The 268101-nt window shown below is 43.1% G+C and overlaps 2 protein-coding genes, 7 long non-coding RNA genes and 1 pseudogene across 16 annotated transcripts; 2 read left to right on the plus strand and 8 right to left on the minus strand.

The window, feature by feature from the left end:
• Positions 1 to 3150: 3150 nt before the first annotated feature.
• Positions 3151 to 5664, minus strand: LOC123569054 (uncharacterized). The gene is made up of 3 exons (XR_006692568.3): positions 5536 to 5664; positions 5272 to 5433; positions 3151 to 3417 (listed from the first exon to the last, which is right to left on the minus strand). It is a non-coding gene; the product is annotated as an uncharacterized lncRNA (long non-coding RNA).
• Positions 5665 to 58663: 52999 nt separating this feature from the next.
• On the minus strand, positions 58664 to 71094 carry LOC123569159 (uncharacterized). 2 transcript variants are annotated; one of them, XR_010581493.2, is made up of 5 exons: positions 70948 to 71094; positions 69077 to 69202; positions 67888 to 68022; positions 67451 to 67623; positions 58664 to 59498 (listed from the first exon to the last, which is right to left on the minus strand). It is a non-coding gene; the product is annotated as an uncharacterized lncRNA (long non-coding RNA). The 2 variants fall into 2 exon arrangements; XR_012424510.1 differs by lacking the exon at positions 67888 to 68022.
• Positions 71095 to 111952: 40858 nt separating this feature from the next.
• Positions 111953 to 199350, minus strand: LOC107127623 (uncharacterized). Of its 5 annotated transcripts, none has more exons than XR_012424515.1 (6): positions 199238 to 199350; positions 195412 to 195519; positions 151391 to 151465; positions 129725 to 131906; positions 114776 to 114815; positions 111953 to 112213 (listed from the first exon to the last, which is right to left on the minus strand). It is a non-coding gene; the product is annotated as an uncharacterized lncRNA (long non-coding RNA). The 5 variants fall into 5 exon arrangements; XR_012424514.1 differs by lacking the exons at positions 111953 to 112213; positions 114776 to 114815 and adding exons at positions 123398 to 123657; positions 126765 to 126921; XR_012424513.1 differs by lacking the exons at positions 111953 to 112213; positions 114776 to 114815; positions 195412 to 195519; positions 199238 to 199350 and adding exons at positions 123355 to 123657; positions 126765 to 126921; positions 165896 to 165970.
• On the minus strand, positions 121507 to 123229 carry LOC141408630 (keratin, type II cytoskeletal 8 pseudogene; annotated as a pseudogene).
• Positions 199351 to 202880: 3530 nt separating the features above from the next.
• SEC61B (SEC61 translocon subunit beta) lies at positions 202881 to 211082 on the minus strand. The gene is made up of 4 exons (XM_005581202.3): positions 210980 to 211082; positions 210710 to 210807; positions 205348 to 205449; positions 202881 to 203157 (listed from the first exon to the last, which is right to left on the minus strand). The coding sequence occupies exons 1-4, from the start codon at positions 210980 to 210982 to the stop codon at positions 203070 to 203072; spliced, it is 291 nt and encodes a 96-aa protein (XP_005581259.1). The 5' UTR covers positions 210983 to 211082; the 3' UTR covers positions 202881 to 203069.
• LOC141408631 (uncharacterized) lies at positions 205891 to 207145 on the minus strand. The gene is made up of 2 exons (XR_012424518.1): positions 207011 to 207145; positions 205891 to 206785 (listed from the first exon to the last, which is right to left on the minus strand). It is a non-coding gene; the product is annotated as an uncharacterized lncRNA (long non-coding RNA).
• Positions 211083 to 211402: 320 nt separating the features above from the next.
• On the plus strand, positions 211403 to 215962 carry ALG2 (ALG2 alpha-1,3/1,6-mannosyltransferase). 2 transcript variants are annotated; one of them, XM_074016981.1, is made up of 2 exons: positions 211403 to 211796; positions 212196 to 215962. In XM_074016981.1, the coding sequence occupies exons 1-2, from the start codon at positions 211449 to 211451 to the stop codon at positions 212217 to 212219; spliced, it is 372 nt and encodes a 123-aa protein (XP_073873082.1). In that variant the 5' UTR covers positions 211403 to 211448; the 3' UTR covers positions 212220 to 215962. The 2 variants fall into 2 exon arrangements, with proteins under 2 accessions (XP_073873082.1, XP_005581258.2); XM_005581201.5 differs by having other exon boundaries at positions 214489 to 215962.
• A 1459-nt stretch (positions 215963 to 217421) lies between these two features.
• On the plus strand, positions 217422 to 230294 carry LOC135967403 (uncharacterized). 2 transcript variants are annotated; one of them, XR_012424517.1, is made up of 2 exons: positions 217422 to 217498; positions 230116 to 230294. It is a non-coding gene; the product is annotated as an uncharacterized lncRNA (long non-coding RNA). The 2 variants fall into 2 exon arrangements; XR_010581495.2 differs by lacking the exon at positions 230116 to 230294 and adding an exon at positions 226698 to 226805 and having other exon boundaries at positions 217425 to 217498.
• A 6259-nt stretch (positions 230295 to 236553) lies between these two features.
• LOC135967555 (uncharacterized) lies at positions 236554 to 241795 on the minus strand. The gene is made up of 3 exons (XR_010581728.2): positions 241664 to 241795; positions 239795 to 239878; positions 236554 to 236684 (listed from the first exon to the last, which is right to left on the minus strand). It is a non-coding gene; the product is annotated as an uncharacterized lncRNA (long non-coding RNA).
• A 6942-nt stretch (positions 241796 to 248737) lies between these two features.
• Positions 248738 to 250008, minus strand: LOC135967402 (uncharacterized). Its single transcript, XR_012424516.1, has 2 exons — positions 249836 to 250008; positions 248738 to 249686 (listed from the first exon to the last, which is right to left on the minus strand). It is a non-coding gene; the product is annotated as an uncharacterized lncRNA (long non-coding RNA).
• Between the last annotated feature and the right edge of the window lie 18093 nt (positions 250009 to 268101).

Here is a 268101-nt window from a genome sequence, read left to right on the forward strand (position 1 = left end):
AAATACTTGAGAGATGTTACTTATTACGTTTATTTATAGCTAAGGGAAACAGAAAATGAATAAGTTGGTCATTGAAAGATATTATGATCTGATATTTATAAATAAGGGAGTCAGGGTTTATTAAGAACTCTAACTTGGTGTTCTAATAAGAAGTCTAGCTGCTACACACAATACTGGATAGCATGGCAAATGTCCAACCCTGCACAGAAAACAAAAAGTTGGAATTCCTGAGATGCTCAGGCAGGATGTGTTGTTATCAGTGCATCATCATAGATGTCATGAATTGGATCTGACTTTCAATTGCTGTTATTCTTGAATTAATTAAAGCACTTAGCAAAATTATATACAGGCCTTATCCTTATAGATACCCTCTGGGGGTAATGCTGATTTGTTATGATTTGAATATTATGTTGTTCCTCTCTCATTTCAATCACAATATTCTTTATCTGCTGGGAAGTGGAAAGGGGTAGAGTGGGTGATTTTGTGTGATTTTTACTGTATTCAATGAGCCATGGTAAAACTTTTGAAAATGAGTGACTTAACGGCCCTGTGGGGCCAGGCTTGACCATTGTGCAATTGAATATATGAACCTAGCTGAAGCAAAAAATGTGCCAATCAGCAGCCATGCGAGCAGCAGCAATGGGAGCCAGTGGGATTAGGAGAATCATAGGGACTCACACTATTATTGGCCATCTATTGCTCTCCAGGGACAAGAGAGCCTTGGCCAACAGCCCTAATGGGAAGGGTATATTGAATATGAAGATGCACACAAGGGATTGTGTCCAACAGACTTCGAACATCCCTGTTTTCTTGGCAAATTCATCCTTATTGTTGAAAAATGTATCCTCTCATGTGGAGAAATAGTAACACTTTTACACTGTTGGTCAGACTGTAAACTAGTTCAACCATTATGGAAAACAGTATGGCGATTCCTCAAGGATCTAGAACTAGAAGTACCATGTGACCCAGCCATCCCATTACTGGGTATATACCCAAAGGATTATAAATCATGCTGCTATAAAGACACATGCACACGTATGTTTATTGCGGCACTATTCACAATAGCAAAGACTTGGAATCAACCCAAATGTCCATCAGTGACAGACTGGATTAAGACAATGTGGCACATATACACCATGGAATACTATGCAGCCATAAAAAAGGATGAGTTTGTGTCCTTTGTAGGGACATGGATGCAACTGGAAACCATCATTCTCAGCAAACTATCGCAAGAACAGAAAACCAAACACCACATGTTCTCACTCATAGGTGGGAACTGAACAATGAGATCACTTGGACTCGGGAAGGGGAACATCATACACCGGGGCCTATCGTGGGGAGGGGGGAGGGGGGAGGGATTGCATTGGGAGTTATACCTGATGTAAATGACGAGTTGATAGGTGCTGACGAGTTGATGGGTGCAGCATGCCAACATGGCACAAGTATACATATGTAACAAACCTGCACGTTATGCACATGTACCCTAGAGCTTAAAGTATAATAATTTAAAAAAAAGAAAAAAAAAAGAAAAATGTATCTTCTCAACACTTGATCACTAAATATTAGATCCTTCTGGCTAAATCCCTGCTGTGGTCTGAATGTTTGTATTCTCTCAAAATTTATATACTAAAACTCAGTCCTCAGTGTGATGGTATTAAGGGGTGGAGCCTTTGGGAGATGATTAAGTCGTATGAGTGGAGAGCTCATGAATGGCATTTGTGCCCTTACAAGAGGCTAAAGAGACCAGAGTTCTCCACTTCTGCCTTATGAGGACACAGTGAAAACACAGCCAACTATGAACCACAAAGAAGGTCCTCACCAGACTGAATCTGCCAGTGCCCAGTGACTCGATCTTGGACTTCCCAACCTCCAGAACTGTGAGAAATAAATTTCTGTGTTTTAGAAACCAGCCAGTCTATGGTATTTTGTCATAGCAGCCTCAGTGGACTGACATTCCTCCTTGGCCTGATTCCACATTCATCACGTGATATTCTAATTATGATATGACTTTTCATATAACTCTATATGACGCTGGTCACAGAGGTGTCAAGTATTTTGATCAATCTGTCCAGATAATGAACATGTTGGCTTTCTAAGTTAATATCCTTGTCCAAAGTCAACATTGCCATTCTCCTTGATATAACCCTACCCTTCTAATTGGTCTCCCAGTTTCCACTCTTGCTCCCTCCATTTCAGTACTGTATTGGCCTCTAAAAAGATTATTTCCCTATGGACATTTATTAAAACACTATCTCATTTGACCATCACAGCAAATGCAAAAGTTCTTATTATCTCCATAAACATATGAAGGAGTTGAGAATTATAAATAGTAAATGACTAAAACAATTAATAAGCTGTAGAATTGGGACTCACACGCAAGTGGAGTAGGTTGTTATTGTTACTGGCTTGGGCCTTTTCATGATCACCTACTACATAGGTTTGTTTGTCCTAAACAAATAGTAACAACATACTCATGTACTTAATCTTTATTCTATTCTTGCTACAGATGAGAAAATTGAGGCCCAGAGTTGTCAGGTGAATTCTTCAAATTTACCCTGCAAGTAACAGGGTTTAAATTTATACACTAGGTTTTTTACCAGTACATTTTTGGAAGAGATTATTATTCATATATACATTTTTATATATATATACACATATATATATATATTTTTTTTTTTGAGACAGAGTCTTGCTCTGTCACCCAGGCTGGAGTACAATGGTGTGATCTTGGCTCACTGCAACCTCCACCTCCCAGGGTCAAGCAATTGTCCTGCCTCAGCCTCCTGAGTACCTGGGACTACAGGCACGTGCCACTACACCTGGCTCATTTTTTTTTTTTTTTTTTAGTAGAGACAGGGTATCACCATGCTGGCCAGGCTGGTCTCAAACTCCTGACCTTGTGATCGGCCTCCCAAAGTGTTGGGACTCCAGGCGTGAGCCACCACCCCCAGCCCACATATTTTTATTTTTAAGGCCTACTATAAACATTCCATTTCAATTTGTAAACATGTTTACAATTTTTAAAAATTTAATTTTATGTTTAACTTTTCGAAATCCCAATTTTGTTTCTATTAAAATTTGTGTGTGTGTGTGCATATATGTGGGTGTGGATATTTTCTATTGTTGACATAACAAATTACCACAAACTTAGAGGCTTAAAAATGCAAATTTAGTATTTTAGAATTCCTTAGGTCAGAAGTCCAACACCAGTCTCATGAGGTTGAAATTAAGGTGTTGTCAAGGCTACATTTCTTTCTGGAGACTGTAGTGGGAAATCCATTTATTTGACTTTTTCAGATCTAGCCATCAATTGCTTCCCTTGGCTTGTGGCCCCTTCTATCTTCAAAGCCAGCAGCAGGAAACAGAGTCCATCTCACACGACCATCTCTTTGGCTTTCTGCAGGCAGGAACGGTTCTCTGTTTTTAAGGATGCATGTAATTAGATTAGGCCCACATGAATAATCCAGTATAATCCCCCATCTCAAGGTCCTTCACCTTAATCATACCTGTCAAGGTCTCTTTTGCCATGTAAGGTACCATATTTCTAAGTTAGGAAGTGGATATCTTCGAGGGCCATTATTCTGCCTACATACATAGGCAGAATTATGTATATTTTATATATATATAAAATAATAGATTATATAGTACATAATCTAGATAATATGATAATCTAGATAATCTGATTATATAGTACATAATCTAGTAACATAACTTAATGTTATCTTATGCTAACATAACTTAATGTTACTAGATTATGTACTATATAATCTACATGTTTTGTGTGTGTATATATAAAATTCATGTTATCTATTTATAATATATGTTATAAAAACACTATGTAATTTATGCATTTTGAAATTTTTGTTTATGTGTATATATACTATGTGCATGTGTGTATATATGATATGTGAAATACCTAGAAGTCTTTTTCACAGTTGTTTTTTATAACTCTTATTTCTCCACCCTTTGCTCCACACTCAGTGACTTAGGTAGAATTGGCTATTTTCAGCTTTTCACTTTTTCACTTGGGTCTACTTTTATTGAAGTGATTATAGCAGTCAGAGAGGCTAAGTTATAAGCGTTTTAAGCAACACCCGTCTGCCATGCCTTAAAACTACAAAAGCCATAATTTTACCCATACTCCATGTCAGTCATAGGGTGACTGCAGGGCTCTGCTCTGTGCTGTCCTTACACAGGGACCCCAGGGCAGGGAAAATCCAGCTCCATGATCCAAAAACACCAGGATAGAAGGAATGTGGTGGATTGTGTGCTCATTCTTGAAGCCCCACTTCCAGGCCCATTTCATTGACCAAAGCACAGCACTTGGCCTCACCTAAGTACAACAGCACATTGAATATTTATGGAGAGTCCTAGTGACTCCCTTTAAAATGCACAAACACCCTTTAAAAAGTCCACATCCTTTAACATAGAACTACAAGATTTATTATTTAAAAAAAAAGTCTCTACCCCAGAGAGCTCCTTCTCTACCTCAAGTAAAAAGCACTTTAAATTGTATAGTGATTTCTTCTGAATTTACACTCCAATTTTGAAATAAAAGGTATGGTTCTTTTCTTCCATTTTAGATACCATCTATTGGATTCCTGTTAAGGAAGATTTGACTTGCTTCTCTTCCTCACTACCTCTCCATTCACACCTTTCTTCTCTCATCTTCTTAATGTAATCACATTAAAATATTTGGTTAGATCACTATTTAGTGTTTACAATGTCATGATCTTGTAAACAACACTTACAGCTGAGCTATAGGGTATACTATGGCTTCATTTCCTTTCTCATACATTTTTTCTTATAGTTGGTAAATGCCTCTTTTTAGAAATTTGCATAGTTCTCTGTGTATTTACCTTTAATTTTTCCCCAAGTTTTCTGATCAAGCTGTAAAACTCCTCTTAAAACATTCAGACACACTGAATCCTTCATTAGCTCCATTCTATTCTTCAAAACATCCCTGCTCAGCCCTCAGTCCCCCTGCTCCAAATAGGATGGGTCATCCTCTAGGCCTATTTACATCTAGAATTCCTATGCCTTGAAAACTGTGGGTTACCAATCAAGAAGAGAAGAAAAGACTAGATAACTTCTGAAGTCCCTGGTCACTGCTCTGGAATTTGAGGACAAAGATGAAATGTTATGAGAAACCCACATAGGCTCCAAGAATTGGCTCTGGACCAGTGTCCTATGGCCAACACTGCCCATCACTGCAGCCTGATCACTGGATTCTGGGCCCTCCCCTATCCAGCTTAGGTTTACATTGCTTACCTTGACTTTTGTCTCTGCTGCTTTTTACATCTTGATCATCCTCTGATCTCCATTGTCCAGGAGCCAATAATAAGAGACAAGGGGAAAGGGCCAGCCTGTGTTGTGGGGGTTCCTAAACTCCTGAACCCCAGCCCTAGAAGCATCCTCATGGTTTTGTTCCTCCTGTGTCCCATCAGAAAGGAAATTATTAGACTATTCAATAAGTGGAAAATCCAAGTCATAGAGAAAAGCAGTGTGAAAGATAATATCTTGTTATGCTCTTACCTAGGAACTGATTGAATTCCTGAAAGCTCTTGAGGTGCCCCTGCTGGCAGTTGTGGCTGAGGGTTCAAAGCAGAGAAACAGAGCATGTGGGGAAATTTTTTTACTGCATGATTTTCTTCTCACACCTGGTGATAGAAAGAAAATTGCAAGGGGAGTGGAATGGGAATATACATATTGCAATGATGATGGTAATGCTTTTATACCTGGTGTGGAGATGAGATTTGGTTTGGTTGTAGAAGGATAAGGCAGAGAGGACAATCAAAATGATTTTGAGAAACTGATGAAATCCAGACTGGTGCAGTTCTGTGTGTGTGAAGAGTGTGTTAAATAAACCTAAGTGATGCCTGCTTCACTTTATGCCTGCTTAGTCTAACACCAAGAAAATGATCTTATTCTTTTTCTCCTCTCTTTTTGTGTTATGTGGTAACGTAACTGGAGATTGGACTAGAAAAGACGTTCCTGGGGCTTTCTCTGAAAATAATGACCCCACCCAGTGACAGGACAAGGATTGATGCTAGGAATTAACCACTTGTAAATGGAAATTAATACTCTAATTAGCAAGATAGGAAAATCAATCTTATTGTAAATAGTGCTACTTATAGATTGTGATATTCCTCCAGGGATTACCAGGTTATTTAAAAGGAATAAATCAAGAACTACATTCAGACCCATGAAGAAAGAGCAGCAGAAATATTCATAGCAGGCATATGCTAAAAACTGGCAATATTTTCACCAAGATTGTAAAACAATGGATAAAGTCAATTTTTAAAAAGATACACATTTGTGATTTTTGACACTTCTTAGATGGAAAGAGTTTTCAGATTGGCTTTTGAATATTAACATTGTCACCTAGACAGCTTTCTAGCAAACAGACTCAAGACATTGGATAAAAAGATTAGTCTCACAAAAAAATGAGCAAATAAATACTGCGTTTCAAATAAAAGCAAGGGTCTCCAAGGATAATATAAACATTCGATAAACCTGCAGCTCTGGTGAAAACCGATTTAATAGCCTGGCATTTCTATAGCTGTTTAAAATGTGGAACCTGCTTTCATATCCATTAACTCATTTGTTTCTCAAAAGAGAACAGATGAGGAAATGGAGTCCAGAAAGATTAAAACTCACACAGCCTCCCAGGTATTAAGGGGCTGTGAGTATTTAATGTTAACCTCTCTTAAACTGGAGTTAAAATTCAGCCATACTTCTCTAGACAGCCCCATGAATGAACATAGAGATTACATTCCAGCCACAGTAGGGTTGTGACTTCTTTTTGAGTTCAAGAATGAATCCATGTAAGCTAATTAGAAAAATGCCTCCCATTCCCTTCGTGTATATGAATGTAAGGATAACAGAATTTCATCCTGTTATTCCCATTATAACACTCATGTGTGACAGATTGATTAGGGTTCTGGTAGTGACAGTGCACATCACAGTTTGCCTTGAATCAAGACTCTTCATGTAAACATCTTCCCTCTGGACCATAGAAGCCAAAGACCAGCAACAAGGTCTTTTTATTATTATTATTATACTTTATGTTCTAGGGTACATGTGCATAATGTGCAGGTTTGTTACATATGTATACATGTGCCCTGTTGGTGTGCTGCACCCATTAACTCATCATTTACATTATGTATGTCTCCTAATGCTATCCTTCTCCCCTTCCCCCACCCCACAACAGGCCCCAGTGTGTGATGTACCCTTCCTGTGTCCAAGTGTTCTCATTATTCAATTCCCCATCAAAAAGTGGGCAAAGGACATTAACAAACACTTCTCAAAAGAAGACATTTATGCAGCCAACAGACACATGAAAAAATGCTCATCATCACTGGCCATCAGAGAAATGCAAATCAAAACCGCAGTGAGATACCATCTCACACCAGTTAGAATGGTGATCATTAAAAAGTCAGGAAACAACAGGTGCTGGAGAGGATGTGGAGAAATATGAACACTTTTATACTGTTGGTGGGAGTGTAAACTAGTTCAACCATTGTGGAAGACAGTGTGGTGATTCCTCAAGGATCTAGAACTGGAAATCCCGTTTGACCCAGCCATCCCATTACTGGGTATATACCCAAAGGACTATAAATCATGCTGCTATAAGGACACATGCACTCATATGTTTATTGCAGCACTATTTACAATAACAAGGTCTTTAATATTTTGTCTCCATCCTGTGCCCTTCCCAGTGCCTAGCACAAAGGAGTTGCTTCATTAACATGTGTGGTGATTGAAATAAGCCACAGAACAGACACTTTGCAGTGTGCCAATTGAGTTACATTGTGGACCTGCAGACTGGAAGTAGTCACAGCCCCTTAGAGGGTTAGCAATGTCACATTGTTCCCTTTTCAATCACATAAGTCGGTTCTTGTTTTTTGCATAGTTTCATCCCATTTTGGGGGATGAAGTCAATTATGAGTGAACCCCTACTTTCACACAGAGTGAAAATGTGTGTGAAAACCAAGTCATAAACTCATACTATAAAAGGAGTTGTTTCCAGGTTTCTGTTTTCCAACACTTTAAATCCCCTATCAGAAATACCAGGTCCTCTGGCTGGGCTAGAGGAATTCTGCAAATCCCAATAAGTGATTATCCATGGATGTTATGGTCCCTACCCCAGCTCTGGACCACACCCCAGCTCACACCCCTACCCAGGCTCTCATGGAGGGCCTGAGAGGTGGCTGGAAAATCAGAGATTGGGGCACAGTGAGAGGTGGCTGGGAAATCGGAGATTGGTGAGCTACAGGAGCATCCACGGAAAAAACCTGTGCCAAGGGAAAAAACAATATGTAATAATTTCTATTTTGTATAAAATTGGGGGAAAAGGTTAAAATAAATGTATATGCAAGCATAGACAAAATACAGGAAAGAAATAGACAAAAATGTAAAGAATTTATTTTTCTAGGTGGTATTTTATATTTTTTTCTATATTTGTATTGCTTTCATGTCCTATTTTTTTATAGATCTATAAGTTCTTTTTAATTTTATGTTTATCTACCTGTAAGACATTAAAAATATTACCGATGAGGCTAAAATCTGACCCCCATCCTCAAATCCAGCTAGTCTCCTGACTACCCAGAGATAACCATGTGTCATGTTGGCATCATCTCTCTATATGTTTTGGACATACAGTGGTTCCCTCTAACCCCCCTTATCCTTGGGGGATATGTTCCAAGACCCCCAGTGGATCCCTGAAACAGCAGATAGCACCAAACCCTAAATACACTGTGCTTTTTCCTACATAATAATGGGTGGGTAGTGTATGCAGGATGGATACGCCGGACAAAGGGATGATTTGCGCCCTGGGTGGGATGGAACTGGAGGGCACACAATTTAAAACTTGTGAATGGTTATTTCTGGAATTTTTAATTTAAGATTTGCTACTTGCTATACTTGTCTATTGTTCATTTAGACCTAGTGTTTGGTGAGAGTCAGGGATGGCAAGGAAACAGATCCCAATATTAATATGTATGTGAGAAATCATGAAAAAAAGTTTTAATTTTACTAAATTAAGGTAAAAAGTAAGAAAAATTAAGTTTTGCTATTTTAGACATGATAAGGATACAAAAATATTTTTATACTGTAACAGGACTGACTTCTTAGCCTTAGGACAATTTCCTAAGTATTATATAACCTAGAAAATGTTTTCATGCCATAGGATAATTTATTTAGGTAAGAGACCCAACAAATCCAACCAATTCAACATTAAAGTATTTGAATAAAAGCATATACAAGAGACAAATATGGAAAGCATTATGATTTAAATAACCTGCAAATATTTGGGATCCCAATGTGATTTTTCAAAAAACTCATTCTGACCCAAAGATGACAGAATTTGAAAAATTTGTAAGTCCTTAAAACAAATTTTTTTAAAGTCTAAATTTCTGGAAAAGCAATTAATTTTATAAAAAGTTCACCCTTAACAAAGAATTATATCTCCATCTCTGGTTTTGAAGAAAAGCACAGATAAACAAGAAATATGAGGCGTATCATTTTGTTCAATATGATTAATTGTATAAAATACTGGTAAGCTATGATCCATAATGCTTTTCTGGTAACATGAAAGCAGGTTAAAAAAAAATGCTGATTATCTTTTCTCTTCTAAAGTAAAGCCTTCAATTAGTGTATGCAAAAGTCTTCAAGGGGATTCAGAAGGCTCAGGGTGAAATGTTAACGAGAGAAGCTGACCATTCTGGATGCTAATATAAGGCAATGAGGTCTCGGGGGTGTCACTGTGAAGCACACCATCCTGAATCCTATATACAGGGGTGGGGAAACAGGGTGGGTTCAAACCCTCCGGATTTAATTTCTGGAACTTGAGATTTCACATCTTCTGTTAGTGACAACTTACCCGTGCTGGGTTGATTCTGCTACGTTTCACTTGCAGGAGAAATCAAGGGGAGATGTCAAGTGACTTATACAAAATAAAGGAGAAATGCAGTAACCTAAAAAACAGGTTTTTATATGAAAATAATACCTAAGATAGACAAAGAAATAGCACTTTACAGCCATTCCCTCATTTCCTTCTGTATCTGGAATCTAATGCTCTGAAACAACTTGCTCCAGAACTTAGTAGTTTAAAACAACAACAAACATTGATTTCCCCAGTGTCTATGGATCAGGAACTCCAGAGATGTCTAGCTGGGTGGCTTTGGTTCAAGGTCTCTCATGGGGTCACTGTCAAGATATCGGCTGGAGCTGTTGTCATCTGAAGGCTTGTCTTGGGCTGGAAGATCTGCTTTCAAAGTGGCTCACCCACACGGATGACAAATCAGTGCCGGTTGGTGGCAAGAAGCCTCAGTTCCATGATACATGGACTTTTCTTCGGGACTTTTTGAGTGTCACAACATGGCACTGGCTTCCCGCAAAGCAAGTGATTCAAGAAGGAACAAGGTGAAATGCAATATATTTTATAAGTGACAGTGCCCTGTTCTGAAAAATGAATGAGTTGGACTAGATTAGGGAGGGCAAACAGGTTTGCATATATCCAGTCTGTCATGAAAAGGCTGCGTGGAGGTATCCTCAGAAGAATTCTAAGGTTAAATCTCAGATAGAAGCTTACCTTAATGAGTTAGTGATGTTGCTGACATCTAGGAGCAGAGAGTGGTGACATCCGTGGCATTTATTTGCCATCCTTGGACTAGATAATCAATTAACTTCACTGAAAGATGGAGGCTGACATTCTATAACCCACCCAAGCCTTCTCATCAACGGGAGAATGTTCTGAAACTAAATTTGGATTATCCAGTTTTCTATACCCAGCTCAGTCATAATCAGTGTTGCCTTTACAATTTTTGTAAATAGCCAGCTGGTTACTTAATTAAATTCACCCAGTTGTTTTCAAAACAAGCAGGAGTATGACCAAATTCAGTCTTTTCTTCAAACTAGTTTTGCATAGCTCTGTGAGGTACTACATGACGATATATGTTATTTTAAACTCTCCTTATTTTTAATGATATAAACAATGAAAGCCTAAGTAAGAGAAAGGAGCTAACACATTTATTCCCATTCTGCCATCTGTTTAAAGCTGCTGATGTAATTCCAGTTTGAAATTGCATTAGCGTTTGCCTCCTGGACTTCTTCCTTATTTCCTTTTGTATTTCAGGCCTTCTGTACTTAAGAGAAAGCACTGCCTCTAGGATGTTGGTCAATTAATACGAAGCTACAGTATAGCTCTGGCCATTTTCAAACTGGTCTCCGATTTGGATTTCCTTCAAGATGAGCTAGAATGACTGTAACTGGAGTGTTATTTGCTTAAATGTATTTGGTATTTAAGGTTTGATTAGTGATGTTTTCAGCAATATCATCAACAATCAGCAGATTTGTTTACACTGCGGAGGATGGCAGAGATTAAGGGTTGTGGTCGTGCATACTCAATCATTGCATACTGGCTTTTTTGACTTTTATCTCTGGATTATGCCTCGGAATTCAATTTTAATCTTTTTTTAAAAAAAATCCAGCTGCTTTACAGTGATTCAGATAATATTGTGATAGAGAGTTTTGTTAAATTGTGTGATATTTTGTGTGTGTTGGGGGCTGTCTTTTATGAGGCTAGATTTCATTTAAAACTAAATTTTGGTTGGATGGCCAGGGTATGGTTTCTTTTCTTGGATATAAACTGGGGACACAGGTCAAGCCCTCCTTCTCTTCATTTCCAAATATCCCCAGTGGGGACCTGGTGGCAGGGGGGTGTGAACAAGGTGTTTGAAGACACAAGTGGGGCTGCAGCAGAAAAACCAGAAATGTGGGAAGCTTCCTCCAGTTTTCTGAGCCTCAGTTTCCCCACCTGAGATTATACTAACCAATTCTGAAGTCTTTCTCTTCTAAACAAATTCTATTGATACCTGAAACAAACATCTTTACCTTTCCTTGCTCTCACTGTAGTTAGTGGCACTGCTTTGGGGGAGTGACATTGAATTTCATCTCAGAAAATCTCATCAGCATAACAGAAGGTTGGACTTGGAAGGGACCTTAAGGATTCTCCTCCTAAAACTCTTTTTATTTATTTTTGAGACGAAGTCCTTCTCTGTTGCCCAGGCTGGAATGCAGTGGAGCAATTATGGCTCTCTGCAGCCTTGAACTCCTGGGCTCCAGCAATCCTCCTGCCTCAGCCTCCTGAGTAGCTGGGACTACAGGTGTACACCACCATGCCCAGTTAATTTTTAAAAATTTATTTTGTAGAGACTGGGTCTTGCTATGTTGCCCAGGCTGGTCTCAAACTCCTGAGCTCAACTGATCCTCCTGCCTCAGCTTCCCAAAGTTCTGTGATTACAGGCATGAACCATGTGCCTGGCCTCCCAAAAATATCTTTTAGGCTCTCAGTTACACTCACCCTCAGAACGTAAGGGCATGGCCAGTGGAGAGAAATGTGTCTTACCAGGTACCAAGAACACAGCTCGACTTCAGCAAGCTGACCTGGAATATCTCTTGCTACTCAGAACTATGGCTCTGAACTGTGGCTCAGAACCACCTGTGGATTTTTTCCTTAATATCAAAGTTTGGGTCTTATATCCAACTTGCTAAATCAGAATTTTGGGCAGTGGGGACCAATTACTTGTATATTACAAAGCTCCATGGCTGATTTCGAGTCTAGTGAATCAAAATCTCTTGGTCAAGGTGAAGAACCTCAGAGTCCCTTCCAGAGAGGATGGAGCTCCCTAGCCTTTCTGGAGGGGAATTCCCACAGGTAGGGGTAGCACCTTCACCCTGAGAAATCTTCAGGGAAGTTGGTGTTGGGACCTGAAGGCTGAAAAGGATTTTGACAGGTGAAAAAAAGCATATGGTGTTGCATTCTAGGAAATAGCATGCTCCGAGGACAGAGGAACAGGAGTGTGCCTGGGAACCTTTGAGGAGACAAGGGTGGGTGGGGTAGTGTGTGTGTGTGTGTGTGTGTGTGTGTGTGTGTGTATCTGCAGGGGTTTGTTGGGACTCAAGAGGACACATGGTCAGGGAAGTGTTTGGGGCCAGGAGTTTAAGAGTTTGAGAAATTATATTGAATGAGTTATAACCTAGTAACTGAATGAGTTACTACCCAGTTCCTGAATTAGTCATTTTGCTTCCTTTCTTAATGGGTTTCAGACGTGTTTCCCTAAGCATTGCCATTATTTTTTCTTATTATGATTTGTTTGTTTGTTTGTTTGTTTATTCATTTTACAATTCTACTATGTTCAGTTAGTGAAAGGTTGTAAGATGGATAGGAACAGCAAGACTCAATGATTATTTAACAAGTAATAAACTGACAGTACAGTCAAACAAGCTTGTCATTGGAAGTCTTACTCTGCTATGTGAAGTTAACACAGCAGAGCTCATTTATTTAATTAGAAGCTGTTTTTACTGGAAGACTTCCAGGAGGACAGTGGGTGTATTCTATGGCATTTGGGGGCTCCTTCGATTTCAGAGGTCTCACAGATAGAAATTAAATTGAAGAGGACAATTAAAATAAAACCCTGTGAACTGTTACTTCCTTCAGGAGTGTCTGTTGACTGCATCCTCCCCCTTCAGCTGTTTGGGGATGGAGACCTTTATCCTCAGAACTAGGCAGATATAAATTACATTAAAATGTACCAAGCTCTTTTGGTGTTTTTCCCAGATTTAGAAGACACACATCTTGCCATTTCTTGATTAATTACTACATGAAAGTTGCAGAGAAGCAAGCTTGGCTTCACATAACGAAGGATTCGCATGTGACCTGGAAATGCTGTCAGGCTGGGTAAGGAGGAGCTGGGTTCTAGTCTCAGGTGCAGCAATAATTCTTTGTGTGACCCTGGGCAGGTTGTTTCTCTTCCCTGGGCTTCAACGCTTCATTTGTAGAATGAGAAGGGAAACTTTATGGTTGTTTTTAGCTGCTCCATTCTGAAATTCTGGGTCACAAGAAGGCTGCCAAAGGGGAGAACCCAGCCAAGGCAGAACATCAAGGAAAGATCTTTAGAATGACAGAGGCTGAGTGGAGCCTTAAAGGAAGAACAAGCATCGATGACAGGAGTGAATCCTATAAATGTCTCTAAACAAATAATCACTATTATAGATGTATGCAAAGACTTACCTAGAAGAAAGAGAGAAAGCTAGAAGGTTCTTTGAATATTATTATTTTGAGAATCTTAAATGAGTTAATGAGTATGAAGTGCTTAGCATAGATCTTTTTTCTAGGAACAGCTAAGTAGGTTATTTAGATCAATCCTCCTGCCAGAAGCAACAGAAAATATACATTTTTTTAAAAATCTTCTTAAAAGCATTGAAGAGATGACAAAAGAAATGTTAGAAATACCAAATCAAAAATAAAGGGAAAATGAAAACTTAGCAAATAAGCAAACACAGAAAGTTTATTGCTCTGAGCACACATGTGCCGATTTCTCAAAATCAGAAATATTTTTTCTGGCAGCCTTGAGAAGTGAGGGGAACAGAAATAAAATCAAAGCCTAGGCCCACAGCAGAGAGGCAACTCCCAGAAAACCCTTCCCACAACAAGCTAGAATCCCAGAGACTTCACTCCCAGGGTGAGAGAGAACCAGAAATGGCACAGCCCTCATAGAATTGCAGCCTGGTTCCAGTCTTCTGGGTTTTTTTTCTAGTCCCTTACTACTCAAAGTGTGACCCACAGATCCCCAACATCAGCATCACCAGAGAGCTCATCTGCAACATAAATTCTTGGGCACCACTCCAGACCAATTGTATCAGAATCTGTACTTTAACAAGATCCCACGTAGAAGCAAGCCCAAATCCATTTGTGAGGAACTCACTTTCATTACGGGTCTCAAATTACTGCTGGAAGTAATCTCTCTAATGCAATTTCTGGTCAATACAAGAGATAACAAAACACAGAAGAAAAGCAGGCAAGAAAGTCAGCAAAAACAACAGACAACAGAAACAGATGTACAGGGTCTTTGGAGATTGGAATTATCAGGTGCAGTCTCTCAATTAATAAATTATATTCACAATAGCTATGTGTGAAAGGAAACATAAAAAGTAAAAACTCGAAGTTCTCTTCAGTGAATAGGAATCTATTTAAAAAATTATAATGGATTTGAAAAAGAAATTCTAGACACGAAGTGTTTAGTACATTGGAGTAGTGAGTTCCCTGTCATTGAAGGCACATGAACAAGGCTAGACAACTGAGTATCAGACTAGTTGAAGAGGGGAGTCTAGCCCTGGCTAACAGTTAGCCTGGTCATCTTCAAGTCTCCTTATGGTACAAATGCTGTAAGATATTTTATCTAAGAACAAGACATCCTCCAATTGACCAGGGCCCTCAGATCACATCTAGCTTGACTTCTCCAGGTGTGGGCTTGAGAATCCTGCTCAAGCCTGTTGCATTGCTCACTGCCCCAGGGTAGCTAACAGTTACCATGGCTATGTTGCAGAGAGATAGGGATCATCCATAGAAGCTCCAGATGAAACACAGGGAGCCAATCTGGGGGACATATCACATACCATGGATCCAGAAGAAGTTTTATAACATGTAGTTCAAATTGATCATTTGCAGACATCTGCATGAGTTTGCACAAACTCTCTTCACTTTTATTCTCAGAACTTTATAATATTCAAAAATAAAATAAAAAACCATCAACTTTTGACCCTCTGTCTTTCTTGGTTCTATTTATGTTCTCACCTTGTTCTACTCTATCAAACTCTCCAAATGGGGGGGCCTATGGCCATATTTTCTGTCCATGCTCACTCTTCAGAATCCCCAGCCCAAATTTCTTTGCATGCAGTCAGTTTATTCAAGTTACACTTTTTCTTAAGTTCATCCTTTCCAACATATCTGATCATCTTCTCCTTCCTGGGGCTCTCTTTGGAAATCACAGTTACCATTCAAGGGGCATTCTTAAACCACTTTCTGTTACATCATTTACTCCTTACATGAATCATGAGTAATCACTTTTGTTATGGCTATTATATGGTAATATTCATTGCTTATAGGAAAAATAGAAAATACCTGTAAACAAAAGCAAATTGACATCTCTTCTAATTTTACCAACAAGAAAAAAACGTGTTGCTAATGTTTGTTAACATTTGGTATGTTTTCTCCAGGTATTTTTTTCTGTGAAATTTTGTAAAACATGAGATTTTATATGCTGAGCATACATTTTAGTCTGCCTTTATTTATTAACAGTAGATTATGAACCCTTTTCCATGTTAATAAATATACAGCTACAACATAATTCTTAATGTTTGCACAGTATGTTTCTATATGGATATATGACAATTTGCTTACAAATCTTCTATTGTCAAACATTTGAATTAATTCCAATCTTCACTATTAAAATAGCATCTTACAGCTGTATCTTTGTGTACATCCTTAATTATTTCTCCAAAATAAATTCCTAAATGTGGAAATGAATTCGTACTTCTGCTTTTGACAAATTTCCTCTCCAAAAAGTTTGTACTAATTTAGACTCCCAACAGCCATGTGTGAACAGGAATATTTCCCTGCACTCTAACCGAGATTTGGGTACTAATGTTTTTATTGTACTGGCTAATTTCATAAGTAGCATTTTATTATTGTTTTAATTAGCTTTTCTACAGTTATAAGTCAAATAGAATATGTTCTTCTATGTTTATTTACCAATTGATTTTTTTCTTTTGTGAATTAAATTGTTAGTATTCTTCATATAGTAACACTGGTACATAGAAATCAATGTTAACCAATATTATTATCATCATCATGATTATCATCATAGCTAGCAGCCCTTGTACATTGTAAATAGAATCCCAAATTTTTCATTTCCTTTTAATTTAATCTAATTATATTGTATTAATCTAGGCCATACAGAGGTTAACAGTTTTGATATGAATAAATTCATAAACTTTGATTTTCATGGTTTCTGCCTTTGATGACATGCTTGGGAAGACCTTTCCCATACTAACATTATATAAATGTCGTTTAAATGTTCCCCTTACAGTATTTAAATGGTTTCATATTTTATATTTAAATTATTAATACATCTGGAATTTAGTTTCATATAAGGGTGGGATAGAGACTAGTGGGCCTTCACAAAAAGCCAAATGGTTTTTCTACTTAACATTTTAAGTATTTTTCAAACAGAACAGAACAGGAACATTTTTGAATCAAGACCTGTGAATGGCTACATCTCTGAGTGGAAAGGAATTAATTACCGCATGTCAGAAATCAGCATGGGGCCAGAGCTGTTAAACATACTAATGGCTTGGATAGAATGAGAGCTGCAAAGCAGGCTGCTAGCTTTTCCTTGTCCAATGGTGATTTAAGAGGGTTACTTACAGCCCAAGATGACAGTGAGGAAAGCCAGACGGCCTTCAGTGTCAGGGAAGGGAGCAGCCGTAGTGTCAGCAGACAAAATTGGATCTGGTTGTGATCTGTCTGCAAGGCTCTTCTAGGCCCTCGTTGTGCAGACTAGAAAGGGATAAGAATGGCCAGGACCTTCCCTTCCTGACCAGGCCCGGAAGGACCACACCCAGAGCCTTCTCTAGGTAACAGCTCAGCAGCCAACTGTGCTGGGGGTTCCTCTCCAACAAGGCCATCTTCCTTGGTTTTGCTCTATGGACTTCTGGCACACTTCTACTCTCCTACATCCCCTTCTCTACTGTTTTCTTCAGAGCACACATTTGATATTAAAATCATTCTTCCCCAGACTTTGTTTCCATGCTGTATGGCTGTCCTATCATTGCATGTCTTTTCCACCTTTAAACTGTTTTTCATAAGGCTGTATTTTCTGCACATAGCTTTTGGTTATTCTACCAGTGAGAAACATAATGCTATTACTTGACAATTATAACTTGCTTTTAATAACTTGCTTCACATGTCTTTTAATACAAACCTCTGAGTAATCCTGACAGGTAGTTGGGGAAGATCGTGTGGACAAAGCCAAGATCTGAGAAGTCGTTTGTCTCAGGGGCACGGTGACTCAGGAGCAGATCTGGAACTTGACACCAGAGATCTGGCCCAGCTTTAGAGCTCATCCTACCAGCCTCTGTGATCCCTTTCCTACTTAACTTGGTGGTTCTTGGAAGTCCTGTGGTTCAACACAACTCTAAGAATTTTTTTCTGTCAAAATTCCACGCTAGGTTGTAAGGGTACCAAGATAACAGAGTCATACTCAGTGTCTGAGCAGGTTCACACCAGGAGTGACTTTTGGGTATTTTGTGCATACAAAATCAGAGGTGGACAGAAGAAACTGCTAACCATTGTCAGGCTATTGGTTGGGGAAGGCATCACAGAATACCACATTTTGGCATGTGGGTTAGGGCCTGTCACACTAGATGACTTTGGCATCTTTAAAGGCCATCTGTTGTACCATCCTGCCCATTCCCCATCCACACTACAATTTTCCTTCCCCTACTCTCAGTTCATGCAATATCACCTCCTGGCCGTAGGTATAGATTCAGGTCTGGTACCCATGTTATTTCAATGGCATGAGACTCTGGACTTTTGTTAATTCCATTGGGGGAAAAAAAAAAAAGATGCTGACTTTCTGCAGGGGTATCTGAAGCTGGTGACCATCTTGTCTTTGAAAACAGAGAACTTACCTGAGAACGGAGCCCACACAGGAGCAGGTAGAACTGAGAGAGGCAAGGGATAAGATTGAGGCTGTGGGACATTGTCTGGGCTCTGAATGCAGCCACCCCTGAAAGCAAATACTTTGAATTTTACAGTCTTGTGAGCCAATAGATTCCTTTTCTTATGCAGGTACATCAATTTGAGTCAGGTTTCTGTCACTTGCAACTCAAAGATCTTTGACTAATATAGAGTCCCATTCCAAATCCAAGGCCCTGTGAGTCTTTGGCAGACTGGAGGACAGACATGGTGTCCAGCTGCCTCAGCACCTAGCTCCTCTGCCTGTGGTCCAGCTGCCCAGCATTCATGAAATTATTGGGCCAAAATTGTGCTGCTTTCAAAGATGTAGATTTTTATTCCTTGGTGGTATGAGGTTTTAGACCAGCAGGACTTTAACTCTCCTTGGTTGGGGCAACTACTGAAGCATTTCTGCAGAGTGGTCCAGCTGCTGATATCCTAGGTGGCAGCCACAGATGGTGGTCGCATTTGGCCATTCTTGCATTGTTATAAAAGAATTCCAGAGACTGGGTAATTTATAACGAAAAGTGGTTTATTGGGGCTCATAGTTCTGCAGGCTGTACAGGAAGCATGGCACCAGCATCTGCTTCTGGTGAGAGCTTCCGGAAATTTCCAATCATGGCAGAAGGTGAAGGAGGATAAGGCATATCAGATGGTGAGCGTGGGAGCAAGAGAGAGAGGGAAAGGTGCCACAGTCTTTTAAACAACTAGATCTTGCATGAACTCAGAGTGAGAACTCACTCATTATTGTGAGGACAGCACCAAGACATTCATGAAGGATCCACTGTCTTCACGCAAATACCTCACCAGGCCCCACCTCCAACAATGGGGATTACATTTCAACATGAGATTTGCAGGGAACAAACATCCAACTATATCAATGGCTATCCCATGAGGGTTCTATTGTTTGTCTTGGTAGAACAGCACCCCCTTTCTGTAAAATGATCCATTCCCTCACTCTAGCCTTGTAGTTTGAGTGGGGCTGCCATAATCTTAGTCACATGTGACCAAAGTGATTGGCCTGGAATAGGTACCTGGTCAAGAATGAGATGAAGAAGAAGTCTCAGATCTTCTCCAACAGTGGAGATCTCTGGAGCTTTGGTGAGCAGGTCCCTTGTAATATGGAAGAAATAGCATGAGGAATGAATGAAGTGGCTACAAAGAGAGAACATGGGATGAGAGCTGTGGATATGGGGCAGGCAAGATCAAGTGGTTTTCTACTACTGGAGTAGAAAACTCCTTGAAATTTGTCCTTGAGATTCCACTCTATCCCCTACACACCTCTTGGTGAAATTAGTCTCCTAATAAATCCCTCTGCAAATAACCAAGCTAATGTAGCTGAATTAAATACCCGGCATTTGCCATCCAAAGGGTGTCACACAACTCCTGAATTCTCCAAGGCCATCTTGGCTCCATTTACCTAACAAGCCACCCACCCATTAAATCAGTGGCTCACAGCCCTGCCTCACATTAGAATTACGTAGGGTCCTTTTAAAATACTGTGGTATCCAGACCCAGCTCCAAGGACTTTTACTTAACTGATCTAGGGGAGGGCCCAAGCATAGTGCGTGTTTTCTTTAGTTTCTTTTTGGTTTTTTTTTGTTTTTATTTTTTGGAGACAGAATCTCACTCTGTCGCTCAGGCTTGAGGGCCGTGGTGCGATCTCGGCTCACTGCAACTTCCGCCTCCCAGGTTTAAGCAATTCTCTGCCTCAGCCTCCACAGTAGTTGAAATTACAGGCGCCCACCACCATGCCCCGCTAATTTTTGTATTTTTGGCAGACACATGGTCTCACCATTTTGGCCAGGCTGGTCTTGAACTCCTGACCTCGTGATCCAACCGTGTCCACCTCCCAAAGTGCTGGGATTACAGGCGTGAACCACCATGCCTGGCCTCAGAGGGCATGTTTTTGAGCTACTTTGTTAATACAAGACTTGTAAACCACTGCAGAGATGATCCACTCCCCTGACTTGCCTCTAAAATGGGACACGGGGCACCAAGGTGTGAGGAAATGATCTTGCTGTCTGAAGGGCTCCGTCCAAGCCCATCTTGGTTGTTAATTATGTGACTATAGACAAGTCTACTGATCAAGTCTCTGGGTCCCCACCTGTAAAATGGAAATAATAACTATTATGCTGTCTTCCTCACAGAGGTCTTTTCGGACAAATGGGAAGAACCTAGAACTTTGAGAATCTGGAACCTCATGCTCCTCACACAGGGGAAGAGGATACCAAGGCTTCTCCACATCATTTCTTTGGAGTCAGAACTGAAATGTTCACAAGGAGAAAAGGGCAACTCTACCTCAGTAGAGGAACACAGCAGAAAATGGGTTTCTGACTGGCTGTTCTCTAGAAATGCTTATTTTGTCATCCTCGTTCCCTGCTCCACTCGCGTGCCCTCCCCACCCTGATCGAAGTTCCTGTAGGAATACCTCAAAGATCCCTCGCCAACAGCCAGCTACCCATCAAGGCTACTTCATGATCAAATCAGCCTTTCTAGGCCTTTTCCTAAAGGATTTTAATCTCTGTCCTTGTTCTCCCCGGGATTTTTTTCCACCACTCTTTGGCTTAATAAATGCCTTTCCAGAAGGCTTCAGCGCGGCTGGAAGTATACTTGAACAGCAATTCTAAGTCCTTATTAGCTCTATAGTGATCAGGTGAAGGAATAATTGATCTCAATCAGGAACACCTGGTTTTATAATTGCACAAATGATTATAATTCAATAATAAAAGTCAATTTAACTAACTTAATTCAGATTGCTTTAACCTCTCGCAGACAGTTAAAAAATGAACAAGCAAACAGGAAAGGGAAAAGAAAAGAAAAAAGAAAAACAAAGCTCTATCTAAACTACCTGACCAAATACGGCCAGAATGTAATTGATTCATTTTTCCCCTACCGTAGGTAACATGAATTCTCGCTTCTGGGGCTATGTTCATTAAAGTCTTTCTGTGTCAAATGTCCTTCTCTTCTCTCTGTACTTCCAAACTGTATTCATTTTTTCAGATCAGGCTCAAATACAACCTCCTTTACCTTCCCTAGAAAGGTTCTGGGATGGTAGGAGTTGGAAAGACATTCACTTCCCCTATAGGGCTTGAGTGAGATCGGGCCTAAGAAGAAGAAAGTAATAGCCATTGAGCAGCTATTATGAGTCAATCAGACATTATTTCTGGCATTTCAATCAGTCTTCACAGAGAAAATGGGAAACTGAGGCTAGACAAGCTTAAGGATCTGCTCAAAGTTTCATAGCCAGATAATAGCAGAGATAGGACTTGAACCCAGGTCTTCCTGAATTCAGAGCCTATGCTCTTTGCTCCCCACCATGACAGACAATCAGGACCCCCCAGGCCTTTCCAGGCTCTTGGACTTTGTCACGACTTCAGCCGCCCTTTTGAGTTTCAGCTGCTGCCCCTTGAGTCTGAACCACGAATAATTTGGCCAAGAGTTTGCCAGTCAGATAAGGCTTTCTCTGTTGGCTTCCACCTCATGGCTATTTGCAGGGGGGTTGTTAGGAGCCTCAAGAGGTGTGCAGAGGGTAGAGGAGGATCTCAAGGATCTACCCCAGAGGTAGCTCTCCACTGTCTCTCCAACCAAACATTCATTCATGGAGATCAAAGGAGGACATGAAATGCTGGTCTGTATATCTCTTCAACTTCGTGAGTCCTAGAGATTGAACTTCAAGGAGTATGGTCTTGAGATCATAAATGCCTGAGGCTGAGCCTGAGAGATGGAGTAATGCCCCCAAACCAGTTGCTGCCTCTGTCTGCTTTCTGGGCGGGAAGGGAGAGAGGAAGACAGTGAGGGACCTCATTATTCCACCCTTCCATTTACTAAACATTCATGGAGTGCCTGGAAGCCCCTGTGCTGGGGATTCTCAGCTGGCTGCTGCTGCTGCTGCTGCTGCTGCTGCTGCTACTACTACTACTACGGTTTATTATGAACGATAATAATACCACCTGCCATTCATTGAGTATCAGATACTCTGATAGGGAGATATATGCATTAACCTATTTTCCTTTACAGCCTTCTAAAGTAGGTACTAGCAGTAACCCATTTTACAGATGGACAAATTGAGATTAAGAAGATTTAAGTAATTTACCCAGAGTTGCAGAATTTGATAGTGGTAGACAGAGTTAAGGTTTCAACCCATGAATATGGCTTTAAAGTCTGTGCTCTTAACTTTTCCTCTGCAGAACATCTCTAGTTTGTCTCAAGGTATGCTCCCTGCTCTCAAGTGCTCATAGCCTAGTGGGGGATATGAGTGTGCACAAGAATCAAAAGAATTCTGTATGAAAGGGCCAGTGGAGGCGTATGTGATCAATGATGGCAGAAATAGGGAGAAACATAATTCACATAATTCTACTGAGACTGGAGTTGGGAGTTCATCCAACTGGGAAGACTTCCTGTAAGAGGTGATGTTTGAGCTCACCCTTGAACATTCCAGGAAAGATGACAAACACACATAGTCACAGGCCCAGACTGGGAGAAAGTCTGCGATGTTCAGAAGCTCCCAGAAGTCTGGTACACTTGACGTGTAGAGCACTGGTGTATGTGCTAGGTGAAGTTGAGACGGGCTGGAGAGATGGGCAGTATGTTGTCTTGGACAGTATTCTGCAAAACCAAGAATCCTGGGGAGTAATGAGTAAGGGATTAAAATAATGGACAATGTTTTATCTATGGCTGGAAACGAGACTGGGCAGACCAGAGGCGAGGGGCTCGTCCAGGGACAAGAAAGGCCAGAGGGGAAAGGGTGCAGGCAGAGGGTCTCATTCCTTATCCCTGGGCAGCTGGTCTGTCTCCATGTAGATGTCCCCTCCCTGTCCTTTAAAGGCTGAGTTCTCAGACAGACCCTGTGCAGACACTCTGATACACTTTGACATGAGCTTATTGGCCAGTTTCTGAATACGATTTCTTTTTCTAGAACACATTGGCCCTCATGGATAGTGTTTCTCTTCAGAAGCTGTCACTATAAGCTGTGAAATCTCCTCCACTCCCTAGCTCTTCACTATCCTCCTTATTAAGAAGTAATTTGGTTCCTCAAAAAACTAAAAATAGAACTACCATATGATATAGCAATCCCACTGCTGGGTATATATCTGAAAGAAAAGAAATCAGTATGTTGAAGTGATATCTGCATGCCCATGTTTATTGCAGCACTATTCACAATAGCCAAGATATGGAATCAACCTAAGTGTCCATCAATGAATGAATGAATAAAAAAATGTGGTTTAAATATACAATGAGATACTATTCAGCCATAAAAAAGTATGAAATCCTGTCATTTGCAGCAATGTGGATGGAGCTGGAGAACATTATGTTAAGTGAAAGCAGCCAGGGACAGAAAGACAAATATCTTATGTTCTCACTCATGTGTGGGAGCTAATAAAGTGGATTTCAAGGAGGTAGAGAGTAGAATGGTGGTTACCAGAGGCTGGGAAGGGTAGGGGAAGAAGCGGATGAGAAGAGGTTTGTTGATGGCTACAAAAATACAGTTAGAGGGAGTAATTTCTAATTTCGACAGTACAATAGGGAGACCATAGTTAACAATGATTTATTGCATATTTCTAAATAGCTACGAGAATTGGAATATTCCCAACCCAAGAAAAGATAAATGTTTGAGGTGATAGATATCCTGATTACCCTGATTTCATCATTAAACATTGTGTACATGTATCGAAATATCACCTCTACCCCATAAATTTGTACAACTACTATGTCAATAAAAAATAAAACATATACAGAAAAAGAAATAACACATTAATTAATAACAATTAATATATTAATTATAAAGCAGTAATTTATGTCAATATATAATTATTAATTAAAGTAATTTATATTAATTCATTGAAAATACAGGCAAGGTGTCAGGCGCTGTGGCTCACACCTGTAGTCCTAGCACTTTGGCAGGCCAAGGCGGGCAGATCACAAGGTCAGGAGATCGAGACCATCCTGGCCAACATGGTGAAACCCTGTCTCTACTAAAAAACACAAAAATTAGTTGGGTGTGGTGATGCATGCCTGTAATTCCAGCTACTCAGGGAGGCAGGAGAATCGCTTGAACCAGGGAGTCGGAGGTTGCAGTGAGCCGAGATCGCGCCACAGCACTCCAGCCTGGCGACACAGTGAGACTCCATCTAAGAGAGAGAGAGAGAGAGAGAGAGAGAGAGAGAGAGAGAGAGAGAGAGAGAGAATAAAAAAATAAAATGCCAGTAAGGAATAATTTTTTTTAATTTCCTGGAAATTCCATCTTCCAGAAACAACCATAGCCATCATTTTGATGTTTGTTCACTCAAAAGTTGTCCAATGGTCATGTGAAGAGTGTGTATGGGTGTACTTTTCTTTCACAAAAACGCAATAGTATTGCAATTCAGTTTGCAGCCTGCCTTTTTCACATGGCAATATATGATGAGCACCTTCCCATGGGGTCACATATAGAATGAATGGTTCTAAACTTTGGCAAACCTTGAAATCTGCAGCATGGCAGCGCATAGGTGATAAAGCATAGGAGATGGCAAGGATCATGAGAAGCAAGCCATAGCATTTGAGTCCTGGTTTTTCCTCCCATAGCTGGGTGACCCCTCTGAACCTTACCATTTTTATCTATCAGCTAGGGATGATACCACACTCCTACCCAGCAGACCTCGCAGGTCTGGGGTGAGTGTCTATGCAGTGACAGGCATAAAGTTGTAGACTCTTAATGTATTATTCAAACAGAAGAGATCTATAAAGACTCTGTGCCCCGAATTCCCCTCCTTTTGCTACTGAGAGCTCTAAGATGACATCCCCAAAATCTGAAGATTCCAGGCTTATCCCTGGGGTACCTGCCAGCCAGTCTTCCTGGTTGGTAGTAATGAAGTTCTAACATTGGAATGGGGAGGAATTAAATCAGCCTGTCTGACTTGTCTGGCTTGTTTTACCACCATATTTTCCAGTCTTTTGGCTACTATGAGGCCCATGTTCCAAGCAGGCTGGGCATCTTTCACAGCTCCCTCCTCACAGTGGATCTCATCACCCCAAGTCTCTGCCAGCTAACCCTACCAACTTGCTCTTACCTCTGTTGTCTCTTAGAGTTGGATGCTGTCTCCTCTTGCAACAGATCCCTAGAACTTCCTCAATCCTCTGCCCCACCTTCCTGGACTAAGACGACACCACACTTTGCCAGGAGAGGAGGTGGTGTGGCTTTCCAGGGCTTCTGATGGTGACTTTCCAGAAGTGCCACCCCAATGTCCCAGGGCACTCTCTGGTTCTACCCTGCCTCCTGGGGCAGCTGTGTCTTTTTAGCCCAAAGTGGCAGATGGACCCTTCATCCCCAGCAGTGAGGCCCTGAGTGGTGGCGCCCTCGCTTCCCAGGATCCCATCACAGCTGAAGGAGCTGTGAATTGAATTCCAGACTGTTCCTTCTCTCCTCCAATCCATTCATTCGCAGTTCCCTCTTCCTGAATCATTCTTCCCCCACCCGCCACCCACACCCACTTCCCCATTCCCCAGCCTTCCCCTTCCTCATCCTTCAGAACTGAGCTCAGACCGTGGGGCCCTTCTCCTCCTGCAGGGCTACTTTAGGTGCTTATAGCCTCAAAGCATCTAGTACTTCTAATTACCACAGCACATTCTGATTTTCTATTAACTTATGTCTAAATTATGAGTTCCTTGAGAAGGGGACTGCGTCTTATTGTCTATTATTGCCCAGAGCTGAACACATAATGGTGCTTAGTAAATATTTGTGGAATTAATGACTAAACAAACTTAGTATTCCTTAGTCTCACAAGGGTCACTTCAACCCCCTTTTGTTCTTCTGGATAATTTTTTTGGTGGCCTAGAAATCCGTCCATCCTTTCTCCTGCAGCTGAGCTATGAGCAAAAGAAATCGAGGTGGGCAGACCTAACACTAACCTGCTCCTACCCCTTTGCCCCTGTGGCCTTCCCCAGAGGGAAAGTCTGACTTGTGAGTGTGACTCACAAGGCCTTGGGCACCTTCTCTCTCTGTTGCCTTCCTGACCTATCCTCTCAAAAGCTGCCTGGCCCCGGATTAGTTTCCAAATGAAAATTAATTTTGTTAATGTCCTAAGAAGTTGCTAATATCCCTACCTGTAAATAGAGATTTCTGCCCAGATTCTGCTTGGATATCATCAAAGCTGAGATAGAAGTCACTGAGCTTACCTCATTCATGCATGCATTCTTTGATGCAGTACACATTTTCTGAGTTTCTATAATGCTCCAGGTACTGAGCTAGGTGCCAAGGATCCACATTCCACTGTAGATAGGCTCTCTGCTTTAACAGATCTCACTGTTAAAACAACTTCACCTAAAGCCATTTCTTCCATTGGTGGATTTCTGTAATGGGCAGTTGGCCTAATATTCAGCCCATTTGTAAGTTTTTGAACCTGTTTAGATGTCCTGTTCTCTTTGTGCTATCTTTTGGAGGTGGGGGGATGAAATATTTATTTTTGTAATGATTTGTCTTACAACTCTTCTTATATCAATTAAGATATACAATCTTTTAAAAATAAAGTATGCAAATATGTGGTAGATGCTCCTGACAGCAATGACTTAAGCATATCCTGAGAATGGCCTTATGGTCCACGAAGAATATGTGTTCAAAGCTCCAAGCTAAGGAATCTGGGAGTGGCCAACCTGTAGATTAATTTCTTATCTATGAGGAATATCTGAACCGCCGGCCCATCCCATGGAACACAGACCATACAGGGGACTGAAGCCCTTTGTTCTGGGTTAAATGAAGTTGTCAGGTGGAGGTTGTTAGCGGGAGGATGCTCAGAGAAAAATGCTGTGTAAATGACATGCTTTTTACAAGCAGTAATGGTTCTCTTGTCCACCCTGCCACCATTGGCAGGGGACCACCCTGTATGTAAGTCCCTTTAATAAACACTGTGTCTCATTGGCTGGCTCCCTGTCTCTTCTTCAGCCTCTCGAACATGGTGTCATCCCTACTGAAGTCAATAGGGGTTCAGCACAACAGCAAATCATACTGATGTTCGAAGATTGGAGTTTGTGGAACCAATGGGCTTTCAATGCCTTTTCAATCCAGTTGCTGGATTCTACTGGCACGAGGAATTCATTTTTGGTTGAAGGGAGGGGTGGTTTTGGAGGGAGTATGCAAAGATGAGAAATGGTGGGATAGGACATGGTTTCTGTCCTCTGCAGACCTGAGAGATGGATCCTGGAGGGAAGGTGCAGAATAAAAGTTAACGGACCACGTTCATAAAAAACTGGAAGGCTCTCGTCTCGCACAGAGCCCACCCTGGAGCTGGGATGAGCCACCTCCCTTTCTGTACCAGACGCCGAGTGTGGTTTTAGCCACACTTTAGGGGGACACGTGTCCTTCAAAGGAACTACGTGGAAGGAGAATGTGAGGGGAAGCCTGGGGGAAAGGCTGAAAGTGATGCGTTACAGATCACAGGTGAGACAACCCTGCGGACAAGTTGAAACAGCTGGGGGAAGGGCTGCCAAGGTCCTCCGGTTATCCAGGTTGAGGCTGAAGATCGGCAAGACTTGGACATTACTGTCACTGGAACTTTACTTGTGTTCCCAAGATGCTAAGGCCTGAGCACGTTTGAGTTACAAGACACCCCCAAGCATATAAGACAATCCTATGCACATCAAAATGAATCTTATTGGAAATATAAAATTAAGTTTTAAGCTTCCATTTTTAAATTAAGGAAAAGATCATCTTTACAATGTCAAGAAGAAAAAAAAGTGAGGCAACGGATGGATTAATAGGCAAATTGATTGTTAAGCGAACTGGTTTTAGGCAACAGATATTTAGGTGAAGTGATGGAGCTGCTGTTTGCCCTTGATTGCAGTCCTGAGACCACAGCTCCCCCTCTTGAACAGGGCTGACTTGTTGCTCCCATGTGATCTCTGCATTGCCAAGGAGAGGAGGCCCAGCCACTTCTGGCAACACTCTGGGCTGGGGAAGGGCAGCCTCCCCCATGACGGCAGAGAGCAAACAAAGGTAGTCAGGCTAAGGCTGGGGCACAAAGGGCTCTGTTCCCAATGTGGCCCCTGGACACTGGCCAACCCTCCTTGTCCACTGGGACTCAGGGCAGAGGCACAGTATCGCAGGCTGGGAGAGAATCTCTCTGCTCCTAGGAACCTTGGCCTCGGGATCATCAAAACCTCAAGCTGTAAATACCCTTAGGAATTATCTAGTCCAACTCCCTCATTTCCCAGAGCAGTTGCTGGGGCCCAGAGAGTGGAAGGAATTTGTTCACTGTCACCGGGAATGCTAGTGACGCAGGCTTCCCCGGCTGGGTTCAGTGTGGTACACTGAACCCTGACAAGGGACCCTGGGTTTCCATTGGGTTTATCACGAAAATCAAAATAATTGCATCACTCAGTATTTTCCAGTTACTGGAAAAGTCTAACTTTGTTAAATTCACGAAGCATAAACATTTGCTAATCAAAGTACTTACCCAAATGATACTCAATTAAAGCAATATTAAGGGAAACAAAATGTGTACATGCTACTGACCACCTACGCAGGATTTATATCACATTTCCTTAAATGAGCGTTAAATCAATGGCAGTTCTCACTGGCTGGGACTTGAACAGCAGGGAATTAGCTGGAGCCTTTAGGAGGATTTGACAGACAGAGGGAAAGGCGCACCACTGTCAGGAGCCAGGAACTCCAGCTCCTCCCTTAGCTCTGCCACTCCAGGGCCCAATGACCTGAGGCAAGTCCCCAGCCTCTCTGAGCTTCAATATCTTCAGCCTTGAAATGATGCTTGAAATGATGCTCCCTGCCCAGCCTGCCCACCAGGGTTGTTGCAAGGACAACATGAGGTGGTCCCTTGAAAACTGTGATGTCTGATGCAAATCAATGTTTTCCAGATGCTCTCAAGCTGGGCCAGTGGCCAAATGCAGAAAGGAGAGAGGCTGGGCAGGGTAGGTCAGAGAAAGCGCAGGGAGGGGAAGGAGATTGGAGACCAGGTTCCTGTAGGGAAAGTTGTAATCACTGGAAGTGTTGATCCTGGAGAAGGTGAGATCTTTCCGAAGGGAACAGCAAATGGAGCCAGTTGGATCTGGGATATCTGGGTCTTCCTGGCCATGTGGCCTTGGGCAACTCATGTGAGTTCTCTGAGCATATAAAATGAAGATGAAAATATACACTTTGCGGGCTATCATAAATACTAATAGTAATAATAACAGGCAGATACTGAGTGCTTGTATCTTAGATACTATTCTAGGTGCTAAGTCTGTACTAACTCATCTAAACCTCACAACAGCCCTCTGAGTCAGATGCCATCACTATCCGCATTTTACTGATGAGGAAATGTAGGTAAAAAGAGGTTCAATAATTTGCTCAAGGTCACACAGCTACAACGTGTTAGAACTAGACTTGGCATTTAGGACTCTGACCCCAGAACCTATATACTTAACCTCTCTGCAGGCCATATTTATGCCCTATGGCTGTTGTAACAAATTACCACAAACTTTGTGGCTTAAAACAACACAGATTTACAAGCTTACAATTCTGGAGATTGGAAGTCCTAAATCTAAGGTGCTGGCAGGACTGCATTCCTTTTGGAGCCTCCAGGGACAATCTGTTTCCTTGTCTTTTCCAGCTTCCAGAGGCCACCTGCATTTGTTGGTTGATAGCCTCTTCCTCGCATCACCCTGATCCTCCCCTTCTGTGGCCACTTTTTCTTCTCTCCAAATCTGAGTCTTCTGCCTCTCTCCTCTAGGGACCCTGGAGATGACTTTGGGCCCATCCAGATCATCCAAGATAATCTCCCCTTCTCAGTTTCTTAATCACATCGGCAAGGTCTTTTTTGCCACATAAAGTAATATTTCCACTGGGTTCAGGAATCAGGATGTGAGCATCTTTGTGGGGGGAGTCACTATTCCACCTACCACACAGGGTCTCTTGAACAAGTGAGATTAGATGAGAAAATGTTGGTGAAGCACTGAACCCAGAGCTGGAGCACAGTAGGTGTGGATGCCGGTGATAGTGAAGGGATGAGTAGCTGACAAAGACCAGCCAGCTGATTTCACAGCTGTGAGAAATTAGCCTCCAGTGATACCCAAGGAGATTTGCCACACGCTGAGTCAGATAAGCTCTCTGACTTTGTTTTGCCCCAGAAGCAAACCTCCAGAAGAGGACTTCAGTGCAAGTTGTTTATTTAGAAAGCAAGTCCACAAAACGGAAGTGCGAACGCAAGACAGGCAAGGCAAGGAAACCAATGGAGAATGCCATGAAGCTAGTTACCACTGTAGGCAGGTGGAGCTTAATCCCACTGGGGAATTGTGGAAAACAGTGTGGAACCTGCACCTCAGAGTTATCCTACTTGAGGGGTGACAGGGCTGGGGTATGGATGCACCAATTCCCTTCAGTCTGTTGCAAGTTGTTCCAGGGAGGGGGAGAGTGGAGTTAATTCACCTGCATGCCCATCTGCACACACACGTATAAAGCAGGCTCTGCTATTTGCAATAGCAAAGACTTGGAACCAATCCAATTGCCCATCAATGATAGACTGGATAAAGAAAACGTGGCACATATACACCATGGAATACTATGCAGCCATAAAAAAGAGTGGGTTCATGTCCTTTGCAGGGACATGGACGAAGCTGGAAATCATCATCCTCAGCAAACTAACACAGGAACAGAAAACCAAACACTGCATGTTCTCACTCATAAGTGGGAACTGAACAATGAAAACACATGGACATGGGGAGGGGAATAGCACACACTGGAGCCTGTCAGGGAGTGGGAGGAAAGGGAAGGGAGAGCATTAGGACAAATACCTAATGCATGCGGGCCTCAAAACCTAGATGATGGGTTGATGGGTGCAGCAAACCACCATGGCACGTGTATACCTATGTAACAAACCTGCACGTTCAGCACATGTATCCCAGAACTTAAAGTAAAATAAAATAAATAAATAAATAAATGATAGAAAAAATATAAAAAAGTAAAGAAGGCTCTGATGGCCAGAGAATGCCTACCTGCAAATATCCATAGGTGCCAGTAACTGGAAGTCCAGCTGTGTGCACTGAAATGGCAAAGATGCGAGTGCTGCAGCCAGGTACTGGTAGTGTCTGCTACCCCACCTTGAGCCTATAGTCTTCATTTCCTGTGGACACTATCCACAGGCCAAGCTAATGCAGAAAGATGAGAAAATCAAGAAGTCAGCATCTGCCCAAAGTGAAGGTAAGAGGATTGCTTGGAATCCACAGCTGGCAGCTGAAGCTGATGAAAGACATCACCTTAATGTTGCTCTCCAGCGCTTGCAGCCCTTAGAACAGGCTGCCCTTAGGATAGGGCGGCCTGGTAGTGACAGTGGTTGTCCTGCTGAATCTCCGAACCACTGAATTCCCGATGCTGTCTCGTATTGCCACTTTCCTGGGAGGCTGTCGTCCACCTCTGATTTAGGCTACCCCATAGTCTTATGGTTAAGCTTTTGAGTAGTTTTTGTCATTTTGTATTATTTTCCTTCGTTCTTGTTGTTGAGGAAGGTTCTTGGCTGTCTTTGGCGTAGTTTGTATCATATCTTCCAATGAAATAAACACATCTCTCCGTGAACTGCCAGCCATGTGTTGTCACCCATTTTCCCTTCCTCACTCCAGTGCAATCTGGCTTTTCCCCTGCCTCTCTGGGGAAATGGTTCTCCCTAAGGTCACCAACAGATTCCAAATTCCCAAACCTAATGGAATGTCTTAGTCAAGCTCCAGTCTGCTTTTGATGCTGTCAAATGCTGCAGTGCTGGTTGGTGTTTCCCCCCCTTCTCCCTCCTTGAGACTCTGTATTTCCTGGGTTTCCATGCATGACACTTCACTGGTTTGCCAGCTGCTAGACTATTTCTGTCCTCTTCACTGAGTTCTCTTCCTTTGGTTGTCACTTAATGTCAGTTCCCGTAGGGTTTCAGCGTTGTCTCTCCTCTCTTCTCCCACTTCACACTCTCCTGGGGTGATCTCAGCCAAATGCACAGATTCAGTGGCTATTCACCTACAATGCCCAGATCCCCAGCTGTCCCCCAAGCCACCCTCCTGACCCCTAGATCCAAATGGTCCTCCCCTCCTTGCAGGTCAGTTCCACATAAATGTCACATTTAACAGGCCCAAATCTGACCTCATCTTCGTGGGAAAACCAGCTCTTCCTCCAGCATGGCCCATCTGGGTGAACAGTACCCTCCCATCCCCATCGTTGTCAAGCCATATTGAGGCCTCATCCTAAGTCCTACCTCTCCTTCACCTGCCACATCAAATCCCTTATCAGTCATATCTTTGTTATTTCCCCTTAACCAGCTCCCACCTGTCCTCTGCTGCCCAGCTCTCTCATCTGTGGTTCGGGCCTCCACTGTCCAGGGCAAGAGCTCCCCAGTGTGTTCTTCCGTAGCTGGGATCAGCCAGGATCATCTAATCACAATCCTGTCATTTTACAGAGCCAGAAATTTGCCTGCTGAGGGGAAGGTGCAAGCCGGGTACCCAGGCCTCCTGGCCCATGGTGGAATGAGGTTGAAGCCAGACAGGCCTGCGCACAAAGCCTCCCTCCACTCTGTGCCAACTTGTGTTAGTTTCCAGTTGTTGCTATAACAAATTACCACCACCTGGCCTAACATAACACACATGTATTAGCTTACAGCTCTGGAGCTCAAAAGTCCAAAGTGGGTCTTACAGGATTAAAATCAAGCTGCAAGTGGGGCTGGTTCCCTGGCAGGGCTTGAGGGGTAAACGTGCTTTCTTGCCTTTTCCAGCTCCTAGAGGCTGCCTGCATTCCTTGGCTAGTGGCCCCTCCTGCTCCAGTATCACCCCAACCTCTGCTTCCACTGTTGTGTCTCTTTCTCTGACTCTCACCCTCCTGCCTTTCTCTTGAAAGGATTCTTGGATTACACCGGACCCACCCAAACAATCCAAGAAAACCTCCTCGTCTGAGGGTCCTTAACTCAATCACACCTGCAAAGTCCCTTTTTAAGTACGTTTTGGGGATTAGAATGTGGACATTTTGGGGAGATCATTATTCAGCCTACTCTCCTAGCTGTGCCCCCTAAGAAAGTTGCTTAACCTCTCTGAGGTTCTGGTCTCTCATCTATAGAATGGGCGTAATTTTTCCCACCCACGGAGATAGAGTGAGGAACAAAGAAAAGAATACATCTCATGTCCCAGCCTCTTCCTCCCAGTCCTCACTGGTGCTGGCTAGGATTGGAGCAGGATCCAGCTATCCTCCCTGTGACTTTCCAGTTTCAGGAATCTTCTCTAGAACTTGAACTGTCATTTGTCGTAAGAAAGAGATGCCATGCTAGTCTGAATCTACTAGGACAACTCTGCCTCTGAGGCCTGGATTCAAGGCAACTTGGCTGCTGACTTGGGGCAGAGGTAGAAGAATAAGAATGGTCTGTCTTATTTTTTTAAGTTGTAGGAACGTATTTAATGAAATAATGAAAAATGATATTTTGACTCAAGAAAATTTAAACTTTGATTATGCATAGCAAATAAATCCTTTTATTTATCCATTTTGTAAGAACAATTTTTTTCAGGTAAAAAATATTTTAATTTTTAACTATAACAGAACATTAAAAATTATCAATAAACTTGAAACCTGGATGAAATGGATAATTTTCTTTTCTTTCTTTCTTTTTTTTTTTTTTTTTTTTTTTTTTTTTTGAGAGATGGAGTCTTGCTCTGTTGCCTAGGTTGGAGGGCAGTGGTACAATCTTGGCTCAGGGCAGTGGTACAATCTTGGCTCAAGGCAACGTCCACCTCCCAGGTTCAAGCAATTCTCCTGCCTCACCTTCCCAAATAGCTGGAGCTACAGGCATGCACCACCACGCCCAGATAATTTTGTTTTTTTGGTTTTTTTGGTTTTTTTTTTTTTAGTAGAGATGGGGTTTCACTATACGTTGGCCAGGCTGGTCTCCAACTCCTGACCTCAGGTAATCCACCCGCCTTGGCCTCCCAAAGTGCTGGGATTATAGGCCTTAGCCACCATGCCTGGCCGATGAAATGGATAATTTTATTTAAAGAAATACAAGCCACCAAGGAGAAGTAGGAAGCTTAACTAGACTAATTTTCACAGAACAAATTGAAAAAAATTTGCCAGTGTTCTACTGTTGCTGGTATATCAAAATCACATCAAACAAGGTTTTATCAACTTTCATTTAACCTAGCACTGCAATAATTTTAACTTAGCACTGCATTAATTTTTTGATTTTGTAAATTGCACTGCACTAATTTTAACCTAGCACTTCATTAATTTTTTTATTTTTTAATTGAAAAATAAAAATGGGATACATGTATTATGTATATCATTGTAGTGTCCCTCAATGGCTTTCTAACTATCCAGAGAAACCCAGTGGGAGATGGTCTCTCTTTTCCTCCTGCCATGATTATGTCTGGATGACAAGTCTGGCACTGCTGTAGCTGTCTTGTCACGAGCCTGAGTATAAAGCCAGCCTGAGGATAGCAGAGAGGTGGAAAGAGTGCAGGCTCTTACTGATCCCCATGAGCTATGAAGTCAACTAAACTTGATGGCTGCTTTACCCTAGAATTCTGATTTTTAGAGAATAAATTATTGGAGAATAAATCTTTATTGGTTAAGCCTGCTTCCCAACATTTGCCACCCAAAGCATTAAACTGATGTGGTAGCTGTGTGACCTTGGATAAGCCTCCTAACCTCTCTGAGCTTTATCATAATCCACCTTTCACACTCACTATGAGGATTAAGTGGAAAAGCACACACAAAAGCATATTTCAAACAAACTATACAGTGCTGGACAATTTAGGCTATTATTATCATTTTAAGCTTTGGTAAATGTCCATTGCTCAAATTGAGTCTATTTAACAAAATTCTTTATATCATGGATTTATTCAAATTTACTTTTTTCTAATCTGTTTTTTAATTGACAAAATTTGGGTATATTTGTCATGTGCAACATGTTTTGCCCCTTGATGGTTTACATCGTGGATTTGTTCACATCTCTGCTCTACTTTGACCCAGCAACTTCAGCTGCATTATTGCAGAGCCATGCTAGCATGAGGACAGTGCACAGGTCTTTCCCCTCCCTCTGCCTTGCCCAACTTCAAATGGGTCTCCTACAAGGAAAGGGAAGCGGCCAAAGTTTGTGTCATGAGAAAAAAAAAATTCCCCAGGAAGAAGAAACAGGGCAGTCTTCCAGATCTCCCTTGGAAAATAAGAGCCCAGGAACACCTGAGAAGAAGTCTAAACGGCCCAAACCCCACGGGCTGCCCCACGGCTCCCAGGTGCCGAGGCTTGCTCCGCAGTTTCATGTCATCCGTGTCTCTCAGTCAACACATTCCTCTGGGGGAAAATTGTAGTTCTGAGGATTTCCAAATAGCGCCTGGGCCATCTGTTCTTTCTGAGTATCTCCTCTCCTTCAGCATAAGGAAACTCTAATTGGGGGAACCTTTGCCCTTCTCCTTTTCACTTTTTCTATGAACATGTGAAGATGAAGACAGACCGCAGCATCTCTGTTCATCTGTAGTCAGATCTCTCGACACGATGCACAGATCAGGCAGGAAGGGCTCAGGGACTTGAAGAGGCACGGGCAGTGATACCAGAGGGAGCATACCCTGCTTTGGGATTGGCTCTGGCAGGGTGACTTCAGACTGCTCCTTGAAAGATGGAAGAATTGGGATATAGGGAGACTGAGGGGAGGAAGATCTTGCAGGTAAAGGGACCAGTATGAGGGTGAGGAGGTGAGGCCACACAGGTGGGCTGTAGTTCAGCATTGATTAACAAATGCTGCTCTGTGGACCAAAATCAACCTGCGATAGCTTTTTTCCGATCCACAAAGTGAGAAAAATAAGGACAAAGAGTATGTTTTAAACAAAGATAATTCATTCAACTTGAAGTTTTCTTTTTTATTGTTTTGAACATTAAAATGCCTTTCCTTTTATAAAACGATTGTTCTCATCAAACATAACTGCGGGAGCCATGGGTATTTTCCTAACTGTTCCTCTTCTCTCACCTTCCAGGCATGTGGGAGGATTACTCTTCCTGGCCCCGTTTGAGTGAGGTCTAGCCAAGTGATTTGTTTTCACCAATGAAAGAAAAGTAAAAAGAACATGTCACTTCCAGGCAGAATGTCTGAAAGTTGGTGGACAGTCTGCCTTGATCCATTTTCCTGCCTCAGAGGTCATGGAAACATGTGTCAAGACTCAGTCTCTGTCAGCCTGGATTCCCCAGTGACCACAACCCTGCCAACCTCCCTGGGCATGTAGTGGGAGTGAAAAATAAGCTTCCATTGTATGAAGCTAAGAGATCTGGAGGGTTATTTGCTCCTGTAGCACACTCTGACTAATAGAGTAGCTAGTAGCTAGGAGGTTTTTTTATATCTTTATTTAGCAAAATGAAACGGTGCCAATCTTAGGTTGATATGATTTTTTTCTTTTGATATTTAATTGCCCCGGGAAGTACAATGCCTTGGACATTCTGACACTGATAACTGGAGTGTGGGGAGGTGTCCGGTTTAACACAGGTAACAGTTCTCAGGACAGGGGCCACAATACGGGACCCCTCAGCCCCAATTCAGCCAGAGTCACACCTGTTTTATCTGTATAATGAATAAATAAACAAGCACACTGGGCTTCTGCACGAGATGTCAGCATCAGGAAAGGGTTTTATAGCTGAAAAAGAAAAAGTTAAAAGTTGTGCGGCAAAGACTATGCGAGGCCCTGGGGATGTTGTGAAGAGCGAGACTGACACAGGCTGCATATTGGCTATGACTTTCAGCTTTGCGGGGCATGGAGAGGCCGGACGGGCATACCAAAGACAAGCCAACTAACTAATTAAATAACTGAAAGTAGAAATACTCTACATAGGTAAGATGTGGGGACTGAGAGATTAACAGGAGGGGGCGGGCTGGTAAGATCTCTTCTCAGAAGATAGTATTTTAGTTGCAACCTGGAGGATAGCAGGGCTAGCAGGCAGAAAGGTGTGTGACCTGTTCAACAGGCTGAAGGCCTGTGTAGCAGGAGGCAGGGCCGAGAAGGAGAGAAGCAGGAGGCAGGGCCGAGAAAGAGAGAAGCAGGAAATAAGTTGGAGGGTCCACAGGAGCCTAATAAGCAGGCCCTCGCAAGCCACAAGGAGGTAAGCGAAAGAGAGCAGCAGTGGATGACGCTGCCTTGTCCGTGTCTACTTAATAAACACTCGGACTTGAAGCCTTCGAAGCAGAAATCCTGATGTCCACTCGCTGGCTCTCCCACTCTGCCTCTCCTCCTACCTTTCCCATCTCATAAATGGCAGTTTCACTTTTCAACTGACTCAGGCCCCCAACCTTGAGATCTCTTTCACCTCCATGCCTAATCCATTAGGGAATCCTACTGGCTCTGCCTTCCAGATGTACCCTGAATTGGACCACCTTTCATCACCTCAGGGCTATTATCCTTGTCCAAGTTGCTAGTATCTCTTATCTGGACTTTTGCAGTAGCCTCTTCACTGGCCATGCTGCTTTCACTCTTTATCCTGAATCCTTTGCCTTACACAACAGTCAAAGAGATCCCTCAAAACACATAGTCAGACCATTGTCTACTCCAAACCTGTGATGGCTTTACACCCCACTCACAATAAAACCAAGGTCAGTTGGTACCTGTACCTTCGAGTCCTCCATGGTCTGGCCCTTGGGCAGGTTTCTATATCATCTTTTTTCTCCTCCCCTTGCTCACTCAGCTGCAATCCCATGTACCTTCTTGATGTTTTTGTTTGTTTATTTTTGTTTTGTTTTGTTTTGTTTTTGAAACAGGGTCTCTCACTCTGGCACCTAGGCTGGAATGCAGTGGTGCAATCATGGCTCACTGCAACCTTAACCTCCTGGGCTCAAGCAATCCTCCAACCTCAGCCTCCTGAGTAGCTGGACTACAGGTGAGTGCCACCATGCCCAGCTAATTTTTTGTATTTTTGTAGAGACAGGGTTTTGCCACATTGCCCAGGCTTGTCTAGAACTCCTAGGCTCAAGCAATCCATCCACCTTGGCCTCCCAAAGTGCTGGGATTACAGGCCTGAGCCACTGTGCCCAGCCCTTCTTGATGTTTTTAAACATGCCAGGTGACATGGTTTTGTGGTGTGGTCTTTGCATTTGCTGTTTTCTCTCCCTGAACCCACTTTCCTCAGTTATCTGTTTCTTGTGATTTGCTCTCTCCTTTCATTTGGCTCTTTTATTCATGGTCATGTTATTGGCGTGCAAATCTCTAGACACACCTTTCATCATTTTTATCTCCACACCTGTTTATTTTTCTTCATGACATGAATCGTCACCTGACATATTTTATGCTTATTTTTTCTAGGCCATAGGTTGGCAAACTTGTCTTATAAAGGGCCAGATGGTAAATATTTTAGGCTTTGCAGGCCATACGGTTGCCGTCACAACTACTAACTCTACCATTGTGGTGTAAAAACAGCTATAGACAGTAAGTAAAATAAATGAGCATGGCTGTGTTCCAATAAAACTTTATTTACAAAAGTAGGCAGCAAGATGGATTTGACCTATAGGCCATAATCTGACAACCCCTAGTTTAATCATTTGTTGTCCACTTCCTAAAATGCCAGCTCCAGGAGAGTAAGGATTTTGTCTTTTTTGTTCACTACTCTCTGGGGCACCTACTAATGTGCCTGGCACGTGGTAGGCAATCCATAAATATTTATTGAATTAATTAATTGATTAATGAATAAGCTCTTGGGAGACCTCGATTATAAGGGCTTGGCTAAGGAGTTTGGATTTTCTTCTTTAAAGAAGTTTGAAAAGAGTCTTCGCCAGTTTTAACAATGTTCATGACTGCTGATTGACAGCTCTTATCTGCAGTCTGCAATTCTCAGAATGAAGACATTTTGAGACAAATAACAGCCGCTTGCTCGTCTCACTGTTTACTCCTCTTGTAAGAGCACTGTATGATGCACATCGCACATTGAGTTGGATGTGTGATGATGCATCAGACTGCTGCCAACAAAAACACATCGAAATAAAATAATCATCTCTGCAGAGGCCCGGGAATGACACTCCAGACATTCCGTGGAAATCAAGGAGCCTGCTGCAGCTCTGCGGGAGACAGGATCGAGGACCCATTGTAATGCTGGGTGTGGGGAAGCACACAGGTCAGGGCGGGATTAAATGAGTGGCAAGACTCAAAAAGTTGTAAGGAGACAGGTTAGCTTGGGCTGGCTGGAGGGAGTAGGTGGAGACAGATAAAAGCATGAGTCATTTTCTGGGACTTGGTGAGCCAAGGTGTGGGATTGGCCAAGAGTGGGATGTGCTCCTGAATTCTGAAGAACCCAGTTAGAGGAAGTATTTTCCTTAAGGAGCAGTAGGTTGGATATGCAAGTCTGGACTGTGGACAGCCTCGAAAGCCAGTTTGGGGCCAGGCGTGGGTGGTGGCTCACACCTGTAATTTCAGCTCTTTGGGAAGATGAGCCAGGAAGATCACTTGAACCCAGGAGTTCGAGAGTAGCCTAGGCAATGTGGCAAGACCTCATCTCTACAAAAAAATTTAAAAGTTAGTCAGATGTGGTGGTGTGCACCTTGTAGTCCCAACTACTCAGGAGGCTGAGGCAGGAGGATCACTTGAGCCCAGGAACTGGAGGCTGTAGAGAGCTATGATTGCACCACTGCACCCCAGCCTGGGTGACATAGAGAGACTCTGTTTCCACAATAAGTAAATAATAAATAAATAAACAAAAGAAAAACTTTTAAAAAATTTTACAAAAAAGAAAGCCAGTTTGGAAAACCGGTACCATCTGGGCAATGGGAAAGCACTGAAGGTTTTTAAGGAATCGGTTGTTATGGTGATGGAAGTTTATCTGCAACAAGATTGAGAAATGAAACTAATGACCAAAGGGATGTGAGTGAATGAGGGAGAGGTGAATCTTAGGTGGAGTCAGCGCTGAGTCCTGAGGGCACTGCAGAGCCAATGAAAGGTTTTAAGTAGAGAGTGGCATGACCATATTTCTCTTTCCAGATGAGACGGGTGGGTGCTCAGAGGGAGTAAAAGAATCTTAAGCCTAACAAGACCACTTGGACTGCGGTTTGTAATGATGTCCCTTTTGCACATGTAGCCACATTGTGTGGCATTTGGGTCACCGAGGGTCACCAAGTTGATACGCCATTTATTTGCTAAATCTGGCAACCGCACTCAGGCGCAACCCTCTCCGTGAAATCTTCCCTGATTTTCCCACCTGGAAGGGACCTGCCCCCTCGGGGCCCTCACATCTCTTCGAATGTCTCCCTCTAATTACAATGATTACTTTTTATCTTAGCACCGGACTGCCTGGAATTGAATCACAGCTCTGCCACTTGCTAGTTCTGTGGCCTTGGACAAGTCCCTTAGCCTTCTTGGGCCTCTGTTCCTCATTAGTAAAATGGAGGATAATAATAATACCTTTCCCCTAAGGTCATTGTAAGGATTTAATATATTAAAATATGTGATATGTTTAAAACACTGCCTGTAATATAGTGAGCTCTATATAAGCAATGGCTATTATCATCATTGTCAATTTTACTGTTACTACTATGTTTATGTTATTTGTGCCCTTATCTTATCTCCTGTAATAGATTTGAGGCTTTGCAGGCAAGAACTATACCTGATTCATTTTGTGTATTCCCCAGTGAGTAGTAAAATGCATTCACATAGTACGTGCTCAATAACTATTTGTGAAGTTAATGAATAAATGATCAAATTAATGAATAAATGTAATCTTTGGAATGGGATTTACCTATGGTGCTGTAAATATGATATTATTTGTATTCAAGGATACTCTGATTTTTAGAAATAAAAACAAATTATGTGGGTAATGGCAGGATCCTAAGAACTTGAGTCAGAAACATGGGACAAGGCCGGGCATGATGGCCCACGCCTGGAATTCCAGCACTTTGGGAGACCGAGGTGGATGGATCACTTGAGCCCAGAGTTTGAGACCAGCCTAGGCAACATGGTGAAACTCTGTCTCTACAAAAAATACAAAAATTAGCCAGGGGTGGTGGCATGTGCCTGTGGTACCAGCTACTCGGGAGACTGGGGTGGGAGGATCTCTTGAGCCCAGGAGGTGGAGGCTGTAGTAAGCCACGATTGCACCCCTGCACCCAAGCAAGACTCTATCTTATAAAAGGAAAGGAAGGAAGGAAGGAAGGAAGGAAGGAAGGAAGGAAGGAAGGAAGGAAGGAAGGAAGGAAGGAAGGAAGGAAGGAAGGGTAAATCTTATAGAGTGTATTTTCTTTTTCTTTTTTTTTTTTTTTTTTTTTTTTTTTTGTAGATGGATTCTCGCTCTGTTGCCCAGGCTGGAGTGTAGGGGCACAATCTCGGCTCATTGCAACCTCTGCCTCCCGGGTTCAAGCAATTCTCTGCCTCAGACTTCCTAGTAGCTGGGATTACAGGTGCTCGCCACCATGCTCATATAATTTTTTTGTATTTTTAGTAGAGATGGGGTTTCACCATCTTGGCCAGGCTGGTCTTGAACTCCTGACCTCATGATCCACCTGCCTTGGCCTCCAAAAGTGCTGGGATTACAGGTGTGAGCCACCGTGCCCAGCCAGCATGTATTTTCAAAACCCAACTCTGTGCCTTCATTTTTCCATTGGCAAAATAAGGAGGTTTGATTAAATTATTTTAAAGGTCCTATATGGTCCTAAAGTTCTATTATTGGGAATCACTAGATTCTCAAAAGTCTTGTTTTTTGGTGACTACATCATTTGGAATTTCCTAGAAAAATGAGTGGAAGAATTTTTTTAATTGAAAAAATACTTCCAAAGGACTCCTAGTACTAGGATGTAGAGAAAGATCTTATCAAACGTAGTGAGAGCTTGAGTTAGAGGTGGATTCTTTGTTTCCTCATTTTAATTAGTACTAACATATCAAGGACAAAAATACTTCTATCTACATCAGCCACATGTGCCCCAAAGACAGGAAGCTTGCAAAGAGGGACCAGACCTGTTCAGAAGTCCCTGGGAAAAAGGACAATGAGAAGCACCAGCAAAATGAATCCAAATTCACTTGGGAGTCACTGACGCTGCTGAATAAGAGGTTTGGCAGACTGAGCTGTGCCACTGCAAATCTTTTTGGGGCTCAATGTAAAGGGTGGAGACTCTGACTTTTTTTTTTTTTTTTTTTTTTTTTTGAGACGGAGTCTCACAGTGTCACCCAAGCTGGAGTGCAGCAGCACCATCTCAGTTCACTGCAGCCTCCGCCTCCCAGGTTCAAACAATTCTCCTGCCTCAGCCTCCCAAGTAGCTGGGACTACAGGCATGTGCCACCACGCCTGGCTAATGTTTTGTATTTTAAGTAGAGACAGAGTTTCACCGCCTTAGCCAGGATGGTCTTGATCTCCTGACCTCGTGATCTGCCCCCCTTGGCCTCCCAAAGTGCTGGGATTACAGGCATGAGCCACCACCCCTTGCCGACTTTGGTTTTTAAAGATGCCCTGAGACGATGGCAGAGGGAGATCTAGACCAGATGGCCTTGTCTTCTAGGTCTCACTCAGCATCCTCTCCAACTGCCCGTGTGACTATCATTTGTGTCATTGGATGTTAAATTCTCCAAAGATTGGGCTTATTTGTCTGAAGACCCACTAGCGTCTAGTAAGTGCAAAACAATTATTTGTTGAATGAGTGAATAAATGTTGGTTAAGCCTTAATGTCTGGCTTTGGGGAATGGTGAGGTGAGAGAGGAGGTGTTGTGGATCCTTTAATTTCCAGGTTGTGTGGTGGAAACCGATGAACATTTATTTCTGGATTAAAAGAAATTTTATGTGTAGTTACCAGATAAAGGCAAAGCAACCAGCACATGTTCTTCCTTCTTCTCTCTCGACTCCTTTTCAATCACCCTGGGCTGAGAGTAGAGTCCTGAGGGCAAGGAGCCTATAGCTCTAACATTGGCACAGTCTGTGGGTTTGCCCATCTCTGAAGGAAGTGCCTGGGATATCGGGTGGCTGGTAGCTGGGGATAACAAAAGCCACGAGGCAGACACGGCTGATTTCTGTTGGGGTTCTGCCTCTCCTACACAAACCCCGCAGCGTGTGATCTCCCCCAAAAGAGCCCTGTGCTGGGTTGCTGGGTTCTGGGCAGGGAGAGGGAAGCTAGATTCCTCCTCAACAGATGTCACCATAATTAGATAACTCATTATATCAAGGAATAAGGAAGGGAGATCGACATGGATACAAATGCGAACATATTGATAGCTTTTCTGCATGTGAGTTTGTGCAATCTGGGAAACTGATTTCCTGGACAAGGCTCAAGGGATGATTCAGCGGTTGGAGCCTGGGGAGATTTTCCACAATGAAATTCTAGTCCCAGGAAAGTATCCTAAGAGCTTTCCACCCTGTAAGATCATTCTTAGGGGCGGCCACGGCTGGAAGCCAGTGTGGGTGTGTGCCTACGTGTGGGAGAAGATCAGCAGGGAGCCAGAGCCTGGGGGTGGAGGAGGGCAGGGGACACAGGCATGCTATGGGTGAGGCAGGCTGCATGGGCAATGGCTGAAGTTGATGCAGTGTACCCCATCCACGAGGGCTGCAGCAGCCTGCAGTGACAGCCCTGGGAACTGGCTAACAGCAGGAACCGGGCTCCTGCCATCTGAGTTTGAAGCCTCCCTGGGGAGGTCACCAGGGTCCCCAGGCTGGGATTAAGTGTCCTTCACAAGTGTTCCCATATGACCCTGCTCATTCTGTTGGAGCACCCATTGTTCTATCATGGATGTGCCTCTTTTCCCTGTGGCAAAATTGTGCCATGGACTACATGATCTTTTCCAGTTCAAACATTCTAAAGATGGAAACGCCTAAAAAATAGGAAAAAAAAAAAAAAAAAAAAAGAAGAAGAAGAAAGAAAAGAAACTGAATTAACATCGAACACATGGCCCCTCCTTGGCTGAGCATTTCACATCTATCATTTCCAACAACCTCCTGCGGTGGACCTTGCAGTTTTCAGGGGGCAGTGATGACTTAAACCACTTATGCCTTCTGAGGATCCCAGAGCAACCTGGTCTCTTTCCCTGTGGTCTGGTTGGCAATGCGTACTTAGCACTTTTCTCCTTCAGGAGACTTAGGGAAGTGGAGGGTGCGAACAGGGAGAGCTGCTCCTGCAAGAGTTCGTCATGCGTGCTTCTCTCATGCCATCATCCTCCATCCCCGCACCCCAGGCATTTCATCTGGGGCTCTCAGACATCATCCATTCCTTTCTCCCTACCTCTACCCCAGCATCTAACACCTAGTGAATGACCTCTCCTATTTTACAGAGAAAATAGAATCAACAAGAGGGAACTCCCTCATCTTACTACCGTGGAAGAAGTGCCCCACCTCCTCCTTAAGAATTTCCCTAGCGGCTGGAACCCACCCCACACTTGGAGAGTCGTGGTCTATCCTTAATTGCATTTCTTGAATCTCTCCTCTCCTCTGCCCCCAGCCTAACCTAGTCCCTCTAGACTTTCCTCCAGGCAGTTACGATATACTCCACCCTCTCCCCAGTGGTCTTTCTGCCACTACTGTCTTCCTCATTCTGGGCCTTAGATTTCCCACCCACATCTCACACATCTCCTGAACCTACAGAAAGACCTTTCAGCTGCTTGAACCTGGCACTCATAGATCTTGGTGTGAGTCCTGGGGAAAATCCTTTTTTGGTGCCCAAAGTCCATAAGAAGATAACACTATCCCAAAGTGCTTGAAGCAGATAGGCTTTAAATATAAAGGCAGAAGTCCTTAGTTGTTCATGTTTAGAAGCCAGCGCTATGTGTGAGACATTAAAGATAGGACAGGCTTTTAGCTATACATTTTTGAAGAACTGGTGATCACTATAGCCCAGAGAGTCCAGGGCTCAATGATAGATGACTGTCAATAAAAGGTAGGTCTATGCTCAGTTAATCACATAAAAGAAAAGAGCCAGTGACCACCGCTCCTGAACAGCCTGAGGCCATGACACCTGGTCCTGCTACTGTTACTCCTGCTGACATAAGGCCACCTGGACTGGGAGAGGATGCAGAGGGCCCCTTTTCCTCAGGGACTAGGTACAGTCAGACTGTCTCCACTTTCCACTGGAGTCATTGGCCCCAAACCTGCTTGAAGGCTGGGAAACACTGACACCCCTAGCCTAGGAATCCACTTTCTTCCTATTTGGTCTTGGGTAAATGAGAGGCAGTGTTAAAACTTTCTGGACTGTGTTTTGCTCAGGCCTTGTGAATCTGTGTAAAAGTCCTTTTAGAGGACCTGTTTGTATTTGTAGCTCCAACTCTGGAACCAGAAAGTCAGTCTTTAACAGACAAATGCCGGCTCTCCATTCCCTTTCCAGCCTTGTCGCCTGCTCATTCTGTATAGCGACTCTCTTTCCCTAGACATGCGCCATGCTTCTTTCTTCTGTTTCCCTTTATGGCCAGCTCTGACCATCCAGCAAGGACCCTTTCAAACTTCACCTCTCCAGGCAGCCTTCTGGACTCTGCCTAACCTAGTATCTCTCACAGTCCTGTGCTATCCAGTCAGCACGCTCTACTTTCTATTAGAGATATTGTTGTGCTTGTCTTGTCTCCCCGTCTATTCTGGAATTTTTCCAAGAAACAAATCAGCCTAAGTCATGGAGCACATCCTCTTGGCCCCAGCATGATGCTGACTGCACGTAACTTGCTATGGAAGGAGTATATTGTTTCCTGACACTTACTAGATACCTTATGTTCATTATCTTTCCAAAGTTAATCTTTTCAAAGCCTTGACAGGCACATCATCCCATTTTGCAGATGCTAAAACTGAGGCTCTGAGAGGTAACATGACTTGCTCAAGGTCACTTGGGTAGCAAGTGGCTGAGGTGGGATTTGAACCAGACTTTTGTTTGCAGGCTCCTACAGTGTGCATGCAGGGATAGGAGGGGTAGAAGAGCTAACTTGCTCAGTTGTGTAAACACTGCTTTACAGCAGTCTTTCCCCACCAGAACATACATCTGAGATGCCTTTGAGAACTTTTAAGGAGCTCTTGGAAGAATGGAGTCAATGTGGCCAACACACTAAAGGGGAAAGCCAGAAAGCAGATCAGAAACCAAGAGTCTGGTTTTCTTTTGCTGGACCTCCTCCCCTTCAAGGAGTCTGGTTTACAAGTTTGGGAAGAGAGAAGGGGAAAGAAGAGAACTTCCAGATGAGAGAAATGGTGTAGCTATGAAAGTGTGGGCGACTGTGGGAAGACACATAGGTTTTGTCCATATAAAAGAGACCTCTGTAGAAATGTATGTAGTTTGTCATTGCTTTCTGATGTCAGACGGCTGTTTCTTGTCCATATGACCTAATGAGGTGGGACTGGAGGCCATCCAGTGTATGTCCCCACACATCCCCTCCTGTGATCAAAGCAGTGTTGTCATCTCTATTTCACAAGAAGTGGATCTGTGTGCTTCAAACCAGAATTTGTCTACTTGGGCTGCTGTAACACAATACCAAAAACTGATTGAAACACCGAAATTTATTTTTTCACAGTTCCAGAGACCAGAAGTCCCAGATCAGGGTCCAGCAGAGTTGGTTTCTGGTGAGGGCTCTCTTCCTGGCTTGTGGATAGCCACCTTCTCACTGTGACCTCGCATGATGGGGAGAGAAAGATCTTGTGAGCTCTCTGGTGCCTCTTCCTAAAAGGACACTAATCATATGGTGTTAGAGGCCCAACTTATGACCTCATTTAACTTTAATTACCTCCTTAAGGCCCTATTTCCAAATATTGTCACACTGAGGGTTAAGGCATCAATTTATGGATTTGGGCAGAGCAGTGGGTGGAAGGAAACACAATTCAATCCATAGCAAAACTCAGATCTCCTAATCCTGAGCCAGTGTCCTTTCTCAGGGCCTACTTACATCTGTGTGTTCTCCTGTGGCCTGGCCTCATGATGTGAATCCCAGGTCTTGTGCAAAGAGGAGAGAATCACCTCTGTGCTTTTGAACTCTCCACTCCCTATTCGTGGCAGTTTCCCACTGGATCTCAGGGTCCTGAGACTCATGCTTATTGGTTGTGGGGCTCTGGTGATCTCTTTTTTGACAGCGATAGAAAGAGAAAGAACTATGGGATCCAGCTCACTATACATTCAAGATCCATCAAAGGTGGGCTGTGGCTATAGAAATAAGAATGCTGTCTTAAAGTGCAATGTTCAGATGTCCAAGTTTACTGAGCTATTTAAACCATGTCTAGAGTACTGTGTTCTGGGCCTCACTTATATCCAGGTTGCCAAAGGGGTGGAAATAACACTGTCTAGCTGATGGTTAAAGGAACTATGGATATGGGGCAGAGTTGACTATTTCATCTCTAAAGAGCTGTCTTGAGGCAAAGGAAGATGATGGATGCTTGCATAGGCCTGGGTTGGGGAGGCAGGATGGGTGGAAGAACCTCTAGCAAAGCAGCTTCCAATTAGTCAGAGGACCCTTCCTGAGGTGTGGAACTTCCCAAAGATGGATGAATGGTGGTGATCTCTTAGGTGTGTCCAAGCAGAGGCGGGATGAGCTTGGGGATTGGAGGAGGAGGTCAGATTGGCAAAGAGTAAGCTATTATGTATGAAATGTAGCCCGTGGGGTTTTCATTGCAAAAATACAATCTGCCTTCTTATTTTGGGCTTTCAATTTATTACTAAGAGAGACAGAACAGCCAGGAACTTTTTGGAATATACAAGAGTCCAAGGGTAGCCAGTTGTAAATGACCCAGAAACCAAAGCAGCCTACATTTAGCAAATTTGCCTGCATTGTACATCATTCCTATTTTGAGGATTCTTACATCCTGAAACAGAGACTGTCATTTCTGGCTCTAACTTCAGAAATAATAACATCCCCTTAGGGCTTGTAATCCATACTAGAGAAATCATTAGCTCAGATACCTAGCACCATCTGAAAGAGTCCCTCTATCTCACTTGAATCAAACCAAACCAGCAAATATTTACCGAACACCTTGCCTGTGCAAGGCCAACCAAGATGGGTAAGATCTGGTTCCTGCCATCTAGGCGCCAACAAGAGAGTGAAGGGGAGAGGACAGGTTGTAAAAAGCTTAATTACAATGTCACTTCTTCTAGCACTTTTCCAAATTATTGCAATTATTTGTTTAAAATGGCCAGCTGCGCCACCAAACTGTGAATTCCCAAGGACAGTATAGCTTATTGGGTGAGACACAGCATTTATACTAATAAAACCTGAGTTCACCTTTCCACCCAGCCATGTGTCAGTTGCAACTTAGGACAAGTTGCTTTACTGCTCTATACTTCAATTTCCTCATCTGAAAATGTAAATAATATTGGTACTGATTATTATGTGAATTAAAGCAAATAATACATGTAAAGCACTTAGCACTGTGGCCTGGTATGTATGTGACACAATAAATATTTGCCACTACTAGTAATAGTAATACAGAGGGATTGCTCTATGTAGGAGTTAATTTCTGAAGTAACTTCACAGGTAAAAACCATACATAATCAATATGATACTTCAAAATCCCATCTTATGTGCTCTCAAAAGGATATACATCTCTTCTCTCCCTCTCTTTCCCAGTCTCTCTCTCTCTCTCTCTCTCTCACTGTCACATGAATGGAATTGGTCCACTTAAGTTAGTAACAGCTAACATTTAATGTGTGCTTATTACATGAGAGGTACTGGTAGAAAGCTTTACGTGCATTAACCCATTTCATTTAATGCCATATCAATTCCATAGGTAAGTGCTAGGATTTTCTCCATCTTACATATGAGAAAACTGAGGCACAGAAAGGTTAAACAACTTGCCCAAAGAACACAGGGACTTTAATCCAGGTGGTCAGCCAGCCAGGCTCCAGAAGATGCATTTGCAACCCCTGGGTCCAACTGTCTCTTCTAAAGTAAGTAATATGTGACTGTTCTCTAATACTAATTTTGGTATGGCCAGGCATTTGTATAAATCCTGGAATACAGTGGATGTTTGCTGAATGTTTGTGGAGTAAATGAATTCCTCAGGTTACTTATTGTAAGAACTACTGCCTTTGTACAGAGAACCCATCTGTTCATAAACTCACAGGCAGTGGAGGGGAAATGGGGCTGGGTTTCGGCCAGCAAGGAGCATTCCCACCTCAGGAGCCTCTGCTGTTTTCTGTTGATGCTTGGCCGACTCCTGGTCCATGTCTCCATCCTCATCCTTCCGGAGCCAGCTCATTCCCAACTCAAACCATCCTGCAACAAGAAGTCTTCATCCCATGCAGCTGCCGTCTTGTGTCATTTTGCAGATGCTATGTCACTATCTTCTTCTAGGGTGAGGGTGTAAAGGGAGCAGGGAGGCCAGGAGCAGTGGCTCACGCCTGTAATCCCAGCACTTTGGGAGGCCGAGCCAGGTCGATTACCAGAGGTCAGGAGTTCAAGACCATCCTGGCCAACATGGTGAAACCCAGCCTCAACTAAAAATACAAAAATTAGCTGGGAATGATGGCAGGTGCCTGTAATCCCAGCTACTCAGGAGACTGAGGTGAGAGAATCACTTGAACCCAGAAGGCAGAGATTGCAGTGAGCCAAGATCACGCCATTGTACTCCAGCCTGGGCAACAAAGTGAGACTCCATCTCAAAAAAAAACAAAAAAAACGGAGCAGGAAAGGAGCTTATGACTTTTAGCAATCTTTAGAGGGACTCTAGTAAAGCGATGTTTCTCCGAGTAGAGTGATGGGGGGAAGTGCATACATGTATTCTCAGAGTTGCATGAGTTCTCTCCAAGAATTTTTAAGTGATGTGTTTTTATTTCAATGATTATGTGATTAAATTAATAGTCATATATTCTAGGGGTTAAGGCTGCTAACTCTTGCATCAGAGATCCTGGATGCAAATCCTGGTATTGCCAAGCAACAAATTGAGCCCTTGCAACTAGGCTCCTAAATGATGAGAAGTTGAATGCGGCAAACAAGTTTTCCTCTTGACTCTCTTCTCCTTCCTCCCTACCTAGGCAACTCAGAATCTGGTTCTAGTTTGTATTTACAGTTAGGTTCTGGCCTTTGGTGCAAGACTTTCTGGTGGGGGTGACTCTTGAGCTGAGAAGGCATCCACCAGGCTGGTATGTTACATAAGCATTACATTCACTTGTACAGTGCCTTCTGGCAGAAGATGTCTTCTCCCTATGCATTTGGTCCTGACAAAAACCATGTGAGGTAAGTAGCGATACAGTTGACTCTTGAACAATGAGGGGCTTTGTGGAGCTGACACCCCATGCAGTCGAAAATCCCCACTTTGAACCCCCAAAACTCAATTGCTAATAGCCCACTGTTGACTGGAAGCCTTACCCATAATATAAATACTCAATTAACACATATTTTGTATGTTGTATGTATTATATGCTGATTCTTACAATAAAGTAACATGGAATAAAAAGATTTCACTAAGGAAATCATAAGAGAAAAGCTATTTACTATTCAGTAAATGGAAGTGGATCATTATGAAAGTCTTCATCCTCACCATCTTTACATTGCATAGGCTGAGGAGGAGGAGAAAGAGAAAGGGTTGATCTTGCTGTCTCAGAGGTAACAGAGGTGGAAGAAAATCTGTGTAAGTTTCCTGCACAGTTCATACTGTGATTACTCATTCCCAACTCAGGTTACTCATTGTAAGAACTACTGCCTTTGCACAGAGAACCCATCTGTTCATAAACTGTAATCCCAGCACTTCGGGAGGCCAAGTCAGGCTGATTACCAGAGGTCAGGAGTTCAAGACCAGCCTGGCCAACATGGTGAAACCCAGCCTCAACTAAAAATACAAAAATTAGCCAGGCATGATGGCGGGTGCCTCTAATCCCAGCTACTCTTGTGTTGTTCAAGAGTCAACTGAATATATATTTATATTTATATACAGTCTACATTAATCATAATTTCTATATTTGCAAATCTGCCTACTCATTAAGATTAATTTTTAACCCCAAAATCAATACTTGCAGCACTTTTGCTGTGAGCAGAATGGCAAAAAATTGCAGCTGCCCAGTGTGCACATTCCCAGCTGAGGTCAAACAAGGCGACACTCTGCCTCCTTGTTTCAGCTCTCACACTATAAACAAGTGTCCTTTTGTGGTCTACTTGGTACCACATTTTTCACATTTTTGTGCTTTTTTGTTTAGTATTTCACTGTTTCAAATGGTCGCCCAGCATAGCACTGAAGTAAGCCCAGGGAGGCTATGATGCTCCTTACAGAGAAAATAGCTGTGGTAGAAACGCTTCGTTCAGGCATGAGTTACAGTGCTGTTGGCCATGAGTTCAGTGTCAATGAATCAGCAGTAGTATTAAATAAGCTGTCTTTAAACAGGTAAGTTCAATGTCAATGAATCAGCAATAATATTAAATAAGATGTCTTTAAACAGAAACACACACATGATTATGTTTTATGATTGACAGAACTGTAACCAGAGGCTCACTGGAACCTAACCCTGTTATTTCCCCTTGGAGTAGTGGTTCAGTATCTGCCAGTGCAGTGTTCCCAGAGGCTTTTTAGAATACAACGACTGCAAATAATAACAATACAGGGCAGACTGGATATACATAAAATATATGAAATTTTAAAAATCGAGGCTCAGAGAGGAAGGAGAATCTGCCTAAATGGCCCGGATTTTATATCTGATGCAGAAGCCAGAGTTGGCCCCTGAACTCAGGTCTGTCTGAGTCCCTGCTCCCTCTGCTACCACCACTGCCACCCCCCACCCCACCCCCACGGCTCAGGGGTTCATGGCCTGATGACTTGTACAGACAATGGCCATTTGTGGAGTTTGGGTAAGGAGGACTAACTCCAGATGTCTTTCACCTCTCCTTTGCTAATGCTGCTCTTTGTTTCATCTCCCACCCTTTTTGTTCATTTGTTTTTGGATTATCCATAACCACTTTGCCATTGCACTGAAGGTCCTTCAGAACAAGTAAGCTTGCAGGTACCTCTCACTGCAAAGCACAAACCTTCCCAAAGAGGTGTCTAGGGAAAGAACTGGGCAGTCAGCTTGGAAATAAATGCAGTCAGTTTGTTGTTGTTGTTGTTGTTTGAGACCGAGTCTCGCTCTGTCGCCCAGGCTGGAGCACAGTGGCGCCATCTCGGCTCACTGCAAACTCCGCCTTCTGGGTTCAAGTAATTCTCCTGCCTCAGCCTCCCAAGTAGCTAGACTACAGGCGCCTGCCATTATGCCTGGCTAATTTTTGCATTTTTTAGTAGAGACAGAGTTTCACCATGTTGGCCAGGCTGGTCTCAAACTCCTGACCTCAAGTGATCCGCCTGCCTCGGCCTCCCAAAGTGCTGGGATTATCGGCGTGAGCCACCGTGCCCAGCCTGCAGTCAACTTTTACATTCAAGTTCACACATGAGCCAGTGAAAATTCCCCTACTTATTCTTTTTTTTTTTTTTTTTTTTTTTTTTTTTGAGACGGAGTCTCGCTCTGTTGCCCGGGCTGGAGTGCAGTGGCCAGATCTCAGCTCACTGCAAGTTCCGCCTCCCGGGTTTACGCCATTCTCCTGCCTCAGCCTCCCGAGTAGCTGAGATTACAGGCGCCTGCCACCTCGCCCGGCTAGCTTTTTTTTTGTATTTTTTAGTAGAGACGGGGTTTCACCGTGTTAGCCAGGATGGTCTCGATCTCCTGACCTCGTGATCCGCCCGTCTCGGCCTCCCAAAGTGCTGGGATTACAGGCTTGAGCCACCGCGCCCAGCCTCCCCTACTTATTCTTACTGAAATTTAAACTCTAGAACAGGGCAGGTGGGAGGAGAGGAGCTGAAGGAACATCTGCACCTTCCCTGACTCTACCTTGGCAGCCTTCAGTAATCCTGGAGAGTCTTACCCCTTCCCACAGAGGAGCAGGGACTCTAAGCATTTTCAAACAATCAGAGCCATTTTGTGGGAACTTAGATCCAATATATCCCTGTTCAAGGGTCCCACAAGGCTTAGAATGATACACTGTCCTAAGGATTTTGACAGGCGTGGCAGAGGAGAGGCAGGAGGGAGGAGAAGAAGAGAGGATTAACAAGTGTCTGTGAGGTGGCATTTACGTTTAGAACTTCCTTTCCTTTCAAAGGAATCTCCAGGATAGCCAAATAGTCCAGCTTAAATGTGCCAGCCAGAAAAAGTGCCCAAACCACGCAGTGAGATCACAGCTTTGAAGACCCCTCCTTGGCATAGACCCTACGGCTTTCACAAATAATGCTGAGCTCTGGGCAGCACCAGAACCTCAGGCTCTGACACCCTCAAAGCTGCAGGTCTCTAGGGCTGCTTGGGCCAAAGGTGGGTTCTGGGCAGCCCCCTTCCTTCTGGTCCATTTCTAAACCACACTCTTCCATGGGCATATCTGATTTGTAAAGCCCAGGGCACGTGACTGGGTGACTGAAAACAACAGAAATTTATTGTTTTACATTTCTGGAGACAAGAAGTCCAAAATCAAGGTGTTAGCAGTACTGCCCTCCCTCTGGACACTGTAGGGCAGAATCCATTCTTCGCCTCTTCCAGTTCCTTGGAGCTATAGACATTCTTTGATTTGTGGCCACATTGCTCCAATCTCTGCTTCTCTGGTCATAGTGCTTCTTTCTCCTCTCTCTGTGTTAAATCTCATTCTGCCTTACATTTATAAGGACATTGGCATTGGATTTAGAGCCCACCAGGTAATTCGGGATGATCTTCTTCATATCAAGATCCTTCACATCTGCAAAGATCCTTTTTCCAAATAAGGTAATAGTCACAGGTTCTGGGGATTAGGACATGGAACATTTTTCTTTCCTTCTTTCTTTCTTTTTTTTTTTTTTTTTTTTTTGGAGGAGAGGAACCATTCAACTCACTGTACCTGGCTATAGATTCAAACCACCAATGAGGCTTTTTATACAAATACAGATATGGAAGCCTACTCAGACCAATGGAATTGAAATCTTTAGGGCTGTGGCATCTAGACTGCATTTTGTTGTTGTTGTTGTCAACTTTCCAAGTATTGTGCTGCTTAGCCTGGCTTGAGGACCAGTGATTGTACAGTCCACCTCTTTATACAGGTGAGACCAGAGGCTTGGACAGGGGCCAAGACCTCCTCAAGTCACACTGCATAGGCTTGGATCCCCAGCAGGTGTTCCTCAGCCACTTCCAGCTGTGTGCAGCCCCCATCCCCCCCAGGACCCTTCAGGCTTCCAGAGCACCCGGGTGGCCAGCATCTTCCCCAGCTTGCTCTTAGCTAGGATCCTTATGAACTTTCTCAAGATTCAGGACAATGCCTGGCCTCAGATTTGATGGGTCCTCAAACAGGGGCCAGATCAACCTGCTGACTTGCTGCGTGACCTCAAGGAAGTCACTGAACTTCTCTTGTTCTAGTTTGCTCATCTTTAACATGGAGGATTCAGCTCATTGTGCTCTAAGGCAACTTTCATAGCGGAAATGCTATGATTTGGTAATTCTAAGCATCTGAGAATGTTTTCTTTGGCCCTCAGCCATCCCAGGATGTTTGATAAAATCTGATCATTTGGATAAGTCCCAGGAAAGGAGCAGATCAGAGCCTGCGTTGGGTGCTGGGAGCCCACCTGATGGGAGAGTGTGTGTACATGTGGTGGGGAATAGGGAGCATGGTAAAGTGTGGAGACTGAGAACTAGAAAGAATTAAAGATTATTCAACTTGTTCCAAATATAGAAACTGAGCCCCAGAGAAGGAGATGATTCGTTCAAGTTCATACAGCTAGTTAAAGGCAGAACTGGGATTAGAATTAATCCATTCCTGGGTTCTTTCCCCTACAATGAGGATGACAAATACATATCCTTTTCCGCCCTCTGATCAATTAGCAGTGGCTGCCTTGAGCACTGACTTCTGGAAGGTTCCCAGGTCCTTCAAAATTTGCAAGAAGAATGCTGATTGATTAGCAATGTCTGATATGGCCACAGGAAAGGAGAGTACCCAGATTTTGTCAGCCAGGACTTACCAGGACTTGTGACAGAACATAATTGCCAGTGGGGAACTTGAGGCTCCTTCTTCACAGAGAAACAACAGGTGAGAAAAAAGCAGTAAACTACATAACTCCTTCTACAGAAAACTCTTTTAAGTGTCTGGCCAAAAATTCAGAGGTGGTAGTCAATGCATGCTTAGGGGACCAGTTCAGTCAAAGTTTGCTAAGTAGCACTGGGAACAAATAGTATTGCAAACTATGAAAAGGGAAGCAGAACAAGCAAGGTAGAAACACATTGTACAATGTGCACCAGAAGTTTTTGTTGTATTTTTTAATGTTGCTCCAACTGTAATATCACTGCTTAGATGGAGACAGTGAAATTAATTGATTTACTTTCAGGAGCATAGTTGCAAAGTTGTATGTAAAACTATACGAACATATGGACTTGCTAATTTCTCCATGCCTAGATTTAATTCTAGTCAATAATAATAACAACAATAGCTATGTCATTTAATCCTCACAACAACCTTATGAGGTAAATGTTATTATCACTGATTTACAGATGAGGAAACTGAGGTGTAGATGGACTGAGGGTCCTGTCCAAGCTCACACAATTAATAGGTGGCAGAACTGGGATATGAATCTAACTTGTGATTTCAACATGTTCCTCTAATTAAAAGCTGGACCCAATCTGAGGCATATATGAGAACTCACGGAAGTTACTAGAAGTGGGGTATAGATCTCTTCAGAACTGGCCTTGAAATTTCAGCTCTTCTTAATACAAAAGCAACATCATGGTCTTTCCCTTGTTTTCATTTACTAGGCTCCAAATCACCAAACTTCTTTGCCTCTCTGGGAAAACTAAATGACCCACCACTTCAGAAGAATCTCATGGGGTCTGTGCATGGCTTTTCACATCCTCCCTGAAACATCAACACGCCCGGTCCGGGTTAAAGGATATCAGCACTGCCACACACTCTTCTTTTTCCCAAATTAATCAAGAAGTAGGAATTTCTGACAAATGCCATCTGCTGATTTTTCAGAGAGACAAGTTTTGGTGGTGTGACCAGCAGGTGCCTCAGCTTTTTCTAGCATGCAGTACCAAAATAGTCACCATGGCAACCCTGGGAGGGCAGACTTCCAAAGAGATGCATTGTGAGCACAGAAACTCTAGAGCACTTTCAAGCTAGAAGGAAGGAGGCTCAGCGGTGGGTTTCTAACAGTGGCAAGTAGCGCTTCTTCCCACAGCCCTGGGCTGGACCCCAGGCCCCTGCATACTGGGCACAGCCAGGACTCCCCGACCCTAGGGTGTGTGCTTCCAAGAAGAGGGGGGAAAAGGAATTTGTGGGGAGTGGCAGGCAGGTGGAGCAGACAACTCCCAGATTTCTGGCAGGAGGTAAAGTAGCATGGAGGGTGATAAAAGGTGCAGACCTGGGTTGGGAGGCAGGAGAATTAGGTTGAAATACCTGCCCTGTCGCTTGCTAACCAATGACCTTGGGCAATTGACCTTGCCTGTCTGACTCTCAGCTTCTCATTTTTGAAATGGGAGTGGTAAGCTTGCACTGCCTCTTCACAGGGAAAATTGTGGATATGATAGGAAGCTTGTGAAAACTGTTGGGAAAGTGCTCAGTGGACAGTGCCAAGCAGAAGAGAACAGGGATTTGGGGATCAGGAAGCTTGGGTTCTGGACCAGGCTCTGCTGCTTTCTAATCTTATGAGCTTGGGAAAGTCATAGAGCTTGTCAGACCTACACCCTCACCTTGGAAGAAGGTTCAGAAGCCCTGCCTCACAGAGAGGATGTGCAGGTTATCTGGGCTCTTTCTGTGACTTGGGATTCTGTACTCCCCTTTGGTGCAGACACCAAGACAGGATAAACCATACAAAGGATTTTACTAGTGGAAACATCTGTGAGATAAAAATGGGGAGGGAGCTGGTAGAGGCTAGGAGAGAGAAAGGCTAGGAGAGCCATCACACCTTGATGCAAGTTTGACCCAAGTGCAGGAGAGAGGGAAGCAAGGTTGGGTGGAAGCTCCTAGACTACCTATAGCAAGGCCATCAGAGAGTCCTCAAGCCAAAGTCACCTATCAGAGAAGTTCCCTGTCTCTTGGAGACAGTTCTGCCTTAGTATCCCTACCACACTCAGTTGCTGATTGTCTGGAAGCAGCCAACAGGAAGAGTGGCCTCTACATAAATATGGGTGCAAGCAGCTAGAGGCCATGATCATCTGAGCTCCCTCTTCAGGAGACATATTCTTATGGCCACCACACCTACCCAATCCAGATGTTTTTAGCTTGGACATCCACATCAGGTACTTGGCCTCAGGCCCACACCTCTACTTCAGAAGCCTTGTACCCCACATCCATGGTCCTCTTACCCAGAATATTATAGGAACTCAGGCTCAATGATATCTTAGAACACCACCCCTAGGAAAAAATTTATTTTCTACATCTTAATTAGATTATGTAGCAAAGGTGCACAGTCATTGTTCCATTCTGCATTTGAATGCACGCAGGTGTAGGAATGCATGCTTATTTGTCAGTGTGCATGCATATGAATAGTATATTTGTATATATAGATGAGCATTTATATCTACGTGCATGCATGTTGTGAATTTACGCAACAATACCATTAGCCCATTAGCACTACATAAGCATTTTGCACACAGTATCTTTGATCTTTACAACTGTCTTTGAGGTAGATAAGCAGGTAGTGTTGCAGGTACAATCCTTGTTTCCCCCAACATGCTTTCCCCAACATGCCACTCAGATAATACAAGGTAGAGTCATGGTTTGAACCAGAAATGTCTTCCTTCAAAGTTGCAGCTCTTGTCCTTTCTGCCACCCATCCCCATCCCACCTACTCATATGTTGCATGAAAGCACATATGTGTGCATATATAAAAAAGATTCAGATAGGGGAGGGGAATATAGCTGGAGAGGTATAGATTGATTATGGATTGGTGACTGGTGAAAAGTATTTCTGCCAGAAGCCCCCACTCTCCAAAATGTAATTCTATTAGTGTGTGTCATCTAAAAACATATTGTATTCTAGCTGTAAGAATTTCTATTTAATGGGCTACAAAGACAAATTTTGGAGATTCTAAGCAACAACTCAAGTCTCTTATTCTTCTAGTATAATCAAACAGTGATCCACTTTCTTGGCCTTCCCCCAAAATCCTTGCTCCCATGGCAAGTTTTTCAGCCTACCTGGTGGAAATTGTTTTGTCCTGATTGGGAGGTATTAAAGAAAAAATATCTACTCCAACACCTTAGTTTTCCAAATCACTTGTCTTTGCTTGTTTCCCAGCAGCATGAAATACTACTCTGGAGAAACAGATTTAGAATCAGTTTCAATTGCCATTTATTGATCACAGGCACTATGCATACAATTTTCATAAATGATCATATTTGATTTTGATTCTCATCAAAATGATTTCTATTCAGCAATGAATAACTGAGGGTCTAATGGGTTAGGAGACTTACTCAATGTACCCTGTTAGTAAGGGGACATAACAGGAACTAGAGCTGGGCTCTGCAGAACTCATGGCCTGGCTCTTTCCACAGTATTCACATTCTCTCCAGGCAGAAGATACGATCTGCCCAAATACTTGCTTTCCAGGCCATCCACTAGCTCTGCTGTATCCTGGGAAACTGCAGGACCAGCCAAGCCCAGGACAGGGCTGCTTGGGGCCAGGGCAGGTAGACTTACCTGGAAGAGCACCAGCCTGGCTATCAGCATATCCACTTTCTTCCCATTTCCTTTTGCAGCCTCCTTCCTTGGTTCACAATGACAGTCCAACTTCTGCCAGTCCTGACTGTCATTCAAGCCTTTTTGCTATTTAAGAATTTTGAGGAAGAAAACCGTCATGTACTCAAAATCCTGGTAATCAGAAGTGTCTGGAGATTTCGAGCTGTTAACATAGAGAGGTGGCAAAAGTATTTTCTAGGACATCCTTATGGGCCTGAATGGCAGCGGGAGTCGACATAGCTGGTGCCTGGGCAGGTTTCCAAAGCACAGGCGAGGTGGAGAGTAGGTGAGGGCTGCAACAAAGGCCCCGACATCTGAAGAGCACTGCACAGTTTGTCAGCGGCTTTCAGCTCCACATTCTCACTTAGTCCTCACAGCAACCCCATGCAGTGACTGTTGTCACTCCTTTTCATGGCTGAGGAGACTGTTGGGAGAGGAAAAATGAATTACCCACTGGCAGGCAGGTAAGAGGCAGAGCTGAAACTCTCACGTAGTTCTTCCAACTCCAGGCCCAGCATCTCAGGATTGTACCCAAGTGGCTCTCGCACCAGTATCAGGGCCAATGGCAGGGTCAGCAGAAAATAGCAGAGGGGCTTGAAAACAGATGGGAACATCTGGAAAAGGTAAGGAAGTTGTCTTAGTCACTATAACAAATACCCTAGGCTTGGTAGATGAAATCACAGAAATTTAGTTCTCACGGTCTGGAAGCTGGGAAGTACATGTTGAGTGTGCCAGCATGGTTGGATTCTGGGGAGGGCCCTCGCTTGACATCTCCTTGCTGTGTCTTTACATGGCAGAGAGCAGAGAGAGGAAGAACACTCTTCTGTCTGTCTTCATACGGGCACTAATCCCACCATGAAGGTCCTGTCCTCATCACCTCATTACCTCCCAAAGTCTCCATCTCCAAAAACTATCACACTGGGGATTAGGGTTTCAACATAAATTTGGGAGGAATGCAAAAATTCACTACATAGCAGAAGTATAGAGCACTGGAGGCCCAGTTCATTTAGTGTAATGAATGTCACTATGCTAGGCACTGGGGATATGGCCTGAACAAGGTCATCCAGACCCTTCCCTAAGAAGTTAGACTCCAGAGGGGAGACCAGTGGATAAACAGGCAATTCCAACACAGAGGAACAAGCATTCTGGTGATGGAGGGACATGCAGGCTCTGTTGGTGGGTAGGGGAGGGCACCACACCCAGATGCAGTACTGCACCTCTTGATTCATTTTCCAAATATACAAAAATGACTTGGGGTTTGCAGAAGGAGTGAAAAAAAAAAACTGAAAGGTAGTTGCTGTGGGAGGAGAGATCCAAGAAGGCTTCCCACAATAGGTGGGCAGTCTTCTGGAACTGGGGCCCTGAAGGGTGGGTAGAATCCTGATGTGCAGAGACTTGGAAGAGAAGTATTGTAGCCCAAAGAAACAGCATGGTCCCTGCAGAGGCATGAAAGGGAAGATTCCTGGGGGTAATCACCCACCTTCAGAGCCTGTGTAGGCACCACATAGGGTAGGGTAGCAGGAGACACAGCTGGAAAAGCAGACAGGGGTCAAGTCCGGCCTTCCAAGGTTTGGACTTTATCTTACAGGCGGTGGGGAGCTGTCGGGAGCATTTTGAGTGGGGCAGTGACACTGCTGGCTCTGCATTTTGGAAAGGTGGTTTTCAGGGCAGTTTGGATGATGCTGGGGAGTGGCTGACAGGTTGAAGATCAGTCCTGAGGAGCAGGTCGGTGAAACATGATAGGGGCATTAGCATTCAATCCAGGGGTGTGAGCAGCGAGGTGGTCACCCAGGCTGGCTTGAGGAGCAGCATAAGCACACAAGCCCCAATCATATCTGAGGAGAAGTGCAGATCCACCTGGAGGAGCTAGGTTTGCCTTACATCCAGGAGGCAAGCTCAAGGCTAGTGATGAGCCAGAGGGCAGGGGCAGAGCAGATGAAGGGACTCTATGAGAGTGCAGGGCCAGGGTGGGACGCCGGGGGTGGGGGTGGGGGGTTGGGGTGTGAGGGCTATTGCTGGAAAGGGCCACAGGGCCCACACTGAATGTGAGTGTGCATGAGTGCGTGTATGTGTGTTGGGCTGTATGTGTGGACAGCGAAGGATGCATGGACATGTCCCGGGCTGGGAGGAGAGGGCACTGGGTTAAAGGGTGACAGACCAGGGAATAATGAGGGCCCCCAAAGGCCTGGAGGGGAGACACACCGGCAGGAGCAGGTCTTAACACCCACATGGGCACTCAACCCTTTGCCATCTCTGTAGCTGTAGAAAGCAGAGCAGTGAGCTTCCCAGAACAGTTTTGTTCCCTTGGTCATGCATCATACTGGAAGGCAGTGCCTGCAGCATCTCCCAGCTGTCCAGCTCAGGAGTCCAGCCACCGTACCCCATGCACCTACTTAGCACGTGATACCAGACACAGACATGAAAACCCAGTCTTAAAAAAAAAAAAAAAAAAAAAAAAAAAAACTTGAATCAAACTCCTTTCTGGCACTTTCCACTGATTTTCTAGACATTTGTCCTCTGTACTCAGGGCTGAGGAAACCGGCTTGCCTGCAGGCTGGTCGTTCCAGGGGGTTCCTTTGAAAACTTCCTGCAGTGTCCAGGAGCGAGCAGCCTGCTGCACACAGGACGCAATGCCTGCTGAAATCCCACTTGAAAGTGAGCGGCATCGCCGAGACAAGCCTAGATCCTTTTCAGCACAGCGATTCCTTCCTTCCTCCCTTCCTCCCACAGCTCGGCTAGAGTTTTCTGCCCAGAGGAACTCTGTGAGAGCGTTTCAGAGTCATTCGGGCCGCTTGCCCCCAACAGGGCGACGCTGGCTGGCTGACCCCCCTCCTGCTGGGGGGTACTGTACCCACGGCCCGGGGCTTCTCTATTCCTCTCCTCCCCTCCCGCTGCTGACGCACGCTTCCTATAATAAGCCTCTGTTACTTGGAGCAGGGGCGGCTCCGTAGTAAGCCGAAACCGCTACTATATTTACACCCTTTCCACATTTAGACAAAGGCTATTTTTAACAGAAGGTCTATTTGTGGGGGTTGCCCACGTCACACTGTTCACATGCATCTCACCATCCTCAGTCTGTTCTTCTGATTTCACACTTGTACCGGGCCTCTCTCCTTCTCTCTCTCTCCTTCTCTCCATCATTTTTCTTTCGTTTCTTTCTTCCTTTCTCCAATTTCCTTCCTTCCTTTAATCAGATTGAGGTCTTTGGCAGGCTATATTGCCAGAGTCCTTCAAGGGACGGCGAGGCTCTGTCCTCATGGAGCAGAGTGGGCAGTGCGGCCACATGCTGGGCTGTGAACTGTTCTTGGCACCTACTGTGGGGACCAGCAGAGACCCCAGTCCCCAGGGCTCCATATTGGCCCGCTCTGCCTCCAAGTTTTTGTGAGCAGGATGCTGGGACCATGACAGCCTGGCCTTTTCTCCTCATGCCAATCTAGTTTTATTGGTGAGAAGGAAGGGTGTGTGTGTGTGTGTGTGTGTGTGTGTGTGTATGTGTGTGTGTGTGTGTTGGGGGAGGGGTAGTGAGCAAGGTCAGAGGAAAATAAGCCAATGGGGTCATCATTCATGCAGAACACCTTTTCAACTTAAAAGTTAATTTTATCAGATTTGTCTTAGATGACACAGTTTTTGTTTGGGTGAAAGGAAGTTTCATATTTCCTACATGCATAATCCACTTATGAAAAGGAGGGGGGATGCACGGAGTTAGCACATATTAAGTGCCTGCTGTAGTCAAGCCCTATTGGGCACCAGGGACATCTGGACCCTGAGAACGAAGTGAAGGGGTGGTCCTGCCTGCACCAGGTTTCAGATGACGAGGTTGAGGCCTGCAGAGATCTGGGACTGGCCTAAATTCACTTAGCTGGTAAGTGGCTGTGCTGGGACTTAAATCTGTGTCTGGCTACAGACTGTGTGCTGGCCCCAAATCTCAGACCTCCCCCGTTGTTACCTTTTCAGCTCTCTAAAAAATCAGCGGTCTTCATTAACACTCTTTCTGTTATTTTCTTTCCCTAGTTCTGCTTCTCTCCTCACCCCCCACCCCAATGAGAAGAGACCTTTCCCACCTCAGAACCCCATCTGCACTTCTTTGGTCTACTTCTTCAGATGATGAGTCATCTGAAACATACACATGTCAGAATCTAAAAAGGACAACAGAAAAGGCCTTGCGGGCACTAAAGGGTCCCAGAGAAACCCCATGTTGTCAAATCTTGCGTTTTTCCCCAGCAGTCAATTTGGATTGTAGCTTCTGAGTGAAATATTGTTACTGCATTTCTGAGAGAGGAGAGCTGAGATTTGAATCCGCCTCAGACTGTGCTGGAAACAGAATACAGAGCCCATCACAGGATGTCCTGCCCTCTGTAGCCTCGTTTCTGAAAGTATCATTAAACATGTGGGAACCAAATGCCCCCTGAGTCCCCATATTCAAGCCTTTAAAATTGCAGATTCTGGTTCAGACATTTCCTAGAGACTCTGATAAGAGATTATTGTCTTCTTGGTGTCCTAGTGTCAGGGGTTCTGAGCCCAGGAGTCTAGCAGCTGTAACATGAGGCCAAGTCACATTCATCTCTAAAATAGAGATAATAACGTCCCTTGCCCACTCACCCACTTCACAATTTACAGAGATGTTGCAGTGAGACAATGCATGTGAGTGTGCTGCTGTGAAAGCTGGCAAACACGACAAGACTGCTAGTCGCTAGTGCTGATGTTTTCATCCTTAGTGAGGATGTGAGAGAGGGCTCAGGAAGGCCAGGTGACATGTACAAGGTCACACAGCAAGTAAGTGGTTGAAATAAAGGCACAATAGCCCTGTGTCCCTCAGCAAGGGGGCTGAAAAGAAATTACAGAGCCAGTGGAAAGGCTCGGGTGCTGAGCTTTAGCAACGCTAGGCTGAGCTCAGTCCAGAAATGGGGACACTGATTTGGGACGAATCCCATCACTCTCCCCAGCTGACCCTCCCTGCACCTTGGTCCCAGTGGCTTCTCAGGCTTCTCTGCAGCATGGGTGTCCTGCCTTGGCCAGAGCCGAAATCCCAGAGCGGTGAAAGAGGAGCCAGAGTCACGGGGCTTCTGGTTTCAGGACACACTGGAAAGGTGAGAAGGAAGCTTGTCTTCCCATGGATCTGGGCCAGACCTGGGTGGCGGGGCCTCCCCGCCAGGAGCTGGGACATTCCCTAGGTGCCCGGGCATCCCCGGGTCAGGAGGGCCACCAGCAGTTTTTCAAAGCATTAGCTTGGTCAGAAAATAAATCATTCAGCACTTTGCGGAGACCAAATGCTTTGTCAATGCAGGCAAAACCTGACCCAGAATCTGCAGCCTGGGAAGGCCTTGTGCTCACCTGGCTTAGGGGCCAGTTTGGGGATAAGAGGCCCCTGCTCTTTGTACCTGCTTACTGGAGGAGTTGATGAGAAAACCTACACACCTTGACCTCCATGACTCTGACCTTCACATCTTGGCCACGCCCTTCTCACCACTACTACCCATCAGCCACCAACCACCAGCCACCAGCCGCCACTCCACCTCTCTACCCCAACCCTCATCAGACTTTCACCTGCTTTCAAGGCTCAGGTGTTGCTCCCTATGTGAAATCTTGTCTAGCCCTCTTTCTCCCAGTCAGGAATAATTTACCCCCGCTCCCTTCTCTGTGCCCTTAGTGTTCTCTGTGAATGTGGTAGCGGTCTCAGACCAGTCTGTGCTGGACTTATCCTGGCACCCAGCCTACAATCAGAGGAGTCGTGCGGTTGGTTCATCCATGGAATTTGAGTCAGGCTTAGTTTTCACCTCTTCTGAGGGTGGAGCAGAGCCTCTGGGCTGGAGAGATACAAACAGTGTAGAAGATGCTATGGTGTCCCACCAGCTCCCCTTTTAAGGACCAATGCACACCCCCTGCCCCCAGCTGCTGAATGCCACCTGTTTGCCTGCTAATGACTCACAGATGCCCCCCTTCTCCAGAGAACGGCTCTCAGAAGACAGAAGCTGCATCTCCACGAGGTTACAACTTTCTCCCCATACCTGCTCCCCAATCACCGCCACCACAGGCAATGACTAAGTGACACAGAAATGCAAAAGGGTAGTCCCCTCCCCTCAGGAAGGGACATCTCTGCAGTATGCTTCAGGCTCCAGAGAGTCAGTCCACTTCTATCCCCTCTCCAAGGATCAGCCCAAGGCTGGCTTTCCCTGAAATCACAGTTTAGGATGAGCAGCCTGAATTTCAGTTTTACACTGAAATTCCCATGTCCCATCAGTTTTGGGCAAATGGGGCTGATTGACTAGCTTAGACTGGGTTACCAGATTTAGCAAATAAAAATACAAGATACCCAGATATATTTGCACTTCAAATAAACAAAGGATACGTTTTGAGTATAAGCAGGCTTCATGCAAGACTTGCAACATACTTATAATGAGAAATTACTCATTGTTCATCTGAAATGCAAATTGACCTGGGCAGCCTATATTTTATCTGGTAGCCCGACCCTTGACCACACCTGTGTTTGTCTCTCTCCCTGCTCCTATCCTGCTTCCTTTCCTCTCTCCCTTGTAGGTTTTTCCTGAAAAGCACTCCCCCAGTAAATCATATGTACCTAAATCCCTGCCTCAGGTTCTGCTTCTAGGGAATCTGACGTAAGACTGTCATTAGTCCCTCTCTGCTGCCTAAGGTGACCAGAGAAGTCCTTTCATTTCCCCTGAACCTTGCAGAAGCTTTCCTTTTGTTCAAACTTCACCTGGTCCATCCTGGCTAGAGTAGGGGAAATCATTACACTAATCGTCACCAGCTGAGGTCCTCCAGGTCCTCACAACAGCCCTGAGTGGTGGCTACAATTCTTAGATCCATTTTTAGATGAGAAGACTGAGGCAAGAGAGATGCAATAGCTTACCTGTCCTCACAGAAAGTGGCAGTGCCTCAATACAGAACCATATTTCCTGCCTCTTAGACTCTTGCTTTATCAGTGCCTCTCAGGGAATCCAGGAGAGACACAAGAGCAAGGCTTTAGCTTTGCTGATCCACCCCCACCCCCCAACCCCTGCAGCATTCGGACTTCAAGTTTTTACCTTGTCTCTTGTCACTGGAAGGATGGGGCAATTCTAGGTACGCTCTCTGGGTGACCCAGGGAGCTAGCCACTAACTTCACATTTGTGCAGAACTGGCTTCCCAGAAACCACAGGAAAATGGGGGTATCCAGAAATCCATGTGGCCACAGCCCCCTTTAGGAAGACTCTATTTTCATTCATCTATGACAGAACTAGGTTCGTGGCTTAGGGTCTGAGCCTTGATTTAACCATGAACATGAGAACTAGATTGACCTCTGGGGGATCATCCAGCTATGGCCCAGTGGGATTTGAAGTTTCCATAGACCTGACATTCATGTTAAGTACTTAACCTGGTAGCTAGCACAAGGTAGAGCTCACCTAACAGTGGCTGTAGGTAGTAGTATTTCCCATAAGCAATAGTAATAAGAACATCTGATTCCCCAGATAACACGAGAGTGATAAGAATATGTCCTACAGCGCACTCAACTAAACAGACTTCAGCTCAAAGCCATCCAAAGATGGAATGAGTCGCCTCAGAGGGCAGTAAGCTTTCTGTCATTTCACAGGGAAGAAAAGGGAGGGAATCTGTTTATCTACCTGCCAGTGGGAGATAATTTCCATCCATTATGTCTTTTAATCTAATGCTGAGATGTTCCAGAAAAGGCTGGATGGTGTGCCAGAAAAGGCTTGTGATGGTGTGCCAGCTTCTGAGGGACTGAACAAGAATGATGCAGAGGTCCCCCCTGACCTGAGACTCCAGGAGTCTCTAAAATGCTGACATCCCACATTTATGGTAAGACCAGTGGCCACTCTCGTGTCCAGAAATCTGGAATATAGTTCCAGAATAATGTCACAGGCACCAGCCCTATGCTTTTCAGAACTGTCCACACACTCAAACCAATTAGAGACCCAGCTTGTGCCCCTGAGTTGGGGGGTGCAGAGTGGACACTGACCTATGGGCCCTCAAAATCCTCCTGACCCACAAGTTCCCCAGCATAGGAGACTGCACCAGGCCCACTTTCTTCTTGCCTGTCACCACACTGTGCCTCCCCTCTTCTTGAGCAGCTCGGCTCAGCCACGGACTGAGTCAGCCATGCTCAGTTGCCAGCCCTACAGCTGCCCGGCTGAAGGAACTGACTTTCTGCTCCCTCTCCCACAGCTGTCAAAAGGATACCCCAGAGTCCCCATTACACACAAACACACATGCGCGCGCACGCACACACACACACGCCCTTATGGAATCTTTGCCCACAATCACAAAATCACAGGGCTGAAAGAGACAGCAAGTACCTAGCAGATTCGTTAAGTCCAGGCCTGTCAAGAAATCCCCTACCAGAAGCCTCTGTCCACACACCTTCACAGTGGAGGGCTCGCCCCCAGCTGGTGTCACCCTTTCCAGCATTGAACTCCCCGGCCATTAGAAGGTGCTTCTCATGTCCAGGCGCCAGGCATCCAGGTATCCAGGTGACTTCTTCTGGCTTCCTCTCATTGGTCCTAGTGTTTTCAGGGATGGCACGAGAGTCCAATCTTGTTGGAAGGTGGTGTACAAAGAGGTGCAGGAAGACACATGGGAGGAAGTAGTGAGAGATGAAGTCAGAGGTAGTGAGAAACGTCAGAGAGAGAATTAGCAGGGATGTGCACAATCTAAAAGGGACCTGTATCCTGCATGCTGACAATTTTTCCGTTATGTTTTTTTTAAAATTCTGTTGCTCTTCAGCTGCATGGAAAACATGTCCACCCCAAATAACTTACTCTCTGAGAACTGCAGAAAAAATGAGAGTATTGTATTACCTATTGCACTGATGAGAAAAGGGTGATCAGGAACGGAGATCAAAACTGTACCACATGGAAAAGAGTTGAAAGAACTGGGTCTCTAGCCAGAAGAAGGGATTTGGCTGGTAAAGTGGTTGCCTCTGACAATCCTTCCTGGGGAAAAAAAGATTGGACCAATTCTAAACAGAATAAAGAATTGGACTTAGGACCAAAGGGTAAACCACCAGAGTGACCGAAAGCTTTCTACTAGACAGAACTGTCTAGCAGTTGTTAAGATAGTGAGAAGTCCCTGTCACTGAAGGTGTCTAAGGCGTGGGTGCACTTGATGTTTTATGTCTGACAGTTCATGACTTTTCTTTTAATGCATATGCACATCACCACCACCACCCCCAGCACACACACACACACACACACACATACACACACAGAAACCTGGCCGTATAAAGCCAGGTGAGGCACACCAGTGTGGGGTGTGCATCTCTCACTTGGCTTAGCTTTGATCCCCCAGAGATTTTCCCATTACAGACTTGGTTGTCAGCAAGAAATAAAAGCCTTTCCTCTCTCCTTGGGAGGAGCGGAGCAGATTGTCTGGATCTGCTGCGTACTGCCCTGGCTCTGGTCTCAGCACCAAACGCGTTCCTTCTGCTCAGTCTGTTCCCGTTTTGACAATGCAGAGGGGAGAGCTGGAGAAAGTCCCACAGCCTAGAGTCCTGGCATTGGAGGGCGGGGCTTTGCTGTTGGACCGGACAGATCACATTTGCATTCAAGAAAGACTAGGTGGAGCCCCTTGCTCCCAACACAGGCAGAAAGTTTAGCTGGGATTGGCGCCCATCCTCAGGCATCTTTTGAAGAGAAAGTGCTATCTGCTGCTGTCCTTTCAGTGTTTTGTCAAGGGCAGAGCCTGAAAAAGGTTTTCGCAGGAGGAAACTTCTCTAAACCTCTCTAGCATCCTAGAGATTAAAATAAGTTATTTTTTCTCTGCAAAAGAGACAAGGTGCTCTGCTACCTGAGGGTGGAGTACTGGACCCTTCGTGTGATTAAGATCCAGAAAATATGCTTTTTGCCTACAGCGTTGTATGTCCCATTACCAGCCAGTAGTGATCCATGAAGCAATGTTACTCAAGGAGGATTCACTAAGCACCCACTCTGTGCTAGGCCATGCCTCCCAGGCACTGGGGAGCAGAGGTGAGAAAGATCCAGGATTTACCTTCAAGAAGCTTATAGTCCAGTGGGGGTGACTATCCCAAGCAAAAAAATAAAATCCATGCACTCAGGGCTCCAGGAGAACTTTGCTGTGAGTGCACTAGCTGTCTGGGAGCATCTGGGACGGCATCTGCAAGGAAGGGATGCTTGGGATGAGTTTTCAAGGACACACAGGATTTTATGAAGTGGTAAAGGGCAGCAGTGGGAAGGGATCTTGCATGCAAAGTTCTGGGAAAGATGTGGAAAAGCTTTGTTTATTTAAGGAACTATGAGAACTTTGACATGACCAGAGGAGCTACCATGCAGGCAGGGAAGTGCAAAGGATGAATCTAGAGCAGAGGTTTTAACCAGGGACAATTTTGTACCCCAGGGACACTTGTTTGTCACAAAGAGAGGAACAGCAGTGCTACGGGCATCTACAGGGTAGAGGCCAGGAATGCTGCTAAACATCCTACCATACCACCATGTGGACAGTCCCCACAACACCGTGATCTGGTCCACAATGTCAATACTGCTGAGACAGAGAAACCCTGAGCATGGTAGGGTGTTTAGGAGTATCCCTGGCCTCTCTACCCACTACAGAGAAGGAGCAGCCACACCACGAAAAAATGGAGCTCTGTTAGGGGCACTGTGCTTTCTGAGGGTCACACAGAGAAGGCATCCAGGGGAAGGAAGCCAGGGGAGTGCTGAGCTTTCAGATTCTGCAACCTGTAGTCCTCCATACCTGTGTTTCAGCTAGCCCTCCCAGCTTTATTTTCTGTACATATCTGATAAGCCTACATCCAGTATCTGCCTCCAAATTGTTGACAAAAATATTAAATAGAAAAATTTCAGGGCAAATAATGACTTAGATTCATATAAAGCTATTCAGTTTATGGGGCATTTTGCATCCTTCATCTCATTTATATTCATTTTACAAAACAGAAAAATGAAGCTGGGAGATGTTCTGCAATCTAGGAGTTATTTAACTATAACACATTCAGCTCCCATCTCTTCTCCTAGGGTGGTCCCTGAGTGCTCCAAGGACCCCTGCATCTGGCCACAGGGGATGCTGGGAGTATCCTCCATCCTGGCCTAAAAGGGCTCCCTTTCAGCTTCCTGGATTTATATCTTGTGTGAGTGGCTAAGGGCAGGTTCCCTGGTCTTCCTCTGCCCCTAGCTGCGACACTCACATACCGTTCTGACTACAGGGGACTCTCTCCCTCCCTGAGGCTGAGTTGGTAAGAGGACCTCTCATGGATAGCAGGCAGGGACAGCTGCTCAGCTCATGTTCTCTGGCCAAGAAGCATTACTGACCCTGTGATTTGGCCCTTCATCCAAACTGGCAGATGGGTACAGGTGCCTTGCCGTGATGCTGCTTCCCCTCGACCAAGCATGCCTGACCATTAAATCACCCAGTGGAGGACAGCACCAGTCAGCTGAGGGGTGGGCTCTTTCCAAGTGGAACCCCAAAATACTGCTAATCTGAAATGTCACTGTTCTCAGGGACAGCACGAACGAACCACGCCAAGTCACACACTGCAGAAACACTCTCAATAATCAACACTAGGTGTTCTAACAGTTTGTTCAAGCCTGTTCATCTGTGGTTTAGAAGTTTATAACATGACAATCTTTTACCCTAATAGCTTTCTGGGAACTGATTGCCCATATTCCCCATATTCCCAAAGCCATCGCCAGCTCCCAGCTTTATCATTCAGGAAAAAGAGCAAGCGCCTCCCCTTCATCCTCCTTATCTCCCACAATCACTAAGTACAAGCCCAAGGAGAAGAATCAAGGGCAGTGAACCTTCATCAAACAATAAAATCCTGCCTGGTGCCAGGCCTACCTGTGCCATCCAAGCACTGCCTGCCCTGTCCCTCCATTAAAACATCTTACCCTCGCGGCTGGTGGCTCCCGGGGCACTGTCCTTTCCATGTCTCCTCCTCCCATCAGCACAGCCCAGTGGCTCTCTCCTGCTGCTCTGGCTCCATCCCTCTCCAATAACATTGCTCCTTCCCTGGCAGCGTCCAGCCACTTTGTCACAAGCTACATCTGTGGAGAGCACCGACCCTGGCTGCAGGATGAGACAGATAAGAGGATAAGAGGGGGCAGGAGCAGACAAAGAAGGTGGCAAGACAGAGTAGGCGAGAGAAAGTGGTGGCTAAGTCTAGGGTGCTGATTATGGAGTTAAGGGAAAAGGAGGCATGAAAGCTGAGCTCGTGTTGAAAAGAATGTCAAAGGGAGCTCAAGCACTGGGTGGGGTGAGGGCAGAAGAGAGGTCCTTTCCAACCCTGGGGCCTTTAAGCAGTACGAGGGCTCCCCTGGCTTGGAGCCACGCCATGCCTCTGATCCTAGGGAGTAAGAATGTCTTTTGGGGGATGCAGGGCAATGGCACCCATTTCTCCATGAGCCACGTGCTTGCATCTTCCAGTGGGATACTCTCCAGGGTCATCTGGGTCCTCTTGTCTTGTGCTTGTTCATCACCTGAGCATGATTCTCGCCTGCTCAGCAGGGCGGTAGGGGGTCGTGAGCTCACAGCCCAGAAGCTTGACCCCTGTGGGGCCTCGGCATCAGTCCCTGGGACTCTGTGGCAGTGAGGCAGCCACATGGTGTCAAGTGGCTGCTCTGTGTGAGGGGATTTCTAAAAATACATCTGTCCTGCTGCTCACAGGGCTCACGAGTGCCAGGCAGACGGGACAGGCATGTGCAACCTGCTCCCTCCTCACTGTCCCCACCACCTCCCTTCTAGTTCGGGTTGCCGCCTCTTCTCACCCAGACTATTCCACCAGCCACCTGCCTGCTCTCCCTCTCCCCATGGCCCACCAGGTATTATACTTACTGAAAACACAGAATCCTGTTGGGAGACCACACCTCAGCTAAAGCCTATTCTCTCATTCATTCGCTCACTCATTCATTCAATCCTCAGCATGCACATTTACATTTAACATGCCAATGTGGCATGCTTTTTCGACGCCAGGCTTGTGGCAGATGCTACAGATTGGATGAGTGAAGCCAGACACAAAAGGATGTAGTGTATGAATCCATGTGTGCAATGCTCAGGAATAGGCAGATCTAATCTGCAGCAATGGAAGTCACAAGACTGATGACTTCTTGGAGGTGGCACGTAGCTATTGACTGAGGAAGGGCAAGGTGGACTCTCTGGGGTCTGGCTGCTCTATATTGTGATCTGAGTGATGGTCTCAAGGGTGTAACAAATTGAAAATGTACTGAGCTGCACACTTGAGAACTGTGCCTTTTACTATAGTATGTTAGAACTTGATAATTTTTAAAATGTATATAAAACATAATTCTGGTTTTGCTTTTTGGAGCTATACACATATCCATGACTCAAGAATAGAGGAGAAAACTATCAATACTCTAACAGTGCTTGTCTCTGACTGGTAAGATTATGGTAAACTTAATTTCCTTGTTGATACTTTTCTGGATTTCCCAAATATTCTACACTGAATAGATCTTGCTTAAGTAATGAGAGTAAATATATTAAATGTTATTTTAAAAGTAAAAACCCTCGAGGTGAGACAATCAGCAAGCACGAGGCAGGTGGCTGTCTTCCCAGAGGGGCCAAGCCCACTCACGAGCTTTTGTCCTCTTAGGCAGCAAGGACACCGGCTTAGAGTCATGCTCCAGGTCTGTGAGATTTCAGTGCAGCTAAATAAAGCTCTTGGCCCGCTGTGGGTGGTGAGGTGGGGCTGCCGGTGGAACCCTCGGGGTTTTCCTCTCATTCCTGAGGGGAAGGAGGTTCCAGGGCTTTCAGAGCCTTGCCAGGCCCATTCTCACCCTGGCAGCTGTTTAGACTAGCCTGACTCAGAGTCCCGTGCAGTTCTAACCTCTTAGGCTTGGGACTGTGAGCCCCAGCCTGCCTGGAGTTCTCTCTTACGGAGGGGGGATAATTTCAGGACCCCTACCACATCCCTTCAGCAGGAAGGACCTGCCATTGTATGCAGTTTGGGGGCACAGAAAGATAAAGTGAGCTGATGGTGCAAGTGAAAAAAAAATACATACATATATATATATATATATATATATATATATATATATATATAGAACCCTGGAAACTCTAAGGAAGGAAGAAAATGGAACATGGAAGAATCACTCTGGGCCTTGGTTTTCCACCAGGAAATGGGGCTGTTGTGAGATTACCACATGAATAGCATGTAGAAAATGCTGGAATGGGGGCTCATTTTGTGTTCTGGTTTTGGTGGCGCTTTGGGACATGAAGACCGGCTGCATAGCTGGCATGCTGGCCTCCTGCTCCAATTCCAGTGCCCTGCTCTCTTACTCTCTTGGCTACCACAGCCCGGACACGGCAGGGACAGGATAGATTTTTCCGTATGTGTGTCCGAAGCCTGATTTCTGCATTGGCAAACTATTGTGGTCATGTGATGAGGACCAGCTTGTGATTCACAAATGTATTTTGTATTTCTAGCTTGGATCCTAAAAGCACTTCCCTCTTCCCTCCCACCTCCTTCTCCTCTGCCCACAACACGAAGGCTCCCACAGAGATGTCATGTGAAGGCTTCTCAGGCTGAGCCAAGGGAAGAGCCAGTGGCCAGCTCTGCCCTGTGACACACACAGCCTCCAGGAGTCACATGGTCTCCAGCTGCCACCACCTGCCCTCTGTCCCCGGTCTGCTGCCCTCTCCCTGGCAGGCTTCCTGAGCTAATGCTTCCCTCCAGGCCACAGCGTAGCAGACAGTGGGACTGACGGACAGAGGGTACAGGGCCAACAGGCTTGGACAGTTCTCTTCCCAGCTGACCTTGGGGTGGGAACCCAACCGGGAGGCTCCTGGACACTACATGGTGTGCCCTGTGGGAGACGAGGTGCCTTACTGACCCGATCCAGAGGTAGACAGAGCTGTTGGCAGCTGCTTCCCCACAACCAGCCCCAGCTCCACGAGCAGGGAGCCTGAGCCACAGGTGCTGAAATAAGGCAGTGCAGGGAGCCAATGGCAGCATCCAGTGTGCTTCATGGAAAGGCTGGAAGCAGGACTTTGCCAGGCCTTGGAGAGAGGGAAGAGGACAAATACAGGAGGCGTCATCTGTGTACATATTCACAAAAAAAGACAAACAAATCAGGGGTTCTCAATCAGGAGCTGTTTTGCCACCCAGGGGACATTTGGTAACATTTGAAGACATTGTTGATTGTGGAAACTGGGGAAGCGCTGCTGGAATCTAGTGAATAGAGGCTAAGGATGCTGTTGCTGAACAGCCTCTGATGCACAGGACAGCCCCCACTCCCGACAAAGAATAATCCAGCCTCAAATGATAGCGTTGCTGTTGAGAAACCCTGATCTAGACAGAAAGCGACCTTGCTAGGGAAGGTTTGAGCAGGACCCCATGAATAAACCCACCAGAGTGAGCTGCAGCTGTGAGTTCCAAGCTTGGAACCCTCTATGCCTATTTAGTGCCCTCAAATTTGAGCCCACACCCTTGGGCATAGGCACTAAGACTTCCTTTCATGATCTAGCCCTGGCTTACCCTTCAGCCGCATCTCCCACTGAGCTTTGGTCACACCAGACCATCAACATCCCAGATACTCCAAGGTCCTTGCCCTTGAGGAAGGAGATTCCATATCCTGTCTGGAATGCTCTCCTTCCACTTCTGTCTGAGAGATACTCACTCCCCGCTCCCTGTTCTGAGTCCAGCTGTGGCATATTTGAGAAGCCTTCTTTCGTTGTTATCCTGCATCTTCCTTGTTCCTGGGGTAACACACAGCCCCTCTTCCATAGAACATCACACAGGACAGATGCTGGGATGGCTGACTTGTGTATCTGTCTCTCCCACCAGACTGCGGGTTCCCTCAACAGGGTGAACATGAACAGTAGAAGCCACCAGTTTCTCCTGATAGTGTGTAGATGGGCAGATCTGGCCTCAATGGCAGAAGATACTTGGGGAACTGGAGAAAGTACAGAGGGAGATGTGAAGTTAACTGGGTCATCAAAAGAAGATGGGTGTACCACAACTTGTTTCTCCACCTGCTGCCCATGAACACTTGGATGGTTTCAGGTTTTGGGCTACTACAAACAAAGTTGTCATGAACATGTGCATACAAATCTTTGTGTAGACATATGTTTTTATTTTTCTTGGGTTAAATGCCTAGTAGTTGAATGGCTGGGTCATATGATCAATTTATGTTTAACTTTTTAAGAAACTACCAAACTTTTTTCCAAAGTCATTGTGCCATTTCACACTCCCACCAGCCGTGTACAAGAGTTCTGGTTCCTCTGTATCTTCACCAACACTAGGTTCGGTCCATCTTTTTAATTCTAGCCATTTTAGTGGGTATGTAGTGGTATCTTAATATGGTTGTAATTTGTATTTCCCTAGTGACTGATGATGTTGAGCATCTTTTCCTGTGCTTATTTACCATTCATATATTTTCATTGGTAAAATATATATTCAAAGACAGAGTTTTGAAAATTATGAACATGGTCTTTGGAATCCATCAGACCTAGTTTCACTTTCTAGCTTGACCATTTACTGTGAAATTTAGGATAAGTGGCTTATCCTCACTGAACTTCATCTTCCTCTTGTGTAAAATGAGGATAAAAGAACCCAATAAGGTTAGAGTGAGGATCAAATACTAAATGCCTTTAAAGTACTTAACCCAAGGCCTAGCATATAAAACATAATGAACGTTATTAATAATTATTATAACATTCTCCCTCGGTCCAATTGGAATTAAAACAAGCAAGACCCCTGGCATACCTCAGAAACTAATCTCTGCAGGAATTAAATGGTGTTTTATTTCCAGTACAGTAGATACACATAAATTTTTTTATCCTTAGGTATTGGAAATATGGAATTTCATACCAGTCTATTATGTCACAGCAGAAAGAGTCTTTAGAGATATCTAAACCAAGGCCATGCCTTAGCCCAGGTCCTCCAGAAATAAGAGCCTGATGCAAGAATTACAATGCTGGGACTTTATTTGAGAGGTGCAAACCTAGGGTTCTCAGGGTGAGGAAAAAATCAGGAAGGGAGACAGGAAGATTTGGAGGTTGTTGTGCAAGTTTCCGCTACACAAAAAAATTGCCAAAGAGACACAGTAGGTCTCTTGACAGAAGTGCTTGTTCAGCACCCAGAAATTCCCTGGAAGGTTTACAAAGAGCAAGCACACTTCCCAGAAGCCCAAGGAGGGAAAAAGCAGAGGATGCTTGTCAGACATCTTCCCTCCCATGATCAAGATTGACTTCATGGAGAGCAATGTCCCCTCCACTTCTGGGGCATGTTGTCCAGCACCATGGTGGCCATTCAGGGACACACATCCCTTAGGTGTTCTGGCATTTCACCTAAGCCCAGAAGTCAATGGGCAGCTTCGTGCAGGGGGGAATCAGCCAAGGGAGAAGAAGAAAGTGCACCAGAGTTACATCCTGTCTTAGTCTGGGAACCCCTAGAAGCAGATCCTGAGTCAAAAATTTGAGTGCAAGAGGCTTTGCGGAGGAAGTCTCCAGGAAGCACTGGTAGAGGAAACAGGGAAGAGAGGGAAAGCTGAGAGCGTGGGGGTGCCAATGTACTGTTGTGGGCTCAATCCTATTGGAGACCTCTGGGAGACAGTGAGAAACACGTTTTAGGATTTTCCCACATCGACTTCTACCTCCCCTCCCCCAAGACAAAGGAGGGCCAGTCTCTGGGAATAGGACTCCTTTGGCATATCAGGTACTGCATCTGCCACATCTCGGGCCAGGAAATTTTTTCTTAATTGGCCAGGACTTTTTTAGATTTGTTGGCTGCATGGTTTCTGTTGCAACTAGTCAACTTTGCCCTTGCAGCTCAGCCACAGGCAATATATAAACAAATGAGCAGGGCTGTGTCCCAATACAACGTTAGTCACAAGAACAAGCAGCCAGTTGGCAGGCAGAGTTTTCAGATCCCTGTGCTACAAGTATGATGCAACCCATTTTGCGTGCAAAAACTGAGTCCTAGTAGAGAAAGGTAACTGATCATGTAACCAGCCGCAGGCACATCTGCTGACTTTCTGTTCAATATTTTATCTACTGTGCCTTGCTACCTCTCTACTGAGGCCTTTGTGTGTGTGTTTAAAGAATCGGCAACCAGAATTCTCCCAGAAAGTATGTGTGTAGCCCACATTTTTTAAACGGTGGTGGTTTGTTTCCTGTTGGTGGCTAGAGAGGCTCCAGGGCCTGAAGCTTTGCAGGCTCCAAGAATGGCTCCAGACAGCTGTCTCCCTGAGCATCACTGAGTGGGGCTGCTTTGGAAGCCTCCCCCATGCCAGCCTCTTCCACCAGACTCTGCCTCTGCTGCCTTGGCAGAGTGTCTCCAGCAGTGGCCACAAAGCACAGAATGAAAAAGCAGTTAGAGCACTGGATCCTGTAAAACTCTAAAAATATCCAGGAATGTGTGCACATATGTGGCCCTTCTGTGATCAAAACATCTGGGAAGAAGATCAAATGTTCCTGCTTTAATTTGCCTAAAATTCTGCGAAGACTTGGAAAGGGAAAGGATGTTGAAAGTCATTGACTTTAAGGGGGTGAGGTGGAGGGAGGGAAAGACGTCACAAGGTTTTGTTTTTTTAAGGCAAAGTAAGTTATGCGTATGCAGAATTCTCCCCTGGGGTGAGTCCTGGACCTTGATTTCTTTGGGATTCTGGGGATTGTTTCTTATAACGGGGGCGGAAAGTTCATTGGCTACAGGCTTGAATTCCTGATTTGAATGCCTTTGTTTAAAGGAAGATCAAAATGCCAAGACCTTCAATCAAATATTAGGAGCCATGATAGTGTAACAAATCACTAAATGTCAAATTTGAAGAAGGCCTGGTATAAGCCAGACATTTTTCAGGTGCGGAAATCAAGACCCAAAGGGAGAGCTTTCCTGGATATCCCTTCTGACTCTCAAACCACTGGTGCATTGTGAAGAAGAGTTGGAGCAGAGTTCCAGTCCTGGTTCTGCTACTTCTAAACCATCTGACCTCATCTGTACACGGATGATACTGAATAGTTTTGTCTGTAAGAAGCCAGGTTGGAAACCTCTGGATCTCGTGTAGCTGCTTGCTGTGGCCCTATAGCAGGGTGACCAAAGGCAGGCAGATGCCCACTGTCTTCATTACTTTTCATTGTTCCAACTGTAATCAAGTGCCCTAGTCATTTGGGCTGGCTGATGCCAGCCTGGAATTCCATTTGTTTCCTGGCTTGAATCCTTGGCCAGAAAGTGGTTAACTGTCCTCTAGAGTTCCCTTTCTTCAAGCTACACCCTAACTCTGGGCCAGAGAAGGCAAGCCACTCCCTCAAGCTTAGGCTGCAATGAACGCAACTGCCCATGCACCCACCTGTGCCACTCTTGGCCATGCACCTGCCTGTGCCACTCTTCAGTCCCAGTGGCCTTTGGAGAGTAAATAGTGACTACATGGGAGATGAGACGAAAGCCCAGACTGGGATTCCCAAAAGAGAATATACACGAGGAGGAAGATCTAAGTAGCACCTGCTACTCAGGCACCAGAACTTCTCAACCTGCTTTCATCATGGAGAACAGTAATCCAAGCGGGACCTTGACTTGATCTCCACCCGCGGTGGTGCCTAGTGCACCCTCTAGAGGCCAATCTTTCTATTCCTCTCCAGTTATTCCAATGGGCTCAAAGACCAGGACCACCAGGGGCACAGCTGTCACTCTCAAGTGACAAAATCATGAATTATCAGGATAGCCCTAGTAGTATCTTGGCAACACTGTTTCTTAGTCCTTTCCACTGTTGCCACTCGGTCCCACATGGGATCATCCAGATGGGAGGTCCACACACCCAAGGTCTTTATGAATGCCTCTTTCATGCTGCAGTACACTGTCTACACTTAGCTAAAAAGTCACGTTCTCTCGTATTAACCATGTGGCTAACAAGCCAGAGACTACATAATGAACATCCAAGAGCAATGGACTATTATTGTAATCGCAACACTCCAATTTGCCACCACTCTATTAAGTTATCATTGCCTATCCTCTCCTATTTTAATCAGTTCACAGAAACATTAAATAAATATACCTCCTTTGCCACCGAGAGAAAAATCTCAAAGTATGCAAAATCTTTCAACAATTATCCCTTGTTTATTTTTATTTCACTTGGTCCCAGCTGTAAGAGCTGTAGGAGCCTAGATGGAAGCTGGGTCTCTTCCTCAGTAGCTGAAGACAGACTGGAACCATCCTCTGTTGACCTCCCAAGTTGGGTCCATCTAATGCTCATTCTCTCATGTGTCCTGCTTTCCCAAAGTTCCAAAGAGTCAACAAGACAAACTGTTGTGCCAAGACTCACTTGCAGCATCTGGAAAACAAACTAATCTCCAAGCTGAATGCCAACCACATATGCCCACTTCCAGGAGATAATGAGCTGGGGTTAAATAAGATTAAGACACCTCCATAGAGCCCATCTCTGGGGATTGACAGCATCCAAATGGCAGGGATCGGCTTCAGTTTATCTCCATTTCTAGGGCTATCTTGTTTTACATGTTGGTTGGTCACATGTTATAAGTTTTTTTTTAAAAGCACCCCCTGGTTTCTTTTTCTTAATTTGGGAAGTAGGGAAATGGAATCAGAGAGATACTTGGCCTGCTCCTAGTCTAGGTATCATCAGGCTAGAGGGGAAAAGTGAAGTCACGTCGATATGGAGATATGCTTGTGATTTCTATATTCTGTAAGTATGGGACTGATACCAGGTGCTCCTTAGAGATAGTGTTGACTAACGTGGCCTTACACCCACATTTGCTCAGGAAAGTCCCAGTCTGTTGTCCTGACTTCCTGTCTGGTTTAGCATTCATCCAGGATATACGTTATTTTTACTCCTCAGGGGGTTACTTCCTCTGCCATACACACTGTAGGCACCTGTCTGGTGAACTTGTTTGTATAAAGTATCTGAGCATATTTCCAGATGGAAGTTAGAACAGGTGAGACTATGTGGCTAATTAACATGGAAACCGTGAGGAAAATGCTGAGCTTCCCATTCATTGGCTTCACATCTAGACATAAGAGAAAAGGAAAAGATTAAAGTCCAAATGAAGAAGTGAGGAACACTTCTCTGATTCTCTTGATTTTTCTGTACCAAGGATAACACCCACATCCCTGAGTTAAAGAGAGAAGGTCAAACTATGAGGGTGTGTTGGCTGCAGGCTCCAACCTCTGGAGAGGAAAGCTAAAATACCTTTTTAAACAATCTGCTCATAAGCAGGAACTTTCTGACATGGGTGATGAGCACTGCTCTACCGGGGTGCTAAGATAATAATGGTAAATGGATTTCAAACACTCTCCAATTCCAATTATCTAATACAGACGCTTAGTGCACCATGTTGAGAAAGAATCTAAGTTTGGCAAGAATGAGAGCCCTCAGTGATGTGGGATATTGACTATGGTTCCGGAGCAGAAAGCGTCTGCACACGTCTCAGTAATTTACCATTTCTGTGCTAACAAAAAGAATTTCAGTGGGTGGAACAAAAAACTTTTAAAATTCCTCCTTCTACATGGCATGCCCTACTGGATGCTTTTTCCTTTTGGGACTGATTATGTCTGTAACTGTAGTTGGCTAACAAGGGCCTGAGGCGATATTCTAACTTATAAAGTCCCACTCTTCCACCATAATTTTCTAAGCGAGAGGGTAGGGTAGGAGATTTAAGCCTGCTCTACCAGATCTCAGGATAATGCTTTCTTTCCCTTTTATGCTCTTTTCCTTGGGAGTGTTCTTCCTTAATTCTGCTCATGGAGATGATAGCTCCTACAATGAGCTAGGATGACTTTTAGTGATGGACTTGATCAATCTAGGGGCACAAATTTGGACCCTACAGTTTGGGTATAGTCTAGCCTATCTCACCAGGGTGAGAAGATGTGGTGCGAAAGCTTTCTCTGTAGTAACATTTTCCCTCTGACTGGCTTTGTTGATCTGTGCCCTGCTCATTGAAATAGCAGGACTGGTGCCAGACAAGGTGGGAAGCTGATGGACTTGTGGATTTGAGATCTCAGCAAAACATCTTGTCATTTCGGCACAACCACCAATAATATATATTTTCCTGCAGCTGTGAGGATTAAAGACATTGTATAGAAAGAGGCTAGGACTCAGGCTACTGTTATACAGTTAGCTATTACTATTATCATCACAATAACAACAATGTCACTCAACGACCAAATTGTCACCGTCTGATTTTTGGCCAAAGTAATACATACTGTGGTGACTACAAGGTAATTCTCTTGAGAAGATAGCTGGACTACAACAGGCAGTGCAAATCTCCTCTGAAGACCCATTAGTAAGAAATTCAATACAAATTCCATCCTATATTCCATTGCTCAAATGAAGTGTTGAACATAATGGGAAGTTTGATGTCAGCTACTCTGCTTCCCAAGGTTTGTACCTTGAGAGGTTTTCATAATGTCTTTCTTTCTTTTTTATTTATTTATTTATTTATTTATTTATTTATTATTATTATTATACTTTAAGTTCTAGGGTACATGTGCATAACGTGCAGGTTTGTTACATATGTATACTTGTGCCATGTTGGTGTGCTGCACCCATCAACTCGTCAGCACCCATCAACTCGTCATTTACATCAGGTATAACTCCCAATGCAATCCCTCCCCCCTCCCCCCAAAAATGCTGGAAGTCCAAGGCGAGCTTCCTCAGATCATGCTTGCTCATTGGTGGGTTGGGTGTGAGATGTGCAGACACTCCAGATGTGGTGTACCAAGCCATTGGGAAACCTTGAGGCCCTTCAGCAAGCTGGCTCCAGGATAACTAGAAGCCAGGTGGAGGGTCTGTATACTGAGTCCTTCCATGAATCTGTTCATCATGCCATTGCTATGGGACAGCATGGATGGGACAATTCTTAGGAGGGAACTGGCTTATATTATTTAAAATAACTATAAAGACAGAATTTGTAGATTTTGGTTAAGTTATAAGGTTTATATGTTGCCTATTCATAGGGAAGAGAAAAGGCTCCACGTGGGAGTATGTGCACTTTTAAAACAGGCCAATAAAGATGCTGGAGGCCCTGTTCTCCAAGGAAAACTGGTGAATACGAAAGCTGGTAGCACTGGGCAGGCCCTGGCTGTATAAACAAATGTTGGACCAAAGATGCTAAAGGGCTCCTGCTTTTACAAGGAGAAGAGGAACTGAGAAACAGAAGGCCCAAAAGGACCAATGGTGCATCTGGTAGTTGACAAAGGAGGCCAAGAATGGACAGTGTGAGCCCAAATGTGCACTCTGTGGGTTCAAGGATAATCTATGTGAGCCCAAGGGTATACAATATCAATGTCTGCTATCTGAGAGGTCCTAAGTTTGAGAGGTGATATAAAAATGGGATCTGGGGCTGTGCCCAGTGGCTCACATCTGTAATCCCAGCACTTTGAGAGGCCAAAGCAGGTGGATCATTTGAGGCTAGGCAAAACGTGGCAAAACCCTGTCTCTACTAAAAATACAAAAATGAGCCTGGCGTGGTAGCACACGCCTATAATCCCAGCTACTCAGGAGGCTGAGGCACAAGAATCACTTGAACCCAGGAGGCAGAAGTTGCAATAAGCCAAGATCTCACCACTGCACTTCAACCTGGGAAGCAGAATGAAAAAAGGGATTTGAGGCAGGGGAGCCAGGTATACTCTAAATTCTACCTGGGTCCACCCACCTTCTTTCTCATGAGGCACCCAAGGGAAATACAAAGGCTCAAAAGTACCAAAATAAGACATTATTAGCTGAGGCTTTAATACTGAGATCTATTATAGAATTCCAATAAACTAGGTTAAAGCATGTTGAGGGCTTCCTTTTCCTGGTCAGAACAAGTTGTATAAGTAGTTAATGTTCCACTGTATTCAGGAAACCATTCCATCTGGGGCAGAAGTGCCCGGGGCTACTGGTGTCTGTGTGTGTCTTGGCTGTCCCTCTCCCAGGATCCTTCCCACTCTGGCTTCACCCAGCATCCAGTCCTCTCAATGTCTGCTGTCTGACAGGTCCTAAGTTTGAGAGGTGATATAAAATGTCCAAAAAAGGGTCCAAGGATGTCTCAGAAACCACAAGACTATAAGGAAGAAACTGAAGGAAGGAAGGTTTTAGTGCAGCTGAGGGAGGACTTTCTAATGGCCAGATCTCCAGGATGGAAGAGCTGCCTCTGAAGATCATGAGCTCTCTGTCTCTGGCAGGACAACTTTGGTTGGAAATGCTGTAGAAGGTTTACAGCCTCAAAAGAGAATAGACCTATTAGATCCTTTTCCATCTTAAAAAGCTATGATTCTTAGTCATTTCACCACTCCTGGCTTCAATTTCCTGATCTTTACAAGGACCCTTGAAACCCTTTTCTGCTCTGTGGTAATGGTAGACCCTTAGTAATGTTGCCACATATTCTGGTGCATCATAGGTGAAGAGGACTAGAATTAAAAAAACAATGAATAAACACATGTATTATTCTTACTGGTGCTTTACTTTAAGGAAAACCACTGGATTAACTGGTGAGGGGACATTGCAGGAGGGAATGAAATGGTAGCTCTGTATTGTCAATATTGGAGGTAAGATGCATATATCTTCCATTCTGCCTAATGTTTTATCAGTTCATGCTTTTCCCTTCAGAAATTGTGTGCCTGCACTTAGTATATAATCCAATTTCTCAACCAGCTTTAGGAGATGCCAAATATTTAATGACACCCCACCTAGAAACAATAAATACATTTGAATCAGTCTTAGACTCCTGGGGAAAGGGATGCTGAAAATTTGATGAAAGGGATTAATAAATTATAACCAGGCTATTAAGATGTGAATCACTAAAGGCTTCTGACACTCTTTTCCTCTCTCTAATTAGAATTAGGAAACAAATAAACAGACTCACCTCCTGGTACTCAGAATTCTGCCCCCACCTTTCTGAGGCCACTTTGTTGGTCTAGTTCATAGACTTTCATTTAGATATTAAGATGGCCTTTACTGACCAGCAATAAGGTTCTGAAAATCAATTCAGAGGTAGTGCATTGGCTCTCTAGGCCAGATGCTATGACCGTATTGATGAGATGCCATTCACACAGCTGGGGAAGGGGAATGTCAATTTGTGAGCCATAGGGTATCTTCCCAATCAAAGTGCTCCTGCTGATGGATTTCAGGGCCTGCTTTAAGCTATCACAGACCCAAGCTTCATGGAAGGAAGCATAGAGATTTTCTCATCCCATCTCTTTATTTGTAGACAGAAACTGAGGCCACAGGAGAGGAAGCAAGTTACCCAAAGTCATGCAACCTTTCATAACTAAGCTCACACAAGAGCCTGGATCTCCTGACCCCTGGACCACTATTATTTCTACACCTATTATGGGGGCCCAAATTCAACAGCTTTGTATTTTAATGTTCAATCATTACATCAATGTTTTCTAATACAGACATCAGAGCCAACTACTGGCGTTGGGAGACAATTCCATCACCTCTTGAATACAAGATGTAGACTTCTGATGTCATCCTCATTCAGTTTGGGTGCAGAAACTGACTCTCTCATTCATCTTTATATCCCAGAGCCTGGAACAATGCCAGTATTGAGGAGTCTTGGGGCAGAGGGAGCAGGGATTATTTAAATGAATGAATCATGAGAATTTATCTAAGTTCAGAACTTTTTTTTTTCAGTGCATAGTGACTCAAAGCAAATCATGGAAAAATGCATTTTCCTCCAAATAATTCCTAAGTTCTGCTTCAACTTGATTTTCAACAAACATTTGTTCAGGTCTACTACATTCTAGGTACTAGATATAAAGAAATAAAACGCAGCCCTATCCTCAGAAGCTCATGATCTAGTAAGAGAAACAGATGTCCTGGTGGTTACAATCCAGGGTGAGGGTATGCATGATAGACGTATATCAGAAGAGGGACACACAGACCAGAGGCAGGGGCACAGGTGACAGCTGAGCTGAATGTTGAAGTCAATTGCGGAAACGATGAGGAAAGGGGTTTTAGGCAAAGGGAATAACGTGTACTAAACACTAACATGAGATAGCTTGAGAAAGCTTGGCCGAGAATGCAGAAAGAATGCAACCAACAAATTTTAACATGTTGTACAAATGAAATTTAAAGTTGTTTGCTTCTCTGTTTGCTTTTCCAGAAGAGATCATTGGTGACTAGTGAAAGAAGCACTGGACTTGGAATAGGGATAACTTGAAAAAAATAATGGTTCCATTTATAGTTGCTAAGCTTATACCATATATCCCAGGCTCTTTATTAACAGTCACTGCATGATGGGAGAACTTTTACCTCGCTCCAGTCTGCAGATGGGGAGCTGATGTTCAGTAAGTACTAGCCTGTACTAGCATAATTGTTTTACTTCTCAGTCTTCTTAGCTGAGACCCAGGGATGTGGCATAATTTGATCACCACCTTAGACACAAGTATAAAGCCACCTTATCCTCTCTAATGGCAGGGATTTTCCTGCTGCCATAAAAAGCAGCAATCCCTCCCTCTTCCCTGAACTACCCCCATGATGATTCCTGCCAGAGCACCCAGGAATATCCCAGAACACTCTAAGACATTCATGGGAGAACACTGTCCCACCTACTTCCCTGCTCAGACACCTTTCAGCAAACTTACTGCATGGGACTGGAAGCGTGCCCCCTCAAGTGTGTGAGTGTGTGTGTGTGTGTGTGGCGGGGGGCAGTCTCTTCCATTTTCCCAAGTATGTTCTCCCATCATCCCATCCACTCCTCTCTTCCTCATATACTTCCATATATTCAGAGCCACACCCGCCCCTATAGGTCAACTATTACCCAGGAACCTTAAAGTCCATGCCGGGCGCAGTGGCTCACGCCTGTAATCCCAGCACTTTAGGAGGTCGAGGTGGGCAGATCATGGGAGGTCAGGAGTTCAAGACCAGCCTAAGGCAGGAGAATCACTTGAACCCAGGAGGTGGAGGTTGCAGGGAGCCAAGATTGTGCCATTGCACTCCAGCCTGGGCAACAAGAGCAAAACTCTATCTCAAAAAAAAAAAAAAAAGTCCAGCAGCATCACCTTTTCTAAAGTTGCTCCTTTTCTACGTCAAACACAGAATCACTCTCTCCTCTGGGTTTTCCATTCCCTTGAGGATTTCCCTGGCATTTGTCATAGCCCAGTTTACTCTGCATCCCACAAAAGACTGAGACTCATGGAAGGTAAGGATGCTTCCCAATTCTCTCAGTGTCCTCAACACCAGCTGGGTAAATGGTCAGCCTCCCAGCTGTAAATGTTCTGAATTCCAGAGCAGATTCAAGCCCTGACTCTGCCACTTCCTAATGCTGGGCACGGCCTATGTTAAAGGCTGATGAAAAATGCGGACCTTACCTCAAGAGGTCTCCAGGCAGGCCCATGTGAGGCAAGAGGGTGCACCTTTATCTGCTTCTTACTCAAATAAGCTTCTGGTAGTACCATGAGCCACCTTCATCTCCACCCATGCACAAGTGAGCAGGTGTTAATGGCATGTGATCAGGTGTTCCTGATCAGCCCACCACCCCTCCTATCTAGACACATCTTCACTGCAATCTGCAGAAAGTGCTTGTCATTTCTAGGGAGTGGATAGCACCCTTCCCTATTTTCCTGCACATTTATTTTTTTCTCTCCTATTATATTCCTTTGGCCATTTTGATGAGATTTTGTATGCATGAAAATACAGTAAAATGCTTATGTTCAGATTTCTGTCTTGAACTCCATCAAAGTTTTTAAGTAGGTTGATACCTTTTAAGAAGCGCTTCTGACTGAGGAACGCTCAATACTCTATCCTTTTTTCTTTTTTGACACAGAGTGGCACTCTGTCACCCAGGCTGGAGTGCAGTGATGCAATCACAGCTCACTGCAGCCTTGACCTCCTGGGCTCAGGTGGTCCTCCCACCTCAGCCTCTCAAGTTGCTGGGACTACAGCATGCAGCATCTCGCCTGGCTCATGTCTTTTTTATAGAGACGGGGTTTTGCCACATTGCTCAGGTTGGTCCAGACCTCCTGGGCTCAAGCAATCCTCCTGGCTTGGCCTCCCAAAGTGTTGGGATTACAGGCATGAGCCACTGAGCCTATCCTAATATTCTGACTCTTGATGCTAATTGGCTCGTTCTCTAAGCATTGGGGTTTTTTGCTTGTTTGTTTGTTTATTGAGATGGAGTTTTGCTCTTGTTGCCCAGGCTGGAATGCAGTGGCACGATCTCACTCACTGCAACCTCCACCTCCAAGGTTCAAATGATTCTCCTGCCTCAGCCTCCCGAGTAGCTGGGCTTACAGGTGCCTCCCACCACACCCGGCTTTTTTTGTATTTTTTTTGTATTTTTAGTAGAGACAGGGTTTCACCATGTTGGCCAGGCTGGTCATGAACTCCTGACCTCAGGTGATCCACCCGCCTCAGCCTCCTAAAGTGCTGGGATTACAGGTGTAAGCCACCACGCCCTGCCTAAGTATTGGGTTTGAATCCCAGCTCCTCCAGTTGCTAGCTGTGTGATCTTGAACCAATTATTTAGCCTCTTTGAGTCAGTTTTCTCATCTGTAAAATGGAAATAATGCCGCCTTTTTCACAGAGTGGTTATACCCTTAACAAATAACCACAAATTGCTCACAAGAGGTACTCAATTAATCACTGCCCCTCCCTGTGTTTAGGAGAGGTATAATGTGTTTACTACACACATCTTTCCTTCTAGATTACCTTTCTAATCCTCTGGAGAGGAAAAAGAATGGTCCAAGCCCCACATTCCTCAGAAATATATCGAGTAAACTAATAATTCAAAGTGTCTATTGGATTGGAAACTGAATTTTTTAGCTTAGTAAGATCAGTTTCACTGAAAAGTTTGGGCAACGAGTTGTGATGTGAACCTGCCACAGCTCACATCCACCTTCTATCCTCTGAACTGGTTTTTCCATATCAAATCTCCAAATTCAAATATCAGCAGTTTCCAAGCAAAAATATAAGGCAGAGCTCACACCTCCCAAATCTCAGCCACCACCAGGCCCAAGATGATCATTGAGAATGTTAATTGAATGCTGTAATTATAGTGAATGCGTAATAGGCATTTTGCACTGATGTTGTACACTGCCAAGAAAATATTTACTTGGCTAACTCAAGTCCACAACCAAGTCTGTTTTTTTTCACAACCGAAATAATGTTTTCATTTGGCACCACCAGATGACACACCAGTGTGAAGCGTCCTGGATGTTTCAGACGTGCTCAAGATTTCTCTTATGCTGTGTCCCCTTGTAAGTCATCTGCCTCCTTTCTCCGCAGGACCTATACCTAAGCCTGTGTGGGTTCTTCCGTGTTCCTGTTTCCCTTTTAGGGAAATCTTTCTTGCTCAAGCCCTGAGGTGGTCTCTACTCCTCTCTCATTTTTCTCCAGATTTCACAGTATGGTTCATAGCTTGTGGTTTGGGGCTGTGCCCTTTTCCTTGTTTTACTAAAGAGGAAGAGTTTTATTTCCCTCTGTTTTATTCATGTTTGTTTTCAGTGTGTTTCTAAGGAGAAACAAGAACTACAAACACCTTTATGCTGCCATCTTTAGCCAGAAGTTCCAAAAGCCTTTTGAAACCCAAATCCTTTCATTTATGTTTTATCCTTCTGTATCGTGTATGCTTCTGTAAATGTCTTCAAGGCCTGCTATGAAATAAGGTGAGGGTATCTGTATATACATTTTTAAATGTCATGTTCTTCCACTTGCCCCTCTCTACACCTTGATTGCTGTTTATCTCTTTGGAGGTCTCCTCATCTTTAATTTTCTTCTTTGTCATTTCTTTCATCCGATCTGGAAACCCTTCTATCCCCTAAAAGTGCTCAAAGAGGTATTCTCTTTTGACCCCTTCTCTTCCTCTAGCCAGAATACACTTGCCAGATGTGTACTTAGTTCTCTCCCTTTGCAGCCAAATTGTATAGGTTCCTACAGAAGTTCCCTCATTGTCCATGTGCTCTGAATCTCCAAACCAAGCTTGTCCAGTCCGCAGCCTACAGGCCACATGCAGCCTAGGATGACTTTGAATGCAGCCCAGCATACATTTGTAAACATTCTTAAAACATTATGAGATTTTTCTGCAATGTATTTGTTTTAAGCTCCTCAGCTATCGTTAGTGTCAGTGTATTTTATGTGTGGCCCAAGACAATTCCTCATCCACTGTGGTCCAGGAAAGCCAAAAGATTGGACACCCCAGCCCTAAACAAAACAGCAGTGTGGTATGGCTCTCCCAAAACCCTCTCAACCACTGCTGTGGAAACCGCTGCTTTCTGGCCTTGATTGAAAGGGCTTTTGGGAGAGCTGCTTTTAGGCAGCCCATACTGTGTCCCTTGTCTGCAGACCTGCTGTATATTATCGAGACGAGCCCCCAGATAGCTGAAGAGCCCCCTCATTCCTCCCACCACATCCCCCCTGGGGCCGCTGAGCAGTAGAAGCATGGCAGAAGCAACATCCTGCTCACCAGCGTTCCCACCTGCTTCCTGCACCTGTTTTCTTGGGTTCCTGATCCAAGGGGAAAGGAAAGATGATTCAACCTTGCATGTGTGTTTATCCTGCTGGTGGAATGTCATTAAATATGGAAAATCATGCAAGTAGAGTTCCAAAGAAATGGATCACTGGATTGATGATCCCCTGGACTCATTGTGTTCATGGCTGAGAAATCTGGTTTCTCACAAAAGATACTTTTGGCCAGGCGCGGCGGCTCACGCCTATAATCCTAGCACTTTGGGAGGCCAGGGAGAGCAGATCACGAAGTCAGGAGATCGAGATCATCATGACCAATATAGTGAAACCCCGTCTCTACTAAAATTACAAAAATTAGCCAGGTGTAGTGGCACGTGCCCTGTAATCCCAGCTCCTCGACAGGAGAATCACTTGAACCAGGGAGATGGAGGTTGCAGTAAGCCGAGATCTCGCCCGCCACTGCACTCCAACCTGGTGACAGAGCGAGACTGCATCTTAAAAAAAAAAAAAAAAAAAAAAGTTACTTTCAGGAGCCTGAGGAATATGAGGGAGGATAAAGTCATGACCTGTCACTGATGTAAATAAAACAGGAGGTATAAGGCATGGGATTCACTGGCAATAGCTTCTACTAAGAAGCTCTTATTCGCAAAATCCTTGAGAGGTAACTTTTATACTTTATTTCATTCAGTCTTTCCAATAATCCCACAAGCAATTACGCCCATTTTATGCACAAAGATATTAAGGATTCTTGTAGATAGTAGAAAAGACCAGAAGAGTATTTGATTACACTGTTTGGTGATTACTTGTTAAAAACAAAAATGTTTTAATATTTTACTTTGAATAGGTCTTCCATGAAGCTGCAAATTGAGAGGTGAGGCTGACCCTGCGCTTCATGTCTTTGAGCAATTTGAAGTTAGGAAACAGTCTCTCCTGCAGTGCTTTTGAGTATGGGAATAAAACCTGCTTCTCTCCCAGGCCCGCAGGCCTTCTTCCTAGGGTGAGCCCTTAGCATGGGCAGGTCAGCTACACAAGTGAAGATACCCAAAGGCATCACCATGGCTCCAGGTCTATCACTGTGTGTGTGAATATGACTGAATAGTACTTCTCAACTATACCAAAGATCACAAGACTTTTGAACTAGAAAGGCTGTTAGAGATTCTAACTCCTGCATTTTAAAGAGATTGCAACTGAGGCCGAAGCTGGTAAAGTGCTTTACTCCGTTTATGTTTTTTTAACTGTGTAAGGACAAAAAGTCAGTATCATAACAAAATAAATCTCCTCCTTCACGTTTTCATAACTTTCTCTAATATTGAAAAGGAAAAAGAGAAAATAGTCCATAAATGCAGCTCCAAGACAGATGCCTACAGTCTGCAGGGAGGAGGAAGAAGAGGAGTGTACTGAGGTGTGAGGCTGAGAGGGAAGTGAAGAGAGAGCACTGACGAGAGAAAGGGCCAGGGAGAAGCAGAGATGACCTTAGCAGTCCAAAGAGTTCCATATTCCAAGGATGCAAGGAAGACCTCATTTATTTATTTTGCAAATTAAGTTAGAACTGTTTCCTGGTCCATCCACCAAAGGCAGAAGAGAACACTATCTTACTCTCATTACTCCCTCCCCTCCCACAGATTGTACAAAAACCTCAAGGGCTTACACATTTTGAAAATGTTGTTAGGCAGGAAAAGCCCCCTGCAGCTCTCAGCTGGAATGACCATGACTGTTCCTACTCCTGCATGGACACTGAAATTAGTCCCTCGCCATGCATCCAGTGCCCCAACCATTGATCCAGGAACCTCGCTGCCCATCCAGTGCCCCCGACACTCATTCAGTGCCCCTCCATTTAATCTGCATCCCCCCCTATGCAGTGCCCCTACCATCCATCCAGTGGTTCCCACCATCCATCCAGTGACCCTTGCCATTCATCTAGTACTCCTTATCTTCCATCCGTGCCCCCCTGTTCATCCAATGGACCCCACCATCCGTCTAGTGCTCTCACCATCTATCCAGTGCCCCAACCATCCATCCAGTGACTCCCCATCCACCCAGTGTCCCCACCATCCACCCAGTGACTCCACTGCCCATACAATACCTCCCATACCCATTCAGTGTCCCTTTCATTTATCCAGTATCCCCCATTATATAGTGGCCTGCTATCCACCCAGTGACTCCCACCATTCACCCAGTGCCCCTCACCTTCCATCCAGTGTCCCCACCATCCATCCAGTGACCCTCATTGTTCATCTAGTGCGGTCACCATCCATCTAGTAACCCCACCATCCACCCAGTGACCTCACCATCCATCCAGTGGCCTCACCATCCATCCAGTGTCCCCACCATCCATCCAGTGACCCCACCATCCATCCAGTGACCCCACCATCCACCCAGTGACCCCACCATCCATCCAATGACCTCACCATCCATCCAGTGACTCCACCATCCATCCAGTGACCTCACCATCCATCCAGTGACCCCACCATCCACCCAGTGACCTCACCATCTGCCCAGTGACTCCACTATCCATCCAGTGACCCCACTATCCTCCCAGTGACCCCACCATCCACCCAGTGACCTCACCATCCATCCAGTGACTTCACTATCCACCCAGTGACCCCACCATCCATCCAGTGACTCCACCATCCATCTAGTGATTCCATCATCATCCAGTGACCTCATCATCCATCCAGTGACCCTCATTGTTCATCTAGTGCTCTCACCGTCCATCTAGTAACCCCACCATCCACCCAGTGACTCCACTATCCATCCAGTGACTCCACCATCCACCCAGTGACCCTCATTGTTCATCTAGTGTTGTCACCATCCATCTAGTAACCCCACCATCCACCCAGTGACCTCACCATCCATCCAGTGATTCCACTATCCATCCAGTGACCTCACCATCCATCCAGTGATTCCACTATCCATCCAGTGACCTCACCATCCATCCAGTGACTCCACCGTCCATCCAGTGACCCCACCATCCATCCAGTGACCCCACCATCCATCCAGTAACCCCACCGTCCATCCAATGACCCACCACCCATCCAGTGACTCCACCACCCATCCAGTGACTCCACTATCCATCCAGTGACCTCACCATCCATCCAGTGACCCCACCATCCATCCAGCGACCCCACCACCCATCCAGTGACCCCATCACCCATCCAGTGACCCCACCATCCATCCAGTGACTTCACCATCCATCCAGTGACCCCACCATCTATCCAGTGACCCCACCACCCATCCAGTGACCCCACCATTCATCCAGTGCCTCCCACATTTATCCAGTGCCCACTCCATCTGTCTAGTATCCCCCACTGTGCAGTGCCCTATGATCCATCCAGTGCCCCCCACATCCATCCAGTGCCCCTTCCATCTACTAGTATATCCCACTATGCAGTGTCCCCACCATCCATCCAGAGCCTCTACTATCTATCCAGTGCCAGCATGATCCATACCATGCACACCAGCTGTCTAGTGCTGCTACTATTTCCTGCAGAAGAGTCTTGCTTGCCCAGTGTCTAAAAGCCAAAACTGGCCTTTAAGAAAAGGTCATAACTTTTAGTACCCTGTCTTTTCATGTACTGTCATGCCCTATAGCCCCAAAGATGCAATGCCACAGCTGGTTCAGTCATCTACCCATTTTGAAATCTGCATTCACCTCCTCTTGAATCCACTGGGGGTCAGACTACTTACCTCTTCAACCCCACTAAACTTTGGGATGTCCTGCTTTTCTCCCACAGCTGTGCTTGTGAGTCTATCAGAGAAATCTCAGACCTCAGAAACACAAAGCCCAACCCAGGTGAAACAGTTTTCTTTATTTATTTTTCTTTTTTAACAAGGCATTTTTTAGGCACCTGGTAGATGCCAGGCATTATTGATATGCTATTCAATATTCACCACAATGTTTTGCTGTTCTTAGAAGATCTAAGCCTCAGCAATGTATCCAGGTTCACTCAGCTATAGCTGAGATTCAAGTTCAAATAGAAATCCCCAATGACTGGGGTTTGAAGCAGCACATTCTGCCTTCACTCTTGCTAAATTTTGTGAACCATAGAATCATAGAGTTGACAAGGTAGGCTTCATCAAGACCAGTTGCCCTGAAGATATAGCATTGCTGGTATATAGTCTCCCCAAATATAGTGGAGAATTGGGCACTGTCGTCATTTGAGGAGCTTCTATAGCATCGACTGAAATCTCTACCGTCCTTCAGTTTCTGCTGCATGTCCTTGCTTGGGGCCACATTCAACCAACCCAATCCCTTCTTCCTCTAATAGCACTTCAAGGTTTGAATGGAAGGCCTCTGTCTTCCTTCTATGTCTTTTGCAGCCTAATCATCACCAGTTTCTTCTAGTTTTTTTTTTTTTTCATCCATGGTTGGTTTCACTCTCCGCCTTTCAATTCTTGTGTGAAGCTGGGTCATCAGGGAATTTTGAAAGAAGTATCAACTACTATCAGTGAATCACTGGGCATTTGTGTTGAATAAATCCTCATCCCACTCTTTGATAGACTCTACAAAGTGCTGGAGACATTTGATGATTGCGTGATTTAGAAATATTCTTGAAAAACCTGCCCAGTGAGTAACGAGGTGTTTACCTGTAATTACCTCAGAACAAAGGTTAAGCACTTTGGAATATTAAAGACATTTTAGATTATTTTGAAAATTTGCAAGAGTGGAAATATGAGAACATCTGTTCTTTAAAATCTCTGTAAAATATTCATGTACAAATAACTTTAAAATACTAAATACTGAATTTCTTTAGAGTCATTTGGGTATGTGAGTTCAGGAAGTCTCAGCTGGGAAGAGAGAGAAATTTTCCTAAGAGTTCTTCCTGAATCTTTTTATTTTACAATTTTCTTTATAATACTACACCTTTCCTCAGGGATTATTGTCATGATATTTAAATAGGGTTTTTTGTAATAAGGGTTTTTAAAAATAGATTTTTCTTGGCAAGGGAGAGGAGTTCTCTTGGAACTGTTCTAGTCTCTGAGATAAACATTATGTAAAGGAGTGTTTATGCCATGAACCCAGAGATTCACCTGAAGCACTGTCATGCCCTCTACAGAGCATTTTCACATTCATGAGTTTCATTCCAGCCTCGAATATAGGCAGGCACTCCAGAGGCCCCCGGTTCTTGGATGTTTTGCATCCTTTCCAATGCTTGTGTTACTCTCCATTTAAGGAGCCTCACAGTGACTTTTCAGTAAGGTTGAGATAGAATTCTCTCAGATACAAAAGGACCTCCAGCCTTCTTTTATATGCAATTCTGGATGGCAGTGTTTGGAAACATAGCCCAGATTCTACTGAAAGATGAATTGCTGACCTAATCGACTTTATAAAATTTATGATATCCAAATAAGATTGCAAAAATTTAGGCAGAAAATTTTCCAATTAAATTTGAATTCTAGATAAACAAGCAATCTTTAGTAAGTATGTCCCAAATAATGTATTCAATCTTTCAATCTGGCATCCCTATGCCCAAACTCAGTGTCAACTGCCCAATGTTCATTTCACTAATGAGCTTTAGAAAATTCTCCATTATGTGTAATAGAGATTTGGAAAAACTGCATCTATTTTTTAAATCTCTATTAAAGGCGTAACAAATCATTTCTTGACAAAAGAAATAAGTGCCAATTGAGGCATATGGCCAGTCTCATCCAATGTATGTGCCTTACACGAAATTGGAATCTGGGCTTCCACTCATTTCTTAAGAGCTGATAATTAGGGGAAACCACAAATGAGCTCAAAACAAAAAAAGATGAAAGGGTAAGGAAATGATCTCAGCACCCGAAGAATGGTAAGGAGGTCAGAGATCTTGCGTTTTAGTCACTGTTGTTTCCCCCCACATCTAACACTGTGTCTACTGCACAGTAAATGCCTGTACAATAATGTATAGATGAACAAATGAATGAGTAATATGCTCGAAGCCTCTTTTTTAAGCCACAGCTGCAGTATATCTAAGGGCCTTTCAGATCTCATTGTTGCCTTAGGCTCTAAAATAAGAGACTAATTAGGCTTTAAAATGTGTGTCAGTATGAGTGACTGAGTTTTGATACAAAACAAATTTCTCTTTCCTAAATGGGACTCTGCTTCTTACCTGAGATAAAATAGGTAAAATAGACTGAAGTTTAAACGTGAAGCTGTGTAAGTATTCCCAGTATAGACATTCATGATGAAATAGTTTCAAAAACATTAACCACCACCAACACCCCCACCTGACATACAATTCCCTGTGAAGGAGGGATACTCCATGTGGAAATGTTAAAGTGTACAGCAGGGCGCCAGGGACAAGCAAATCTTAATGGAAGGAATGGAACAAAGTGGAGCGAATCTGGTATGTGACAGTACAGGATGCGACTAGGTCAGACTGGTCCATCTGATGAACATAAGGAATTGAATTGTATTGTATTTGTTTGGAAATGCATTACCTATTCATCCTTATTCAAAAATAGACAAGAAGTGACATAACCCAAAATACATGTGCAAGTATAATTTAAAATATTAAGAAGGGACAACCCATTAGATATTTGAAGTCAACTGATCTGTTGCCTTGAGGTCTTTTTTAAGGCTAAAATATACAGCTTCTTCAACTATTCTCTGTACATCGTGGTGTCAATACACCTCTATTCTTTGTCAGTACCTGAACACACTTGTGCTTATAAATGACCCACTTATCATGTGAAACAAAAACCTGGCCACAGACCAATGGAAAACTGGACACCTACTGTGTCACCTTTTTATTAGGATGGTGCAAAAGCAATCATGGTTATCCTCAGGAACTTTACAGGAAAAAGTAATGGTGAAAACCACAATTACTTTTGCACCAATCAAAAGTTCTTGCACCAAGCAAGAACTCCAGCTGTATAAAAGGTTTACTTTATGTTATTGATGCTTATTATTGAATGAGTGTAAAAGCTAATGTGTCAAGATAACATTTTAAAGTATTTTAATGTGTTTTTTTCTCTCACTTTTTTTGAACATCAAATATATCCTTTTCAGCCAGAGGTTCATTGTCTTGAGGAGACGAAGGATTTTTAGAGCTGGAGTGCAAAGAGAAAGATGTCAGTTCAACCTTTAACTTCCAAATTAGGATCTTAAAACTGTGAAAATCAAGAATTTCATTCTCAAAAACAAAGTTTTCTTGGGAGAAGAAAAGATTTATGGTATGGTACTTTTTCACAAACTTCTGAGCAGGTAGAATGCAGGATATGAGTAAGAGTAGGAAATAAACACACTTCCTAGATAGAAGGAGAGTGTTGGGAGATGGGGAGAATAGAACAAGAGAATTGAGACTTCGCTGTGGTCCTTTCCTCACACATTCATATATCCCAGAGCCAAGTCTACCCCTTCCTCCCCTCTCCTTAGCCAGGTGTCTGGGACTTGGTGGCCCCAAATGACATCATGGTTTTAGAGGGTGGGTACCTGGTTGTGCTTCTTCCAGATGCTCACTGGCCCTTGCAGAGGGGACTTGTCCTGTTGCTCTTTGGGTGTTGATCTCTACCCAAACTGCGTGCACTATTGATGCTCATTGTGTGTGCCTTGGTCTCCAATTACAAGCTCACCCCTCTCAGAGAGCTCTTCAACCTGACTCAAGGCCTGTTACACTCTACTGGCCTTTCCAGCATCCCTGAGTTCCCCCCAGCAGAGCTCAAGAGACTATCTCGATCTCCTCGGAAGCACATGCAGGTGAGGATTGCTGGAAAGGGTGATGTGATACTATCCTTGCTCTCAGTACCTGAACACACTGCACCTGTGCATCTCCTCTACCGTGGCTGGCCCATGGAGCTCAAGACACCTACAAGGCCATGTTCCCCTAAGATTCCTGATGATCAGTGGGGCAAATCTCCACACCTTTAGTTCTGGGGTTACAAACCTGTCTGGGGTTCTCCATCAATCACCCTGGCTTTTAATTAAACAATATTAATTACCTAACTTAAGTATGATATACATTTAAGTATGGCTTAAGTGTACAGTTGGATGGATTTTCACATCCACTTAGGCCAGGAAATAGACTATCACTAGAAAGCCCCTCATGCCCCTCCCATTTATCAATACACCCTTCCCAAAGCACCACTACTCTGCCTTCTATTGCTATAGATTACTTTTGCTTACTTTTAAACTTTATACAACATGTATTGTGTCTGGTTTCTTTCACTTAATATTGCATCTATGTTTTTACCTGTAGCTATAGTTCATCCGTTTTCATTGTCGAAGAGTATTCTATTGACTAAATGAACCACAATTTCTTTATTTTCCCTACAACTGATGATGGATATTTGAGTTGTTTACAGTTTGTTTGGTTCTTTTTGACTCCTTAATATAAAATGAGAGTTTACTGTTTTTGACTATTACAAGTAATGCTGCTGTGAACATTCCGGGTGTTGTTTTATGAAACCCATATATACACATTTCTGTTAGGGTATCCTAAAAGTGACATTGCTACTGGGTCATCAGCTATGTGCATGTTCAGCTTTGGTAGTTACTGACAAACTACCAAGACGGTTGTATTACTTTGACCTTTGGAAGTTACCATTTTTCCCTTTGATTGAATATCAGTAATTTTAAATACCAGTAATTTTAAATGGTTTAACCCCCAAATTTACATTCTACCAGCAATGTTTGAGAGTTTTAGTAGTGCCACATCCTCACCAACATGTGATACTCCTAATGTTTTAGATTTAGCCATTCTAGTGAATATGTCACATCGTCTCTGTAATTTTAATATCTGTTCTCCTGATGATTGATGAATAACCCTGAGCCCTTTTTCACATTTATTGGCCATTTGGATATCTTCTCTTCTGAAGTTTTGTTCAAGGTTTTTAATATTTTTTAAACATTGCATTGTCTATCTTTTTCTAACCGTACATATTTCTTTAATATTGTGGACACAAGTTCATTGTCAAATACATGTTTTGCAAATATCTTTTCCCATTCAGTGGTTTGCTTTTCACTCTCTTAATAGTGTATGTGATAACAGAAATTTGATTTTGGTTTTTTGGTTTTTTGTTTGGTTTTGTTTTGCTTTGAGACAGAGTTTTGCTCTTGTTGTCCAGGTTGGAGTGCAGTGGCATGATCTTGGCTCACCACAACCTCTGCCTCCCAGGTTCAAGCAATTCTCCCACCTCAGCCTCCCGAGTAGCTGGGATTACAGGCCCCTGCCACCACACTCGGCTAATTTTGGATTTTTTAGTAGAGATGGGGTTTCTCCTTGTTGGTCACTCTGGTCTCGAACTCCCAACCTCAGATGACCCGCCTGCCTCGGCCTCCCAAAGTGCTGGGATTACAGGCGTGAGCCACCGTGCCCAGCCTCGACAGAAGTTCTTAGTTTTAATATAGTCCAACATCCTACTATTCTCCTTTCTGTTCAGTGCTACTTCCACCCTAATGTTGAAGAGCTCTCAGTCTACCCCAAAGTCATCACTCTATTCTCGTGTGTTATCCTCTAGAAGATTTATAATTTTAACTGTCACATTTATAGCTATAATCCACTTGGAGTTGATTTTGCATAAGGTGTGAAGTAGATGACAAGATTCATATTTTTTCCATATGGATACCCAGTTGACCCAGAATCATTTATTAAAAAGACCAATCTTTTCTCACTACATTGCAATGTCCCCTTTGTCATAAATAAGGTGACTGTACATGTATAAGTCTATCTCTGGCCTTTCTATTCTATCCCACTGGGTTGTCTGTCTCTCTCTGTACCAATACGATGCTCTTATAATTACTGCAGCTTTATCTGGTAGTGTAAGTCTTCCAATTTTGTTCTTCAAGATTCCCTTAGGAATCTGGGCCCTCTGTGTCTCCAAATAATTTTTGGAAGCAGCTTATTAATTTCCCTACACACAGACACAAATCTACTAAAATTTTGATTAGGCTTATAATAATCTATAAATTAATTTGAAAGAAGTGATAATATGGAGTCTTCTAATCCATGAAAGTGGAATAGGCCTCCATTTGTTTAGTTTATCTTATGAAGCAGTAAATGCTTCAAGAGGAAAATCTATGCAGAACGCTAGGCTCATCTCAGTGGATTTCCCTTCTTTCCATGATCTTGACCCTTCAATCAGTAGTTTATCAATGCCTTCAAATAGGTATTTTTTCCCTAGTTTAGGGGTATTTCTTTTTGGAAGGGAATTGTTCTCACACAAGTGGTGGTGAGTATAAGATGAAAAGTAGGAGTAGAGTAAGTTAGGACTCTGGTACTCAACAGAGGTGAGCTCAGATCCAAGTTTTGCTATTTACTGTATCTGTGACCTTAGCGGGCCTCAATTTCCTTTAAAAACACCAGATTAAAGGCACAGAGGTGGCCGGGCATGGTGGCTCACGCCTGTAATCATGGCACTTTGGGAGGCCGAGGCAGGCGGATCACAAGGTCAGGAGTTTGAGACCCGCCTGGTCAACATAGTGAAACTCTGTCACTACTAAAAAAATACAAAAAATTAGCCGGGCGTGGTGACGGGCACCTATAATCCCAGCTACTCAGGAGGCTGAGGCAGGAGACTCACTTGAACCTGGGAGGCAGAGGTTGCAGTGAGCCGAGATCGCGCCATTGCACTCCAGCCCAGGCAACAGTGTGAGACTAAGACTCCATTTCAAAAAAAAAAAGCACAGAGGTGGCTAGGCACGGTGGCTCGTGCCTGTAATCCTAGCACTTTGGGAGGCCAAGGCAGGTGAACTTTTTGAGGCCAGGAGTTTGAGACCAGCCTGGGTAACGTAGCAAAACCCAGTCTCTACTAAAAATATAAAAATTAGCCAGGTTTGGTGGTGTTCTGTAGTCCTAGCTACTTGGGAGGCTGAGGCATGAGAATCACTTGAACCCGGGAGGCAGAGGCTGCAGTGAACCGAGATTGCAGCACTGCACTCCAGCCTGGACGACAGAGTAAGACTCTATTTTTTCAAAAAATTTAAAGAAAAGCACAGAGGTGGAAGATAATGGGGTGTATTCAGGAATAGCTGTTTGAGCAAAGAATAATGGGAGAGAAAATGAGAAATGCAAGAAGTCCACATAATAGTGACAATTGGTTGTATGTTCACTGGGCACCAGGCAGACTGCTATGAGACACTGGTGTCCTCACTCCACAGGTGAAGAATCTAAGATTTAAAGAGTAACATCCCAGGTTTCAGGTAATACCAAAAAGTGATGCAGGCGGGATTTCAATCCAGGCAGCCTGATTTAGGATATTTGCTTCTAGCCAGAGACTTCAGCAGTGGACTATGAAGTTTAAACTTTGTTTTACATTCACTAGAGACCTATCAGATTTCTTTAAGGTTGGAATAATATATGAATTAGGAAGGTGACACTGACCATGCTTGAAAGGTGAATCAATCTCTCAACATAGGTTTTGTATTTAGGTTTCTATGTCCTTGTCCAGTATTGCTTAAACAAAATAGTATCTTTAAAACTTCTACAATAGTAAGTTAAGTTATGTATCTAAAGAGACCCAAACGTTATCCATTTTCTTGGTTTTATTTTTCTGTCTTGAATTCTGGGTTCGTAATTTTTACCAAAAAAACCCTGCTGCTTCTTGAGAAATGGATATGTGTGACATATCTTCTATGTATATTTATGTTCCTTTCTGACCTATTTCCACATGTTTGAGATTGCTAATTAGCTATCTTGATTTCATGTTTATTATTATTATTACTTTTTAATTGTTGAAAAAAGGTCTCTCAATAGCATGATCTTGTCAATACTTCTGTGCCTGTCTTCTGGCATGGGGGATTTTAGGTGCTACAGATTTTTTTTTTTTTTTTTTTTTTTTTTTTTTGAGATGGAGTCTTGCTCAGTTGCCAAGGTTGGAGTGCAATGGTGTGATCTCGGCTCACTGCATCTGCCTCCCAGGTTCAAGCAATTTTACTGTCTCAGCCTCCCAAATAGCTGGGATTACAGGCACCTTCCATTGTGCCCAGCTAATTATTGTATTTTCAGTAGAGACGGGATTTCGCCATGTTGGCCAGGTTGGTCTTGAACTCCTGACCTCAGGTGATCTGACCACCTCGGCCTCCCAAAGTGCTGGGATTATAGGCATGAGCCACCGTGGCTGCCCCAGATATTTTTAATGAATTATTTTCATTTCTCTGGTTGTGAAAATAGTAGCATTTTTAGCTTATTTTATGTGAACATCATCTTTTGGTGATTAATTCTTAATCTATTATTAGCTTTTTCTTTTTCTTTGTTGTTGTCCCACTTGTTCTTTTCATTAAAACCTCATTGTTGTCTGCCTTTTGGCAGAGACATTTTAGCTTTGCATATTCTAAATAGGTGATATTATCTAATGTTATTTCTTACATACTTATATACTGCATACATTTATTACCTCTAAACAATTGGACCAATATTGTTGTCTTCTTTTTTTTTTTTTCTTTTCATTCCTATTGTCTTAGGCTTGATGTTGAAACCCTCTGTTAACTTATAATGCTAGTTTCACTGTTTGCTACTTAATTTGCTTGCTTCTCAGAATATTTGCCTGGCTTGTGAATTTAATGGATTAGTTGCCTCTTGGGTCTATTATTAAAGTGATTTTTTTAATCGGTTGATGATGAGGATTTTCAACATGATTTTATACGCTCTACAATAATAATGATAACAATAATAGCAACAATAATAAATTTGAGTGTTTATTATGGTTCTGGCTCTGTGCTAAATGCCCTGCAGACATCACCTCAATTAATCTTCCTAAAATAAGTATTATTAGTCCATTTACTATATGACAATACTAAACCAGCCACTAACTGGCAGAGTGCGATTCAAACCCAGGTCTTTCCAACTCCAAAGCCTGTGTCTGCTGTATTTCACATTAGCCTCATGTGATGCAGTGGCTTTTCAATAACACTGAAAATTTGGCTGAGCCCATTCTCTCTGGTCTTTGATTTCATTTTTAGTGACTTCCTCTGTATTCAGTTTTGCCATATAAAACCCAACATTTGCTGGGCATGGTGGTTCATGCCTGTAATCCCAGCACTTTGGGAGGCTGAGGCAGGAGGATCACTTGAGCCCAGGAGTTCAAGAGCACCGTGGGCAACATAGTGAGACCGCTTCTCTAAAAAAAGAAAAAAGAAAAATAAAAAAAGAATAAAACCCAACATTTCCTTCAAGCCAATAAAATAAAAAGCCTAGTAGAAATCTTATTGCAAGAATTAAAATGAAAATTCAGATTTTCCCGTTATACTTGAGCTATATTTTAAAATCCACACAATATATTGACTTCCTTGGTTTTAAAATTATTTCTGAAATTTCTTAGCATACATACTTGGCTTTCCTTTAAATGTTTCTCTGTGCTGTTTGGTATGTAGGTGCCTGTAGATTTAGTTAACCATGAAGAGAGTTGCTATTTGTTATTGTTTTGATGGAAGCTCTTATTCTGCCTTCTGGAAGCAAAGGAGAATGGGACAAGAACCTGATGTAACACGTGTCCCAACCCCTGGTCTTGCGCCACACACGCCCCCAAATAAAAAAGCGGTATTCTCAGAGGACCATCTGGAAAACGTGGCCCTGCTCACCTGGGGCCTCAGTCTCCTGGGAGAGGCCACCCACATCTGCATCCACAAGTTGACTGCTCCTTTGCACCTGTGCAGTCTGCTGCTAGCCAGAGCCTGGATTTCTGAAGAGAAAGCCTCTTCCTTGTCTTCTTGGTCAACAGAGAGGTTCCTCATGGCTGAGCATTGGGCTGTTAGCATGGCTAAATTTCATCCTCTTGGTTTAGGTCAGTTGTCCCTGTCCAATGGTTTAGCCATGACTCTTTCTTTTGTCTCATCTTTGAAACTCTAAAGCATACTTTTTTACCTCTTCACCTACACCTTATTTATAATGATTAACAGGTCCAAAGATGGAGTTTGGAGTCATAGAAAAATTTTCCCTACAGGTTTACCCTGAGTAATGAACAGGTTACGGATTCATTTGTGCTTTAGAAAAAGCATCCAGCTCTTAAAAAAAATTATCCAGATGACTTGCTGATGCCAAGATATAGAGATTTGGCAGCTCCTCTCTGCCAGTCCACAAAAACAAAAAGAAACAGTATGTATTTGCTAAGGCTTAGTAGAACCAGCTGATCCAGGAATCACAAGTGTGGATTCGTATAGATCATCATGCCTGGTAACCTGTGGTAGAAGTTTTTCGGGATTGCTTGCTTGTCTTTTAGAGAGGTGACATGGTATAGTGGAGCCACCAGAGAGAGTTTTAATTGTATTTAACTATGTCTCCACATCAACATATGTGGGTTTAATTCCTAGATCCTCACCAACTGTCATAAAGTTTTTTATAAACCTAAGCTTCCGCTATTACAAAGTGTGGAAAATATGACTTACCTCCTAGGGTTCTTATGCACCAGATAGCTTAACCCATGGAAAGTTTGCAGTGCCAGTTTCCTGGAGCTGACCCTTCATCACTTTTCATTTTTTAATTTCTTACTTCCTTTTTTATACTGTCAAAACTTCATGTTCTTTCACTTTTCAGATGTACATGATCTTTTATAGTGTGTAGTCTTTCAGGGAGATTTGACTCTCCAATGACTCAGAATCACTGAGCCCACCTCCCCGCACTTTTCTAGTACACTAAGGTGAAATGTAATTAGGCTGGGAGACTTGAATCCACTCCTATCTCTTCTTTGGTCTCAGGTTTCCAATCCCTTCTAATTACATTTGCCCGATCCTTCCCAGTTGACATCTCCTTCTCAAAGGAGACACTGGACACAGAATGGAAAGTAGTAGTTTTGTTTTGGTCTCTTTTACTTAGAGTTGTGGACCATCTGACCTTTATCCCAATCCCAGCAGCTAGGTGGACATCATGGTAGGATTTCCCATGCAGCCTGCTAATCTCCTTCCCCAAGAAAGGCAGCACATGCCCTAGTCAACCTTAGTCTTGGCTGTTAGGCCACTGGGTTTATGGGAATGGAGGCCTCTAAAGGAACAGGTACACTCAAACTCTCCACCCCTTTACAGCCCTCTCCTTGCTTTTCTCCAACAGAAGTGGATTCTGAGCTGCAAGCTCAGATTCCAGGGCCCTGACTGGGTCATGTGTACCTGTGGGAAAGGCCCCTGAGTAATTCACGATCACGCCTATTGGAGTGTGGCTCACCCCTTCTATTTGTTCTTTTTCATGAACTTGGTGACGAGAGCACCAGAGTCTTCTTCATGGGAGGATATATGATCCTGCAGTTCACTCTCTCTTTTTGATGAGTGTTCTTTGACCTTTGCCATGGTCTGAATGTTTCTGTGATCTGAATTCATGTGTTGAAATCCTAACTCCCAAGGCGATGGTATTAGGAAGTGGGGTCTTTGAAAGGTGATTAGGTAGTGGGAGTAGAGTCCTCATGAATGAGATTAGTGTCTTATAAAAGAGGTCCTGGGAAGACCCTCACTCCTTCTAGCACATAAAGACACAGTAAGAAGGCACAATCTATGAACCAGGAAACAGGTCATCACTAGACATGAAATCTACTGGCACCTTGTGCCTCTTAGCCTCCAGAACTGTGAGATATAAATTTCTATTGTTGATAAACCACCCAGTTTATAGTATTTGGTTATAGCAGCCTGAAGAGGCTAAGACAGCCTCTGATCTCCTGAGACTGGCACGGACTGGTCATACGACTTGAGTTTAGGCTTCATCACTGAGAGAAGCCCCCCTTAAACTTTGGGCCTCACTCACACTCTCAGCCAAGTTTACCAGAGTTTTTCTTTATAGTTTGGGCACAAGCTCAGTAAGCATATGCTGCTTTGGTATGCCGTAGTCCCTCAGATACCTCTTTGGGGACCTCTTAAGATGGAGTAGTGAGCAATATTCAGGCATTTCTGGGTCTTCTGGACATGAGACATGCCAGCACCCGTTCTGGCATTTAGCTGAAGACAGCCTTTGTGGTTTTTTTCTGTTCATTTTAGCAAATCTCAGATTCAGTAGAGTTGTATCCTCTATGGCATGACCTTCTAAATCTCTGCTGTTGTCTTATTTTTGGCTGTTTCAGTTTCTGCTTCCATCTGTGTTCAAAAGCCTTGTAAAATATGTGTCTGTCAGAAAGACCTCAGGGCCACTATACTAATATTAGAGGCTACTAGTATTAGAAGAGTTCAAGCAGAAAGGATCACCATCCACTATTAACCTTTAACTTTCTTGGTATCTCTTCCCTCTGTATTTATCTCTCAGTATGTCTATGTATCCCTGCATCTGTCACTCTCTCCCATCCAGCAATTCTGCCTGGACCATTTTTACCACCATTTCTGCTAGTCCTCCTAGCTCTTCCAGTTGAAAGGTAAACATTTTCTCTTTCCCTGTAATTCATATAAGACATCAGTCTTCTCATGACTCCTTCAACTCAACAAGCTCCTTCCTGCCTCAGGACCTTTGCACATGCTTCTCCTCATCTGGAACCTCTCTGCCCTCTGCCTCCATCAGCAACATCATTTCCCCGGGGCAGCCTGACTCTTCCTCCAGCTTCTCTCTCCTCCCATCCTTCAGGTCTCAGCTTGCATATCATTTTCTTAAAAGGGCTTTTCTGACCAGACCTCCCCTCCCCTACTCCAAGCTATATCCTCCATGACCTTCTCAATCATATCACTTATTTTCCTCTGTACCGATATGTCTGTTGCAATACGTATTTAATTGAATGGATAAATTAACGATTAAATGCTGAACACTTTAGGATCATTTTCCCTAGAAAAAAGAAAAATAATAATAAATTTTAAAATGCAGCACCTGAAGAGTTTCAAGGATTTGAAACATACATATTTACTAACAATTGAGCCCAATTAGCTTGACTGTGTTGTCACAAAAGGGAAACCAGCACTAGGGTGTCAACCATCTCAGTTTGGAAGTGTCATAGTTTTAGCACTGAAAGTCCTGCATCCCTGGAAACCCACAATCCCTGGCAAACCAGGATGGCTGGTCATCTTATATAACACAGCCCTGGTTATATATTGTATATAACACAGCCCACCTGGGATGAGAGGATAAGAAATGTTTCTGAACATTTCACCTCTGAAGGTGTTCTTGCAGCACCAAGACTGATTAATTTTTGTGGATCTTGTAGCTGTGTAAAATTCTCGTCTTCCCTTTCCAGGCAAAGGTGTGTTTTGGCTGGAAACAAAACCTGGGGCTGGGCTCTTATTTTGGTTGATGTAGACTCAGGAACCATGAACTGCATTTTTTTCTTGGGGTGGCCGCCACTAAATATGGTACTATTTTTATTATATTGAGACATACAGGATAGAGTTTTTCTTTTTCCATATGTTTGGGTCTTTTATTTACATAGGGACTTCAAGAATTTTTGGCCACTAATTATCTTGGTGCAACTTTATTTAGGTTTCTCTTTGCAGGTGTTCCTGGGCTGTTTCTATGATAGTTATTCAGGAAACTTATTGTAAGAATTTTCCTTTGTTTTCTTCCTCTTTTCCTCCTATTTTCCTTTTTGCTTCCTTCAGATTTACCTATAGCTTGGAGAACATCTGTCCTCTGCCATCCTCAAGGCTGTCTCTTGTTTCAAAGCCCAACTTACGGAATTTCTTGGCTTTGCTTGTCCTTACCCTCTCATCTGCAAGACTATTTTCTCTTGCTTCCTGTTGGCTGGTAATGATTTCCAGTTTGCCAATTATTGTTTCTAATGTCCTTTTTATAATTCCTTGAAGCTTATGATTATAAGAAGGGGTTGAGTCAAAATCTCCGTTTCTGAATTTCTGAGAAATGCTTTGTGAACCATGTCTTTTCTCTATTTGTCTTGTCTGCTTTAATTTTATTCCATTTTATAATGGTAATTACTAATAATACCACTCAAGAGTGTCTTTTTTCATTTTGTCACCATTTTTTTCCATTCTCAAATTAATGTATTAGCTGGTCTACTATCTTCTTTCTTTAGAGGTTTGCCTGCCTTGTAACCCAGCAGTCCTCATGACCCCTCCCCTGCCTTGAGTCTTTATTGAATTCTATTCTTATGGGGGGAAATCCCCACAAATTTAAATGCAAAGGCTCACAGTTCATTCTAACCATATCTTTTCATTTTTGCCATTTAGAGTTGGGTATTGAGGCAGAGTCCACAGCAACACTATTCCCTGTGTGGCATCTTCTCTGAATTTTAGACAGAGGCATTTAGGAGCATCCTTATCCTGACCTGAACTCAGAGCAATAAAGTGATATGATGGGTTACAATGTCTGGTCAGGACTTGGGAGAAAAAAATCACTGGGTAGTTATCTGAAATAGGAGCTGTGTGAGATAAGGTACTAAGTACTTGGCTACCACAAGGACTGTTTCCAGCTCATGAATAATCAAGTCAATATGAAAATCTTAATAATCAAAATAACCTGCAGACAGAAACTCAGAGGTTTGGTGATATCTCATGATTTTTCTTTGAAACATGCCAAACACTATTTTTATTGATTTCAAGAAACAGATACACATCCAGGAAGCCTTCAGTAGTAGGAAATTTATTGAAAGGGCGCAATAGCAGCTCTGAACCAATACTTGCCTAGCTCTTCCTCTCTCTCACTCTCTCTCCCACCTCCACCCCACCCTCTCTCGGGGTTTCTGCTATGTCTTGATCTCTCCCGTTCAACTGCCTTAAGCAAAGTCTCATAGGGCCAGATGATTGGCACCAGGTAGGAGTCTCTCTATTAGTCAGCCTTTAGCTCCAGCTGGTCAAATCAAGACAGCAGAATTTGTCCTACTCAAAGCATAAGGCTTTATATGTCATTAAAAAAAAATGGTAAGAGGCTACTTTTCTTGGAAAAGAGCTGCATAACTGGCACCTTCAAGGCTGTGTAAGGAAAAAAAGTCAGAAAATGAACAGCTGATAAAGCAAACAAACTAGAAGTTCAAGCTTAGAAAAGGGGCGAAAGTGACTTTCTGAATTTTTCCTGCAACATTTATTGCTGTCATATGCCTCCATGCATTTTGCTTTGATGTATGAGGTTGAATTAAAAAATAAATATTTGATCATTTTCCCTTACAAAAATGGCTATTTCACCGGTTTAGATCTACTATCTCTGACTTGAAATACTATTGGTTTCCTCTGCCTGCTTTTTGTATCCAATTCCTACCTATCCTTTCATGCCCAATTCAAATGCTAATCCACAATGAAACCTCCCTTGAGTTGCCCAGAAGGAACCATGCTTCCCTCCCAAGTCTCTGCAAATTGTCTGTTAATTTATTGTGAGCCTAACCACTGTCTCCATGGTGTTGTAGGCATTCTCTTCCAGAGCTGATCTCAATATCTAACCATGAACTTCATCTTTGTACCCATCTCCCCACTTCCCCAGCATCTCCTAGCACTACATCTGGCACAGAGGAAGAGCTGGGAGTAGGCAGAATGATGATTAATATATTACTTCACGTGGCAAAAGGGAATTAAAATATCAGATGCAATTAAGATGGTTAATCAACTGACCTCAAAATAAGGAGATTAACCCAGTGGGCCCAATCTAATCATATGAGTCCTTAAAAGTGGAAGAAGAGGCAGAAGAGAGGGGCAAAGTGATGCAATGTGAGAAGGACTCAACCCACCATTGCTGGCTTTGAAGATGAAGGAAGGGGCCATGAGCCAAGAAATGCAGGTGACCACTAAAAATTGGAAAAGGGGGGAAAAATGGATTCCCTAAAGCCTCCAGAAAGAATACAGCCCTGTCAACACCTTGACCTTAGCCCAGTGAGACCTGTGTCTGACTTCTAACCTACAGAACCATCAGATAATACATTTGTGTTGTTTTAAACCACCCTGTTTATGGAAATTATTACAGCAACAATGGAAAGAAACACAAAGATCAATAAATATTTGTTTAATTAATCTATTATAGTGATTTTTAACCGTTTTATTTCTAAAACAGGTATTATATCAACACAAGTCTCACAGAGAGTCGTATTTAGAAACATTTTGTTTATGGAGATAAGAATAAATATAAATTTTCGTGGCCGGGCGCGGTGGCTCACGCCTGTAATCCCAGCACTTTGGGAGGCCGAGGCGGGCAGATCACAAGGTCAGGAGATCGAGACCACGGTGAAACCCCGTCTCTACTAAAAATACAAAAAATTAGCCGGGCGCGGTGGCGGGCGCCTGTAGTCCCAGCTACTCAGGAGGCTGAGGCAGGAGAATGGCGTAAACCCAGGAGGCAGAGCTTGCAGTGAGCCGAGATCGCGCCACTGCACTCCAGCCTGGGCGACAGAGCGAGACTCCGTCTCAAAAAAAAAAAAAAAAAAAGAATAAATATAAATTTTCTTTCTTTTCATTCATATATACATTCAAACAATTTTTTTAAAGCTTAAGGAAGGAGAAAAGGTCATTTGCAACTTCAATGAGATCTAACTACTTTCATTTTTTCTTCTTTTCCATCCCTGATCATAGGTGCAAATAATTTTACTATTAAAGTCATAGCAGAAATATAGTTGAATATTCTTTTATATTTAATATTGCATCATACATATTTTCCATAATTTTATTGTTTTCATAATTGTCATTATAATCATTGCTTTATATTATTCCATTCGGTGGGGACACCAGAATTTACTTCTGTTCCTATTCCATGAGTTGTTTCAAGCATTTTTCCTTACACTTTAAGAAAATATTAGGCCGGGCACTGTGGCTCACACCTGTAATCCCAGCACTTTGGGGATGCATTGCTTGAGGTCAGAAGTTCAAGGCCAGCCCGGCTAACATGGTGAAATCCTGTCTCTACTAAAACTACAAAAATTAGCCAGGTGTGGAGGCACACACTGGTAATCCCAGCTACTCAGGAAGCTAAGGCATGAGAATCCCTTGAATCCAGGAGGCAGAGGTTGCAAACAGCTGAGATCGCACCACTGTACCCCAGCCTGGGTGACAGAGTGAGACTCCATCTCAAATTAATTTTTTCTTCATTTAACCTTTTATTTCTGCTGTATTATCTGCAAAGCAGATTTCCATAATTGGAATAACTAAAAGAAAGAATCAGAGGGGCAGCTCTGGCTCTTGAAGCTCACTAAGGTAATTCCAAGAAGACTGGAGAGGAGTTTTCTAGTTTCACAACTATTTTTGTCAGCATTTGGGGTCTAGAATAGTTGTTTATATTGTATTGCATTGATTATACTATGAAATGTATAAATGTATTTATACATTTGTTATTTTATTAATTTTTTTTAAAAATATGCTTATAGCTTTTGTTCATTTACCTATTAGAGACTTGATTATTTTCTTATAAATAACTTTTTAAATACTCTTCAAAAAATGTAAATCTCAACTTCCTGTCAAATTTATATACATGTTTTGTCATCTAGTTTGCTTTTTAATTTCAGCTACATAGGTTTGCATTTGTAGTTTATTTGCTTGTGTCATTTTTTTAGGAAAAATATATCAAACCAAAATATCAAAAACAAAATGAAAATTTATATGTTATCTGAACTCTATGTAGTGGATTAGGCAATTCAGAATAAATCTAAAAGTTTGAAATTGAATATTATATGAATAACCTGTATGGTAGCTTTAAATTTTAGTCTGATAACACATTATATAATTTATAATTAAATATAAATTTATTATTTGTTACAGAACCTCTGTAGCTCATTTAATTTTTGTATCTCTTGACAAAGCTATAATTTGAAAACGAGCAAAATCTATTTTAAAATTAAATTAATTCAGTAACCTCTACTTTTTTCTTAACATGTTTTTCTAATTCCAAAAGTAGTATGTGTTTATTGTACAAAAATTAAAAATGACAGAAAAGAATTTAAACGTAAATAAATTTCAACCCTGTGCTCATCATACAGAAATACCTCCTGTTAACACTGAGGTGTATTCTTGCAATCTTTTTGCCAACTGTGTGTGTATAAAAATATTAATTAAATTTTGATTCAGCTATTTTGCATCACATTTTTTAACCTAATATTTTTGATGAGAGTTTTTCCATTTTATTAAATATGTTTGAACCAATTGGATAATGAACTCTTAAAGGAAGGCTTCTCATTCCTTAGCAGAAGAGCAAGTCCATTTTTTTGCCCTGGATTCTGAGACCAAGTTCATTGAGACTCCCAGCAATAACCAACCACAGAAAGAGATGCCTGTTGTGGAGAACCAAAGCTTTCCCTATGGCAGCTCTATGTCAAACACCCCACCAACTCTGTCCACCTCCCAGAAGTCCATGCACATTGTGTTCTGAGGTGCTACTTATTTTTAAGGTAATGTTTTGCTCCTGCTTCTGCAGCTGTTTTTAATCACAAGCCTTGGGCACTACATCCTAAAGAAACTCTGGCAGAGACAAAGGTGAAAAGAAGGAAGGAGAAGGACATATCCAAACATCTCGGACATGATATTGACAGAAAGGGAACTTATCCCCATCGAATTTCACATGTATTACTGTGCCGTGACAGAAGTAGTAGAGGTTGCAAGACCAGACAAGCCTTGGTTGGAGTCTGCATTCTCCCTCTTAATTGCCAGTTGAGTGACCTTGGAGAAGCCACTTAACTGAATTCCAATCTTCTCCATATAACAGTAAATACGCCAAGTTGTAAGGGTTCAATGACTATGTAAAACTGCCTTTTAAACTGTAATAACCATTCCTGTACCTTTAGTAGAGAGGAAGAGGGAGTTTCTGAGGCATCCTTCTTATGTTCCTGCTATTTATTAGTTATAGTTTTACTAGTTTACCAACAACAAAATGAACAAGGCAACGCTACAGCTATAAGGTAACGCTAGCAGCTATAACAAATTCCCAAACTCCAGTGGTTCAATACAATAAAAGATTTTTCATTCAGGTGAACTTCCAACACAGATATTGACGGTTGGTGGGCCACCTTCTGGGGACCCAAACTCTTTCCATCTTGTGGCTCTGTTCTTGTCTACTAGGGCTTCAGGGTCCTCTTCATTCTGTCAGCAGATGAGGAAAATGAAAGAAGACAGAAGACACACCCTTACTTCTTAACCACCACAGCTAGAAAGTGACATTCATCAATTCCACTCATATTCCCCTGGAAAGAATCCGTTTCATGGCACACCTTACTTTAAAAGAAGCTGGGAAACACAGCTCTAAGTTTGGTGAGCAGCTAGCCAGCCTGCCACATACACAAATGTAATTAATAGAAGAAAACACAGCTATGTCTTCTCTTAATGTCGTCTATAGGTTCTTGGAAACTGTGACTTTAAGCAAAATGACATACTGTGTGCTGTAGGAATTTAACTCTTGTTTATATCAATTAACCTATGGTAAAATTGGTTCTATCACACTGTACATCATCTTGCTTAAAGTTGAAGTTTCCAAGAACCTATCGATGACATTAAGTGAGGATTTACTGCATATGCCAAGAATAGATGCTAAGATTGACCATTACCCATGGTTTGGTCTAAAAGTGAATCCGGTGTTTGTCTTTGTGACCTTTCCAGCATATTCTGGTAGGCTTATTCACAGGGGTCTTCAGAAGAAGACTACATTTGTTGATGCACTTCTTCGTTGATTATTCATTCATTTGTAAAAGAATTTGTCAACCACATTCTCTGAGTAAATAACCTCTACCCAAGAAAAGTGACAGATTGGGGGCTGAGAGCTCTCCCTTTTCTGTGGGGAGGATGTCGAGACCCCTTGCTTCCTCTCTCAGACATGCTGCAAGTTGCCGAGAAGAAAGCCGCTGTAGCCACATGCCTCTGCTCCATTCTAACACAGAACACAGATTCTGAAGTCTAGCTGCTGGCTCAGCTCTAGCCTCTGCCTCTGATTAGCTGTGTGGCCTTGGGCAAGTTATCTATCCTCTCTGGGCCTCTGCTTTCTCATCTGTAAGAAGAGAATGAATGAGGGCGAGTTTGTAAAGCTCCTGGCACAGTGAATGGCATACAGCAAGGATCCTATGCATTAACTCTACGACCACTGTCACTGCCTCCTGCAATCCACCCACACTGCACACAGATCTCTAACAACCCCCACTTGAATGTGCAGGTTGGAGAGTTGGGCGAAGAATTTGTTATTCAAATAAATAACTTTTCCTGAATCCACTAACTGTGAAATCTGCCAGTGAAGATGTGTGAAGTGTGATTATTTTGATGATGGAAAATTGGAAAGAGAATGCTCTAAATCATGGCTTGCCAATTCACTTCATAGACAAATATAATATTAATAGATATTTATTAAATGATCATTAAGCCCACTCTTGTGAAAAGTGCTAAACTGAGTTTTTTACATGTTCGCTTTCATTTAATTCCCACAGTAACCCTGTGAAATGGGCATGATTCCCTATTTTACAGAAGTGAGTAGCAATAACAACCAATATGAGGATCAAAGGGGCTTAAAATTTGCTCAGAGTCACACAGCTGGTCAATAGTCAAGTCAGGATTTGAGGCCAGGGCTGTCCAGCTCCGAGTTTTTCCCTGCTCACTGGGTGCGCTGCCTCACAGGTTCCTTTAGTGAGGCTCTGTCTTGGGTACAGCAGAAAAGAGTCACAGTGTTCACATAACACTCTATCATTTTCAAATGCCATGGTTATGTTAAATCCTTACAGCACCATGTGGAATAAGGGAGCCAGGATTGCTGACCACATTTGAGAATGGGGAGAAACTGAGACACAGGGAGGCCCTTCAGGTGTTTCGTGAGGGAGTGGTCAATAACAGTAACAGCAACATTTACTGAACGCTAACTACATGCCTGGCATAGCAATAAGTGCTTTATATACATTTCACATATAATGCCATTAAAATCTCCATGAGACAGGTGCCTTTATTATCTCCATTTTACATATGCAGAGGCTGCCACTTATATATTGGAATTATATGCCAATCAGCTAGCATACAATGAAGGAGACAAAAAAATAAAAACATTTTTCAAACCTAAAGCAACTGAGAAATTTTGTCTTCCATGCACCTTATCTGGGGTGGGGGGGAAGCATTTATTAATACATATTTCCTGAGCATCTACTTTGTGATCTACATGCAGCAGTGCCCAGGCGGACAACTCCCCTGAGCATGGAGTGACAGCTTACTAGGAAAAAAACAGATAATAACAAGGAAACAAATTGGTCAGTAACATACTTTCTGATAGAAACAGTACCACAGAGGACATAAAGCAGGCCAAAGGAGCAGAGAATGACAGCAGGTGGCTAGTTTAGATAAAGTGGCGATAAATTCAGGTGCCTGCGTATTAATAAGCATCCAGTCACATAAACACCTAGGGAAGAAATTCCAGGCAAAGGATATAGTAAACGTATTGGCTTTGAAGTGTGACAAAGCTTGACATGTTTGGGGAAGAGTAAGATGCCTAAGGTGACCATAGATTATAGTTAACAATGAAATGACATTAGAGATGAGAGCAAGGAAAATAAGAATCATGAGGGAGTGGTGGCCAATTGTCACTTGCAAACACAGAGGCAAACATCCTAAATTATAAATATTAGCAAATAAAATCCAAGAGTATATTAAAGAATACATTTTTTTCCAAGGAGAGCTTACCCCAGGGACAAAAGACATTTCAACATTAGAGAAATTCATCCTGCAATTCAGCACAGAGATTAAGGAACATTAATTACCTCAATAAAAACAAAAAGCATTCAATAAAGTTCAACACTCAGAATTAATTTCTTAGAATATCAGTAAGTCAGAAATAGAATGCAAGTTCCTCAACATAAAAAATGGTTATCAGAAACCTTCAGCAGTTAAATACTTAATTGGGAATTCTTAGAAGCATTCCCACGAAAGATAAGTGCAGGACAGAATTGATTGCTGTTATAGGTACCAGTCATTAGTGTTCTGGGGGATCAAAAGATAAGAAAATTAGAGATATAAAGATTGGAAAGAAAAAAAAAAAACTTTTACTCTGTGCAGATGATTGCCCACTTAAGAAAAATTCAAGCCGGGCACGGTGGCTCATGACTGTAATCCCAGCACTTTGGGAGGGTGAGGCAGGTGGATCACGAGGTCAGGATCGAGACCATCCCAGCTAACACGGTGAAACCCCGTCTCTACTAAAAATACAAAAAATTAGCTAGGCGTGGTGGCGGGCGCCTGTAGTCCCAGATACTCGGGAGGCTGAGGCAGGAGAATGGCGTGAACCCAGGAGGTAGAGCTTGCAGTGAACCGAGATCATGCCACTGAACTCCAGCCTGAGCAACAGAGTGAGATTCCGCCTCAAAAAAAAAAAAAAAAAAAAAATTCAGGAGAAGCAACTGAAAGCTATTACAATAAAAAAATTCAAAAAACTGTGGGTAAATACATCAATACAATTCATTCAATAGGCTTCCTATATGCCGGTACTAATTAATCTAATAATAATTTTTAAAGGATTCCATTTACAACAAAAAAAATCTAGAAAATAAATATAATTTTTAAAATGTACAAGACCTATTTAAAGATAACTAAAAAATGTACTTAATGATGTGAACCTAAATACATGAAGTAATAAACCATATTCCTGATTGGGAATTTCAAGACTTAATATTGAAAATATACTGATTTTTCCCACATATATACAGCAAAGCAATTTTGATCTAAATTCAATAGCATTTTTAATTTGGGTCTTATCCTACCAGATCCTACAAGGTGTCAAAACACATTGTATGCTATAGTAATTAAAATGGTCTATTATTGGTACAGACATTGATAAACTGATCAATGGAACAGAATTAAAAACCTAGAAACCAACTCATGTATATATGAAAATTAAGTATACAACAAAGATGGTAGTTGAAATTAATGGAGAAACAACAGACAAATTCACAAGTGGAAGTGAACCGAATAGCTATTCATTTGGGAAGAAATTGTATTAGATTCCTAATTCACACCATCCATCCCCAGGAAACAACTTTTAGATGAATTAAAGAGCAAAAACATAAAAATATTAGAAGAAAACATCAGTGAAGAAAACTGGTAAATATTTTTTTTAACTTAGGGTGGCAAGGTCTTCCTAAGCAAGGGACAAAATCCAGGAACTGTAAAATAAATGTTTCCCAGCCAGGCGCAGTGGTTCATGCCTGTAATCCCAGCACTTTGGGAGGCCAAGGTGGGAGGATCACTTGAGGTCAGGAGTTCGAGACGAGCTTGGCCAACATGGGGAAACCCTGACTCCATTAAAAATACAGAAATCAGCTGGGCATGGTGGTGCGTGTCTGTAGTCCCAGCTAATTGGGAGGCTGAGGCAGGAGAATTGCTTGCACCTGGGAAGTGGAGGTTGCAGTGAGTTGAGATCGTGCCACTGCACTCTAGCCTGGGCGACAAAGAAGAAACAAAGAGAGAGAGAGAGAAAGACAGAAAGAGAGAAAGAGAGAGAGAGAGGAGGGAGGGAGGGAGGGAGGGAGGGAGGAAGGAAGGAAGGAAGGAAGGAAGGAAGGAAGGAAGGAAGGAAGGAAGGAAGGAAGGAAGGAAGGAAGGAAGGAAAGAAGGAAGGAAGGAAGGAAGGAAGGAGGGAGGGAGGGAGGGAGGGAGGGAGGGAGGGAAGGAAGGAGAGGAGGGCGGGCGGGCGAGAAGGAGGGAGGGAGGGAAAAAGAGAGAAAGAGAAAGAAAGATAGAAAAAGAGAGAGAGAGAGAGAGAGGAAGGAATGAAGGAAAGAAGGTTGGTTTCCCAAATTTAACCTCATAAAAATTGTAAAATTCTTTGAGTTAAAATACACCATAAGGCAGGTTTAAAAGTCTGGGAAACAATACTTGCAACATACTTAACAGGTAAATGATTAATATATGGAGCATATAAAGAGTTTCTAGGCCGGGCGCAGTGGCTCACGCCTGTAATCCCAGCACTTTGGGAGGCCAAGGCGGGTGGACCACGAAGTCAGGAGTTCAAGACCAGTCTGGCCAAGACGGTGAAACCCCGTCCCTACTAAAAAACTACAAAAATTAGCCAGTTGCGGTGGCAGGTGCCTGTAATCCCAGCTACTCTGGAGGCTGAGGTGGGAGAGTCGCTGGAACCCAGGCAGTGGAGGTTGCAGTAAGCTGAGATCGTGTCACTGCACTCCAGCCTGGGGGACAGAGAGAGACTCCATCTCAAAAAAAAAAAAAGTTTCTAACAGAGGAAAAAGACAAATCCTCAGAAAAAAATGGAAAAGGAAACAGGCAACACACAGAAAATATATACACAACAAGCATGTAAAGCTGCATATCACAATTAGTGAGAGAAAAGATAGTTATTTGGTAAAAAGTAAAAAGATAGATGTCAAGTGTTGGTGAAAATGTGAAGAAAGAGACGTTCTCAAGGCCCATTTTGTGTGTAAACTCGTGAAGCTAACCAATAAAGGCCACTTGAAAATGCCCATCAAATTTTAAAATGCACATATCAATTGACATGACCCTTCTACTTCTAGGACTTTTTCCAAAAGAAATACTTGTTTGTGTGCCCCACACAACATCTTGTACATGTATACAAGAATTTCATCACAGTATTGTGTGTAGTAGTAAAAAAATTAAAATCTTCTAGCTTACTGTCAGTAAGGAAGGCAACAGTTAATTATGGTATATTGATTCTATCCCAGGCATCTCTGATTCACCATTCTTGCAAAAGACTTCAAGATTCTCTCCTATCTTTTAGGACATTGGCATTCACACTTCCTCTTTATAGACAAGTCAATGATATAAAACAAACAAGGTCTGAGGTGTCTGGGCAGCTTTCTGAAGGCATGTCTTCCTTACATACTTTGCCTAGCTTACCACCCCTCCACTGACCACCCCCCACCACTCAACCCTCCTGTAGCCTAGATGGAAAAAGAATTTAACTTGTAATACAACCTCAATACATGGCAGTCTATTCATCATTCCTTAAATAATTACAAGCCTATAGGAATCAATACTTAAGACCCTAAAATAAAATTCAGAATTGCAATATCACTATTTCCAGTATTATTAAAATAACTAGCATACACAATCTTTTGAAGTTATCAAATACTTCCAATCTAGTATTTAAAAAATTTTTACAACATCCCTGTGAGTTGTACAAGACAAATTGTTATCCCATTTCATAAGTAAGGAAACTAAGGTCCAGAAAAGGAATGTGATTGACCCAAATCCCATAGCTAATAATAGGCAGAGCCAAGATTGAGTGTGGGCTTTCTGACTGTGAAACATCTGTTCTTTATACATAAATCCAGCTCATGCCAAAATAATTAGTAATATTCCATTTATCCAGATTCTAACCTGGTAAATTTGATGCTCAGGAACATTTACCCTAACCCAGAAATGCCCCTAATGCCCCTGTAGCAGCCCCCAGACCAGCTCTCTCAAAGTCTCCCCCTGGAGCCAATTCCTTTTTTCAGGAGGCCCTGACTCAGAGGCTTTTGCCTCTAGTCCAGGAAATTGTTCCTAATCAGACTCCTGGGTTTCCCTGCCCCTGAAAGATCAGAAATAGAGAATTTGAGTGGGTGGGAGTGGGGGCAGGAGGAGCCTTTAAGAAGCAAGCTGTGCTATTCTCACTGTTTTTACTCAAACATGAATCTTTGTTCTCCGATGCAAATTTTGAGAAGTTGGTGCCAATCTGCTCTGAACAAAAGAATTCTGGTTTGAACAAACAAAATTTGGGATGGGAAGTCTGGCTTTCCTAGTTGCGCTTTTGACCATCTGCCTCTACCCACCACCCGCCACACTGGATCTCTCCCAAAGGTAGCGGTGAGCTTTGAGGAAAACTTCCCAGCTTGCTTACCAGTAATGGATGTCAAAGAAGCCCAAGGGTATCAAATGTCAAGGTTGCTAAAATAACATCCTTACAACGCTTAGGAGGTTGAACCAGCTGACCCTAAGAGCCTTCCCTCCACACCTCAAAGACCTTAGTTAGGGTCCTGTGAAAGAGGGAGGCCTTGATTTCAATGGATATTTATCAAAGGCCTAATCCTCTACTTCCTCTAAATAAAATTTTCTATTGGCTTTGTGTATATAATATTGTATTAATGGTATTATTTTAAATATATATTTTAATTAGGCAAATAATTGTTTAACAAAAGTGTACCTTTTCCTTGTTCTCATCTCTCAGCCATATACCAAAAAAACTGTAAATGGATTAATTTTTTTTTCCGCAACACTACATTGAATGTTATAAGCATTTTTTCCAATTGACAGAGATTTTTAAAATAATTTTAGTAGCTGCATATTTCATTCCACATCTATACCTCAGTTTATTTAACAGGCTATTATTGGATATTGATTTTCATAATTTTAGCAAAGCTATAAATAATGCCTCTATGAGGATCTTTGTGAATAGGCCTTTATTTTCTATTGAATGATTTACTTTAAAATCCTAGGAAGAAAAGTATTGGATTGAAGGATATATGAGTATCATTGTAGTTCTTCCTAGTTTGGGCAAACATTTAAAATGAAAGTCAGTCCACCAACCTCAGTATTGGACATTGACTTCAATTTTGCTGCTGTTAATCACAACTGTATTTGTGAGGTTTTTTACAGTTTAATATTTTCTTCCTCTATCCTTTGTTTAGTTGTAGCTACCTTAAAACAGCTTCACTTATCTTTCTCACAATCATAAGGACAGGGGCATTTTAAAACATGTGTGTATGTGTGTGTGTGTGTGTGTGTGTGTGTGTGTGTGTATCTCACATTTATGTTCAGTTGAAAAAAATACGACCTAGCAGCTCATATGGTAAATATGAAATAAAGAAGTCAGTCAGCCTGTATCTGCCACTTTCAATAATGGATTTTTCTCTGGAGTCAAAGGAATGAGCCTTTGTATCTAAATGCCTTCTTCACTGATTCCATATGCCCATATGCCTGAACCGAGTAAGCACGGCTATTAAAACAAAAATCCAACCCCATCTCAGCCCCATTGAATCAAAATATCCAGGAGGGACATGAGCATCTGTTTGTGTAAGTTGGAGTTGGGCTGGATTCTAAGTAAGCATCCTAGGTGATATTTGTCAGCAGGGACGTTTGGAAACACCTGGTTTAAACCTTGGGACATTGGGAGAAGATCACAGGGAGTCAGATTTCTAGTTACCTGAGAGAATTCCAAACAGTCAGACCTACCTAATGGTAGGGGAGGCAACTTATTCCAGGGAGGCAACTTATTCCAGGGAGGCAACTTATTCCTGTCAATGACGTTTTGTTTGGAGACCAGATTACCACAATCATCTCTCAGGAGGACTCCTTTGAGTTTGGGAGGCTTCTCTGACCACGGCACCAAAACTCCACAGAGCATCTCCTACAAGCAGGCAGAACTAGAGGCCTTTAAGTGTCTTTTCCACCCTAGCACTGCTTGATTCTGTGATTTCAAATAATAAAACAAATAGTTCACTCATGTAGCTTCAGTATTTTCCTATTTATCTCTCCAAGAAGACATAATTTGATCTTTTGATTCGTAATAGAACTGGAAAGCAAAACTATCTTTGACTCATAATACTGAGGATATTCTAGGTCTTTTAGCCACATTCCCCTTTGATGTTGAAATCCCTGTTATGACACCACAGTAAGTGACCCTCCAGCCTCCAATGAAGACTTGGTGACTTAGCACTCCCTAACTCCATAACAATCCTTTTGTAGGACCATGAAAATCATCATCTTTACCAACAACGTACACAAAATCCCATCAATTGCATAAGGGGAGGGAAAACTGAGTCACTGGCATAACTGAGGCCTCTTGATTTCTAAGTCCCTTTCTGCGGGTTCAAATGGTTATATCTGTTTGGGGTGTAAAGGAGGTCAAATCTGGGAACCTGTTCTCTAAAGAAGTAACCACCACAGTGCTGTGTGTTGAGCCCAAACATGTATAGATTTCAACCTCCTTGAAACTCCTCTTACTTAATAATCATTGCACGAAATGTCCAGTGAACTGTGAAGATGTGTGAAACATGGGGGGAGAGAGGTTAATAGCAGGGAGGGGGTCACAGCCTGTACCCACCCTCTTCAAAGCACCGTCTGCACCAGCAGCAGCAGCAGCAGCATCCCCTGGGATGTTTGAAATGCAGAACCCCAGGCCCCCAGCCATACAGAACCAGAGCCTGCATTTTGACAAGGCCCCCAGGTGACTTGCAGGCACAGCACACTAACATTATATGACTCATAGAGATAAAGAACGTTATTTAATATTTTTTTCTGATTATAACAGCGGTAAAAACTCATACTAGAAAATTTGGAAAGCATCCCCTCATCCCTATTTGGATCCTTGAGGGAAGAGGAAGGCAGCTTGCATGGGGGCATAAGCAATCAGGCTCTTACACTTCGTGATTACAAAGCCTCTCCCAGGTCTTTCTGTAATTAAGAGAGCAGTTATGTTAAGTCCAATATGACTGGCCTGGGGTAAGGGTCTCCTGTACCCTGTGCTCCCCTGGACAGCGGCTTCCCTCCCGGGTTCTGGGGCAGCCAGGAGAGGCAGGCTGGGAGGGGCTGCCGCAGTTGTTCACTTGGGCAGGATGTCAGAGGACTGGGATGGGCTTCCCATCACTGTTCTCAATCTTCTTCACAACCACGGCCCCGGTGGAGCTGGTGCGGCTGAAGCAGCTGGAACCCGCTCCAGAGTCAAAGCTGGAGCCCAGGCCGTAGCTGAGACTGGAGCTTGTGAGGCCGCCATAGGCCGTGCTCAGCCCACCAGCATAGCCACTGGCGGTCTTCATATGGACACTAACGTTCTGTATCCCAGACTCCAGCCGTCTCTCCTCGCCCTCCAGCAGCTTCCTGTAGGTGGCGATCTCTATGTCCAGGGCCAGCTTGACATTCATTAGCTCCTGGTACTCATGCACCTGCAGCGCCACATCCTGCTTAGCCCGCTGCAGGGCGGCCTCCAGCTCGGACAACTTGGCGTTGGCATCCTTAAGGGCGCTGCTTGGCATCTGCGATGGCGGCCTCCAGGAAAGCCCTCTGGCCTTTTTGAGGCCCTCAATCTCAGCCTGGAGCTGGCTGATGTTCCGGTTCATCTCGGAGATCTCAGTCTTCCTGCGCCGCAGGTCATCCCCGTGCTTCCCAGCCAGGGTCTGCAGCTCCTCATACTTGATCTGGTACATGCTCTCAGTCTCAGCCCAGCTGCTGTTGGCAGTCTCCTCGTACTGCGCCTTGACCTCAGCGATGATGCTGTCCACGTCCAGAGAGCCGCTGTTGTCCATGGACAGCACCACAGACACGTTGGAGATCTGGGACTGCAGCTCCCGGATCTCCTCTTCATACAGCTGCCTGAGGAAGTTGATCTCGTCAGTCAGCCCTTCCAGGAGAGACTCACCTGTACCTTGTTCATGTAAGCTTCATCAACCTCCTTCTTGATGAGGACAAATTCATTCTCCATCTCTGTATGCTTACTGATCCCATCCTCCTCCTTGTTCTTGAAGTCCTCCACCAGCCCCTGCATGTTGCCAAGCTCCGCCTCCAGCTTCAACTCCTCCTGGCCCAGAGTCTCTAGCTGCTGCCTAAGGTTGTTGATGTAGCTCTCGAACTTGTTGTCCATGTTGCTCTGAGTCGTCTTCTGCTGCTGCAGGAGGCTCCACTGGGCCTCCAGCATCTTGTTCTGCTGCTCCAGGAACCTTACCCTCTAGATGAAGGAGGCAAACTTGTTGTTGAGGGTCTTGATCTGCTCCTTCTCCTCAGTGCACACGGCCTGAATGTTGGGGTCCACCTCCAGGTTAAGAAGGCTCAGCAGGCTCTGGTTGACTATGACAGCAGTGATGCCTTTCATGCCACTGGCCCCACCATAGCCTCCACCCAGGCCACCCCGAAGGTTGCTGCTGCCCACTCAGGAGAAACTCAAGGAGCTGAGGTAGACACCAGGCCCACTCATGTAAGAGTGGCTGCTGAAGGCCGGGGGGCCAGAGGTGGACACCTTGTAGGATTTCTGGGTCACTCTGATGGACATGGTGGAGGCAGGAGTCGAGGCAGGTGGGCTGAGCCAGGTGGAGATTCCAGAAGGAGTGGAGATGGGGCTTTTTTTATGAGATGGGGTCTCACTATGTTACCCAGGCTGGTCTTGAACTCCGGGTCTCAAGCAATCCTCCCACCTTGGCCTTCCAAAATGCTGGGTTTACAGGTGTGAGCCACCGTGCCTGGCCTAGATTTTGCATCTGGTTCCTTTGCTCAACATTGTCTGTAAGATTCATCCGTGATGTTTTTCTTATAGCAATAATTCATTTTCATTGCTGTATATTATTCCATTATGTGAATACACACAACTTTTCTTTTGTATTTTGTTCAGTGTTTCTAGCTCTTAGCAGGAGCATTAGGCTGCTACAGCCTGCTCAACCATAGCCAGAAGCAGAAGTCCACTTATATATTTTTGTTAAATTCTAAGAAGTAGAATTCCTGGGCATAAAGAAACAAATATTTTTTAGGCCATTGATGCACACTGTTCATTGTTTTCCATAAAAGCTGTGACGATTTACACTCAAGAAAAATCATGAAGTTCTTCTGAGGGATGAGCATCAAGAGTCATCCTAATAATAACAAAAAGTTTTAAATCTTACTAATAGTATTTAATATTGTCAATCTTGTATTAAAGCTGTTTCATATATAAATTATAAATATTAAAATGCTGGTATCATATTTCATAAAGGTTTTTGTGCCAATTTATTACTTAATTCTCACAAAACTCTGAGGGGTAAATTTTATTGCTGTCTCATTTTAAAGATGAAGGAACTATGGCTCAGAAAAACTGAAGTGTCCCGTCTATGTTACCTGGCTAACAGCCAACATAGTCTTCCTTACCCATGCCAGGCTACACCTTGCCTAAATTGCTGAAGAAGCATCCCAGATTCTTCAGGGTAAAATAGGTACCAGGGAGAAGGACATGTCACCCTTTTGTATGGAAATGAGCATCCTTCAAAGCCCAGTTCAAATGACAACCCCTTTCCCAAGGGACTCTTTCCTCCCTACCCACCCTATTGGAAGTAACACAACCACAGCTTTCTTCTGGAAGCCACACCCCTATACTAGAAAGGGGCCCTTGCCGATCCTGGAATGTCACCACTGAGATCATTTGGTCCAGGGATTACAAACAGGGAGCACACACCAGTGAGGCTCCCCGCTTCCTTGCCAATGGCAGACATAACAAATCAATCACCATCTAGCCGCGGTCTCCCACACTGAGTCCATCTGAGATCATCTCACCCTCAACTGCCACGCTGGCTTTGTCTCTGTTCCTTGTGCATGCCAAGTTCCATCCCACCTTGTGATGCACACATTGGCTGCAGCCAGATTTCCTCATGACTGAGTTGTTCTTGTCCTCTCAAGTCTCAGCTCAAATATCACCTCCTGCTGATCCCCACAAATCTAAGGTAGCATCACCTTCCCTGAGTTGTCTTCTGTTATGATCATTTTTAAATTTAATTTATTTAGCTGTCTGTTTTTATGGTGGTTGTATCCTGAGAACTGAGCCTCTTCTAAGTTGTTCACCTATTCCCCAGTGCCTGGAAGAGTCCCTGGTACTCAGCAGTTGCTCAATTAGTAGTTGCTGAATGAGTGAGTCAATCAAGATGCAATTTTCTGCTGAGTTCAGGTATGACCTGAAAAGCCTTCCCATCACAGTGTTACAGCCATTCGCTACCAGGAATCAGAAGTAAAATGTGGGATAAAATCTTTTTGCCATGCCTAACTTCCTTAATTCCACATTTTACAGATGGGAAAACAGAGGCCCAGAATAAGAGACATGCCTTTCCCAAAATTACAGAATGAGGGAGGGACGGAGCTAGGACTGACACCAGCTCCTCCCACACCCCCATCCTTCCTGCTCCTCCCCAGTACAGGGAAGCGCCTGAAGAGCTGTCGTAATGGCTCAGTCACAAAGCAGAGGATCCTGGCCTCCGAGCTCAGGAGCTTGCCTATGAATTACGCACCTAATTACCAGCTGCCTTTTTTTTTTCTATTCTGTGGGTAAAAGTCTGATCACATAGAAGATTCTCTCTGTGTTTCCGTGGATACCAAGCAATCTAATTTCAAACTCCCTTGCAAATGGCAAGTGAGTGAACTTAATTTTAATAAAAACAAGGAAAATCATACGTGTGAGCTTAATAAAATCTAATTTGGGCAATTTAGAGCTAGAAAATAAAGCCTTTATGTAAAAACTAGCAATTAGCTTTATGAAACAATACAGTGAACCTTGGCATAGGGGAGAGTTGGGAGCTGGAGGACTCTGAGGATAAGGAAATGTGGCAATAATATAAGAAAGCTAAAGGGGCAGGGAGCCTGGTTCCTGGGGTCAGAGGGTTCAAGTACACAAGTGACCACTTCTTAGATCTGTGACCTTGGGAGAGTCACTTTTCCTCTCTAGACCCTATTGTCTAAACGCAGTGTCCTTGTTTATAAATGAGGTTAATAAAACCTCCTTGACCTAGTAGAATGGTTGTACAGACAATAAGAAAACAAATAGACAAGAGCTTTGTAAAAGTGTCCAGCAATTATTAGCTCATCATTTGTCCCATTTAACATCTTCCCAGCAAAGAGTGAAGAGAAGGCTAGTGGAGACTATCACCTGGATCGGGGATGTAGGATGGAGTGGTGTTACTGGAGAGGGGTCCTGATCCAGACCCCAACAGAGGGTTCTTGGACCTCGCACAAGAAAAAATTTGGGGCAAGTTTAAAAAGTAAAGTGAAAGCAAGTTTAAAAAAAGTAAAGGAATAAAAGAATGGCTACTCCATAGGCAGAGCAGGGGTGTGGGCTGTTCGACTGATTATACTTATCGTTATTTCTTGATTATATGCTAAATAAAGGGTGGATTATTCATGAGTTTTCCAGGAAAGGTGTGGGCGATTCCCGGATCTGAGGGTTCTTCCCCTTTTAGACCGTACAGGGTAACTTCCTGACATTGCCATGGCATTTGTAAACTGTCATGGCACTGGTGGGAGTGTCTTTTAGCATGCTAATACATTGTAATTAGTGTATAATGAGGAGTGAGGATGACCAGAGGTCACTTTCATTGCCATCTTGGTTTTGGTGGGTTTTGGCCAGCTTCTTTACTTCAACCTATTTTATCAGCAAAGTCTTGTGACCTGTATCTTCTGCTGACCTTCTATCTCATCTTGTGACTAAGAATGCCTAACCTCCTGGGAATGCAGCCCAGTAGGTCTCAGCCTTATTTTACCCAGCCCCTGTTCAAGATGGAGTTGCTCTGGTTCAAATGTCTCTGACAGTGGGGGTAGAGGATAGGTATGCAACCTTCCACGTTCACCTTGCATTTAGATGTCACAGACCTATGGCACACTGCCAGAGGTGACTCCCAGCAGTGGTTTACAGGACCCAGAAGCAAATCTCCAAGTCAGAGTGAGCCTGGGGGAAGACCTAAGGCTCTTGACATGTAATCACTACAGCCCAGCACGTCTGCCCCGCTGACAGGTCCCCTTTACATAGAGATCTCCACAGGCAGATTGTATTATTCCCATTCTACAGAGGAGGAAAATGAACCATTGGGAGGTGCAGCAGCTAAACTCAGGTCACACAACTAGTTGACCCAGCCAAGACTCAAGCCAGGTTTCCTGACTCCATCCTCCAGCCCGCTTACCAGCACCTCCCATGGTTACAAAAGCAAGTGACTGTGAGACTGAGAACCTGCTATATCTGTTGTGTCCCTTCTTCCCCAAGGGCATGTGCAGCTTCTATCAGAACTGCTAGGAGCCACATCCGCAAAGAGCGTGGTCTTCATCACACATCACTCCAGAAGCAGTGGCTTTTCCACTCCAGGCAGAAAGCAATTTTTTCCTAGTGCCTTCCCAGAAGCAAAGTGGGTAATTAATTGCACTGAATAACACATTAAATGTACTAATAATTGGGTAGTCACAGCAAAATGATTACTTTGAAGAAATATTACCAATTCCCTGTTGTACTTAACATTTCTCCTTATTTATCATTACCATTTTAATCAATAATAGTCACAATACTAATAAATCCATCTTAATTTTAATTGTTTTCAATTTGATGTACCAGTACTTGAGTATTCTGAGCATACTTCATTATTTATAATAATTTAAGATCACTTAAAGGCAAATTACATAGTTTGTACTTTCAAGTAGGTAGGTAATTATCACAAAGTTTCTCTAGATTCAACATTTCCATGCACTGAGCAGTGTGAGGTGTCAGGTGTCTGCCCTTTTCTGTTAGGCTCAAGGGTCAGGGATGGAGAGGATAAAGGAAGATTCTCAAAGCCTCCACTTGAATTAGCATATTCTGGCCTTTTAAAAGAGGCTTGGGTCCCTGAAAGTATGATTAATAGCTCAATGGCTTTGCCTTTACTTATGTTGTCTAGCCATAAATGCAGTATTCATCCATTCATTCACCAATGCCCAGGGCCAAATACTGCACTAACACCAGAGACAGGGAGACAGAGCGAGAAACTTAGAAAGTGTGAGAAAGGCTGACTGTAGTCAACAACCAGAAAAGGTAAATAACATGTAACTGAAGGAATCGAGGAGTACTTCTGGGAGGCAGAGGCATTTTCCTTGGTCTGGAAGGGTGGGTAACATTTGTTAGGGAAGTGAGGGAGGGAATGGACTCCAGCTTTGGCAGAAAGTCAGTTAGGAGGCTCTGGCAGAATGGGGGCTTTTCAAGGCAACAGTGGAGATAATGAGAGAGAAAGTTCAGAAGGAAGAACCATAGCCTGTGTAAAATTGACCCTCGGATGTGGCTTAGAGTGGATGATTGGGAGTTAGTGATGCCAGAATGGAGAAAGAGGGAAGCCAGGAGGAGGAAGCCAGGTGGAAGAGAAAAGATGGGTTTCTTAGCAAATCACTAAGTTCTGAGGGCCATAGAGTAGCCAGGGGAGAAATCTAGCAGGTAAAGTGGAGAAGCTGGCTAAAGCCCAGAGGAGTAGACAGCACTGGAGAAAGGGTCTGGAAACCCTCTGGTAGAGAGTCCCATGGGAGAGAAGGGTGACAGTCACAGCTCCAACCTCTGTGGCCTTCACTTCACAGGTATGTACTAAACTGGCCACAGCCTCATAGTCTTCAAGCCCCAGCTTGGAGGGCCCAGCCGAGAAAGTTTCTTCTCCCCTTCTCTGTCCAGGGCCAGCATAAAGGGCACATCTTTTTGAATCAAATTGTACTGAATTGAAATTGCACAACTGTGTTGTCAATGGCCCTGTTTTGTGAGGACATACTGCTGCCTGAAGGGGAGGGTGCAGGGGTTAACAAGACCCAGAGAAGTCATGCTGATAATGTGGAGATTAACAGCAATGGATGGGTCTACGTCTCCACTCTGCATGGCTGGGGTATCAAGGTCCTGGCACCAGCAATTATTTGCTAGGGTGTTGCAACTGGTGCTAATGATTTCTAGAAACCTAGAAGTTATAGGAGAGGAATTTAATGGGAAAGAGGCTCCACCTCCTGGTAATACTCAAAACCAACATTTCTTCAGTGCTTTACAGTTTATAAGCTTCTGTCAGTTTTTAAAATCTCATTTAACTGTCTATCTTGATCTGGGTGGTGGTTAGCAGCTGCACATATATGTAAAAAAAATCATTGAGCTTATAGTTAAGATTCATGTCCTTGAGTCTATGTTAGTTATACTGCCATTTAAATTGTGTAAATAAATACATGGATAAATAAATAACTTCTCATTTAATTCTTCTAACCATCCTATGAAGTTAGCAACTTTGTTATCCACAAGTGAAGAAATCTGAAGCTGAATGATTAACCCTGGATCCTGAGCTGATGAGTGAAATGACTAAGAAGCCAGAATGGGCTGGCATGGATTCCTCTGGTGCAATTTGAATAACAGGGATTATAACATCAACAGGGCTTGGAAGGACTGAAGAGGGAGCAATCATGGAGCCAAAGGGCCCTTTGAGGTCTTTGGGGATGAGATCTGCTGTCTCCACCTGGCCCTTCCTTTCCCTGGGACACAGGTTTGACTTGGGAAGATATCTTTCTAAGTGCACATTTTCAATTGAATCACAACCCAGAGACAGGGAAAGTTCCAGGAGTCTGCATCTCAGGAGTCCTCCAAGTTGTTCCCCATCAGTCCCTCAAAGTCCCCTTGGAAATTTGCTCAAAATGAATAACACAAAGTAAAACCATCCTGGCATTGTCAACAGGTTAGACATCATACCTTCTTGTTCTTTCAAAAAGGAGCTGCTAACAAGCACCAGAATCTACCTGGCCCTTGGACCTCTGGAAGGGAATAGGAAGGAAGCCTGTCCTCCTTTCCGCCTGAGGGAAACAGACTCCTAAACCAAACTAACAAAACGAAGACAATAGCACGTGACAAGCAGAAGAATGTGCAAAGTGGGAATCCCAAGCAGAATGTAACCAGCTCAGCTCCGAGTGTCCAAGGAAGGCTTCACACACACATAAAAGGGGTGTGACTCGATGTATGCTTCTAAGCATAAACAAAGGTTTGGTGAGCAGAAAAGAGGAATATGTATTCCAGGCACCAGGAACAGCATAAGCAAACACCCAGGGGCAAAAGCATTTCAGATGAGGTTGGGGAGAAATCATGGGTAGTCAGAAGGGCCCAGGAATCTGGTTCCTTTCTTTACATATGAGAATTCCATTAAGGATACCCTTGTACCTCACCCGATTAGACAAGAGTTGGAGTAGAAGTGCCTCTGGTCTCAGTGGACTTTTACAAAGCTTGCGATTCAGATGTAGCAGGCTTCTGTTCTTGTCCTTATGTCCATGAACTCTAAAGGACTCAGAAATCTTAAGTTCAACACCACAAAATGTTAACAATTTAGCTTTCTCTTGGTTAATCCAGTCTGCATCCTCCCCATATTCCTCTGCTTAGGAAAGCCCATCCTTAGGAACCTGACCTCCTCCAGGTTTCCAGCCCATTCTCAACTTAAAAGGAGGCAGAGTTTGGATATAGTATTTTCCCTGTGCCAAATAGCATAGTAAATTCATGCTTGACATATTTGTGTGCAACACGCATTTGAAGAATCTTCCAGAATCATGTTCTGGAAATAAGAGAGTGCCAATAGCCAGGCCCTGATTTACCACACCCTGAAGTGGAGCTTTCTAGTAGAGTCATTCATGCAGTTTCTGGTCCTACCTTTGATATTCGGGAATTTTTTTCTCTGGTACCTGAGAAAATTAAACCACTCCATTTCTCTCCAAGTTTCCAGCATCAAGATGGGATTGAATCTCTGTCAGATATCAGCTTTCAATGTGATGAATGGGCTCTTCGCTTCTGCCTTCACGTCTGGAAGGTCCAGATCCCCAACTGGGATCACTGATCCACCTGGGGAAACGGCATTTGACAGACCCACAGCTTCCTGGGGCCACTGGGGATCAGGTTGCAGACAGGGCTCGGGACAGGAAAAAAAAATTAACATCTTTTTGCTCAATCTAGATGTCATTTGAAACAATACTCTTCAAGCTCTCTACCCTGGGGATTTATTAAGTTATCCGCAAGCAACTCTGAAATAAACCACACTCATGGCTTTATGTTCTTTCCCTGTCCCACCCCAACCCAGGCTTCTCCCCCATTTAACCTGCTACATTCCAGGTAGGAAAGAGGGAGGACAGGACCTGTGGTCTGACGATCAGAGTTCAAATCTCCTCTCAACCAAGTTTATTATTATGTGGTTTCAGGCAAAACTCTCTGAAGAGCCTGTTTTCTCACCTGCAAAATGAATGTGAAAGCACTTCCCAGGGTTGATTGATTGATTTATTCATGTATTATTCCTCTAATTCACTGTATGCTTCTGTGCCAGACCCAGTTCTAGAGGCTGGGAGTACAGAGATGACTCTCACCTGTCCCTGCTCTCTGGAGGTCAGATGAGAGAATGAATGCAGCCATTGCTTTGTAAATCACACGACACCACGCATCTTAATTATCCCTCCTACTACAGTGGTCTGACACTCAAAATGCTTGTAATAGGAAATTACAACAATGATTAAGAGTGAAAGCTTTGGCGCGAGACTTGGGTCACTTACTAGCCGTGTGACTAGCATAAAATCCTTAAGCTCTCTAGACTTGGTTTTTTCATCTACAAAATGGGAACAATAACAGTTCTTTCTTCAGAGGGCGGTTTGAAGGAGCACATGGAATAACGCACCTGAAATCATTTAGAGAACTGGCTGGCACTTATAAGTGCTCGACAACTGTTAGCTATCATTGTCATACTCATTCTCATTAGGATGATAATGATGTTCATTATTTTAAGAGCAGACAATCGAGCACAGCAGTCCAAAACCACTTTCCTCGCCCCCGGAAGGAGATGAGAGTGAACGAGCTGGTGCATTGACGCGCGCCTGGGGTGCCACGTGGTGACATGGGTTTCTCCTGTTTATCCCTCGAGGCTTCCTTTCAGCGTCTTCTTCACCAGCAGCTGCTCTGTCAACAGTCCATATGCTGCCTCGGCTACGAAGCAGCTTTCAAGAGGGGGCTGCCAACCCCGTAGGAGAACTTTGAAGACAAGTTCAGGGGCACGCGTGCTGGGGCGGCAGTCACCCAGCCCCCGTGAGCCTTGGGCCCTCCCCTCCCGCCCGGCCTCCCTGCACCCCTTCTGGTGGCGGAAGTGGAAGGGAGGGGGGCGCAGGCAGCCGGGCCTGGTTCCGGAGAGGGTGTGCGCGTGGCAAGGAGGCCAGCTGGAGGAACAGGAGGGGACAGATGCCATGGGGGCCCGGATTTGTTCCTGCAGGAAGAGTGCAAGGAGCTAATTGTTTAATTACCCAGGAGCGGCTTCTCCGTGGCCCTGCCACGCCGTGTGGAAAGAACTCCAGTTTGTGCCTGTCAAACAGTCGGTGGGCGGCTCTGGGAAGGAAAGGGAAGGCGGTCCTGAGCCTGGATTTCTTCCAGCCTTGTGCTGCAGAGTCACTTCTAGCTCTGGACCCTGAAGCCTTACAAATACTGCTTTGAAAAATTCAAGCATAGGTACTACATCCCTTCAGCTTAGCTGGCTGTTGGAGAAAATTATACCCGGTGCTTTTCTCTCCCCCCACATCACCCTCAACATAAACACGCACACACACCCCTTATACCCTGCCATTGGTCATTTCCTAGTTTCCAATCCATTCTGTAAAATATGGAAGTCCTTGGGTCCTGGCTTGGTTCTTTCCTACGCGGGTTCCCAGCATTTTCCTACTGTCAGGACTTTGCTATGCTGGGCACGCCATCTATGTGCCCTTTTTACGCAGCCCTTTGTAACCAGGGCCTTCTGCATCATCCTTCAGGAGGCAGTTTTGCACCCTGTAGTCCCAGCTATTTGGGAGGCTGAGGAGGGAGGATCACTTGAGCCCAGGAGTTTAAGGCTGTAGTGAGCTGTGATTGTGCCTCTGCGCTCCAGCCTGGGCGACAGAGTGAGGTCCCATCTCTAAATTAAAAGGAAAACATCCACCTTTCCTTAGGCTGTCATTATATATAATATGACATGTACATACATATTATGTTTCCTGTCTGTCTTTAATTTCAGACTATTTTGTATGAAAAGAAAAGTAATTGGCCTCTGTACAGCACCTTCCTTTGTACAAGAGATTTCCACTCACACTCTTCCATCTCTACCTCCTAAGTGACAACCTTGTGAAGTGGGCAGTGTCCACTTCACAATGCAATCCGGTGGTAGATAAGAGTATTTACAAATCACTCTAACATGCTGTGTACCTTGGGGTAGCCCTTGAAACATGGGAGACTAGACCTTATTTAGCCCTTGCAGACACATTTCTCAAGTCCTAGCAGTTGGCCACTGCTGGAATCACCCTTTCCAGACTCCTACCACCCCTTCAGAGAATTCTGGCCTCATAATCTCACACCCAAGACATGTGAGTGTAACAGTAGGAACTGCATGGGTTGTATGTAAAAAAGATACAGTTACCATGTGTTTAACCACATCTGTAGGTGCTTATTTTTTCTCACATAACAATTCTAGATTGCCACCTCATAGTTGCAAGATAACCGCTCACTTCTAGCTGCATACTCATATTCTCTAAGGAAAGGGGGAAAAAAGGAAGCAACAAGATGGAAGAGGCAGTCACCCTATCAGGAAAGCAAAGTCCCCAAAATAACCAGCAGGTTTCCAGTTACATCTCTCTGACCAGAATGTGTCATATGGCTACCCTCAACTGCAAGGGAATCTGGGAAATGTAGTTGTTTAGTTGGGCATCTTGTCAACCCAAACAATATCAGCATTCTATAAATAAAAAGAAAAGGGAGAAGGACACAAACGTGTGGTGATCTTAAGGTGTGCCTTCCTCACAAGAGAATAGGCTCTAGGAGGTCAAGGAACATATCTGTTTATGCTCATGATTTTTGTCCCAGAGCCAAGCCCAGTGCCTGGCACACAGTGGGTGCTCTTTAATATGTTTGAAATGGGAGAGTGAGCCTGGGCAACATGGGGAAACCCCATCTCTACTAAAAATACAAAAATCAGCCAGGCGTGATGGTGCATGCCTGTAGTCTTAGCTACTCAGGAGACTGTGGCAGGAGGATCACTTAAGCCCTGGAGGTCGAAGCTGCAGTAAGCTGTGATTGAGCATTCCAGCCTTGGTGACAAAGCAAGGCCCTGTCTCAAAAAGAAAATAAAAATAATAAATGGGGGAATTAATGAATCAATGAAATGACTGCTAAAGTCATCATTATTAAGGTATTTTAATCTCTAAATGGGCTTAAATCTCAGGCCCCTAAAACCCTTTCACACATCTGGTATTTGCCAAAGTTAAAACGCTTCCGACACTCCAGCTTCTTCCCGTGTCCTCTGTGTTCTCTGTGTGTCACTTGGATAACCCCTAACACCCATTATCAGGTCACAATAAATCAAATCTGCAGCATTTCATTCTGGGTTACCTGGAATATAGCTCTCATATTCATAAATTAATAGCCAATTATGGAGCATGAGATAAATAATCCCCAGCATCAATACATATCATCCATAATTACAAAGACAGGATCAGGTGTATCTATGCATAACACTTGGCTGGAATTCCCATTTTTAATGCAGGTATTTATTGCCACATACATATCATTTTGAGGAAAGGGTAGTTTTATACCTTTTGATAGAAAAGACACCTACATAGATAAAGCCCTTTCATAAAATGCTGTAAATTTGATAAATGAATAAAAGCATAAAATTTAGCCAGAAGTTTTCTCTTGGATGAATGGGTTTTAAAATACTTACAGTGTGTTTTTAAATAACAGAAAAAAATAGGACACCCCAATCAGATCTGGAAACCCTCAAAAAGAGATCGCATTTTAGGTGAACTGTTTATAGAAAAAGCTGGCTTTCATTAACTTAAACCTCCAGGAATTGGCTCTGTGGGCTCTGGGAGGCAAAGATAGTCCCAGGCCATTCCAGAAGAGGTCAGGGGGTTTGATGACCTCTTCTTTCTCTAATAGACAGCAGTGTCTCAGCGTGAGAGCTGGGGGTACAGGGTCAGAGCTGGGGGTTTTCTGTGTTCTTAATGGTGCCCAGCAATGGTGTTGACTAATCCATTAACTTAACCCACTAACCGTACTTCATTACAATACATTCAGAATTTCACTGAAAGACACATGGGTTCTTCAGGAAATTCTTACTCCTTGAACCTCAGTTTCTTCATCTTTTCTACAAAAAGAATAAAAGTAGCCATTCTGTGTGCCTTTCCAGTATGGTTGTGAGGATCACATAAAGAGAACATGAAGCAAACTATCATACCCATCATCTCACATCATTACCCATTTGTGTGTGTGTGTGTGTGTGTGTCAAGAGCAGCTAAAATCTACCCATTTAGCAAGAATCCCATACATGAAAACATGGTGTAGATGGTAACACGCTATGCCAGTGAGAGAGGTTTTTAGGATGGGTAATGATTTTTACAGGAAGTATCTTAGTGGGATTGTTTGGGTTGGGGATCGTACATCCCCAGCACTAAACATGGCATATCTGTTGGACAGCAATGGGATGCAGGGTTGTACTCACTCACACTCGAATAAGGAAGGACCATTGTCCCATAAATAGGGGCTGTGTGATGCCCAGGAGTCTGGATGTGTGAGCTCTCCTTCTGCACCTGCCACTCTCTTATCCTGTATGTTTGAGCTAGTTATTTTCATGCTGTGAATCTGTCTTCTCATCTGAAAAAATGGAGGTGTCAAACTAACAAATCTCTGGGGAGCTGTTCTGGCTGTAACATAGTAATTCTGATGCTACGGAATCCAGGATCCCAGTGTGTGGTGGGATCAGGGACCTGTTCAGATGGACATCCACCCTAAGGCCGTCTGAGACCCTTTCTGGCTGCCCTTGCCCTGCTCATCAATGTCTCTCAGAAGATCTTCTCTAGCCTCTTGAGGGTCCTCCCCGACCAACTCAGGAACCTTGACAGCCTCTGAGACCAGCCAAGTTAAGGGTCTTAGGACAGGGCTGAAACACCACCTCTGTCTCAAGTTTGGTGTTGTCTACCAAGAGCCTGACTGGGGGACATCAAGGCAACCTTCCCTGAATTCATCAAACAGTTCCAAAAGCCTGCAAACAGGTGCTGGCTTTTTAAGAGAAATAATTTCTGTGGCTCTCCACTCTAGCCACATTAGTCATTCAAGTGTTAAGGGACAATATAAATTCCTGTCATCCTAGTTTATGTGACCACTAAGATTTATTCCAAACGACAGGTCATTAATGTTTCTTCTCTTATTTTTTTTCTCAGATTCACTGAAAATTCATATTTCTGCTTCGTTATAGACTGCTAACAGCTATGTTTTTGGTCAGAAAGTCAGCAATAAATCTGAATTTAATAAACTGACAAAAGATCACTATCCCAGAGACGGTCTGAGCCCACATTCCTCCTTTCCTTCCACACAAATGCTTTTATACTGATGTATCTTCCACATAAAAGCTACATTCACCATCTTAATAGTCACCTTCCCGCCACCCCCTTCAATGTTTTGCCGTTTTAAGGCTGACTATATAATTATGGATTGTCAGAGCCTGAAGGCCCCACAACAATCGCAGCGGGTGGGGAAAAACCTGAACTCCAGGCTCAGCCATTCCCCTGCCATGCGACCTTGGACACATGCTGAGCCTCAGTTTCTTTATCCATAGAATGGAAATCATAGTCCTCATCCCATCTGCCTCTCAGGGGACCATGAGGATTAGATTCAAATGACAGCAGGGTGGAAACCATGAAGCTCTATGCAATTGGGGGTCAGGGATTGTGACTGCTTTTTAGTTGCAAATGTTCAGCATGTTAGAGCCAGCACGCATGTTAGAGATTCTTCACTTTACAAAAGAACACTGAGGTAGCAGCAAGTGGACCTCTCCCCTCAGGGAACCAGATTCTCCTTTCGGGTGTTTTTTCTATTACACAATAGTCTCCCCCAAATCTCACCTACTTGCTGTTGAAAAAGGTTTAGAGGAGGAGTTCTCTGAAGTTTCCTGGAACGCCTCACCCCACTACAGATTGCTTGGATAAGGAGGCTCTAAGAACTTTTTGGCTGGGACCAGAGTCATGACCATATCTTTGTTCACCTCCAATCAGTTGTGAGTACCTTGAGGGAAATTCTTGTATAGAGTAGGCATTAGGGAATGACTATTTGAATGAATTCTGAATTAATCCAAGGGGGCTAATGTTCTGGCTAAACTCCCAATAGCATTATGGGTTATTGGGAGGCACCTATCCTAAGATCTGATCATCCCTTCCAGAAGGCAGCAAAACTATCTCTTAGAAAATGGAAAGCCTAACCCCTTCCTTTCGGGGACTTTCAGATGCACGCTAAGAATTCCAACTACTGCACTCCCCAAAACTGTGGACCAGAATGAGGACTTTTAGGGGACTGGCATGCAGACAAATACATCAAGCCTTCTATAAACTTCCACCTTCAAACTCTCTATAAACTTCTGTCTGGCTTTGTAAATAACAACCATATAAGAATGTTCCCAATAAACACTGGAAGCAGAAATGAATAGACATTTCCGAGGACCTGTTTCTGACTAGTTGAGCAAAGCTTATAAAAGTTATGCTGTGTGCTCCGTCACCCTTTTTACTATTTCATAACGTCATCCATAAACCCAGAATAATTCTTATTTACCAACTCTCTCTCTGCATGATTTTGCAGTCTCCAGCCAAAACTTGATGCAAATGGTGAAAAAATTAATCCTGTTGACTAAAATTAGAAAGCTCTAAAATTAGGGTGGTTTAAAAAAAAAGAGAATGGGCTGCCCTGAGTAATAGTGAGTCTCCCATAACTGGAAGTATGTAAGCAGAGACTAGAAGACTATCTGCAAAATGGTCTAAAAGAGGAATTCCTAAAATTGAGTGGGCAATTGGCTTAGACTACCTACAAGTCTTCACAAATCTGAAGTTCTGGAAATTGAAGATGTTGGTTCCCCCCAAAGCTTTTCTGCAGGCCTAGTGTCTGCCAGGCTGTGTGCTGGGAATGGATGAAGTAGACCCAGCTCCTAGTGATGCTAAGTGAAACCCCAGTGTGATGGTTAACACTGAGTGTCAACATGATTGGCTTGAAGGATGCAAAGTATTAAGCCTGGGTATGTCTGTGAGGGTGTTGCCAAAGGAGATTAACATCTGAGTCAGTGGGCTGGGAAAGGCAGATCCACCCTTAATCTGGGTGGGCATCATCTAATCAGCTGCCAGCACAGCTAGAATATAAAGCAGGTAGAAAAACGTGAAAAAGCTAGACTGGCCTAGCCTCCCAGCCTACATCTTTCTCCCATGCTGGATACTTCCTGCCCTTAAACATGGGACTCCAAGTTCTACAGTTTTGGGACTTGGATTGGATCTCTCCTTGCTCCTCAACTTGCACACGGCCTGTTTTGGGACCTTGTGATCACGGGATCGCCCATATATATAGGGGAGTTTATTAAGTATTAATAAGATTATATATATCCTATTAGTTCTGTCCCTCTAGAGAACCCTAATACAGCCAGCTTAGTGAGAAGGCAGATAAGCCTCCAGCTAACTCCAGTGCAAGGCAGAATGGTGAACAGGTTGGAAAGAGGTGACCAACAGCCAGCTATGAGTTTGAGGGATAGTTGTGATGAAGAACCACCCAGAACTGGAGGAAGTCCCCACGGCCTGCTTCCTTGAGTTAGAGGGCTCTGGTTATGGGGAAACTGTCTATATATAATAATACATTTTATTGAGCATTTATTAGGTGCCAGACACTTAGTCTACTTGTCAGTTAATAGACGTAACAGTCCAAGGTAGGTACTACTGCCTTCCCCTATTTTACGTATGAAGAAATCAAGGATAGAGAGGGCAAGTAACGTGCCCAAGGTCACATACCCTAGTACAAGGTCAGGCCCTGATGTAAAGGTAGGCAGTCTACTTCCAGCCATTGCTCCTAATGAGGCTGCTTTCTCAATGCCTCTGGAAGAAAAATGAAAGGTTTGGACCAGGCTGTCTGTAATGTCTGGCCTGCCAAAACACCAGGAATGTCCAGTACTACACCTCCAGGATGGGGCTGAGAGGAAAGCAGGATTTCCTGGACCAGGTGAATGCAGCATCCATATTAACTTCATTCTCCCAAGTATGGATTCCCGAGCCTTGAACTCCATAGTATCTCTGAGAAGCCTTCTCACACACAGCTTCACCTTCCTAAAGCTCCCCATGAATTCAGAACAGAAGAGGAAAGCCTCGTTCTAGGATGCCCGCATCCACATAGATTATTCCATAAACTCCTTTGACTTTCAGCTGGAGTTAGATCTGGTTTCTGAAATCCAGACCATGAAGGGGTGGGGCGAAGTTCTGGGAGGGCCAAGCTGGGAATGTCTGGTACACACAGAGAAGGTGCTGCCCTTGACCTGGACAGGCACTGGGACAAAGTAAGAAGACAGGTGAGCTACAAGGCCATCAAGTAGCCCACAGTTCAGAGTAAATGACAAGACTGCAGCCTCACAGGATGTGGGGGCGTTACAATGTCAATTTAGTGAAGCTGGAGTTGTGTTTCTTAGAATTCCCTTCTCTGGGTCATGCCAGGTCAACTTTGGCCACAAGTACATTTTGCAAGAGATTCAGAACAAAGAAAGGCAGCAGCAGCTACATTCTTGTTATGCTCAGAGGCCAGGACAGGGCACAAGCCCTCACAGACATTGTCACATATCTTCTGGGTGGTATGGGCCAGCATTGGGACCTGCGGCTTCCCCCAAGCCCACCAGCTCCTGAAAATGCTCTCATTTTAGCTCCCCTGATCCCCGGGCCAGTTCAGCATTTTGCTTTTGCTCCATGAGAAAATGTACAATTTCTGTAAATCATCCCCCTCATCAAAGTTGGAGTCTTGGGCGAAGTGAGACATCAGTGTGGATTCCACCCCATTCCCTGAGTTCCAGCCCATCCAGTTTATCCTCAGTTCCCCACTTCCTGTCCATCATTTCTTCCCCACTTCTGTATCTGACGCTGATTTCAGGCCTCAGCACCAGACACAGAAATAACAGCCTTGCATAGACCAGTCCCCGCAATTATATAAGGTGAAATGTCTATAGCCAACCCCTTACTATGTCTATCTCACCAAGTGGTTCTGCTTCTCGGACTGAACCCCAAGTGATATGAAGAGGAAAACAAGGCCAATCCTGGCAGAATAGAAGGAGGGATAGGCTCGATGCCAATTCACAGCAGAAGTCAGTTTGTCTGGTGCAGGACCTGATGAAGCTCTTGAGCTTCTGAATGTGGGCTAATTAGCTGTCTTGTGAAAGTATTGATCTCAGAACCTAAAGACCCAACCAGTCAAGGAGCAAATGGCTTCAGTTAATGGAAGGCTGGAATTAGCTGGGGTCACATCAGAACTGTTGTATGACTTAGATACACCACTATAGCCGCTACAGACACCACACACACACACACACACACACACACACACACACACACACAGAGAGAGAGACAGAGAGAAAGACATAGCATCTATAGTCTTCCCTAGTCAAGCAGTACTTTTGGTGGCTTTCTTTTACTCCTTTCTCCCTCCATCCGTTTTCCTTTGAGTTGATGCTTGAAGTTTCAATGACTTTCTTAAATCCTAAAAAATAATATCTGTCCAAGTAGTGGACAGCTTGTGCCCCGGAGGAGGCCACTCATGTGTGGTTCTGGGAGGGCCAGCCAGACTCTTCTGGCCTCAGAGAACCTACAGAGGAACAGGAGTAAGGTAACTACTCTTAGTCCCTGATGTGACAAGAAGCTGCTCCTTGGACCTGTGGGCAGAAGCTTGCTCCCTCTGCTCAGAAGCAGAGTGACCATGGCCGTTTTGTTCACCACTGTCCCTTAAGGCTAGAATTGCCTAGGCCCCATAGGCACTGGAAAGATCCCAGTGATTTTACCCAACAGTTGACCTGACAAAATCATGAGCAGGTTAAGGAAAAGAACATCTCTTTCAGCCAACACTCAATAACCAGAACAAAGGAGACACAGCAGAGTTCAACAAGCAGGGGACCCACTGGAGCACGATGTCAGAAGACTCAGGTGAGAATATTAAACAGCAGTCTAAGAGAAGCTCTCGAGGAGATCCAACTGAAGAATAAAAATCACTTTCTAGGCTGGGTGCAGTGGCCTGTAATCCCAGTGCTTTGGGAGGCTGAGGAGGCCGGATCACTTGAGGCCAGGAGTTCAAGACTAGCCTGGCCAACATGGTGAAACCCCGTCTCTACTAAAAATACAAAATTTAACTGGCATGGTGGCTCATGCCTGTAGTCGCAGTTACTGGGGAGGCTGAGGTGGGAGGGTCACTTGAGCCTGGGAGGCGGAGGTTACAGTGAGCCATGCCACTGCACTCCAGCCTGGCCAACAGAGCAAGACTCTGTCTCAAAAATCAGTAAGTAAATAAATAAATAAAATAAAAAGCATTTTTTAGGTACAAATGATACAACATTCTCATCGAAACTTTTAATACATAAGCTGAAATAGAAGATAGTCATTTCTGAAAACGGACTTAGTAGCCTGTACAACAAAGCGACAAATGTAAAAAGACGAAAATTGTGAAGGGAGAAGATGCAAAACACTTGAAGACCTAAGTTGCAAGTAATAAGCATTTTAGAAGAAGAGAAGGAAACAGATGAAATGATCACAAAAACTAAACAAATAATAAAGGATTTTTTATCTGAAGAAAGATTAATTTCAATATTAAGAGAGCTTTTTTAGTCCCAGAATGGACTAACTAAAGAGAGAACTAGAAACCTTGACATAGCCTAATTTTTCGAAAAGTCCCAAATTCCAATTTCACCACTGTTTAATCACTGTTTTTTCCCTGACAATCAACAGGAAGAAGAAATTAGTTAAAAAGAAAACAGAAACAGAAACAGATGAGCGCCCAACTTTCCAATTGCAATACAGCAAGCTAGAAGAACACCTACGTGGAAAAATAAAAATATTTGCAGATATACAAGGATTCTTAGTGTGTGTCACCCATCTACCCTTGCTGAGGAACATACTTGAGAAAGTACACTAACCAAAAAAACCATTCAAGAAGGAAGATTAAGTAGATTAAGCAAAACACTGGGAAGCGGCACTGACAAGAATGCTTAGTCACAGCGGGCATTTATTCTGATCTGATAGATGGGTTCCTGTACATACTGGCTGTTAAATGTTCCTAATATTACATATATATAACGTATGTATTATGTTATATATATGCATACATTTATGCATATATGAATAATATAAATGGGGATTTTTATTTAAAGTTTTAAATAAGAGGTTTTAGAATAGGGAAAAAGTAAAAGCTAACCCTAGTAATAGCTGTGATGGTTAATTTTTAGGTATCAATGTGATTGGATTAAAGGATGCCTGGATGGCTGTGGGTAGGGCCTTGTTTCTGGGGGTGTCTGTGGGGGTGTTTTGGGCATGTGAGTCACTGAAAGGAAGACCCGCCCTGTGGGCCCAGTTGTAACAAGAAGATGGAAGAAGGAGGACTTTCTCTTTCTCTCTCTCTCTCTGTCCCCACTCCCCCCACCCCCACAACCTCCCTTCTGGAGCTGGAGCAAACATCTTTCTCCTCTTGCCCTCGGGCATTAGACTCCAGGTTCTTTGGCTTTGGGACTCTGGGACCTGAACCAGTAGCCTCCTTGGTTCCTCACACTGGGTGCTTCCCTGGTTCTAAGGCTTCTGGAATTGGACTGAGTCAGGCTACGTGCCTCTCTGGTTCTCCAACTTGTAGACAGCCTATTGGGAGACTTCTCTACTTCTGTGATCATGTGAGCCAATTCCGCTAATAAATTCCATTTCATAGATTCTCTTGGTTCTGTATCTCTGGACAACCCTGACTAATACAATAGCCTAAACTAAATGTTTTAAACTATTTGAGCAAGACCTGGAAAAGAAAATTAAGAGAAAGTTTAAGAGTAAAGAAATAAAGCATTTCTAATGGTTTCCTTTCATTTTGCTCTTAGTAGAGAGGGATAGGTAAACAAACAATTTGTTGGGAGCAAGTTGATAATTGCTATCATAATCAGACATAAGAGATAATATATGCTCAATGATGATTCTTGGGGAAAAAAGTAACCACTTGCAGAATTGAAAAGCAGAGAAATACTTCAAAATTAGCAAGAGGAAAAAAGAAAGGATTAAATGACAATTTACTCAAGCTAGCAAATTAATTAATTAAGGGAAAAAAGGAAGTAATAACAAAGTAAAATACAGAGAAACATAAAATTACATGGAAGGATATTTACTATCCTAAATGCAGATGGTCTGAATTCCTTTATTGAAGTATAATATATTGAATTAAAAAATAAGAAATACACTTTAAAAGATTAGAAAAGAGTTAAAATAAAGGGATTCCAAGCAAATTCAAACAAAATGAAAGAAAAGTTGCAATAATATATCACATAAAATGCATTTAAGATCAGAACATTACAAAGGATAAAGAAAATGAAAAGTCATGAAACTTTCTTCCCCCTAAAAAGTCACAGCTAAATATAAGGCAAAAACTCATAGAAATACAAGGAGAATTTGATTTTAAAATTACAACTCCCATGGGAGATTTTAATGTGCTCTTTTCAGAAGGTGATAGACCTAAGAGTAAACAAAATATAACAAGAAAGGGAAGGACCCATACGACATAACCACAATTAACAATATACATCAGGCCGGGCATGGTGGCTCACGCCTTTAATCCCAGCACTTTGAGAGGCAAAGGAGGGTGATCATGAGGTCAGGAGTTCGAGACCAGCCTGACCAACATGGTGAAGCCCCGACTCTACTAAAAATACAAAAATTTGCTGGGTGCAGTTTGTGCACCTGTAATCCTAGCTACTCAGGAGGCTGAGGTGGGAGAATTGCTTGAACCTGGGAGGCAGAGGTTGCAGTGAGCCGAGATCACGCCACTGCACTCCAGTCTGGGTGACAGAGCAAGACTCTGTCTCAAAATATATATGTACACACATATATATGTGTGTGTGTGTGTATATATATACACATACATCAACAACCCACATTAATACATAGAAAATTTACAGTTCTACAGATATAAAAAAACACATTTGCCTTTTGAGCACTGAAGTATTTATAAAAATCAATCAGAAGTTGGAGTCTGTCTAATGGTCCCTCAAGATTAGGTTTCACATTCTCAGTCCGAGTACTACATAAAAGATACTTCTGAGTGTATTATATCTGGAGGCACATGTTGTTTTTCTGTCCTTCGTTGGTGGCATTAATTTTGATCACTGATCAAAGTGCTGTCTACACATACTTCTCACTACATTTAATATCCGTTGATGATTCTTGCCTGAACCAGTTTTATTATGATTTTTGCAAAACGATGATTTAACTCCAGTACTCTCTCCACATTATTAGTTGATATCAGAAAAGTCTTCATTTTTTCAGAGCTTGTTTGGAGGTTCTATCGGGGAGTGCAGCTACTCATACACCCTTGATTGAAGACCAGCCCTCCTCTATTGGGGATGGTCATCCTCTTTGACCAAGGATGCGGCTTCCAGAGGAAGGCACATGGAACAGTGAGGAAGGAAGGGGACACCTGCGTAGCCAGCCAGATCAGTCGAACAATCCTGGCCATTAATGGGGCAACAGATGTCACAGCCAGGTCACCCTCACATCTGGAAAATGACTTCTTTTAAAAAAAAGAAAAAAGAAGACTTAAAATGAGTAAGTATTTATCTTAAGAAACTAAAAAAAGGGAAAACAAAATAGTAAAAAAGTTTGAGGAATGAATTGATAAAGATAAAAATGAAAAATAATGAATAGAATAAAAGAGTATAAAGAATAAATAAATTCAAAATCTGGGTTTTTTAACTACTATATGAGGCATTTTTCTTTGTAAAAGGTATATTTTGTATTTTTCAGTTCAGGAATTTCCATTTGGCTCTTTCTTAAAATAATTTCAACTTCTGTTTTAGATTCAAAGGGTGCATGTGCATGTTTGCTACCTGGGTATAATGCATAATGCTGAGGTTTGGGGTATGATTGATCCTGTCACCCAGGTACTGAGCATGGTACCCAATAGTTGGTTTTTCAACCCTTGACCCCTTCCTCCTGTAGTTCTATCGTTGCCATCTTTATGTCCATGAGTAAAAATCTGTATTTTTAAAAGACACCAACAGATCAACTACTCACTAGCTTGATTTAGAAAAATAAAAACAGGGCGGTTCCAAGATGGCTGAATAGGAACAGCTCCAGTCTACAGCTCCCAGCGTGAGCGACACAGAAGACAGGTGATTTCTGCATTTCCAACTGAGGTACCGGGTTCATCTCACTGCGGCATGTCTGACAGTGGGTGCAGGACAGTGGGTGCAGCCCACCAAGCGAGAGCCGAAGCAGGGCAAGGCATTGCCTCATCCAGGAAGTGCAAGGGGTCATGGAATTCCCTTTCCTAGCCAAGGGAAGCTGTGACAGATGGCACCAGGAAAATCGGGTCACTCCCACCCTAATACTGCGCTTTTCCAACAGTCTTAGCAAACGGCACACCAGGAGATTATATCCCACACCTGGCTCAGAAGGTCCCTTGCCCATGGAGCCTCGCTCATTGCTGGCACAGCAGTCTGACATCAAACTGCAAGGTGGCAGCGAGGCTGGGGGAGGGACGCCCGCCATTGCAGAGACTTGAGTACGTAAATGAAGCAGCCGGGAAGCTCAAACTGGGTGAAGCCCACAGCAGCTCAAGGAGGCCTGCCTGCCTCTGTAGATGCTACCTCTGGGGGCAGGTCATAGCAGCAGAAACTGCAGATTTAAATGTCCCTGTCTGACAGCTTTGAAGAGAGTAGTGATTCTTCCAGCATGGAGTTTGAGATCTGAGAACAGACAGACTGCCTCCTCAAGTGGGTCCCTGACCTCCAAGTAGCCTAACTGGGAGGCACCCCCTAGTAGGGGAAGACCGACACCTCACACGGCTGGGTCCTTTGAGACGAAGCTTCCAGAGAGGCAGCAACCATTTGCTGTTCAGCAATATTCGCTGTTCTGCAGCCTCCGCTGCTGATACCCAGGCAAACAGGGTCTGGAATGGACCTCCAGCAAACTCCAACAAAGCTGCAGCTGAGGGTCCTGACTGTTAGAAGAAAAACTAACAAACAGAAAGGACATCCACACCAAAACCCCATCTGTATGTTGCCATCATCAAAGACCAAAGGTAGATAAAGCCACAAAGATGGGGAAAAAACAGAGCAGAAAAGCTGAAAATTCTAAAAATCAGAGCACCTCTCCCCCTCCAATGGAATGCAGCTCCTCACCAGCGATGGAACAAAGCTGGATGGAGAATGACTTTGATGAGTTGAGAGAAGAAGGCTTCAGATGATCAAACTTCTCTGAGCTAAAGGAGGAAGTTCGAATCCATCTCAAAGAAGCTAAAAACCTTGAAAAAGATTAGACCAATGGCTAATTAGAATAACCAGTGTAGAGAAGTCCTTAAATGACCTGATGGAGCTGAAAACCATAGCAAGAGAAATACGTGACAAATGCACAAGCTTCAGTAGCCGATTCCATCAACTGGAAGAAGGGGTATCAGTGATTGAGGATCAAATGAATGAAATGAAGTGAGAAGAGAAGTTTAGAGAAAAAAGAGTAAAAAGAAACAAACAAAGCCTCCAAGAAATATAGGACTATGTGAAAAGACCAAATCTACGTCTGATTGGTATACCTGAAAGTGATGGGGAGAATGGAACCAAGTTGGAAAACACTCTTCAGGATATTATCCAGGAGAACTTCCCCAACCTAGCAAGGCAGGCCAACATTCAAATTCAGGAAATACAGAGAACGCCACAAACATACTCCTCGAGAAGGGCAACTCCAAGACACATAATTGTCAGATTCACCAAAGTTGAAATGAAGGAAAAAATGTTAAGGGCAGCCAGAGAGAAAGGTCGGGTTACACACAAAGGGAAGCCCATCAGATTAACTTGGATCTCTCAGCAGAAACTCTACAAGCCAGAAGAGAGTGGGGGCCAATATTCAACATTCTTAAAGAAAAGAATTTTCAACCCAGAATTTCATATCCAGCCAAACTAGGCTTCATAAGTGAAGGAGAAATAAAATCCTTTACAGACAAGCAAATGCTGAGAGATTTTGTCACCACCAGGCCTGCCCTAGAAGAGCTCCTGAAGGAAGCACTAAACATGGAAAGGAACAACCAGTACCAGCCACTGCAAAAACATGCCAAATTGTAAAGACCATCAATGCTAGGAAGAAACTGCATCAACTAACAAGCAAAATAACCAGCTAACATCACAATGACAGGATCAAATTCACACATTCACACATAACAATATTAACCTTAAATGTAAATGGGCTAAATGCTCCAATTAAAAGACACAGACTGACAAATTGGATAAAGAGTCAACACTCATCTGTGTGCTGTATTCAGGAGACCCATCTCATGTGCAGAAACACACATAGGCTCAAAATAAAGGGATGGAGGAAGATCTACCAAGCAAATGGAAAACAAAAAAAGGCAGGGGTTGCAATTCTAGTCTCTGATAAAACAGACTCTAAACAATCAAAGATCAAAAGAGACAAAGAAGTCCATTACATAATGGTAAAGGGACCAATTCAACAGGAAGAGCTAACTATCCTAAATATATATGCACCCAATACAGGAGCACCCAGATTCATAAAGTAAGTCCTTAGAGACCTACAAAGAGACTTAGACTCCCACACAATTATAATGGGAGACTTTAACACCCCACTGTCAACATTAGACAGATCAACGAGACAGAAAGTTAACAAGGATATCCAGGAATTGAACTCAGTTCTGCACCAAGCGGACCTAATAGACATCTACAGAACTGTCCACCCCAAATCAACAAAATATACATTCTTCTCAGCACCACATCACACTTATTCCGAAATTCACCACATAGTTGGAAGTAAAGCACTCCTCAGCAAATGTAAAAGAACACAAATTATAACAAACTGTCTCTCAGACCACAGTGCAATCAAACTACAACTCAGGATTAAGAAACTCACTCAAAATCGCTCAACTACATGGAAACTGAACAACCTGCTCCTGAATGACTACTGGGTACATAACGAAATGAAAGCAGAAATAAAGATATTATTTGAAACCAATGAGAACAAAGACACAACATACTAGAATCTCTGGGACACATTTAAAGCAGTGTGTAGAGGGAAATTTATAGCACTAAATGCCCACAAGAGAAAGCAGGAAAGACCTAAAATTGACACCCTAACATCACAATTAAAAGAACTAGAGAAGCAAGAGCAAACATATTCAAAAACTAGCAGAAGGCAAGAAATAACTAAGATCAGAGCAGAACTGAAGGAGATAGAGACACAAAAACCCTTCAAAAAATCAATGAATCCAGGAGTTGGTTTTTTGAAGAGATCAACAAAATTGATAGACTGCTAGCAAGATTAATAAAAAAGAAAAGAGAGAAGAATCAAATAGTCATGCTACCTGACTTCAAACTGTACTACAAGGCTACAGTAATGCAATAAAAAATGATAAAGGAGATGTCACCACCAATCCCACAGAAATACAAACTACCATCAGAGAATACTATAAACACCTCTACACAAATAAACTAGAAAATCTAGAAGAAATGGATAAATTCATGGACACATACACTCTCCCAAGACTAAACCAAGAAGAAGTTGAATGCCTGAATAGACCAATGACAGGCTCTGAAATTGAGGCAATAATTAATAGCCTACCAACCAAAAAAAGTCCAGGACCAGACAGATTCACAGCCGAATTCTACCAGAGGTACAAAGAGGAGCTGGTATCATTCCTTCTGAAACTACTCCAATCAATAGAAAAAGAGGGAATCCTCCCTAACTCATTTTATGAGGCCAGCATCATCCTGGTACCAAAGGCTGGCAGAGACACAACAAAAAAAGAGAATTTTAGACCAATATCCCTGATGAACATTGATGCAAAAATCCTCAATAAAATACTGGCAAACCAAATCCAGCAGCACATCAAAAAACTTATCCACAAGGATCAAGTGGGCTTCATCCCTGGGATGCAAGGCTGGCTCAACATATGCAAATCAATCAATGTAATCCAGCATATAAACAGAACCAAAGACAAAAACCACATGATTATCTCAATAGATGCAGAAAAGGCCTTTGACAAAATTCAACAGCTCTTCATGCTAAAAACTCTCAATAAATTCGGTATTGATGGGACATATCTCAAAATAATAAGACCTATTTATGACAAACTCACAGCCAATATCATACTGAATGGGCAAAAACTGGAAGCATTCCCTTTGAAAACTGACACAATACAGGATGCCCTCTCTCACCACTCTTATTCAACATAGTGTTGGAAGTTCTGGCCAGGGCAATCAGGCAGGAGAAAGAAATAAAGGGTATTCAGTTAGGAAAAGAGGAAGTCAAAATGTCCCTGTTTGCAGATGACATGATTGTATATTCAGAAAAACCCCATCATCTCAGCCCAAAATCTCCTGAAGCTGATAAGCAACTTCAGCAAAGTCTCAGGATACAAAATCCATGTGCAAAAATCACAAGCATTCCTATACACCAATAACAGACAAACAGAGAGCCAAATCATGAGTGAACTCCCATTCACAATTGCTTCAAAGAGAATAAAATACCTAGGAATCCAACTTACAAGGGATGTGAAGGACCTCTTCAAGGAGAACTACCAACCACTGCTCAACAAAATAAAAGAGGACACAAACAAACAGAAGAACATTCCATGCTCATGGATAGGAAGAATCAATATAGTGAAAATGGCCATACTGCCTGAGGTAATTTATAGATTCAGTGCTATCCCCATCAAGCTACCAATGAACCAAAAAAAGAGCCCACATTGTCAAGACAATGCTAAGCCGAAAGAACAAAGCTGAGGGCATCATGCTACCTGACTTCAAACTATACTACAAGGCTACAGTAACCAAAACAGCATGGTACTGGTACTAAAATAGAGATATAGACCAATGGAACACAACAGAGCCCTCAGAAATAATACCACACATCTACAACCATCTGATCTTTGACAAACCTGACAAAAACAAGAAATGGGGAAAGGATTCCCTATTTAATAAATGGTGCTGGGAAAACTGGCTAGCCATATGTAGAAAGCTGAAACTGGTTCCCTTCCTTACATCTTATACAAAAATTAATTCAAGATGGATTAAAGACTTAAATGTTAGACCTAAAACCATAAAAACCCTAGAAGAAAACCTAGGCAATACCATTCAGGACATAGGTATGGGCAAGGACTTCATGACTAAAACACCAAAAGCAATGTCAACAAAAGCCAAAATTGACAAATGGGACCTAATTAAACTAAGGAGCTTCTGCACAGCAAAAGAAACTACCATCAGAGTGAACAGGCAACCTACAAAATGGGAGAAAAGTTTGCAATCTACTCATCTGACAAAGGGCTAATATCCAGAATCTACAAAGAACTCAAACAAATTTACAAGAAAAAAACAAACAACCCCATCACAAAGTGGGCGAAGGATATGAAGAGACACTTCTCAAAAAAAGACATTTATGCAGCCAACAGACACATGAAAAAATGCTCATCATCACTGGCCATCAGAGAAATGCAAATCAAAACCACAATGAGATACCATCTCACATCAGTTAGAATGGCAATCATTAAAAAGTCAGGAAACAACAGGTGCTGGAAAAGATGTGGAGAAATAGGAATACTTTTACACTGTTGGTGGGACTGTAAACTAGTTCAACCGTTGTGAAAGACAATGTGGTGATTCCTCAAGGATCTAGAACTAGAAATACTATTTGACCCAGCCATCCCATTACTGAGTATATACCCAAAGGATTATAAATCATGCTGCTATAAAGACACATGCACACGTATGTTTATTGTGGCCCTATTCACAATAGCAAAGACTTGGAACCAACCCAAATATCCATCAATGATAGACTGGATTAAGAAAATGTGGCACGTATACACACCAATACTATGCAGCCATAAAAAAGGATGAGTTCATGTCCTTTGTAGGGACACGGATGAAGGTGGAAACCATCATTCTGAGCGAACTACAGCAAAGACAAAAAACCAAACATATCATGTTGTCACTCATAGGCGGGAATTGAACAATGAGAACATTTGGACACAGGAAGGGGAGCATCAGGGTCTGTCGTGGGGTGGGGGTAGCGGGGAGGGACAGCATTAGAAGATATACCTAATGTAAATGACAAGTTAATGGGTGCAGCACACCAACATGGCACATGCATACATATGTAACAAACCTGCACGTTGTGCACATGTACCCTACAACTTAAAGTATAATAATAAATAAATAAATAAATAAAGCAGCAAAAAATACATGCAGGAAGAATGAGAAAGGAGATAAAGACAGAGATATCAAATTGTAAGACAATAGTATATGCAATTGTACGAAAATGAATTTGAAAATCTAAGGGGATGGATAAATTTTTGCCAAATGAAAATGATAAAAGTAGACCCAAGAATAAGTTTTTTTTAAAAAGCCAACTTCTAAGGACCAAGACTTTAGATAACATTAGAATGGTTATTAAAATTTCTATTTTTAAAAGGCATCAGAACCAGAGGGCATAGCTGAGCTCTCTCTAACCTTTAAATAATAGATAACTCTAACATTATTTAAACTATTCCACTCTATAAAAAAGAAAAGCTCCCTAATTCATTTTATAGTGGTAACACAACTTAAATTTTTAAAAATATAATATTTAAAATAGAATTATCAAACACTTTTATAAATATATATAAATATTTATACAAAATTTTAGCAAATCTAATTCACAATCAAATATCTACAAATTTAAAAAGAAAAATATATGATTAAGCTAGATGCTAGGAAGATATTTAGCAAAAAGTAATACTATTTTACACTCTCCCAATTGAAAATAAAGATCTAAGTAGAAAACAAATAGTAGGAGGCTATTTACCCAAAATCTACACAGTACATCCATCCAAATCAGGAACAATACACGGGTGCCTTCTGTCACCTTTTTGTTCTCCTTCTTTGAAGAAAAAAAAAATTAAATCATCAGAGTGAATATTGAAAAAAAAATTAAATCTATTTATAAATCATACAATTATAACCATTTAAACCCAAGAGACTCTTATCAATAACTTCTATAATTAATTAGAGAATTTGGTAAAGTGGCTTGATTGAAGATAAATATATGAAAATTAACATATTTTCCATCTGCAACTAGTAACCAGTTAGAAATGAAATTGTGGGAAACATCAAATCCTTAGTAACAATAACTACAAATGTAAAATATTTTGTCAGAACAGAACTAGATCTATGTGAAGAAAACCATAGAATCCTATTTAAGAACACATCACAAGATTGAGCAAATAAAAGGATACAATATTAGTGGATAGAAAACTTAGGATTGAGGCTAAGGTGGAAAGATTACTTGGACCCAGAATTTCAAGGCTGCAGTGAGCTGTGACTGTGCCACTACACTCACTACAGCCTGGGCAACAGCAAGATCCAAGAAAGCAAGAAAGCAAGAAAGCAAGGAAGGAAGGAAGGAAGGAAGGAAGGAAGGAAGGAAGGAAGGAAGGGAGAAAGGAAGGGAGAAAGGAAGGGAGAAAGGAAGGGAGAAAGGAAGGGAGAAAGGAAGAGAGAAAGAAAGAGAGAAAGAAAGAGAGAAAGAAAGAGAGAGAGAGAAAGAGAAAGAGAGAGAGAAAGAGAGAGAGAAAGAGAGAAAGAAAGAGAGAGAGAGAAAGAGAGAGAGAAAGAGAGAGAGAAAGAGAGAGAGAGAAAAGGAGAAAGGGAGAAAGGGAGAAAGGAAGAAAGAAAGAGGGAGGGAGGGAGGGAGGGAGGGAGGAAGGAAGGAAGGAAGGAAGGAAGGAAGGAAGGAAGGAAGGAAGGAAGGAAGGAAGGAAGGAAGGAAGGAAGGAAGGAGAGAAGAAAAGAAAAGAGGCTTGGAAAATGAAATTTCTCCGTAAGTAAATATATAAATACGATGTCATTTCCATTTTAGAACTGGATACAAGCTATTTACAAATTTATAGAGGGCCAAGCACGGTGGCTCATGACTGTAATCCCAGCACTTTGGGAGGCCAGAATAAGAGGATCACTTGTTGCCAGGAGTTTAAAACCAGCCTAGGGAACATAGCAAGACCCTGTCACTAAAAAATAATTTTTTTTTAAATTAGCCAGGCATGGTAGTGTACACCTGTAGTCTCAGCTACTTGGGAGGTTGAGGCAGGAGGATAGTCTGAGTTTAGGAGTTTGAGGTTACAATAACCATGATTGCACCACTGCACTCCAGCCTGGGTGACAGAGCTAGACCCCATTTCTTTAAAAAAAAAATAGAGAAAACCAAATATTAGAAAATTATGAAAAGCAAACTATATGAGAGGTAACATGGCTTATCAGATATTTCTCACAGAAAAATAAAACGTATCAGAGAAACAGAGTATAGGAATCCAGCAACTGAAACAAGCATCTATGGGAAGTTGGTATATAACTAAGATATTTCAATTCTGTTGTGGATAAGAATCAGTTATTTAATAAAATGATGGCAGAATTGATTAACCACCTAAAATAAAATATAATTCAACTGTATCTCAAACCATATAAAAATAAGTTCCATTTATATTAAAGACTTAGTGGTAAAAAATTTAAACAACGAATAGAAAAGCTAGTAAAATAACCATGGAACTTTTAGGGGAGGGGATATCCTGTGAGTCAAGACAGGGTATTTGGATTATATGAAGGGAAATATGGACATATTTTACCACATAAAAAGTAAAAATTTGTGTGAACCTAAAGGAAACGAGAGACTAGGGAAATAACAAAATACATGATAGATAACGAGTAAATGTTTATAGTAGTCAATGAGCTGCTCCTTGGTAATAAAATCATAAAAAGGAGAAAAGTGGCATATGGGTAAGGATATGATATACAATTCATGGAAGAAGGAATTCAAATGACCAATAAACACAAGAAACGATGCTCAACCTAAAAAATAGTAAAGAAAATGCAAAATAAAGCAATAATAAGACACCAGTTTTTCACTGATAAAATTGGAAAATTTTTAAATAAGAATGGCAGCTGCTGGTGAAGACGTGGGGAAATAGTCACGTTTATACAGTGCCGGTGGGAATGTGAATTACCACAACCCTCTTGGAAAGCCATCTGCCGATATCTGTTCAAATTTAAAATATAGATGTACTTCAACCCAGCAATGCTAATTCTAGAAATATTTTTGATAGACACATAATATAATACAAGGAAGTTTTGTGCAGCAATATTTGTAGTGGGGGAAACTAAAAGTGGGTAAACATTAAAAAGAATGATTTTTGTGTCCATTGACCTGAAGGATTGACCAAGATGTATTGTGAAGTGACATAGAAAAAATGAATTTGTAGAAAAATATCTTTAATAACAATCCAGCTTTAGGCCAGGTGCAGTGGCTCATGCCTGGAATCCCAGCACTTTGGGAGGCCAAGGTTGGTGGATCACTTGAGGTCAGGAGCTCGAGACCAGCCTGCCCAACATGGTGAAACCCTGTGTCTACCAAAAATACAAAAAATTAGCCAGGTGTGGTGGTATGCACCTGTAATCTCAGCTACTTGGAAGGCTGAGGAAGGAAAATCGCTTGAACCCAGGAAGTGAAGGTTGCAGTGAGCTGAGATCATGTCACTGCACTCTAGCCTGGGCAACAGTGCAAGACTCCCTCTCAGAAAAAAATAAATACATACATACATAGGAATCCAGCTTTGGAAAAAGGAAACCAAAAAATTCCTTTTGATATATATATGAGTAGATCTTTGTATAGGGTTACAGGTGCATAGAGAAATGTATGCAAAGATAGGTACATATCCGGTTATTTCTGTTGATCCTTTGGGGAAGAAGGGTAGTCAGAAGATGGAATGGAAGAAGAAAGGAGATGGGGGAAGAAAGAAAAAAGTCTATAGCAAAAATAAAAACTGTCAATGCAATGATGTTGAATATACTTGTATGATGGTATTTGTGTATTTTTATGTTTACAGTTTTTCTCTTTTAACAGATTAAACTTACCAGAGATTTGTCTATTTTAAAGAAATCAGCTCTTAGATTTTCTGTTTCCTAATTTACAAATTGCTACTTTTAACTTTAGTTATTTACTCTCTACCAATGAATTTAATTTAATACTTTCAGCATTATTTTAAGAAGGTATAATATTGCATTTTACGTGTGACTAAATTATTTATTTTTATATCTACAATTATTTAGAATTATAAATTTATTATTGTTCCAAATATAAGGAGCACTAAAAGGAATATCTCTGAGTAATTATTTCAGAGGAGGAAGTATGTGTAAGGCAGAATTAGTCTATTTGAGCTGCTATAACAAAATATCTTAAGACTGGGTAGTTTATAGATAACATACATGTATTTCTCACAGTTCTAGAGGCTGGAAGTTCAAGATCAAGACACCAGCAGATCTGCTGTCTGGTGAGGACCTATTCCTCATAGATGATGCCTTCTTGTTGTGTCTTCACATGGTGGAAGTGGTACACAAGATTCCCTCAAGCCCTTTCATAAAGACATTAATCCCTTTAATGAAGGTGGACCCCTCATGATCTAATCCCCTCCCAAAGGCCCCACCTCTAAAGCCATCATTTGTGGGGTTAAATTTCAACACATGCCTTTTGGAGGGACACCAACATTCAGACCCTAGCAATGGTATACTTTCCAAGACCTTTTATTTCCGTTTTTTTATTATTTTATTTTTTGATTGCTTCACATGTGGATATCTCAACTAAGTTTAATTCTTGGGTCACACTATTTTTATTTTAAGCTCTATATGTATTAGCTCATAGGATCTAGAAAAGCATTTCTTAAAGTATGTTTGAAGAACACAATGGTCTTACACTATATTTCTGAGAAAAACAATCTGACAGTCAAAATGTCTGGGGAGTGCTTCGTGTGTTGTGCATAAATTTCTAATATTCAAATATTTAGCATGAACACAAAAAGTCTGAAAACCACTGACCTGGGACTTTATATATGGTAAATCCTCACCTTTTGGGGTGCATCATACCTCCACTACCAATCTCTTCCCACCTATAAATTCATCATTTCCAGACTGTAATTAGATTAAGGGGAAGGAGATTCCAGAGAATGCCTAAGGTCTATGCTAAATGCCTTGTTTTGGAAGTTCCATTTCTCAGACCAGGGAGGTTCTTCCCTGGGGAGTAATGGATATCCTGGGGAGGAAATAATGGTATAAATGCCTGGAGTATAACACAAGGAAACTAATTTGGCTTATACACTTCAAATTTCAGTTTCAATGTATTAAAAGTTTCAAATATATCTCATAAATAAATATGCCAAACTCCACTAGCAGTCTGATCACTTATTAAATTGACAGTTGGTCTTTTCTCTGGTATTTCAAAAATCGGGCAACAGGACCCTCCAAGCAAATTTCCCTTTGACAATCAATGAACCTCACATAGAACAGAAGACCTTTGTTATCTATATTTAATTTTTCATAGCGCAAAGCATATAATCGTGCTTTTATCCAGTTTTTTTTAAAATAAAAATTACTCTCTTGATAGCAAGGTTGAAATCCTCTCATAAATTGTTTGTCAGTAAAGTCAACATATATCCTAAAAATTAGATGAAATTTTAAAACTTTTCCCTCTAAAAAGTCTTAATTTCAGACCCAGCATTGCTGGATCACCACCAGGACACACTATAAATATATTTTTCCCATTCAGTTCATTGACTTTAAATAATTTTGGCACAGCATCAAAGACATCATCAACTTCAATGATGGTATCCAAGGCTCTGAAAAGCAGCACTTTTCTATTCCAATATATCTCTAACCATATATCATGCATAAATAAATGGCTGTGCTCAATCTCTGTCCTCTGTGGATTTGTTACAACTAAAAGTAAAATGAGCAATGATTGGCTCTTTTGCAAAACTTGAAGCCTGATATCTTCAACTAACACATCAATTTGACACTTGACTATAGAACTAAACAGAAAAAAAAAATGTTTCCTGGTATTTTATCTCAATTTTATCTCCAAGTAATTTTTGGCAGTATTGCAAATGCAGTATTTGATGAGAGTGTCTCCATTGGTGTGACATTTTTAAAAATTATTCTTTATGCTTAAAGGGGCTATTTCATATAACATTTTTACCTTTATGAAAACAATCCCATACTATGTGTCACAGGAAGACACAATTTGCACAAAAATTCACTGTCTTTTTAATGAGATCGGTAAAATTGCACTTTAATATTATTCAGAGATTATCAATGCATACTTGCCCTTTATTTTTAAACCATTGATTCTAAGGAAGTTGGACTTCCTACTTTGCAATGTGTATGTACCCATATGTATTAGTTATCTATTGCTGCATAACAACTTCAGTTATGATTATATTGCCCTTATGAGTGCTTTGATCTTGTGTTTGGTGGTCTAAAGGATTTCCATTTATCTTTAAAGTCTCATAGTTAATAGAATATGTTATGAAGTTGACCTTATAGGTAAATTTTCCCATGTACCTAATGGACCCTCTCAATATGTAGATTCTGGTTTTCTTTTATTTCCAGAAAGTTTTATTGAATTACAGTTTTAAGTATTCATTCTGTGCCATCATTTTGTTGGCTTCAGGGACTCCAATTATATGTACACTGCTTCTTCTTTGCCTGTCTGTCTACCATTTCAAACACTTTCTCTCTGACCCTTTTTGCTCCTCACTTTATCTTGTTTTTATTCTCTTGGTTCTGCTCCTACCTTTCTTCAGTTTTCCCATCCAAATTTTAATTTGGTTGTCTGTTGTCTCTTGGGTACTTTGTAGTCTTGATTTCTGATATGATTTCGTCTTTTACTTAACATACTTGTCTAAATTTAATAAATGCTCTTTGATTTCTAATTCAAGGATACCTTTTCATGTCCATGTATCAATGTGTAGTCTCTTTTTAAAAAAAAAAAAAAAAAGTTCACTATTATATTTATTGTATAATGAAGAAAAACAACACATTCAGGGAAAAATTGAGATTAGCTTATTTTTCTTAAAAGGTTCATCTCAAGGATGGCAACAAAGTCCAGCTTGTGCCACCAAATGGTTTTACATGATCAAACTGTGTACAGCAGTGTCTTCTTGCACAGCAAAGTGAAGAAAGTTTCTACAGAGAAATAGAAGTTTTACATTTGTAAAATCTTTTTCACATTCTAATCATCTAGCTTCTTAAGATCCAATGCCAGGAGTTTTCAGGTTCCTTATTTTCAATGTGTAGTTTCTTTACAGAATGGCTTTTTATTTGTGTGTGTTTTGTTTTGCTTTGTTTTGTTTTAGGTTGAGGAAGGAATTGTCTGTCTTCCGATTTCTTGGTTATCTCTTATATTGCAAGACTATAAAATTTCCCCTTTTCCTTCTTTTCCCCTTCACCACCAAATCTCCAAAAAGCACCCTTCCCTACCGTTTAAGATTCTCTTCCCTCAGAAGCAATGCCTTTTGAAGACTGCCACCTCAAATAGCATGAATTTTTAAAATTCCTTCCTTAGAGCCATGCTCTGATCTACTAGGACTCTTTGGTGGTTTCCAACTCAGGGTAGATTTTTTCTTTCTGGCAGTGGTTTTAGATCAATCATAAGACTGCCACCTCTTCTCTTTTCTCTTCTGCATTGCATTTCCCCTACTGTTCTTGTTCTTCATGGGGCTACTGGGCAAAGCACAAAAGACAACTTGTTGGAATTTGGTATTTCTTTATCTACTTGTGGATCAATTTAAAATTGGGGCATTCTCTTTCTCCTGGTTCTGCTAAAGTCATGTTTTTTGATTGGTTTTATTTATCCTTCTGTTGTCCTGAATTGTTTTGAGAGATTCAGATATTTGTGGCCATCATCTCAGGTAGCCCTAGGGCGAATTGAGAATGTTTTTTACTATATTTTTGTGTGACCCTCATCAATCGTAGAGATTTGACTACCTTAGGTTTCTGTAGTTTTTACTGAGAATCTATTAGCTAGTTTGTGTTTGCCAGATATAAAATTATGTTATCCTTTTTAGTATGCTTTTTCATGCTACATACCCTGCAACCTCTAGATTCTAATATTGCCCCCTCTTGTCACCCCAAGAGGCAATCTCCACTTTCCTCATTCCTTGTTTCCTGGCCACTATTCTAGCTACAGTGCAAATCAATGTAATGTATATAATGCAGAATCTGGAGGTGGTAGGGTACAGAAGCCCTGACATGGCCAGGGGAAAATTCAAGAGTGGCAGGCCCTAGAGTCAAAGGATTTCCTAAACCTCCATGATTTTAGGAAAGAAAATATGAAACTCTATAGATATGAAAAAATGAATCAGATTAAATTAATGCCTACTCTGCCCAACATCTGAGGTATTAGCCTCAGAACATAACTATTTGCATATTGATATGAAGGAAATATTATCAGGAATCATTTTAAAATGGAAAGTCATGAGAAAATGATGACATATGTGTAAGTCCAAAAATGCCATTTATTACTTTAGATCTCATAATCTATAACTTTACAGTAGTGTGTATGCCCATTAATAACTAGTAGAGTGTCATTTTAGACTTAGCAACAAATAAGTTGAACGATTTTTTAAAATCCAGTCTCTCTGTTGATGGAGGAACCTCTAGATCCAGTTCAGTCTCGAAAAATTATCTCCATTTCTAAACCACCTTGTTTTCTATCTCTATACTTTTTCTGAAGATCTTTTATTATGAAATAAATTTATAAATGCTGCAGAGAAGATTAAAGGGGTGTTGCAACCCTGGGACCACAGAGTTAGAGGCTTGGCCTATAAACTATCAGGAAAAGTGTTATTATATAACTATTTCATACCCATTTCATTTGGTTTATACTTGTTTTCTTTATCTATCATGGAACTGAATATTATGAATAACAATTTTGGCCCCCTTTCAACCAACTCTAGGCATCAGCTGGTAGAATGGACAGTTATTCAGGTCAAAAAATCCCAATTGACAAACACTGAGGTTCTTGTTGTTTTTGGCTTGGTTTGGGTTTGGTTTCACCTCTGACATAGGTTTAAAGCATAGTTATGGACCTAGACTTTAGGTCCTCAGTTATGTGGCTGGACAAGCAAAGCACCCACTAGGACCTTGTTCTAGATTGTTACTCAGCCCCTGGTCTCCTTGTTTGTGTTCCTAACAAATAACTCTTTGTCTTCAACACCTTAGCCAGAGCAACACTGAAACATCCTTCCCACTTGGGCAATGTAATTTGCCATCTGATGGAATCTGGTGTGAATTATTACTCACCAGCCGTAAATGAGACAGGTGTACTAATGAAGGGCAGAGGGAATGATGGGAAGATAAAAGCATTAGAAGGAGGCAGGAGGCGAGGCTCTAGTCCCCACTCTGCCATGGGTTCACTGTTTAACCCAGGGAAATCTCTGTCCTACTCCCTGGGCCTCAGCTTTCCCATCTGAACTAGATGATCTTTGGGGATCCTCATAGCTCAGGGGAACTCAAGCCTCTTCTAAAAGGCACTTTCATTATAAATTGGCCTCTAAGAGCTTTGTAGGCCTCATGGAGCAGTGCCTGCATAGGCAGGAGAAAGGGTTGATCTCAGAGAAAGGAAGGATGAACTCTTGCCCCACAGCTCAGGCAGGCAACAGAGAATGAGTGAGCACTCAAAGCCATCTTGGCATCTAGTCCTTGCTGTGTCACACATACCGAGAGGTCAGCCAGTCTCTGCTTGGACACCACCAGTGGTGACCTCATTCCCTTTCAAATCAGCCCCTTTTGTTTTACATGTTTAGATGCAGTGGAGATGAAGAGAAGTGGGTGCATTCAAGAGCTATTCACAGGTTAAAGTGACAAGAGGGAGGTGTCAAGGATGAAGGCTAGTTTTCCTTTTTTTTATCTTCTGCCTGCAATGTTTTCACCCCTAATTCTTTTTTCTTTATTTTTTTATTATACTTTAAGTTCTAGGGTACATGTGCACAATGTGCAGGTTTGTTACATAGGTATACATGTGCCATGTTGGTTTGCTGCACCCATCAACTCATCATTTACACTGGGTATTTCTCCTAATGCTATCCCTCCCCCAGCCCCCCAGCCCTGACAGGCCCCAATGTATGATGTTCCCCTCCCTGTGTCCAAGTGTTCTCATTGTTCAATTCCCACCTATGAGTGAGAACATGTGGTGTTTGGTTTCCTGTCCTTGTGATAGTTTGCTGAGAATGATGGTTTCCAGCTGATGAAGCCTAGTTTTCTGACTCTTCAAAGTATATGGATAGTGATACATTCAATGAGGAACAGGCTGGTGGTGGGTGGGGGAATGTCATGAGTTCAGTCTTCTTGGACAGATAACTTTGAGGAGCCGCTGAAACATCCAAGTAAAGGCAAATGGCCAGTTAGATATTCAGATCCAGAGCTCAGAAGAGACAGCAGGCTGGGAACACAAAATTTAAAGCATTGTTCCAAAAATTGATAGCTGTAATCATTGAGGAAGACTGTGAAATAAAAAGGAAAAAAGGGGCCTCAGATGAAAACTTGAAGAATACCAACATTGAAAGCGTAAGTAGATGAGGAACTGCTTGGCAACCAGAGAGGCAGGGGAAGAACCAGGAGAATGGCACATCAGAAACAGCCCAAGGAGGGTCTCAGGAAAGACGGAGTGCTCAATAGTGTCAGGGGCTGTTGAGGAGTCAAGGAAGATAAGCAGAGGAATGTCTATGGAATGCAATGATGAGGTGGAGATGATTGGTGACTTATTAAGAATTCTTTTGGTAGAGCAGTGGGGCCAGAAGTTGGAGTGGAAGGAGTTGAGGACTGAGTGGGAGTGAGAAAATGGGGCAGCAGGTGTAGACAGCTCTGTAAAGGCATTTAGCTGTGAAAGGAGAGAGATGGGCAGTACTGGTGTGAATGGAATCCACTGATGCCTTTTTAAATGGGAAGGGATTTGCCATGGTTATATGTCAATGTAATTATACAGTTGAGACAGAAAAGTTTCACATACAGGAGTTTTAAAGGGTTACCGATAGTTCCTTAGAAGGCATAAGGGAATGGGTCCAAAGAACAGAGGAAGAGATAAATTCCTAAGTGTTTCAAAATTCTCTGGGCCTAAGTTTCAGCCAGAGCACTTCATACAAGTACCTGGCTGGTTTTTTGTGTTTTGTTTGTAACACTGGGTCAATTTTATAGAATTACAATTTTACAGGCCAGGCATGAGTGGCTCACGCCTGTAAGCCCAGCACTTTGGGAGGCCAAGGGGGTGGATCACCTGAGGTCAGGAGTTCGAGACCAGCCTGGCCAACATGATGAAACCCTGTCTCTATTAAAAAACAAAATACAAAAAATTAGCCAGGCGTGGTGGCACATGCTTGTAGTCCCAGCTACTCAGGAGGCTGAGGCAGAAGAATCGCTTGAACTCCAGGGGCAGAGGTTGCAGTGAGCCGAGATCATACCACTGCACTCCAGCCTGTACAACAGCCTGGGTGACAGACTCTGTCTCAAAAAAAAAGAATTTCAGTTTTTACCATTTCCTTTTCCATGTGTATTATCTCCTCCTCCCATATCAAAATTATTCAATTCTATGAAAATATAACCAACATCTATAAAAGTTATGATACCTGAAGAAATGTTATATTTTTTCAGAGAAATGAAATTCAGATATTTTAAAGAAAGAAAACCCAGAAACCTGTGTTTTGGTACACTTCACCAGAATATTCTCCAGCCTCATCTTCTGAGTGGCTGAAGGAAATCCAAATGGAAGATAAGACATCAAGAATTTGTGTTAATCATCAATCAATCAGCTTTCTTTGTTCTCAAAGTACAGCCAATGGGCAGGAAACCAGGGTGCTCTGGTTCTCAGTCCTTCCCCACGTGGCCACCCAGCCATCTGATTCCTAACAAAACCCCTGACTGTTGGTTGTTACCGTCTTCCACATTGCCCACCCAACCCCCGTATTCGCTCATGTTCATTCAGAGCCATTTTCATCACAACACGGAAGAGTGAAAGCTATCTCCATGGGGACCTTCACTCACAAGAATGACCTCCCTTCATGGTTGAGCACCATGAAGCCATTGAAGCTCTCTCTCTTTCCTACTTGGGGATTATGACCCATTTTTCTACAGCCTGTTTATTTGGAGATACCCACTCTATTCACATTAGCTGAGACCTTTCATGAAACACACAGAAAAAGATCACAAGAACAAGTAGATAATGAAGACACAGCCCTTCACCAGTAAACCTTAGGCTCATAGACTCTAAGGGGATTCTAAGAGACCATGGGTTAGTGGGGTCACCCAGTTGAGTCTCTCATCCATGGGGAGAACTCCACATCGGCTTCAGTAAACAACGGCACTGCAGCCTCTATTTGAATCCCTGAAGTGACAAGGAGCTCCTAACTTATGAGGCTGACACAGGAGAGGGCAGGACACTATATTTGAATTTCTAAAGTGTTATCTTTAGGAAGAGGGGCCTGACCTTAAGGGCAGAAATAGGAAGCTAAGATAGAAGTTCAAAGAAGCAGATTTCAAGTTCATATGAGGGAGAAGACCTGAGAGACAGGGCCACCAAACAGATCTCACGGTCTCATCTTCAGTTGTTCTTCCCCCTTCCTTCTGATCCAGAGGACCCTCCTGCCTAGCCTACTTATGATCCACTGTAATTGTTGAAAAAGAATTCCTACTACTGAGCCAAGATAAGTCTGGGAACTTCTACTGGTTTGTCCCATTTAATGCTCACAGAGACTGTGGCCATCCCATCATTTTCTAAGAAGAAGCCTTCAGAATTTGATAATTGGGTAGTGTCCTACCTGAAATCATCTTAACAAGTCTAAGAAGTCCCAAATCCACCCAGCAGACAAAAGAGAGAAAGAATGTTTACTTATACAAGAGCTGTCCTGATTGTGATTTTTTTAAAAGCAGAGGATGCTGTCACGGGACAGCGCCACCAGCAGGGCTTCTGCCCACCCTAGCCAACCCTAGCAGAGGCACACAGTTTGACTGCAGGAGCTGTATTTTTGTTCACGCAAATGGGTTTGGACGTTACCCAAAGTCCTGCAAGTTGCTTTTTAAAGTAATGATTATTAACATCATTAATTTTTATTGTTATGAACATCTTTCCCTTCTGTACATGCAAATCTACCTCATTCACTTTACAAGCTGCCTGGTATTTCACTAAGTGGGTGCACATAATTCATTTAAGTAATCTGCTCTTATTGGACATCTGAGATAGTTTCAAGTCTTTCCAAAACCACAGTGAAAATTCTTAGGCACACATTTGTGCACACTTCTGTCAGGGTTCTCTAGCAAATGCGAATACCTTTTCCATCAGTTTTTCACGACAAGCACCTAGTGAATACATCTCTGTGCATGTGTATGAGTATTTCTGAGACTATATTTTTGAAGCAGAATTGTAGAGCCAAAGGGGATGAATATTTTAAAAATGTACTGACAAATTGCTTTCCAAAAGACCTTACCAATTTATATATTCTCACCAACGAGAAAAAGACGGCTCCTGCTTCCTTCATACCCACCAATACTCTGGTTATTTTTGACATTTTAATTTTTGCCAATTTGTTAGGTGGAAAGTAGATTTAAAAAAAGAATTGTATTTCCCTGGCCATTGATGAAGTTAAGCATATTTTATACATTTATTGGCCATTTTTATTTCTTTTGCAGTTACTTGCCTGTTCACAACCTCTATTGATTTTTCTTTTGGGTTGTTTGTCTCTTCATATTGATTTGGAGGAAATTTTTATATCAGTGGTGCTTTATTAATGCTTAATCTGTTTTCTGTGCCATAAAAATTTTCTCCTGCTCCATCACTTATCTTTTAACTTTGCTTATCTTTTCTCATTTTTTAATGACTTACTCAAATTTTCTTATTGATTTGTAAAGCCTTTTTCTATCTTAAGGATATCTATCTTTGTCATAAGTCTTGCAAATATTTTTGTTTTCCCTTTTTTTGGACTTTATTTGTGGAGATTTTATGTTTATTTAGACACATGTACCGTTGTATATCATAAGTCCTTAGAAAGGTTTTCCTTACCCTGAGATGAGATACTCTCCAATATTTTCTTCATGTTTTCCTAGATATGATTTTTAAATGCATCTGGAATTTATTTTGTTGCATAGTATGCCATAGGAATCTCACTTTTTTTCCTCCCCAAAATAGTTGGTCAAATTTCCCAATATCTTTCATCAGATTAGTCATCCTTTCCTCTCTGATGTGTAATCCCAACTTACTCATACACTTAATTTTTATTTGGACTTAAAAGAGGTAAAAATGATGTTTATCAACAATCTTGACTTCATTTGCAGGGGAGAGATGAATTGTTGTTTGTTTTGGATGGGAAAGGAGAGTGCGGTGTGGGATAAAATCAGGCGAAGGCAGTTAAGATAGTCATGGAATTTGTTGTGAAAAAGGAAAGTCTGAGGAAGAAAGGCCAACAGAGAAAACTACTGAGTCATAAAAGCAATGTGTTATTTTTAAAAATGACTTAGGATTCGCCACAGGGAAGGAATATTTGGGGGAGTCTTAAAAAGAAGATGATGCAAACAGAACTGAATTGGTTATATTGGGCTCCCAGCTGAAGGGGAACGGCCCACAGTCAGTCTACCTTGCCAGATAAGCCTTGAATGGTTGCCACAAAGCCTGGCATAGACTGCATGTTATGTTGGGGAGTTTTAATTAATTAAAAAATTCAAAGAACATTATTGCTATATTAAATAACTTTAAAATATATATGTGTTCATTACTAAAAATTAAAGAGAGGAGCCAGGTATGGTGGCTCACACCTGTAATGCCAGCACTTTGGGAGGCTGAGGCAGGAGGATCACTTCAGCCCAGGAGTTTGAGACCAGCCTGGAAAACATAGAGATACCCTGTCTCTACAGAAGATAAAAATTAAAAATTAGCCAGGCAAGGTGGCACCTGCCTACCGTCCCAACTATTCAGGAGGCTGAGGAAAAAAGATCATTTGAGCCCGGGAGGTTAAGGCTGCAGTGAGCCATGACTGCACTACTGCACTCCAACCTGGGTGACAAAGCAAGACCTTGTGTCAAAAAAAAAAAAAAAAAGGAGAAAGAGAGGAAAAATAGAGAAAAATAGAATCATGCTAGCTAACATTTATTGAGCACCCACTATGGTCTAGCACTATATTAGCTACTTTACACATACTTTGCTTTACAAAAAGAAAATTAAAACCCCTGTAATCCCACCGTCTGAGATTAACCACCATTAACACTCTGCTGTATTTCCTTCCCGTCTTATTTTCCTGATACATATTTTATGACAGTAGCTAATAAGTGTTGAGATCTTATTCACATGCCCAGAACTACTAACATTATTTAAACCTTTTAAAATACTTTTTAAACCTTGTAACAATCCCATGAGATAGGCAGTATTATTACCTTAATTTTACAGATAAGGAAACTGAGACTACAGATAAGGAAATTGACACAAGTTAAACAATGTGTCCATTCTGCATACCTGGTTTTGTCACTGAAGCTTGTATCAGGAATGTTTTCCCACATCAATTATTCCACAGAAGAGATCATTTAATGGCTGCATAATATTCCATCGCATGGGCATGTCATCATTTATTAAATTGTTTCAGTGTTTCTCTTCAATTCTTAGTGATTTTTAATAGAATAAATACTGCTGTGATGAACACCCTTGTACTTAAAACTTTATGCATGTCTGAGCACTCAGATAAAAACAAATTGCTAGACACAGTGGCTCACACCTGCAATCCCAGCACTTTGGGAGGCCGAAGCAGGCAGATCACCTGATGTCAAGAGTTTGAGACCAGCCTGGCCAACATGGTGAAACCCTATCTGTACTACAAATACAAAAATTAGCTGGGCATGATGGCAGGTGCCTGTAATCCAGCTACTCGGGAGGCTGAGGTGAGAAAATCACTTGAACCTGGAAGGCAGAGGTTGCAGTGAGCCAAGATCGGGCCATTGCCCTCCAGCCTGGGCTACAGAGCAAGACCCTGTCTCAAAAAAAAAAAGAAAAAAGAAAGAAAGAAGAAAGAAAAATTAACAGCTGATTTACTGAGTCACTTTTTTCAGGCTCTTTCCACATATTGTCGAATTGCCTTCCAAAAAAAATTCTACCATTTTATAATAGACCAGCAATAAATGAAAGCATCCATTTCATGCCCCAGGCAACACTAGGTATTATTAATTTTAAATCCTAGCCCATTTAAATGGGTAAACAATATATATCATAATTTTGTTTCATTTTTATTATACAAGAGAAACAGAACAGACTTTGGTTCTTCCAAAAATTTTAATGAAGCCTCTATCATACTCCTGGCACTCTTGTGGGGACTAAGGGGACAACAATGAACAAGACAGACCCAACGTGAACCTCTTAGGGCTCACAACTTAACATAAGGGGTACATTAAACACAAAATTAATGAATTCCAATTGTATGTTCTATAATAAGCATTTGTAGTACTAAGTGTTTATTGGCCCTTTTTAAGGTAAAGTGCCAAGAACTTATTGAATCTTCATGACAACGCTTTTAGGTAGGGACTATTATTATTTCCCTTTTACAAATGAAGAAACAGAGTCACCAAGAGGTTAAGAAATTTGCCCAAAATCATAGAAACAATAAGTAGCAAAGACAAGATTCAAATCCAGACAGAGCAGCTCCAGTGCCCTTAACCACTGTACCATAATGCTGTCCTTCTGCTAGAGGGAAGACGTGCTGGCTGCTGTGAGATGCTGAAAAGAGTGAAAGAAGATGGAGAAAAATGAAACAAAGCAGATGTTAAGCCAACAGTAAAAGGGAATAGATATGGCAGGAGTTCATTTGGTCAGCAATATTGCTCTGAAGTGCTGAACTGTATCTTTCCTCTTTTTTTCAGAGGAGTAGGTGAGGGTGACATGTGACAAAAATCAGATCAAACACTGGACAATAAATAAACCTGGAACAGTCCAAACAGGAAAGGAGTAATCTAAATTTTCCTGCTAGGAGGCAGCATAGGAAAGAAGGGAGAGGCCTCCACTTCCCTAGGCCTCAAAGAATGGGAAAGATACATTGTTCAATAGCAGCAGTCAAAGTTGAGACCATAAGGAGAAAACGAAAACTTCTACTTTTCCAGGGCTCCTGGCCAAATACCTCCCAGTATGGTCTGAAGCCCCCACTGCAGGCACCTGTGGTTTTACAGACCACTGGGCTCCATTCTGGTGGGCTGCAGCGCCATCTAGCAGGCATGAGGCTGAACGGCGTCATAACCACTCCAGCAGTCCTAGAGTCCTTGAAAAGACAAGGACCCACGTGGCTAGCACGGTGCTAAGTGTTGAGGTCACTGTGGTGAACAAACAAGTCTCTGCCCTTGAGAAGTTCACAGATCATCTCGGGAGACAATCACAGGCTCTAGAGCAGAGACCTGTGCAAGTGTTCAGGAAATACGGAGGGGCGAGGCTGACCTTCTCTGGAGTTCAGGGAAGGTTACACAGAGAATGTGCTGTTCAAATCAGCTCTTCAAAGATGAGTTATTATTAAAGATGAGTCCAGCAGTAGAAGATGGAAGAAACTTCCAGGCAATATGACTGGAAGTTCAAAGGCCCAGAGGTGTGAAGAGTGTAGTGCATTCAGGGAAGACTGGAATGTCCAAATCACAGCCGAGAGCAACTTAACAGGTAATTTAGCCTAGTCATTTTACGAATTACGTTACTGAGATTTGAGCAAGAAGGGGACTTTGTGCAGATTTACATCTTGGGCTAGGAGTGTCCACACTGGAACCCATGACTCCTGACTCTCGGTCCCATGTGCCTTCCACTGGACCATGGAAATGCAAGGCCAGCCACCTCCATCCAGCTCCGTGGGAAGGGCCACGTTCACATGGCAGGGACCATTAGTGAGGCTGTGTGCACAGAAGTTAGACCTTGAACTCAAGAAGAAGACACGCCTGCACTCAAAACCCACCTCCACCAGTAGCTATGTAAGTTTCATCAAGGTACTTATTCTTTCTGATGTCCATTTCCTTATCAGTCAAATGGGAAAGATGACAGCCTTCACCTCATACAGTTGTTGTGAGAGTGGAAAGAGCAAATTCACATTAAGGGCTTGGCACAATGCCCAGCACATGCTAAATGCTTGATAATTATATATTGGAGACCATAATTTTAATATTGTCATTTTTTTATTGTACTATTATGGGTCTTTTTTTACTCAGAAGTATGATTATTGATTATTTATAATTTTTACTATTTCGTATTAAGTGTTGAGAACTGGGGCCTTTCTGGCTGCATAAGAACAAACACAGAAGGCCCAGTCTTATTTTCGAAACTTGAAGGGCTGTGCTAGAACAAGAGAGTAGAGGTGGACTGAAGCATCCCAAGGGCCAAGGTGGGCACAATGGCTGAGAGCTGCAGGATGGAAGATTTCAGTCCAATGTAAAGAAAATCTTGCCCACTCATCAAGGGGCCTTGGGAGGAAGGTATTTGTTATTGGAAATGTTCAGTCGAAGACCAGATGACCATTTGTCAAAGCCACCTCCTACCTTGCATAGGGCAGGAAGTCGTCTAGTCCATGGCACTATCTGATGCTTTAAACATCTAATTGAGCTCTTAAGCATCTCATTGAGCTCATATTCTAGGGGAATATGATTTGGTAGGTCATCTGGGAAGACGGCTGTCTGTTTATAAATTTCAAAGTCATAAGCAATGCTCGAAGAAGTCAGGATCCACAACACACAACCTTGTTTTTCAGAGTAATTTGTTAGATTTTAGCTGGAAGTGTGAGAAAGAGGCTGAGATGTTTGTGTCAGACTAGAGATCAGGGAAATGGGCTAGAGGAACAGAAGGCAGCTCAGCTTATCCTCAAAGGCTGCCCAGATAATGTGCTTTCATTCTGAGAAGACGTGCATGGCTGTCACAACCCTGAGAGCCATTGTAGCGTAGAGGTACCTACTGTCTTAAAATAATTCAATAACAAAGCACATCAAATGCTCACTATTCTGCTGAGACCAGCTCAGTCGGGGAGACCCTAACCTAGCGGCGCTAGAGAAATTAAAGACACACACACAGAATTAGAGAGGTGTGAAGTGGGAAATCAGGGGTCTCACAGCCTTCAGAGCTGAGATTCCCGAACAGAGATTTACCCACATATTTGTTAACAGCAAGCCAGTCATTAGCATTGTTTCTACAGATATTAAATTAACTAAAAGTATTCCTTATGGGAAAATAAGGGATGGGCTGAATTAAAGGAATAGGTTGGGCTAGTTAACTGCAGCAGGAGCATGTTCTTAAGGCACAGATCACTCATGCTATTGTTTGTGGCTTAAGAACACCTTTAAGCGGTTTTCCACCCTGGGCGGGCCAGGTGTTCCTTGCCCTCATTCCCATAAACCCACAACCTTCCAGCATGGGCATTATGGGCATCATGAACATGTCATAGTGCTGCAGAGATTTTGTTTGTGGCCAGTTTTGGGGCCAGTTTATGGCCAGATTTTGGGGGGCTTGTTCCCAACACTATTCGAACATTTATACAGGGTCCACTATGTGCAAAGCACTTGGAATATAAAAGTAAATCTAGGGCCAGGTGCAGTGGCTCACACCTGTAATCCCAGCACTTTGGGAGGCTGAGGCAGGCAAATCACCTGAGGTCAGGAGTTCAAGACCAGCCTGGCCAACATGGTGAAACCCCGTCTCTATTAAAAATACAAAAAATTAGTCGACTGTGGTGGCGTGCACCTGTAATCTCAGCTACTCTGGAGGGTGAGGCAGGAGAATCACTTGAACCCGGGAGGCAGAGGTTGCAGTGAGCCAAGATCATGCCACTGCACTCTGGCCTGGGTGACAAGAGTGAAACTCTCAAAAAAAAAAAAAAAAAAAGTAAATCTAAAAAGCAAATAAAGCTAAGAAGGCTATAGTCTAGAAGCAGCAATAAGACCTGAGCAGAAAATGACTGCAATCCAAGGTAGAAAATGCCTAGTCTTGTGAAAGAGGCATATGGGGTTGTATGGCTTTCACAAGAGGAAGCACTGGAGGAAGGTTTTGCAGAGGAAATGACATCTAAGCTGGGCCTTTAGTAACACAAAAGACTTGCACCCCAAATGATGGAAGGGAAGAACATCTCAGTGGAAAAGGTAGCATGGGCAAAATTGCAGAGTTCCGAAAGCATGGGCTGAACAACTGGAAGTACAAGTAGGTGGTGCCCCCTGTGACTAGAGCACAGGGAGTGCGGAGGGGGTGGGGCAGGATGTAAGATCAGAGCAGTAATTAATCATCCAGCAGTTGCACTTCTAGGTATATTCCCAAGAGAACTGAAAACATACCTCCACATAAAAGACTGACACACCAATGCTTATAGCAGTTTTGCTCATAATAGCCAAAATGTAGAAATAACCTACTGTCCATCAACTGACAAACGGATAAATAAAATGTGTTATATCTATACAATATTACTCAGCATTCAGCAGTAGGAGGGAGTGAAGTATCAATACATGCTACAACATGGATGAACCTTGGAAGTGTTCCAAATGAAAGAAGACAATTACCTAAAATGCATACTGTATGATTCCATTTATATGAAAGGTCCAGAAAAGGGAAATCTATAGAGACAGAAAGTATCCTAGGGCCAGCGGGGAGACAAGGGGATTAGGTGTTGATGGAAAAGGGTTTCTTTTGGGGATGATGAAAATTGTATAATTGATCATGGCGATGGTTGTACAATTCTATGAATATACTAAAAACCATTTAATTGTACATTTTAAGTGAGTGAGTTGTATGGTATGTGAATTATATCACAATAAAGATATAACCCCCAAAATTTTTGGTCCTTCCCCAGAGGCAGCAATGAGAAGCACTGGAATAGACCACAGAGAACACTCAGTCTCACTCCCACGGTGCAGAAGGAAACATAAAGGCTCAGAGAGGGGAAAGATTTGTCCGGGATCTCACCACAGGTCAACAGCAGAGCTGCAACTAGAACACAAGACTCTGCCTATGCCCTCGGTGTCCTTCCCACTGCACGGGACTATCCCCAATATTCTTCCACTCCTAGGACCACACTCTTCAAGCAGAATTCATGATCATGGCTCTCAGAGTCTACCTAGAGAAAGAGAAGTGGAAGCAGAATATTTGTGGTTCAGTCTCAGGATTGGAAGAAAGGTCATAACTGAGGCTTATATCCCCTTTTTAATATTTCCATCACATGGTCATGTAGCAACCCTTGAACAATCTTGATGATGGGAAACTTGGTACCTCCAAAATATCTCTGAACAACTTTGCTTTGCACAGAACTGTATCTCCCTCCAGCTTCCTCCTGATGACAGGAGAGCGAAGGGGCACACTGTAGTCAGACCGTTGTGAGAGGCCTTACAGTGAACCGCAGCTGCATTTGCATTGCTTTTTCTCACTTGATTAAGTGCTTCTAAGGCAGAGACTGTTTTTGTGTTTTGTTTTGTTTTGTTTTGTTTTGTTTGGAGATGGAGTCTCGCTCTGTCACCCAGGCTGGAGTGCAGTGGTGCAATCCCAGCTCCCTGCAACCTCCGCCTCCTGGGTTCAAGCAATTCTTCTGCCTCAGCCTCCCGAGTAGCTGGGACTACAGGCACGCGGCACCATGCCCAGCTAATTTTTGTATTTTTAGTAGAGATGGGGTTTCACCATATTGACCAGGCTGATCTTGAACTTCTAACCTCATGATCCACCCACCTCAGCCTCCCAAAGTGCTGGGATTATAGGCGTGAGCCACCGCGCCCGACCTTTTCTTTTTTTTGAGATAGAGTCTCGCTCTGTCACCCAGACTGGAGTACAGTGGCATGATGATTTTGGCTCACTGCAACCTCCACCTCCTGGGTTCAAGTGATTCTCCTGCCTCAGCCTCCCAAGTAGCTGGGATTACAGGCATGCACCAACACGCCCAGCTAATTTTTGTATTTTTAGTGGAGACGAGATTTCACCATGTTGGCCAGGCTGGTCTCGAACTCCCGACTTCAGGTGATCCACCTGCCTTGGCCTCTCAAAGTGCTGGAATTATAGGTGTAAGCCACTGTGCCCAGCCTGTGTTTGATTTTATATCTCTACCTCCTGAAATATGGCCAGACTCAGAGAAGGAAGTTCTAAACATTTGCTGAAGGAATTAGAATTAGTGAACAAAAGAAAGAAACCATAGGACTTGATGCTTCTAACCAAGCCCCTCCCCTGGAGAATGTCTCTTTCCTTGGTATCAGTTGCATGACCCAATCTTGATGTACTGCCCATTTCTGTGGCTGCTCCACTGCCTTGACTTCTGTCTTCTGCCCATAAGCACTGGCATTTCTCAAAGGTTAAACATCAGTTTTTCTGGCTCTTCTCACTGTTAGAAAGTTCCTCTCTCTCCGAGCTCACTCCAGAGGCTCCCCTGCCAGACTCATTGCTCACGTGAACTTGGGTGGCAATTCTGAGTGCTACTGGACATCCCAGTTGAACATCCTCCCATCACTACAGACGTCCAAAACCAACTCATCATGCCTTTGTCAAGAGCAGCAGCCTTTCTAAGCCTTCATGCCTCTTATTAGAACTAAATCTGACAGGAAATTATTTATTTATTTATTTTTTGAGATGGAGTCTCGTACTGTCACCCAGGCTGGAATGCAGTGGTGCGATCTCGGCTCACTGCAACCTCTGCATCCTGGGTTCAAGCGATTCTCCTCCCTCAGCCTCCAGAGGAGCTGGGACTACAGGCGCCTGCCACCAAGCCTGGCTAATTTTTGTTTCTTTTTTTTTTTTTCAGTAGAGATGGGGTTTCACCATATTGGCCAGGCTGGTTTTGAACTCCTGACCTTGTGATCTGCCTGCCGTGGCCTCCCAAAGTGCTGGGATTATAGGCATCAGCCACCGCATCCAGCCAGGAAAATATTTTTATAAGTATGAAGTACACTTTCATTCTCATATTTTTTTAAACACACAGTCCTTGTCCTACTAAAACAAAATCAGGAGGCTAAGACATTCAGGACTTGCCTCTGTGCAAAGCTGGCACAGCTGAAATGTAAGTAGGAAGCAAATAATCAACTTGTGAGTTATTGAAATCCACAGCAAAAACAGTCTTGAAAGCCAGAATTCTGGTTTGGAAGATCCCATCTTTTTAAGACAGAATAGGGCTCTGAGTTCTTCAAGCATGGTTTGGGCATGGAAAACAAAGCCTGAGGAATGGGGCTTCAATTCTAGCCACGTGTGGCTTCTCCTTCTTCCTTTAAATGTATCCGCATCACATAGGCTCAGCCCCTTCCACACCTTCACTCCGTCTCTCCTGCCCTGCTCCAGGCTGAGCCCTCACCACCCAGGCCTGGACTACTGTAACAACTCCTTACCCAGCACCCTGACTCTGTTTCATGCCTCCCCCATCCATCTTACAGTCTACCACAGCAATCTTTCTAAAATCCTATCTCACATGCCTCCAATGTCTCCTCTTTGCCTGCTAGAAACAATTCATATCAATTCAATAAATACTTACTGAACACCTACTAGATGCTAGATGTTGTGCTAGACTGGTGTCAGCCAACAACAACCCCAAGGCCCAATCAGGCCCACCACCTGTTTTTATAAATAAAGTTTTATTGCCAGCCTGGTGCCTCATGCCTGTAATCCCAGCATTTCAGGAGGCTGAGGTGGGAGGATCACTTGAGCCCAGGAGTTCAAGACCAGCCTGGGCAACATAGGGAGACCTCATCTCTAAAAATTAAACAAATTAAAAAATGAGGCAGGAGGAGCACTTGAGCCCAGGAGGCTGAGGCTGCAACGAGCAGTGATAGCAGCACTGCACTCCTGCCTGGGTGACAGTGCGAGACCCTGCCTCAAAAATAAATAAATACATAAATAAAGTTTAACTGGAATCCAGTTACACTTGTTCATTTATATATTTATTTACATATCATTGTCTATGGAGTTTTTCATGCCAAGAGGGCATAAATAGTTGTGACAAAGGGAGTGCAGTCCAAAAGCCTCAAATATTTACTACCAGGCCCTTTGTAGAAAAAGTTTACCAACCCATGTGCTAGAACCCAGGGCTCCCATAGTGTGGTTCCCTGCTATCGCAGAGCTTCTAGAGCAAGGCTTTCCACCATCTAACCTTGCCCTTCTGTCCTTTCTCCTGTCACTCTCCATGAGTCCTCTGAAAGTCCAGTGTTTCCTAGATTTTTAGAATTTATGAATCAGTAAAAACATTTTTTTCAATTACAGAGGATGTACATAGGGTTGTCAGATGGGTACATTTCAAAAACCAACTACCATCTAACATCACCATTGTTTTCTAGGGAGAAAGAATCAACATTAAAAAGTTGCAAAAATATTCTTTATCTAAAAATAAAGAACATTTCCTCAAGTGACATTAGGTTTATGAGATTGATTCTCCTGGCTGTGTTTTTCCATTTTTGCTGTGGAATGATAACATTCTTCAGTCACCACAGGTCTGCAGTCAGACACACAGGAATCTTTGATCTAGTCATGGCTGACTGGTTTACTTCGTACTCCTCAAATTTTCTATGGATCTTCCCATGAGATTCGACATCCAGAAAGCTCTTCCTCCTTCTTTCCTGCTCACTGTGCAGAGCCCAGCTCGTCAGCAGCAGGAATGCAGGGTTCCTCCAGCAGCACCCTAAATGCAGGCTGTTCAAAGGCACATCCCAGCTTTCAGCAGCACGGCTGAGTGATGCGACTGTGGGTGTCTCTGTCAGCTGCAGAGCAGGGTGACAGGATGGCCCAGAAGGCTGCCTGGCGTGTGGCCCTTCCTCTGGCACAGGCAGGTGAATCCACTGACACGGTCACGCTGACAGCTCCGTGACACAGATTCCACCCAAATACCGGATTCAGTGAGCACCGGCTCCTGCCAAGTCTCTCACATGACCCGGAGGCCAGGAGGGCCTGGGTGGCCGCGGCCAGCTCCCAATCAGCAGACAGTGTCAACAGGCACTGAGCGAGGTCGCCTTACTGGCAGGCAGCCCCAGGATACTGGGTACTCACTGCTCACATGAAGCTTCTGGAATCCCCTCTTACAGTCCCGAGACCTGTGGGAAATAAATCATGGCTCTACCGAGAAAGTAACCCCAGCAAGACCTGGCCCCAATTTCTGGCTTTCATTTGGGGACACGCATTTTCCAAAAGCTCCTGCTTACCCAACACCTCCTCCTCCCCTGCTGCGTGTTGGGGGAGGGGAATGTCCTTATGGCCACTTGTAAAATTCACCACTGTAGGTGAGAGATGACATCAGACACCATTTTTCTTTTTTGTTTTTCACAAGTGTAGCAGGAGCTGCATTTTTCTAACAGTTTTCCATATCAGAAGTTGAGAATTTCATTGCCCTTCCAAACTCATCCATAGCAAAGTTGTTTCACTTCTCAATTGTTCCCATTTAACCCATTTGTGAGACATAGGCTGGGGGCCGGGGGCGGGGGTTGGGGCGTGGGGGCAGAGTTAAATTTCCAAGGGAAAACTAGAGGCCCTGAGTCAAAACTGGAAGGAAGCTTCAAGATCACCTGGCTCAAACAGCTCCTACTTCTGAGGGAAACTGAGTCAAGGAGGGGCAAGAGCTCAAGGCTCCACTGGTAGAATTGAAACAAGAAATAAGATCTCCTTGGTTAATCCAAACCTCTTTCAACTATAGCCTGAAAAGTCCAGCATATCATTTCCTAAAATCCAGAATGAAGGTAATTTTCCTTGTAGAAAACGAGGGTGTAGCTACTAGCTCGGCTTAGGATGCGGTGAGGAAGGGGCACTGTGGTGAAGAGGGAAGACATGGAATCCAGCAGATAGTTAGATGAAATACACGTACGCCTCACAGTAACACTTCCATTAAAGGCTGAAGGAATAGAGCCCCCACATTTTAAGTAATGACACCATAAAATTTGTTCCCTAAACACCATCACATTCAGCCCAGATGGGGAAGCCAAGGCTCAGAGAAGGGGCAGGAGCTGAGTGAAGGTCACACACAGTCTGTTGAAGGGTGGGATTAGGGGCTAGGCCTCAGAAGTCTGAGCCAGCTCTCTCCCTGGCACTGGGCCAGACCATCAGCAATCCCTGTCCTGAGGCTGACGGCCAGTCTTCAACTTGGGACCTCGTCTCAGCTTTCCCCACTGAGAGTCAGCTGTTCTTTCAGGCCATTTGGTGCCAGGCTGATATTGCATTCCTCTCCTTGGCCCCAGAACCAGGGACATGCTCACTGCTTGGACTGGTAAGGGGACCCTTCCCGCCGGCTGAGCCATCCTTCGCAGAATGATTTCTGTGTAGTAACTCAGAGGACAGCTGGTTTGGGGGCTGGCAGGTGAGGCTTTGAGTCAGGCCTGGCTAGTTGCTGAGGATCACCTGCCTTCCAGGAGGGCTTGGGTTTTACTGCCGTCTTGCTGTGTGCCATAGAAGGACATGCTAAACTCTCCCCATGACTTGATGGCAGGGCTCGGGCTGCCTGGAGAAGGCAGGGAGAGAACCTGAGAGCTATTCAGGCAGTGTCCCTTTCCTGGGGGTGTCATCAGGGCATTTAGAATGGAGGCAGCAGTGCCAGTTCCTGTCCTCAGGCAAATGGGAACAGGCAGTCTTGGCCTCAGAACTCCCAGTCCCAGACCCACTTCCAGCAGGCGCTGGCTAGTGAGACCTGTCTAGAAAAGCAGCAGACCAACTTGGCACCAAGCGAAGTTGTGGGAGATGCTCTTCCCCACAGAAAGAGTCAAAGCATACGAAAGTAACACCCTGCCATGGCCCAGATTCCCCAGCTTCAGGGACTGAAGGACCCCGAAGATCTTCTCACCCGCACTCCTCATGGCACAGGAGAGAAAATGGAATGGAGGCACAGAGAGAGGAAAGTGCTTGCCCAAGGTCACATAGCAACTTAGAGCAGGGCTGAAATTCAGTCCTGCTGTCTGATCCAGTTCTTATCCCACAAAATGCTTTCAAAGTGTAGAGTGACACACCTCACTTAGAAGCCCAAAGTCCCATGAGGAGAACACCTCTAGGAGTCACCAGGTGCACCTAGCAGGATGAATAATAAGAGCAACTGCCTTTTTTTTTTTTTTTGAGACAGAGTCTTGTTCTGTCACCAAGGCTGGACGGCAGTGACGCAATCTCAGCTCACAGCAACCTCCACCTCCCTGGTTCAAGCTATTCTCATGCCTCAGCCTCCCAAGTAGCTGAGATTATAGGCATGCACCATCACACCCAGCTAATTTTGTGTGTATGTGTGTATTTTTACAATACAAACTGGGTTTTCACCACGTTGGCCAGGTTGGTCTCAAACTCTTGACCTTAAGTGATCTGCCCAGCTTGGCCTCCCGAAGTGCTGGGATTACAGGCATGAGCCACCGCACCTGGCCAAGGGCAGCTGCCCTTTACAGAGCCACATTACACAAAGCACTTATGCATCACCTTTTTAAATACTTTCAAAAATCCTATAAGGTAGTGCAATTACTATCATCAGCTTACATGAAAATAAACCAGAAGACCCTACTGGAGCCTCGCTAGCCATTCCTTGTTCTTGTTTTCCCCTTGCTCTGTCAAGACCAACCAAGGGGCTGGCAAAGCTGGCCATTTCAAGAAGACCCTTGGAGCAGGAGGTAAAAGGGCTATAAACAGAATTCCACGTAACCAAAGTCTAGAGAACCAGAATATGGACTCTGCAAAACACCATGTCCAAAAACATAAGGGGAACGTTTGCAAATGTCCAACACTCTCCTTGCAATTGGCTCACTCTGTGACCAGCACAGGGCCAGGTGGGCTGATCTGACCTGCAGCCTCCCAGAGAAGCAGGCCCACAGTAACCCTGCCCCTCAATTTCTGTTCCATCTCACCCTGACTCCTCCTCCTCCTCCTCGTCCTGCCCCTCCACTATCCTGACAGCCAGTTGCGCATCTGTTCAAAGAAGCCACAATCAGAGTCCTCTGCAGTCTTTCTGCCTGCCAGCCCAGCAACGCCCTGTGAGGCATGTGCCTCCCTGTCACTCAGCCCCAGCTGATGGACAAATGGGAGCACATCTGGAAGAGGTGGCCCCATAGGGAAGGTCCTGGACTTCGAGTCCCTGGAAAAGCAGCTGAGAAGCTTGAAGGCACTGGGATCATTCAGCCTGAGAAGAAACTCAGGAGAATGCTGTCAATATTACCACATCCCTGGAGAGTTGTCAGGAGCGGAGAGGGCAGATTCACCCTGTGGGGCTCTAGAGGACAGAGGTAGGAGGGGGCAGGGTGGACATGACAGGCAGATTTTAATTCAAAATAAGGAAAGCTCCTTCTTGGGCAGAAGTATCCCAAGACAGAGGTAGCAGGGAGCGGGGTGGACATGACGGGTAGATTTTAATTCAAAATAAGGAAAGCTCCTTCTTGAGCACAAGTATCCCAAGACAGCCCTGGATACGTCAGACCAAATGATGAGTACATTACACTCAGGGCCAGGAAGCTCAGACTGGAGCCCCAACTCCTACCTGTGCCATATTGAGCAAGTTACTCAGTGTTCGTCATCCTACAATGGACAGAGTGATGTGTTTCTCACATATTCACTTGGAACTCGTTATAGCACCTCCAAAGGCAAACCTGAAATTCTCTAAAAGAAAAGAGTGCAAAGACCTCAGCTCCCACTTGTCCCAGTTTCAACCTTACCCATGTACAGAGATCATGATCCCAGCCAGGGTAGTCACAAACAGCTTACAAGGGCAGTGGGTACCGAGAAAAGAGTCCTGGTCAGGAGCCAGACTAGCCTTGGTTCAAGTCCCAGCTCTGCCTCTTACCATCTTAATTTTTAGCAAGATACCCTGCCTCTCTGAGCCTCAGTTTTCTTATCTGTAAAATGAAGATGTAAGCCCCTGCCCAATATCCTCACAGGGTTGTGACAAGGATCAAATGAGGGAGAATAAGAAGCACCTTGGAGGCAATAAGCACTTTTACCTTTTTTTTTTTTTTTTTTTTGATACGGAGTCTCGCTCCATCGCCCAGACTGGAGGGCAATGGCGCGATCTCAGCTCACTGCAAGCTCCGCCTGCCAAGTTCACGCCATTCTCCTGCCTCAGCCTCCCGAGCAGCTGGGACTACAGGCACCCGCCACCATATCTGGCTAATTTTTTTGTATTTTTAGTAGAGACAGTGTTTCACCGTGTTAGCCAGGATGGTCTTGATCTCCTGACCTCGTGATCCGTCCGTCTCGGCCTCCCAAAGTGCTGGGATTACAGACGTGAGCCACCATGCCCAGCCACTTTTACCTTATCCTTATGGCAAGGATATGCTGAGGATTTCCAACTATAATTATTTTTACTCCAGGAAGAAGATGAGTAACACAATTGCATTCCATAACAAAGGTCTATTCGACAAATGTTCACTGGACACTTACTGTGAGCCAAAAACTGTGCCAGATTCTAGAGGTGCAAGCACACATAAGACAAAATTCTCTGCCCTCTGAGACTAACTGGAAAGACAATCAGTAAATTATTCACTAAAGCAGAATGTGGTACACAGAGGTGTGTACAAGTTACAGTGAAAGCACAGAGGAGAGTGACTAGGGCTGGAGGAGGCAAGGATGGGGGCATCAAAGGAGGCAGCATTTGAAGAGAGTCTGTAAGAATGAAGAGGAATATTTACAAACCTAATAATAGACTGTTGAAATACATGAGCCAAAATGGACACAATGAAAGGGAGAAATAATACAATAACAGTTGGAGACTTCAATATCCCACTCTTGGTAATGGATAGAACAACCAGACAGAAAACAGATAAGGAACTAAAGGGCTTGAACAACCCAAGAAAACAACTAGATCTAACAAACATATGCATAACACTCCACTCAACAACAGAATACACATTCCTCTTATGCGCACATGGGACATTCTCCAGGACAGACCATATGTTAGGCCACAAATTAAGTCACAATAGCCAACAGAGAGGGAATCAACCAGAGTGTCCATCAATGGATAGATGGATAAACAAAATGTGGTAATTACATACAATGGAATGTTATTCAGCTTTAGAAAAAGAAGAAAGTTCTGACATGCAACAGCATGGATGAACCTCTAAGACTTGCTAAGTGAAAAAGTCACAAAAAGATAAATACTGTAAGATTCCACTCATACAAGTAACTTAAGGTAGTCAAATTTGTAGAGACAGAAAGTAGAATGGTACTTGCCATGGGGTGCGGAGGGATGGAGGACCGGGGGGTATTGCTTAATGGGTACGGAGCTATAGTTTTGAAAGATAAGTTCTGTGGATGGATAGTGGATAGTGGTGAAGGTTGCACAACGATGTGAATGTACTTAACGCCACTGAATTGAACACTCAAAAATGATTCAAATGTTAAATTTGATGTTATGCTAATTTTACCACAATTTTTTAAAATAAATACTTTTTTAAAGAAAAGAATGAGGAGAGAGTGTTCCAAGCAGTCCAGATTGGGGAGAAAAATCTAGACAAGAGAAACAGCTTGTGCAAAAGCACAGAGATACAAAAGCGACTGGTGTTCTCTGGAAACAACAAAGGCATCCCCATTGTGTAAGACACACAGGGTGGCCACAGTGGGCTGGAAAAGTTCCCTGAATACCCTGTTAGGAAGTTTGGATGCCACTCTATGGGCTCTGGGGGAATGGCATGGCCACAGCTGTGGCTTAGAACAATCAAATTAGGAGGAGAATGGGGAGGGTGGGTGGCACAAGGAGACACACAGAGCACGATACCACCTCTAGACAGACGAGAAGAAGGAAACCGCCTTCCAGACAGCCCAGCCAACCAGTCCTGTGGTCACCCCTTGTGGCCACCATCCCAGTGCTGCGGTGAGTGACTCAAGCTACTCGCTTCAAGGGGCGATCCACTGAAGGCAAGAGGGATTCCCCTGGAAACTTTGATTCTGCTGAGAGAGAGAAAGACTGAAACCAAAAGCAGGAGCATTAGTGTCGCCTTGGGCGTGAAGTGCCCTTCTGCCGTGTCATTCTCCCCACACGGGGCCATCTGTTTGGGTAAGCCCCAAAGTCAATGGGGCCTCGTCTCCCCTGCAGGCCCACTCTGTGGTTTTCACCAACTGCAGGGAGGCAAGGTGGCTGCTCAAATGTGCCTCCAGGCAGGAGGAGGGGGTGAGGGCCTCTGGGAAGTCTCTGAATCAAGTGAATGTGGGAAATCCCAACTCTGTGACTTAGAAGCAGGTGACCTTGGGCATTCCTGGGTCCCTACGTGGGCCTCAGTTTGCTTTTCTTAATGTGAGGAGCATACGAATAGAGTTATACGCTTAACTCCTAACAAGGAGTTAGACCTATACTCCTGTTGCTTTGCCCCTCCTGTAAAAGAAGGAGTTAGACCTATAACTCCGTTGGTACACCCCTCCTTCGTAAAATGGTGGAGTTAGACCTGTAACTCTCTTAGTATGCCCCTGACATTAAGAAAGGCAAGAGGATATAGACATTACTAGACTCATTTAAGTAATTAGACAAGCAAGAATACACACACAGACACATACAGAGACACAGACACACAAGCACACACACACAAACACACACGGACACACAAGCACACACACAGAGACACACACAGAGTCCAGAGGACAAGTGATATGGTTTGGATCTGTGTGGCCACCCAAATCTCATGTCAAATTATAATCCCCAGTGTTGGAAGTGGAGCCTGGTGGGAGGTAATTGGATCATGGAGAAGGATCCTACATGAATGGTTTATTTCCCACCATGCCCTTGGTGCTGTTCTCATGATAGAGTTCTCACAAGATCCGGTTGTTTGAAAGCATGTAGCACCTCCCTCCTCTCTCTCTCGGTCCTGCTCCTGCCATGTAAGATGTTTACTCCCACTTTGCCTTCCTCCATGAGTAAAAGCTCCCTGGGGCCTCCCCAGAAGCAGATGGTGCCATGCTTCCTGTACAGCCTGCAGAATCATGAGCCCATTAAACCTTTTTTCTTATAAATTACCCAGTCTCAGGTATTTCTTTATGGCAGGACAAGAACAGACTAATACAACAGGCAAAGCATTCTCTTTTTTAAAATTGTTACTTTAGGTTCGGGGTATATGTGTGAGTTTGGTATATAGGTAAATTGCGTGTCACGGGAGTTTGTGCACAAATTATTTCATCATCTAGGTAATAAGCATAGTTTTCTGATCCTCATACTCCTCCCACTCTCCCTCGCCTTGACTCTTAATAGCGGTCTACATTTCATCTCACTTTGGCAACCTTAAGTGAGTATCTCCTCTGTGGGCTCCCTTTTCTCTCTCCCTCTCTCTGGCTCCCTTGATTCTTAGCCCTTCTGCCTGCTTTCCAGGGCCCAAGTTTTCTTCCTCTTAGGAGTAGAGGAAGCACTCCAAGGGGCTTTGCAAACTGTGGATGGAAGGAGGAAAATGAAGACAAATCCTTCCCCACATAACCTCAGGGTAAAAAAAAAAAAAAAAAAAAAAACCTACCAAATAAATACACATCTTTGAGTAAAATTAGCTGCCTCTTAGCTAAAACTGGTGTGCTATTCTACTCAAAGCACCACTTGGTTTTTCCAAAGGAAGCGAGCCAAGTACAAAAATATGTATCCTCAAAGAAGAATTTGTTGAAAATTAGATTGTCAAAAGTCAATTTGCCAGAAATGTCAATTTGCCAAATGATTCACTGCATCACTGAGAATGTTTTTAACTTGACGTTGTAGTTTCACCACCATGAAAGCAAAACCACTCGTGTCCTAGGTAGGCAGGCTAGCCACAAGATAATGCAGCCCTGCCATCATCACCCATTGCATTAAAGAACTGCCCTGGGGGTTGTCTTCATTACACCCAATATCTATAATCCAGGTTTGAGATTGACGAACTTTTTTTTTTTTGGTGGGGGGATGGAGTCTTGCTCTGTTACCCAGGCTGGAGTACAGTGGCATAATCTCGGCTCACTGCAACCTCTGCCTCGCAGGTTCAAGTGATTCTCCTGACTCAGCCTCCTAAGTAGTTGAGATTACAGGTGCCTGCCACCATGCCCATGCTAATTTTTGTATTTTTAGTAGCGACTGAGTTACACCCCGTTGGTCAGGCTGATCTTGAATTCCTGACCTCGTGATCTGCCCACCTCGGCCTCCCAAAGTGCTGGCATGAGCCACCGTGTCCGGCCAACAAACTTTTTTTTATAAAGGATCAGATAGTAAATGTCTTAAGTTTTTCAGATCATACTGCCTCTGCCACAACGGCTCAACTCTCAACTGTGGCACTACAGCAGGAAAGCAGTCCTACACCATATGAGCATGAATGAACATGGCTCGGTTCCAATAAAACTTTACTTACAAAAACAGAGTAGCTGCCATTTGGTTCACAGGCCATAGTGTATCGACCCCTGATTTAGACTAACACGTTTGCCAATACTAATTTGAAAAGAAACAGAAGACCTGATTAGTGTTATACCTGAAGAAGAACTTGAATTAATAGTTTTAAATTTTTCCCACAGAGAAATTATAGGCCCCAGATGGTTTTTACAGGTGGATCCTCTGAACTTTCATAAAACAGATAATGCTAGTTATATATAAATTCTTCCATGCAAGAAATAAAAATGGAATTCTTAACTTGTTTTGTAAAGCTAATATAGTGTAGATAACACACCAGACAAGGATGATATGAGGGGAAAATATACAAAGCCCCTACCTCAAAAACATACACAAACACAAGAATTTAAAAATAGATACATAGGAAAAAAAAAAACAGCCAGAAAATGGACATAATTAAGCAGTGTATGAAAAGAAATACACCATTATTAAGGAAAAGAGACAGGATAATCCTCTATCTTTTCTTTTCCATAAAAAATGGGATGCTTTAACACTAGGAATCTATTGATGTAACTAAGAAATTAAAGGGAGAAAATTACATAGTCAATCAATAGATGCAGAAAAAGAAACTTAATGAAGTCAGTCATGAATGGATATTGGTAAATAGTTTTTGCAATATATTTGGCAAACTGGTAATAGCAGGTAACCTTCTTAACCTGATAAGAAGGTATCTACCAAAAAACCTACCACAAGTATCATATTTAAAAATGCAAACTTTATGATCTCTTTATAAGAAAATAACCCTGAATTCAACTCCTATTCAACATTATACTAGAAATAGAAATAAGAAGTTTAGGGATAGAAAGTGAAAAACAAAACTCATTATTTCTAAACAATGTTATCTTCAAAGAAAATCCAAGAGAATATATACAGCATTTAGAACTAGTAAGAGTAATATCATGTCATTGTAGTAATATTATACAACAAAATAGTATATAGCAGGAAAAATGAATGAACTATATCTGCATTATTAATATGGTTAATAGTAATGTAGTTAAATCTCAGGGTTAGGTAGAAAAAAAGCAAATTGAAAAAGGATACAAGCAGTATAATACTGCTTATGAAATTTCTTTAAGACACAATACGATACCATATGTTTGTGTTTACTCTTGTAAAAACACAGAAATAATTGGGACAGAGAAGTTGCTTTCTAACTTGAGAATTACTTCTGGAAAGAGAGAGAGGGGAGGCTGGGCATGGTGGCTCAAGCTTGTAATCCCAGCACTTTGGGAGGCCGAGACGGGCGGATCACGAGGTCAGGAGATCGAGACCATCCTGGCTAACACGGTGAAACCTCGTCTCTACTAAAAATTACAAAAAACTAGCCAGGCGAGGTGGTGGGCGCCTGTAGTCTCAGCTACTCGGGAGGCTGAGGCAAGAGAATGGCGTAAACCCGGGAGGCGGAGCTTGCAGTGAGCTGAGATCAGGCCACTGCCCTCCAGCCTGGGCGACAGAGTGAGACTCCGTCTCAAAAAAAAAAAAAAAGAGAGAGAGAGGGGAATGGAGACACATTTTGGTTTCACCTTTATCTGTAGTTTTACTTTCTTTCCAAAAGGATGTAAGGCAACTGTTAACATTTCTTCAATCTAGTGGTGGGTGTATTTGTCCATATGACACTATTCTTCTTAATTTTCTGTAACCTTGAAATCTTTCCTAATTAAAATCATTTTTAATAGAAAATGATGAAAACTGTCAGCTCTTTGAATAGGTTCTGGCTGCTCCTGTGAGTACAGGAAAACACACTGAAGTTATCCTGCCCACACTAGGGCGACACAAGCCTCTAGACCCTGAATTCTTGAGATCACTGTGTCTTCCTGCTCTGCCACCCCACTCAGAGCTACCCTACTCTGCAGGTTCCTTGGAAGAATAAGCTTCTCTTGGGGCAGTGGACACTGTTAGAAATGAAGGCAGCCCATTCCATAGACCCTTTTCCATGGACAGGGGTCACTGTTGGAAATGAAGGCATTCCATTCCATAGACCCCTTTCCATGAGCAAGGATCACTGTTAGAAATGAAGGCATTCCATTCCATAGACCCCTTTCCATGGGCAGGGGTCACTGTTAGAAATGAAGGCATTCCATTCCATAGACCCCTTTCCATGAGCAAGGATCACTGTTGGAAATGAAGGCATTCCATTCCATAGACCCCTTTCCATGGGTGGGGATCACTGTTGGAAATGAAGGCATTCCATTCCATAGACACCTTTCCATGGGCAGGGGTTACTGTTAGAAATGAAGGTAGTCTATTCCATAGATCCTTTCCATGGGCAGGGATCACTGTTAGAAATGAAGGCAGTCTATTCCATAGATCCTTTGGGGGTTACTGTTAGAAATGAAGGCATTCCATTCCATAGACCCCTTTCCATGGGCGGGGGTTACTGTTAGAAATGAAGCCATTCCATTCCATAGATCCCTTTCCATGGGTGGGGATCACTGTTGGAAATGAAGGCATTCCATTCCATAGACCCCTTTCCATAAGCAAGGATCACTGTTGGAAATGAAGGCATTCCATTCCATAGACCCCTTTCCATGGGCAGGGGTCACTGTTAGAAATGAAGGCAGTCTATTCCATAGATCCTTTCCATGGGCAGGAATCACTGTTAGAAATGAAGGCATTCCATTCCATAGACCCCTTTCCATGGGTGGGGATCGAAGGCATTCCATTCCATAGACCCCTTTTCATGGGCAGGGGTCACTCTTAGAAATAAAGGCATTCCATTCCATAGACCCCTTCTGTGGGCAGGGGTCACTCTTAGAAATGAAGTCAGTTCATTCCACGTATGACCCCAACCTACGAACATGATCTTCCATTTCCCTTCTGGTATCATCTGAGGCTCAGTTTAAAATTATCTTCCATAAAACTGTCATCATAAGAAATTTAAGACAAACAGATTTGTTTATCCTTGGGCTGAACTGCAGGCACATGTAATCAACGTGGGCATTGTCCTCTTAATCCCTTCATTTAAAGGCCAAGAAGAGTCATATCTTTAGGAGAAAATTAAGTTCCCCTCTGACTTCCACTATGGCTCAAGTCTTCCTTTTCTAAAATACTATAAATTTGAGGCTAAGGCAGTGAAAGCACACAATGAGCTCAGCACTTGTTTTTGCACCCCAAAGAAAGAATATGCTCAAAAAATCATGGGAACATGCCAAAAAGTCACAGGAGCCAGCATAAAGGGGTTTCCAGTGATCATCAAAACCCATGGAATAAATCAGGCTACATGAGACTCTAGTCACATAAATTAATAAACGAAAACATAAATAAGTGGAGGAGAGAGAAAGTCCTCCTTTGTAATAGAATGATGACTACTGAATGTCAAAAGAATGAAAAAAACAAATACCACAGAACTGGAATATGAAGGAAAAGAGCTGTCAAAGCATGGAAGGCAGAGAGTAATGGGACCCAGCGTGCATGCTGATTGAAAAACAAATATATATCCCTGCTCACAGAAAAAGAGCCTACTTTCCCAACTCCGCCTCTTCTTCCCACCTCCTGAAAAGCCCATTTTCTTATTGACTCTTCTGAGATTCAAAAGGCTCTTCTCTCTTAATGATGTCTTCACTTGCCCCCAAATACCTAAAGAGTAGTACCAGTGTACCCCAATGTAAACAAAAAATCAATGGCTGGACCTCCCCTTTAGGGAGAGGAAGCAACATGGAAACGTGGGCTTCATATTTACCTAGACCGAAAAATGGAAACAGGCTTCGTGACTTTCCTGATGTGTGACTTTGAAAAGCCCATATTCTTTATGCTCCAATTATCTCGTACAACTGGGATTAAAATTATTTCTCTAGTTCACTGAATGGCGGTCCAATTATTCACCATGTGAGAAGGTGCCTATAAACCACAATGCCAGCAGACACTGAAGGTGTTATAGAATTCACAGAGATTCTTAAGAAAGGGCTGGGGAGAGACAGCGTGGTCCGCCCACCCGACAGGCCAAAGTCAAAATCATTTTTCTTGACATTTGAATAATACACTGAACCCTTTTGAAAAATAAAAGTCAGACAACAAGTACTGACTTAAATTACTTTTATTATAATGTTTCTTCTATATGAAGAAACAGAGCTAGGTTTTGACTTCTTATGCTGTGAGAGCATCTTTTAAAGAAGAATGTGAATAATGGCGTCTAAGAACCTCTGGATTGAGGGCCTGAGACAAACAGTGGAAGTGGAAGAGCAGCCTCTTGAAAGGGAATGTTCAACCTCTTCCTCTTTTTCCTCTTTCCCACAGAGAATTTAACTAGCTGTGTTCAGATCAACATGATGTAAAAAAAAGTTTCCATCCTGGCTTACATGTTGAATCCTCGTCTCTACTAAAAATATAAAAAAATTAGCCGGGCGTGGTGGCGGGCGCCTGTAGTTCCAGCTACTGGGGAGGCTGAGGCAGGGGAATGGCGTGAACCCAGGAGGTGGAGCTTGCAATGAGCGGAGATCGCGCCGCTGCACTCCAGCCTGGGTGACAGAGCTAGACTCCGTCTCAAAGAAAAAAAAAAAAATTCTGATTTTTGAAAAAAAATCAACTGTGTGCTTGCTTCTTCAAAAAGAATACTATACCAGGGCAGAAGATATTCTGATAAATATTTATGATTGGCATCTGTGAATATTTATAGTATTAACTTTTTGTGGACACACAGTAGGGTGGGGCGGGGATGCTGGCATCCAGGGGAAGGGTAGATGTTTTGGTTGTTTCTATCCTGTAAGGACTGTCTGATGGTTACAAGTGTTAACGAAAAGCCAAACTGTATTGATAACATCTAAAAGCTCTCTCCAGAGTGGGCTATGCCACACTGCAGTATATTTATACAAGGAAATACTCTATAGCTATTAAAATGAACAAAACATAGCTACATGATACAAAAAGGGTGAATCTCACAAACAGAGCAAAAAATGCAAGTCACGAAGAAGACATACAGTGTGATTTCATTCATATAAAATCCACAGTTAAGTCCATTCTGTCATACTGGGATGCATACATAAGTCGTAAAACCAAAAAGAAAAGCAAGAAAATGATTCTCACAAACGGGAGGCTGGTGATGACCTGGGGAGGGGACACTGGGAGGTTAGGGGTGCTTGCAAAGCTCCCTTTTCTGGCCTGAGTGGTGGTTACCCAGGGGTTTCCTTAGTTATAATGTAATTTGTGTAATTACAATGCATTAAGATGTATTTTTTAAAAACTTTTTGTGTAGATCACATTACTCAAAACGAGGTAAACTGAAGCAAATATGACAACATTAACTAATCTCAATACCTGAATTAATATCTGAAGTAATTCAATTAATGAATTAATTGAATATTGAATATCTCAAACTCTGCGGGGTCCATATCATTAATTATTATACTGCTATATGAAAAAAATCAGGCCAAAAAAAATTACATACATTATATATGGAATTTGATATTCCATTTGTATAAAATTCCAGAAAATGCAAACTAACCTAGAGTGGCAGAAAGCAGATCACTGGGTGCCCAGGGGCAGGGGCTTTCAAAGGAGCCCAGGGAAACTGTTGGGGATGATAGATATGTTGATTATAATGATGGTTTTACAGCGTATACTTTCATTAAAATGTATCAAGTTATACTCTTTAAATATGTGCAGTTTATTGTATGTCAGCTATACATCAATAAAGCACTTTAAAAAAAACTCCCCTGTGCCTTTTCATATGTTTCTGAGTCTTCAGTATGCACATACTGCTTTGGAAATGAGGAAGATACTTTGAAATGGTCAGAGAAACCTAAGTACCTTGAAGCTGTCTACCAGAGTTGTATGTATGCTTGTGGTCAGTCATGGGTTTCAATTATGTCAATATATTTCTGCTCTGCTTTTGATTGAAAAAAGACCTCCACACTCTTCCCTTCTCTCTTTCTCCTGTCTCCCTTCTTTCTTTTCCCCTCTTCTCTGTCCCTCTTTCTCTCCCTCCCTTCCTTCTTCTCTGTCTCCCTTCCCCTTCTCTCTCCCTTCTCCTTCTCTCTCCTTCTTCCCTTCTCCTCATTCTATTTCGTTTCTCTCTCTCCCTCTCTCTCCTCCCACCCGTTCTTATCAGTCTATTTCCTTTCTCTGTCTTTCTCTCTTTCTCTTTTTCTGTCTCTCTTCTTTCCCCTCCTATCTCCCTCTCCCTCTCTCCTTTTCTCTTTCGTTCTCACTCTTGCTCTTTATCAGAAAACACTTTTCTTCAACTGAGCAGGCAGCTTTGGGAGACATGACAACACTCATAATAATGACAAACGATCATTTCTGTCATTTAATAGCATTTTATAGTTCACAACATGATTTCTCATATCTGTCTTCTGATTCTCACAACAATCCTTGGGCATAGTAACAAGAAAATAAAAAGCAACTGTAACCGCTTCTGCCTTCTAAGGAGAGTAGTAAATTTCACAACAGTGGGAAAGTAAATTTCTTTACTGCCCCTTCCACTTGCAGAGACTGTTAGTGAAGACAGCAAACGAAGGACAGAGACATTTCTTCTGCTCCAGTTCCCCACCCTTCAGCAATGGCAGGGCCTCTTAGTTTTAATTAAAAAATGCATCATTGGCTATGGAAAGATACATCCAGAGCTGAATTGGGGGTTGTGGCAAACACTGCTGTTGGCCTATCCAAAATTTATTCTTCAGGGCCCTGATTTCTGGTGAGCAGAAATGTGTCCCCACTGAAACATTAGATTTCTTATCCTCCCTTATAGATAAGAGCAGTCATGTGACTACCTTCAGCCTAATGGAATGAAGAAACTATTGTGTAGTATTGGAAATGCTCCCTAAAAAAGTGACTGACTCTGTTGGCAGGTCTCTTGTTGACCTTCCTTCTTCCTCTACCCAAAATATGGACGTAATAACTGGTGCTGCAGCAGCCACTCTGCAGGCACGAGGTAGCCTTGATTGAGGACAGTGAGCTTGTGCTAAGTACACCAAAACAGAAACACAAGAGGAGATAAGGACATTAATGAGATGGTAGCATTACCACATCAGCCCTAGAATGCTTCTGTGGTTTGGATGTGTCCCCTCACCTCAAATTCAGGTGTGGCCAATGTAATATATTTAGTGTGGCTTTTTAGAGGTGGTCAGGTTATGAGGGCTTCTTCTTTGTTAGTGGAATTAAGGTCCTTTTTAAAAAGCCTTCACACAGCAGGATTTGGCTAGCTTGCTCTTCACCTCTTCTGCCATGTAAGCATGCAGCGTCCTGCCCTTATAGTGGATGCAGTCTTACCAGACAATGAAACCGAAATCCTAGTGCCTTGATATTGGACTTCAACACCTCCAGAACTATGAGGAATACATTTCCATTGTTTATACATTACCAGTCTGTGGTATTCTATCACAGCAGCCCAAAATGGACAAGTCAAATGCCTACTTCAAGACTTCTTTTACCTGAGAGAAAAATCTTAGACCTCATTTAAGGCATATTTTATGGGTCTCTGTTGGGGAAAAATATAGTTTCTAAATGATAGAGAATTGATGAGTTTAGTGATTCTGTGTTTTAAAGTGAAGGATGGGGAATTTCTGGGATGAACCCTGCAGGGTTCTCTTTTAGAGAATCCTGTTCCCTAAAAAGAAGCAAAAAGCAACATGGTGATGCCAACTTCTCTTTCCTCAAGTCTTCTATAATGGCAGCTACATGTGTGTAGATGCCTTGTGTGCTTATGAGGGGAAATCAAGGAAAAGGGGTTGTACTTCCTCAGCAATGTGGTATGAGACTAGAACAGCACATGTGAGAAAGCAAATTGATCCATTCATGAAATTAATTCAAAATAAACAGGACCTCAGAGGCAGAGAGGACAAGGAAACATTAACATCTATACCCTCCCTGTTTCCTACCCGGAAAGTCTAGAGAAGCTTGTCTCACTACACTAGGGTGGCTTTTGAACCAATACCATTTGCATCCCACAAGACAGGTGCTGAAGTCAGCAACAGGACAAGAGAAAGTCGGGTCATTTTATAATGAGGGCCAGAGAGGTGAGGGACAGCTGGATTGAAAGTCAGCTCTTCCAATGTCAAAGTTTGTCTGTTTTTTATAATGCCTTAGTTACACCTGGACTCAAGAGGAAGAGAACAACCGCCTAAGAGAGGAAAGAGAACAGCCACCTAAGCAACCAGATGGGCCATGTGGGTCCTAGTGGCCAGTGACAACAGGTACCACTGCCAATTCCCTTGTCACAAGCATGTTTACGTGTACATGTTGCCTCCCTCTCATGCAGGTGTGTGTATGAAAGCCAGGTACGTATAGGTATTTTCAGGGCTTCTTATTATGGTAGCAAGAGCATGAAGTGTAAAAATCTAGGCTTGAATCCCAGTTCTGCCTTTACTACCTGCATGACCCTGGGCAAATTCCTTCCCCTCTCTGGGCCTCAATTTTGTCACTACTGTCAGGAAAGAATTGACCAAATTAAGTTGTAAGGTCCAATCCTGCTCTAACCTTCCAGAAGCTTATATAAAATATATCATTAAAGTAAGATAAAATCTATTAAGCACTGAGGCCTGGTGTAGTGGCTCACGCCTATAATCCCAGTTATTCAGGAGCCTAAGACACGAGAATTGCTTGAACCACAGAGGCGGAGGTTGCAGTGAACCGAGATCGTGCCACTGTGCTCCAGCCTGGGCAACAGAGCGAGACTCTGTCTCCAAAAAAAAAAAAAAAAAAATCTATTGAACACTGAGAATAAACTCAGCTTTTTATAAATAGATGTGGCATAACAATGAGAAGCCATTATTTCACAAATTGCAGTTCTTAGGGGAACGGTACAGATCTATAACCAGATGAGCCATGAATGCACAGTTGCTTATTCCTATACTATCCTTAAGTTGCTCCATTACTATTTTGATAAATATTACAGCACATTTCTAGATCTTCACACCTAGGTACCTCAGTACCTGCTTTAAACCTTGAAAATAATTTCCTTTAAATAAAAATTAAATAGACATAATGAGAATTTAAAATATGTTCTGGTATTGGCCCAATAGCACAAGAGCCTGTGACATGAAGCTATTATAGTAACATCAGCAGGGCCATGGGAGGATTTTGTTAGATATATCAGATACTTTATTAAAACACCCCAGAGCCTTCTCATCATAAATGCAGCCAAGCAGCCCCAGAGTAATGGGGAAGAATCCCCTCGTGAGCTCTAATCTCTTTGTTCTGGTATTTAGTAAGTATGAATAAGCAGGGATGGATGGTATCGTTTACAAGTCCTCGTGAACCCAGGAAAAGGGTGATTTCAAAGGTTCCTTTGGGGTCGTTAAGGTCTTGTCTATAAAATGTGCCTGGATTATCTGGGTTCCTCTTCATCCGCAGTACCTCATCTTCAGTTGCACTAGACTCCCAAGAACTGGGTAAAGGGAGACTCTGGAGTCTGGAACCCTCACCTCCAAGTACGTCACTGAGTTAGCTACAATGCCTTCTCCAAATGATTGTTCGATCTTGTTCCCTAGCAGCCTACATTATTGTACCTGAATAGGGAATAGGGAAAGGCTTCCTGTTCCCTGCAACTGGAAAGCAGTTTAAATACATCACGCATGTGCACAGAGCTCTTTCTTGACATTTACAGAGTGGCCCAAAGAAGGCAGGGATTCCCCAAGAGCTGTGAGCTCCGCCATCACAAAAGGTCTCCTAGCAAAATCAAACGCTGAAGAGAGGATTTCATAATCAAATTGGGAGTGGGAAGGGAAGGTTGGCCTAAGGGACTTCAGTTTCCTTTTCAGTCCTAAAAGTTGAAGATTCTATGACTGATGTAGGACCAAATGCTACTCAATGTTGATAATATTTGTTATTTAAGGCCTATGTGCCAGGAAACTGTGCTGAATACTTTATTTCAATTATTTCATTTAACCCTCACATGAAACAAAAGTCAGCCCTGCTACCCTTTTATATGGTTCTATATCTGATTATCCACAGACTAGGGAACTGAGGTTCAGAGGCAGCTGAGCCATGAGATCACATGGCTCATTAAGTGCCAGGCGAGTCTGAGGCCCCCCACTCCGCCAGAGCCTGTCTGAGGCTCCCCCAGAGGCTGTGCTTTCTACTTCTCAGGGGTGCTTCACCCACACAGGGGCAGGGTTACACAACTGGATCGTAAAGGGAGCTTGCCAGAGCTCCAGCCTGAAATCATTCCTCCACCTCTGGCCACTGTTTGTCAAGGATCTGTACAAGAAAACAGAAGATCCAGGGGTGATAGAGGTGGGAAAATCAAGAGTTTGTGGGCTGCGGCGAGAAGACTCAAAGGTCAAAGCCTTTTAGCTACTGTACTGTGAACGTGAGAAAGATGCTCAGGTGTAGGTTTATCCCCAAGAGGGACATTCCAGGGAAGGGAAATTCTAACCAAAAGTATTCCTTTTTCCTTTGAGTCACAGGCTTAGTTCCTCTGGGGGACCTTGGCCAGGCAGGATGCTTGAGGCTAGAGCCAGCCCTTGTTCCCCCTCTTCACTGTGCAAATCCCTCCTGGCAGAAAGCCACCCTCTCTCAAGCCTGGGCTTCTGTTTTTAGAGCACCCCCTACAACCCATTCATGGCCTGAGCCCATGTGAGGAGCCTGAGGTCTTCTGACTATTCGCAGATGCTGAGATTAGAGTCAGTGGAAGGTGGAAGACAAATTTAAGAGACCTGGCTTCCTCTCTCTCTCTCAAAAGGCAGCCCCCAGCAGTGTTTGTTCTCAGAGCAGCCCTGGGAAGAAGGATGGTCACTTTCCTTTCTCCCAAAGATAATTGAAGAGAAGTAAGAAAGTAACTGTGCTTGAAAGCAAAATGACAACAATTAATCTCTAAGCACAGGGCCTAGCCATTAAATTCTTTGGAGAAACAACTTTAGGAGTTTAACGACAATCAGGAGCATAAAATTGAATTAAGAGAAATAGTAATTAAATCAGGAAAGAAGTTTTTGCAAAGGGGATGGTAAAGGAAATTAAAACCAGTAATGCTGAAAAATGTGGTGGGCAGAGCTGGGGGAGGGGAGGGCTTGGTGGAGAAGAGCAAAGAGCCAAGCACATAGAAAACTGGGTTGGGAGATGCAGAATGTATGGCACTCAAAAAAGGAATTTGGAAATTGTTCTTGAAAGACTAGGTGTCTGGCACTTCCAATTTGTGTCTAAATACACCCAAATCCTAATGGGGACAAGCTTTCTTTTATGAAAATAGAAGCATCCACTTGGATAAAGTATTTTTTTTAAAAGCTATAGACTTAAGCAGGGTGACCAACAGTCCTGATTTGTCCAGGACTATCTCAGTTTTAGTACTCAAAGTCCCATGTCCCAGGAAACCCCTCAGTATGGAGAAAACCCCTCAATCCAGGGCAAACCAGAATGGTCACCCTAACTGGGAGGCAGACAGCCCTGGCTCCCCTCTCTGCCATTCAGTCAGTAGCTACAGAACTTTGTGTGAGTCACTCCACCTCTGTGGGCAACAGTTTTCTCATCTGTAAAAGAGGTTGTCATGAGTTCCTCAAAAGAGTACAAAAGTTGCTATATGTCAAGATATCTAGAACAACGTGAACATTGGAAAAGCTTTCAGTAAGAGTTTGATAAGTTTGAAGTTAAGAATATTGATAAGAAAACAAAATATTAGCGAACACAATCCAGTAGCACATTAAAAATAATATATCATGACTGTTTTGGAGGTGCCCAAGACCACCACATATTCAATAATTTTCTAGAATGACTCAGGTTTCAATATATAATCGTCCTCACAGTGAAGCATCATTACAGGGAAATGACGTGTATTAGTCTGTTTTCATGCTGCTGATAAAGACATACCTGAGACTGGGAAGAAAAAGAGGTTTAATGAACTTACAGTTCTGCAGGGCTGGGGAGGCCTCACAATTATGGCAGAAGGCAAGGAGGAGCAAGTCACATCTTACATGGATGGCAGCAGGCAAAGAGAGCTTGTTCAGGGAAACTCCTGTTTTTAAAACCATCAGATTTCATGAGACTCATTCACTATCATGAGAACAGCACAGGAAATATTTGCCCCCATAATTCAATCACCTCCCACGGGGTTCCTCCCATGACACACAGGAATTGTGAGAGTTACAATTCAAGATAAAATTTGGATGGGGACACAGCCAAACCATATCAGGACACAACAGACTCACCAGAGGAAAAAGACATGGGTGGAATAGAGAAATCCATGCACAGTCTTCCTATATTCTCTCCCTTCTGTAAGGGACACTGCAAGAAAATTCCTTTCTCCAGCAACAATCAATGCAATAATGTTTCTGCCCAGGAAGCCTGTTAGAGACATAGCACCCAAGGTTTTTGTTGGTGGCTGGCCACATGGGCCTCTTCTGCCTAGCAACTACCAAAATTCCAGACTCTCAGAGGAATTCTCTTCCTCAGAAGGAAAGCTGGTGTACAGGATAAACCACATTGTCAATCAGCCTTATCAGTTAGGAAATGATTCAAATGCCAAGTTTTCAGACATCAGCCAGGGGCCAACTTTGCAAACAGACAATTCTAGAAATAGCAGGGTGTGGCTGGTTATGATAACTCTTTTCAGCACAATGACCAAGTGGAGTTCATTCTAGTAATGAAGGAATACACATAAGTGATCACTAGAATCTGGCTCCCTAAGCTGCTATGCTGGCTCCCTAAGCCAGCAAATCCCAGCTGGTTGTGCTTTCACTGATCCAAGCTCTATAGATGGTGATGTGAATGCCATCAGCTCTGCTAAGCAAAGTGGTCACTACCAGATTCCCTGCTAAAAATTTACCATCAGCCAAGGTCTTCTTGGCTTCTCAAATCAGAACACTGGATTTTTCTCAGTTCACCTAGAGATGAACAACTCGAGATGAATAGATCCAGACCAATCTAAATAGAAACAATGCTTGCCTCATGCATAAAGAGGCCAACTTTTTGTTTACAATGGAGGATATATGCTTCTAGTGAGCCAAAATGCTTGTGTTTCAAATGTGGGGTACCAACTTTCTCAAGAGTAAGATATCTGGAAAGCATAATCAGTCATCAGAAAATTGCTTTAAGCCAGGCATGGTGGTTCACACCTGTAATCCCAGCACTTTGGAAGGCCAAAGAAGGGGGGTCACTTAAGGCCAGGAATTTGAGCTCCTACCTCTACAAAAAAACAAACAAGTTAGCCAGGCATGCTGTTCACGCCTGTAGTCCCACTTACTCAGCAGGCTGAGGCAGGAGGATTGCTTGAGCTCAGGAAGGATGTTTTCTGATATAGCTTGGATATCTATATAGTGTCCCCACCCAAATCTCATATTGAAATGCAATCCCCAGTGTTGGAGGTGGAACCTGGTGAGAGGTGATTGGATCATGGGGGTGGTTGCTCGCACTGCTATAAAGAAATACTTGAGACTGGCTACTTTGTAAAAAAAAAAAAAGTCTAATTCACTCACAGTTCCAGAGGCTGTACAGGAAGCATGGCAGGAGAGGTCTCAGGAAACTTAAAATCATGGTAAAGGCAAAGGGGAAGCAGGTACTTCTTACATGGCCCGAGCAGAAGGGAGAAACAGTGGGGGAGGTGCTACACACTTTTAAACAACCAGATCTCACGATAATCTACTATCACAAGAACACCAAAGGGGAAATCTGCCCCCAAGATTTAATCACCTCCCACCAGGCCCCACTTCCAACCCTGGGGGTTACAATTTGACATGAGATTTGAGCAGGGATGCAGACCCAAACCATATCACAGTCTCAGGTATTTCTTTACAGTAGTGGGAGAACAGCCTAATACATCCACTATAAAAAGAGACACTGCTATGCAAAAAAGAACAGAATGAAAGGCTCTGTGGTCTCTCAGGGCCTTCCAGCTCTACAGCTATGACTGTGCATCCCAGCAGGTTACTAGTACACACACGAAAAGGTATACTTCCCCAGACAGTGCAGAGAACGCAAAACAAATAGTACCATGGTTACAACTTCAAAGAAGAGAAGGGGTGACAAATTTAACACACCTGTTTGGGTGATGGGCCTAGAATAAAGTACAAGCCCAGTGACCCTAGCCCCACATTGTGATTTCTGCTTTGGGCTCCTGCTTAGGGAGTGCAGACACCCAGTTGAGTGTTCTCAAAATCTGCTATGTAGCAGCTGCAGATTCCTTCCAGGTGCCCCTGATGCATGCTAAAGTTTGGGAACCACTCATCTAAGCAGCAAGTTGCTCTATATTCTACAATCCAGACCAATTTAGATAGATCCCTAAAATAATGAGTTTGTTTTCTTACTGGCAACTGCATTATTGAGTAGAATAGGAAAGACAATAGCGGCATGCAACTACATGATTCATTATCTACGATGTGTGTGACCAGAGTCAACGGGAAAAAAAATGAGTATGCATGTTTGCAGGACTAATTTAATCTTTATATATGTAATTCAAATTCTTCCCCTCATGTCTTCATTTGCTTTCTGAGGCATAAACTTCCAGACATTTCCTTAAAATGGAGCAATCCAGCCTTTGTATGACTACACCTTTGATTCCGATTTAGTGAATTTGCATGTTTTATCTTATTTTAATGCCTTCAGCATTAAAAGAGACCCAGTTGCCAGAGTGACCAGGAATAGCATTTCAACAGTTTAGCCCTTACTCAAACCTTAACCCTACTTGCTCAGTTTAACTGTGTTCCCGGCTCACCTAACATTTGTGGTCACAAAAATGCAAAACACTGCAGTTCTGCTAGCTGCTTCTCCCTATTTTGTCTCTATAAAGTCTCATGAACTTGACTTTCTCCTAAAGTTGCTAACAGTTCATTTTATTTTTACTAGCTAGCCTTGCTGTCTTCACTCCTTACGCTTTGATTAACACTGCCCACTATTCAAAGCCTACCACTTCCTACTTTTTCTGGAAGTTTACCTACTTCCAGAGTCTACCCTCTAGAGAGGTCAACAGGCTTATACACAGGTTCAAAATTGGGTTCATAGTGCAGTACTGGGAAGAAGCCCTGGTCTGGAAACAGGAAAGACTGGTTCTGGCCTCTGTTCTGCTACAAACCTGCTGTACAATCTCAGGCAAGTCCCTTCTCCTCTCTGGGCCTGTCTACTCTGTCGTGCAATGGAGAGAACCCAGTGAACTCGCAGCCCTTCCAGCTAGGGCATCTCAGGATTCTTTGCTTTTCCTCTGTTGGACAAGCGATCATACAGTATGGATTTCCTGGGGACAGTGCCAGTTTTGCAATCCCTGGCACCACAGCCCATGCACCATGAGCATACTAGTTCTTAAACTGTGGTCCTATTTGATTTCACCAATGGCAACGGGGTTTGAGAGGGCTTCCTATTGGTTTTTCCATAATCACATAGCCATTTCTAATTTGTAGCCCCAGATAGGAATAGGATCCTAGTAAACAAATGCCCAGTCCATTTAAGCTAACGACCTTGCCAGGTCATTTCCAAAACCCCAATAAAAGGGCATGGCACACAGTGCTCACTAAATGTCTGCTGAATGCCTAAACACTATGCTTTCTCTATAACTGCAAGAGCTCCATAGAATGAACAAAGCTCAGAAAGACGGAAATACAAAAACCAATTCCTTCTGCAGAATCTAAAACCTCAAACTAAAGCTACTTAAGGCTTGAAGAACATCAAATAGTGGAGCACATTCTTGGGACTGTTATTTTTAAAGGCACTACCTTTCAAGCTCTATTGTGACACCCTTCCCTTACCCCAAATACTTAAGAATTCCATCTATGTGACTCTAGTAGGTCAATCAAAGATCCGCAGTGAAATCCCAGCTCCTCCACTTATCAGCTGAGTGGCTTAAGCTTCAGTTTCCTCCTGTGTAAAATGGGGCAAAGAGCAAACTCCTCATTAGATTGCTTATTACATAAAAAACCATCTAAAATTGTTGCAAATAAGCACTTGTTAACTGTTAGTCAAGGAGTTAAGGATGATCTACCCTAAAACACGCCGATTTGATATATTATTTAAGGAACTGTAAGCATTTAAATAACTGTAGTTGCAGAAAGGGTTATCTGACCTGTACTTTCCTACATGTAGCAAACCATAAAAGATTCTTTGAGGATGCCTTTCCCATACCAAGGTGAGAAAATATCAGGCCCTGAGCATTGCTGCCGCAATTAACCTGTACAAATAAGCTTATTGAAGAAACCCTTATCTTCCACTATCTCTACAACCCTCCACCCCATATATCTCCTGGTGACTTCCCTAGAATTTACTGCCCCCATCCCAGATTCCTTTGTCCTGTCATTGCTTCACAAATTTATTGTTCTTTGTCTAAAACCTGTAAGAGCTTTCTCCTTTGGCTATTTCCTAGGGTCTTTACTCTCCTGCGAGGGTCCCCATGTACAATGTAAAAATTAATACAATGTACATGCTTTCCTCCTGTTAATTTGTCTTGTACCAATTTGATTCCAGACCCAGCTGAAGATCCCACTGAAGAACTAAGATGGTAGAGATGATCTTTAGCTTCCCCTATGTTAGCTAGTTAACACAGCATTCTTACAGCTTTCTCTTGTCAAATCTCTTATCTGGTGGGAATTATCACACCTATACTCATTTATGTATAAGAAAAATGAGATCCAGAGAAGTGAGTTGCCCAAGATCACACAACTGCTTATGTTTTGGGGCCAGCAGTTGAACCCACATCAAAAATACTTATAATTGCAGAAGATGGCATAAAGTAGGTAACGCTAAGTTTAGAAGGTGCACCCAAAGAATAAAACAAACTTGATCGGGCCCTCCTCCTCCAGCACTCAAAGAAAGGAACAATGGCTCTGGAGCTACCAAGGGGCAGCTTTATGGGAATCGGGAGCATGGCTCTCTGCACATAGGAGCTCCACATGCTTGACAGTATTTTCTGTTGATGAATCCAGCTTTGTAGGCATTTTCATCTATTTTAACTTGATGCCAACATTTGCATGATTTCAGAACATCCTTTTCAATTCTTCCTATGGGGACACTGGCACCTGGAAAAAAATACTGATGAGGACAGGTGTGAAAACAGAAGCTATAACATATTTAGCTTCTCCCAGGCACAGATGCTATCTTTATCCAGTGTCTCACTGGAACATGTCTAGGGTAATAGGGCCCAGAGACCCTACTCTTTCTAATCCCTACTAGTTTCAGGGACTCATTGGGCCTTTTCTCTAACATATTTTTCCCGCAATGGCTTAACAGGCTCAACTCAAACTGCAGTTATAATGTAACTCATTTTTCCAGTTTTCTTTAATTACTCAGAGCTTCTACTCAGCAAGTGCTGGCTTATGCATCCATCAGAAATGGTTAGAATTATAGTCCATGCTCAAGGGAGACTGAGGATTTGTTGGGCCAAGGTAAAGATTTAATTAGTTAGGCTTTCAGACTTACTATAAATAGCTCATGATCCCCATCCCCTAGGGCTTAGGAAACAACAATCTAGGAATACCTGTTAAAGAGAATATCTTAAAGAGAAAGGAACACAAAATGTAGCACTGTCAACATAATATTATCGTTCGGTCTTTAAAAAGGAAATTCTAACATATACTACAGCATGGATCAATCTTGAGGACATTATGCTAAGTGAAACAAGCCAGTCACAAAAAGACAAATACTACATGATCCCACTTACATGAGGTCCATATGGGCAGGCGCAGGGAGAAGGAGTTATTGTTTAATTTGTGGAGTTTCAGTTTGGTGATGGTTGCACAACATGAATGTACTTAATATCACTGAATTATATACTTAAAACCGGTTCAGATGGTAAATTCTGTGATGTGTATTTTACAATTAAACAAACAAAAAAAAGAACAGCTTGGACACTACGATTCTCAGCTACGTATGAGCGTTGTATCATCAGAGCCCAAAGCAGCTACATAATAGATGTTGTACATCTTTATGCCCAACCCCCCGTTTTCCTTCTGCTGAATGAAGCATCTCCCTGTTCTGCCACTGAAACTAGCATCTTATAAATCACTAGCTCAGAAAATTCAGTGACTTTCAGCTAGTAGTCCACTGGAGACCATGGCTAGGCAGATGGGTGCAGCAAAGAGAATGCACCCCTCACAACCAAACAGCTCCCCCATGTGGCTGCAGCATCTCCCCCAGAGAAAAAGGCCCCTCTGGACAGAGGGACAGATTTCTTTTTCAAATTAAAGGCATAATTCTTAGCTATAATTGGTACCATCAAATTCGATATCAGGGAAAAAATCCATTATGGATACCATCATCTTTAATTTCTTCCGAATGAAATTGAGACATTTTTCCCTGCATTTCAAAAATGAAGACACCTGTTTCACGTAATAAGCAACTCACAGGATCCAAGAAAACCAGTTTCTCATCAATTTTTTCCCAATAAAATGCCATTTGTTAGAATTTACAAGAGCTCACTTACCAATATATTTCCCTAGGAAATCTTTTTTAAAGATACATATTCTCATCATTTAAATTTGACACTTTGAATCTAAAAGTACTTTACAGCTAGGATTTTAAAGAACACTTAAGAAACTTCCTAACTGTTCAGACTTTTTCTCAAAAATAGGCTTAGTGTATGAAAAAGATGTTTCTAAAATTATCTGTTTTTTCTTAACTATTAATAATACACCTCTTTATCATTTTGTGACTCTGTTGGACAACTAGGACACTTCCCAGGGAATGCCCTCTCTTGTCAGAAATTCTGGCTTGGAGTTGTGGCTGCAGTACGCTACCTTTGAGCAATTCTTAGTATTTCCTAGGGCCTACCAGAAACTGAATCTTTATACCCAGTATGGCAACATAAGCTAAGTGAAACTTAAGTTTTATTTCTGGTTAGAATTATATCAACTCAGTGCAGAAATGCTAGTATCTCACTCTCATTAGATAAGTCTTACCACATTTTGAGAAATCCAATTTATCAAATGAATTCTCTCAAAAAGGGTTTAACAATAAGAGGTAGATGAATGGAAATCCCTGGTCTACACTCATAAAATTAAGAACTGAGAAAGAAGAGGCAAAATATAATCTATGGCCTTAAAGACAAAAGAAGAGACTGCGACAACATTTCATCCAGTATCTCTGGTTTCCTGTTTGATTGTTCTCTTGAGTACTAGCTGCCTTTGGACACAGAACTGTCTGATGGAGTCAGAGACACCCTCCTTGATAACCACAGAATACCCAAAAGGACAATCACCAGGGCAGAAATACCTAGAAGAAAACAAGCCAAGGGCAATTACAGAATCTTGGACTTGAATAACCACATGGTCATGTGAGGAACTGTCAATCCAACAAAAAACTCAATATTCACAAGACATATTTTCTACATATTTAGTTACAAATCTAAAGGCAGAAAGACTAAGGGCCCTAGCAGTGAGGCATCAATGATCAGACTCGGTATAAGTGAATTAAAAAGTTTATTAGCCATAGAAAAAAACTGATTCCTCAAAATCAATTATTGATAAATCCCCTGTAAAACAGCAAGCTTACAGAAAATTTCTCTCATGAACAGATAGTCACTATACTTTTGGTCCAAGAAATGTTGGGTTTTTTCCTCCTTCTTCAGATGACAGATGGATGTAACTGAATCTACGAACGAGTGTACTTGCCCCAAATGTGCAACATAAATACAGAAGCGATGAACAGAAGACTCATAACCAATACTGGAACAGGGCCACTAGAAATAAGAAGAGAAAGCATGCTTACTTTTAGTAATAATATATTATTAGGTCTGCAATACTAAAGATTACCTAGGGGAAAAGTAGAGGTAAGGTGGGCAGCACTCAAGGTTCATCCAGAAACATTATTTATATCATTTAAAAAATTCCTAAAATTATTATTGTGGATATTTTGAGCATGTGATGATGGCATTGCAATTGTGTTTAAAAAGGACGAGCCCTTATCTTTTAGTAAAACATATCAAAATATATACAAATGAAATGATCTGATGTCTTGGAGACATTAATCTAATTTCAAGTATTTGTTGTATTCTCAAATAAAAAGAAAAGTCTTTCAGTGCAAATGAACCAATTACCAAACTTTTCTTTTTCAAATTAAGATTTATTTAAAGACAACCTTCTGAATAAGACCTAGTATTTGCTAGCACACCAAGATGACTATAGTAAAAAATAATTTGTGTATTGTAAAATAACTAACAGTATAATTGGATTGTTTATAACACAAAGGATAAATGCTTAAGGTAATGGATACCCCATGCACCCTGATGTGATTATTACACATTGTATGTCTGTATCAAAATACCTCACATAACCCATAAATATATACACCTGTATGCCCATAAAAATTAAAAGACAACCTTCTTGAGAAGGGTTTAAAATGAGTCCCCTGAAGAGCAAGGGGCTTCAAATGTTCTCTCTGAGGCTGGGTACAGTGTCTCAAGCCTATAATCACAGCACCTTGAGAGGCTGAGGCCAGGAGTTAGAAACCAGCCTGGGCAACACAGCGAGATTCTGCTTGTACAAAAAATTAGCCAGGCATGGTTGTGCACACCTGTAGTCCCAACTACTCAGGACTAATTAACTAATCCAAATTTATCCAATTTTGTCTCCTGGAGTAAAGATCACTTGAGCCCAGGAATTGAAGACTACAATGAGCTATGATCACGCCATTGCACTCCAGCCTGGGTGACAGAGCAAAACCCTATCCCTAAAGGAGAAAAAAAAATCCTCTCTGAAATACTCAAACTACCTCCACCAAAGACCAAAAGGTTGGCAGTCAGGACATCCCCACCTCACATATCCCCAACCCCAAGAATTACTTCCTAGATATATTCTTATGTTATCATATAAGTCTCCAATATAAGAGGAAACGAGAATTCCAGGGAAGGTTTTGTAAACTAAATTTGTGATCCAAGTCAAGATGCTCGTTAAATTAAATAAAACTACTCCAAATTAATTCAATTTTGTCTTTTTTTTTTTTTTTACCCAGATGGACAATATGCAAAGAGCATAGGACTTAATCAGAATATCCGGTTCCTCCTCTTGCTGTGTGTCTTTGAGCATGTCACTTTGCCTCTCTGAACCTGAGGTCCTTATCTACAAAATTGTAACATCTCTCACCTCCCTGGATTGCTGGGCAGATCAAATTAGACAACAGACATTGAAAAGTACCAAGTGCTATGTAAATGAGAGTTGCTGTTATTATTTCTAAACCTCATCCACCAAGTTTAGTCAGGAAACAGGTGCAAGCAGTGGTGTTCTAGAACCTAACAGAAATCCGTGGGATCAGATCTATCACATAGTACCAGAAACCCTGAGCAAGGCATGGGGATAGGGGTCCCTGGATACCCATTTCCCATCACCTAACGAGCACTCCAAAGCCTAACAACTTGGAAAGTGGTATTATATGTTCACCCTCCTGAGTCTACTCACCACCCACCAAAGGCAAGGAGGCCAAGGAACTCCTGGTAACACAGCCTAATGGGAAAACCTCCATCAGGTTATAATAGTATCAGCTTATGCCTTCAGGAGAACTTTGAAAAATCACCCAATTCCTATTCAAATGATTACTCCTATTTCTCAGTATGGGGCAAGAACACTAAATGAAGAGCAATTTCATCTAATTAAGCAGTTTTCCCTCCAGTTCTCTCTGTTCTCATCATTTATTTTGACATAGCTCCATGAAGAACTTCCCTTCCCTTCCCTCATGAAGAGATGTCATTCCTGGCCCTACGCTGCCTAATCGGTTGATAAACAGGCAAACCAAACCCAGCCCGCCTGGCACAAATGAGGCTGTTGTGTACAGTAAATCTCATCAAAGCAAGCACCACTGGTGACAGAGACAGAGCGCTGCCACTGCTGCCCTGCTGCCACTGGACAGAAACACAAGGACTGTTCCTAAGACTTACACTTTGAGCCCAGGTGAATCTTCTGTGTAGAATCGCCACATCCCCCCGGTGCCTGCCGAGGTCGTGCGGCCTGCACTCCTTGTCCCACAGCTGGCATTTTTCCTGAAAGAGAGGAAAATGTTACAAATGGCCTTTTCTGGAAATTCTTAGAATAGCATTATAACATATGCTACCATTATTATACTGTTAAGGAACAAAAAAAAACAAAACAAAAAACTTTCTTTGCTAGACTCCACCCAAATTCCTGCTTTTACTCCTTTGATCATGAAAACCACAATGAACTAAGTGCCTACCTGATGCCAATGCATACAATAACCCTGAAAAGCAGTCACGATTTTTCCATTTTATAAATGAGGCAAATTGGTCTCAGAAAAAGTTAAGCAAAGTACCTAAGACCCTGCAGCCAACAGGTGGCTGAGCTGGGACGTGAACCTAGCTCTGACCCTGGAGCCCATCTGCACGCCCAAAACATCCAGCTGCCTCATATGGACAAAGCATTTCACTTTCTCCTCACATGCATTTTTCACGAAGCCACATAACAAATCCCTGTTTTAAAATGCCCTGAATCCATACAAGCTGATCTTAAAATGGCTACTTTAAAAGAGGTATTTTAAAATTAGTATATTTACTGCAAAGAGACAAAAACTTTAAGCTTTAATTACATCCAGGTCCCAAGAGAGAGTATGGGGCACTTTATAAAAAATTACTTTGTTATTTGTTGTCACTAGTTTTTTGTTTTTTTTGTTTTGTTTTTTTGAGATGGAGTTTCACTCTGTCGCCCAGGCTGGAGTGCAGTAGTGCAATCTTGGCTCACTGCAACCTCTGCCTCCTGGGTTCAAGCGATTCTTCTGCCTCAGCCTCCTGAGTAGCTGGGATTACAGGCACGCACCACCACGCCCAGCTAATTTTTGTATTTTTAGTATAGACAGCTTTTTCACCATATTGACCAGGCTGGTCTTGAACTCCTGACCTCATGATCCGCCCGCTACGGCCTCCCAAAGTGCTGGGATTACAGGTGCGAGCCATCGCACCTAGCCGTGTTTTCACTACTTTAATATAGTGACCACAGATCTTGCAGAGAGAGGTAGAATGTAAAAAAATGCAGAGAACACCCAACCAAAACGTGTCTCTCACAAGGGGATCAAGGCTTGTAAGATACACTATGTGACACATGCAGCCCTGGCAAACAGAAGTAGTCTAGCAGCACTTAGGACTCCGCTGACCAGGAATAGGCCCAAGGAATTCTTTCTCTCCTCTTTGGGAGAAGCCCTCAGTCACCGGAGAATCCGACGCAGCAACTACCCTTCCATGCAGTACTTCCCCAACCCCGGCTGTTCATCGCTTCCCATGTTGGAGTGATACAATATGAGGGTAAGCGGCAAGTGGCGAGAAGTCACAAGAAATCTTCTTCAGCTCATGTATCAACAACTCAGAAGTCCTACAAGGGAGGAGAGAGGGGAAGCCTGTCTCATTGCTGCCTGCACCATTCAGCATCAGATCCCGGTATACCCTCCCTCAAAATCTCCTTCCACTATCTACGGGCCGATGATTCTCGATTTTTGAAAAAGGGAAGGGCATATAGGGAAGAGAACAGAAGTGAAAACCCTACCCCTACCATCTCTTCTTGCTTTCCTCCCCATTCTGGTCCTCATGCCCACTTTACCCAACCACGGTCTTTACTCCACACTCTGAATGCAGGAAGCACCGTCTACAGCTCAGGGAGCCTGCCCTGCTACATGACGGAGTGGGAGAGTGCAGTCCTGGTTCTAACAGGAAGAGCTGTGATCATGCCCGAACTCTGAAAGCAATCAGTGTCAAACCATGAGTTGGGTCTATTGTACTACAAAGATTGTATTTCAGATACATTAATTATGGACTACGTGGTATCCTGGGAACTTAAAACTTCACTGTGTGACCATTTCTACGGGAAAACTGATTGTAAATGGCAAAACATAACTGTACAGGGATTTACAGAAAAATTCATGCCCTTAGAAAAGGTTTCACACACAGATACATGTCATTTCATCTGTGGGGTATGCAGCTGAAATCTTCCTCCTTGTTCACTGAAAAGGATTTTAACCTAGAAGATAAACTCATTGTGAACATATTATAGTAAGTCATGGACTGAGCCAGGACTTGGACCCATGTACTTCCTACTATTCCCACAATCTCCCACCTCCAGTTCCTGACTTCAAAGTTTCCTGGAATTACAGGAGCCCCAGAGGAATCAGTCTGGCTTCTCTTAAGCTTTCTTATTTCTGCTGGCACATGGAACACAGAAAAGTATTTGAAAACCAGGGCCCCTAGAAATACTAAAGTGTACTCAAAATACCTCCCATTCCCTAGGGGAAGCTAGGTAAAGGTTAATAAAGCATACTTGAATCTCTCAAATTTGTATCTGGGGGCTATTTTACCCTTTCTTTCTGGTCACTGTATAACTGCCTCTCCCTTCTATACCTCAACACAATGGTTTTCATAACTAACCAGTTACACACTTTGTTCTAACATGGTGCTTCTGTCTGCTCCTCAAAGCCAAGCTTATTGACCTCAGAATCTTCACACTTACCCACTCTTTTTGCCTAGGAAGCCTACTCATCCCCAAACCATTGTGTGATTTGCTCTCTTGCTTCTTTCAGGTATCTACTCAGGTATTACCTACTGTCAACATCCTGTCTAAAACAACTACCTACCTTCACCCTATCCCCACCGCTCTCTATCCCCCACCCAGCTTTATCTTCATAGCCTTTATTGCCTGAAATTACATTGTCTTATTTTCCTTGTTTTTGATCTCCCACAGTGGAATACAAGGTTCATGAGTCCAAACCTTGCCTATCTTGTTCACAGACCCATCTTCCGAGATGAAACAGCATTTGGCATGTAGTAGACCTCAATACCTTGACGTCTATACATTGGTGGCTATTCCGCCATCTTAATATCCCTGATTCCCATTAATCCTGCTAGAACAATATGTGGCGCTTCACAGCTTTACAGTTTATAAAGCATTATTGCTCCTCACAGCAAGTTCGTTTTCATTGTATTTAGGAGAGCAAGAACACCAACTCCGGCCTGAGCTTAAACTTAATAACATTTCTCCTCCAAGGTAGTATCTATTACCTCATCAAGCATGGAGAATGCAACTCTGCAGACAACATAATCCAAAGCACTATTATGAATCATTAACTTCCAATGTTTTCTCAAAGACTTATAAAGCAAGGATATTCTTACACAACCAATACTTACTACATTATACTTATGAAATGATACTTAATCACTACCAAAATTCTGGAAGGAAACACTGTCAGGTCTCTCAATCCATACAACCACGGTCTTTCTAGTTACACTCGCTCTATCACACTGAATCCTAAAAGATGACACACCAACACCCACAACTTGAAAAACTGCATCTGTCTTCAAATGTTTAAGTTCTCCATTTCACTTGTGCATCAGTTATTTCATTTCTACTATTAAATAAATAATTCCATTATCATATGTACATTTGATAAATATGTGCTTTTTCTTTTATTTCCTTACAAATTCTCGGACGGCCAAACTTCCCTGCCACAGTATTACCAATTCTCATTAAGCAGAACCATTCCCAAGGAACCGCACCCACAGGGCATGTTTTCCATTCCTGCACAATCTCTGAAATGCAGGGTGGGAAGGGGACAGCACTCAAAGCCCATATAAGTTAAACCACAGCCTGATACACTCCTCTTGAACATCCCAGTGACAGGGAACTCACAATCATTCAGGATAATTTTACATTTCTGATAGTTCTATTAGAATTTCTTTGTTCTGATGTGAAATACTTCATGTAAGTTCAAATCATCAGTTTTAGATTTACCTATTGCAGTCAACAAATGTCACATCCCTCTTCACATCCTTAAGAAGTTTCCATGCATGCGGTCAAGATCTTTTCCTTCCTAGATAAAACCCCACTAACTCCTTCAAAAATCCCAAAACAACATGGTTGCTTGATTCCTTCCTGCAGTCATTATTTATTGTGTCATGCCTTATGGTGGGTGCTGGGGACAGAAATGACTTGAACAGGTTCTCTGTTAAAAGTCTAATGAAGGAGATAGACATGGAAACATCACTGGTCTTACAATGATATGAACAAAATGTTATGTGAGCAAAAGGGAAAACTAGTAGCTACTGCTGCTTACAGTCAGAGAAGGCCTCAAGAGGAAATAACCCCTGAGCTTAGTCTTGGAAAATAAAGAGAAATTTGCCTTGAGGTGAGGGAGAAAGTTTGTGAATTCAGAAAACAGTAATGAGTTCATGAGTGCTGGATCATAGGACAGCAAAGAAAGATTAGGCTGAAGGCCGGGCGCGGTGGCTCACGCCTGTAATTCCAGCACTTTGGGAGACCGAGGTGGGAGGATTATGAGGTCAGGAGATCGAGACCATCCTGGCTAACACGGTGAAACCCCATCTCTACTAAAAATACAAAAAATTAGCCGGGCGTGGTGGCATGTGCCTTTAGCCCCAGCTACTCAGGAGGCTGAGGCAGGAGAATCGCTTGAACTCTGGAGGTGGAGGTTGCAGTGAGCCGAGATCATGCCTCTGATCTCCAGCCTGGGCAACAGAGTGAGACTCCGTCTCAAAAAAAAAAAAAAAAAAAAAAAAAAAAGGTTAGGGTGAAATGACCACTAAGAGCTTTGGTATCCCCCGGCTTTTTTTTTTTTTTTTAGTTCAGCAACAAGAAAGTAACAGAAACTACGCAGAAGAGTAACAGCAGGGTGAACGATGGATTGGAAAGGAAACAGGCTGAGGAGAAAGGTTAAGTAGCAAATGCAGGGCAGTAGGAAGGGAGAAGGAAAGAGCTTATGAGAAGGCTTTCAAGTACAGTTTAAAGTCTGGCATATGACTGGATAGAGAGAGAGCATAAGAAAAATCCAAGATGACGCTGACGTTTCTGGCTCCGAGTAAATGAGTGTACAACAGTGCCATATGGAAGTAAGGAGATATAATTGAGAGTGAGAGAGCTGAGCTGAAAAGAGACTAAGTTTTGTGTAGGACGAGTTATCTGTAGGACAGATTGCTTATGGGGCCTCCAGATGGAAATATGACTGCAAACCTCAGGTCCAGAGACACCAGTTTAATGACATCGGTTTTCTCAAAGTTATCTCTGACTCTATTCCAGTTTGTTAACTTTCCTTTTTAAGAGTGGTGCCCTAAACTGAGCAACGAGAAGAAAATGTCGCCTTCCTCCCAAAAGGCCTTTACTCCCATGGCCACGTCACTAGAAGCTCATTTTGCCCCTGTCAATCTTCATATATTAGGGTCTCCACCCCAGAACCAGCGAGTTCCCGGGTCCTATCTCCGACTCTGCAATCGAACGAACTGCAGGGTTCCTTACCTCTGCCGGACAGTGGATCCCGCCGCCCGGGCGGCCACGGCTTTGCTGGGAGAGCGCCCTGAGGATCCCACGTTAGTACCACTGGGGGTCGGACCAGGCTGTAGCGGGAGACAAGTAGACAGACGGGTGAGCGCGGCCCCCAAAACCCCGGCCTAGACACCCGCACCCGAGGCTGGGGGAAGCAAGGGAGCTGCAGAGGAAAGGCACGGCGCAAAGCAGGAGGAGTCAGGGCTCCTGGAAGAGGCGGAGATCGTGGAAGGGCCGCCATACCATGCTGGAGATACCGGTGGCAAGCGGCTGACGCGGACGGAAGGAAAGTTGCGGAGACGCCGAAGGACCGGCAGCTGGCGAGACTGGCTCAGGCCCCGCCCCCGGACTTGCAGGCAAGGTCCTCGCTGACTCCAGGGACGTCTGGGTCGTCTCAAGATATGCCTGTAGATAGTCTGCTACAGATAACTTAGTTACCTGCTGTGTGGGAAGTAGATACCTCCAGCCTCCTTCCTTTGGATCACAACGTCCTTCATAGAGTCCAATCCCTACCGAAGGAAAAATATAACCAGGGTCAGACAACCTATTTTCTCAGGCAGTTACTAGGCTCTCACAGATTTGCGCTGATGTGGCCTAACTGACGCACGTACGGCAGGGCGGGGTCGGCCCGCAGTGGCCAGCCGGGAGCTAAGGGGTGGAGCTTGCGCAGAAGACGCCTCAGGGTGCGGGGAGCAGTTGCGGCTCTAGGGCAATGGCGGAGGAGCAGGCCCGGCAACGGGACCTGGTTCCCAAGCCGTCGGTGCTGTTCCTGCACCCAGACCTCGGCGTAGGAGGCGCTGAGCGTCTGGTGTTGGACGCGGCGTTGGCGCTGCAGGCGCGCGGGTGTAACGTGAAGATCTGGACAGCGCACTACGACCCGGGCCACTGCTTCGCCGAGAGCCGCGAACTACCGGTGCACTGTGCCGGAGACTGGCTGCCGCGCGGCCTGGGCTGGGGCGGCCACGGCGCCGCCGTCTGCGCCTACGTGCGCATGGTCTTCCTGGCGCTCTACGTGCTGTTCCTCGCCGACGAGGAGTTCGACGTGGTAGTGTGCGACCAGGTGAGGCGGCCGCGGGGCCGGCTGCGCGAGTGCGGACCTCGCCGTGGAGGGCGGCCGCGGGCATGACCCCTGAGAGAGGACCTTGCCTGTCTGCAGTTTGGAAAGATCGGAACTGACCTGGAGAAGTCAGGGCTGGGAGCGAGCCTGTGGTCCCCTAACTTTAGTGTTAGAGATTTTTAAAGTTGCAGATTGTTAGGAAGTTTTCATCCAGGAGCCATGAGGTGGGGCCCAGAAATCTGCATTTTAACTCGGTCATAGGGTGATTTGGATGCAGCTAGTCCTTGGGGCTCGCTGTGAGAAACGCTGTTATTCGAAGTCAGCTTCAGTCACCTTTTACTAATGAGTAACTCGCGTGTTGTCTTACCTCTTATCTGTTATTTTTGTTGACTCTCCTTTCAGGCCATTTGCATCCCGCTGTCCTAGTGTTCGGAGCCAGGCCACACCGTCCTCAGCAGTGTCATGTGTTAAAAACACCAAGCTGAATATATCATACTCCTATTAAAACTTGTACATGGCTCCCCATTGGTTTTTGGAAAAAAGTTCAAGCTTTTTACCTTGGTCAATAATGTCCACCTGGATCTGCCCTGTAGCTATTCTCGACTCTTTCCTTTATGCATTTTTCCCATCCTAAAAAAGATGACTTTAAAAAGTAACATTTACTCGACTAAACAGTTACTCGACTAAAAAAATAGAAGGATGTAACCTAAAAGCCCCATCCTATTCTACTCCCTGAAGATAGCCACCGTTAAGTTTCTCTTGTATGTTTTCAGAAGTTGTGGTGACACCAGCCTGTCTCTTTTCGTAGGCATATCTTCTTATTGGTACATAATTGGTATTATGACATACCTACTCTTAGGCATCTTCCTTCTTTTTCAACAAAAATTTATTTGTTTATTTATTTAGAGACAGAGTTGCTCTGTCTTCCAGGCTGGAGTGCAATGGCGCGATCTCGGCTCACTGCAACCTCCTCCTCCGGAGTAGCTGGGATTACAGCCGCGTGCCCTATGCCCGGCTAATTTTTTTCTATTTTTAGTAGAGATGGGGTTTCACCATGTTGGCCAGGCTGGTCTCGAACTCCTTACCTCGTGATCCGCCCACTTCGGCCTCTCAAAGTGCTGGGATTACAAGCATGAGCCACCGTGCCCAGCCGGGACATTCTTATGTATCAATATTAGAGATTCACTTCATTCTTCATAGTGGCCAGAAAATCCACTTTTGTTTAAGTGTGTCATAATTAAACATTCTTCTTAAAGGACACTAATGCTGTGACTAGTTTTTTTGTGAATACATCAGTGTTATTATGAACATCCTTTTCTTTTTTTTAATTTTTTTGTACTTCTGCAAATACATCCTTTGAGGAAATTCCTAAAGTTAGTGTGTCTAAAAGTTGTTAATTTTAAATATTAACAGCTACTGCCAAGTTTATCTACCAAAGAGGCCGTGTCACTTTACTGCCCAACAATATATGATCCATGCTTTTGTCTGCCTTGGATATTAAAATTAACCATTTTAATCTTTGCCAAACTGATAGGTGCAAATGGCATCACGTTTGTATTTGTGTTTCTTTAATTGTTACTCCTGAGTTACTTGTCATCATCCTTGTTTGCATGGAAGCTTTCTTTTTAAGTAATATGGACATTTACCAAACATCCTGCATGTGTCAGTAGGCATGAGGCAGCTGAGACTATAGTGGGTAGAGGAAAAATATTGACTTGGAAATAGGCATCCTGGATTCAAGTTCTGTTATCTACTGCTTTAATTAAGTGGCTTTGAATAAATTGCACATTATGCCTAAAGTTACTTTCTTCAGGTGTTAAGTTAGCTGAGACTAAAATGACTTGTAAAGATTACCCAACAAGAAAGTCTGTAGTAATGCCAGCATGTAGTTCATGCTCAATGATGACTAGCTTTAATATTTATTGAGCACATACTGTGTGCTAAACTCCATGTGTTTAGCATATATCAGTGCATTTAGTCATCACAAAAATTATATGGGTTTTTTGAACTATAATTGTCACCATGTTACAGAAGAGGAAACTAAGGCCCAGAGTGGGATAAATTACTTGATCGTGGCCACACAATTAGTAGAGCTGAGATTCAAACCCTGGCAGTCTTGAATCTAGAGCTTGTGCTCTCAACTACTGTAGTTCATTCATTCATTTCCTTAGGAGGAGAAAGATCTAGAGCGGCACTGTTCAGTATGGTAGCCACTAGCCACATGTGGCTGTTGAGCACTTGAAATGTGGCTAGTCTAAACTGAGATGCGCTAAAGTTAAAATACAAACTGATTTTGAAGATTTAACGTGAAATATATGTATATATAAAGTATCTCATTAATACTGTTTAGTATTGATTACATTTTGAAATGATAATGTTTTGGGTAAATAATATGTTATAATTAGTTTCACCCTTGAAAACATTTTTAATATTACTAGATTTCTATTAGACAGCACTATTCAAGAGGAAACCACTGGACTTGAAGCTTTAAATATTTAGCACACATCTAGCAAACGTCTCTAGCCTTCTGTACACCAGGCATATGGTACTGGCTGAGAGTCTTGGGGAACAAAACAGAAGTAGACATTTCCTATGAGGAGCCCACAGACTAGCATGCAGGGTGGGTGTCTGTGTTTTTGGTTTGGTGGAAGTTGAGTTGACCGCTTTATCTGCTGTTGATTTTTGCTTTGGCTAGGTGTCTGCCTGTATTCCAGTGTTCAGGCTGGCTAGACGGCGGAAGAAGATCCTGTTTTACTGTCACTTCCCAGATCTGCTTCTCACCAAGAGAGATTCTTTTCTTAAACGGTTATACAGGGCCCCGATTGACTGGATAGAGGAATACACCACAGGCATGGCAGACTGCATCTTAGTCAACAGCCAGTTCACTGCTGCTGTTTTTAAGAAAACATTCAAGACCCTGTCTCACATAGACCCTGATGTCCTCTATCCATCTCTAAATGTCACCAGCTTTGATTCAGTTGTTCCTGAAAAGCTTGATGACCTAGTCCCCAAGGGGAAAAAATTCCTGCTGCTCTCTATCAACAGATACGAAAGGAAGAAAAATCTGACTTTGGCATTGGAAGCCCTAGTACAGCTGCGTGGAAGATTGACATCCCAAGATTGGGAGAGGGTTCATCTGATCATGGCAGGTGGTTATGACGAGAGAGTCCTGGAGAATGTGGAACATTACCAGGAATTGAAGCAAATGGTCCAACAGTCTGACCTTGGCCAGTATGTGACCTTCTTGAGGTCTTTCTCAGACAAACAGAAAATCTCCCTCCTCCACAGCTGCACGTGTGTGCTTTACACACCAAGCAATGAGCACTTTGGCATTGTCCCTCTGGAAGCCATGTACATGCAGTGCCCAGTCATTGCTGTTAATTCTGGGGGACCCTTGGAGTCCATTGACCACAGTGTCACAGGGTTTCTGTGTGAGCCTGACCCAGTGCACTTCTCAGAAGCAATAGAAAAGTTCATCCGTGAACCTTCCTTAAAAGCCACCATGGGCCTGGCTGGAAGAACCAAGGTGAAGGAAAAATTTTCCCCTGAAGCATTTACGGAACAGCTCTACCAATATGTTACCAAACTGCTGGTATAATCAGATTCTTTTTAAGATCTTTATGCTGTGTTCATTAATGTCACTTTTATGGATTGTGGACCCAGTTTTGAAACCAAAAAAGAAACCTAGAATCTAATGCAGAAGAGATCTTTTAAAAAATAAATTTGAGTCTTGAATCTGAGCCACTTTCCTATATACCACACCTCCTTGTCCACTTTTCAGAAAAACAATGTCTCTTATGCTATAATCATTCCACATTTTGCCAGTGTTAAGTTACAAATGTATAATTCCATGTTCAGCAGAGTATTTTAATTATATTTTCTTGGGATTATTGCTATTCTGTCTATAAATTTTGAATGACACTGTGCCTTAATTGGTTTTGATAGTTTAAGTGTGTATCATCAAAGTTGATTAATTTGGCTTCATAGTATAATGAGAACAGGGCTACTGTAGTTCCCATCCACTGAAGTGTTCACTGTCATCTGTTAGGGAATTTTTGTTCGTCATGTCTTTGCCCAGATCCGTAGCGAGAGTGCTCTGTATTTTTTTAAGATAATTTGTATTTTTGCATACTAAGATGTAATAAAAGATGTTTATCATGAAAAAGAAACAATATTAGATTTTGGTCTCTATAATCTATTTTGGTATTGTTATGAACATGGATATGACAACCAAACTGGAAATCAGCACACTAGTGTAAAGTGAATACTGAAGAATATTGTCACACAGGTGTTGTGCACCTTGTTTAGGGCTTATTTCTTAATATCATCCAGGTCATTAGTTTTGCTAATATTTGTGTTGTCTTGACCAAGCTCCTACTAAGTACAGGACACAAATGTTTTTTTATCTTCCAAGGCCTGGCTCAAATGCCACTGCTGCAAAGCTTTCTTTGACTTTCTGGCCACCCCCCAAACCAGAAGTGATCTTCCCCCTCCATATACTCTAGCCTTTTCATGACACTAACTTATAGTTCACTGTTTACCTGTTGGTGTAACAGCAAATTATAAATAGTAGTTTTCAACATACTTCTAAGGCTAAATTCATTTCCAAGAGTAGCAAAGCTTACTAGCCAAAGGCTCCACATTTATCAACTCTTTTTTTTTTTTTTTTTTTTTTTTTTTTTTTTTTTTTTTTTTTTTTTTTGAGACGGAGTCTCGCTCTGTCGCCCAGGCTGGAGTGCAGTGGCCGGATCTCAGCTCACTGCAAGCTCCGCCTCCCGGGTTCACGCCATTCTCCTGTCTCAGCCTCCTGAGTAGCTGGGACTACAGGCGCCCGCCACCTCGCCCGGCTAGTTTTTTGTATTTTTTAGTAGAGACGAGGTTTCACTGTGTTAGCCAGGATGGTCTCGATCTCCTGACCTCGTGATCCGCCCGTCTCGGCCTCCCAAAGTGCTGGGATTACAGGCTTGAGCCACCGCGCCCGGCCTCATTTATCAACTCTTAAAAGCTAGACTTGAGAGAGCCTCATAGCCTATATGATTTTGAGTAAATGAATCTCTGTACCTCAGCTTCTTCATCTGCAAAGTGAGATAATTGTACTATTCTACTTTCCTCATAGTGCGGTTGTAACAGAGTGTGATAATAATTAAAAAGTACTTAATACTTGGCATGTAGTATATATATTAGCTATTAGTATTTTGCAATTTGGGGATATTGAAAATTAGAAGTTACATGTTGGTTCATGCTGCACTACCATATTGTTCTTTTGGGGCTCTTCAATGGGTGAAATTCCATTTTACAGTTTATCATGTACATCTGTGTCACAGGAGTATTTTGGCAAAATGATTCTGTACCAAAAAGGAGTACTATAAAATGAGGGTGCCAAATATATTGAGTCTTTTATGGGATTAAAAGTTCTGTCACATTCCATTTTCTTTGGCATCAAGAAAGCTTACCATGTAGTACAAAAGGTATGATTTGGTTCATGTGTTTCTGAGAAATGGAGCCTTTCCAGGAAGGCTGGTGGCTCTTATCATGGAGTTTAGCACGGTTAGACTTGGCCACATTGTGACCTATAACATGGTGCTTACCTTACTAAGCAGCACTAAACATTTGCATATTTGACCATTTTTATGCAGGTCCTTCCAAATGGACTACGTGGATCCATGGACCCTGATTTTAGCTTCACTTCATTGTCCTAAGCCAGAGTGAGTAACAATAAGATTTCACAGGTCTGGGAGGGATAGAGTCCTGCCTGCCATGAGCTTCCAGCTCCTGGTTCCTGGACCCTAGAATGGAACTCTGCCCTTAAGAGGTGTTCACAGCTTCCAAAAACTAAGCTGAAGTTAGAGAAAATAGAAGCATGGAACATTAAAGGTGAATTGTTCGGGCCTTATCCATAGTAATTCTGGTAATTACTTTGTGCAGGGCATGATAGGAGATACATACATAGCAGAGCTTACTCCGCAACAATTCACTGAGGTGTAGGTGTTCTTCCCTTTTAGAAGAATGTAGTTAAGCAACTTGCCTGTGTTCCACGGCCTTGAAGCATGGACAGAATCTCAAGGCCCTCTGATTCCAAAGTCCAACCCCTTTATCATTCTTCAGTCTGCCCTCACCCTAACCAAATTCTTTGTGTAATGTTTTTTCAGTACAACTCCCTCTGCAGCACTGCAGTTGTAGTTGTACAGGTCTTTGGGTTTAGAAAGACTCTGCTATTTACTGTCCATTTTCCTCTTCCCATCAGTCTTCTGAGGTGAGTATGGTTATCCCCTGTCTTATACACAAGCTCAGAGAGGTGAAAGACTTGCCTGAAGGCACACAATTAAAAAGTAACCGAACCAGCATTCGACCCTTAATTACCTGAGCCATCCAGGACTTTGCATATAATGGAATTTCTCAGTCTCCTCCCCTTTGATATGCATAAATATTTGTCCTTTATACACACACGCACACATAAAAACACGATGGGCCAATGGAAGAGGGAGTGTTATGTCCATAAAGAGACCTACTCAGCTGAGGGGGAGCAGTATTGCAGTTCTTTGATCCAATGACAAATGTCTACTGAACCCCTATTTGGACAGCCTTTGAAGCTTTTGCAGAGCTCATTAGAGATTGTCTTATTTGCTCTTCACAGCATCCTTCCAGGTAATTATTATAGGCATTTTTAGAGATTGAAAGTCTGAGGCTTACAGCTAGGAAACAGTGGAGCTACAATTCAAACCCACAAATGTCCAACTTGAGGTTAACAGTTATTTCAATTGTACTACAGTTGCCTCTTCAGCAAATGCTTCATGACCAGCCTGACCAACATGGTGAAACCCAGTCTCTACTAAAAATACAAAAAAAAAAAAAAGTGGGGTGTGGTGGTGCCTGCCTGTAATCCCAGCTACTTGGGAGGCTGAGGCAGGAGAATCGCTTGAACCTGGGAGGCAGAGGTTGCAGTGAGCTGAGATCACGCCATTGCACTCCAGCCTTAGCAACAAGAGCAAAACTCTGTCTCAAAAAAAATGATGAGTAAAAATGAAGCACCAGAGCACTTCACTGCCCCACTCTACTCACTCCATCTCTAATAACAATCAGCCCTTCTCTGTCCACCTTTGCCAGGGTCACTAACTGTCCTGTGATCTCCTTCCTTTGCCTTTCCACCTCCCAGAATCAAAGCCAGTCAAAGCTGATGGGGACCCCAGAGGCCACCTAACCTAATTTGGTATTGCACAGATGGGAAAAGCCCAGAAAGAGGAAGGGACCTGTCTGAACTCACACAGAGGAACAGTTGCAGCCCTCCTCTACTTCCACTTTTATCAAAAAACCCTTATCTTCTATCACTTCATTTGAACCCCTTACTCCATTCCTAACCTTAACCCTCTCGAACTCTGTCCCCAATAGCCTGAGAAGGTGCCATCATCCAGACAACAGTGCTCTCATGCCTGCCAGCTCAGGGGAGGGGCATCTTCCCAATGACCCACTTTCTAAACTGTCCTTGATAAAGCAGCAACTCTTGAGAGGTAGGGGAAGGGAGAATTTTACCATCCTGACCCCTGAGCCAAGGGGCTGCTGGAGCCAGCAGCTCTGTTTATGTCAAGAGGAGTGGGGTTTTGGCATTGGTGTCACAGTGAGAGTGACCGCGCCAGAAATTTTTTGTTTATGGTTTCTGATATTTCCTAAGTTAGATTTTTTCCTCAGAAAAGAGAAATTTGAGCAATAAACTATAAAATAATCCTGTTGGTCACTTATGTCTACTAAGTTTACAACATAGTAGACATTTGTATTTCCAACTAATGCCCTGTTTGAGATACATAATTTGTTCTTTATAATAATCCCTTATTATTATATATTGAGATTACTCCAGCTTTTTTCTACTATAAGCAGTCCAGAGGAAAAACCAACTGACTTTAAATTCTATTAGCAAATATTTAAAGTTTTAAGAGGCAAATTTGAAAAGCAGAAATGAAGAAAAATCTCAAGGAAAAAAAGACATGAAAAGATTGCAAAACTGCTTAGAGTACACCAAAAAAAAAAAAAAAACAATTATCAAAAAAATACATTGGTGATGTTTATTTTCAAACCAAATTACATTAACCAGCTTGCTTTCAGCCGAATTTTATGCTTCCTTTGCATTAGAGAACCTGGAAACCTAACTTAACACTTCAATTCAGTAGAGTAATACACTACCATATGTTAGATATATGGGCAAATATTTAAAATGTTTAACCCAACCCTAGCTTAGGCAGAAAGGGAAGATTTTTAGGAAGCTACTGAGATAGATTGTGTAATTCAAGGAAAGTTACACGATTGAATCAAGAGAAGTATAGGGATGTAGCTAGGCTAGATGTTCAAATGAAGCCAGGAATTCAAATACCACAAGAACACCATTTCTTTACATGATACTTCATTGTCTTTCATGATAGACTAACTTCTCTTTTGTAGCAGGAAACATGCTACCAGTGAAGCCAAGCCCTCCATCTTAATACTTCTACCACCAAAGAGGAACTGGCTGTCTTTTGCAGAGTTTGAAAAAATAACAGAGAAGGATTATGATGGACCTTTCCTGGTTCAGGTGCCTTCCCTTAAATTAGTGAAGCAAGGTTCAGAGGCAAGGTGTTATGGGTTGCCAGACTCAGATCAGCAATCTAATCTTGAACCCATCAATTGTGGCCAAGATCTAGGATCATACAGCAGCAGGAATCATATAGCTGGGAGAAGGGAACAGGGGGTATATTGAGGAAGAAATTGGAAGCTGTTCCCAGAAAAAGCAAGTTGGGCAGATAAAGTAAGAGATCCCTTAAAACCTTATACCTAGTTTGTGGTATGAATCTCTAGAGTATGCATCGGAGAAAGGCAAAAGCCAACTAGAACAGTTCCTAAATGCAGTTTTAATCTTCGCAATTATTTTGAAGGGGTGAGACCATCTGGATAAGTCCTACTCATCCAAGAGAAAATATATTATTATGTAATAGAAAATTGGTGAACTGCGGCAGCTTAGGGATGTAAGCCTGGGAAAAAAAGACCTAGGGGAAGGCTTCAAAATGGCTGACTAGAGGCATTTGAATAGAGCATCCAAGAGAACACTAGAATTCAACAGAGAAGTGACAGGAAACAATTGAGGCATGGAAGGAGAGATAAATTAGGCAACTGGTTCAACCAGGATTGCCTAGGAGCCCAGAGAGGCTAGTGTGGGGAAAGGCAGAGATCCCCAGTGGTCCGCATTCCCACCACAGACTCTTGCAACCCTAGCCCTGGGACAGCCCCTGGATCTTCACAGGCCCAGAGACTAGCATAGGGAGCTGCCTAGAGACCATGCAACAGCATTGCTCAAGCGGGGAAACTCATGCTGGGTCCCATACACTCCCTGAATCCTAAGCAGCTACAGCATGGCACCATTTTGCAAGCCCAGCCCACACCAGACTGCATCCTACCCTGGGGCACGATGGCCCCTGCATCTCCACATGCCTGGAGCCCCACTGATATACCCCCATGTACACCCAGAGGTCTACAGGAGCACAATACCAATTGGACCCAGCAGAACACCAGGGTTCCCAGCATTCTAACACACATAGTGTGTCCCCACACTCTGAGGAATCAGTGGTGTAATGCACCAGTGAAGCTACCCCAGGGACAAAGGGAATCAAAAATGCATGTTCCCTAGGGCATGATAACTGCCTGCCTGGGAGGGCTACCACAAGCAGCAACTCAGCTCCCCCAAGCAGAGGAGCTGCTGTGCACATGCCCTGAGGACAGACTCTGCCACTGTCCACTGCAGCCACTGCTGCTGCCACTGGGAAACCAAAGCATATGCCACTAGCAGTGACTCCACCTGCCAACAGCAGGTCCACTGCTACATAGTTGCATGTGCCCTAAGGACAGGGTCCTCCAACCATTGCTGCTGCTGCTGCAGCCACCAGAACATTCCACCAGGGATCTGGGGAGCACCCTGCCCTGCCCAGCCCAACACAGCCAGCACCTGAGCACACCACCAGGAGGCCTGAAGACAGGCCTGCCTGGCCTGGTACAACCTGCCACCACCCCCCTGCCCCCAGCCGCCATGCTCAAGCACTGCCTGGGGATATGGGTATTGCCCTGCCTCATTCACCACCACTGGCATCTCTGCAATCCTCCCAGGGGCCTATGGATGGGTCTATCCAACTTGCCCCTGCTGCCCCAGTGGCCCCCCCCACCCCCACATACACCACCTCCCAAGCCTGTTGCAGCCACCACTAACACTAACATACACTGTTTCAGAGTCCAAGTGTTGTGCCAGCACTGCTACTGCCATTGCCCATGCCACATACCTTATCCAGGGAATGACAGACTCAGCCACACACCCAGCCTACTGCTGTCACTGCCAGCGCTATAGCAAGGGCCTCCTGTAGGTCCAAGAATTGGCGTGTTTGGACCCCCTAATGCTGGTGCTCAGACACACCTGCTGGAGGCCCAAGACACATTTAGCTCACCACTGCCACAAATGGGGCCTGAGGACTGATGACTGGCATCCCCACCCCCAGTAAAACCTCACCACAGCCTCCACTAACAACTGCAGTCTAAGTCGCTGAGAAAAATCACAGATACCACCAATGCTTTTTACGGTAGAAAAAATCATATGCATGCACCCAGAATCAAAGCTAAAGTGCCCTACCCAACACCATAGATACATCTTTAGGAAACAGTCTCCCTCTATCAAAGCCAATCCAAAAAAATGGAAGAAGTGACTTAAAACAGATGCACAGATATCAACATAAGGACACAAGAAACAAGAAAAAGCAAGGAAGTATGACACCTCCCAAAAAAAAGCAATAATTTTCCAGTAACAGATTCCAATGAAAAACAAATTTATAAAATCCTGAAAAAAGAATTCAAAATAATGATATTAATGAAGTTCAGTGAGATACAAGAGAACACACTAACAATTATTTAATTGTATTGAGATTAACAATACAATGAAATTTTAAATTTAACATATGAATAAGAAATTCACCAGAGAGACAGATATCTTAAAAAAGGAATCAAACAAATCCGGGAACTAAAGAATTTAAGGAATGAAATTTAAAAGAATACACTTGAGAGCTTCAACAGTAGACTAGATCAAGCAGAAGAAAGAATTTCAGAACTTGAAGACAGGTCTTTTGAAACAAGCCAGGAAAAAAAAAAAAAAGAAAGAAAGAAAGGGAAAGGGGAAGGAAAGAGAGAAAAGCAACAGAAAAGGAGAAGTATAAAAAAAAAAAAAAGAACAAAAAAGTGACCAAATATCTGAATTGTGGGTGTTCAAGAAGACAAAGAAAAGACCAAAGTTATAGAAAACCTATTTAATGAAATAATAGTTGAAAACTTCCCAAGTGTACCAAGTGTACATCCAGATACAGGATATAGAAAGCTCAGAGATTCTCAAACAGATATAACTCCACAAGTTTTCTCCACAGCACATTCTAGTCAAGCTGTCAAAAGTCAATGACAAAGAGAGAATTCTAAAAGCAGCCAGAGAAAAGTCACATATAAAGGAAACCCCATCAGACAGCCAATTTCTCAACAGAAACCCTACAGTCTAGGAAAAAATGGGATGATACATTCAAAGTGCTGAAAGAAAGAAAAAAAGAAGAAACTGGCAGGCAAGACCACTATACCCAGTAAAGCTATCCTTCATAAATGAAGGAGAAACAAAGTCTTTCCCAGACATGCAAAAACTGAGGGAATTCAACACCACTAGACCAGCCCCACAAGAAGTACCTAAGGGAGTTCTACACCTGGAAGCAAAAGGATGATATCTACTATCATGAAAACACACAAAACTATCAAACTCACTGGTAAAGCAAACAAATGAGGAAGAGAAGGGACTCAAATGTTACCACTGTGTAAAATCACCAAACTGCAACGATAAGAAAGAAAGAAAGGAACAAAAATTATATAGAACAACAAGAAAACGTTAACAAAATGACAGGAGTAAGTCCTCACATATCAGTAACACTCTTGAATGTAAACAGATTAAATTTTTCACTTAAGAGTGGAAAAAACTGACAGAACAGATTTTTTTTTAATGACCCAACTATATGCTGCCCATAAGAAATTCACTTCACCTGTAAAAGACATACAGACTAAAAGTAAAGGGATGGAAAAAGATATTCCATTCTAATGGAAAGCACAACAAGCAGAAGTAGCTACATTTATATCATATAAAATGGATTTCAAGTTAAAAACAGGGTGGTATATCCAGGTAGTTGTGATGATGCTGGCCAAATAGTGCTCGGCAGGTGAGAATGTAAACCCAGGTTCAAGTGAAGTAATAAGACCTTGAATGTTTTCTTTTTCTTTTTCTTTTTCTTTTTTTTTGAAACGGAGTCTTGCTGTATCACCCAGGCTGGAGTGCGGTGGCATGATCTTGGCTCACTGCAAGCTCCGCCTCCCGGGTTCATGCCATTCTCCTGCCTCAGCCTCCCAAGTAGCTGGGACTACAGGTGCCTGCCACCACACCCAGCTAATTTTTTTTTTTTTTTTTTTTTTTTAATTTTTAGTAGAGACGGGGTTTCACCATGTTAGCCAGGATGGTTGTGATCTCCTGACCTCGTGATCTGCCTACCTCGGCCTCCCAAAGTGCTGAGATTAAAGGCATGAGCCACCATTCCTGGCCAAGAGCTTGAATATTTTCATGCGCTAATGTTGCACACTTGTAAAAAAAAAATTGGAAATGGAAACTATATATTAGTGCACATTGACATGCATTTTGAGGCAAAGACATATTGTTTGGTTCCACGATTTGTCCTTAAAGTGAAAGAACATTTAAAGTTTAGAATTACCTAGCTGTAGCAATGCTGTTCTATTAACAGATAACTAGAATTTACATACACATTTAATTTATGTTAACTATGTAAAACCTAGTAGTGAGCATAATAGTCAGTAAATGTTTGGATTCCTCTTACCCCTCAATAAGTTTATTTTTACCGTATTCCTCTTGCCTTTCTGACCCTGTTGAATTAGTTTGTGGACTAGAGTGTTAATGAAATGTTATTGCCAAAGAGATTGTGAGAAAATTGGTATATCATGTAGATATCATACAAAATCTTCTTGTAAAATAAAAAATGCAGTTTTATTATTGTTTGTGCCTCAACTGTTGAAGTGAATATTAAAGGGCTTAGGGAAAAAAAAGTCAGAACAGGAGAAAGAGACAAAGAGTGTATTAATGATAAAAGGATCAATTAAGCAAGAGAATACAAGAATTATAAATGTACATGCACTCAACACTGGAGCACACAGGTACATTCAGCAAATTCGTTAGATCTAAAGGGAGAGATAGATGCCAATGAAATAATAGTGAGGGACTTAAACACCCCACTCTCAACATTAGACAGATCATTTAAATGGAAAATTAACGAAGAAATAATGTATTTAAACTGTGCTTTTGACAAAATTGACCTAACACTCATTTATAGAACATTTTCTCCAGCAGCTGCACAACACACATTATTCTCATCAGCACACAGAACATTTTCCAGGGTATATAATATATTAGACAAAACAAGTCTCAACAAATTTCTACAAATTGAAATTATATCAAGTTCTTCTCAGACCACAGTGGAATAAAACTAGAAATCAATTACAAGAGGTACTTTGAGAATGGTACAAATACATGGAAATTAAACAACATGCTTCCGAACACCCACTGGGTCAATGAAAAACTTAAGAAGGAAATTTTTTTAAATTCTTGAAACAAATGAAAAGGAAAGCACAACTTACCAAACCCTATGGGATACAGCAAAAGTAGTACTAAGAGGGAAGTTTATAGCAATAAATACCTACATCAAAAAAGTAGAAAGATTTCAGATAAACGATCTAATAATGCACCTCAAAAAACTAGAAAAGCAAGAACAAACCAAACCCAAAAATTAGTAGAAGAAATAACAAATATCAGAAAAAAATTAAATGAAATAGAGACCAAAAATACAATACAAAGGATTAACAAAAAGTTGGGGGTTTTTTAAAAGATACAATTGATATTGATAAGCCACTAGCTAGACTAACCAAGAAGAAAAAAGAGAGAAGAGCCAAATAAAATCAGAAATGAAAAAGGAGACATTACAACTGATAACACAGAAATATAAAAGTACATTAGAGACTATTATAAACAGCTATACACTGGCAAACTGGAAAACCTAGAGGAAATGGATAAATTCCTAGACACGTAAACCTATCAAGATTGAATCAGGAAGAAAGAAAAACCCTGAACAGACCAACTAACAAGATTGAATCAGTAATGAAAAGTTTTCCAACAAAGAAAAGTCCAGGACCAAGTGGCTTCACTGTTGGATTCTACCAAACTTATAAAGAAGAACTAACATCAGTTCCCCTGAAGTTACTCCAAAAAAACTGAAGAGGAGGTAATTCTCCCTAACTCATTCTATGAAGCCAGTGTTATGCTGATACCAAAACTAGACAAGGACACAACAAAAGAAGAAAACTACAGGCCAATATCCCTGATGAACATAGACACATAGTAGTTTTTACATTTACAAAATACTAGCAAACCATATTCAGAAGCACTTCAAAAAGATAATCCACCATGATCAAGTGAATTTATCCCAGGGATACAAGAATGGTTCAATATACACAAATCAGTAAACATTATATATCATATAAACCAGCGGTCCCCAACCGTTTTGGTACCAGGGACTGGTTTCATTGAAGACGTTTTTTGCATGGATCGTGGGGTGGGGGGAGTGGGGGTAGTTTCGGGATGAAACTGTTCCACCTCAGATCAACAGGCATTAGATTCTCATAAGGAGCACACAACCTAGATCCCACACATGCACAGTTCACAATGGTGTTCTGACTCCTGTGAGAATCGAATGCTGCCTCTGATCTGACAGGAGGTGGAGCTCAGGTGGTAATGCTCACTCACTGACTCATCTCTTGCTGTTCCAGGAGGGTACCAGTCCATGACCCAGGGTCTGGGGACCCCTGACATAAACAGAATGAAGGACAAAAGCCATAAGGTCATCTCAATAACTGCAGAAAAAGCATTTAGTAAAATTCATCACCCTTCATGAAAAAAAAAAAAAAAAGCAAACTAGGTACAGAAGGAACATACCTCAACATAAAAAAGCCCATATATGACAGACTCACAGCTGACATGATACCAAATGAGGAAAAGCTAAAAGCCTTGCCTCTAAGTACTGGATCAGACAACGATGCTCATTTTCACCACTTCTGTTCAACATGGTACTGGAAGTCCTAATGAGAGCAATCTAGGCAAGAGAAACAAATACAAGACATCCAGATTGGAAAAGAGGTAGTCAAATTATCCCTCTTTGTATGTTTTAATTAAAAAAAAAAAAATTTGTAGAGATGGGATCTCCCAATGTTGCCCAGGCTGGTCTTGAACTCCTGGACCCAAGCACTCCTCCTTCCTCAGTCTCCCAAAGTGCTGAAATTACAGATGTGAGCCACTGTGCTTGGCCTGTTTTTCTTTGCAGATGATGTGATTTTATATGTAGAAAAACCTAGACTCCATCAAAAAAAACCCTCAGATCTGATAAACAAAATCAGTAAATTTGCAGGATGTAAAATCAACATACAAAAATCAGTAGTTTTTCTATACACCAATAGTGAACTAGCAGAAAAAGAAATGAAGAATCCAATCCCATTTATAATAGCTACCAAAAATATATAAAATACCTAAGAATAAATGTATCCAGCAAAACACTGATGAAATAAATTGAAGAAGACACAAACAAATGGAAAGATGTTCCATGCTCATAGATTGGAAGAATTAATATTGCTAAAATGACCACACTACCCAAAGCAATCTATACATGTAATACAGTTCCTTACAGTGCAATCCCCAATGCAATACATTACAGGGCTATAGTAACCAAAACAGCTGAGTATTGGTATTAAAAACAGACACATAGATTAGTGGAACAGAATAGAGAACCAAGAAATAAATCCACATACTTACAGCCAATTGATTTTTGACGAAGGCACAAAGAACATACATTGGGGAAAGGATGCCCTCTGCAATAAATGGTGCTGTGAAATCTTGATATTCCTATTCAGAAGGATGAAACTGGACTCCTTTGTCTCACCATATACAAAACCCACTGAAAATTGATTAAAGACTTAAATCTAAACTGTGAAACTACTGCAAGAAAACACAGGGGAAACACTTGAGGACACTGATCTAGGCAAAGATTTTATAGCTAAGATATCAAAAGAGTAGGCAACAACAACAACAACAAAACAGACAAATGGAACTATATTAAACTAAAAAGCTTCTGCACAGCAACGAAAACAACAGAATGAAGAGACAACCTGTTAAATAGGAGAATATATTTGGAAACTACTCATCTGACAAGGGACTAATATCCAGAATATAAAAGAAACTCAAACAACTCAACAGTTAAAAAAAAAATCCAACATTTCCCAAAAGAAGACGTACAAATAACCAATAGGTGTGTAAAAATATGCTCAACATCACTAATCATAGCTCATTAGTGATGCTGGGCACTTCAACATCTTACCTCAGTTGGAATGACTGTTAATAAAAAGACAAAAAGAAAAAAAAATTAGGCCAGGCATGGTGGCTCACGCCTGTAATCCCAGCACTTTGGGAGGCCAAGGCGGGTGGATCACAAAGTCAAGAGTTCGAGACCAGCCTGGCCAACATGGCGAAACCCCATCTCTACCAAAACTACAAAAATTATCCAGGCATGGTGGCAGGTGCCCGTAATCCCAGCTACTCATTAGGCTGAGGCAGGAGAATCGCTTGAACAGGGGAGGTAGAGGTTGCAGTGAGAAGAGATCCTACCATTGCACTCCAGCCAGGGCAACAAGAGCAAGACTCCATCTCAAAAAAAAAAAAAAGAAGAAAAAAAAAAGAAAGAAAAAAAAGTAGATGCCGGTGAGGATGCAGAGTAAGGGAACTCATACACTATTGGTGGGAATATAAATTAGTACAAGTATTATGGAAAACAGTATGGAGATTTTTTAAAATAATAATAAAAATAAAAATAGAGATACCATACAATCCAGCAATCCCACTACTGGCTATTTATCCAAAGGAAAGGAAATCTGGGCCAGGCTTGGTGGCTCGTGCCTGTAATCCCAGCACTTTGGGAGGCTGAGGCAGGTGGGTCACCTGAGGTCAGGAGTTTGAGACCAACCTGACCAATATGGTGAAACCCCATCTCAACTAAAAATTAAAAAATTAGCTGGGCTTTATGGCATGCGCCTGTAGTCCCGGCTACTCTGGAGGCTGAGACAGGAGAATCGCTTGAACCCAGGAGGTGGAGATTGCAGTGAGCCAAGATGGCTCCCCTGCGCTTCAGCCTGGGCAACAGATCAAGACTCTATCCAAAAAAAAACGAAAGGAACTCAGTATATCAAAGGAATACGTTCACCCCCTTATTTATTGCAGAACTATCCATAATAGTAAAGATACGAAATCTTTTAAATGTGTCCATTAATAGATGAATGGATGAAGAAAACGTGGTGTATATATTCAAAATGGCATACTATTCAGCGGTAAAATAGGATGAAGTCCTGTCATTTGCAGCAACATGGATGGAACTGGAAGTCATTATGTTAGGTGAAATAAGCCAGGCATAGACAGACAGATATCTTCTCACTTATATGTGGGCACTAAAAAAATTGATCTCTGCTGGGCGTGGTGGCTCATGCCTGTAATCACAACACTTTAGGTGGTTGAGGCGGGTGGATCACCTGAGGTCACAAGTTTGAGACCAGCCTGGCCAACATGGTGAAACCCCGTCTCTACTAAAAATACAAAACAATTAGCCGGGCATGGTGGCGGGTGCCTGTAATCCCAGCTACTCAGGAGACTGAGGCAAGAGAATCGCTTGAACCCGGGAGGCGGAGGTTGCAGTGAGCGGAGATCCCGCCATTGCACTTCAGCTGCAGCAACAGAGCGAGACTCAGTCTCAGAAAGAAAGAAAGAGAGAGAGAGAGAGAGAGAGAGAGAGAGAGAGAGAGAGAGAGAGAGAAAGACAGAAAGAAAAGAAAGAAAGAAAGAAAGAAAGAAAGAAAGAAAGAAAGAAAGAAAGAAAGAAAGAAAGAAAGAAAGAAAGAAAAAGAAAGAAAGAAAGAGAAAGAGAGAAAGAGAGAGAGAGACAAACAGAGACAGAGAGAGAGAGAAAAAATTGATCTCATGGATATAGAGAGTAGAAAAATAGTTACCAGAGGCTGGGAGGGGGTCGGAGGGATAAAGAGAGGTTAGTTAATGGATACAAATATACAGTTAGACTGAAAAATAAGTTCTAATATTCAATAGCAGAATAGGGTGATTATAGTTAACAACAATGTATTGTATATTTCAAAATAGCTAGAAGAGGACCTGAAATGTTCCCAACACCAAGAAATGATAAATACTCAAGATGGTGAATACCCCAAATACCCTGACTTGATCATTACATATTGTATGCATGCAACAAAATAACAAAATGTCATGTTACACTGTCGGTATGTACAAATATTGTGTGTCAATAAATTTTTTTTTTAAACTTACCCTCGAGAGGTCCTTGCAGGCAAATCATGCCTTCTCACATACCTTTCACTTGTTGCTTCCACTTCCACAATAAATCTTACTCATATATATTTAGGACCTACCCTGTGCATAGCACTGAAGATAAAGAAATGAAATTAGCAATTTAATACTCTTTGACTTGCATAATTCTGCATTGTTCGATACTAATATCCTCAGACCTGACTTTGTTGACGTTTAAATAATCATATCTTACCCATATTTTAATTTTGAATATTTTTTGGTTTGTCTAATAAGCAGAGAAATCTTAGATTTAGTGTTTTTTCTTGTATCTCATAGTATTGGCTTTTAATATTTTATTAAAGATTACTGAGGTTGGCCCGGCGCAGTGGCTCACGCCTGTAATCCCAGCACTTTAGGAGGCCAAGGCGGGTGGATCACCTGAGGTAGGGAGCTCAAGACCAGCCTGACCAACATGGAGAAACCCCATCTCTACTAAAAATACAAAATTAGCCAGGCATGGTGGCACATGCCTGTAATCCCAGCTACTCGGGAGGCTGAGGCAGGAGAATCGCTTGAACCCGGGAGGCAGAGATTGCGGTGAGCCGAGATCGCGCCATTGCACTCCAGCCTGGGCAAAAAGAGCAAAACTCCATCTCAAAAAAAAAAATTACTGAGGTTGCTCTTATTATACCTGTGTGTATATATATACACACACACACACACACACACACATACAGACCTGTATATATGTACACACATATATACACAACTGTATATGTGTACACTGTATGTGTGTGTGTATATATACACACGTAATACATATATACATAATATATATGTGTATATATTCATTTTACTATCTTTTTTCTTAAAACACTTGCTTTTCCTTCTGATTTTCTTCATTCTTCTGCTATTCATTGATGTATTTCATTATCCCATTATTTCAATATAAATAATTTCTTTCAAATATTTTCTTTTTTTATTTCAATTTTGATAATATATTTGCTGCAGTTGTTTGGACTTACTTCAATGCAATCAACTGGTCTCACTCGTTTCTACCTTAGATTCATTGTTCCCTTTCTATGGAACACATCTTTGAATAACATTTTTTCAGAGAGAATATATGAATTCGTATAATTCCCATTGTCTTGCATAGAAATAGCTTGATTGTATATAAAATTCTTCAGTCACATGTTTTTCTTTCAAAGTTTTGTAAATGTTTACCTTCTAGAGCTGCTTTTCCTATAGTATGTTCCAGGGAAAATAAGCTGTAAAAAATGCTTCAGGAAAAAGGGTTTCATGGTTATATAACTATAGGAAAAGTTCCATTCCTATAGGAAAGGTACATTTTCTATTGGAAATGTACCAGGCAAAGTAGCATAATATAGGCCACGAGCTCTCCTGAGATAATGAAAATGGATTTTTTATTTCCAGTATATCCAAGCTACTTGACCACAGTAATACTGAGAGAAAGCAAATGACCAACAATACAGTAATAGGTAACATCTTGTCAGCATTTACTATGCATTAGGCACTGTTCTAGCACTTAGTCTGTGTACGTTATCCAATTTAATGCTCACAATAGTTCTAGATGGGTGGTAGAATTTTTCATTCTGTTTTAACAAATGAGGAAACAGAGGCACAAAGAACTTAAGAAAATCGGCTAGAAAATGCTGAAGCTAAATTGAAACCTAAGTAGTTAGCTCCTAAACCATTATTCATATCCTTAAGAGTTGGCAGGGAAGGGCGATAAAGGCAACTTCTATATCTTTCGTAAGCCTGAAAAACACAGCAAAACATCTAATTGTACCAGAAAAGAAAGGGAACTTTCCACCAACCAGAAGTACACTCTGCTAGACTGTCCTAGAATTTGCTGCTGAATGATGGCACGAGCACTTTGGGGGATAATCTGACGATCGTCCGTGCAAGTGCTCAAACTCTTTTGTTGGCCAACATCCAGGACCCATCACTGAATACTCATCACCTCATCAATTCATCCTCCTCAACTGACGGGCAAAACAACATCCAAATATTCACTGCACATCTGTGCCGGGCAGATTATACATTAGCAATTCAAATCTGGCCAGTGCACTGGCTGTTCCTGCAAATGCGTCTGTTTGGGTGAGATGCCTTGTTGTCTGGGATGGATAATAAGGCAACTCAGTCTAATCTTGAAGAACAATCAACCCATCTTGCGAAGGTGACTGGCTGTGTGTGTTCTTGCCCTGGCAGCATTGGAACAATGGCCCCATAATGCACTCGACTCAGCTGGCAATGAAGTCCCATCCTGATTAGTAGCCGTGGCTGGTGTCAATCACCACAGGATGCATCATTGTCCCCTGGTCCCCAACACAGTTTATTTACAGGAAAACAAAGGCTTTGGGGGGCCATGGCTGCTTCCCAGAGATTGCAAAATAGATTGAGCTGTCAAGCACACAAAGTAGATGAAGATTAATGAGTTGTGCGGACAATAAATATGAAGAGATGACCATGAATATGCTAATGGGCATTATCCATATACACCGTAATTGCTACCAAAATTAAAAGGTGGCACGAAGAAGATGGGTCACAGGGTGACAGGGAGATAATCTTGGATGCTTGAGACACTCACCCGAGATAAGGCTCTCTCTACAGGTTTCCTTTTTCCCCATTAAACCATCCTGAGGTATCATTATTCACAAGCTATCTGAATAAGCTCCTTTTAAATGGGGATATAAGGGGCAGGGTGAGGGTGGGAAGCTGGAACAGTTACTTTAAGGAAAGGTGTAATTAGAATAAGAAAGGTGCTTATCAAAGGCAAGAAGTGATCAGCTGTCAGGCTTCCACTTTATCCCCAGGGGCAGAATTGATGAGAGATGTCACTTCAAACTTCAGATTCCCCATGATAGAGCCACAAGGATTATTGAGAATGGTATTTAGAATACCTTTCAGGGAGGAGTGGGTGATTTTTCAAAGTATTCTAATATTCTGATTAAAAATAATAATAATAATAATAATAGAGAAAGTAAAAGAACTTAATGTTTCAAGGCAAATGAAATCTTGTGATCATGAATGATTTGATCTTGGAAAAGCTATGCTCTGTAGTACTGTGGCATGGCCGTGGCATGGCTGAGTCTCGCCCTGCCTTGCAGTCAGTTCTCCCAATCCTCCATGTGGCGGGATGGTGGTCTCTGTCTCCATTCAACGCCTTTCTTCCTTTCCACGCGTATGTCTGTGGATGGGGGTTAAATTATCGTAATAACACACCTAAGTAATGCTCTGAGAGGCTGCAAATAACAGAAAGAGAAAGGTTTTCTTGTTTCATGGGTTCTCTGTTCTGGACAATCTGCTCCCCCAGAGGTCTATGTGATGCTTCCCCAGGTTGTGGGAACACACCTTTGCTCCTTCAGGATAGAGACCAAACATGTTCCTTGGCCTACCGCAGGTGAAGGACTAGCAGCATGAAACCACAGTTTCAGGATGAAGAGCAAAGAGTGAAAAAGAGGAAGAGAATTCAGGAAAAGGAAGGGGTTCCAGTCTGAGGCCGAACTGAAAATCTGCCTAACAGGGAAAAAAGGAAAGTTTGTACAAATGTTTTTAACAAGCTTACTGAAATGGGTGAGAGAAAAAGGTACTGAACTAAGTATAACTTTAGAAATGAGTGAGGCCTGGCCAAGAGAAAGGCCAAGGGAACGGCACCTAAGCACTGTAGTCTAGTGACAAAGTCGTTTCCCACAGGGGTACGAGCTAACAATTCTGAAATCAGCACTTAAGTATACTAGAATTAAACAATGAAGTAAATAGGTAGCAGATGGTAGAAGCCAGGTTTCTCACTGTTGGAGCCAGAGGTTACAGGTAAGCAAGGGGAAAAGGCTACACTGATCAATGTAGTAATAGAGCAGAGTTGAAGACATCAGCAAGCACTCGTGTTAAACTTAATATAGATCCAGATGGCTATACAAGGAAATATTTATGGATATATGGATATGCACAGGTTAGTGTACACACATATATTTCCTTGCTCTGTCAGCTGAGAGGGCCTAGAAGCAATGACACTCCAGGGGCAATGACACCCTAGTAGCAACACCCTAGGTGCATGCCTAGCACCTAGATCTTGGTTTCTTTTGTTTGTTTGTTTGTTTGTTTGTTGAGATGGAGTTTTGCTCTTGTCACCCAGGCTGGAGTGCAATGGCAGGATCTCGTCTCACTGCATCCTCCGCCTCCCAGGTTCAAGCGATTCTCCTGCCTCAGCCTCCTGAGTAGCTGGGATCACAGGTGCCCACAACCATGCCCAGCTAATTTTTTGTATTTTTAGTAGAGACAGGATTTCACCATGTTGGCCAGGCTGGTCTCAAACTCCTGACTCAGGTGACCCGCCTGCCTTGGCCTCCCGAAGTGCTGGCATTACATGCATGAGCCACTGCACCCAGCCGATCTTGGTTTCTAATCCCATTCTCCAATAAAGGGAACCAAGATGCCTTAGAGTAATGGCTGATGCTAGGATGGTGCAGGAAATATACAAGATAAGCCTGGAGCATCTTGTAATGCCAGATGGTAAGGAAGTGCTTTTGTTTTGTTGTTTTTTATAAGACATATTGATGGAGAATATACCAGTGGGGCACAAGAGCACCAAAATAAAGTAGTACTAGAGTGTAACCCAAAGTGCAAAATAAATATCCATGGCATCACACTGATGTAAATAAATGAGTGAATAAATAAGCAGGAGAGAATAGATCTCTCACTTATTTATTCACTCATTTATTTATATTGGTATGGAATAAATCTCCCCTGCAGAATTTCAAGTACTTTATGTAGGCACCCCACTCTCAAGGATGTAGAGCATAATTCCCTACTCTAATTTTGGGATGTGTATATTTCCTTCCTCCCAAAGAGTACAGTATGAAAAAGGGGAAAAAGAATTACTTTACAGCCAAGAAACCTGACAACCGCTACCTCAACCAGGTGATTGAGGTCAGTGTCATATGTCATGTTGATAGGATGCGCCCTTGATCTGATGTAGCAAGAACGGCACTTTACCTCTGTGGTCTTCTTCCTCAAAACCCATAACCCCAATGTAATCATGAGGAAAATGTTACACACATGCCAGTAGAGGGGCATGCTACAAAATAACTGACCAGTCCTCCTCAAAACTGTCAAAATCACCAAAAACAAAGCCTGAGAAATTGTCACAGCCAAAAGGAGGCTAAGGAGAACTGACAACTACATGTAATTTGGTATTCTGTATAGGATCCTGGAACAGAAAAATGACATTAGATAAAATGGGTAAAAACTAAGGAAATCTGAATAATATTTGGACTTTAGTTAGTGTTAATGTATCAGTAATGACTTATGAATTGTGACCACTGTACCTTACTAACATAAGATGCTAAGAATATGGGAAACTGGCTATGGAATATATGAGAACTCTTTGAACTACTCTGCACTTCTTCTGTGTGTCTAAAACTATTCTGAAATCAAAAGTCCAGTTCAAAAAAAAAATTTTTTTTTTGCAGCATCCTTTGTGCCCAGTAGAAAGCTTTCAAAAAGACTAGTCGTTTCAGTAATGGATTGTGCCTGCATGTCCTTCCAGAAGTTGTACATGTAACAGCCAGGGTGCTTAGTTTGCAAGCAACAAACTAATTTTTCCTGATTTACACAAGAAAGGAATTTATTGTAGGATATTGGATAGCACACAGAGTATATGAGAGGGCCTAAAACCAGCCTTGGAGGCCATACAGCTGGGACGATGTTGGAAAGCAGGCTCAGAACCGGCCCTGTGGAGACTCGGCTGTTGCTGTTAGGGACCTGCAGCTCAGTTTACAATGCCAGTCCTCTGCTGTTCCATTCAGATGCAGCCACCAGATCTGCCGCCTCGGGAAACTGTTGTGGCTGCTCTGGCTGCCAAAGCCCTTGCTAGAATGGATCCTGCAGGGTCCCTCCTTCTGCACTTCACTCGCTTGTAATTCAGCTCAGGAGTGATGCGTCTGATTGGCTGAGCCCAGGCCATGACTCTGCTTGGTGCAAGGGAGATTGGGATGTGAGTGTCTGGCATTTTCAGCTTCTACAGTGGGAGGAAAAGCCATGACTGGGCTGGGTTTTTCTCCAAGTTGTGAGAAGTTGGCATTTCCTTTCACTTACAGCCTTCAACCAACCATAGGTAAAGCCAAATGGGAAACTGAGTGACCTAGTTAAGGGAGAGAATGACACCACTGAAGAAAAACAAATAGCTAGGACATGAAGATCTAGATGGCTAGCTTCACTCTGCTGAGCCCAGCTTAGATGTGACCAAAACAGTTCTTATTTTATTTATTTATTTATTTATTTATTTATTTTTAGAAGAAAACACTGAACAGGCTTGCAGGGGGATTATTCCGGAGTTGGCGCTGCTTTTGTTTTCTTTAAGCTCATGCCATCACTTCTGGGCAATGCTGTGAAGAGAACCATCATCATTCAGAAGCCACCTACATAGAGCTGGGGTCCGTGCCTGCTTGGGTGTCAGAGTTGCTCCCTCCACTGGCTGCTATGCACGGCAGAAGGTCCAAGGGAAGAGGGGCAGGGTTCCAGCTTTGTAATTAGACAACTCAGACTCTGAGTCCCTGCTCTGCCACTCTCTAGCAGGCGACATGGGGCAAGGTATGTTTTGGAAGCTTAGTCATTCACACCCTTCTTCATCTGTGCTCACACGCCAGCTCTCCTGGCACACTTACCACTCTGAACTTGAACCATCTGTTAATGCATCAACGAGCCCACTGGACTGTGCCCTGCTCATCCATCTCTGGACCCCTGGTGTTCAGCCCAGGGTTGGCACACAATAAGCACTCAGAGATGTTTGAATAAATAAATGCACATATGAGGGTGGCAAGAGAGCTGTGTGCCTTATAGAATGCCCTGAGTGGGTAAGATTTGCTTATTGAAAATCTTGTGAACTTGAAGTCAAAGAAATGTGGATTCAAGTTCTTCTTAGCAGCTTGATCCTTGGGGCGAATAAGAACTCTTCTGAGTCTCTGTTTTTGTTTTGTAAAAGGAAAGCCAATTATGAAGCAGACAGTGTTAAGTAGCCATCCAAAGGAAATTCCCAAATCCCTTCTCTCTTCTCACCACTACAGAGGCTAAAAAAGCTCAACACTCAGTTTCCCAGTCTCCCTTGTGGCTAGCAGTGACCATGTAACACATGTTAGGCCAATGAGTCGAGAAGAAAAAGATTAAAGAGAGAGAAGCACAGAGTGGACCTGGAAAATCCAGTTTATTTTGCCAAGGTTGAGGATGTGCACCTGTGACGCAGCCTCAGGAAGTCCTGACAACATGTGCCCAAGGCGTTCGGGTCACAGCTTGGTTTTATACATTTTAGGGAGACGTGAGACATCAATCGATATATGTAAGATAAACATTGTTTCAGTCTGGAAAGGCAGGACAACTCAAGCAAAGGCAGGAAGACTCGAAGGGGAAAGGGGGCTTCCAGGTCACAGATAGGTGAGAGACAAACGGTTGAATTCTTTTGAGTTTCTCATTCACTTTTCCAAAGGAGGCAATCAGGTGTGCTCTTATCTCAGTGAGCAGAGGAATAACTTTGATAGGAATGGGAAGCAGGTTTGCCCTAAGCGGTTCCCAGCTTGAATTTTCCCTTTAGCTTAGTGATTTTGGGGGCCTGAGATATTTTCCTTTCACAACAGGTAAAGAAAGTTTCTCACAACCATAGACTCTACTCTGCCTTCTGCCTTTGAGTGCAGATGTGGGGCTCAGTTGCCATACTGCAGACATGCAGGAATAAGCCCAACAGAGAAGAGGAGAGCACAAGGCTGGAGGCCTTGATGCCGCCACTGGGCAGCTGAACTAAGGCCAGCATCCTCTTCCTCCATCCTGTTAAATAAAGAATAGATGCCTTATGATTCAGGCCACTGTTAGTTGGGTTTTGTTACTTGCAGCCTAAAGCATCATAACCAATCAACTTGTCTCATAGGATTGCTGTGAGGACTAATTAGACTCATCCATGCACCTGGCATGCAGTGAGCACTTAATAAATGGGAATTTACTGTTATTAGTATGGACCACAGCCCTACCCACAGGGAGCTCTGTATGGTTAAGAAGGCAGAGGGAAGAGGAAGGTGTGAGGAGGAAGAGCAGAGGGAAGAGGGAGTCAGAAGAGACTTATGAAGAGGTGGGGAAGAGTAGAATGGAAGGGGAATGAAAGAAGGTAGAGGGGATTAAGGGAGGTGGGAGGAGAAAAGAAAAGGAAGGAGGAAGGTAGATAGGAAGGGGGACCCCAATAACAAGTGAAGCAGAATGGTAAACAAACAAAAAAAATCATGGTAAAACAAGAACTCAAAGAGTCCAAAGTTTACTTAAAGGAAATAAAGAATAATAACATTTCTTGTATACCCAGGGCTCTAAAAGGAGATATGGTCCCACTATATTCTGCAGAGTTTCTGTGAGTATTTAACAAAATAATTCATGCGAAAGGCCCCTGCACATGGTAGACATTTAATATTTTCCAAATCAAATGATATCAATTCAAAATTGGCAGCTGCAGAAGGGGCTAAAGAACTTAATTTCTTGTACCCCATTTCATCCTACCTGAGTGAACATCAGTTGGTCCATGAGAAGAGAGCCTAAGCTCCTCCCAGGTGCAGTTAGAAAGGGGAGATGAAAGGGTTCAGCTTTTTCAAGACATGGTATTTGATGTCATTTAATAGGAAGGTAGAGGACAAGCTTGGCAGAGCCTGGTGATTTTCTTTTAAACAGGACTCTGCAATGCAAGCAAATGCTATATGGTGAACAGACATGCCATTGGCAACACTGATCAAAGGTCAGTTTTATTCCAGGTAAATAAAACAACAACAGTAATATCAGAGTAGGTTAAAATAGCTATAAAACTCATTTTGGGGACATTTGAATATAGATGATATTATATGATATTATAGAATTATGTTTAACTTTCTTAGCAATAATAGCAGATGGTAATAAAGGAATATGTTCTTACTCTTAGGCAATCATCTTGCTCTACTCGGACTGTGATAACAAAATACCACAGATTGAGTGGCTTAAACAACATACATTTATTTCTCACAGTTCTAGGAACTGGAGATCCTACGTCAGGGTGCCAGCATAGTTGAACTTGGGTGAGGGCCCTCTTCCTGAAAGTTGTAGTCTCAGCTTGCAGACAGCTGCCTTCTCACTGTGTCCTCACACAACAGAGAGCGAGAGAGCACAGAAGCTCTCTGGTATCTCTTCTTACAAGGGCACTAATCCTATTGTGAGGGCTCCACCCTTGTGACCTCATCTAAACCTAATTACCCCCAAATGTCCCATCTCCAATATCACATTTGGGGTTAGGGCTTCAATGTGTGAATTTGAGGGGGACACAATTCAGTCCATAGCAGAGATTTATGTTGAAATATATAGGGATGAAGAATCATGATGTCTTAAAATTACTTTCAAATTATTTTGAAAATGAAAAGAGAAATAGAGATATAAGGTAAATATGGAAAAATGTGAAAGTAGATAATAGGCTTATGGCAACTCGTTAGCTTGATTTACTCACTTTTGTGTTTCTCTTCATCCACTCACTGCTTCCCTCCCAAATCCATTCTTTCGTCTGCTGGCCAATGGTGGATGCTCAATATGTCTGTTGAATTAATATTAAAAATAAAGTTCTCCTTACCTGCTAATATCTGCATAACTAAATAGAGACACGGTTTTAAACCATTTGCAAAAAATACCCACAATGAATTACTTACTTAAGTAAACATGATTTGCTTAAAATCACAGTTTAACCTTGATTTTTTCCTCCCAGAGTTAAGTATCAAACAAAAGGGTGCTTGCTCTCTGTCCCCAGATGCCCCAGGCTGTCCCTCCAGACTCCAGAAGGCCCAGCTCCCTTTTTCTTTCCCTGTTTGCCTTCTGCCCTCACTCAGAGTCCCTACCACCTCAAAACCTTGGGAGCAAAACCACATGGACAAAAGCAATTTAATGGAAGACAGTACAAATGTTGTACACTTTGAAAAGTTATTTAAAAGAACTGGCAAGATAAAACATTTAATTGTAAGTAACTTGTAAAAATAAAAGTAGTAAAAACATTACCCAAGAGGCAGAGCAATGGACTATAGTTCATTGTTTGAGAATGAATTAGACCTTTATAAAACTCTGAACATTTCCAGATTCTTTAATTGTTATAATGCACCTTTTATTACTTTTTTATTATTCCTGTTGCTTTAGGTCCTTTCAGATTTTTTTAAATGATAATGATAATAGACATTACTATTGAGTGAGTGCCTACTGTGTCCCAGGCACAGTTCAGCCCTCACAAGACTATGAAGTGGGTATCCCCATTTTACAGATGAAGAAATTGAGACTCAAAGAGGATAAGTCACTTGCTCATGATCACACCACTAGAAAGGATAGTACTGGACTCAGATCTCCACATCTGCTCACCTCAAAAGCTCAAACTCTACACTAGTTCCCGTAAGTGTGTTCCCTCTACAAAAACGAGCTTCAGTCACACAGTCCCCTATTGTTGGTTCATTATATTGCTTCCAACTTGTGTTTGTTTTTCATTGCTGCTGTAACAAATTAACAATTAACACAATTAACTTTAGTGGCTTAAAACAACATGTATTTATTCTCGTACAGTTCTGGGAGTCAGATGCCTACAATGAGTATTCTGAGGCTCAAATCAAGGTGTCAGCAGGGATAGTTCCTTCTGAGAGAGGATTTGGAAGGGATCTGTTCCTTGCCTCTTGTGACCCCTAGAGGCCACCTGTATTCCTTGGCCAATGGCTATGTGACTCAGTTCTCTGCTTCCATTGTCTCCCCTCCCTGCAATTCCTGTCTCCCTCTTATAAAGACTCCTGTGATTATATTGTGCCCATCCAGATATTAATAATTCAGGATAATCTCCCCATGTCAAAATCCTTAATTTAGTTGCATCTGCAAAGTCACTTTTACCATGGAATGAAACATTCATAGGTTCCAGGGAACAGGATGTGGGCATCCTTGGGGGACCATTATTCAGTTCACCATACAGCTGTTTGACCCAAAGTGCAGAGCAGGAGTCACTGACTCTCCCCTGAGTCATTCCCACCCCATATTTCAGGCTTCCATCAGGAATGGGCTCCTGCCTGCTCTGACACTTAACAATGATCTTGGATACTAACCAATCCCATTGGCTGCTAGTTTCCTCCAAAGACAGTGGAGGCTTGTTTTTAAGCCACTAAAGTTAATTGTGTTAATCATGGCTAATTTGTTACAGCAACAATGATGATCAATTCAGTATCAAGCTGACCTATTTCAGATTCTCCTGAATCACCACCCCCACCCTCCCGCCAACACACACACACACACACACACACACACACACACATTGTATTTCGTCCTTCTCTAGAAAAGATGTATTGAAAATAATCCCCCCTACCTTCTCAATGTTGTGAAACTCAAAAGTCAGCAGCAGCTTGGAGGTCTCCAGGTCCTGAGGGCCTCTCTGTTGCCATAATATTTAAGTGGAATGACTTTAACCCTAAATCCATACGTGATGGGAAAGAGAGAATCTTCTTAATATCACTGAAGATCTTCAGGGGTAAGGGATTTCCATTTTTCTTAGTCACATAAATGTTCGCTTTTCTACTTTTCAACTCCAGTAACATGCAACAACCGCCCTTTTCCCATAACTCTTCAGCCCACATCGAGCACCCAATTCCTTCAACCTCCAAAGCACCATCAGTGCAAGCAGAGTGTGTATAGTGGTATCTAAGTTCATTCCTGTTGCTATAACAAAATATTTTAGACCGGGTAATTTATGAACAACAGAAATTCATTGCTCACAATTCTGGAAGCTGGGAAGTCCAAGATCAAGGTGCCAGCAGATCTAGTGTCTGATGAGGTCCTGTTCCTCACAGATGGTACCTTCTCTGTATCTTTACATGATAGAAGGGCAGAAGAGAGTAAACTCACTCCTTAAAACCCTTTTATAAGGGCACCAATCCCACCCATTAGGGCAGAGTCCTTATGATCTAATCACTTCCCAAAAGCTCCATCTCTTAATACCATCACCTTAGAAATTAAGTTGCAATATATGAATTTTAGAGGGACAGCAACATTGAGGTTATAGCAAGTATAGTCAACAATTACCCACTACAACTTAGATGTTATAATAATAACTGTCTTCTCTGCAACATGTCTTATCTTGTACCCAAGCCTCTACCCTTTCTCTGATGAAGGAATTCAACCTAGGGCAGGGCCACCTTAAGCTTCTTAATTAAAGATAACTCAGTCTCTTCCCATTTAGAATAGTCTCTTGGGTATAGTTTCAGTTGTTTTAAAGTTAACATCCATAAAGTCACAAAGTTTTCTCCATTCATAGGTTCTCCACCCTCCACCTCCTATTTTCTGATATAGTATCAGCATAGTGATGGGAAGAGTGACCTCGGGTGCTTATGCTCCCCTCTGGGTCCTCACTGGCCTCTACTACTGCATCCTCATCCTGTGAGGTCCTGGGCATCCTGTGATGGGGTCTTCTGGGGCTGAGGGTGGTTGGTCTGGTCTGAGGGTATTAAGCAGATAACTAAAGTCCTTGCATAGCCTGAGGTCCCAAGACCCTGTGCTTTGTAGCTCCCTTGTGCTGTTCCCGAATTAATATAAGTCAAGTAGTTCTCCTAGAGGTTCCTCATCCTCTACCACGTCATGTGAGAATTCCTGGATCTCTATCCAGGAATTGGATATCCATCCAGGAGCACTGTCTCTGCCCCTCTATCCAGATCTCTCCTCTCTCTAGTGCTACCACTTCCGTGTTAGACACAGCCTCACACCAAAGGTTGGCTTCTCTGAGAGGCTTAGAGTAGCAGCCCTGATATCTTTTAACTCCTCCACACTCAGCTGATACTTTCTTCTGCTTACACTTCTCTCTGAGGTTCAGCCCCAAGGTGATAATGTATTGGTCAGCTATTGCCACATGAATGCTGCGTAACAAGCCACCTCAAAACTCAGTGGTTTCCAACAACAAGCATTTTTTTTCACTTCCAGTTGTGTGGTTTGCCCAGGGCAGCTCTGCCTTAGGATGCAAGTCAGCTGGAGTTGGCTCCAGGTTTGGATTGGGATCAGATTTGCTCCACATGTCCTTACATTCCCCTTGGAAAATCAAAGAAGCACAAAAGAACACAGGCAGTGCATTGCCTCTTAAGGCCCTGGACTATGAAAAGTCACCTAGCCAGATTCAACACCAATGAGACAGGGAACCATATTCTACTCATTCTGTGTACCAAAAGGCCACAAGACTACAAGATATTCAGGGTTTACTAGAAAGTCAGAAGGGTGTTAAGCTACCTCTTCCCAGAGGACTCTGAGAAGGCTTCAGAGAGGAGATGACTTCTGAGCTGTTTTAAAAGAAGAGCAGTTTTTTTAACCAAATGGCTCTAAGAGGAAAGGCAGAGGGCAGAGGCTGCAGGTTGTGGAAAGGGAGCAAGAAGTGAGAGAGCCTGTGCTGACGCTCAGAAGCCCACTGTGCGGGGAAGCAAGCCTGGAGGGTGGCAGAGGCACATTGCAGAGGAGGCTAGGAGCCAGGCTAAGGATCTGGAGGCTTGGACTTTGTTCTAGAAGCCATGGATAGTCTGTGATGGGTTCTGGACCAAGGAGGAGGCCTGAGCAGGGTTGGATATATGAGAGCCACATGACTAACAGGCAGGGAGGAGGCAAACAGCGGTCTTCCCACTCCCAAATTAGGGGTCTTCCCACTCCCAAAGCAGTGCTCCTTCCGTGAGGACCCCTGCCTACTTCCAGTCATGCCAGGCTCCAAATGCCAGTGCTTCCTCCTCTGGCCTCCTCCTGTTGAAAATTATCACAGCTTGCTTGCCTCAATGGGGAAGGAAGAAGGGCAAGCAGGCCCCTTTCAATGACCCCGGAAAAGGAACTTCATTTCACATGACCTACTTACAGAACTTGGACAGCTGTAGACCATCAATATAAATTCCTAGTCTCTATCCTATTTATTTTAGTTGATGACTCAGAATGTTTGAATAGCATATTCATTTATGGCCGGAAAATATTAGCTTCTAAACACTGAAACCCTGCCCCCAAATCACTTCTTTAAATTCAGATTGTTTTCCCATTCCACCATTTGCGATCAGAGTTTTCCTCACAGACAGATTTTTATAAGTTAGCCCTAGACCTGGGATTTATTTATGCCTATAAACAAAACCCCAATATTAATTGCAAACTATTTCTGATTCTCAGTTAACGTCCTTAAACATCTTGTGTCCCTGGGGACTCTTTGCCCTGTCATATGAAGATGATGTTTTAAGATTTGTATTTCCCCAAAGAAGCACGTAGATCATAAAACCTAATGTATTCCGTGGTTCAGAATGATAATTTCACCAAGAGGTGAGGGAATATTTCACTGCGGATCGTTACAACACCCACGTAAGTTGTTAATATACTACTCCCCGTTAAATATTCATCCAGCTTCTGTTTATGGAATGGCTCCTATGTCCCCAGTAGGGACTGTGGGTGCGTCTTGTAAGTCGGAGGGTAGGTAGTGCAGGACAAAGCTATGGACAGCTCCCTGACTTGGGGTAAGAAGGTCGTGGATAGAAGGCAAATCTATCTTGTGGAGCTAGAAAGCAAGAAGCTATGGAGGGGAAACAGCTATTCATGGGCAGCATGCTGGAGACCAAGATGGACGACAACTGGCTACAAGAGGAGCCAAGAGCAGGGTCCCAGGCTGACAATGCATGTGGCCACAAGGGTGCCTGTCCCTGGAGACGTAGCCAGAATGGAACAGAGGCATGGGCAGAGCCCAGATGCAGAGAGGTTGAAGAAAGGGGTAAGGAAAAGAGGCTTGCAGGACTGGATGCTACCAGAATGCAGTGGGATTCCACTTCACCAACATTTTCTGAGAATCTCTGCCTCAGTCCTATGCTTCAATTTTTCCCACTGTAGGAACAGAGGCAGAGAGTTGCATGGCAAAGTGTCTTACAAGGAAGACCACAATGAGGGCACCTAGAAGCAAAGGTGTAGGAACCTTGAATTCTGTCCCTTGGGAGTAATCTCAGAAAGCTTATAAAAATGATATGGTGCCATCGTGCTGTGATTAGGGGCAGTCTTTGAAAACAGGACTCAAATTCCTGCACCTTCCTTTCCTAGTTAGGTGTCCTTGGTCCTCAGTCACTTTAGTGCCCCAGTGCTCCCACCTGTACAATGTGGGTAATATTATGATCCCCTCTGAAAGTGGTCAGGAGGGTGAAATGGAATAATATGTGCACCTAGCACTTAGCAATGAGTCTGGCACAGAAGCGGTGAGAACCTCAGGGCATTGATGTCACGCTTTATGAAAGGCAAAGAGGAACCACCAATATATTTAGGTAGGAGAGTGATGGGATTCAGTCTTCCTTTCAGAAAGGAGACTGGGTTGTGGAGGAGGGGGCTTGTGCTAACGTCACAGCCAGGGAATCGGGTGGCTGGATTGCCCTGATGTTAGCACAGTGGCAAAGGAAGTCTCATCTGAAACTGGGAAGATCTGTGCCTGTTGGAAGCCAAGAGGAGGGAGATGGAAAAAATGAGATCCTGGGGGCAATGGGAGAGAGGCAACCACAGTTCTGAGTGGTGGAAGAAGTTGGAGAGAATGGGAATGAGCTGCAAATGCTATGATTTCACAATTTTACTCTCAAACTAAGTCATTGCTTCTACAACTCTACACTCAATGATGGAGAAACCGAGAAAGAATCATTGAGAGATACATATATGTAGATGCATGTGTAGGTATAAAATGTTTTAGAAAAGAAAGAATATTCAGAATCCCTAGTATTTGTTTGCATTAATTCCTTTACTGGAGCTATAGATCTGAAATATGGTTTGGTTATCTGTCCTTCCACCCATCCACTCACTATGTTTAGCAGCCCCTGACCACAGAAGGTACTCAACCAATATTTGCTGGGTAAATGAAGGAAAGAGTGAGTGCCAAAAGGATTTGAAGAATGTGAGATTTAATTTAAAACTCTTCATGCCAGTGCAGTATTACAGTCTTGTTTTCATTCATTTCAATGGATGATTCAGGGAGTAATTTAGAAAATAAATCCCCACCACTTTAACTCCTATTCAAATCGATAGACCTTACAGGTAAGACACTGGCTCAGGGCACTTTCTCCAGTACTGGTGGGAGTAAATATTGGTACAACTTGTGTAGGCAGTTTGTATACTCTCTCAAAAAGTGTATGTATTATACACATGCCCAGGAATTTCACTTTCAGGATGTTAGCCTTTAGACAGGCTTATGCATGCATAAAATGACATGTTACAAAGATATTCACAGAGCATTGTCAATAACATTTAAAATGAGAAACAAATGTCCCATAATAGCGGACCAGCTAAGTGATAATATACCCATATGATGGGACACTACCCTGCTATTTTTAAGCAAAAGCAGCTTTAAATAAATGGTTAAGAATGGTGTCTAAGATATAATGCTAACTGAAAGTAAAGGCATGTAAGCCTGTATATGTTTTTGTATTCTTAGACTGCTCCTGTAAGAATACCTAAGAAACTGGCAAGGCGTTGCCTCCAAATTGGAAAACAGAAGTGGGAAATACACTGACTTCCTGTATCCTCTTCTGTACCTACTTAACCTATTTCAAAAACTAACAAACTTTAATTTCAAAAGCCAAATACTAGAGAAGGGTTTATAATGACAAAGCAAAATTCCTTTGCTCCATCCCTAGTCCCCCTCCCCAGTAGTAACCACTTTTGACAATTTTACATCTCAAATAATATGTTAATTTTGCTACTTCTTGGATTAACAATTTCTGTATTACCTATTTATTTTATGTTCTAATAGTTGAAGACTTAGTTCGCCTATAACCCCGACCACTTCCTCTCCTGTCCTTTTAGTAAAATTATATTATGTGCTAGTTCAGGATACAGCAGGTAATCCTGCAATGACAGACAACCCTGAATTCCAATGGCTTCTATCAAGAAAGGTTTGTTTCTCACTCATGGGACTTGTCTATTACAGGTCTGTGGGGGACAGGAAGAGGCAGAAAATGTACACTGTAATTATTCAAAACCCAAGGCTGATGGAAGAGCCACCATCTCACATAATGCCAGTTGCCTTCTGGAAGAAAGATTGATCCCACTGGCAATGAAATGCTAGCCCTGGAAGTGATTCCCATTGCTTTGGTTCACAACTCAGTTACCAGAACTAATCTCATGGCCCCATCTAACCACAGAAGGTCAGGAATTGTCCAGAACAAGGCAGAACCAGAAATATCTTGGCAAGCGGCACTAATGACTAACACAGTTACCTTTAACCTCTTTTTCTTGTTAAGTCAATGTTAGGCATCATTTCCGGACTCCTCATTTTGTAAGATGCAATTGTTACTGTTACTAGCAGCTTCTTTGCCTTCTATCTTTCCTCCAGCTTTGGTTCCTGACTTCTTTCAGTTATACTTTTCCCCACCCCAAACCTTTTTTTTATTTTTTGTTAGGTTTGCTAACACTCCCATCCATTTCAGTAACCATAATTAGCTCTCTTATGCTCTGCAATTCTATGACCATATAAATTTTATTTACTGCAGAGCCAAGCAGTGTGCTGCAATTGTTTCTTAGTGCATCTAATGTTACAATCTCTGGTGCCACCCTAGGGAATTTTCAGATGGATTCTCCTACACTCCATAAACTTCAGTTTGCTTTATATTTGCACAGAAATTTAAAAATCAATGGGAGCATTGGAAGATACAACTGAAGAAATACAGTACACATAAAGTATCAATGGGCCATGGGAGCCACAAAAGGCCCATGTGCCACCATAGAACTAACGCAGCCTCCATCGGCCTCCATTGGCTGGAGGCTAGGACATCTGAGGCTGGACAAGGGACACCTCCTGCAGGAACTGAAGGCAAAGCTTAACATATGGGCCCAGGAGCCCGCACAGGGAATGCAGCCTCATGCCTGCTCCTCACTGCCAGCCTGTGCTGGCCTCCTCTAACTGGATTGAGTGTTCTGTCATTTTCCCTCAGATGCACCGTGTGGACAAGGGCCACATGTGCATTCACAGCAGTCGCCAACCGCTATTCAGTTGGGACACTTTGGGGGCACTACGGAGGTCAGAAACAGCCAAAGGGCAACATGTTTTATTTTGTCTTTTAATGGAATCAGAATCAAAAGTATTAGCATCAATATAAGCTCTGTGCCAGGCACAGTGGTGGCACCCACCTGTCGTCCCAGCTACTCAGAAGGCAGGAGGATCACTTGGGCCCAGGAATTCCGGTCGTTAGTGCACTATGCCGATCAGGTGTCTGCGCTAAGTTTGGCATTAATATGGTGGCCTCTCCGGAGTGGGGGACCACCGGGTTGCTTAAGGGAGGGTAAGCTGGCCCAGGTCGGAAATGGAGCAAGTCAGAGCACCCGTGCTGGACAGTAGTGGGATCAGCCACTGCACTCAGAGCTGGGGAACATAGTGAGACCTCATCTCTTAAAAAAAAAAAAAAAAAAAGACAAAGGAAAAAGCTCCGCATGTGTTTATTGGGACAGAAGTGAAGGGAAGCAATGGTTAGAGATTATCTAGTCCGACCCACCCATTCTACAGATGAGACAGTCAAGGCCCAAGGAATGGGAGGGGCATCTCCAGGTTCTGGAGCATCACAGGCTACTTCCCCGCTCTGCACCAGCTCCCCACATCGGTGACCTCTCCCTCCCTGCCAGCGCCTCCCATGTCAAAACAGCTCAGAGGACGGAAGCCTGGAGATGCTGGACGTGCAGAGACCCACCACCTGCCCGCTGTACAAAGCGAGACACTCCTTATCTTACACAATGAGTCGCCGTCAGAACCAGGGCCAGAGGGTCGCCCTGTTAATTGAGGCCAACCAGTTGCCCTGCCTCCTCTCGCCCTTGAGTTCTCAGATACAGGAAGGCAGCTCTGCCCTGCTGGCCCCAGAGCGGCCACTGTCCACGGCCAGGAGCCAGCTACATCCTGAGTGCCCTCCTCACTTGCCGTCCTCCCCTGCAGATGGGAAGGACGCTGGCATCAAACCCAGCAGAAGACGTGTTGGCCGTCCTTGTACCGAAGGAGCCATTCTTAAACCACGCTGCTAAAGCTACTTTAAAGGTTTCAGAGCTCTGGGGCAGGGAGAAGTGCCATCGCCCTTCCTTAACAAAGTCATCTTTCACTACCTCCAGATTCTCCAAGCAGGTGTTTCCGCGGGCTCTTCGGGAAGATCCTATGTGTGTGCCACCATCGCCCTCTTGTGGCCTATAGGCGAAGTGCTTTATGGTCTCGCTCAGACAACAAAGGCCGTCAGTCTCCCTCCCTTCTCCTGTCTCTGGCACAGGAAGGGGTGGCCGCGTCAGTTTTTCATTCTGGGGGCCTTGGCCTTGGCTGTTGGAGCTTGATAGACTAATCAGATGTACATCAGCTCAGGAAACAGCTGCTGAGTGCCTGACGGAGGGGCTGAGTCCTAAGGAATGAAGTGAAAAATTGATTTATGTCAGAGGCTTTGGCAGGCATTTGTCTGAGAAATCACCGGCCACCAGCGCTGCTCCAGTGCTCATGAGGCCTCGCATGAGTGTTCACACCCCCTCAATACCTACCCCATCCACCCCGCACCTCCGCCGTCGCTGAAACCTGACTTCAAGGCCCAACGCTCACGCCTCCTCCTCCAGGAAGCCCAGCTTGCCCTCTGCAGCTCCTGAGACTCCAAGAAGAGCTTGCGGCCCACACCTCTGCTTCCACCTCTGCTCTGGTTCAGCCTCTGCCACGATCCGAGCAGCCGGGACTGTGGCCAATGTCTGCTCGACCTTTGAATCTCTGAGGGCAGAGGCTGCATCTTGTGCGACTGGAGTCAGGCCAGGCCCAGCCCTGAGTGGCTGAGTCTGTTGAATGACAGAGGTCACTTCAGCCCAGCCATCGCCTCCCAAACCCACACCAAGCCCAACAAGAGATTCAGGCCCCTCTGGAGAAGGTGGGCTTTGTGGGTGTCCTGGCTGGCAGGGCTTTGCGACAAGTTTGAGGATGGGCCATAGCAAGGGATGAACTGAACACTGACACCACCCTCCCCCCCAAGTGCTTGTTACTTCACTCACTTTTCCAACCTCCACTTCCCCCAAGGAGTCCCAGGCAATGCCTGTTCAGCTGGTCTCTCCTGGGGCAAGCCTCTGAGGATGAAAAAGTCCACTGGACCAGGGGTTGACTCTGGGGCAGTTATCTTCGTCCATCTATCTCGTCATCTATCCAATAGCAGCAAAGAATATTGATTGGCACGGTTTGGGAACCTGAACGCAGATGACTGCTGAAAACCCATGAGCACCACGGTGAGTCTTTCTGATCATTTCTGGGTTCTGAGCGCTGGGTAGGCTGTTCCCACCACATAATCCATTCAACCACTGCTGCAACAGGATGGAAGAGTGGTCCAGAGCCTGGGCCCTGGAGCCAGACTGCTTGAGCCTGAATTCTTGCTCTGACACTTACCAGCTCTGGCACTTACCAGCTCTGGCACTATCTGCATAGTATCTTTAAAAAGGGAGATAACCACAGCACCAACCTCATAGAAGTATTGTGAGCAGGAAGTGAGTTAACACATCTAAAGAAATTAGAGCAGTGATTGGAGCGTGGGAAATGCTTGGGAAAGTGAGCCCTTGCTGCAATATTGCATGGAAAGCTGCTTGTCTTGAGGTCGCCTCCTCCTGGAATGGTGTGTCACAAAGACAGAGCTGAGTTGCATTTTACATAAAAAATGATCTTTCTAATGCACGCACTGGGCATTGGCTTCTTCACTCTGAGGTCAACATGCCGCTGGTGTGAGAGGAAAAACCTAGTGTTTTAAAGACATTGGTTGATCTAATATCTGTTGAATTCATTAATTACCTAATTACTAGGTTGTATTTTTCCTACACAGATTTGCACTACATGCATGGATGAGGAAGCATGAGGATGCAGTACCCAACAACTGAAATGTTGGGCCTGATCTCCAGCCCAGGACTACGCCAAGCAGAGGCTAGTGGCAGATATGGGAACCATATACCCCCCGAGAACCCTGAAGACCTTCATGCCAAACCAGGACCATTTAATGTTTTCATTAATGGCTTGAAAGATGGAATTGAGACCCGGCTAATCAGATTTCTGGATGATAGGAAGCTGGAAGGGATCTTAGCTACTTTGGAGGACAAGATTAAAATGCAATCCAAGCTTGACGAATTGCAGAGATGGACCTAAATCAATAAAAAGAACAACAATAAAGATAAATGCAAGCTGCTTGGAACAGAGCTGAGAAAATTATCCAGGTACCAAATGGTGATGAGAGAAATGAGTTTTGAGTGAGCCAGGAGGAGGTACCTGGATATAAATTGATCAAGTCACGGTGTCTGTAAAGTGGAGGCACAACTCTGTCACCTGGTGGATCCCAAACTTCAGTGAGCATAAGACTAGCTCAGAGAGCTTTGAAAATGCGGATTTCCAAGCCACAGGCCTGAGACTGTGATTCAGTAGTTCTGGAATGGAGCTAAGAAGATTCTGGTGTAGGTGGCCCACGGGCAGTGCTTCGAGAAAACTGGCAGGGTAAGGATGTAGCCTCTGACTACACCATTATTTCCTAAATGTTTACTGTGTGGAATGTTTATCCCACGGGATTCTCTGTAAGAAGTGAATGCATGGTCAAATACGGGAATGTTCTCTGTCCAAAATAAAAAAAAAAATCACAAGGCAAGTGAGGACACCAGTGACCCCAACATTTTCTGCAATTAAATAAACTGCATAACTTGGTTCAATCCAAAGTTTCCCAAACTTTTTGATTAGGGACTCATTTTTTCATGTAACATTCAAAAATATCTTGGGCAACACGTTTCAGAAAATTCTGAATTTTCTGAATTCAGCTGGAATTTGATAGCATTTAAAATGCTGCTCTGTCTCCTAACTACCCTGGATGTGAACTTTCCTTTAACATTTAGAAGAGAGGAAAGCAAGTTAACTACAGCGTGAATCTTGGGCTTCTATTGCTTATTGATAGTGTCCCGTGTACCCCAGATGGGTGAGGAGGGCAGTGCTTTTCCTCCTCTGTTTATTGTCTTCCTGGAGCTCGTGTCCAGCATCACTAGTTGCTGTCTCATTGTCTACTCTCTCCTTTCCTTTAGTAACAGAATCCCCGTATTGTTGAATGTGGTAATGTGCCCTGCTACAAAACCACATTCTGCAACCTCCCCTGCAGATGTGGTCAGTCAGTTGTACACAGAATTCACTGGGGGGATTTCTGGGGAATTCCTTTAGAGATGCTGACGCATTTGAAAGACACCCTTTTTGCTCTTCCCCAATTTCTTCTTCTTCTTCCTGCCCGTAACACAGATAGGGTAGGGGTGCTGGCAGCCATGTTGGGCCATGAGGTGACCTTACAGATGGAAGCCACTCGCTAAGGATGGCAGAACAGAAAGATAGAAGGAGCTCAATATGTTGATGGCATTGTAAAGCCACCAGAGCAGTCCTGCCCTGCCTAAGAGAAAAAATGTACCCCTATTTTGTTTAAGCCGCTGTTTTTGAGGCCTCTGTTGCTAACAGTTGAATGCAATTTTGAACTCACACAGGGTAGAGTCAGCAAAGCCTTTTTGTCATTTTTCCCAAATCTCAGCTCCTCCGGACTTCCATCCTGACCACATCCCTCGATGTTCGTGTGTGCTTGTGTGTGTGTCTGTACACATGTGCTTTCTTGCCCCAACCTCAGCATGAGACACTTGCACTGCCTGAGCCAGAACAGTTCCGTGCAGCCCGTGTCTTTGGCTGCCTCTCTTTTGTCTCCTTTACTGGAGTTAAGCACAGAATGGAATTAACTCAGAATGACATATTCAAGAGTCTCACATCCTTATAGAATGAATCCCTTTTGGAATCTCTGTGCTTTATTTCTAAATGCTTTGTAATCTACATTCAACATAGAATTCCTGTCTGAAACCAGTGAGTGACTCCTGAGATGAGGCAGGTTGAATGGAAATACCATCTCAAGAATTTCCTTCATATCACCCACGACACTTGCCGAAAAGGAAGGGAAAACCATGCCATTGCAAAGAAAAATGAGAAACAAGCACAATCGAGGCCGGGAGGAAAAACACAGTCCCCTCCAGGGAATGAGAGATTGGAGGACAGAGGGGACCCTGCTGCAGTCTGTGTCCTCACTGCCCCTTGGCCACCCGCCTTGCTCTCCTGGCTTCTGGTCCAGGAGGCCCTACCCTCTGTCAGAGGCCACCGCCGGCCTGGTGCAGACCCACACTCTGCCATGTAGGTGCCTGCCAATGGAGAGCCATTAGAGTTTCCTTCTGTGAAGGCCCCACTAACCTCTGTCCTCAGAAACAGCACCAGTCTAGAACAGTCTCTAGACTTTTCTTCTCTGCTTGGACTGGAAAGTCCATTTCCAAGGAGCTTTATCCTGAGTTCAGACCTACTACAGTGGTTGCATTTTCGAAGAGATTCAAATGGGACACTTTCCTGGAGGAAGGAACTAGAATTCACTGAAAACCTATCAATTGCTTCTGTACATACTCCTCAATGATTGGCCAAGTCTTAGCAAACTAAGAAGAAATTAGTGGTAATCCTCACTTCTGGGAGATACCAACACTGGGCCTAGACAGATCTGTTACTCAAGAATGTGCTGATAAATAACAAAACAAACATATGTAACCTCAACTTGGGGCCTTGTGAAAATCGTATAACAGAGAGGATAGGAACCAGGTATAGTAAGGTCCAAAGGAAACCTTTCCTTAAAAACACAATCACTTCCTGAAATAGAAGGAAAATTTGGGAATAGATAGGGGCATATTCTTAATGAGACACCAAAATATGTAAGCTCTATTAAATAAGAACTGAGTGAGGTAAGGAGAGAAAGTAAAGCAAAATAGTTTCAAGAAAAAATGCACTGAAAGCAGTAAGCAACAAATTTCTTACTTCAGATAATAAACTGATAAAATGTTTATTATAATAAACTTACAAGATATATTATAATAAACTTACAAGATGTTTCCAGAGGTGAGATTAAGAAATAGAGAAGATGAAAGCAGTAACAGGGATGGCTATCAATCGTGCATCTCCAATCTATGCATAAAAGGTGCTACAGATAAAAACCGGGCTAGGTTAGCAGCAATACCAGAAGTATCATGGGAGAAAACTTCCCAGATCTGAAAAAATACCCCAAATTCTGACTTTGTTACCATTGAATTCTGCTAAAAAGAAAAACCGAGCCTAAGATGATGGAAGACTAAGGAAGACTGGGAGGTACCGTGGGAAGGAGCCAGCGAGGCTGAACTCAGGGCCACGAACCTGGAATCAAGGTATTCTCTGTCATTTGCCATCTGGATGGCTCAGACAAGCCGCTGCCCTTCTTCTGGGACTCAGTTTTCCTCTCTGTGAAATGGGAGGGTGTCCATCTTAGTTTAGGTTTCCCAAAGAGCAGAACTGAGGCAACGACTTGGGTGCAGAGAGTTCATCAAGAAGGCAATGTCAGGCGGCAAAACAAGAAAGTGGGGAAAATGAGACGGAAAATCGGCCTCCAGAAGCCAAGGAGGGCAGCTGTGGGCTCAGGCCCACTGGGGACCCTCTGAAATACTGAAACCAGCCTCAGAATCATCCTGCAAGCTGGGAACTGCCTTTCGCAGCTTCAGGAGAACTCCAGGGCCAGAGAATGTGGGACAGGGTGGGAAAAGGGTGGCAACAGGATCTGCTGCCAATCCCTGCAGGCCCAGCACTCTGATATGAATGACAGAGATTCAGAGGGAAAGATTTGCTGTGACTGAGCGCTGCAGGGCTCCAGGGTGGATGCCAGGTAGGGTAGCAAGAAGACAAATGCAATTGTTCTCACGCCTGTGTGCCCAGAGGGGCTGTGTGCTCCTTAGGGGAGATGGACCACATCTGAGTTATCACGGCAGCCCTGAAGCCCAGCACAGAGCCTGGCACATGTTAGATGCTCAGTCATTGTCGCCCCCAACTGTCCCAGGAGCAGAGCTTAGACCCGTGACACAGGTTTCAGCTCAACAGAAGGAAGAATCTTCTAAGAAGTGGTGAAGGGCAGGACGGGCACCTCGGAGTTTTGGTGCCCTTTCCCCAGGCTAGGCTCATTAGCATCTCATTCTCCTCTGGCCTGACTCCCACTCCATGCCTGAATTCCCTCAAATCACATACTCTTTCATTTCCTGTTTATAAATCTGTAGCAACGTGGTGCTCACCACCTCCTAAAGCAGCTTTTGCCACCTTCGTGTTCTCAGAAGCGCCTTGTTGCAAAGGCCTGCATCCAGGTACAAGCCCCGGCTCTGTAAGCTATTTCACCACCTGGGGCCTCGGTTTCTTCTCCTGAAAAATGAGGGTGTTCCGACAGCAGAGTTGAGAGTTACACTTAGTAAAGAATCTAGTAGCATAGCACTCATTGCATCTACTTAGTCGATAACATTAGAAAAAATTAAATATTGGCCGGGCGCAGTGGCTCACGCCTGTAATCCCAGAACTTTGGGACGCTGAGGCTGGCAGATCACTTGAGGTCAGGAGTTCAAGACCAGCCTGGCCAACATGGCAAAACCCTGTCTCTACTAAAAATACAAAAAATTAGCTGGGCGTGGTGGCAGGCGCCTGTAGTCCCAGCTACTTGGAAGACTGAGACAGGAGAATTGTTTGAATCCAGGAGGCAGAGGTTGCAGTGAGCCGAGATCACACCACTGCACTCCAGCCTGGGTGACAGAGCAAGACTCCATCTCAAAAAAGTAAAAAACAAAAAAAAAAATTTTAAAGTTGAAAAAAAATTTTTTTAAGAAAAAATTAAATATATAGGTAGATGTGCTTTTATTAGATAGTATACGTTATTTTTACCCCCTACAGTTCCCTTTTCGCCTGGCAGTAGGCTTTAAGCTCATTTTATGCTTCAGATTGCAGTAGTCACCTCATCCTAGGCTTCTGATGTCAATATTCCTCCCTTCCCCCAGCTTCACCTCCTTCCTCTATTTGGTTTCTAACCTCTATGACATCTCCTTATCTTCTTTGTGGGTGTGTTTATTAAACACAATATCCACACACTTTGTAGAAGTATTTGTGGTCACATCCAGCTGCCTATAAACTGAATCTAACCCACTGAAATGTTTTGTTTGGCTGGCAGAATACTTAATAAAAATATGAACCAAAATGTTCAAATAGACATACTTTACCCCCCCCCAAAAAAATATGGATTTCTGACTTTTCTTGAAAAACTGGAAAATGTGGCAATTGTGGGCCACAGCGTTGGCAACCATTGACTGGAGCTGAGGCAGCTGTTCCTTAGAGATGACGTGGGCTCTTCTCCCCACTTCTCACCACTCCCTATCTCCCTATCACCACTCCCTGGTGGTGATCTCCCTATCACCACTCCCTGACCCAACCCCTGCCTCACTAACTTGGCCTACCTGTGCTCTGTAGCTTTTCTCATTGTGACCCCCTGTTTACATAACACAAATCCGCACGAAGCATCTATTTTCTTCCAGTCATGGAGGGGCAGTTATTTTCTATATCCCCAGTGCCTCCCTGTTGATTGAATGGGTAAATGAACAAATGAATGAATGCTAGATAAGTCTGAACAAATTAAATATTTAATTTGTTTTGAGACAGGGTCTTGCTTTCCCATCCAGGCTGGAGTGCAGCGGTGCAATCCTAGCTCGCTGCAGCCTCAGACTCCGGTATTCCAGCAATCCTCCCGCCTCAGCTCCTGAGTAGCCAAGGCTACAGGCACGTGCCACCAAGGCTGGCAAATGTTTCTACTGTTTTGTAGAGTTGGGATCTTACTATGTTTCCCAGGCTGGTCTCAAACTCCTGGCCTGGAGGAACTCTCCCACTTCGGCCTCCGAAAGTGCTGGGATTTTAGGCGTGAGCCACTGTGGCCCACCTGAACAAGGTTAAGTATTTATAAACATGTACAAACTGCATTGCTCTCCTAGGAATGAAGCTCAAATTTAAGGTGAATCTCACAAGGTTCCCCTCGAGGATAAGCAGAACTCTTACTCCCTGATACTCAAAATGAAATACCCCACTCTCCCGAATGACTCCCGGACATTAGGTCGCCCTTGTAAACAGAACCGCTCGCTCCAAACCCAGAGGTCAACGTCTCGAATATATCATGCCATTTCTTCGTGCCGTTTCTTCACTCTCCTCCCCAGGTTGCTTATCAGATGCTCTGTGCATCATCTCCCGCATCCATAGCCAAATAAACCAGTCAGTGCTCAATTCTCCAATTGACTGGATGGCTCAGGGAACAAACCCTCAAATCTGATTACAGGAAAAATTCATTACTTTAAGTCCTCCCTCAGGGTTCAGAGCTCATAAAAGAAACCTCCAGAGGCCCAGGCTGAGGGGAAGAGAAGCTCCTATGCCGCACATCTACAGATTGCCAATAATTAACCTGAACTAATTATCGTCAAGCCCCAGGTCAGTCTTCCCAGATCAAGGCTCCCTCCTGACAACCGAGTTTTCAGAGCCAGAACTTTTCACTCAGACACAAAAGGAACCTTCAGCAGATTTTAATAAAAAAGAGCATGACCCACACAGGATCCTCTGCTAGACAGAGACCCAGCCGGGCGGAGGCTCACCGGCAGGGGATGGTTCAGGGCGCCCAGGGCGACACCTGTGCGAGGACTCTTTTCCCGGCCCTGTTTACAGCCCTCTTAGGATTTTTGAACAAATAAGACCACACATCTCAACACATAAAGCCAAACAGCAAGTTAGGAAAGATGCGTATATTTTATTCATAATATTAAAAGCTGACATGAAAAAATAAGACAAAAATGAATATTCCAAAGGAAAAAATAGTAAATTATAAGGAAAAATACTTTGCCGTGGAAACAGTAGCTATCTATATAATCAATATGGTTTTATTTCATGTTCAGTCTCACTCCAGTAATTTTTAAAAATCAGTGAGATAGTATTTTGTTTTCTGGCCGGGCACAGTGCCTCATGCCTGTAATCCCAGCACTTTGGGAGGTCGAGGTGGGCGGATCACCTGAGCTCAGGGGTTCATGACCAGCCTGGCCAACAAGGTGAAACCCCATCTCTACTACAAATACAAACATTAGCGGGGCGTGGTGGCACATGCCTGTAGTCCCAGCTACTCAGGAGGCTGAGGCAGGAGAATCACTTGAACCCGGGAGGCAGAGGTTGCAGTGAGCCAAAATCATGCCACTGCACTCCAGCCTGGGCAATAGAGCAAGACTCTGTCTCAAAAAAAAACAAAACAAAAAACAAACAAACAAAAAGCCCATTTTGTTTTCTGAGATTGGTAAAATGTTTTGAGCTGGGCTTTTTTGAGTGCTAATGTTCATATTCATAAGGGTAGTGAAATTGAGCACTGTTATACACCGTTGTTTGGAGTATAAGGTGATAAATGAGTGCAATTTTGAGAAGGTAATTTGGCAATAGATAACAAAAACCTTACAATATGAATATTCTTTAAACTTTTATCTTAAGAACGTTATCCTTATTGCAGTGGTTCTCAAGTAGGGGCAACTGTGCCACCCAAGGGACATTTGGCAGTCTAGAGACACAGATCGTCACCATGTTGGGGAGCGGGGATTGCCGGCATGTAGTGATGCAGGCCAGGGAGGCTGTTACTGTCTCACGGTACAGGACAGCCCCCCAGAATAAGAATTATTGTCACACTTGAGAAACCCTGCTTTAGGAGAAAAAACTCAGGCAAGTTCACAGGGGTGTATAGCCAAAGATATTCAGTGCAGAATTGTTTAGAAAGCTGAAAAATGAGAAGCAGTGTGCATCACTAGGTTACCAATTAAATAAATCATATGCCATGCATACACTAGACCATATAGATCCACTGAAAATTAAATACACTCCAGCCTGGGGGACAGAGTGAGACTCTGTCTCAAAAAAATTTAAATAAATCTGTTTATTGATGGGAATACATTCATTCTACAGTGCTAATTGAGAATAACTAGTTTCAGAATCGTATGCCTAGTATGATCATCTTTTTGTATGTGCATATGTATGTATAGAGAAAAATCTGAAAGTGTTTATCTACCATGTTACACCTTTAACAGTAGTTATCTCTAGGTGGAAATGTTATGGGTCATTTTACTTTTTTTTTTTTTTTTTTTTTTTTTTTTTTTTTTTGAGATGGAGTCTCACTCTTATTGCCCAGGCTGGAGTGAAATGGCATGATCTCGGCTCACTGCAACCTCTGCCTCCCAGGTTCAAGTGATTCTCCTGCCTCAGCCTCCTGAGTAGCTGGGATTACAGGCACGCACCGTCACGCCCTGCTAATTTTTTGTATTTTTAGTAGAGATGGGGTTTCACCATGTTGGCCAGGCTGGTCTCAAACTCCTGACCTCATGTGATCCACCTGCCTCAGCCTCCTAAAGTGCTGGGATTACAGGTCTGAACCACCACACTGAGCCCATTTTAATTTTTTGTGTTAGCTTTTCAGTGTTCTCTATTTTTCTTTCATTAGCATGGCTAATGAAGGCCTTCTAACGCAGAGTTGAAGATCAAGGACATTAGAATCAGATACCAAGCGTTCTGGCTGGGTCCTGTCCCAGCTCTGAGAAAAGCTGCATCCTTGCATGGCAGCCGTCAGCTGGAGCTGCCCTTCACCCAGAGGCACCCCAATTCCCATAAAGTCACCCTATGGCAAGATGTCAGCAAGTCCTTTTTCTCTTCTGGAAATCATCCAAAAGAAACAATTTTTACTGAAATGTAGAGACAACCTAAATTCCAGGATGAAAACTATTTGGAAGTGCTGCCCAGAGCAGTGGAAATAAAACAGGAGATAGAACAAGGGGAGCACGTGAGGCCGTGAGGGGCTGCAGGCCTCCGAGAGAGCCAGCAAACATAATTTTCTACACTGAGGGCTATTCCCCCAATGTGCAGAATGAATCACTTGTTCAGAACAGTGAGTTCATAGTAGGGGTTATTGTCTAGCATATGGAGATTTTCCTGGACATGGTTTTCTTCTAAAAAGCAGAGGAAAAGGGGCTATAAATGAGAGCTCACCCAAACTAGCTATATTTGCAGGCAGTAGTTTGGGGAAGCAGCAGATGAGAAGAGTGAATTTGTGTGGCTAAAACAAACAGCACTCCCGAGAAAACAATAAACAAAACCCAGCTTATTTCCACTGGCTTGGGAGCAGTAAAGGCTAAACAAACTCACATGCAATACCTTGCATCATTTCAAAATAAAACAAAACAAAAAACCATTGTGCTGGGGACATAGTGGTGAGGCAACTGGTTATACTTCCTACCCTCGTAGACCTCACAGTCTGGCTGGAGGAGCCAGGTGACAGCCAAATAATTCCACGAACCACGAACTGCAAATGCAGTATGGTGGGTAAGAGCTTGGGCTTTGAAGTGATGTAAACCCAGGCTCTAAACCCCCACTCCTCCACCTAACCTCTCAGAGACAATTTGCTCATCTGCAAAATGGGAAAGTATAATATAATAGCACCTGCCTCCGTGGGTTGTTGTGGGGTTTAGAAGACGTCACATGTGGAAGACACTTAGTGCAGTGCCCAGCACATAGTAGGTGCTCAGTAGATGTTGGCTTTGCTATTGTTAATATCACTGGCATGATCAGTAGCAGCAGCAGCAGTAGTTGTAATAGTATGATAAAGAAAAAGCACAAGTTGTTGTAAGAACTTACAATGTTCTTATAAGGGCCTGGAGGAGGGCATGTTTAGATGGTGGTCATGGAAGCTTCTCTGGGGAAGAGCTAGAGGAAACAAAAAGAACATAAGTCCCCACAATTTGCCATAAGTCACCCTGCATGGAGTCTGCGCAGCCCCCTTCACAGAGACACAATTAACTCTACCCACATTAAAGGAAAATTCCTGCCACCCACCCAACACCCTTCTTTCACAAACACTCCCATTCCAAAGATGTTTGGTTACAATTGTATATAATTTCAAATGTTTTGCATATTACAAAATGAATACAAATGTTTTCACAACATGGAAAAGAACCGGTCTGATTTCCATTGATGTCTCTCCAAGTGGCGACTTTGATTTTCTGCAAGTCACTTTTGAGGACTGTGCTCTCTCTTTTGTAAAGTGCGGAGCTTGGGTTAAATGATTTTAAAAGTCCCTTCAAATACAAAAATCGTGGGGATGATCCGGATTCCTCCAGTGCGTGGCAGGGGTATTCCAGCTGAGCTTCACTAGCTCTCAGGGGCCAGGAGACCCCTGCCGCCACTGGAGCCCTACCATAGAGCGGAGGGCCCCTCCCCCCACTCCGTTCAGCCTCTCCTGTCAGCAGGTGCAGCAGACTGGCGGGAGCTAATGAAATGTTTACTGAAAAGATTAGCTTGTCAGTGGAGCCTGGACAGATGGCTATTGATCTTCTGCTCATCTGTCACCCCTGTTCCATCTGAGACAAGGTGCAGGAGCAGGCTCTCTCTGATCCGGAGCTCAGGCAGGGGCTCAAGCCCCAGGTACGCATCCCCAGTGGCACACAGGAAAAGATGTTCGCAGTGTGAGAAGGTCTCTTAGATCTGTGGCCTGGTCTGAGCAGTCCCTGGGTCACTGGAAACCCCCACCTCTTCTCTGTTCAATGGTTCAGCTGTGGGATGCTAGCAATAACGTAGGAAATGTCAGACCTGAGTTCAGATCCTACCTTAATTATTTTGTGAGCTTATACCCTCTAAGACTCCATTTTTCTTACCTATAAAACAAGGACAACACCACCTACCTCACAGAAGTATGATGAGACTAAGGAAATTAGGATATCACAGTTCTAAGAACCAACACCATTGAGAGAATGTTTGTTCTATTTGTTAAAATGAAAAAGTTGAGGCCAAGATTAGAACACTTGCAGAGTACAGGAATTTTCCCAGTGTGTCATGGCCCTGAGTGGTCTTGAGGAATCTGGCTTTATGATGTTCTAAGGAGCTTGACCTTCCCTCGAGGGCAACGCCATGCCACTGAAGGGCATGGCCTGATGAAATACGAGTTTAGCAAGGTAGCTCTGCCTTTAGAGAGGTAAGACTGGAATGTGTCACAGTTAAAGTAGCGGCAATGGGAATCCAGAGGCTTGCTGGAGATATAAGAAGGTACAAGGCTTGAAGAGTGATTGATTGATTGATTGAACATGAGAGGTGGCAGCAGGGATGACTCCCCTGGGCATGGCAGCACTTTCAATGACAGAGAAGCCCTGAAGTAGAAGCAGTATAGGGGAAGCTAATGAGCTCCTTTTGAGCATGGCGAGCGTGAGACGCCTGCAGCACTCCCAAGTAGGAGGACTCCCAGGCCGTTGATGGAGTCTGAGGCTCAGGAGTCAGATCTGGCCCTGTGTAGAGATTTGGGAGTTGTCATTGTCATCATCTTCCTCCTCTTCCCCTTCTTCCTCATCTAGTTGGTAACAGAGCCACAGAGTGGATGAGGTCACCCATGGAGAATATGTGACCAGAAGAGAAGGGGCCAGCACAGAAAATCCTGTGGGAACCGGCGGAAAGAAACGCCTGGAAAACACAGAGTGCTATCATGGAAGTCAAGAGTTTCGGGGGGAGGGAGGGAGGGAGTGGGCAACAGCAGAAAATCCTAAAAAAAGGTCATATAAAAAAACACAAACAAAAACCTACACAGTGTCTCCTGGACTTAGTAACAAGGAGGTTGTTTTAAACTTGAGAAAGGCAGTTTCTGTGGGCAGTGGAGGGCCAAAGGTCAACTATGGAGAATTGAGAGTGGGTGGGAGGTGAGAAAACGCAACCTGTGGAATGTCCCTTTGGAGAAGCTCCACACCAGCTGGAGGACCATGGGGGAAAGCAGGGCCGATTTAGGAGGGGCGTCCCCTGAGAGCCCTGTGCTGTGGGAAGGATGCAGGAGAGAGTGAGCGAGTGGAGACCTGCGGAGAGAGAATGAGCCCGAAGGAGCCTGGAGAGGCGCGAGACCAGAGTCCAGATACAGATTAGGGGTTGAGGCCAACTCTACAACCAACTACCACCAACAGGCAGGCCCTGTAGACAGGGCAGGCTGAGCCCCAGAGGGGGGAAGGGAAGCTAAGCAGGCCCCTCCTGGTGGGCTTGAGTTTCTCAGGGAGGGAGGTGAGGTTGTCTGGTGAGGACATTAAGGAAGGTCAGGAGGCTGTGAAACAGTTGCCCTGGGGAATTAAGGGTACTGGCCAGGGGTCCCCAGAGCTGCCAAATGAGGAGGAGACCACGGGTATGCACAAGAAAGGAAGCCTGGGCTCAAGGGACACCCAGGGTCAAATGGGCAGGACCCTCCATTTCTCGGCTGGGGGTGCAGTTGCCACTCAACCCAACTGCACAAGTGGGGAGGGACAATGGAAGAAGGCCTTCGGGGCTGCCTGGAGACACGGCAGCTGCTCTCCATTTGTGAGAGGGAGCCCCCTCCTCTCCGTCGGTCCCTCCCTCTCTTCTCCTAGAAGCTTATCCCTTTCTAGTCGCCCCCCCACCCCCCCACCGTACCCCCCACCCCCCCCCACCATACCCCCCACCCCCCCCACCCCCCACCGCCCTCCCCTACCCACCCACCCCCAACCCCCCGGCTTCATGCAAGTCTGCATCCTGAGTGCCTGGCATCAGGCACAGAGACCAGAGAGGATAGCATGTCACACACACACACACACACACACACACACACACACACACACACACACGAGGACAGGGTGGACAGGAGTGCCAGCCAGGAGGCCTCCAGCTAGTGTCAGGCCCTGGGACCCTGAGGCCTTTCTCTGCCTGTTTCCCCATCTACACAATAAGAAGGCTGTCCCCAGGAATCCCTAAGTCCCCTGGCCAGTGCAGACATTCTAGAGAGTGAAGATTTCTTTATGAGTGTGTTTTTCATCTGAGCTGCTGGCAAGGGAGGGTAGGGAGGTGTGGTGCAGGGCTGAGCTCAGAAACACAGACACGGAGTTAACCACCAAACTGTCTAAACAAGATCTGAATGGAAACGCTGCCCTGTTAATTAATGGCTGCTTTTGAGGTTATTAAGTTAGACTGGGTAGGTGTGTGGCCTTTCTTTCTACTGCCCTTCCAATTAACAGGCACTTTGCTTGGTAAATGTTAATTTAGAGTAATTGGGCGTGCAGAGGAGGGGAGTGCAGGCAGGGGAAACAATGGTCCCTCTACTGTAGGTTAATTGCTAGTAAACGTTGTTCCCGGCAGCCCTGGTCCCAGATGAGGATGATTAATGGCCATGGAGTACTGGCTGAAACCCTCAGGGGTCAGCAGAACTGCGGCAGGTTTAACTCCTCAGTGACCATGATGAGCACCAAATCCCAGTGACTCCTACTGGGTTTATGAGCAAGAGACCTTGAGGTGTGCTCCTCACCTGTGAAAGAGGCTATGGGGTCACTTCTTGCAGGTAAGTTAGGAAAGTCAAGCACCAAGTTGGCAAAAAAAAAAAAAATGCTTCATTCCACTGATAGATGGAATAACTCGTTGCAGCTGTGATTACCCTGGGGTAGTATCATCTATGGAAATAACATTGATTTCCAAACAACAACAACAACAAAACTCCAACGCCCCCCACTTAGCCTCTGCTGTCAGACAATCTGTTTCAGCCAAGTCAACCTGTGACAGTCAGTATGATGTGTGAACTCGTGAACAGCCCCATATTCAAGCAAATGCTAGTCTAGGAATTGCTATGAAAGTATATTGTAGATGGCATTAAAGTCAGTTGACTTTGGATAAGGAAGATTGTGTTGGATAACCAGGGTCAGCCTGACTCAATCAGTCAAGCAGGGCCTAGGCCTTCCTGAAGAAGAAATTCGACCTGTAGACTGAGGCCACAGATCCTGTCCCAGAGCCCCAGCCTGCCTTTCCTGATGGCCTGCTGGGTATGGTGGCTCATGCTTGTAATCCCAGCACTTTGGGAGGCCGAGGTGGGCGGATCACCTGAGGTCGGGAGTTCAAGACCAGCCTGGCCAACATGGTGAAACCCATCTTGACGAAAAGTACAAAATTAGGCATGGTGGCGCATGCCCATAATCCCAGCTACTTGGGAGGCTGAGGCATGAGAATTGCTTGAACCTAGGAGGCGGAGGTTGCAGAGAGCCCAGATGGTGCACTCTGTCTCAAAATTAAAAAAAAGAAAAGAAAAAAGAAAAGAAAAAAGTAGATAGGATCACATCAACTGAGAAAGGACAAAGGTAAACCACAGCCCCAAACACCAGGACCAAGAACTTTCCTTCTCCAGGGAGCCCTAGAGAAACCCCAAACTCAGAAACAAGAGACAGAAAGCAAGAGTAGGCCATAGGATAACCATCAGAGTAACTGAGCAAAGAGCTGCATTCACAGTGGCTGGGACATTCGGGGTCCCTCCTTTCTCCCTTCCCCTGCTCAACATATGCTCAACCTGTAAAGGAACAACTAGTGGTAATTTTGCCCTTTGGGTCCCTAGGACCCAATCATTATTCTTAAAAAATGTGAGTGATCTATCGAGGAAGGGATCCTAATACAGGTGTCTAAAGTCAAGAGAGAAGCAGAACAAGAACAGGGTTGGAAGTCTATGTAGGCCTCCCCAACAAATATATATGGCAAGTTGGGGGTGAGAAGGTGTATTACTCCTTTCTCACGCTGCTAATAAAGACATACCCGAGACTGGGTAATTTATAAAGAAAATAGATTTAAATGACTCACAGTTTAGCATGGCTCGGGAGGCCTCAGAAAACTTACAATCATGGCGGAAGCGGAAGAAAGTATGTCCTTCCTCACATGGTGGCAAGAGAGAGAATGAGTGGCAAGTGAAGGGAGAAGCCCCTATAATCATCAGGTCTCATGAGAACTCACTCACTATCACGAGAACAGCAGGGAGGGAAACCGCCCCTGTGATTCAATTACCTCCCACCAGGTACCTCCCAGGACACGAGGGGATTATGGGATTACAATTCAAGGTGAGAATTGGGTGGAGACATAAAGCCAAACCATATCAGAAGGCATGGAGGAGTGGTAGAAAGTCCTCTGTCCAAGAGGAAATTATAGCTAAATACTCCAGTCCCTTATTTAAATACCTCCTTACCTTGGCAGGCGTGGGCATTCCAGGCTGCCTGCTGCAATCTAGAGATGAGCCTGCTGACAACATGGCCCAGCCACTCAAGGGGACCTGAACTGGCCCTCCCCTTCCAGGGAGGCGCCTCTTGTGGAAGCAGGCCACACCAGCTGTCCATACAGAGTAATCTAATCCTTCATTTAGGAAAGTGGATGGAAAGCCATGGAGCCCCAAATATTTGAGGAAAACCAATAGCACAACCAAGTTGAACAAACATGAGTAAGCACAATGAGTTATCCTGGAAAAAATAAGATGCAGTAGGTAATGTTAAAGATAAAACCCTAATTAGTATCTTTGGAGAGATTTGAGAGAATGTGAAATCTCCAAAACAAGAGCCAGCTGCCATAAAAAAGGAGTCATCGGAGAACAAGAAATAATTTCTAGAAATGTAAAATGAGGGTCAACATTTTAAAAATTCAGCAAACAGGAATAATAGAATGGCCAAGACTAAAAGCCAGATCAGTTGTGTGGAAATCAATGAAATCTCCAGAAATATAGAAAAAAGTCAGTGTAGTAAAAACGAAAAGTCTAGAAACAGAGGAAAGATCCAGGAGACTAACATCCATCAATTCAGTAGGAGTTTCAGAAGGAAAGAAAAAAAATCAGAGAGGTAGTAGGGGATAAAGTCAAAGACATAATAGAAAGTTTCCCTGAGCTGGGAAAAAATACAAGTCCTCAGATTGAAAGAAGTCACTAAGTACCAGGCAGGATAAATGAAAACAAAATCCATACCTAGATACTTGTAGAAATTTCAGAACCCCAAGAAGAGTGAGAAAGTCTTAAAAGCTTGAATATTAGAAATGAGAATTTAATTAATTTCAGACTTCCCACCAGAAATACATTAAAAATCATGCCTTTAAAACTCCAATGGAGGCTGGGTATGGTGGCTCAAGATTGTAATCCCTGCACTTCAGGAGGCCAGGGCGGGCAGGTCACTTAATGCCAGGAGTTCGAGACCAGCCTGAGCAACATGGTGAAACCCCATCTCTACTAAAAGTACAAAAATTAGCCAGGCGTGGTAGCACATGCTTGTAATCCCAGCTACCCAGGAGGCTGAGGCAGAAGAATCACTTGAACCTGGGAGGTGAAGGTTGCAGTTAGCTGAGATTGCACTATTGCACTGCAGCCTAGGAGACAGAGTGAGACTGTCTCAGAAAATAGAAAAGAAAAAAAACTCCAATGGATTATGAATTTGAGCCAAAATTATACTCAGCAATGCAAGGAAAGTTTATCATGTGTGCACTCAAATGTAAAAATTACTCACGGAAGTACTTGTGCAAAACAAAGGGAATGAAAGAATGAGATTTCAAAAAAATGAGACTAAAACAAAAAAAAATGATAACTGAATAAAAGTGAGGAAAGTAAAAACTACATTAAAATTTGAATTTGAATTCAAAATAAGATTTGAATGTTGACAGTTGTGTGGCTGGTATTAAATACATGGAATATTCCTTCTTTCTCTATAGATTTTATCACACTTTGTTCTGCAGTGATTAATATTTACATAACCACAATATGGTAAGTGCTATTTTTATTTGGTTTAAGTATTCAGGCCTAGAAGACTTGACTGTAGTTCCGGAACAGAATGTAAATGTTATGGGAGGCCGAGGTGGGTGCATCATTTGAGGTCAGGACTTCAAGACCAGCCTGGCCATCATGGTGAAACCCCGTCTCTACTAAAAATACAAACATTAGCCCGGCATGGTAGCCAACATCTGTAATCCCAGCTACTCGGGAGGCTGAGGCAGCAGAATTGCTTGAGCCTGGGAGGCGGAGGTTGCAGTGAGCAGAGATTGTGCCACTGCACTCCAGCCTGAGCAACACAGTGAGACCCTGTCTCAAAAAAGGAAAAGAAAAAAAAGAATGTAAATGTTATAAGCCATGA

The sequence above is a fragment of the Macaca fascicularis genome, chromosome 15 (genome assembly GCF_037993035.2).
Source record: "Macaca fascicularis isolate 582-1 chromosome 15, T2T-MFA8v1.1".
Taxonomy (NCBI): domain Eukaryota; kingdom Metazoa; phylum Chordata; class Mammalia; order Primates; family Cercopithecidae; genus Macaca; species Macaca fascicularis.

Coding starts and splice junctions, on each gene's coding strand:
- SEC61B (XM_005581202.3), bottom strand. Junction 205,450..210,709: donor GGATCCACTGTCCGGCAGAG/GTAAGGAACCCT, acceptor CCTCTCTTTCAG/GAAAAATGCCAGCTGTGGGA. Junction 203,158..205,347: donor GATTCACCTGGGCTCAAAGT/GTAAGTCTTAGG, acceptor TCTTATTTCTAG/TGGCCCTGTTCCAGTATTGG.
- ALG2 (XM_005581201.5), top strand. CDS start 211,449: ATGGCGGAGGAGCAGGCCCGGCAACGGGACCTGGTTCCCAAGCCGTCG. Junction 211,797..214,488: donor ACGTGGTAGTGTGCGACCAG/GTGAGGCGGCCG, acceptor TGCTTTGGCTAG/GTGTCTGCCTGTATTCCAGT.